We start from the raw sequence: 288358 nt of genomic DNA on the forward strand, positions 1-288358 counted from the left end.
AGATCTCTTGGGCAAATTAGAAAGTAGAAAATATTTGACATTAATCCTTAGGTATACAAACTCTACGATGGTCCTGGCAGGGGAGTTATTTAGAACTATTACAGTGGCTTCAAAACTGTAAGTATACATAAGCAGAGGTGGACTGTGGTTCTCTTGGCCCCTGTCAGGATATTCAGGATTGGTTAATGTAACTAGTTTCCCTTCAGATCCAAACAACTATATTCTTTAATGTTTAACACCTACCTGATAACAACAGGAAAATGCAGAACTGGATACATGAGAAAGGTCTTTGTTCTTATTCTATATTAATTCCAGTTTACAATCTTCTGAGGCCTTTTCTGCCAGCGTTTTCATGGGAAGGGGAAATCTCCTTTTCCCTGGACTTCAGTGTAGCAGCTCCCTTTGTGGACTTTTCCTTAAGGCTAGCTGTTGTCAGGCTGCTGGGGCCCAGCTCTCTCCACAGCTGTTCAGCCCTCACGGGTCTACAGCTGCTTCAGCCCTTGAGCCTCCTTCCACCTCCTGAGGGAATTCTCCGCTGCAAGTATCTAGACTTCAGCTCTGTCCCTGTTTCAATCCCTCAGACCTCTTCCTCTGTCTGACCTCTTGCTGGCTAACCCAGTTCTACCAATAGTTTGAAGTAGGGTTGCCGAGCCCCTCTTTGCCGCTGGCGAGAGGTTTTTGAGGCGGAGCCTAAGGAGAGGGGAGGGACTTCAATGCCATAGAGTCCAATTGCCAAAGCGGCCATTTTCTCCAGGTGATCAGTTGTAATAGCAGGCGATCTCCCGCCACCACCTGGAGGTTGAAGGAAAATAACAAGCACTGATGGCTACTGGAAACATCAATAAGACTTTTTATAATTCAGTCATAAAAATCAAACCTTATCCGTATAAGGTTTGATTTTTATGACTGAATTATAAAAAGTCTTATTGATGTTTCCAGTAGCCATCAGTGCTTGTTATTTTCCTTCAACTCTGTTATTATAGCACGAGGGACGATTTTTGAATTGTACCACCTGGAGGTTGGCAACCCTAGTTTGAAGGGGGATTGAAAACTCTTAACTAGTGATTGGCTCTTATCAAAGTTTGCTAAATGAGCCACTAGGATTGTGACATTGTTCCAGTCGTCTGATTGGTTCTTCTCTAACCAGGCTAAGGGACCAATACGGCAGCTCTATTTTCCCTCCTTCTCTAATCGGTTAGCTTCACAAACCCTGGATTTGCATGATTGCTCAGCTTTCTAATATACAAAAGACCTCAAATTCATTCTAATCCATATACTTTTCTGTCTACAACAATCATATATATATATATATATATATATATATATATATATATATATATATATATATATATATATATATATATATATATATATATATATATATATATATACACACACACACAAATATATACATGGTTTAAAACAAATCCACATCCCTTTCCCCCCAAAGCCCTCCAATAAAGTGTTTTCCTTTGCCCCAGCTGTGTCCCTTGTGTGGGTGTCCACTGAAGGTGGGTGGGGAGGCTGATGAGAAAAGCTGATGCTTTGATCTGCTGGTGGAGCGGATGGTTCTCATCCTGTAAGTAGCCATCTCAAAGCTGCTTGTTCAGACAGCGTGCCCCCGGCAGATAGCACATGCAAAGAATGGATGGGCTGCAGGGTGAGGAGATCACACAATATTATGAGGGTATGACAGTGGGCCACTGCTCATCCTGTGGCTAGGCTTGCCAACCTCCAGGTACTAGCTGGGGATCTCCTGCTATTACAACTGATCTCCAGCCAATAGAGAGCAGTTCTCCTGGAGAAAATGGCCGCTTTGGCAATTGGACTCTATGGCATTGAAGTCCCTCCCCTCCCCAGGCTCCACCTCCAAAGCCTCCTGCCAGTGGCAAAGAGGGACCTGGCAACCCTACCTGTGGCTGCCAGATCATCCCTCCCCAAGGGCGCCAGAGTGTGCAGAACCCCAAAAGATGGAGCGGTTGGGCCCCTCCTGCACCAGATGTGCTCCTGTACCTGCTTGCGCTCAATTTGCAGGGGGCTGGCTTTGGGTGTCTGTGGAGGACCATGCTGGGGCTTGTGCCACTATTGGCAGATGGCCAGGGACCTGTGACAGGACTCGATCCCTTTAAGTGGGGGGGGGGGGGCTGTGCTGCTGACAGCGAGCGAGCATCCCTGGCCCTGCCCCTTTTCGGCTCCAGGCTGTGACGGGTGGTTGACTTGGCCCTCGTGCCTCGTAACCCCTGATTAGTTCTGGCAGCCCTGTCTATCATGGACCCACTGCCTCCCCACAACACCTCCAAGGAACCCAGCTGCACAGTTGCTGGGCGCACTGACACGGTTGCGTCCACTGATAACCCCCCCCCCCAAAACCCCCCATTTTTTCTGCCAGCTGCTGAGTTACCCAAACCCTACAAGGAGTGGACTAGCAGCACCCCAGTTAAACTGGAGCCAAACACCGCAGCACAGACACACTTCAGGATTGCTCTGTTATCTACTCATTCTCAACAATCTGTTGTTTGTGGTAATATTTAACTCTCAGTGGACCATTTTTTAATTTTTTTTTACAAAGTAATATTTTTTTCTGCATATCTAGGAAATCTCCTGAGTATGCAGAAACCCCAAACCAGTTGGGGGGTGGCTGCGTTGCGAGACTTTTGCCATCCTCATGGAGGCCAGCCAGTTTATTAGATATAGCAACATTTGATACAAAGTCTTCCTTTCTTTTTCCCACTCCTCAATCAAACTAATGTTAGCATGATGCAGAATTGAGATATTGATGTCTTATGCATAAATGTAAACTTGAGTATTAAAGAACCATTTCTGCAGTAATAATGGGTAGTGATCCTTGAGCTCTGCATTTGTAAAATGAAGACAATTTGAATATCAGCATTGGAACATATACTTTCCAGATCACAACACCCACACACTTCCTTAGCTGACTAAAAGTTTTCCTTCTAGATCGGCATGTCTAAAATTAGCCTGAAGGTCAATTCTCAGTCGCAATGCCCTTGCCACAGTACACGCTGGAAATGTTTGGTGCAGTGGGTTCATTTTTTTTTTGCGCAGCACAACCTGGATTTATTAAGAACAACAGTTACTTTAAAATTCAGAATACAATCAAGAAGAAGAAGAAGAAATAAACTCAATATGTAGTATTCATATAAAGTTACATAAGTAGGCAAGGCTGGGAGTGTGGGAGTGAGCCATCTGCAGTTACCAGCATCTAGCAAGGCCCAGTTTCTGGTGGTCATTCAAACTGCAGCATTTAATCTTTTTAACTCACTAGTCAGTAATGAAGGCCTGCCTCTTTCTGGTGTGGTGTAGTGGTTAAGAGCAGTGATTTGGAGCGGTGGACTCTGATCTGGAGAACCGGGTTTGATTCCCCACTCCTCCACATGAGCGGTGGAAGCTAATCTGGTGAACTGGATTTGTTTCCCCACTCCTACACATGAAGCCAGCTGGATGACCTTGGGCAAGTTACAGCTCTCTTAGAGCTCTCAGCCCCACCTGCCTCACAGGGTGTCTGTTGTAGGGAGGGGAAGGGATGGTGATTGTAAGCCAGTCTGAATCTCCCTTAAGTGGTAGAGTTGGTATAAAAACCAACTCTTCTCCTCCTCCTCCTCCTTCTTCTGTGTCTTATGGTTCTCAGTACAACATTTGGGACAGTTGGGTTGCAGCTGCGAAGACATAATGTACACTCAGGACAGATGTAGCTTGCCTTTAACACAGCATGCTATTCTATAGCACATCCTGGTAAATAAGTGTCTTCACAGGAGTCCTTCAATGGGGGGTCAGATTGGAGCAAATGTCCATAACTATTCCTATGTGGTTTGTGTGTGTTGGGTTCCACAACATGCACAGACTAAGAATGAACATAGACAATGGCTCAGTTCAGACAATGTGGAAAACCAAGCTTTAATTTAGGTAACTATGGTCAGTGTGGTTGTCTGAATGCAGGCCACTCTGATAATATGGTTAACTAGGGTCTATCAAGCCAGGATCTGAAGCAGGGCTAGATCTTGGGGGGGGGGGGGAGAGCCCTGGGTGCATGGAAGGGAGGGCGCCAGTGCAGGCATGGAGAAGAGCGCTGCTGCTGCATCGCGGCACAAGTGCAGCTGCCCACCCATGGCCTGGCTAGTGCACATGCCACTGCCCAGTATGTAGCCGCCCACCTGTCCTCGTCACCCACACCGTGCCTACAGCAGCTGCGTGTGAGGCCAGGGGGCGGGCAAGCATGTGGCGGTGTTGCGGCGACCACCCCCTGGGGCCCCAGCTCCTGGCTCCAGTGTGTGCACGTAGCGCACCCCTCCCTCCCCCCTGCCCTGGGTGCTCCTTCCCCCAGCTCCATGCCTGATCTGAAGTTGGTTTATTAATCACAGATAATCTTAACTATGGTTTTGCATGATGTCTGAATACATATACCCTGGCTTGTTGTCTGGCAACACCCAGCAAAGCAACAGAGAGAAGGAAATGAAATCAGTATTTGCTGAGGCAAATCATGATTTGAATGACAGTAAGCAGAACTGTGGTTTCATAGCTAAAATAAACCATGGTTTTGTGTGATGTCTGAACTGTAGCCTGCTTATGAACACAGAATAGGAGGTGTAGGAGAAGGAGATCAGGAACTCTGATAAAGGATGTTAAGGTGGATGTTGTGACAGAATGGTTATCATTAATTATTTCTATCTGCATGGGCCCATGGCTGTACTGTAGGATACCATGCTTATATCTGGCATGGAGTTGGTTAGCACTGATTACACGTCTATCGGGTATCTCATTAAGTTCTGTCTATGGCTCAGGCATTAGATGTGCATCGTACATTCACAAAAGTGCTGAGCATTCCCATATGATTTCAGTGCAGAGGACGAAGGTGACATATATTTTTATATCTCATATAAGCCTCAAATCAGCATGAAGCTAAGGAGAGGTGTTTTAAGAGAGATACATAGAAGATGACTGTAGAACTAACAAAGAAATCACAGTATACTCCTTCTTATATCAAATGCGCTGAAATGAACTTATTGTGCCTAGTATCAGAGGTGAATAGTGTAAGCCATGGTGTCAAACACTGCTATGAAAAAGGATTAATCTGTTATTATGCAACATCAATTGACATATACAGTAAGTCTGGATAGCATAAATGACAGTATAAATGATAGTATAAAGCCTCTCTCCCCGCCCCCCACATCCCTGTTTTAAGAAACCCAGATCTGGTTTTACACTTTAGACAAATTTCTTTTTACAATGAACATTCAGAGATGTTACTGAGTTCTAAAAAAGTGGAAGTGACCCCGGTAAAACCAGGGAGTGCATTTACCGTGTCTGTCCTTCACATACTTATATGAATGTTTAAATAATTTTTGAGCAGGGTGTCATAGGGCAGTGGATTCCAGGAATTCAAGGGAGGTGTAGAAGAGGAAGATCAGGAGCTTTCATAAAGGATGTCATCGTGCCGAAATGACTATTATAAATCATTTTGGTCTACACGAGCCAGTAAGAGTCAAGTTCCACAGGGGAGTATGACACTTGGAAAATGGCAGTAGCGTTGTGAAGCAAGTGAGGATGGAACAGTTGGCAGGCTTTTTGTTAACAGGTTTTTTGTTTTTTTTAGGCTGACAGGAAAGGTTGTAGAAATAGAATAAGTTGTACTGTGTAGTCATCTTGCTGCAGGCTGGGGACTTCTTTGTTTCTCTTGAGTAACTACTGTATCAAGCCCTGCCGGGATTCAAACCATGGCAAATGTTAAAACTAATTGTCTTTCCTTCAAGGCTGAAAATTATATGACTTCTACGGTACTAAATAACTATGAACCATACTTTAAAAACCTTTCTTTCTTTGGGCTCCTGACTTCCAAAAGACTTTTGTGCTCCAAACCGGCACCTTGGAATGTGGCTTGGGGGCTGTCTCATTGCAAGAAGAGGAGGGGGACCTTCACCCAACAGCTCACCTGAGCAAAAAACAACAACCCTCTTTCCCTGAAAGCAACACTACTCTACAATAGAGTGTCTGGCAATTGTCTGGGCAACTGAAAAAAATGCCCCCATACCTTTAGTTATGAAACAGAAAAGTGGTAGAGCATCTGCTTGGCATGCAGAAGGTCTCAGGTTCAATCCCTGGCATCTCCAGTTAAAAGAGATGTGGAGAAGTGGCTCTCCAGGGTCTCAGGCAGAGGTCTTTAACATCACATACTTGCTTAGTCCCTGAGTAGACAATACTAACTGAGTAGACAATACTAACTTTGATGGACCAAGGGTCTGATTCAGTATAAGGCAGCTTCATGTGTTCAGAGCTGTTTGCTGTTATATAGGCCTTGTTGCTCTCATCTGCTGTGTAGGTTTTTGAAACGTAATGTGGGGACCATGCTCTTGTAAAAACAGAACCCATGACATTCTGATGATGGGGGGTGTCATGGATTGAGAGCAAGGGAAGACCTTTCATCTTAGTATGGGCTGACATTTACGTTGAGATGGATCAATGTTTGGAGTGGCAGGGAGGCTGAGAAACCCTTATTCCTCCCAGAGCTAGATTGTTTTCATATCCAGCATGGAAGATAAGAAATCTCTCTCATGTCCAAACACCTGTCTATGGGCTGATGAGTTTTGGTAGGCCCATGCACCAAGAACCCAGATTGGCTAGGACCTTTCTATATACATGGGGGAGAGAATTGAAAAGGCACTGTTCTTCCTTTGTTTATGTGCATGTGCCTATGTCGGAGCATGTCCATGTGAATGACAGCCGGACAGCATCCTCTTTACACATATGGCCATTTGCATATTCCAGGTAGGTGGAAAGAGCAGGTGGCAGGTACTTTAGTTTCCAAGTTAGGTTAGAAATCTTTCTGAGTTTCATTTTCTTTGTTAGTATCTTCACCATGTTTTCTGTATATCCTCTAGAGACATGATAGCAGAATAAAGCTTGTATTTGTTTAAGATATAAAGAGGCTGACTGGATTCCTACCAGTATGACTTTGCCGTGGTTAGCATTACTGAAAGAGCCCTGTTTGATGCTCCTCCTGGCATCAAACTGGAAAGAGGGCAAAAGGATTCCCCCCCCCCCCACAAGCTTCTAAGCAGGGTTGGGTCTTGTTTGCTTGCTTGAGGGCTGGTTGCCCAAGCTGGGAGTGAGAGCGGTCAGACAGATGCTGGCGGTGGAAACAGTACAACAAGAAGTGTATGTTATCAGCCACAGTGTTTTTATTGAGTGATTTAATAATACAAGTGTACATCAACTGATCCACAGTCAAAAGTGGCAGGTCCCTAAGAAATTTACAAGCACTTTTCTTTTAAGTAAATCAAAATACATATTGTTTTGTTCAACCCAATAGCCCTGTGTTTGGGAAACAGAAGGCTAGTGTTAAAACACAGTCTTAGTAATGCACAGTGATTCTTGATTTTATGCTTTTTATACAAAACCTGTTCCCAGTAACATGCACCCACCATTAGAGACTTCCGTACAAAAAAATAACCCTAAACACTACATTTAAGTAGAAACAAGATATAGTTCTGAGTTTGTTTGCTTGCTTTTTCCCCAAAGACCACAAAAAAGAAAAAAAAATACATTAATACAAAGCTTTGTGACAAAGCTCTATACTATTACAGATCCAACATTCCTTGCACTGTAACCCAAAATTCCCAGTCTATATTTTAGAGATTAAAATTTTCAAGTTGAACAGAAAAATAAAATAAAAAGAATAAAAATAAAGGGGGGGGGGAGGAGAAGGAGAGTCAACTTTTGTCACAAAATGCTTGTAATAAAAATAAGGAAAGGGAAGGGCTATTGATGCACTTAGTGAATGTGCTTGCACAGGTCCAGCATGTTCTACAGCAGATTCCTATGTAGCGTATCTCTTGGTCCACTGTCTGGCCATTCTGTCATGCTCTGCTCTGTTTGTCATATATTGAGTCGCAATACTTCCAACCAGCGGGTCAGCTGCAAAGAAAACAAAATGGTCAACCACTTTGCCAAGCTCAAAGTGAACGCTCATTCTGACCATGATGCAAGGGTCACATTTTCTTGGTCACATGATGTCAAATGAAGTGCCAGGATTAAGAGCAGTGACTGACATTGCCATACTAAATACTGAGATGTGCCAATACGATGCAACCACTGAGACAGTTTTGGGATTTGTCACATTGTGCTAGTGGACCTGAGTATTAAGATCAGGCCAATGTGGCCATACATAATATTTAATTTATGATATGGCATAACACCACTTGTTCACCTCCCTCAGCAGCATGTGAAGCAGACAATGCCAACAGCTTAACAATAATCAAATAGATACAACTACTCTTAAAGGGAAGGGGGGAATGAACACATTTCAAGTTACAAACCTGATGCTTCTTGGCAGTTTCATAACCTAGTTATAAAACAGAAAAGGACTGCAGGGATTAATTTCTGCGAGGGAAGGCCTATCTGCAAGTATTACATTTTGCTTTGGCCGGGAAGACTGCCCATCCTGCTAGCAGAGTTTGCATAACTGATGAATGAGACGAAAGCAGATACCCTGAGGCAAATGGGGGGGGGGAACACAACATCTGGGTAGTGAGAGGAAAGGCAGTTAAGGGAAAGTGTGGAATGCTCATAACACTACCCCTGCTCCTAAAGGGGAGGACTGTGAGCCTCTTGTTTGCAACAGGGAGAAATGAATATGCCGGGACCATAAAAATTGTTCACAAGTGGCAAGAGGGAAGGATGCATTTCTCTTCAAACCCCTTTGAAATCTTCATATGGTAAGAAAAAATACAGATGTCCCAGCGCTCCAAAGAAATTTGGGGCAGAGCCAAACGCTCTTCAGATATGCTGGACTGAGGCAGTTCTTTCCCTGATTATGGGAAAGAACTGACACCCTGAGGCTGCTGCTGTGAGTCAGACGTCTGGCTCCTAAACGTCATCTGGAACAGGCCACTGGTTCACACAAGGTGGACATAAGAAATTAGTCGTGAAGATCCAGTTAACAGATCTCCATTGGAGCAGAATCCAAAACCCAAATACCATGAGAAAACTTTTATTAGGACTCACCAAAATAATGATGGCTTACAAGTAAGCCAGGATTTCGCACAACAATGCTGACAAATCAAACTTTTGTAGATTTCTCTGTGCACATCGCGTTCAGAATCTGCTTCTGCCCACAACCACAGGATCTAACAGAGACGATAGTGAGGTGTGGCCTCAAGCCTGGCCTATCGAAAGTTGCCTAGTCTGCCCTCTATTGGCTAAGTAGGGTTTGCCCCATATTTTAGTACCAAATACCAATGGATGGGAAGAAGGAATTCATGGTGTTCAGTAAAGCAAGGGGGTGGCAGTGTAAGGAACATGTTTGCTCTTTGGTAGGAGTTACTCTCTTTCTTGGGAGAGGCAATTAGAATTACTGAGGTAATGCCAGGGTAGTTCATACTTTGGAACTGGTAGATAGCTTGCCCGTAAGGTTCTTGGCTTACATAACCACAAACAGAGAAAAAAGTTAATTGATGTGTCTTTCTTTTCGAATCTTGTCTATATTACCTTGTCTTGCCTATAGAAAGGTTTTTTTTTTTTTAAAGGACAGGACCCGAAAATAGTATGCTTCAGGGAAAAAAACCCCTTTATATAGTATCAGCTCTGCAAATAAGTATAGTATCAGTTGCCACAGAATAGTATATCTTGCTGAAGTATGAGAAAGAAGCATTGTGCAGGGCGATAAAGTAGTAAATACAATACACAAGAATTATTACATAGATATGGAGACACAAAAGCCAATTCAACTGCTTTTGAAGAGATTTTTCACCTCACATAAATGGAAAGTAAGGCAGGTAACAAAAATGAGACTTTGCTCAATGGTTTATAATATACAACCCCAAGAGGATAATTAGACAAGCCAACTGTATTCTCTAAGGGAACTCAAAATGCTAACATCCGTTAACCTTATAGAACAAAGCATTTAACATATTATTTTGCCTGTTCCTTATACCCCTTAATAAAATGACAACAGCACAGTAAATCATTTGTTCACATTGCTAACCAATGTCACATTCAGATTCCAGTACAGAAATATAACATTCAGATTCCAGTGCAGTTCTGACAACACTTTGTTATTCCAGCTTTTATACATATTCTATTACATTTTTATCCCACTCTTCTTCCAAAGAAATTCAGGGTGCAGACATGATTTCATCTGCACATCAACTGCTGGGAGAGAGTAAATGGCCCACGGTAAACTCCATGGCAGAATGCATATTTGAACTCAGGTCTCTCAGGTCCTAGTCTGACACTCAAACCACTGCCATACCCTACTATTCTTCTGACATTAAACCGATGTCAGAAAAACAGACAAGTGTAAACAAAAACAATCATTAGATATGGGGGGGGGGGGAGGATTCCAGTGATGGGTTGCAAAACTAACATAGATAGCTCTGTTATGTTTTTGCGTTGAAATAAGTGATCAGTGTAAAATCATTTACTGAAATGTTTTCGCTTATGCCTTCAAAACTGCCTCCCAAAAATTGAAAACAGCTTTGGCTGACTCAATCTGACTGAATTGTAAACCATTACTCTTCATCTTACCAAACATGTTCCTTGATCTCAGGGTAACTACAACATTATCCTTGTCATTTTAAGTATCTAATCACATATAACCCACTTGGTTCCTCAGTGGAACAGGCTTCCTCGGGAGGTAGTAAGCTCTCCTTCCCTGGAGGTTTTTAAGAAGAGGTTAGATGGCCATCTGTCAGCAAGATGTCACAGTCCAGCTGTACACAGCATTGGTCAGGCTGCATATGGAATACTGTGTGCAGTTCTGGAGGCCTCACTTCAGAAGGGACGTGGACAGAAAGGTGCGGGTGCAGAGGAGAGTGACAAGGATGATCAGGGGCCTGGAGACCAAGCCCTATGAGGAAAGGCTGAGGGAGTTGGGAAACTCACTGCTGAACCACATCTTGTACGGAGGACTATCAACCATACACACAGATGCAGGAGGAAGCCTCATCCCCACACCCATCTATATGTACCTGTCAGCTCTGCTCCTCATCCGTGTGCGTGAAGTCTCTAACACTTTTATTTCCCCGTTCTTTTTCACATGTTCCTCCTCCACTACAAAGCAGAGAGGAAGAATGTGGAGGCAAGAAAATCCTATCTCTACCTTGTGTGATCCTCAAAACTCATGCCCAGACATGAAGTCAGACAGAGACGGAGACGGAGAGACAGAGAACCTGTGTCTGTCTATTGTGCAAAGCTAACACTGGGAAAACTCAGTCTGGGAAAATGCAAAATCTTAGCTGCCTGGTGAATAACAAATGCATGTGGACAACTAGAGAATTTGTTACATTCTTTAGCATTCATTACTTTCTCAGCTGTCATTAGAAAATGTTCTACCCCTCATGTTATACACAACACAGACCGACAACAGTATGTGCTCTCAGGAATGTTTCACAACTGCAGCAATGGTGACTCACCAAGGGCACTGGGATGGTAATAGCCCTTACTCTGCAAAATCTTTTCTAATACTCTAGCAGGGTAGGAGAGAAACAAGGAAGGACTCGTAGTTCAGACACCATTTCAGTGCCCAGGAGAGGTTGCCATTTGAAGCTGCTGGGAAGTGACAAGTCTTAAGTCTTAACAGCTGGTAGGACACATGCCGTCAGGGCCATGCAAAAATGGGAAGAGAAAGGATGGAAGGAAGCGGAAGAGTCCAGAAAAGGCATGGGGTCATCAGGCAAAGACTGAGGAGAATGGGAAAATGGCAGGGCAGAGAGGGTAAAAGGTCTTGAATTAATGGGGATTAAAGAAGCTTTGGGGGCACAGTGAATAGTGGAAGCTACTGGGCTATTTCATGGTATGTGATGTTTTTAACCATAACAACTGCATGTTTTCAATCAGCTAGTAGAATGTAGATCCTGTTTTCATAGTTAAGGTAGGGCATTAACAATACTATGATAAAACCAATGAATGTGTATATATCAAGGGATCTCACTGAAACTCAGCTTGCAAATTGCTGAAAAAGCCAGAAATAATCCAGGATTTTAATAGCTTTAGTTATGTTAGAACCTTGCAGAATTTAGGATGCTTCCCAATTATTATAGAAAGTTGAATTCCATTTATTCCAATTCTTTAATAAGGATGTGTAAGGCGCTAATCCTCAACATGCTTACCAAGGACTGAATCCCACTGAATTTAATGGGATTTACTTCTGAGTATACTTACTTTGGATTGCACTCTAAAAATGTTAGCAACTACTGAAGAAGGGTTTTTCCCCAGATATTTTTTTCCAGAATAACTTTTAGCTAGATTAGAAAAACATGTTATTCATAGATGCCAACAGGTACACTCACAGGGATAAAACTGTGCTAGCAAAGAACTGGGGAAGAAAGAAAGAATGATGACTCATTTCAGCAAAACTGGGAGACAGCCTCTCACGTTTTAACAGGAAAGGTAAAGAGCTCAATCAGCAGTCTCATCTCAGTTCAGCAATTACTTTGCTTATTTACATTTAGATAAGAGTCAAACATGAAGATATCGTTAAATGCTAGCTCTTGTGTTAATGTAACAAGCAGTGTGCCAAAATTTTGTGCATAAATACACCAAGGGTGAAAACGCATGGTCGCTTTATCCTCCTTTAATCCCTGTTTTAGCCAGGATTGAACGCACATTAGACGAAAGGCATGCGTTCGATCCAGGCTGAATCCTGGCTGAAACAGGGATTAAAGGAGGATAAAGCGACCATGCGTTTTCACCCTAATACACCCATGTTCATGTAATACACTGAGAAATTAGAAAGCTGGTGGCTTCAAGCTCCACTCCAGGCAAAGTGTCTAGTCAAGCCCTATTGCTGGTTACTCAACTATTCAAGTTCTGCTTCCTATTCAAATTCACCTTTACCTTAATCTTGTAGGTCTTGTTAAATGAAATCACACCTAAGGACACTAACTGTACTTCTCCATGTTCATCCCTCATTATCTTCACCTACTTTCGCCTCTGTTGAAATGTAGAGTATAGGTTTTTCTGTCCCTCTATAAGGCATCAGGTATACCACTGATATAGTATTTCTCTCTCGTCATATCTCTCTTGCCATATCTAAAAAGAACAGAGCAGGGCGAAACAGCCCTGCTCAGTCCTGCAGGCCCTATTTCACCATGCCTTGTGAGGTGTCTGGGTACCAGTGGCTGTCTGAGGTCTCCATCTGGAATGTGCCACTCACCTGGCTTTCCCAACACCTGGAGGGGCTTTTCTCTCCCTCTCTCGGTTTAACTGCTGCCACCACCTGGCCTTTGTAGGAATTGCCCACTGAATGTTTAGCTTGGAAAGAAGGAGGCTAAGGGGAGACATGCCCTGACCTGGATGGCCCAGGCTAGCCTAATCTTGTCAGATCTCAGAAGCTAAGCAGGGTCAGCCCTGGTTAGTATTTGGATGGGAGACTACCAAGGAATACCAGGGTTGCTATGCAGAGGACGGCACTGGCAAACCACCTCTGTTAGTCTCTTGCCATGAAAACCCCCCCAAAAGGAGTCGGCTGTGACTTGACAGCACTTTACACACACAAGGGGAGACATGATAGAGGTCTATAAAATTATGCATGGTGCCACAATTATCAGGGGAGATGTGATAAAGGCTAATATATATACTAATACGAAAGCAGACAACTGTCACTGTATTTCAGAAATAAAAAAAGGATTACATATGGCACAAGTCATCCAATGCAAACCATACAAAAAGCACAAATGCTATATCACAGAAGAAAGAAGTTAAAATCCTGGCCATCATTAAACATGGAGTATAAACTCTTATATATAACTTTAAACAAGAACCGCAGAAAAAATCCTTATTGGGGGCTAATGCTATAATTTTATTCTTTCTGGTTCCTCCTTATTGCCACTTTAACTGCTTCATTTATTTCTCCCCCCATAATTCACACGTGTACAGAATCCCCTCCCAAGTGGCAATAAATTCATCCAGTTGTTAAAAAACAACAACAGACACCTCTTAGTGCAGCCTGCTACTGGAGAGTGCCAAACAAAAACACACAAGCAACAGAACGGAAGAGTCTCCGACGGTTTACAAGTCAAATATCACACTAGTTGTTTAAAAGGGACAGACAAGTGCCTGCCTTGAGTGATCCAAAACAAAAGAGTGCTGATGTAAAACCAAAGAGGAAAGAGCTTCTTCTCAACATCTTTTGTAGATTACTGTGTGAGCGACAGAAGCGTCGGGAGCAAATACCTCTTTTCATTTCCTCGGCCTGCATGAAAAGAATAGCAGTGCTTGCCAATGAGGCTGCAGCTGTGCTTCGGCAGTTTAATCACTGTGTATGGCTGGGGGTTAATTAGCTGCCATTCTTATTCCTATTTGTTGTTCTAATAAAGATTTGCATATATCTAAGACTGCTGGGTAACCGATACTTGAGTTTTCCTTCAAAGGGTGGTGGTGGTGGTGGTGGTAAACCTGTATATTTTAAATGTGTAATTTTCGTGTGTGTGTGTGTAGACATTCAGTTGTGGCCTTTCCATTTGACCTGATCCACTTCTGCCCATTAGATGAGTCCTGAACAAAGAGTACAAGGTTGCTTATCAACTTGGGGACCCTGCTAGGCTTCTGCCTTTAAAGTAGGGAGGGGGAGGCTAAGCTGAAGGGAAGACGGAGTGCACCGAAAATTGCTCCCAGCTGATAGAGAACAGAAGCATGTGTGCAGATATGTCTTTCTCAGAGATGTGCCTGGGGTATTCTCAAAGCAATTCCCTCAATGAATGGAAAAGGTAGTCAATTTGCTTCACCATGTTCAAAATCAGATTACAAAGCATGACTAATTTGCCAATTTGTTAAAATTGCACCAGAACTAGCCTGGAATTGAAAGAAATGGGCCTAAAGCCAGCAGATAACCATTGTAGAAAAAAATAAAATATCTTCATCATGCCAACTCGCACACTTCTTTAAAAATACCTACATTTAACTATCTTTGATTTCAGAAAGAAGCATCTCAAAAGTACAATTTCAGTAAACAAAGAAACGATCCATGCAAGGAAAAAGATGCTGAAGAAAGCATTTCTCATAAACTTGTTGTCATGAACTCAGACAAACCAAGGTCACACCACAATTAGAGAATTTATTCAATCCCTAGGTACTTAACCTTTCAAACACTATTCATATGCAGTCATATTTAAATCAATGAGCTACTGACATGTAAATGCAGACTGAGACACAGCTAGCAGAAAGCATGAAGAGTCCAGGATGGATGAATTGGCAAGAACTACTCTCAGATTAAAAAGGAAACAGAATTGGCAGTGATCTCTTTCAAGCAAGATGGAAACATCAACAATTGACTCTATCTTACATATGATTGCTAATAAAAATCTGTTAATGTCTTGTGCAGATCTCATTACTGATTGTAAAACAAACACATTTGAACTGGATAAGGCTGCCATTTTTTGTAATTAAAAGAGCAAACATCTTTTTCTTTTATGTCCTCCTTTTTTGCCATACTTCTAGGCCATAAGAGAAGCGTGATATGCAAATATTAAGCAGGTGAATCTTTTCTAAGAAAGATGGTGGGAAGAGACTCACTTGATTAGTTTTTGCATGCCAAACTGCTGTTAAAGGATAGGTCCATCTTATGAATGCTTTGAACTTAAATTATCTGTAATTGAAGTACTTTTGGTCTGCCACTTACAAATCTCTGTCACTACACTAACCGTAGATTTATATCTATTTTTATCGTCAGCCAGCTATGCTGCCAATGGCAGGTTATTAAGAACTTATTAAATTCTTCAACGTTAGCTAAAATATCAAATGTAAAAAGCTGTAATCCACTTAGTTTTACATACCATGAAGAGTTATCCTGTAACAATAGTCAATATGATACCATATTTTATTTAAAACTGTAGAAATGGAGAAAACCCAATAGCTGACTCAGATATAAATATATACATAAATACAAACATTTAACAAATAATATTACCAGGGTTGCAGTCTGTAAGAAGTGAACAGATGGAAAGAAGGACTTTAGAGATGGTTAATGCTGGACTCCAGTTGTCTTTTAAAATATCCAAGCAAATCACTCCTTGGCTGTTAATATTACAGTGATAAATTCTTGTGCGAAATGTAACCTAGGGGGGAAAAGTGATTGGGTATAAACCACATATAACTTTTCTTATAATACATTTTCACTTATTGATATAGAATCCCACTGAAAATGACCTATATTAACAAAAGGAAAGCAAGATGTTTTGAACCCACAGTTATTTTTAAAAATATAAATTAGTATGGTAACTTAATACAATGTTTCACTCTAGCAAATGCTACATAAATTATATTCTATATCCAAGATGCCAAGTGAGCTTTATTATGCTGCATCTCATTAAAGACCTATAATTTCTCATTGACCCACAGCCCTAGACATTTTCAACATAAAATCAAGATACAGATTTGTGAACTTAAAAGTTCTGGTTGGTTGCACACAATATACGGTTGTTTTATTTTTATCAGTGGCTGTTTTATTTTTCTTGTTCTCTTTGAGGACAATCCATAGGGGTGTCACCCCTTATTTCTGATAAATGACACCAGATTAGGTATGTGTCATGTGCTGCATCCAATGTATGGTGATCCTATAAATTAATGACCTCCAAAATGTCCTTACTCAGGTCTTGAATACTGAAGGCCATGGCTTCCTTCATCGAGTCAATCCATCTTATGATAGGTCTTCCCTCTTTTCCTATTGCTCTCAACTTTTCCTAGCACTATTGTCTTTTAGGCATGGATTAGTTGCCCATAACCTAAACATACGCTGACTCATTCACAAGCCTATCATATTGGCTTTTCCAATCTGAATGAAAAGACTTAGTTGAAAACACCCTGAAAAGTAATGTGAATCAATACTAATCTTTTAAAACTCCCAAACAATATATGTCAATGAAAAGCTGAGATTTGCAACAGAAACAGAATACATTTGTCTGTTATTTAGTTTTGAATTAGGAGGGATTTTGCCTACTGAAATTCCACAGTTTCCCAATTACTGAGATTAATTACAGGTAGGATTAAAAGATTTTAATGAACAGTTTAAATATGAAACTTAAAAATAAAACTTTCAAAAGTGGTAGGGTATTTATAGATTTAATGGCCACCTCTAATCCTGATCTCTTCTTTATATGTGGTGGGAGACTATCACACCTTCCTACCTAACTCACTGAGTTAGCCTGCTTTGTTTCCAAGGCAGCAGGTTGCTTAGGAAAAAATTCAACATGCAAAGATCTGAATGGTGTGATTGATGTTTCACATGAGATCTGGGAATTGACGATTCTGTCTCTACCCCATTCAAATATACACTTGATACACCTGATCCAAATTACGGCTATAATTGAGCAGCCACGCTACATAGGTTGGACCTCGGGAGTGAAAATCTTCTGAACCAGGAGCAATGATAACAAAAAGTACAGTTAAAAGTAACAAGTTTGATCTTAAATTATTAACTCAGGCAAATGGCTGAAAGCCATAATAATTTATTTCCCTAAAGATTCAGAAGCCATTTCCATGACAGTTGCTATTTAATAATTTCTATTTTGTAATTCTTTGATAACAAAATTTACCTTTCCCTCCTTTGACAATGATAGACATGATGCTAATGATAGACAATGATAGTCATGACCCAAAATACCTTCCCAACTTTTCCCACATATCTACAAGTACTTTGTGTTTCTGGAACTACAGCTCTCTATGTTGAATCAGTTTGGAATCCAAATTTCAGCCTTAATATTCTTAATTTTTGCAAAGGCTCAACTTTGACCATCCTTCAAACCCTATTTTGTTTTCTTTCACAGCAGCATTATAAATTGTTTCATCTCAAGAAAATGTTTTCAAAAACCATAAAGTGTCCTGTTCTTCAGTTTTCCCCCTTCTCCCTTCAGCCAACGAAAGACTCCAGGTCTCTTGCCCTTAGTAGTTAACCTAGTTTAAAGAGATTCAGGGTTCTTTCTCCCTTGTTTCCTCTTTTTTCTTGACAGCACATCTGGAAAAAAACCCTAGAATTCCTTTCAGGTAACTAGGGTACAAACTAGAAGAAAGGACTCAGGAGGACCTTGTGTCTCTCCTTGAAACTTTTCCACCTCCTTGGGAAATTGTAGCTTTAATTGTTTTCTTAGCTAATCCACCAACCTTGGAAGAAATATCTGAACAACACAATAGGACCAAATAATGTCTCTTGCTGATACAATCAAGCGCAAGTATGCAGTTCAGATTCTTAAATGCATAGCTCTGCTTCATAAAGTTTTCCACCACCAATGTATGTTTTTAATATACAAGAATGAGGTCTAAAGTGCAGCTTCTCAATATAAAACTGACTTCAGCAATTTTCTGGAGATACATGGTCACCTTCTTGCATTGACTCTCAATATTTTCCTTAGGGTTCCAATGTGAATCAGTTGCTGGTTATGGAGCGCATACAACTGAAAATACTCTTCGGACTTATCCTCATGATAAGGGTTATTTATAATAAATGAGGATGACTGGAGTAAAAGTCACAGATTAAAACAGATATGGCATCATACAGAACTAGAAAATGGAGTTAATTCTGGTATCAGTCTCATGTGTACCTTATTTTTCCATGCATAACCATTTCTTTCATATTTCCTATCTTTTTAGTATCCCACAGCAATTTATGACCAGATCTTTTAGAATGATAAACAAAATGAACTGAGTCAAAATAGAGATCATATAGTGTAGAAGGAGTATCTTATTGTCTTTTATTTCTTTTGCAAGTGCACTACTTAATTAAAAAAAAAACATACTTGCCAAGATGGAAACAACTGTGTGAAATAAATATTACTTCCCATATAATTATAGAGCTTGGTAAAACAAAAATAAAATTTCCATCTCACAGTTCCTTCACATCTATTATGGGATAAAAATTTCTGTGGCATAGATTCACATTTATGGATTTCAGTTCTAACGAATTCTAATTTTAGACACTTTTACTGGAAAATGTTTACAAATAAGAGTTTCAGATTCTTGCAGACCAGATTAATTTGATGTGGTTCGAAATATTTTAAAAGAAGCTGCCTTCTTAGGATGTTGTTATCATCTAATGAGATTGCATGCTACAGTTTTTGTAATTATTCTGAGGAAGTATAGTCCAAAGTATGGGATGCTGGCTCAACAGATGAAATTGTATCCATCTTGCTCTATGGGTTATAGTACGCAATCATGCCAAACTTGTTCACAATATACACTGAGACTAATAAAGAATGTCTACCATCCACACATGGTGAACTGAAATGTGCAAGACCATCTTAACAGCTTTTCATTATGATATATTTCTCTATATCCCACAAGGACTGCAATTCATTCATTCAGGCTGGTAAAACTACACTGGATCCTTAACATCAGCAGTTAGTGAAAATGCTCACGCTATTATTATTTCTTGGTTTAATGTTATAAATAGGCACGAAACTTTGTAAAGATTACATTTTGCACATTTTCTGTTCAACATAATATAAGTGTACACACCAAGCCTCAGTACAAAAGTGTCTGAAGAGATTACTGTTTTCTCCCCCCACCCCCATTACCTTAGGTGGTTTAAAGGGATAGTCTGGCGAGAATGTAATGTCAAGGAAAAAAACTCCTCCTTCATACACAGAACCTGGAGGCCCCAATATAGTTGATCTCCATTCATAAATGTTGTCTCCTTTTGGTCCAGCACTATAATACAAACATAAAATTTGGTATATTTAGTAACTGCAGAAAAACAAAAGTGCACAGTGCATCAATTTGTGGCTTTGAAAATGCATCAGAACTGAAAATTGTGAAATCCCATTCTTGAATCATGTTCCAATCCAGTACATATCCAAAGTGATTTGACTCAAACCAGTTTTTTTTTTAAACATACAGCTGTTGGACATTCTGTATTAATTTACCTTGTCACTCACCTTATCACTAGGTGGCATTGTAATAACATGATTTTGCACGACATGTTGTTATAAAATCTTGGCACCATCACAAACAATGTCCTTTCTGGACATCTAAGTCACTTCACTGGCTTACACTGGCAACTGCTTTATTTCATACAATCATTACAAGAATGTACTGAAAGCAATTAAAAAAAAAAACAACAACCACAAACTGCTGGTTAAATTACCAAATATATATGTAAAGTACAGCATATAGGTAGACAATCCATAGACAGCTTGTGGGCTCCTTTCAGAACTCTGTTGAGCTCACCTTACATATTTTAAGTTTCTGGCACTGTCACAGATCTGGTTATAACAACAACAAATGCTGACAGCACACTTAGAAAAGGGTCACATTCACCTTCTCCCTGTCATCATGATTTCTTTGAACAAATAACAAGATTTTTCAAGTTTTCACATTTGAAGACAATAATTTAAGAAACAGCATCATTTGGTATCAGCCTTGTCAATTACAAAAGTATTCAAAATATACATACAGCTGAAATACAAAAAAAACCCAAAGAGATATAAGGGGTTGCACTTGAATTAGATTTTTAACTCAAGGGGTTAGATGCAAAAATGCTCTGAGTAAGCGGAGGATGGTCTTCTGGTGTTTAATTTCATAACATGCCTCCAGATATGTAGTCCATAAATAAATTAACAATACCTATGAGATACCTGCTTGTTCTATCTATGATGGTGTGTGGTACGAATAACCGACCACCAGCACCTTTTTTGTTTTGTTTTGAAAAACAGTAAATGGTACAACATATGCTCAGAAATTTTCTTATGAAATAGTATTTGCTGAAATTGCTGTAGTACTTAAAGCAGGGTGTGAAAAATAACTATATCTAGAGCAGATGAAGGCTTTTGGCTTTGTTCCATGACTTGCAACTATTCATTTTGTTCATCGAAAAGATAATATAGCCTTCTTGTACCTGAATCTCCTTAGGCGTTCTGCAATAATATCGGAGTGCAAGACTCCTTGCATATAACTGGATGATGGCTCTTTAAAAGTTGTGTATCAGTTTATAAGTCATGGCATCTGCATTAATTTTCTGTAATAACTGATAATGCTCCATACATTTACAGATGGAGTACTTGCTTTATAAAGCAGGATGCTCAACCTGTTATGCTGTGAAATCATTTCAAAGAGTTTTAAAAACTTTTAAAAACCATGATTTTAAAGGCAAAACTGGTGCTTTTAAATATTTGAGAAAGCCACAGTATTGCCTCTAATCTGCACCCCACAATGTCTATATCAGGGAGCTAGCCACCAAATGAATTTAATTTACCCAGTTCTCAGTTTGCATTAACCTTTGAATAATAAAGCACAGCTGAGACTGCTGTAAGAAACAAACTAGAGAATTAATAATTAAAAACATCTCTACTGTCTATGGAAATATCAATCCCAAGCCGTCTAGGGAGGTTTAATTGTTACTGAACTAAGCATCAAGGTGGCTAATTGTACTCTTTATCAAGCTGAAAAAATGATGGGACCAAAGCCCTGTCACTGTTTCTAAGGTGCATAAGAAAGCAAGGCCCACCAAACATGAAATAATGAATTCATATATAAAAAATTAAGAAGTGAAACCCACAGTGCTTCAAAATCAGTTGATATAGATAGCAATTTTTAATTTCAAAGTACAAGTACTTGAAAAACCATCTGTGCATTTGATAGAAATTCAAATTACATTTACATGCTAAAAAACTTTTTTAAGGACCGTCCTGCCAACACCCCTCACACAGATATTTTTATCTACATCAGGAGGTGGGCACCCAAGGCTATTAGACATATGCTGATCTAAATTCATTTTATTTTAAATTATAATACTTAGCACTTACATAGCACATTTCAAGTGCTTCATATCAATATATCTAATTCTCAACATGGATACTTAAATTCAGAAAGTAGGTTTACAAAAAAATTCTGAAATCTTACAAACGAACATTTGAGGGGTAAAATCCTTCAAAATAAAAGAAGCAGCACCTTTAGCTTTAAGAAACAAATGCCCTCAGTGGCCATTGCTAGGCAACTACAACAGTATTGCTAGGCTTCAAGCATTGTTCTCTGTCTGTAAAAGGCAGGTGGACAGCGCTCTTTCCAGGACTGTTTTGGCCTCTGAGAGAGGACTAATCAGGGCTAGGCCTGGCAGCAACCACTGGGTGACTTGATACCACACAAACTTGCATGACTCTTCCAGACCTAGATGCTTACTATTGCTCAACAGCAGCCACCCCAAGAACTCCAGTGTGATGTAATGGTTACAGTTTCACATCAGGCTCTGTGAGACCCAGATTCAACTCTGACTCTGCCATGGTGCTCAATGGGTGACCTTGGGTTAGTGACACACTTTCAGCCTAATTTACCTCACAGGGTTGTTGTGAGGAGAAAATGGAGGACAGGAAAATGATGTAAGCAGCTTTGGGTCCCCATTATGGAGACAGGCAAGGTATAGCTGAAGAAATAAATAATAAATATAGCTGAAGATGGAGGGTAGTTAAAAGATTCATTGGTGGGTGGGAAGGACAGAAGAAAGGAAAGGTGAGGATATGGGGCTTCCAGGAGTAGGAAAGAGGAAGATAAAAGGTAGTTTGGGTGGGAAAAAAAGAAGCAAGCAGGAAAAGGGAACAGGCTATGGGGCTTTCAGGAAAAGGAGAGGAAATAGTGGGGCAGAGGAAAATGAGATGCCCCCTACAAGTCCCTGTATATCATAATTGCAAGAATTCCTACCTACAGCTTGGTAAAGTAGACCAACATTATCCTCATATGAAAGATTTGGGGTAGCAGGGCTGCAGCTAAGAGACAGCATTTTTGCCTAAAGCCATCTAGTGGTTTTGAGGCTGAGTTAGGATCTGAAACCACGGACTTTTTAGCACTCACTGCAACAACTCTTGAATATGAATGTTGCCATGTCTGGAAACAGAATCATGTTTTGTGGTTACAAGTTCTTTGTCTTGAACCAACACTGGCTATTACAACTATATTGTGGCTGTAATCTGATAACACTGCACTAGTTAATACTTCCCAAAGTTTATTTTGCAATGACATAATAACCAAATATTTGGTTACTTTGATTTGGTATACGATTCTACTTAGGAGACACAGGATAGGTAACAAAAAATTGTCCAAGGTTTCAATAAATCAAACTTTTTGCATAGTTTGAAACTTTTAAAGGATAATGCAAAAGTATATAGGCACCATCCAAAAAGCAGACAGCAATCACTAAATTAACACTTATCCCCTTGCAAATTAACGTTGTCTTATTTTTTCATAATTATGAAGCCATGCATACACACACAATCCCCAAGAGTGATGAGACATCAGGATTCTCCAGGGAAAATTCCCATATGTTCAAGCCCTTTACAAGAAAATTATTCTATCTGGTTTATACTGCACAAGGATTTAATTGCTCTCTTCGTTACATGGACATCTGCCGAATATGCTGAAACCCAACCATTTTATACTTTATGTGATTTATACTGCCATTTGACTAATTGTACTGGCAAACAAACCACAGACCTCAGTGGAAGCAAATCTGAAATAGTATCTATCTGAAATAGATTGATTCAAATGGACACTGATTCTCAGAAAGGGCAACGTAATCCTTCAAAGAATCAACTGTCCCAGCCTTTATTATATGTTGCTGATGTCAATTTCAATAAAATTAATCAATTTCAATAGCAACATCATACTGCCTTTCCAGATAGATCCTGCTGGAAATGGCTGAACAATAAAGATAAGATAGAACATGTAATACTGATTATTTTGGATATACCTCTCAAGTATTAAAAATATTTCTTAAAGGTATAACTCATAGAAATGAGGGGATGTTGTATGAATACGTAAGATTTGTTATCAGCAGCAACTTGTCAAATAATAAGCTTCTACTGATGTAAGTGTTATAAAACTGATGCTAACTTCTATTGTCACAACTATGGAAAATATGTTCTACACAGTAATTGCTTCATTGATAACAAAGGTCACAGTGCACTGAACCTATGCTGGTATTTATATGTTTAGCATATGGGCATTTTAATATTCTGCATTAAATGCAAGCAAACCAACCCCCTGCCACCAAAATTCTGAGTCAAGGTAACCCACATTTTATATCTAAAAGAGTGATTTTGTCATCTATACAAAAATTATGCCTTTATGTCGAACATATTTCCAGACAGATGAATTCATGTTTATTAGAATTACTAAAAAGATTATTTGAAATGTATTAAAAATCAACTTTTAGTATAAATATAACTATCAGATCAAGCACTAATAGTGTCATTTGCTAAAAGCAGCTTATCTGGGACAACATACGATTAATACCTAAGCTTTAACTGTGTGAAAATTTAACTACAGTAATCAGAGGGAAAAGCCATATGACTGATTACAAGAGTTGTCTTAAGAGCTACAAAGCTCACCTGTTTTGCTTAATTGACATAAATTACATGGGGTATAGCATTAACATGCTGCAGACCTTTCTCTTAAACACACAAATATTTCTGCATAATTTTACTGTCCATTCAAATGCATCCACCAGAATATCAAATTTCTTCCATGAGTATGAAAACAGTCTAGATCCCTTCCGGTCGGGCTTCCGACCCGGTCATGAGATGGAGACGGCTCTGTTCACCCTGACAGATGACCTCCGGCAACAGCTGGATCGAGGCAGGTCAGAGCTGCTGATTTTGTTAGATCTGTCAACAGCCTTTAACACGGATGATCATGATCTTTTAGACCACTGCCTCACTGACATAGGGATTCGGGGCACAGCCCATCAATGGCAGTGCTCCTTTCTCCAAGGTCGGGGACAGAGGGTGGCACTGGGGGAGGTGGTGTCGCAGTGGTACACTTTGGTGTGTGGGGTGCCACAAGGAGCAATCCTCTTCCATATGTTTTTTAGCATCTACATGTGCCCCCTTGCCCAGCTAGTCTGGAATTTCGGGCTGGGTTGTCATCAGTCTGCTGATGACAACCAGCTTTATCTGCTGATGGACGGCCATCTAGACTCCGCCCTGGAAATACTGGCTGGGTGTTTGGATGCCATGACTGGTTGGTTAAGAAAAAGCTGGCTGAAGTTGAATCCAGCGAAGACAGAGGTCCTGTGGCTAGGCCGGGGTGGCTTGGGATTGCGGTGCCGGCTCCCAGCTCTTGTCAGTGTGCAACTGACAGCTGCACCCGCCATCAAGAGTCTGGGTGTGATCCTGGATGACTCCTTGTCTATGGAGGCCCATGTCGCAGCCGTGGTCAAGGTGCCTTTTTTCTATCTATGCCGGGCCTGGCAGCTGGTGCCCTATCTCTCCCACCCTGACCTAGCCATGGTGATCCATGCAATGGTCACCTCTAGGCTAGACTAATGTAACTCGCTCTACATAGGGCTGCCCTTGAGACTGATTTGGCGGCTCCAGCTGGTACAGAACTTGGCGGTGAGACTCCTTATTGGGGTCTTGCCCCAAGAGCATATAAAGCTAGTGCTTCACAAACTGCACTGGCTCCAGCTGGAGTATCAGATCAGGTTCAAGGTGCTGGTTTTGACCTTTAAAGCCTTACATGGCCTGGGACCTTCATATCTTCAGGACTAGGGCTGTTGGGAAAAAAAATTCGGTAAAATTCGGATTCGGCAAAATTAGGCCCGTTTTTATTTGGGAAATGCTGAAGTCCAAACTTCCCTGATTCGGATCTGTGGAAGTTGGCACTAAGTTCAGAGTTCGCAAATAAATTCGGCCATTTAAAGCCATTAAAAACACATTCGTGGCTTTCCGCAGCTCTGGGGGGTATTTTTGGAGGTAGAGGTCCCAAACTTTCAGTGTAGCTTGAGGGGACCCTTCTTGCAAGAACCCCCAAGTTTGGTAAAGATTGGGCCAGGGGGTCCCGAGATATGGGGCCCGGAAGGGGTCCCCCAATCTGCCCATTGGAATAAAGCCATTAAAAACACATTCACGGCTTTCCACTCGCAAAGAGATCAAGCCCCCCCCAAGACAGGTAACCCCCCAAATCACACTCCACAGAGGCAATCAAGCCCCCCAGCAGAACAGCCCCCCTGAACCAGAAGACGCAAATTCCAAATGAAGGAGAAGAACGGGCCAGACAGAGACCCACTGACATGGGATGTACTAAAACGAATGACAGGCTAGCCCATTATAAACAACAGGAGTGGCTGCACAGCCCATTGGAAACAATAGGAGCCAGCCAGAGAGAATCTCTGTTAACCCACAGTTAACTCCAGACGAAGTTGGCAACTGGTGAAAACAGCAGAAAGCCCAGTCCCCCAGCAGAACAGGTAAACCCACCCCCTTTGGCTCCCCCCCCCACACACAATCTCCCCCCCTACATACACACACACAGGAAAAAAGTTATAGAGAGAAGCCCCAAAATGGGTCTTACTGTGGATGTCTTCTTCTCTTCCATCAGGAGAAGGGACTGGGAGTCAGGACTCAGGAGTAATCCAATACGATTCTAGCAGACTCACACACACAGAGTCAGACTCTCTCTGGCCATTTATGCACGGGAGGTTTTGCCTTGGATTTGCCGCTCTCTAGATGCACATTAAGGACCGCCTGCTCCCAATAATTCCAATGGGTGGATGGGGGAGACCGCATAACTCGGGGGGCCCTGACCCAACCTTCACAAAACTTGGGGGTTCTTGCAAGTAGGGTCCCTCCAAGCTACCCTGAAGGTTTGGGATCTCTACCTCCAAAAAAAACCCCCTGGAGCCGTGGAAAGCCACAAATATGTTTTTAATGGCTTTATTCCTATTGGGGGGGACCGCATAACTCGAGGGGCCCTGACCCAATCTTTACAAAACTTGGGGTTCTTGCAAGAAGGGTCCCCTCAAGCTACACTAAAGGTTTGGGACCTCTACCTCCAAAAATGCCCCCCCGGAGCCGTGGAAAGTCGCAAATGTGTTTTTAATGGCTTTATTCCAATTGGGGGGGACTGCATAACTCGAGGGGCCCTGACCCAATCTTTACAAAACTTGGGGGTTCTTGCAAGTAGGGCCCCTCCAAGTTACCCCAAAGGTTTGGGACCTCTATCTCCAAAAATGCCCCCCTCAGAGCTGTGGAAAACCGTGAATGTGTTTTTAATGCCTTTATTCCAATTGGCGATTTTGGGAGGGACCCCTTCCGGGCCCCATATCTCGGGACCCCCTGACCCAATCTTTACAAAACTTGGGGTTCTTGCAAGAAGGGTCCCCTCAAGCTACACTGAATTTTTGGAACCTCTACCTCCAAAAATGCCCCCCCGGAGCCGTGGAAAGCCACAAATGTGCACACGCACCCCCCCACCCATGGGGATCTCGCTCACACACAAACAGACACTCTCTCTCTCTTTCCCTGGGCCGCACAGTGGCCGGGCTCATGCACTCATCCATGACTGATTGGCCAGAAGAAGACCCAGCTTGGCCAACGATTGGCCGCGGGAGAATGTTGCTTTGGGGGCGCCGAACTTGTACGAATTTATCCGGCGTCCGCCTGAACTCGCTGAGTTCGGTTCGTTGTTTTCCTGCCTTTTTTTACTTTGGTTCTATCCGAAGTAGAAATTGCTGAATCTTGTCGGTTGGAACCGAATCGACACCTCTATTCAGGACTGCCTCTACTGGTATACCCCCCGAAGATCATTACGATCATCTGATAATAATCTACTGGTGGTCCCTGGCTCTAAAGAATGTGTGGTTGCCCTCAACGAGAGCCAGGGCCTTTTTGGCCCTAGAGCCGGTCTGGTGGAATGCTCTGCCTGGTGACAACAGGGCCCTGTGGGACCTTAAAGACGTCTGCAGGGCTTGTAAGACAGAGCTATTCCACCAGGCCTATGGTTGAGGATGGATGCAAATGTCATCTTGCTGGCCTCCCTATTCCCCTCCTTTTATACTATTTTATGTTAATTGAGGGGTAACCTGCCACCTCTCTCTGGCAATATGAGAGATACTTAGGTGTCTATAGATCTGTAGTTTTTAAATTTAATTGGGATTTTATTGTTTTAAATTTAGATTTTTTTGTGATTTTTATTGATTATATTAAGGTATTTTATATGATATTAACTGCTCTAAGACTGGCTTCGGCCAGGGAGGGCAGGTTATAAACAGCAAAAACAAACAAACAAAATCCATTCTTCTTTAGACATTAGGACAATTAGATTCAGAATGGTTGCAGGGTGCATATATGTTAAACATGCTTAAACAGCAGATGGATTTGTGCTAGTGGTTGAAAATTTTTTATGTTGAGGTAAATTGGTAGATGCGTTTTTTTCTCATGATTAGCATATTACTGAATCACAGCATTTCTGACAGAAAAAGAATTGTTATTTAGAAGGGATAGGCAGCAATAGTTTTGTTTTTTGTCTTTCCCTGTAACATTTAGCTAGACTCACATTGAGGAATCTGGCTGTATAACCGAATGGTTCCTTGAAACTGGAAAGCAACGTCTGCTCTCTTCCCTTGTGGCACAGAACGATGAGAGTGGTGTAAACTGATCTATACCGAAATGTGGTGGGGAGGACCTTGTCTAAGTCAATATTAAGCTCTATGTTTCTTAAAGAAAGCAATGCTGTATGGCATTGCTTTCAAATCTACTTAGTAGATTTCAAATCTAGAATTCAAATCTACTACTCAGAGACCAAAAGTAGGGGAAAGTCCTTACGTGAATCTTTCTGTTGACTGAGAATTCAGTTTATGCATCTGACAAAGTGGGCTCTGGCCCATGAAATTTTATGCTTCAGTAAGCAAGTTAAAGAAGTAATAAAGACTTGCTTTTAAGTTTGCTGCAACAGACTCACATGACTACCCGACCAGAATCTGCTGTAGTAGTAAACTTTCAAGTTTATAATTGAAGAGTGATATCTGTCCATGCAACCCTATTTCATGGTTGAGGTACACATGGAGTAGGGAAAAGAAGAAACACTGAAATCCTATTACTATTACACTCGTGACTCATCAGAAAGTTAAATAAAATTGGAGTTCAGTCTAAACAAGTTATGTAACCCAAAACACAGATCAGCATGCAGATATTGGTGCTTTTGCTGAATGCTTTCTCCTGCTTTGGTATATATTACTGTAAACTGGTTAGTCTTAACATGATCAAACATGGTCAACAGTAGATTTTAAAGCCATGGTTTGGATGCAGTAAATCTTGTCAACATTGCTCATGGATGGAGAAAACAATACAGGAAGAATGCCAAGGGGAAAAAAGCCGAAAGGAATAAAGTAATTTGTTCTGTTGGCATGATAGGATCCTCCTTCATTGTTAGTATGTTGCAGTTTTGAAACATTCTCTAAACAGACTTCTTTGAAATACAAGGTGTTGCTCTTTTTAGGTGATTCTTTTCTTCTCCAAGTACCCCTATTCTCTTGAAAACTTTAGATATCAATCAATGCCCCCCAAAAATATAACAAGATAAAAACATTTAGAAAATATTTGGAGGCACTAGCAAATTACTGGTAATATGGTTTGAAAATAATTTGTCTGTTGAAAGAAGGGAGAAACACGTGACTTCAGACTGTGGAACGCCACCAATGTAGATGGCCACATTAACATATGAAGTTGCCTTATACTAACAGCAATCGTTCTAGATCTTCTTTTTGTTTGTTAACTACCAGCATGTCTCCAGAATTTCAGGCAGAGAAAAGTTTTTCAACAGCTGCTAGATGATCTCCTTTTAATAGTAATTGAACTGGGGCCTTTGGCACACAAAGCACACACTTTCCCACTGAGTTATATATTTTTGCCTATCAGAAAGGTGGAAAATTTTGACCACTGTCAAAGCGGAGAGATCTTGAATATTCTGGGACTGCTCTGAATACGGAGAACAAAATTAGTTCAATTGTTTAAAAAATGCATTGACTCCATTTCCAAAGGCCTGACAAAGTCTGAGTTTGGTCACTGCTCTCTAGGAACCATAGGATAATGAGGGTGATTGAAAAGAAAAAAAGGAAGGAAGGAAGGAAGGAAGGAAGGAAGGAGGAAGGAAGGGAAAGAAAGAAAGAAAGAAAGAAAGAAAGAAAGAAAGAAAGAAAGAAAGAAAGAAAGAAAGAAAGAAAGAAAGAAATTGTGAGTAACTGGCAGGATTGTGTACTTGTTCTCCCCCTCCCTTTCATAATGTGCCAAGATTGAAGAAAAAAACACTTAAATCCAAGTCCAATTATTCATAACATCCAAATGTGGGCACTTTTACTGAGACTTCCTTCTATCCTCTTAAATGGGATTCTCAACCAGGATTCAGATAGGAATCCCAGTTACTGGGAAGAAGTTAGTGAAGACTTCTGCATTCATTCAGACTTCCAACTTCAATCTCAGTGTGCGATCCCAGCAGTATCACAAAGGAATACAGGCACACCTTCATCTGCTTAGTGTATGTAAAGAGGCTAGAAACCCTGGGTAACTGGCAGATTACACACTCCTCTCCTTCCTTTGCATAGCATGCCAACAAAGATCCATTAAGCTGTTGTGGACTGTCTCCTTCATACCTTAAATGAGCCTCTGGGAAAATCAGAGCTTGTGTCTATCTTCTACTACTTTGCATTAGTCCTTGTTTTCAAAAGAGTCGTTGTAATTTTGCAAAGAGGTGCTTACATTTGAAAATATCTACGTCCTTTCACTTAAGAGAAACACCAATACCATCACACAATGTGAGATCTCAAACCGTCCAACATTTCATAAATGAGAACACAGACCTGCATATAATCCCAATTTTATCCAAGAATTCCTTCCTATGCCTCCGTGCGATACACACACTGCTGAAGGTAGTTTTGTCTGGTGTATTCAGTTACCCTGCAATAGCTTTTCCTGAATGGATTTTAAAAGTCAAGTCAGTGTTGGTTGTTTTGGATATAAAAAGCACCTTGTTGCCAACCATCTTCCATTTTGGCTTGTCTTTCTCTGCCCACCCCCCCAACAACTTGACATGGGACCAGCTTCTCTTTTCTTTGTCTTTGCATGGGCCAATAGACTGGCCTATTACCATAACAAAAAGCTAGAGTTGCAGCAGAGTTAGGCATGTGACTGCAACTAATTTTATCACAATCACTAAAGAAAATAGCTGGACCAAGGAGAAGTCAAGTCTTGCTCAGTATCAGGCATTCAGACCATCAACCGAGGCTAGAGAAGACAAGACAAGCAACTTTTCCTCTTCCCCAAAGCAGGATTTTTAAACATACAGCCAAGATGAGGAACAGGCATGTAGAAAGCAGTGTGAGAACAGGCGTGTCCAGAATATTTCTGATCCAATTTTGAACATTCTGAAGAACATGCACACTTTTAAAAGTCTGAGCATCTGCTTGAAATTGTGATATGAACATAGGTGTGATCAAGCATTCCTATAGCCAGCTTTTGAGTTTCAACGAGGTCTTCCCCAGGCTGGATATCAATAAATAAAAGGTGTCTAAGGAGGAGCAAGAGCCCCATGGCACAGAGTGGTAAGTGCAGTACTGCAGTCCAAGCTCTGCTCATGACCTGAGTTCCATCCCGATGGGAGTCGGTTTCAGGTAGCCGGCTCGAGGTCGACTCAGCCTTCCATCCTTCCGAGGTCGGTAAAACGAGTACCCAGCTTGCTGGGGGTAAAGGGGAGACGACTGGGAAAGGCACTGGCAAACCACCCCGTAAACAAAGTCTGTCTAGTAAACGTCGGGATGTGACGTCACCCCATTAGTCAGGAATGACCCGGTGCTTGCACAGGGGACCTTTACCTTTTTAAGGAGGAGCAAAAGAGAAAAAGATGTCACTGGCAAAAAGAGCATTGTGGAAGCCCCATCTAAAATATAAGTAGTGATTCAAGAGATACCTAATTTAGCCACCAAAAAGTGGAATCTTAGAACTGAAAGAGACGACCTTTAGCCAGCCTAATAAATTACAATCATATTATTTAGGCAGGGAATTCCACCATAATGTTAACTGGCAATATCTTTTTCTTTTCTTCCACCTCCTTTAAAGATCACAGTGTGAGAGAGAATTCTGTGAAACCTGAAAGCAAACTCACTATTCTAAGACTTCTAATTGATTTGCATGATTCTTTGGCCTTTAAAAGCTGGAGGAAGGGGAGAGAAAATGGATGACAAGGGCCTCTTAGCAACTGGACATTTATGCAGGGCAGGTGGCTCACAAGTGATGTCAATTGTACCTCTGACACCATGGGGACTATGAACTAGGCCCATGTCTCTTGCGTTAGCAAAAGTCCAGAGTAAATGAAGAGAGCTGTGGTGTATCTCTTTTTGTACTGAATGAACAATGAGCAGTATAATTTACAGCAGCACTTATGAAACCACTGAGAAAATATTACTTTACAGGGTATTAAATGTCTTTCTAGTTATCTGCCTATGACATTTTAAAGTTGCTTATTACTACAGTGCTCAGTATTATAATGACATGAGAAAGATCATGAACATACACTAAAAGCGAGCCTATTTCAAGAAGCATGAAATGCCTAAAGTATCCTTCGCGCATCAGCTGAGAATTATTGGTCTGGGGCTGTTCAAATTGATTCTCTCTACCTCACAAGTGAAGATTTGACGTACTGTTAAAGCTTTAAAGTTTTATTTTAACACAAAATCAGAGGATGAACATTTGAAGCAAACTGTAAAGAAAACAATCTTTTTATACTTTCAAAAAGAGTCTTGGGCTGTGTGCGAGACAACATCTCTTTGTTATTACCAGTAGAATAATGGATAATATAAAAGATGATACCTTGGGGAATATTCCAGCAGTATATAAAAATGGACGAACTCCTCTTTGTGCTAGGGGAAAGAACAGAGTGATCCATACATCCCATTTCTTTAAGGATAGAAAAGACCCAGATGATTTAAATTACGAAGGTTTGGTATTCTATAAACGATAGGCTTGAATGTCTTGCCAAAAAATCGGAACCTTTAGAAATCTATTCAAACAGCTTGCTTAGAAAAGAAGTGTATGATGCTTGTACTCTCTGTGTTGCTGAAATGGATGACAGCATCTTATGATCTTCAGCATCTTATGATGGCTAGAGAGGCCAAGCTTCATATGGTCATTTAAGGCTACATATTTGGGTACTTACGGTTAGAACAAACCAAGTATTATGTTCTTAACTCTCTTTTTTAAAAATTGCTATCAACTGATAAGTATTGCTGGAAGGTACAATATCCACTTGATGGAGAACTATAGTAGCTGCAATGTCTCCCTCCTGTACCTCTTAGCAAGAGACTGGTGTTAATTGGCAATGGCCTTGAGAGCAACTACATACATTACAATCCCCTACAATCAGCCAAGCGTGTGGTCACTTCTGCATTTGGTGGTGGTACAGGATTGTACCATCTGAAGAGAATGTGGTGCAAGTTGCCTTTGTACCTACTCTCTACAGAATTTCATCATGCAACTATTTCTTTCAAACTCTGGGAAGCTGTGTTCCCAGCTGAACCCAGAAGTAACTGTACATTTGGCTGGCCACTGAAGGGACTGTAGTATCTGCAGCCACTCTGCTTTTCATCTCTTACAATTCTGTGTGCTTCTTTGTGTTCATTTAAGATTTCACAATGCTCATTTCGTATGGGTGAGTAATGACACATCTGGGTGGGAAGAACAGGGTAGCAGAGGCTATGGCATGTTGTCTTATGGGTTATACAAACAAGTAAAAAGACCTACAATTAAGTGGGAAAGTAGGACTTCTTGGATGGGAGATGTAGATGCAAAGAGTTTTCAGTAAAGGCCTAGCTCCAATCTAATGCATTCTTCATCATGTTATATTAAATAATTGTTATATTTAAGGCTTCCTTTACCAAATCCTCATATAAATTACAGATTACACTGTGATTATTCAGAACTGTGGCTATTTTCTATTAATTATATATTTGCATGCTACACTATGTTTTGGTCTCAATCTGTGTTTAGTTGCACTGTAAGTTTTAAAACAGCGTATCACATTCTTCCATCTCAAAAATAGAGAAACTGAAATAACAACTGAATGGAATGTTTTTGGTATCTGATGAAGTGAACTTTGAATCATAAAAGCTGATAAACTCTGGAAATTTTTGCTAGTCTCTAAGGTGCTACTCAAGTTTATGGATTTTTTAAAATCTTACTTATCGCTTCTAACCCTTAACAATCACTGTATCTGCTCTTACAGCCAAATCTCTTCACATTCATAAATTTAATCTAAGGGTACTAAATGTTTTCTTCACTGCCTAATTAACCATTCAAGATACCGTATATACTCGCGTATAAGCCGAGTTTTTCAGCCCCCAAAAAGGGCTGAAAAAGCCGAACTCGGCTTATACGCGGGTCAATACGGTAGGGGAGGGGAGGGGGGAGGAGGGAGGAGGGAAGAGGGAGGAAGAGGGAGGGGGAACTTACTGCCGCCGCCGCTGGGCCCACGCCGCTTCCTGGTGCCAAGAGCCGCCCTCGCCCGGCCGCGCCGCCGCTTCTGCCGGCCGAGGGCGGCCTGAGACGGCGGCCCCAGCCCTCGCCCGGCCGCGCCGCCCCTTCTGCCGGCCGAGGGCGGCCTGGGGCGGCCTGGGGCGGCGGCCCCGGCCCTCGCCCGGCCGCGCCGCCGCTTCTGCCGGCCGAGGGCGGCCTGGGGTGGCGGCCCCGGCCCTTGCCCGGCCGCGCCGCCACTTCTGCCAGCCGAGGGCGGCGGCCCCGGCCCTCACCCGGCCGCGCCGCCGCTTCTGCCGGCCGAGGGCGGCCTGGGGCGGCCTGGGGCGGCGGCCCCGGCCCTCGCCCGGCCGCGCCGCCGCTTCTGCTGGCCGAGGGCAGCCTGGGGCGGCCTTCTGCAGCTCTAGGGAGGCTGCCCTGGCCCTTGCCCGTTCGTGCCGCCGCCAGGACCGCGCCGCTTGCTCCTGCGCCGGGATCCCAGGTAAGCCTGCGGGGGGGGGAGGGGTTATAAGCCGACCCTCGGCTTATACGCGGGTGCCTAATTTTTCCCCATTTTTTGGGGGAAATTAGGCACCTCAGCTTATACGCGGGTCGGCTTATACATGGGTATATACGGTAACAAATTCTGTTCATCAGGAAGGAAAGCATTCATGGCTTCTTATTGATGGATTTGGTTACTATATAAGATTCCAATAACTCATTCAGCACTGTTGGGAATAATGGGCAGCAACTGGAAATCAGCTAAGGTACCACTGGCACTATGCGAAAACATAATAAACTGCAACATGTGCTAAACCTTTTTGAAAGGAGGTTCATAACAACCTTTGTTATTGCATTATCACAAGCTCTAAATTTACCTGACAGACTGAAATAATGGTTACTTAAAGAGAAAAAAATATTCAAAACCCTATAGGGAAATTGAAGTTTGGCTTATTAAAAAGCAAAGGCTCCCTCAATATTTGAATTATCTTTGATTGCATAACACACATCTCATTCTCTATGTCAAGGGTAAGGAGCCAGCTGCAAAACATCTACACCCAGGGGTGAAGCCAATTACAAATCCCGTCCCCAAAATAGGATCAAACAGATCACAATTATCTGCTGCACCAAGCAAGCTATACACTAGAGTATTTTGGCAAATACAAATCTAGGATTCAAACAGCAGGGATTCCAACATAAACTGTAAAAAATGCTACATGGTTACAGTATGCCTATTAATAGTTCCATAAACAGCTATGATTTTAAAAGTTACTGATTCTAGTTTGGAAGGACTCACCATGGAAAACTGTGGTTAGCATTAAAGAAAAAGTGGAGAGGGAAGGCAAGTGGGGAGAAAGGAGCACATAATAAGCTTGCGGTTCACTTCCAGTCCACCATACCTTGGCAAACTGTATGAAGGGAACCACTGTATGATCTGCACTTTGTAAAATAAAATGAAGAGGATTACCCCTCCAGAATATAGTGAATCAACACTAAGAAATGCAGAAAGTCAGAGGCAGAAGCAAGGGTGCCTTGGGCCCCATTTGCGGACCCAAATGGGAGCAGGAGGAAGGTGATGCTGTTCTGGCCTCTGGGTCCTCGTTGGTGCAGCACTGCAATGGCCCAGGAAGCCTCAGCTGCTGTATGGGCTTCCCAGAATGCCCCCTGGCCTGGCCAATCAGGCTTAGCCTGAAGTGGCGCAGGCCAGTGGACCACAGTGAGGATTCTCCCTCTGGTCTGCTGGCCTGGGATTTAAAGGGGCCTGCTGTACCACTGAGCTCAGCTGGCCTCGTGTCTTTGTGGCAACAGGAACCCTCCCCCTTTTGAAGACCCCTGACAGTGATCTCAGCGGCAGCAGGCTCACCATCAGCTCCTCCAGTGTTGGTTGTGTGGAGACAGGCAGCCTTCCAGAACTGATGCTGACCAAAGAGGGGATTTAAAGTGCTCCTTAAGGGGGCATGGACAGGCCCAGATGCAAGGTTGCAAGAAGTGGGCAAAGGCCAAGAGAAGCCACCACACCAGGGAGGACTCGGACAGTTCAAGAACCTCAACTGAGTCCTCCTTGGAGGTCTCAGAAAGCACCTTGGTGGCCTACTGGCAGACCGCAGATCATGTCCCAGGCCTTCCGGCCAGGGTCCTTAAACAAGGGCAGGGCCAGGCTGGAGGCCATCTGGACCACCAGGCAGGCACCAGGGAGTTCTCCCACCTCCTCCTTTGGGGATGACAAGAATCTCAATGGCTGCTATGTCGACATCTTTCCCTCCTACAATGAGGGCAGCAGCTCCTGTTCTTCAAAGAGGGATAAAAGAAAGAACAAAGGGGAATTGGCTGAACACACATTCAACAATTAGGTAGCTGGGTACACAGTATTCATGGATGTGATTCAGTCATCTTATCCTGACCGTGGCTGGCACCTCACAAAGCATTTGGCAAACGTGCTTTGTGCCTGCAACCTGGTGAGGGATGCTGCAGCCAATGTTGTGGTGCAGGCAAGGAGCGAGGGCTGGAAGCGTAGTCACAGTTCAGGCAAAGTCCAAGATCCCAATACCAGCAAGGGAAGTCCAAGGCGTTAGTCAAAGCCAGTCCAAGAAATCAGGAATCCAAAGGATAGCAGGGAAACAAGGCCGGTACACGAGGAGGTTGGTGACAAGTTCCTTGCATAACAGCCAAGCCTAACTGATGGCTTAAATCCCTTCCCCTGCTGCTGTAGCAGAGCCAGCTGATGCTGATTAGGCTGAGTTCACAGGTGGTGCTTCAGCCCTGCTCTTCTTCATCACTGCTACTGAGGAGGTTCCTCTGTAAAGCCTTCAGTCTAGCACTTTGCCGTCTCTGCTGCATTGCCAGACGGACCTGTTTTCCTCTCTGCTCAGTGGCCTTGTCGAGCCCTCTGGAGACACTGCATGTTGCAAGGTGTCAGGTCCAACTGGAGTCCTTGAGCTGGCAGGCTCAAGGCCTGGTGAGTCATCTCCTGACTTTGGCTGATCCTCTATTCTGGCAGGCTGTAGTCCCTGTGGTTGTTCCTGTGGGACTTCTGCCTGAGGATGTCCCTCTGTTCTGGCTTCTAATTCCAGAACAGGGGGTCTCTGCAGGCTGACTCATGACAGCCAAGCAGTATGATGAGGTGTTTCATATATGAGCGCCTCCCAGTGAAAGGGTTAAATGGGATCTCATTAACTATAAACTCTGGTTGGTTTTGGTGGGCCCCACATCAAAGGGAAATCTGACCTGGGCAGAGTGGGCCATTGGGGGGCCAGGAGGGACCCGTCCTGCATAATCTGCAGGGAATTTAACCTGGGGAGAGGCCAAAGGATAAAATGCAAATTCGAGCACAGTTGTGAACTTTGTTTTGGCCCTCGTGCATGCTCTTCTTGCCCACACAATCTTAATGTGTAGCAACCCCTTTGAGGTAACTGGCCCTCCTCCAATACCACCACCAGAAAGGAGGGAGGACCGGCAGTCTCTCCTGCTTCCGCCAAGTGATCCCCACTCCCTGGGTGGGTTGGTGGCCACCCCCATCCAGAGAGAGGCCCTCCACCTTTTTCTCGCCTGCTACCCTCTCATATCTGCTGCACAATACATTTGGGATATATCTCAAAATACAGAGGATCAACACAGACAAAGGCAGAAAGTCAGAGATAGAAACAGTCATTCTAGTTACCGACTTTGCATCTTTCACAATGTTAAAAAAAAATCCAACCTTTCAATATTTCCTTAGATATATCTAAGAACTGGCCATGTAAGTACGTGAAGAATTGGAAAATGTTAAAACCCCACTACTATAATGTCTTGTAAAGAGAGGGAACAATCCTTCAAGAACTTGTCATGAAGCATCATTCATTTCAATGAGGCTTCAGTCAGAAGACAATCCATTATTATAACAATCTTTTGTCCTTGCGTCACAGTATTTCTTATTCACAGTCAGCCTTTTAGTAAAAGAAAAATCACTGTTATTAATTACATATGGCACACGGGCACATCTGTTATAGCCCTCCAGAGTATATTTTAACAGCAATGGTTTTTCAATATATATTTATCATGAATCAGATAAAAAATTTAGCCTTGTTTAAGCTTCAAGTAGCATTACTGATTTATTATATCAATACCTGTGTTACTTGGCAAATTGGTTGTCACGGCTATTACACGTTCAGGAGCTCGTCACTTAATTCCAAATAATTCATTGTTGTCTTTTTTCCACACAATTTAATTATCTCCCAACATGAGAAAAGGGCAGTATTATATCTCTTAATATAGAATAACGTTATGTACACACACAGCTAAATATCTTGTCATGTCCTGAGATAAACAATTCATATTTTTCTAGTTATTTTAAACATAAGTATACTGTACTTATTCATTATTGATTCCTGACACATCTCAAAGACGGGTAAAAGCTTACAACGTGCTGATTTAATGACAGACAAATTAAGATACAGTTTTTGCAATCTTCTAAGCCTTATGCGTTTAATTTCCCCCGTCAAACTGATGATATTTGCACAGTGTTCAGGAGGCCATAAGATTAAGACCACTGACCCTGAGGATATATTTAAACTGAGCAGCTGAGGAGGAATTTGGGTTAAGGCTGCATATGCAATAGTCGTTTTCTCAGTATGTATCAAAGAAGACTGAAAAAAAATTAGCTTAGTGCTAAGGGACACATTCTATATATCTACAGTACTTTCAAAATGATAATAAAAATTCCTCACAGACTCCAGAAAAAAACTTTCACCCAGATAAAAAATGTATAAAACTTATTCCCTTCAGAGAAGACAATAATACAGAACAGAATGAAATGTGGCAGGCAAACCTATGGCATAATTTGATATTATTTTAAAAATGAAAGCAATTCAGCTCCAAGACCATACTTAACAGAAAATCACATTGGGAGGTATCTTAACTTTGGCTGGAGGAAGTTCCTTTAACCTAAGGAGCCTTCTTCCAAGCAGTTCTTCTGCCAGCCTTCCTTCACTTAAGTTGGAGAAAGCCTCCTTAGGCTGGAGGAAGGTTTCAAACTTTTCTTAATAGAGTGGTAAGATGCAGGCCATTACCTTTAAAATCCTACCTTTGCATGTCTGTGGTTTATGAAAAGGAAAGTGACTTGTCCTTTTCTGACAATAAATTGAATGTTCAATCTTCAGGGACAATTGATTATGAGTAAGCCTTTCTCATACATACAATTTTTCCAGACCTGTATGTTCTTCATATATAATGGTTGGATCCAAAGAACCACGAGCACTGTAAAGGAGTAGCTTGCTCTCTTCTGCAAATGCTGCAGCAAAATGCAATGCTGCAATATCTTATTTTTTACTGTAACTCTTTCTCCAAGGAACTCAGGATGGTTGATTGATAGTTGACGCTTGAGGCACGTGCGTGGAGGAGAGCAATTAAGCTTAGGTTTAAGTTGCCTGATGACAATCTCCTGTCCCAGGCGGGGTTTCTCCATCTTACTCTTAAGAACCCGGCCCCCAACCCCTGGCTGAATCTGTTAGCGGAAAAACTAAAACTACTGGGACTCCCAATCTCTGCTCCCTCTGACAACCTGGTTCCATCTCATTTAGTGGAAATCTTGAAGAGATTGAAGGAGTTAGATTGGGCCAGTATGGTTGGGAGGGCCAGACGTACTTGCTCCGGCCTGGTCTTGGGACTCCCCCCCACCAGAGAAGCTTCCAGAGTTCCACTTTACGGTTTCTATCTTCTCACATTGTCGGGCTCTCCTTTTAGCTCGTTTAAATGCCTTTCTGTGAGGGTCTCTGTCTTTGTGTCTCTGCTTTCCATCACCTGCTGTGTTATCAGTGAACTCGTAAAAGCAGTTCACACCTTCTGGTCTCAGGCGCCAGGCCTGATGGCCCATGTATCTTCCCCCCCCCCCCCGCTGTTCTTCCTGCCAGTACTCCCTCAGGCCGATGCGGCCTTGGAAGTGTGATAGCCGCCCAGACTTCCTGGGATCTGTCTGATGTTTTGTATTATGCCAAGCTTGTAACTTCCCATAACAATAAGTGTGAACCCCAGTGCCCCAGTGCCCTGGAGTCAATATATTCTGTAAACCCGTATAGCCCCTCACTTGCAACTTTCTACCTGTGCCTGTCTCATCTCCTGAAGGCTTCAATAAATCGATTGTTTCTGTATCAACGTCTGAGCAACTGATTTGGAGAAGCAAACTCAGAGAGGGGGATCTCTCACATTAAGTTGCAAGTCCTTGCCTCTCGGACTGCAGCTGTACCGCTTTGGACAGAATGTCAGCCGACGAGGACACCACCCCTAACCCCGATGCCCCCAAGCAACCGGACGAGCCGGAGAAGCCGGACCCTAAAGAGGAGGGAGCCAAGCCAAAGAAACCGAAGGGTCGCGCCCCCGACCAAGATCGGGACGGACGTCCCCGGGGGCTCACTTATTGGCTGGACTCTCCCAAGGGCTGGTCGCTCTCGCGGACTGCGGCGAAGGATCGCCGGTTGGCCTTCCCCAGCACGGGACTCGAAGGGGACCCGGCCCGCAAAGAGGCCCTCATGGAGGAAGAACGAAAACAGTGGCAGGAAGACCGCCGGGCTATGCAGGAGCAGATGGAGATCATGCAACGCGTAATGGGTGAGATGGCCACGACCCTAGATGCGCTGAAATTGCAACCTCCAGCCGGTGCTCCCCCAGACGGGGCGCCAGTAGTTCCGCCCGCAACCCCTGCCCCCCCGGCCCGTCGGGACCTGAAAGTCACGTATGACGGGTCGGGAGACCAGTTGACCTTTTTTATGGTCCAAGTAGACATTTTTATGCGGGAACAAGGCCGAACCTTCGTTTCTGAGGAGTCCCGGGTGCAGTACGTGGCTTCCTTACTGCAAGGGGAGGCGGCTGCCTGGATGGTGTTGCAGTATGAACTCCGCTCGCCGGTGCTGCGAACCCTGGACGAGTTCATGGTAGCACTCCGAAACCGTTTTGAGGACCCGACTCTAGGTGAGCGGGCTAAAGCCTCCCTGATGCAACTGCGCCAAGGGACTAAGTCGGTGGCGCAGTATGCAAGTGAGTTCCAGTCACTGGCTAGCCGAATTCTGGACTGGAGTGAGGCTACCTTGGTACAATGTTTCAGGGAGGGTCTCAACCCAGACCTCCAACATTGGGCCTTCATGCAAGGGAACCCCCCGGATGTGGAAGGTTGGGTTCGCCATGCTGCTGACATCGAGAATCGCAAACAACTCCTGAACTTGTCCAAGCAACGGATTGGGCGAGACCCCAGGCCCCGGGGTGACCGTGGCCGGGAACTCCGGCAAGGGGGTGGCGGGGTCCTCTCGGCCGCGGAACGCCGCAAGCGGTTCGAGGCCGGCGTCTGCCTGATCTGCGGGGGAAAGGGTCACTTTGCATCGCAATGCCCCTCTCGCTCAGGCCGTCCGACCCCTCCCCGCCAAACCCAGGCCGAGCCGACGAAACCGGCCGCCGACAGCCAGCCTCGCCGCAGAAGTGGACCACTGAGCCGGCGCTCCGGCGCACCCTCCGCTCTCCACGCACGTCCCCAGGATGGGGCATCCGACTCTACGGTCCCATCGGGGTCCCGGATTACAAATACCGTCTTTGATTCGGACGGCTCCCCGGAGGCCACTACCCCGTCCCCCTCTTCCAGCGAGGAGGAAGAGTGGGAACAGCCGGCAAAAAACGCCGTCGGTCTGCTGTAGAGGGGGCTCCGCAGCAGACCGTCCCTATCGTTGTGCAAGGAGCTCCACCGATGGTAAGCGCCCAAGAGGACAATGTATTTGTGCGTGTCCATCTGTCCCTACCCAAAGGGGGTCCCCCGTTAGAGGTCCCCGCGTTGGTCGACTCGGGGTGTGCCCGCACCATGATAAATGAGGAAACTGCCAAGAAGTTGGGTGTCCGGCGCAAGCGGCTTCCGGGACCCCTCCGTTTTTCCCAAATGGACGGGAGTGACTTTAAACGGGGCCCGGTGACCCACAGAACTGCAGCCGTGATTATGTCCGTGGGGGAACATTGGGAACGGTTGTATTTCACTATCGCCCCTATTGTAACCCCTGTGGTGTTAGGGATGAACTGGTTAAGGGGGCTAGAAAACTCAATGCCAAACAGGTTCGGTGGGCCCAATTTTTCGCTAAGTTCCGGTTCACTCTCAGACATGTCCCTGGCAAAGAAAATGCCCTAGCCGACGCTTTGTCACGACTTCCCCAGTATCGCAACGATTTCGATCGCCCAGTCGACTCCCTGTTCACTCCCGAGCAGCGAGGGGAAGTTCCTAGCTTAGCCGTCACCACCCGGTCCCAAGCCCGACCACCGGAGACCCCCCCTACACTCAAAGGCATCCCGGAAGCCTTCCAACAGCGACTCCGGGACGCCTCCTTGCAGGAGGAGGAGCATCATCTCCTCCCCACTGGTCTGGAACGTACCAACACTTGGTGGGTGCAAGGGGGGAAACTGTACGTCCCCTCCTCTCTTCGCAAGGAAGTATTGGGACTTGTACATGGTGCCAGGCTAGCGGGTCATTTTGGTTTCATAAAAACGCTTCACCTGGTTCGAAGACAATTCTGGTGGCCCGGTATGAGATCTGATGTAGAGTTGTATGTGCGCAGCTGCCCCACCTGCGCCACAGCCAAGAAACGGATGGGAAAACCCCCAGGGCTTCTCAAACCGCTTGAGAGCCCCTCCCGTCCCTGGGAAGTCATCGCCATGGATTTTATCACCGACCTACCTCCGAGTCGGGGAAAAACGGTTCTTTGGGTTATCACAGACCTCTTTTCCAAACAGGTTCACTTCGTTCCATGTGCAGGCCTTCCTTCAGCCCAGGGCTTAGCTAAACTGTTCATCACACACGTCCTCAGGCTACACTCGATCCCGAGGAAGGTCCTCTCCGACCGGGGGGTCCAGTTTGTTGCCAAATTCTGGCGGGCCTTCCTAAAGTTAATGGGAGTGGAAGAGCAGGGCCTTTCTTCCGCCTATCACCCCCAAACGGATGGTCAAACAGAACGAGTAAATGCGGTGGTAGAATGTTATTTGCGTTGCTATGTAAATTTCCACCAGGACGACTGGGTCGACCTGCTGCCATTTGCCGAATATGCGTATAACAATGCGCCTCATTCCTCTACCGGCTTTAGTCCCTTCCAAGTTATATACGGGACGGATTTCGGCCCTTTCGGTTCTGCCCCCGTCTCGCCAGAGCTCCAGTCTACCCCTGACCTTCAGGAGTGGATTCAGGTGGTTAAATCCACCTGGCCATGGTTGCTCAAAAATCTGGAAAGGGCAAAAAGCAAGTACAAGGAACAAGCAGACAAACACCGGTCTCCGGGATGGGAACTCAAGGTGGGGGAGCAAGTCTATCTGTCCACCAAAAACCTCCGCTCTCTTCGCCCCTGCAAAAAACTGAGCGACCGTTATGTGGGACCTTTCCCCATTACCAGAGTAATCAACGAGGTTACTGTGGAACTGGACCTCCCAAAAACTCTGAAAGGAGTCCATCCAGTCTTTCATATAAGCCTCCTCAAACCCTATGTGGCAGCCCCCCAGTTCCACCCCCCTCCCGCACACGAGATTCCTACCGTAGTAGGAGGGGACACCCATTTGGAAATATCCAAGGTTTTAGACTCCAAATGGAAGAAAGGGAAACTGTTTTACTTTGTTCACTGGAAAAACCTTGGCTCCGCTCATGACGAATGGGTGGCCGCACCCCACATGGCGGCTCCTCGCTTAGTCCGGGAATTCCACCTTGCTTATCCCGATAAGCCTCGTCCTCTCGGGGACCCCGGGGGGGGGCCTTAAGGGGGGCAGAATGTGAGGGTCTCTGTCTTTGTGTCTCTGCTTTCCATCACCTGCTGTGTTATCAGTGAACTCGTAAAAGCAGTTCACACCTTCTGGTCTCAGGCGCCAGGCCTGATGGCCCATGTATCTTCCCCCCCCCCCGCTGTTCTTCCTGCCAGTACTCCCTCAGGCCGATGCGGCCTTGGAAGTGTGATAGCCGCCCAGACTTCCTGGGATCTGTCTGATGTTTTGTATTATGCCAAGCTTGTAACTTCCCATAACAATAAGTGTGAACCCCAGTGCCCCAGTGCCCTGGAGTCAATATATTCTGTAAACCCGTATAGCCCCTCACTTGCAACTTTCTACCTGTGCCTGTCTCATCTCCTGAAGGCTTCAATAAATCGATTGTTTCTGTATCAACGTCTGAGCAACTGATTTGGAGAAGCAAACTCAGAGAGGGGGATCTCTCACACTTTCCATCCATGGTCATGTTGGGCAGATACCCCGGGATACCTTTTCCAGACCATCTCTGCCCATGTAACATGGGCGAAATTGAAACGTTGGACCATCTGATGCTCCACTGTCCTCGCTGGTCTCAAGATAGAGATGCTCTTATTGCTCCAATCCTCACCAGCTTGAACCTCTCTCTACCTGCCTGGGTGTTGCCTTTTGTGCTTGGCGACTCAACTAATGGTGCAGCCACATCAAATGTTGCCCGCTTTTTGGCCAGAGTGGCTGCTCTTAAGAAGAAAGAACTCTCAATGCCTACCTCTGGCAATTTTTAGTCAGTTCGTTCCGCCCCCAGTTTATTTTAGTTAGGATTTTTACTTATTGGGCTGACGCCTAATTTTTAGCATTGTTAACTTAAGATTGCATTATCCTTATCATGTTTACTATGTATTATACTTCCTATCCTCCCTCGTCTTCTCCTCCCTTCCTTTCCTCCTCCCTTGGTCAAAGGCTGCAGTCATAGACCTAATAAGAAATTAAATAAAAAAAATACCTTGTAAATATATAAACAAACAAAATGTTCAGAGTTAGCCTTATGAAAACTTCAAAGTGAAAGAGGCAGGAAAAGGAGGGATGACACACATACATTATTAACAATTAGAGAAACTGAATATTTACAACATTATTTGATCTCATTTCTCACTGACGTCAAAGGGGTGGTAATGCAAAGGAGTTTTTCTGCAGCGGTAATGTAACTCTGTGTGAACTATGTTCATTCACTACAATGAATGCTTATAAGTCTCTCTCTGTGTCACCGGCTCAAGATGCATCAATTAGTTTTGTTCCCAAAATAGTGCTAATGCAACAAATAGCAATATGAAGGCTAAGGCTGCAATTCTGAAGGGGGGGCTGAAGCTCTTTAGGAGCCGGCATGACCCCACGCTGGCGTAGGTGCCACCTTATCATGGAATAAAGTGGCACCTACGCCGGCGTAAGGAAGCCTGGGAACACCCCCTCAAGCTGCGACATTGCCATGCCATCTTTTTGGGTGGTGTAGCCTCGCTGTTCACTATGGGGCATTTTCCCTTTTTTAGTTTTTAAATTGTTTTTATTTTATTTTTGGCGGCTAGGAAGCCTCTATGGAGGTGGCGCAACTGTGCTGCTCCCGGCCGCCGTAGATCTACCCCCCTCTTAGGAATGGGCTGCCTGATGCTAACAGAAATGGCATGTGGCTGTATTTCCTTAGAAACACCAGAAAAGGGAAATCCAGGGAACAGAATGTTTGCCAAATGCAAATAAAATAATTAGGAAATAGATGTTCATTTCAATACCACAAAAGCTTAATGTAACCCAGCTAGCAAGAGAACGACAGCAACCCCAAGTGCTTGCAAAACAGCAAGCCTATTCTGTTAAGTTTTATCTTAACATTGTGCTCATATCTAATTAAATATATACATGAATTTTTTGGGGGAAATTCTCTGCTAAACAAGGTGTGATACAGTTCAGGAAGAACATACCCAAAATATAATGCTAATGAATGTTGTGTGAAATGATGGGCAAAATCTTAAATTCCATTAAATGAAAACAATTCTGTTCCACTGGAATAGCAGTGTAAGTATTTACAATATACACAGTAGTAACATCAGCTTTTGATGCGGAAATTCAATTTCAGAAGTTAGAATACAAGGCATTTCAGAGGAGAGAGAGAAACCGATATATATTTTTAAAAGGTTACAAAACTTGCTCACTGCTACCAAATCAATAATTTCCAAAGGCTGGGTTTTTCTTTTACTGAGAGAAGAGGTTGAGGAATATCAGAAGAAAAGGTTCAAGGATAAACATACTTTACCAAAGTAAATTCTAGTGTCAGAAAATTTAATTTTCTCCATATTAAAAAACTGACAACTTCTGCTTGTAAAGTTACTGAAAACAGATTGCAGATCTAGGCAGAAAAATGCCAGATTTTTATGGACACCACGAAGCAAGATCATCATTTCTGAAATAAAGACTTCTTATTAAAGAAATAACTTTTGACTATAAAATAACTGTGATCCAAACTACCATATGAACTCAGGTGTACACTTAGAATTTCCAAACTGCATATGTTTTCCAGTTCTTTTAAATAGGGACACGGCTTCAGATATGAGGACCGTTCTCCTGCATCACATACTGGGTAAGCCCTCAATTATGCAGGGACTCTGCATGTTCACTAGAACACATTGAAAGAATTGCTGGAAGGAGGCTCAATAATATAAAATGTGAACATACCCTAGGAGCAGAATATCTCTGATTGTCAGATGCCAGGGATCAGTCAGTAGGTGAGGACTGTTGTCCACAGGCCCTACTTGTGGGCTTCCTTGTGGTAGCTAAGTGGCCACTGGTGGAAACAGAATGATGGATTACATGGACCATTGATCTGATCTAGCATAGCTAATACATTCTTAGGATAATAAAGACCATGGTCCATGACCATGAACGAATCTTTCCATGACCATGAACGAATTTTTCCATGACCATGAATGAATCTTTCCAGTGATTTTTAAAGAACAATTACAAATGTATGAGGCCCAGTTTGCATTGGAGTTGCAATGGGAACAAAAAGAGAGTTTAACCATTCCATCCTCACACAGTTTTACTAACTGGAACTGCTCTATTAATACTAACTGTCCTTTAAAGGCATAAGAAAGACAACTGACCCCCCCACCCCACCCCAACAACAACAACTGTGTGGGAACCCTTGGTTTTGAACAGTGAACAATGTACAGATCACACCAATTTGAGCTGGGCCATACACAATTGAAATGTCTCTTTAAAAGACACAGGCAGATCTGGGATCTCTTCAGCTTGTTTGTCCTTTTGTTGACAGAGAGCCTAAAGTACAGGAGCAGAGATAACTTTGAGTTCAGCCTCATCAGGGCTGACTCTGGAATATGCTTTGCAAGTCCAGAACATTTGAAATATGAAGATGAACACTATCATTGCAGGTGCTGACAGAAATCAGACAAGGCAGGCATTGAAGATTAAGAAGCAGTGGAAGCAAGAGTAGTCAGGAAACAAAAGCAGACACATCAGGGGCTACTGTAGGTGTGTGTGTGTGTGCGTGTGTGCTGTTGAGTCGCAGCTGACTTATGGCGACCCCAGCAAGGGGTTTTCAAGGCAAGAGACTAACAGAGGTGGCTTGCCATTGCCTGCCTCTGCATAGCAACCCTGATATTCCTTTGTGGTCTCCCATCCAATTACTAAGCAGAGCTGACCCTGCTTAGCTTCCGAGATCTGATGAGATCGGACTAGCCTGGGCCATCCAACACTAATATCAGGGCAGAGAATATGCAATGGTGATAATGACCAAGAAGGTGACAAGAGTGGATGATTAAAACTATTGAAACAGATGTCAGATACTCATTTTCTGATTTCCAACTGTTTCACTGGTGGCTTTTTGCTTATGGTATATTGATTCTACCCTGACCTGGATGGCCCAGGCTAGCCTGATCTCGTCAGATCTCAGAAGCTAAGCAGGGTCAGCCCTGGTTAGTCTTTCGATGGGAGACCACCAAGGAAGTCCAGGGTTGCTGTGCAGAGGAAAGCACTGGCAAACCACCTCTGTTAGTCTCTTGCCATGAAAACCCCAAAAAGGGGTCGCCATAAGTCGGCTGCAACTTGACGGCACTTCACACACATATTGATTCTAGGTGTTAGTGTTTTTATTATGAATCTGGAAGCTGCTCTTTTGTGCTGAGGGTCACAGGGTATAAATATTTTAAATAAATAATACAGATCTGAATTTAAGTTTTCCACAGCTATGAGAATGGATTTGAAGTGGGCTTAATACCTAGCACAGCTTTTTGAAAACAAGATAAAAATTTAACACTATCTTTCTCTTTAACAGGCCATTACTGTCTAAGATCTCACCCATTAGCCACTTGATCCACCTATTTATTCCCACAATCCTAGAAGTGTCCCCAGATACTAGAAGAAGAAGAGCTGGTTTTTATATGCCAACTTTCTCTGCCACTTAAGGGAGAATCAAACCGGCTTACAATCACCTTCCCTTCCCCTCCCCACAATAGACACCCTGTGAGGTAGGTGGGGCTGAGAGAGAATGACTAGCCCAAGGTCACCCAGCTGGCTTCGTTTGTAGGAATGGGGAAACAAATCCAGTTCACCAGATTAGCCTCCGCCACTCATGTGGAGGAGTGGGGAATCAAACCCGGTTCTCTAGATCAGACTCCACCGCTCCAAACCACCGTTCTTGACCGCTACACCATGCTGGCTCTCTAGGGCATCCAATGAAGTTGATGGGCAGTAGATTCAGGACGGGTTAAACTGTGGAATTCACTGCCAGATGATGTAGTGATGGCTACAAGAATAGACAGATGTAAAAGAGGATTATACAGATTCATGGAGAATAGGTCTATCAAAAGCGACTAGCCATGGTGACTCTAAAGGGAACCTCTGAATACCAGTGCCAGGAGTCAACATCAGAGGAAGGCCACAGCCTCTATGCCCTGTTGCTGGACTTTCAGAGGTTGGCTACTGTGTGAGACAGGCTGCTGGACTAGATGGAACACTGGTCTGATCCAGCAGTGCTCTTCTCATGTCCTTAACAGTTCAGCTGCTTCCATAGCTGGTTTTCTTTATTGTTGGTTTTTAAGCTTTTATTGATCTGCTCCTCAAAATCCTTTTCTGCATTCCTAATTGCCTGCTTGCATTTCCTTTGTGCAAGTTTGTGTTCATTTTTGTTTACTTTGTTTGGGCAAGACTTCCAGTTTCTGAAGAAAGCCTTTTTTACTCTAGTAGCTTCCCTCATCCTGCTCACTAGCCACGCTGGTGACCTCTTGGACTTTGTACTACCAATTCCTGACCTGTGGTATACATTCTAAGTGAGTAGTATAGAGGTTTTCAGTAACCCCCAAGCCAATGTTTGTGGATACAAAGGAAACTATGTTATCATCTGTATATTAAAAAGGAAACAGAATACATTAATACATCTTGTTAATTAGGCTCCAATTACTTAAAAAATAATCCTTGTGTTACCCAGTATCTTATATTCATAGGCTGGAACCCAAAGAGTTATGAGCACAAGCAGAACACATTTCTACGCTCATTTGGTGGGGAAGGACCAGAGGAAATAATAATTTCCTGCTTCAGCTGTACAGAAGAATGCTAGTCCCACTCTGAAGGTACCTGAACTCCTCAGGGCCTTTCACGTGGGCACAAGAGGCTGCAGATCAAAAGGGCCAAAGCCTGGAAATGCAGAACACTGATCCCAAGCCAAATATTAAAATTCAAAATGTAATCTGTATTAAAATATCGAATGAAACATTTCTCATTTTATCCAAAGCACTGTTTTGCAGGAATAGTACAGCAGTTTGTTCCACAGAGGAAAACTATCTGCCCCACCTTTAAAAAACTGGAAGAAAATAAAGTTTCTTTAAAACAAATATTACTTTCCCCTTGCTAACAAAAATAAGGTTGGCATGTTTTTACATATATCCCATGAGACATTGTTTAAAAGTTAGCTCAGTTATACAACTTTTTACATTATGGTAAATGTGCTTCGGTAACTGATTATCTTTATAAAAGAACCTGCATGATTTAATGCAATTTAACAAACCAGCACTAACAAAATAAAATGTAGACCTTTTTTCAAAGGCTGCAGGCCAAATGTTAATTAGAAGTAAATTAAGGGCTGCCTTTCACAACAAATGTGCTCTTCTTTGCACTTGCATAACAATTTGTTCAACTGCTCAGAAATCCAGGCTTGTTACAGGGGTTCAGTGCAGACAGACAGCAAATCCTTCACACATTACACTTCCTTTGTAATTTCTGTGACCCCTAAATAGATAGTATTTCAGTGATTATAATGCTGTGACAACCATGTCAGCTGCCTGGCAACTGTCAAATAGATATTAACTTTCATTTGATGCTGGAGGTCTCTCACTGACACAACACCAGGTCAAATGGCTTCAGTGATTGGAAAGCTGGCCCAGAAGCCCTCAAAGGCTTAGGCTGAGATTTGTACAATGCCAACCCCTCCCCACCAAGGCATTCAATTCAGCATGGACATTGCCTTTCTTTAGAATTCTCACTTTTTGTGTATAGCGGCAAAGACACTATTTATGACCTATGGGAGGTTCAGGTTCCATGAAACTGCTTCAGTGGAACAGCCTGTTGACCCAACAGACAATGACAAACTTCCTTTTTAAAGCATGTCTACTGTTCAAGTGACAGCTAATCTTAAGGAAGTCAGACACTGCCTAAACAAGCAAGCAAACAAAATCAACAAAAAGAGGTTGGTCAAATGGCATTAATGTAAATCTGTTTGCAAGGTAAACCTTCAACATTCATATGTGGTTGTGCCCAAAAATTATGTTAATATAGGCTGCACTTTTACATGTTCACTGCAGGGAACAGTTTGCAAAAGACAATGTTTTCCAAATGGGAACGGGCCTGTGTGGCTGCCATTACCCATATGGCACGGTTCTCTGCATTTCTCCTGCCCCAGTCCCTTGTGGTAGCCATTCCTTCCCATAAGCCATGGAAACAGCATTTTTCATTTTAAAACATCAACAACTGACATAAGGTTACAACAATCTATCAGATTATCAAATTCCCAGCTTCATTTAAAAAAGAAAAGTTACTCTCTAGATTAGGGGTATTTAACTCAATTGTTACAAGGGCCGAATATGACATAAACATCACTCGGTTGTCACATGCTTTGCCACCCCAGATCAAGAGTTTGTGGGGGGGGGACTGCCTTGGCTAGCATGCGGTCCGGGTAAGAGCTCTCAAGGGGCCAGATCTGGCCCACAGGCCTTATGTTTGACACCCCTGCTTAGATAATTTTGTTGCAGGGATATAAGGAGAAAGACATCTCCACAATGAAAGGATATATATATATGAGAGAGAGAGAGAGGGAGAGGAGAGAGAATGAATGAATGCATGCATGCATGAATGAATGAATCCTTGTTTGGTTTGAATACAGGTTTTTGTGAGAAAGGGACTTGGAGCCAGCTTTGTTTTCTCCTCCCCACATGCATTTGCTTGCGTCCTAGTGGCCACTTCTCCACAGCCATCCATGTGCCAGGGAAGGCCTAGTATTGTTCTAGCACAGGGGTGGGGAACGTCAGGCCCGGGGGCCGTATAAGGCCCACGAAATCATTTGGTCTGACCCTTCGTGGGTCCTGGCAGATCTCTAGCTCAGAAGGATCTAAGACTGGAATCCGCCCCCTCCCACGGAAAGGAATGGCCTCTATTCAAGGCGGATGTGAGTTTGTTTTGCCGAGAAAAGGAACCTTTTCCCACCTTGCAGAAGAGTAGTTAGTTATGGAGCTGCTAGGTCCACCCAAGAAACTGTATTAACCCTTTCACACCAGTTGGATGCCTGCCTGCTTGCCCGTGCCGGGGGTGGGGTCATTTGGGGCAGCTGCCTGCTTGGGGCTTGGTCGGCTAATTTCTAAATTGATAATTTTGTATGGCCCGTGAATGATGTTATAAATATCCAAATGGTCCTTGGAGGAAAAAAAGTTCCCCACCCCTGTTCTAGCAGAAGAGCAGAGTGACTTGACCTACGAAACTGATGGCTAGGAAGGAGTAGGCAGTGGAACTCTGCCTACGTGATACGACAGAGAGCCCCAGTACTTTACAATTGGCTCACACGAGAGAGATGAGTGCGCCAGAAAAATCTGAAATGGAAAGCTTTCCAGAAAATGCCCTATATAGCGTGTGATCTGTTTAGAATGTTTGTTTTGACATATTTAGTAAACACAGTTTTAACAGTACCCCATGTAAAGCAACAAATACTTGAACTGAAATATATGATCATGAAAAATACATAAATGATAGTTTAAATGCTATATTAAAAAAATCCAAAGCTTTATGTAAAATGTTTATTGGAATACTACTTGTAAAAATGTAAAGACAATATAACATGTACTTCCTTTATGTAGTTTATATTTAAGAAAAATCCATGCAAAAGTACTGAGAACTGTTGATGTATTTATTTTAGCACACCAAAAGAACTGCATATGATAAGCCAGGGGTCGGCAAACTCATTAGTCAAAAGAGCCAAATATCAACGGTACAACGATTGAGATTTCTTTTGAGAGCCAAATTTCTTAAACTTAAACTATATAGGTAGGTACACTGTTTATTAACTTAATAAACTTTAACTAAAGTTTTAAGTCTTAATTAAACTATAGGTACACTGAATAAAACTTGATATCATACTTAATAGTGATCTTATTTATTGATAAAAATTAAATTGTAAGTCCCTGCCATTTCCCCCTCTCCGTCCGGAGTCCTCGTCTGGAGGCCTGGTCTACCGCCATAAAAGCCTATTGGTGGACCTGGCCTCCGGCTGAGTCCCATTGGGAGGCCAGGGTCTACCCATTGGCTTTCTTGGCAGTAGACCTGGCCTCCGGAGGCCCATAGAAGCCAATTGGTAGACCTGGCCTCTGAAGGGGGACTTTTCCCCCTCCTTGGAGTCCAGGTCTACCGCCAAGAAAGCCAGTGGGTAGACATGGCCTCCCAATGGGACTCAGCGGGAGGCCAGGTCTACCAAAGGAAGCCCGACCCGCCCAACAGCTGATAGGTGGGCAGGGCGGGCCAGGAACCGCCGAGCCGCCCACCCAGCAATCGTGCGGCTAGAGGGGAGGGGAGGCTTTCGCCTCCCAACCATTGAGGGCAAGGGAAAGGGGGACCCGGCCATTCTCCACGGTGGGGGGGGGGAGAGACAGCACGCTCTCTCTCTCTCTCTCTCTCAGGCGCGACGGCTCCGCAGCCCGGCTGCTGGCGCAAGCGGGCGCAAGAGCAGGGGCTCCGAACCAAGTTCTCAACGGGACTCAACGGGACAAAGAGCCGCATGCGGCTCTGGAGCTGCAGTTTTGAGACCCCTGTGATAAGCCATGGATGTGGTTGCCCACTCATTATTTCAGCAGAACTTAACTCTCTTGCAGAATGAGACCTTTATCACTGGGGCAGCTTAATTTCACTGTCACTCTCCACAGCATCACATGTATTATTTTGCTTGTTCCGTATCAGACTGGTGATTACAACATCCCTTCCACTATGTGAGAGGAAACATTCAACTGAGAACTTTTTTTTTTAGCTTTGCTTTGCACTGCAAAGCCATCACATAAATTTATAAATCCATTTTAAATTTGGGTTATTATATGTACCCGTGGTTTCACCCCTCCATTTACAAAGCAATAAACCGTACATGTGCTCCCTCATACAATTCCTTGAGATAATCACTTGATCATTACCAGGCAATGACACGTGTTTATTGTTAGTTTCATGAAGCAATGACTCTTTTTAAAAATGGAGTGTTTTTCTGTGGAAAAATAAAAGCACTGGAAAATTTTCTGGCTCACATCTCTGGTGCATGACAATGACAATATTGATGCAGTGGTCTGCAGAGAGCTTTGGAATTCTCTGAATACCATGTAAAGGAAGCAGGAAACATGTGCTGCTTTTCAAGGCCAATGTAATAGCAGTGGTAAGAAGGAACAGCAGATGCTCCAGGACCGAGTCCACAGGGAGAGGCTGAATACAGGTAGCCTGGGTGACAGAAGCAGCAGGTATCACAACTGCCATCCTTCAGTGATAATTCTGTAGTAATCTGTTCTGCAGCAGGCCATTGGCCTTGGCCGTGTGTCCAGTGATGTGGATGCCAGTGCCAGGACTGGCTCTACATGGGATGAGTGTCCCCATCCAAACCAGTCAGATCAATCAATTCAGCAGTAAGTGAACAGGCACCACAGTTCAGATTTGGATGTGTATCAGAAGTCCTTTCTGGACTGGGGCAACTCTGCTGAAATAGATGAAAGTTGCAGCTCCTGGTGTCTTTAGTCAGAAGTCAGCTGACTTCTTTGGAAACATATTTGCAGAATAGAATCATGATCCAGGGAATTCCTTTAGGGTAGGGGTGGGGATATTTATAATACCATTCGCGGGCCATACAAAATTATCAACTTAAAAATTAGCTGACCAAGCCTCAAGCAAGCAGCTGCCCAAGATGACCGCCCCCGCCCCCCGCACAGGCAAGCAGGCAGGCATCCAACCAGTGGTGCACTCGCCCACCTGGTGGCACGAGATGGTCTGTTGTACCAGCTGGGCACAGCCGTCCAGCTGCACGCCGGAGTTGCTCCTGCTCCGCATGGTCGAGGCTGGATTCTACAGCCGGCTCTTGCTACCTCCGCCTGCAGGGATGAAATGAGGACATATTGGCTAAGAACTCGCCCTCCCCCATGCATTCTGGCCCTGCCCCCCTTAACCCCTCCGTTGTTGCCACTTCTGCCCCCAGCCCTCTTGTAGTACAGAGGGAATACGTTTCTCCACGGCCTGAGTGGGAAAGGGTTAACACAGTTTCTTGGGCGGTCCTAGCAGCTCCATAGCTAATGACTCTTCTGCAAGGGGGGGGGAAAGGTTTCTTTTCTCAGCAAAACAAACTCACATCAGCCTTGAATAGAGGCTATTCCTGTCCGTGGGAGGGGGAGGATTGCCAGTCTTAGATCCTTCTGAGCTAGAGATCTGCCAGGACCCACGAAGGGCCAGACCAAATGATTTTGTGGGCCTTAAATGCCCCCCTCCGGGCCTGACGTTCCCCACCCCTGCTTTAGGGATTTAAAAAGCTTGTTCATATTCAGTGTTCATGTTCAGATTTTGTTCAGAGAAACACACACTCTCCCCTATCCATTACATCGCAAACTGACTTTGAAACCCTTTGAGGCAGGAAGATGAAGGGCTCCTGTTGATAAAAATGAATGCCAAAAGCTCCATTGAACAAACAAAATCATTCCAGAGTGCTCTGTCTTTTTGGCTAAATGTTTTACAAGGAAAGATGTAAACAGCCTAAAAATAATTCTAAAACAATTAATAATTAAAAAAAGAATGAGATCTATAGGAGTATTCGTAGTATTAATAGATGCCTACTATTCATTAAAGGGGGGTGCTATCCACGAGGTAGTGAAAAAAGACTTCCTGGAGCTGTGAATTTGTAAACTTTTCCTCTGCCATAAAATCCCTTTTGTATAATAACTGTGGTGCAAACATATGTAATTTATTTGTAACCTTTCCAGAACAGAGTCCTCATTTCTCTTGGGGACAACTGCAGTTGATGCTGAAAATGTGTTTCACATTGCTACAGTTAAAACAAAACCCTAATCTTCTTCAGTGCTTCTTATGAGAGACAGGATGCCACACTGGGAAGTCATTTGTTTTCTTTATCTATCTTTCTCCATAACTTTTCCACAGTAATGTTCAACAAATATTTAAGTGCCAGCATGAAGTGGATTATTGTTAACATTTTGCAGGGAAATTGCATAGTGTTAAAACTTGCAATAAAAATAAGCAGAACGCCCACTGTTAATACTCTGTAGTTAAGTGTATTAGCTGCTTTCAAAAGCATTATTTCCCACTCAAATAGCAATGCTATTTTGTCCAATCTATTACACTTAGACATTAAAAAACAACAACAGGGGACTATGTGAAATCTTTATGTCCATGTGCAGCATACTCAAACAAAAATGTTTTAACAGAACTGAAAACTGAGTAAGTGCAGGATTTCATCCTCGTGTACAAATAAAAAGTACACATACATCATACAGGGACCACATAACTCTTTCAAGATTTGTAGCTATTTCAAAAGCTCTTTTGCTTTTTCCTGTTCATCTGAAACATAGTCACTTGGATTCCACTGAAAATGTCAGTGGGTGGAAGGGAACTGGGAAAGCAGCATGCAGGCTATGAGGAAGGAACTGGATTGAGTGAGAAAGCAGAAAGAAGAAGGGTCAAAACAGAAGAGAGTTAAGCACATCACACAGGACAACAGGAGAGGCAAGTGAGGGCATTAACAAGATGCTAGAGAACAGGATAGCCAGCAAGAAAGACACTGCAAATATTTATACCAGACAAAGGTCAGCTAAGCCCAATCACAGGATTTAGTGGTAGAAGAAGCAAAGCAATCCTGATGAGACAATGGGATGAGCAACCCCAAAATGATGGACTAGTAAAAGCGTGATCGTTGCTATCTTCTGCACATTATTTTGATCTCTCTCCCTTAACTCTATGACTACAGTTAAGGGCATACTTTCCAATTCAAGCAGTAATTTTCTGTGCTGCAATATTATTGAGTTATTTGCTGTAAACCAACAGTGAAATTCTAAGCAGAGTTAATATCTTTCTAATAATTTTATGTTCCACCAGTCTCTTCCATGCCGTTATTTAATTTTTCCTTCCACATTTGAATGAGGACCACAAATGATGATATCTAAAACTTGAGAAGGCCATTATGATCTTCATCACTTTTATCAAATTCGCATATCATGTTAATCAGCAAGTACAACAAGAATTTTGTTTAAAAAAACATATGGCATAATCCTGCCATTATGGTGATGAGAAGAAATAACAAACTTACCCATCATGGAAAGCGTTCTGCATGAAGCTTTGCCTCAATTTCTGGGGCAGGAGCTTCAATGCCTGTACATTCATGTGAATTAACCATTGTTTCTGTAAAATCCCACTCTATATTATACCACACTGGGCCACTATTTTCTATCTTTAAAAAAATGAGATTCTTTTTAAAAAGTGATGCACAAGGTGGCCAGTGAGCTCCGCAGCTGAGATTTTGTTGTTGTTGTTACTGAAAACCCTGACAAGCTCCAGCTCTGTGGTAATTCACTTGGTTGTTTTCAGTTACCATGTTAGGCCTGAAGGCTATTTTCCCTGCAAGAACAAGAACAACCCACCATCACCACCTGCCTACTGCCAGAACCATTTCAAAAGCTTCCTTCCCACTTCAGATCTTGAGTGGATGTGTGAAATTTGGTCTCTCCAGATCTAGCCCGACACTTAACAATTCCAGTGAAGAGGTTACAGTACAAGATCAATATAGTAAAATTCTTATGGCAAATTAAAGCAAAATCAGTAGACCCGAACAAGCAAAATTAAGCTAGTGGTGTCTCAGAACTCTGACACTGGAACTATTGTCACAGATAAAGAAATCTGAACTTGAAAAAATATATTGTTTTATGCAATAAATTCACCGAGGAAAAAATAACACAAATACATATACAAATACAACGCTGCTGGTTAAAAAAAGATAGGATGAAACAGAGTTGTCTTGCAAATGTACAAAGTACTCTGCAATGTTCCATGAAGTGATGTGAAAACATTTACCCCCCCCCCCAACATTCCACTTACCCACGCCACAGCTATAGTCCTTAAATACCTGCTGAATGAATAAAGCTCTGCAAATAGTAGCTGCAACATGGGCAGCCCAATCCTGAAGGGGAGGTAGTTATGACGCGCCCAGGGATGGCGCAGATGCACTGCCTCCTGTGCAGCTCGTGGTGGCGCAGGGGATAAAAGAAAATACCATTCCCACCAAGCCCCATGAAACTCTCCATAGAGTTCCACAGGGCTACGCCTGCCTTCTTGCAGGCTTAATTCCACGCCTACAAAAGGGGGTGTTCCCAGGCTGAAAGGGCTTAGGGAGAGAATGCCCTTGAGAACACCCCAGAAATGTGCTCATTGGTGCCAGCGCAAGGTTTTATGCCAGAAAATTGCTGCCTCGGCGCCTGAGCCTTGTGCTGCTGCATGGCTCCCTGGGGCTGCCGTGAGTGGCCCTGCACCAACATCCAAGCCACTTTGGATGGCACAAGTGGTATCTACATTGGCTCTGGGGTCACACTGGCTCCTGAGAAGCTCCGCCCCCCTTCAGGATTGCTCGGCAAGTCCCTCAGTTTACTTGCACAAGAGATCCAAACATACCCTTTCTACTGTCTCCAAAACAGCACATCTCTTGCAATCCACTTTCCAGTGCCCTCTGCTAACATCTGCATTTCTACCATAGAAGAGCATTTTAGCCTCACAATAATTCTATGAGGTAGCTTAAACTGTACTTTCTATCCCTACCTTGTCTACTTTACTTGTAGTTACTGTTAAATACTTTTGATTTTGTTTTTTACAATGGCCTTTAGTGGCATTCTTGTAATTTTCTGTTTGTTTTCTGCCAACAGTCATGTCGTTGAACTATGCTGGTATATCAAGGTATTTCATACTTGCCTTTGAACTGTAAAATGAAGACAAATACAAATGAACCATAGATGCAAGTCTTACAAGATAGACAGAAACATAACCAATAAGCCTTGTTCAGCAACCTGCCCGAGTGCCAAGAAACTGGAGGACTAAATCAGAAGAAATATATATTTCACACCAATATTAATTTTAATAGAAAATTCCTTGGTTGTAAGAGCCTTGAGGAGCCCCCGTGGCACAGAGTGTTAAGCTGCAGTACTGCAGTCAAAAGCTCTGCTCACGACCTGCGATCCCAACGGAAGTTGGTTTCAGGTAGCCAGCTCAAGGTCGACTCAGCCTTCCATCCTTCTGAGGTCGGTAAAATGAGTACCCAGCTTGCTGGGGGTAAAGGGAAAATGACTGGGGAAGGCACTGGCAAACCACCCCGCAAACAAAGTCTGCCTTGGAAATGTCAGGATGTGACGTCACCCCATTAGTCAGGAATGACCCGGTGCTTGCACAGGGGACCTTTACCTTTACCTAAGAGCCTTGAGCAGTATAAAATTCCTAAGGCTGGTAATAATTCACATACTAACCTCAATGTTTGAATACTTCTGGTAAGGAGCATGCTAGACTACCCTAAAGCACAGTTTGGCCAATCTTTAACCATATAGAGGTTGCAAAATTATTTTGGCCACAAGATTAAGAAAAAGAATGGATTTGGGTAAGTCCCTGACTTACCGGGGGGGCCATTTGTGCCCCGCAGGGGTTGCAGCTTGCCAGACCAGGTGCCATCTTTGGTCGGTGGGCCCTGTGGCTCCCTCTCCCAACCTGGGCAGGCTCTGGGGTGCAACCACCTCCCAGCTGGCCGTCAGGGCGGGGAAAGCCGGCTCGTGTCATTCCAGCGCGCCCAGCCAGCTCTATGCACCCCGCCCGTCTCCCAGCTGGGAGGCGGGCAGGGCGGGGAAAGCCAACTTGCATCGTTCCAGCGGGAGCCGGCTTTCCCCACCCCGACGGCCAGCTGGGAGGCGGGCGGGCCGCACAGAGTCGGCTCGCATCGTTCCAGCGCGAGCCTGCTTTCCCTGCCCCGACGGCCAGTTGGGGGGGTGTCTTATGGTCCCAACGCACACGCGCCCAGCCGGCTCTGTGCGGCCCCGCCCGCCTCCCAGCTGGCCGTCGGGGTGGGGAACGCCGGCTCGCGCCGTCCCGACGCACACGCGCCCAGCCAGCATTCGCTCCATAAGACAAGTTTTTAGAGGAGGAAAACAAGATTTTTTCTTGTTTTCCTCCTCTAAAAACTAGGTGCGTCTTATGGAGCGGTGCGTCCTACAGAGCGAAAAATACGGTAAATTAAGCCATCTAAATGGCACAGGATAGATTTTGACTCATTGTACATTAATCAGCATATATTAGCCATATTAACTCCAAACTGTGTCCCAGCACTTCCTGCATGTGTATAATTCTTCTGCAGCAGCAGTGTCAAGATTATGGCTTGAAATCACCTCCTCTTTTTACATACAGCCTGATAAAAGAGCTCTGGAGAACCCAAAAAGTTTGCATACTGTTTTGGTTCACTTTGGTTGGTCTTCAGGATGTTGGCTGTTGTCTATATCAGGGCTTCTTAAACTTTTTCCACTTGCGACCCCCTTTTCACCCAATAAATTTTTACGCAACCCCCGGTATATAGATATATAAAATAGGTATACAAATCAAACATTTACTAATAATAAATTGTAAAGAAACCTTTTACTGTTGCCAAATTTTTTGCAACCACACATTCAGTTATACGACCCCATATCGTATGGGGTCATGACCCACAGTTTAAGAAACTTTAGTCTATATAATAGTTATTTAATGGAATGTGCAGTAGTGGTTTAATATGTCGATGAGTGGCACATGACAGAACCCAGCTTTGTGTAGAAATGGTAAATTGCTAGAAAATCTGGCAACTGGAAGATTAGAATCCTGAGAATCTAAGCTGTTTTAATAAAAGTGCATAATGGTGTGTTCTATAAACTTTCTCTTCTTTGCAGTGCTGGTATGCCCCCTCCTTTGCCAGCACAGTACAGGAAACTGTTTCTCAGCTTATCATAGAACAACCAGCAGCAGCTTCCTATTCTAGTAGGAAAGATTGTGAGGATATCAGACAGTTCTCAAGTGCCACAATTCAGGAATAGGCCTGCAGTTGTCGGGCAAGTCTGTTGAAAATACTCCTCCTAGTCACAGCAACGTCATTTTGAAAGAAGCAAGGCCTTGTGATTTCTGAATTCCAGACATGTCTGAATTTGCCAGGATTGTAGAACTAAGGGGCATCAGTGGAGTGCTGTCTGTTGCTCTGTGGGGCAACATGAGCCCAGTAGATACAACATATTTGAGGACGTGGACAATGCACTTAGAATGGGAGAGAGCCCTGATCACAAGGAAAGACTCTATGCACGTTTAAAGTTTCTACATGCGTACGAAGACTATGGCGGTTACCGCACTTGTATTCCCAGCGATGTATTAAGACTTTAAAAATGTTATAAAAAATACTGTTCGCACTTTCTATGTATTCCCAGAGATGTATTGAGTTTGAAAATGTTATAAAAAATACTGTTCGCACTTTGTTTGGCCCCTTTAGCTGTGAAGACGTCTTCCAACCGTTTATAAGCCGTGGTATCCAAAACCCTTTTAAAGCGATGTTTTTTATAACATTTTCAAACTCTTAATACATCGCTGGGAATACAAAGTGCGGTAACCCCCTATGTGCAACAAGGACATGCAGGAGAGGATGGTGCTAACTTGCTCAGTCATGAGTGGAGTGATGGCTGGCATACTTACCATAGTGGGCAGTACCACCTCCGGGTGGTGGTGGTGGGATTACCTAGTGGGGCCCTAAAAGACAAGGGGGCAGCAGGGGGCGCTAGAGGTGGGCCCTTCAACTGTGTTGTTGGATAGGGGGTGCTGGGGTTGGGTTTGTGGAACCAAGGGGGCGGTGGCCCGAAGTTTGGGAACCACCGTTATACATTTTGGACCTATGTCATGTGGACAGGGGTACTTCTATAGATTAAGTTTTACCCCTCAGTTGCAGAGATGTTTTAGAAAGATAAATAGTTTGTGTTAACAACCAGGTTAAAGAGTTCAGGTGATGGAGCTTCTGAGCTGTATAACTCCATACCCTATAGCTTCTTTATACCTTCCAGTTACTTCTGTCTAACTATACAATTTCCATGGCCTAAATCTCTCTTTCTTCCTATTACCATACCATTAGAAAAACACCTAATTTCTACACAGCAAAAGAAGACTGTTGTTGTTTTATTTTGTAAAGATTCAACATTATTTACAAATTATCATGAATTCCATTTTTAGAAGTGTTGGTATCCCTAAGCATATAAAAACTGCTAATTGAAAAGTTAATCATTCATAATGCACAAGGCAATCTATCTTTCAGCACACATTACGCATTAATGTTCCCAAGAGCTAATTAGGAAAACAATAGAAGTGACATTAAAAAATCAATAAGATTTGAAATAGGTGCTAAGCCTTTAATCTAACATCTTTACTTCTAAGGATATTTTAACAATATTCAAAAATCGCTAGCAAGGTAACAGCTTGACAAATACTTTTAGCACCTGGAATCAGTACTGCTGTAATCATATCAGTCATCAGAAAGTTTGTATTTCACAAAGACAAAAGACAACATATTGGTTTCCCGAGTGTTAAAATTATTAGCAGAAAATTCAAAAATCCACATTCAGAAGAGTTTTTCAAATGTTTTAAAGGGCTTTATACATTCCAGCACGATTAACATTAGGCTATCAAATATATCAAATGTTTGCAAATAAACATTTTTGGCACAAAGGGGGAGAGACTTTGGGAGGAGGCCAAAACACTCAGGGGGGCTTTTTCTTTTTTATGTGTTCTGTTTTTTACCTCTCTCTTCCCATTTTGCTTTGCTACCCATATTTCTTCTTTCTCAATTGATTCAGAAAATAAGCAATGATATACGGAATGAAATGTTCCAATGACACCACACTGCCAATTAGATTTAGCTATGGAATGACATCAGAGTAGCAAATAAAGCTAAGTCAGAGTTAAATTCTTCGCTCTTAACAGGGAAAAAGGTGGAGCATAGCTCAAATTCTGACTACAGGTTAATATGAGTCAGAGGAAGGTGACAGGATGAAAGTATTGCTTAAATGAGAATCAGGGAAGTGCAAACATTTTTGAACTTCTAACAGCTCCATCCATCACAAAACTGGGAAGAAGGTGATCTTCATTGTGTAAAGGTGTTCATGAAAAACATCCAGTTTTAGCTAAGCCTTTGTTAACATCTTAAGAACCTGGTTTTATTAAAGTATTTGCTTCATTTATCACCTTCCTTTCTCAATGAGAGTCAAGGAGGATTATGAAATATTTTAAAAATCCAGACTTTATTTTATGTTGTTTATAATCTGCCTTTCTCACAGAGACACTCAAGGCACATTGTGTGTGTGTGTGTGTAAAGTGCTGTCAAGTCACAGCCGATTTATATGGCGACCCCAGCAAGGGACTTTTAAGGCAAGAGAGAAGCAGGGGTGGTTTGCCATTGCCTTCCTCTGAAGACCTTCCTTGGTGGTCAAGCCAGATTACACAGTGTAAATCAATACAATCAATAGAATGGGACATTCAATAAACAGTGCAATAGGATTTGGATTGCAGAAATCTGAAACCAAGCACAAATCTGGAACAGCTGAAACAAAGCATAAGCATTAACATGACATGTTAAACGATGCAGAAATTACATAGTAGGATCAATATAAAACATCCAATAAACAATGCAACAGGACTAGGATTAAGGCAGAGATCATAAATTTTGCAAGCAACTGTGCCTGAGATAAAAGTGTAAAACACATTCTTGTTATCAAGTATGCTGCCTTTATGCATACAGGACTGGAAGACTACAAGAGAGCCCTAATAGGAAAACTTTTGAGACAGGTTTCTATTGAATCCTTGATTATAGGATTAGCCAAAGCTCATTTACATAGTAGGCTGACAGCTGTTAAAATAAACTAGTTTGGGCAGTTAGCTCATAGTGCACTATGCTAAATAAATTAAGAACTCTTTTCAAAGTATTCCCATGGTTTTTAAGATATTGGCTTAAATTCAATGACTCCTTTTCCTCTGCCAGAGCAAGGCTTTCTTCCCTGGAACAAGGCTCCACGCTTTGTGGTGGGAGTTACTGGATTCAACCCAATAGATCTGCAATTTATTTAAAGTATATCAAAATAATTTCTCCCTAGTTTAAAGGGAGTCAACGTTATTTGTAATCTAATTTTGTTATAATCAAAATAAACAAATCCAGAATCTATCCTGTCAACCAAGCAGCAACTTGGATAAGTAATTAGATGTACCAGAGTTTATAGCTGAGAAAAAGAAGGGAAATTTCTACCTGTAAAAGTAGGTCTACAGGGTGAGAAGATTCACTAAGTTGAGGTTAAACTGGACAGAGCCAAATACTAGAAGGTCCTCTGGGAAGTAAGAAATAAGTTCAGTAATTAGCGATTAAGCAGGCCAAAGCTCAGAAACATCCGCACGAATGTCTAGAAAACTGGAGAACACTTTGCAAAATAATAACCGGAAGAGAAACTGCTGCTTGAAGCAACATGGCAAGGAAAGTCTGTATCTTGCCCAATCTTGCTTAAGCTTTTGCTTCACATGTACATATGAAAGTAAGCGCGTCTTGGACAAGATGTGTCAGAACATGAGCTAAAGAGACTGTTTCAGGGTGAGGGTGTCACTGAACATTTGGCCTGCTTGGTGCAATCAATAGAATTCCCCCCCTATAAATATGGAGCACCTGGCTTGCAGAAGCTCAGAGCAATCTAGGGTGTGAGAAACCGAAAGAGATAGCATCCCAAGAAGTAAAGGTTAGTTCTATGCTCTCCAACTCCAGTGCCACAGGAGTAAAGCTAGGCACGGCAGTGGCTTTGCTACATCAATGTTTCTGATACTGTTTTAAATATTACACTTGTGCCCATGTATCAGGCACGGAGAGTAAACTTTTTTACCTATACATGGCAGAACCAAAGCCCTTCATTAGCCTATGATGGTATATATCACATTATATTATGTGCAATTCTTTCAAGGAATGGCTGCCACTGATAGGTTCCTTAGAGATGTGAAAGACCAGGAACAAAATGGAAAAATTCAAAGGGAAGCTGTTTTTTCCTCAAGGGATTTAAATTTCTTTTTTTCCTGATGAAAAAGACTTCTGCAACATATATGTTTTTTCTTTTGAATGCTTTTAAAGGCAAGGTTTTAATCACACAGCATGAAAATATTTATGTAAAATGTGAATAGTTTTAGAAGCAAATAGTATGCTATAATTTGAATGATAAATAACTTAAAATAGTTCCGTGTTATAAAGCTTAGCGATATCTAAATATTCTTATAGTCCTACCTATTGTGACTCCACGAGACTGTTTCTGACCAAATAATACATTTTTGTTTCTTTATCATAGTAAATGTTTTCTAATTTCAGCTTAATTTTTTCCACTTCCCAGAGCAGAAAAATTAAGGTATATGTGCTGAGGGCAGCACAGCATTCATAGCATTCACAGCATCTGCTGTTCCCTGTAAAGAACTGGGTATATTTGCAGTTTTGCTTGTAGATTCCACAAATATGCCAATTAGTGGCAGCCCTTTATACCAACATTCCTCTTGAAGAGGTTAGAGAAATTATAGTCCAGTTGTTAGTTGCATGGTCTATCAAAGACCCTCCCACCCATTTTCTTATGGACCTTTTGGATGTGGTCTTAGAAAACAATTTTTTTCGATATGACAACTATTTTTATTTACAGATTAAGGGAGTGGTGATGGGAGCTACTTGTGCCCCAGCTATCGCCAATATTTATATGAGACACTTAGAAAAAACATTTTTGTTCAAAAATAATCCATTTGACAATGACCTCATCCTGTACAAGTGTTTTATGGATGATTTGTTATTTTTATTTAATTCTTCCTCTAGTTTTGACAAATTTTCCAAATGGATTAATACTCTTGATACTCATTTACAGTTTACAGGAACTTGCCACTCAGAACATATTCTTTTCCTAGATTTAAAATTTTTCATAACTTCAGAGCGGACTTTGGCTATAAAACCATACAAAAAGCCTATGTCCCGTGACACAGGACTACATTTCTCCTCATACCATCCCGTCCACTTAAGACGGAATCTCCCCCATAGTCAGCTATTACGCCTTAAAAGAAATTCCACTTATCAAGAGGATTATAAAGAATCAGCTACACAACTTACTCACACATTGACTAATAGAGGCTATCCTACAGAAGTATTACAAACTGCGCTCTCCAGAACAGAAAAGTTACAACGCTCTGATTTGTTGCCAAACTGTGAATTGTTTTGCTATAATTAGTACATCACACTGTGAATTGTTTTGCTATAATTAGTACAATCTGACACACTAAATAAATTCTAAATGATGCACTTTATATTATGCACTATATATGTTTAGGTTTGTTGGGAAAGTAAGCATATCATATATTTCAATTCTCCCCAAAATTTCCATTAAAAATATCTCGGGGGGGATGTCCCTCCAGTTACAAAGTTTCCAGAAATGCTACATCACTATTATATTATTATTATTTAATATAAATGGCAGGGGAAGATTCTATAAGCACACTATGGAAATAAAACTCTAGTCTGGTATTGCAATCATCAGGAGAGACACATGCAGATTTTTTTCTTTCTAAAGCAATGAGACCATAGTTGTTGTCTGTCATTCAGGTGTGTGATGTGAGTAATCCTTCAGTGGTAAGATGGCAGAAATAGGCCTACATGTAACTAGTGAACTGTGTTGATATGAAAAGGCAGAAGAACTGTTGCTAAGATAGAACAGACTCTTCTGCCTGGATCACTGAATGACTGGGTATATTAACCAAATCGCTGGATGAGATAAGAACTGATAGCTCCTCTACAGAAAAAGAATAGCAAGCATAAAATGTAGTTGGCTTGCCTCGTTTGAAAAAGGTCTGCCAAGTGCAAGCTTGTGTAGAAGGTTGGCTCTTTATGAGACTTTAGTGTTGAACGTTTGTTCTTAATCTTCTGCTGAACCTGACACTGATCAGGTGAATTATACAAATCCAAGGTGGAAGAGTCATAACTTTTTGTAATGTTTGACGGATACAATTGAATCTCTAGTTTTATTATCACAAATGAGCTTCTCATTAAATTACTTTATTAGGATTCTGCAATTAAATAACTATTGGCTAATATTATTCCTTTTTACAGCCAATGGAAACAACTATAATGCCACTGAAGAATGATTTCAACAGATTTGTTTATCTGCCTTGGAGACTGTCATTGTGCTTTTGTTTTCTAAAAGAAGTACAAGGTCGCTTACTTACCCAGAAACTAAACAAATGCTGTGAGATCTCAATCTCCTAGAAACTAAGAATGTAATCTTAAATAGAGTTGCATACTTCTAAGCTCAGTGAAGTTGATGTGCAACTCTGTTTAGGATTGTGCTGTAAGAATAATACCAAATAATCTCTCTCTTTTTTCTTTTTCTTTTTGCTATAGTGCAGGAGATTATGGTTGCCAGAGTGATCTTTCCAGTCAGGAGCTCAAACGTTACTACTAGGGAACTGATATTTATCACTGGGGAAGAGTCTGTGATCGAGCCAATGGAAAGAGCTTTTGATTGCAGCCCTAGGTCAGAACAGCTGGATACCCTAAAAACTATCAACTCCTGTGAAACTAATGAACAGTTTATGCCTTACCTTTTCTCTAAAGACTTTTAGTATCAGGATATACTAGCATGGCTGGCTATTAAAAAGACTCTTTGAGAAATATAATTTAGAAGCTGGATCAGAGGACAGTCTGACGACCAACTACTCCCATGGGTGCTTAAACGTTCTTTAAAGGAACTATGCCAGTTTGAAAACAAAAAATGATTTTGAGGAAGTGTTCTTTCAAAATGATACAATATCTAGTCTGTCACGGAACCTTTTCAGTTCACATAATAATGATGTATTCTGTTTGTTTCTTGAATGTACACAGCATATTGTTGTTGGAAATGCCAGTTATTTGTAATGTTTTTATGGTTCAACTCATGTGACATTTCATGGTAGCCATTCCTACCAGTAGCTGTATATTTTTGGGTCCTTTTTTGTTGCTGGACTTTTTTGGGAACAACCAATGTGTATTTTAATTCATGCTTATATACTGTGTAATCTTTTCCATAGGAATGATAGGGGCAAGCCTAAGAACACTCTCCTGGAAGTAAACCTCATTGAATTAAATGGGACTGACTTCTGAGTGGATCTGCTCATGGTTGCTTCCATAGCCTTACCTGAAATCCCCACTTTTCTTTTTACACTGATACAAACATTGCACTCAAAAATATAGTAAATAACTTGTAAAGAGTACAAACATTGGGAGGATGAAAGAAGTGGTGCTTTAAAGGTATCTGTACTGACCCATCTCTTTTATAACTAGTTGAAAGAAATAGTAGCAAGTAGGATTAGCAGATCTATGGGTGTTAAAAACTAGGAGGAGCTACAAACATAGATGGCACTAAACTAAAATTATCTTTATGAAATGGAGATCTGGGCTATAAGCAAGACAATGATTAACTTCAAGTTTTACATATTGGAAAGAATAACCAAATGCTGCAAGAAAATATTTGGGAAAGCAGCGAAATTTAAGAGATTACGGAGGATCATGATCTAAGCAGAAGTCTGTGCTTTGATATGATTGTTAAGCACTACACACATTATAATATAGAACTGTAAGCAGGAATGCTCTGCTTGGTGTTGATTAAGCTTCACATGGAATACTATGCCCATTTCTTGCCAGCACATTTTCAGAATGTTACCAGAGTAGATCCATTTTTGGAAAGCTATAAGCCAGGGGTGTCAAACATACAGCCCGGGGGTCAGACCCAGCCCCTTGAGAGCTTTTATCCAGCCCAGGAGCCAGCTGAGGCAGCAACCCCCCCCCCCGGGTCCTGATCTGGGCTGGCAAGCCTGCTGCCATTGTTAACAAAGGTTTACCCTTACTTGGTATCTGAAATTAGCTTCAAAACCTGGGTAAGACTGAATCCAAGCTAATGAAAGAACAAACCAGTCATAAAGGCTGGTGAAACTCTTAGCCTAGGTAAAACTGATGTGGTAAGAAGCAGAAGGGCTATCAGGAGGAAGCATGCAATTCTTGGGCTTACTCCTGATCCCTTAGCCTACATTATCAGCATTGTCTCTAGTCTTCAAGAACACTGTTTGCATACCTCTGTATTAAATCTTTTTTTTTCAACAGACCTTCTCCACTCTGGTTGTTGAATTATCTAGGAGATTTATGTCTGCAGTGGCCCAATATGAACAAGAGGTGAAACAAGGATTCCATGAAATGCTGTAAAATATACTATCCTGCCTTTTGCCTTTTTAGTTAAGGCCTTGAGTTGATATTCTTTTTAGAATACAGTTTCACAAACAGGAAACAAAGTAAGTAAGATAATGCATTTTATTGAACCACCATGGCATAATCACTGTCTTAGTATTTATGATTACACATCAACCTCTGTGTGACTCAATACTTCAAAATCAGTGACATGAGAACAATATGAGATTACTTTAAAAACTTTGGCACCATTTTTTTTATTACAGCTGTATAAATTTAGCTCTATTGATCTAAGCAACATACATTTATAGTTGAACAATAAAACTGAATCACGATAATGATAATAAATGTGTTACAAAATACGATGGTTTTAAAAGCTAGTTATCAATGTACCATTCTGTAATATCCTTAAAAAACAAAACAAAAAAAACAGTAAGGCACCCTGTGCTGCGCTCAAGATCACAGAATAAAAAGAAAACTGAAAAAAACTCAATAGAAAATTATGGTAATCCCTCTGAAAATTATTACTGTAGGTAATATGTCAAAGATAATTACTATCCTGCCACAGAAACAGTCAATTGATTTGGTCATTTATTCATGATAAATGGATGTCATGGAGCAGAAAGGTTAAAAAGAAAAGAGCCCAAAAGACAGGCCTGCATTCTATTTATTGCAACAGCGTTGAAGACTGCAGTATTAACTATCTCTATTCTTATCTTGAATCTAGACAGTTGCTATAAAATGAATTTGTCATGATATATAATATGCTGTTACATTTCTCAAAACAGAAAGTCAGATAATGAATACTCACAAGAGCTGTTGAAGTCTGTTCTTTGGGGTAAGAAATCATATGAAATTAAATCTGAGTTTTGGATTAGGGTAAACATATTCTCTCCCTTACCATCACCCCTTCTTGTAATCAACTGCAAAATAATTTTGTGTTCTTCTTTTAAGCAGTAATTTTACATGATTTTAAAAGCGCTAACATGGTTGAAAAAAATCCAGGCTGATCCTGTTTGATGGGCTAAAAGTCTCAGAAATACTCCAGTCAAAGAAATTCAGGGTTTAAACAATTTGGGTTTCAAGCACTGCATCAAGCTTTATTGGCCTTTGGTTTACTTTGTAATGGAACAAGTTCAGTTTCTTTGATCAGGGTTTCCAAATGGATGGGTAGTATTTTTTTGAAAATTCAGTGATTACAGAAGAAATGAAGAGATTTTATAATGGGAAGATTACCAGACACTTGTAACATATTTGTAGATATTTCAAATTGATAATTGTCAATACCTGTCAGGAGATTTTCAGTGCAATACTAAGGAGGGGCCCCTGAAGGGGGCTCAGGGAGTGAACTGACCCTTACACTGGTATATCTCCGAGTTACACTGGCGTAAGGGCCAGTTATGCTGGCATAGGCCTCCAGTGATGCTGCTTTGTACTGAATTATAACCCCTCACCCGAATTTAAAAAATACAGTTGTATTGCAGCCCTCCCCGCCGGATTTGTTCTATAAATGTATTAAAAAAATATTAAGATATTGGCCTACCACCCAAAGCACTACTTTTTGTCTGGCAATGATGTTTGACAAAGAACCCTGGATTTCAAGAATAAATCAGAAAAAGAACACAATTTCATGTACAAATAACATCCATTCAATCTGACTAAGTGTCCTTGAGCATCTGAGTTGGAAAGAGTATTTTGCACTAGAATTAGCATTGAAAGACACACAAAATTCCATAAATTTTAGAAATCATATGGTCATTCTGCTGTGATACAATTTTTTCAAATTTTTTTAGTTTCCTACTGAAACATGCAATCCTACAGGATGTTTGGAATTTCATACTCACCCACAGTTTTACATTTTCAATTTCATTATCATTTAGAGAAAATTTGTTGAATATGCTACACCAATAGCATTTAACTCCACACAGATTGGCGAAAATATACAGAAATCCCTCTAATGGTTGCTGGTTTTGCGGGTCTGATAACACCAACTACATGCACATGAGGTGGTCTTGCTCAAGGGTAAAAAAAAATACTAGTCATCAGTGGTGGGGCATATGAAAAGGGGTCCAGAACTAGAATTCCCTTGTATCCCAGAGGCTATTTTGTCAAACTATGTGCCTTGGTTTCGAAAAAAGAAACGTCACATAATTCTGCTTTTAGTAACAACGGCTAGAATGATGTATGTACAGTACTGGAAAAAATGTTACTCATGCCACAGCAGAATAGATCATGAAATGCAAGGAAACCAAGGCTATTAGACTGACTGCTTTAAAAGACAATAATGGCACATCACAATTGGACAACATCTGGCAATCTTATTTTTTTCAAAATTCTGTTAGACACGTATAAATTTCTCTCTGCTTTTTTATCTGTTTATTCCTCCTAATAATCTGTAACATGCTTGTTTTTTCCCTTTGGTTTTCCCAGTGTGTAAAAATGCTTCCCAAATAAAAAAAAATAAAATAAAGACCATTGTGGCACCTTAAAAAAAAAAAAAAGAGTCCTTGAGCATCAGAATTCCACTCTGTATTCCATTATTTCTGCTGTTAAGGGGAAAATGCTGTACTGCTCTTTATATTCAGCCTCAAAAGAATCTGCCTACTCAACACAAAAAGCATTGCATCAATGGGAGTTTGTACGTACTGAATAGATTTGCTGATACCTGATATACTGTTGAAGGCAACCAAGCCCATTGAAGTCAGTAAAAAAAACTGATTTTATGAAAACTGATTGAACTTTTTAAAAACCCTTTTTTGTGTTGCAAAGGGTAGTCCTCATATCAACAATAAACTTAAAATGGAAATGCGCCGGGGGTATTTTGGGTTAGTGAGGTTATAGCCATATCTCTCTGCTTTGTTACCCAGTTTTAAAAAGGAGTTCTCAGGCAGCAGGACTGGGAACAACTTCTGCCTGACACCTTGGACAGCTGCTATGAGAAGTGTGTGCTGGCCAATTTCCCTGTCTCCCTCTTTGTTTCCCCTTTAACGTGATCTCAAGATTCCATATCTTGGACAGATAAACTACTATACTTTGTACAAATGGCCAAATTAACTAATAGTCTACATAGGAATGATGTTGAAGAGTTTAAAAGAGATTGGCATAAGGCCTTTGTACATTGGGCTAACACGGCAAAGATTGATTTTATGAAGACTGTGAAAGAGTTGTAAATAAAATATTGTAGTAAAGGGAAATAAAATAAATAATGGATTATATAAAGCTAAGGGGTACTTCTCCGGAAGTCACAATGGGGGGTGGGTAGGCACTTAACACGAGGGAGGGAAGGGGACTTTTACTTTCAATTTTATATTCTTTTTCGCTCTTCCTTCTTCTTTTTCTTTTCTTATGTAACACTTGATAATCCTTATTGTTAACTTGTTTTAACTCTGTTTAAAATCTTTTTTCCCCTTGTAATTTCTTTATTGTAAAAAAATTTTCGTTAATAAAAATTCTACATTAAAAAAGATTCCATATCTTATAAGAGCATATTCTTCCCTTATCAGGCATTTGGTGAAGGAAGAGGGTTTTTTAAAAATTACCTTCCCTTCATATTTTCTATGGACCTCTCTGTCTGATTTGGCTTTGCTGCTTTTGTGAAGGGTACAGGTGTCAGCCATTTTTATTATTATAGTGAAAACTACAATATTATAATGTTGTGAGCCACCTGGAAACATAAATAAAAAGTATTTTGGTTCTGTCCTTTCCCTTTATTCTTATTTTTTAAACCAATGAAGGGACCACATGTAAAATTAATTTTACTTGTGTGGTGTAGTGGTTAGGAGCAGTGGTTGGGAGTGGTAGACTCTGATCTGGAGAACCGGGTTTGATTCCCCACTCCTCCACGTGAGCGGCGGAGGCTAATCTGGTGAACTGGATTTGTTTCCCCACTCCTACACACGAAGCCAGCTGGGTGACCTTGGGCTAGTCACTGCTCTCTCAGCCCCACCTATCTCACAGGGTGTTTGTTGTGGGGAGGGGAAGGGAAGGAGATTGTAAACCGGTTCGATTGTTCCTTAAGTGGTAGAGAAAGTTGGAATATAAAAACCAAGTCTTCTTTTTATTATTATTACCATTGCTTGCTCCTAAATCTGGTTAGGGGCATGTATGGATGATGTGAAATAATCCTATAAGAATACTTGGGGGTTAGAGGCTCAGTCCCAGGGCAAGCAGTCAGATAACATGACCTATACCAAGGGTGGGGAACGTCAGGCCCGGGGGCCGTATAAGGCCCACAAAATCATTTGTTCTGGCCCTTCATGGGTCCTGGTAGATCTCTAGCTCAGAAGGATGCTGCCCTGCCTGAATCTCTTGGGCCCAGCTGGGGATGGCAGAGCTCAAAAACGAGTCGTTCTATGTGGCAGACACTCGGCGCCGTCTCCGGTCATGCCTCTTGGCTAAATGTTTGACCAAATATAGCAGGCTAATTTTTAAGTTGATAATTTTGTATGGCCCGCGAATGATGTTATAAATATCCAAATGGCCCTTGGCAGAAAAAAGGTTCCCCACCCCTGACCTATACCCATCAAGCTCAGCAACTTCTTTACCATCGTTACTAATTAATATGGGAAAGCTGATAAATTTACAAATCTTTTCCCCAAGAACAAAGCAGTGTATATTGATATAGTAACTGTTTACAAACATCCCGTAATAGATCAGTGGTGTTCTGAGATTCTGAGAGGAGCTAAGGATCACCATAGCACTAATTTAGCTTTTTAATTTCACCATTTAATGGCAAGACTGACTGAAATAACTCTAACTTATTACATAGATGATATGCTATTCTTTATGTTTGGGAGTATACAAATGTTCAAGGGAATAATTAAAATTATTCTGCACAGTAATAAAGAACCTGATTCTCTCTTGAAGGGCTAGGAAATGTACATTCATCTTAAACTGAGGGAGCAGTAAAGCGATGTGTATTAAAAATGTGCTATACAACCCTGCTCTAAAAATGTAATTAAGATGTTAAACAAAACAGAGGAGTTTTGTTTAACATCTTAAACAAACTTGCACAGTCATGATGAAAGAGAGCAGTGAAGGGAGAATGCATCAACAACCTTTTATGTCTTTACACAATATTTATTTTCAGGAATATTTTGAAATAACTGCACACACTATTAAAAATACATAGGAAGTGATCTCTTGCTAAGCTCTTTTGATACTATTTTCCATTTCAATTACCCTTTGTTAATAGGGTTGCCAACCTCCAGGTACTAGCTGGAGATCTCCTGCTGTGACAACTGACCTCTAGCTGACAGAGATCAGTTCACCTTGAGAAAATGGCCGCTTTGGCAACTGGACTCTATGGCATTGAAGTCCCTCCCCTCCCCAAACCCCGCCCTCCTCAGGCTCTGCCCCAAAAATCTCCCGCCAGTGGTGAAGAGGAATCTGGCAACCCTATTTGTTTAAAGTTCATGGTTAGTAAAATAATGACGATCACATCGCTATTATTTTTCAGATATGTAATCTGTTAGAGGCGATCACTTCACACACTTTAAAAGGACTTAGGTTGGTGATTTGACAGGACAATGCCATAAAAAAGACTGCTCTAATATTTTTGTATGCCTCTATAGAAAGAGAAACTACCACCACTCCAGCACATACCAAGAGATACATGCTAATATTTAGATTTGCTCCTTGAGGAACCGAAACCAGGTTAGTTCAGACTGCAATCACTTTTACTGAAAGCTGTCATGGGAACCAGTTTCAGTTAACAGTACGTTCAACTGAATACTACAATGAAGGAAAAACAGCATCGTCCTTTTATAGGAGTCTTTGCCCCAGGTTGTTCTTTGGTCAACCAGAGCAATGCCACTTGAAACCGATCTCTGTCATATCAGAGAACAGTTCTTGTGGGAATTACCATTCTATGAGTGTGTTTAGTACTAAGACTGAATTGCTTGGCCTGTGTGTGTGTGTATGTACATACATAAAGATATAGGATATGGTTACACAGATGTCAAGATATACATTAATAGAAATAGTTTTGCGTAGTGTGTATAAAATACAAAGTACTTAAATACTCATGCTCCCCCCCCCCAATACTGTAAACCATGTAACTCAGATGAGTTCTGTTAAAAACAGTTCAGAGGATCTAACACACACTCAGGATGCAGTGATAATAACATCACTACAAATGTATATCCTCTTACCAGGGACAGTCCCTATGATATGGCCCCTGTGTCTGACAAATAATTGTTCATATTTTGTCCTAATTTTTGTTCTTTGAAGACTGCTTTGTTAAATTCTGCAAGTGTTAGCTGTTGAATCCTGAACAATGACAATTCTAACTTCTCCCCACAGCTTCTAGCAGTTAAATCTCTGATTGCAGGATGTAAAGCATCTTGTCTCCAATGCACATGTATGAACAATAAGTAGCATACTGTGTACTTTACATGCTCACTGAGACCCATTAGGTTAAAACTGCTGATAACAGCAGATTGCAGGAGCATTATGTTATTCTAGTATATCTTTAACCTGAACAAAGCAAAACATCCTCTTAGATTTTAAAACAATGGAGAACACATTATTGCAGAATATCGGAATACAGTACACAAACAAACCAGACCTATCAATAATTTGTCATGGGGTAGGGGGGAGGGAGGAGAGAAACAGCAATCCTTGGTATGAGAATTGGGGTGCTGCAAGCATGTCTCTATCTGTGAAATGGTGGTGGATAAACAAATTACTTGGATTAGCAATCTACTCACAATATTCATGTCTCAAATTATTCTGAGGCAAATATTTACATACATCTAGATTAAGATGTGAAGAGAAATGACTGTATCAACTTCTACTTTTCTTAAGTTTAGTTAGCATGTATATTTTCTTCCTTGCCGAAGTCCCTTGGCTAAACACAATCTAACCACCAAACTGTCTTTCCTTTCAACCAGATCAAATGAGTTTTTAAAATCCAGTTTTAAGAGGAAAGCCGATGTGAAGACCACCGGGAGAGTAGCATGGTTTAGTGATTACAGTGTCATACTAGGGTCTGAATCCCCACTCTGCCATGAAAACTGACTGGGTGACCTTGGCCCATTCACTCTCTCTCAGCCTAACCTGCTTCATATAGTTATTTTGGGGATAAATGCAGGAGGGGGGATGAGGGGCCCCCACTGTGGAGAAAAGTGGAGTTGAAATATCTAAATAAGTAAATTAAAACCATGGGAATTGTTAGAATGTGCCCTGTTGTAAATGCTCTGTGCAAATCTTTTTCTTTGATTCTTTTCTAAGGGTACATCCGGCAAAGTCTACAAACCTCCCACGCTTCTCAGAGTCAAAAATATGAAGAGAAAATTGCATATTTCAAAGATTATAGTATTTAAAGAACTGTTGCAGTGGCAAAAAGTCCTTCTAAAGACATAAATATAGATTAAAAATAGGAAGTAAAATGGGAATTTGAGTTGTTTCATGAGAAAATGCAGATGATAATGCACGTATAAAGGTGCTGATTATTTCAAAGTTAGGAAGGTTAAACCCGAAGAAAGAGTTAAGAACTGTACTATTTACCAAGCCTTTAATGATTCCCTTGATGGTTATGATCTTAGGAATGGTTGCACTAATCCATTCACAAGAAAATTACAAGACGACTCATTTATCAGTTTACAGATGCTCAATTTGTCAGCATTATTAATACTGATACAAAACCATCAAGTGGCGCAGCAGTTTACAAAAGAAAGTCCATATTACAAATAAGCCTGCAATCTAAAACTGACAGTGCAGGGAAAAACAGAAGGGATAGGAGAGACAAAGGCAGTAAGGGATGAATGTGAGCAAGTTACACATATTTAAACTTAACTAAGGAGAAATCCAGTGGGAATTTAAAGACTAACACATTTTATTCCAGCACAAACTTTTATGGCTCCGAGCTGACTCAACCATATACATCTGACAAAGGGACCACTCACACAAGTTTATGCTGGAAAAAATTGTGTTAGTCTCTAAGGTACCCCTGCTTCCCTTGTGATGAATTTTAGATTGCATGCTTTGAGGGCAAGAAACATTTTTTATGTTACTCTGTAACATCAAATAAAACCCTTTTACTGCAATAAAACACGTTTACTGTTTCTTTATTTGAGTGAATAAGCAATATGTTTTTTTAAAGAACAAAGTAGTTAAACTTAGACATCACTGATGCTACATACTTTACTATTCCTCTATATCTTTACATAACCAGATCATAATAAAAATGAGTGGTGCTTTGCAAAATTCTAGTAGAGGAAGCGTGTAACGCAAGGCTATGAACACAACAGAGAGGGGTCCAAACCGTGCTGGCTCTGTGAAAGCTACGATACAGAAAATATTTATTATTAGTAAAGACTGGACCAAAAATCCCTGGAATTTTGAACATGGATCTTATGTGCAGTCTGATGAATGCCGCCACTTGTACAGGTATTAAGTCAGCACATAAAACCAGCCATATCTGATTTTAACGGCGTGCTGCCTGATGGGACATATGAGATGCAAGCAACCAGTAAATGTGCTTGTACATCAGCAGGGTCTTCCTGGCCAACTGCCATGCTGACTGCTATCACTGAGCTGTTTGTTTTGGACTGTTAGCAAATCATCAAGGTCATCTCACAAGGGGCACTCAGGTTAACAGAAGATGGGCTCTGAAATCAAGCTTATTATTATGAATGTCAAACACCTTACGAGCAAACATCAAATCAGCCTGACCCAACCAGGTTTTGATCAAACCATGATTTATGCAACTCTGTTAATCATCATGTTTGAATACAGCCATACCCATTTTCATTTGAGGCACGTAAACAAAAGCATCCCCAGTTATGACTTCAACTCCTTGGCCTACTTCTGCAGTTCCCCAGTTTTCTGAAACAGCTTTTGACTGAGGGCATTGAAGTGGTTCATTGGAAAGAGAGCACAAAAAGTGGTGCACATAGAAGCACCTTGGGATCCCAACCAAGAGACACGATCTAAAGACCTCAGGAACATCATGTTCCTTTCTACAAAGGAAACATTTCACATATATCCTGCCTCTTCAGAGTACTACTTAACAGTTATATAGTACTTGACAATGTGCCAAGCACTTCACATTCCATTTTTTTGTTGTAATCATTAGAACTATCAAAGAATGAATGTCAATATTATCATTCCCTTTTTCTGGCGGTGGTTATGTGTGGGAGGTTGAGGCTCAAAAACACTGACTTTCTAGGCACAATCTGAAGTTTGTAGAGTACAGTGCAATCCAAAACGTCTCAGAATCCTATTGAAGGCTACACAATGGTGCTTGCTTACTTCTTAGGATTGTATTGTTCATTTCTTACCTGACATGCCATGCCTGAGCACTTACAAAACTCTATGCGCTCCAAAAAGCATCCTTGAATTTAAAATGTTTAATAGAGGACACTAATCCCATTTTAACAGACAAGGATAAATATAACAAGATTTAATTTTAACCAGCCTAAACCCTTTTAAAAATTTGATTTTTCAGTTTGGAAAAATATTTTATTTAACATGGACTGATTGGGTGAATGGCCGAAGCTCTCTTAGTCCCAGCATTCAGAATGAATACAAAGAAAGAATACGTTTATGAGACATTTTCTCTTCCTTGTAACACCCAACTCTGTAAAATGCACAGACCTTTTTGTATCCTTCCAAGTGATCTGCTGGGGTGGGGGTGGGGAATCGCAAAAAGAGAAGGAATGCTTTCCAGGAATGTGAAAACATTTGTTCAGCACTAGTCATAATGCTAAATAGCCAACTGGCTTTGGTTATGTACCAATGTCACAGAGGAAACAAGGGGAATTGACAGGCACTTCAAGAGAGGTCAACATAAATAAATAAGCGTCTGCAGCCACTGCCCCCAAATTGTTCAAAGAGCAGATGCTTTTCATTGCTGCCAAAGATGTTCTCAAAATACACAGAGTATTTTTATTCTGCTCTCCCACACACTATAATAGTAAACACATAACAGTTAATCCTTATGCATATTTTATTATGACATTTCCCTTGTCAAGTAAAAGTACCGTGTCTCTGCACAGTTCAATTTAATATTATCTATATGTGTATTTCCAAAGCAGAATGAACACAGCAGGATGACAAACTGGTGAATGGGGCGATCCTGATAGACTCAATCTAGCATGTGACTTTTCCTGTAAATCTCTCACACCACTGTAAATAAAGGCTGCACTTGCTCATCCAATTATCAGCAGCAAAAGGCAATATGTTAATTTGAGGCTCACCAACTTGTTCAGGTGGTATGTAGGAAAATGGAGTGGAGTACGGTATCCTGTGGTACACATCTCCTGAGCACAATATCCTTCCCAAACCTGCAGTCCAGCAGTGACTAAAAATATCACAAAGGGACAAGAAAAAGTGGCCTAATTTGAAGAACTAAAGAGAAGGTTTTTAAATTTTTAACTGCTCACTAATCACAACTTGTGTATTTTCATAAGTCTTTACTTGCAGTATCCTATCATTACTTTCAGGATGGGTCAGGGAGATATTTAAAAATTGTTAAGAGCACAGAGCTAATCTAAACAGAATACCTCAAAATACAAGAACATAATGCAATTTCTACAGAATGACTTAACAGGTTCCTCTAAAACTTGCCCTTTGTTTAGATCATTTCTACTGAAATTAAGCTCCAGCAGAATCATATACTGTTGAGCTTAACTAGAAGCGTAATACTCTGAGTGACCAGATAATGGCTTTTAATTGTCTCATCATTGCAATTTCAGCTCAATAGTGCTGAAATTAATTTAGAACAAATATTAGGTGATAATTAAACCATAGCTTCTCTGTGTGTATTCTCTTTGAATAAGGCAGATAAGTTAATTGTAGGTCATCAGCTTTAATAATGATAGTCAGTATCTATTTAAGTAGTATTTTATAGCACATTAGCAATGGCTGATTAGTGTTAAATCATAAAGTAAAATGTTTTGTTACTAAAGCATCTTACACATAACTTTTCTGCGATGTTGAAGAAAACAAGAACACAACTCTACCTATTTAAAACTTTTAGAAACCAGAGAAAATTGCATGCACAATTTCACTTATTTGTACATATTTTAATAATTCATTTTCTCCCTTTAGCATAATGCACCCAGAAACTAAAAACTAACTTACAACACACTACACTGAACTGAACTTTGTAGTCATTAGCAAGGATTATATTTGAAAGTTGAATACCATAAGACATGCTCTGATAATTATGCCCAGCGATGGAGAAACACTAAAGGGAAGGGCCTTCTAATATCTTCTGTCTGAGATTGTATCTCCTAGGCTGGCTTTCGTTTCCAAGTAAATGTTTTTAGTAGTAGAAGTATGCTGTTCTCCATTCAACAGCAACCTCCCCTATTCCATGTGTAGTCCTCATACCAGCAGGTCTCTCTCCCCTTTCCTGGAAGCAGTAAACTGACAGAATACTCACCCACATTGTTATCCATTAGCTGTTTAGGACAGGTGGAAGAGCAGCAGAAGTTAAGAGTCTTCAGGGCCAGTGCCTGAGGAGGACTGGTGGATCAGGAGGACCATTGTCAGCGGGAGGCTCTGGGGTGCTAGGCCACACCGAGGCACCTGCTGACAATGGTCCAGCAGCACCAGAGGCCATCCTGCCTGAGCCTGCAAGGGAGGCCTTGCCCCTGAAATAGTCACCAGGCCTCTGCTGGGCAGGACATTAACCCAGGCCCACAGTCTGCAAGGGGACACGCTCACTCGGCAGGGATAGCAGAAGCAGAAGGCCAAGGTGTCTCAAAGGAGGTAAAGCACTCAACTGGTTGCACACAAGCCCATCCCAGAGTCAGGCAGTGAGAACAATCATTCTTTGCAGGACCCTGGCCAAAGCACACAGTGCAGCTGCAGGAACTCAACATCTGCCAGCAGGGTAGCAGAATCTGATTACTTCCCAGCCTATTTAGGCTGAGGTTTGGGAAAGCTGCTTTGCTGGACCAACCAGTCCACTAGGCGCAAGCCTGTGCTCCAGCTCCTTGCCTCCAGGTCCTGCTGACGCTCTCAAGCCTTGCCCCCTAGACCTGAGGGCACTGCTTCCAAGGAGATCTGACTTGGCCTGCCTGCGGAGTGCAGCACGACACTGATGATGTGTGCAGGAATTTTTAAAATTAAAGTGGGTATAAAAATATTGATATAAACAGGTTGTGATGATGTAGAAGAATACAAGAGGTTTAATTGGGAAAGTTTAAATAGATGAAACCTACAACAATGAAACCGCCGTGAAAAACAAGAATAAAAAGGTAGATGTTGCTCAGAACAGTGCAGTCATAGGTATTTGTACTCCACACTCTACTGATTTCAGTGGGCTGGAACTGGAGTAACTCTGCAAATGACTGCACCGTAACTTTACTGTTAGTGCATTTAAAATGCTGCAGCATAAGTTACTTATATATATTTTTTAAAGTAAGGACACTAAAGCTGGTAAGTTTAAGTCACATGTAAAGAGAGAATGACAGAAAAAGGTTTATCATAAACTTCTGCCTTAAAGATGGTTAGGCCTAAGTGAATTGCTTATCGTTTCTTTCTTTCTTTTTTTAAAAGATCTTCCACAATTCAAAGTGGCAAACAAGGAGATTAAAATGGCACAAACTATTCACCAACAAAATAAAGCAAAAAATAAAACCATGATACAAAACTCCAAAATAATCCCAAACCAGACTTGCATGATATGAAGATTTACAAAGTACAAACCACAATAAATTGTACTAATGTAATTATTCCATTTAAGTACTCATCAAAACCTTTATACACCACACCAACACTTCTTATAATGTATAGCTTGCAGACAAGCAGTATTAATTGACTCTAATACCCATCTCTTTGCCTGTAAAGCCAGTGGACTTTAGCTCTGCAAATTCAATTTTATAGGCCTTGGAAGGAGAATAAACTGATAATGAATGCATTTCAGTAATCTACAAAATGTTTAAATAGCTTCTGTTGAACCATAGTAGCACAACATCATCAAACTTTTTAGAGACAAAGAACAATTTATTTCACTCAACAGTGTAATTACCAAAGAGCAAAAAGATCCTAATTCCCACCCATATTTTCATTTATTTAAAATATTTATAACCTCCAAATTGTCACTCAGAGGCTTACAGTATAACTCAGGCTTAGATAAATTTTCTTTATAAGAGATAGCCCAAAAGCATCAAATTAATTTTTCAGCCATCTGGGCTTTGTATTGTAATGGTCATACTTTCTATTTACTGCTAACACAAAACATAATGCTAGACTCTTTTCTCAGTTTCTCATAATTCTGTTAACACAATGACAAAAGCGTTGCAGTATATAAATAAATACAGGGGTAACCCTGGTTGTCACCACAACGAAAAGCTAACTCCTAACCCTTACCTAACCTCTCAGTTTCACTACTGCTTTTTTAAAAGCTTAATTTAAGTAAAAATTGGAGCTTGTACAGAAAGCAACTGGTTAGGAAACAAATACATCTGCCTCCAGTGAATGGTGTAAGTTAAAGTCACATATAACAAGCAACAACAAAAGTTTTGTGCATGTTTATTTTTATGTTGTACAACAGGACATATTCTGATGCAAAATGATAAATGAGCTTTGTATTTTCACTGAGAATTACCAAGAGGTGCTATAACAAAGTTATTGTTGACAACTCTAGGCACCACAATGACACTTTTACGCATCATGGCAACCAGGATTTGTCAAGCCCTGCAATGACCGATTTAAACATGCATCCCTAAAATCAACCCAATACATACAAGGCTAGAAGGCCCAAAAAAGAGGAAACACCCAACAATAAAAACATCAAAATAAGAAGAGCTAGCAATAAAATGTAAAAACCAACAGCCCAAATAAAATAGGCAAGGAAGCTAAAAACTAACTGTGAATGATTCAAAATGCTTGGGAAAATAAAAATGGGTTTGCCTAGCACCTACAAGAATGTAAACTTGGTGCCAGGTAAGTCTCTGTGGGATGTGGCAGGTGCCATTACTGAAAAGCCCCCATTTCTGGTGCATACTCACCTAGTTTTAGAACACTAAACTGGACTTTTGAAGATGATCTCACTGGGTAGGCAGATGAATGACTGCTTTCTCCTGTACATAAATACCCTGGTCCCAAGCCAAATAGGGCTTTATAGATCAACACCAGCACTCTGAATATGTCTTGGAAGTAAATTGGCAACCAGCATTTTTTTGCCGTCAAGTCTCATCTGACTTATGGTGATCCTTGGTAGGGTTTTCAAGGCAAGAGACTTCAGAGGTGGTTCGCCATTGCCTGCATCCACATCATGACCCTAGTATTCCTTAGAGGTCTCCCATCCAAATACTTGCCAGGGTTGACCCTGCTTACCTTCTGAGATCTGACGAAAACCCTACCAGGGATCACCATAAGTCAGATGTGACTTGACGGCAAAAAAATGCTGGTTGCCAATTTACTTCCAAGACATATTCATAGTGCTGGTGTTGATCTATAAAGCCCTATTTGGCTATCCAGGTCAGGGGGGCAACCAGCACAGAGGTTCTAAAAGCAGCAAACAATTTAGCTGCTACATTTTGAACAAACTGAGGTTTCCAAACTGTCTTCACAGGCAGTCGCACACAGAGCACATGCAGAAGTCTAACCTGGTAATAATAATCAGAATATTTATAACCATGGCTTCTCAACGTAAGGATGCAGCCAAAGCCAGTTAAAGTTGCTTTACATTATGTAGGAGATTTGTGTCTCCATTGGTAGATCTGGATCAAATAACATTCCAAACTGTGCATCAGTTCTTATGGAGGAGTGCAACCCCATCCAGAATGGTCAGACTCCACAAACGTTGATTGGCCTTATTATTAACTAACAGTACTTCTTTCTCATCTAGACTGCTACAGTTTATTAGCTGATATCTTTTTCATTACCACTTCCAAGCACTAAATGAGAAGTAAAGCTAGTTGTTATCTGCATACCGATGACACATCAGCCCAAACCTCTGGATGACCTCCAGCAGTGTTTGAATGTAGTTAAACAGCATGTAGTTAAACCATTAAACAAAATGGAACCAAATTTCTGGTACCAAGAGATTAAGCAGCTGTCCTTCAGCACCACCTTCTACAACCAATCACCCAGATAGGACTAGAACCTGCAAAACGCACTAATCTCAAACCCCAATTCATGCAAATGGACCCAGAAGATTATTACAGAGACACTAAATGTATGCATTGGATGTATTAACAGTAAGTATGGTACAAACAAAATTATAATGAACTGGCCACATTTCTAAAGCAGTAGCATGTACGTGTTCACTAAAGCATAAAATTAATCCATTCCAAACTTCAGAACTTCTAGTCAGCTAGAACAATGATTTTAGACGCTAGAGCACCAGTTTAGGTCTGCCCTACTTCTCATAAACAGCAGATGAGATGGCAAGTCTGTGTCTGAAGTTTACCACTTCTGACAATAGGTTGGAACCCACATGAGCAAATGTTCTTTCATAAATATATAGTACACATATGTCTGCGCACAGAACACTAGGTATACTAAACATTCTACATTGCTAATGTATTGCAATATTCTGTGAACCAGAAGCCTAAAATATGGTCTCTAAGAGACTTGCTAGTACATTGGTGTATACTAGGGAATAGCAACTGGAAGACACTGGGTCAAATTTGGCCCCAAATATGTTACCAGGCAGACCAGTTATCAATGCCTAAGTAAAAGAGGGTATGGAGAGAGAATATTAATATTCATTAGCAGGTAACTATAGCTCTTCTTTTGTGGCGTTCTGGCAGAAATAGGAGCAGACTACAGATGTATAGCCCTGACCTGGATGGTCCAGGTTAGCCTAATCTCATGACATCTCAGAAGCTAAGCAGGGTCAGCCCTGGTTAGTAATTAAATGGGAGACCACCAAGGAATGCCAAGGTCACTGGGCGGAGGAAGGCAATGGCAAATCACAGATGTTAGTCTCTTGCCATGAAAACCCTACTGGGTTGCCATAAGTCAGCTGTGACTTGATGGCACTTTACACACACAGACAGAGACAGACATACAAGAAAATTTTGCCATCATCATTAAGAATGCTGACCAGATTTTAAGAGTCCTGAAGTAAAGGACATTATCTAGTTCTGCAATATAGCTTGTTCAAGGACCAAAACAAAAATCATGGAAAGATTAGTTGAATCGGCAGCTATGAAGGATTTCATAACTGTCCTTATTACAAATTTCTCCACGAGCAACAAATGCACTGCTGCAATGAAATTAAAAAGTAAGGCAGATGAACAAGTTTATGAGCAAATCACCGCTCAAGGCTATTAAAGTATATTAGAGTCATTAAAGTCTGTTGCTTAGTGTAGCTAAACCTCCCGAGAAATAAGTCAATGAAGGTGCAAACTGTCTTCCACCCTAATAGCCACTCAGCATGCAGTTATTTTCCAGTCAACATTAACTTTTCAAATCTAAATTTTCAATTTCTATACTGTCTCAAAGCAACAACTTGATAGCTGAATAATGAATCAAGTTTTGAAGTGGTGACAAGAAACAAAAGCTGGGTGCTTGAACATGCTTTCAACCACTAAAAAAAAAAAAGGTGAGACATCGATTTTTTAAAAACAGAAGTAATTTCACATAACATTTAAAGTGCTGCTCTTTTACAGAACTTGGCAAGTAAGAACAATGCATGACGCTGCTTACTGGGGGGCAGGATTTTATAACTTTTGTGGTGGTGGCAAGAAGAGGAAACATGATTTTACATGTAGGTAAACACGCAAAACGCATATGAGAACACAAAAACCCAGTGCGAGAATGTGACAGTTAACACCATCACTTGGTGGGTACCTTAACCAAGACAGATACCACAACTGAGTTACCTCCCTGTCAGTTTTAGAGTGAATGGCAGTATGACAGGGAGGCCTCCATGTCTCCATGAAGGAAACCACACCACTTTTCTTGGGTAGTGTGCATCCAACTCAGTCTCTCAGCAAGAAAACATTAAATTATAAAAGATTTGTTTCTAAGCCCACATAAAAAACAAGACATGGCAAATACACAACACAGAAAATAAAAGATAAAAAGTTCACCAACAGTTTGGTTAAGTGTAGTTGCTTAGATTTTAAAATCAAAGAATGGAAACACATATATAAAACAATACTCTACTATCTTAATGGGCTGTCAGAGGGTTTACTGAATTCTTGGAGCACTTCCAAAATAGTGCCATGTTTTATAGTTGAATGAGAAAAACAGGGCAAGAAGCCAGCTTCTGAAAGAGAAGCAGCTTTCTCCTACAATTTGATCATGGTTTCACTCTTCCATGAGGCAACTGAGTGCCTGGTATTGGCTTACACTGGGCCAGAACCTTGTTCTTGCAGTTTTTGTACACGGGGGGGGGGGATTATGGATTCACTGCTCCGTTCAAAGAGAATTTTCCTGAGTCCAGTGGAAGGACGTGATAAAATATATGCCTGTCACAGCATTAGTCCACTGAGTTACGCCTCAGGTCAGCAATTCCTTTGAAAACCCTGGAGACGCTACATGTCATTTTCACAAAAGCATTCTTTTCCTGGAATATATCATACTATAGCTACTAAGTGAAAAATAAAAATAAACTTTTACACAACACAGACATTTCTGTTAAGCCTTGTGTAGTCTCAAGTAACATTCAGGACGAAGGTGAGAAAGGAAGAAATGCTCACCTTCAGTACTTGGCCCCAAAACTGAAGCTACAGCCAAGAAATAAAGCACTTGGCAAGATTAATTGTAAGTTAGTGTAGGAAGACTGTTGTGAACTGCCACTGCCTTTACTTCAGCTATACATAGAATTGTAACATTTCAGGGCCAGCAGCCCCATATTTCCCGTATATATGTACGCATGTATGATGTATGTGTGTGTGTGTGAGAGAGAGAGAGTAGTAATAGCAAACAGCCAGTGCTGCAAACCAGGATCCTAGAAGAATACACTCAGACACTAATATAGATAAATATGACAGAACTACAGAGTTTTAACAGTCTTTAGTTAAATGTTCCAGTTTTTGCCTTCTTCAGATGGTTTTTAAATGAATCACCGGGAGCCAAGCTGACCGGCCTTAGAACACTGAGAATGTAATTCTCAGGAGATTCACATTCATAAGAAAGAAAGAGGAAGATTAAAAGTATCTACCGGCCACTAAGGTCATGTGGGGTTCTAAGTCTGCAAATCTATATGTCTGAACATTTCAATATTAGAGGGTACTAGCTAGGGAGTCATGGAGGGTAAATCCTTTTAAAAATCTGCAGGAGTTGAGCAGGCCGATTTCTCCTCTAGCCTTTCTTTCCCTTTGTTAACTGCTCTCAATATTCCATCCCTTCTGAAGAATTTTCAATCAGCATCTGGCTAGTTTTTGAAGGTTTTATTTGCTTTAATTTACAAAAAGCTGTATTTTTCCTGGAAAGTTCCCTAAGTATGTAGAGAGCCCTACTTTGAGGATGGGCTCATCTGCTACCTTTGCCACCCATTCCTGAAGAGTCAGTTCAGCTTTTGGCAAAGAAGTTCCTATTAGGTGAAGATCCTCAGCTTATGCTCCTAACTGCCAAATTCTGCGCTGTTGCTATTAAAATACGCAGAACTTTATTAGAGAATGATTGTTAGAATATTTTACAATTCTATCAATTTTAAGATAATTTTAACCAGGGGTTGCTTTTATTGATCTTACACCTTTATATTTACGGACAGTATGTGATTCTGCGGTGCAAAACTATTAAGTCTTGAAATGTTGATATGTTGGCACGTGACTGGTCAGTTGAACGTATTAATAAATTTTAATTTGAATACCTTTGCCACCCAGAGGCCAGCCAGTTTACTATTAGATACAGTGACAAATGGGGAACCAAAGAAGAATCATGCTGAGGAAGGAATTTAGAATTCTCATCCCAAGTCCCCAAATCTCTATACTTATTATGAACCAGACCCTAGAATGTGAATTTTTAAAATCTACACAGTGGGGACAAGGACAGATGTGGCGGGAATCGTTCTACAAATAAATAAATAAAATAAACTGGGGAGAAGCCCCAGGCTTGCAGAAAAATCTGAAATCTTAAAAAAAAAACCATAGAAAAAGAGAAACAACATCTGTAATGTTAAGAAATGCATACCTCCACAGAGATTTTTTTGGGTTACATTCTGAGATCACCGTGGCCATTTTCAGGGTTATTAGGCAACCACAATATAGCTGAGCCTTCTAAGCTACAGTTTCTCTCAAAGTCACGGCCTTAAGTAGCATTTGACACTGTCAACCACAACATTTTGGTGGATCAAATGTAATCATTGTTTGGGGTAAAAGGGACACCTCTCAAATGGTTTTGCTTAGTTGTTGCTGGCAAGAAGTGAAGAGTTTCTATAGGAGAGGCAGAATCAGCTAGCAGGGACTTATTGTGTGGTGTGCCCCAAGGATTCTTTTTTCCCACCCTATCACAATTGCTCTTTATTTAATCTGTGATTCTATGATGCAGATTCCTCCCTTCCGATTTAACTGACTCTCAACTGTGCTCAACATTCTGGGTAAGGTTCTTTTTCTTTTTTACATTTATCTGCACACCTTGAGAATCTCTCAAACACCTTGAGAATCTCTCTGTACCTTGTCCGTTGCTGCCAGCATGGTGTAGTGGTTAAGAGCGGTGGTTTGGAGTGCTCTAATCTGGAGAACTGGGTTTGATTCCCCACTCCTACACACGAAGCCAGCTGGGTGACCTTGGGCAGGTTACAGCTCTGTTAGAGCTTTCTCAGCCCCACCTACCTCACAGGGTGTCTGTTGTGGGGAAGGGAAGATAATTGTGAGCCGGTGTGAGTCTCCCTTAAGGGGTAGAGATAGTCAGCATATAAAAACCAACTTCTTCTTCTGCTGCTGCTTTTGACTGTACTGCTTTCATTCAGGGGCTAGGCAGTTTACCTAGTAACAATACATGCCACAAAAACAGTTGTCCAGAAAGGCATTATACTTCATAAAAGAACATTTGCATGCAAATAACAGCTTTAACTCCATTTTATCAACTAAACAATTCCATCAGATCCTGAAAACAGTGGCTACATATTGTTTCAGGTAAGCAGCTGAAAAGTAGCTTTCAGGGCATTTGCACAATAAGTTTTAGCACAGTAAATGTTCTGTTCCATTCATTGTGTACCATCAAGATATTCTGTAAAATTACGCTTATGTAGTGAAGATGTGGTGTGTTTTGTAACTGGACAAATACAATACTCTTCCTTAGATCCATGATTTTTGCCTGGGTAAAGGGGGGTGTCTTATTGTGTGGTAAGTTTATCACCATGATTCTGCCTGCTTCAAAACTCCATGTGATACGGGCAGAAAAAAAGGAGTCTGAGATATCATGTTGAGCCTTGGAAGAGGCTGCAAAGAACGTAGGGAAGGAGAAGCAGCAGTGGCGACCAGTAAACCAAGCCCATAACCTATTTGGAGCGCTGAGCTTTTCACTACATAAAATGGGAGCAACCAGCAACAAGGTAATTCTCCTGCCATCGATTACTTACAGACTTGATACTGTGCTACTAATAGTGAATCAGGGCTTGTTATAAATAAATGTGATTGCAGCATACTTTTTCAGAATGCAGATGAACACCGTACAGTGTTCACTATATCACAACTGACAGGATCAAAAACCCAACATATTGAAAAGAATGAAGGGAAATATTTACAATAAAATAATACAGCATAAAAATAGAGCCAGTGTACAGGCTCATCTAAAATATGAAACTGATTAAGTTCAGGAATAGCAACAGTTGAATGGAAGGCACTCCATGTATGAAAAACATACAATGGTTTCTTTAGATTCATAGATAAAATTGTGCTGACCCCACTCCCCATTTTTTAAAAGCTGTTATTGGATTTCCAGAGAAAATATTACTATCAACAGCTTTTAAGAAATGGAAACCTAGAGTTACCGAAGCTAAAAATGAGTCGGTATAACTATTTCTCGTACAATAAGCATTTGAGTCACTCAGAACTGCTTTCAGTTACAATAGCCAGATCATTTATATCAGCACCATTTGAAATTAACTTATATTGGCTGTTAGTTGAAAATATTTTCTAGCCAAGCATTTTGATAAGTGACATAAAATGGGCAACAGCTGGAGATCAGCTTTGCCCCGGAAGAGCAACTGCACACACAGAAAACTTTACGCTGACAATTTGAGCTAAAACATGACTCCTCATGTAAGCCATGAATTTTGACAGGGCCTTGAAACAATCAAAAGTCATTGTGCAAATTTCATTGATTATTCTGTGAAAGAAACACCTAGTACACAGATTGGAATAAGGATGCCAAAGGACACTGGCTTGGATACTGCAGTAAATCTCTGCTAACAGAAGGCATTTCTGTTGGTGAAACAGGACTTCTTTACTTCACCTCCCTCTCATTTACAGCCCCAAACAATCTGTATCTCTATTTCCCAAGTGTGCCCCATATCTGCTGATAGCTAAATCCACAGACTGGGGACACACCGGAAGAAAACAGATAGTTCTGCAAACTTTGGGGAACCCCCAAGCTTTCAGACAAATCTGAAAATCTACAAGAATACATTGGGCAATTTATATCCCCCTGAAAACAAAAGCATTGTCTGCACATGGGCAGACAACTCCCCTACCTCTTTCGGCAGTGTGAAGGAGGCCAGGAGCCATGATGGTCCCAGCATCGTTTATCCTTCAGGTGGTGGGGAGGCCAGGAGCCATGGCAATCCTGGCAGTCACCCTTTTTGTGTGTGTGGGGAGGGGGGGCTTAGGAGCCGTGGCGGTCCTGGCAACATCGCCCTTTTGTGTGTGTGGGGAGCTGCAGTGGGGGGGGGCTGGGAGCAACGGCGTTCCCGGCAGCATCATGGCAAAAAAAAAGGTTTTTGGGAGAGGGAGAGAAAAAAGACAGAGTAAGGGGGTGGGGAAGGGAGAAGTTACAGTAGGCATGGGAGAAAGGGAGAGAGAGAGAAGGAGTGACAGTAGGCATGGGAGAGAAAGTGACAGTAGGTATGGTGGGAGGGATACAAAGAGAAAAACAGAGATACATAAAGTAAGAGTGGGGAGAAGGGGAGATAGACAGAAAGAAGAAGTGATGGGAGAGGGGAATAATCAAAGATGTGGGTCCCCACTTGTTCCCTTCTAAATTCTGCTTCTGGAGGACAAGGGACTCCAGGATTAGCATGGAGGGAAGTCCTAAAGTGGGAGGGGGGATTGATCAAAAGTGTGCCCCCTTCCATTGGCCCAGAAATACCTGTGAACTGCCCTGAAATAAAACACTGACTCCAGCCAGTACAAAGCTATGGTTCAGAAGAAGAAGAAAAAGAACTTTGGGCTGTCTGAATACACGGGTCTGAAAACAGAAGCAGAGATAGAAAAGACAGATGAAATAGTGAGCTGAAAAGAAATGACAAATGAGGTGATCTAGCACACATGGAAAAACAAGTCAAAATTTAAGGATCATCCACTATACAATAACCCTCGATGCCATGAAAAGTTAACAGGACAGTAATCCCACAACAGAGAAACTGTTCATTGATGGAAGGAGGCTCTAAGAAGGACTTGAGGCTTTACAATTATTGACAAACTGTAAATTAGTACGTCACACAGTAAAAGGCTCCTATTGGAGAAATTAAGACTCCAGTAAAATATCAGTACTATACAAGTCAATGCAGCTTGGTAGTCAGAGTTAGGTTTCCTATATTCATAAAAGTATTAAAATACAAGTTCTTTATTTCTGTAGAAAATTTATATGCCTCCTCTCCAGGCACCTGGTGTGATTAACTGTAAGTTGTCAATAGCCAAAATTACCAATACTCAATAGTCATTTAAAACAAGCCAGGGTATAAAGCAGCAAAAACAGATTTTTAAATAAAAGTCAGGCTAAAAGTAGGCTATAAAAACAGTTTTTTTGTGTGTGTGTTTTAAAAATCAGAACCCTGACCTGGATATCCCAGGATAACCTTATCTCGTCAGATCTTGGAAGCTAAGCAGGGTTGGTCCTGTTTAATATTTGAATGGGAAACCACGAAAGAATACTAGGGTTGCTATGCAGAGGCAAGCAATGGCAAACCACCTCTGTTAGTCTCTTGCCTTGAAAACCCTATGGGGTTGCTATAAATCAGTTGAGACTTAACAGCCCCACCAAAAAAAGAAAAAAAAGATGGAACCCCTTACCTAAAGCCTGGGTAAAAAGAAATATTTTTTCTGGCATCTAATAGAGTGCCAGGGGCAATTTATGGTTGACTATTACCCCCATTCTCCTCCCCAGAGGAACATGACAGTGTAACTGGAAGTCATCTAGGTTGCATATCCTTGGGGCTTATGTAACCTGCCCCTGCTAGTGAAATGGAGTTGTTTGTAATCAGAGATCCTCACAAAAATGGCCTCTCAAACAGCAGAGTGTTTGTTCCTTGCACAAAATTCTATTACTTCATGAGTGCTTTTATAATCTTAAAGCTGAAGCCTGTCCTTGGCCAATTACTCTTGTGGGTCTGCCTACAATACCAATATAACTAGCCACGGCTAAGTTAGAATGTAGCTGAGGTATCTACCAGAGATGTTCAGGCTATATAACAGAGATACAAACAAAATTGAAGTATTATACTCAGTTGGAAGGCTGTCTTTCTAGTCTGTTTAGTTCTTTTGATAACACCAATTTTAGTATTTCAAGAAAGGCTCAAATTATCAGTGATCTGAAGAGAATTCTTGATATAGTATCCTACATTTCCTGGGAAATATTTTGGCTGATCAGTCTACCAATGAGAAACAGAAAAATTAGCAACTATTGCATAACTTAAGGCCACTCATCACTCTGACCCTTTTTGAAATTCTAAATAAGTACTGACATGTAAAATATACATATGGTGCTCCAAAGAGGAAATATGTGCATTTTTAGACATATTCATAAGTAGCAAGCAATACCAGTATTTGTTGTAGTAGCAAGAACGCTTGTAAGAAATTACTCTGCTTCTGATGTGCTTCTAAAATGCAGTTAAATTTCTGACTGGCAATACCAAAAGATCTATTCCTATAAAAATCTTTTAACCCTGGCATTATATTATGCGCTAGGATAACGAGTTCATACTTTACAAATGGGGAAGAAAGTCAATTGTTGTACATACATTTACTATGAACATGGAGAAGGGCAAAATCAATGTTCCCATCAGTTATTTTACAAAGCCTTTAATAATAAAAAAAACAACAACAAAGCAAACCTTTAGGACTTTAGCTTAGTAAGCATCCAAGACTCTCAAAATCCTGAAAAGACAATGAATATATTTACAATCAGTCATGAAAGGTTATCACAGACAAAACACTAATCTTATACATAGCATTCTTACATTATTTTACATGAACCTTCATATACAGTGCCCCAAACACCCCTGGTGTATAGTACAACTGAAATTTAGTATGAAATGTGGTTTCAAGAAATGGTTTATGTTTCCCACACACAGAACAATATGTTAAGAATTAATTACACTCTTTAAAAACACAATTGTAGATATTCTCTATCAAGATATTGATATTCACAATATTTATTATTCTGTGGTTTTAATAAATTAAATAGTATTAATAACCACTTAAATGTCTGCACTACTCACATATTTCATGATGATTCACATCATGAAAAGCAGCACAGGTTAAAGTTTGAATATTTAAACTCCTCTAAGCAGTCTATGTTTATTACTTGGTACAGTTTATAGTATTTATTCAGACATGAGAGTTACTGTGCATGGTGGTTTACAGCTACTTCTTCATTTCACTGAATATTTGACAACCCAGCATTTACATACACAGTGCAAAACCCACAACATTCCTAGTATGGTAGACAAAATTATTATGACAACCAATTCCAAGTACAACTGACTTAATTTAATAACATTACTTCCTGATTCTTATGAATAAAAACCACTACGTATATTTTTAGAATCATACCCAAACCATATTTTTCTTATACAATGCAAGCTCTGTTAACTGGTACTTAGTTAACTGTAAAATTCGGTTAACCAGTTTGCTAACTGGCAATTTGCAAGCCTTCTTCTCTTTATTCTGGGGATGAGAAGTCTGGAGTCCCTTTCTGCTGCTTAAAGGTAAAGGTTCCCTATGTAAGCACCGGGTCATTCCTGACCCATGGGGTGACGTCACATCCCGACGTTTCCTAGGCAGACTTTGTTTACGGGGTGGTTTGCCAGTGCCTTCCCCAGTCATCTTTGGTTTACCCCCAGCAAGCTGGGTACTCATTTGACCGACCTTGGAAGGATGGAAGGCTGAGTTAACCTTGACCCGGCTACCTGAAACCAACTTCCATCGGGATCGAACTCAGGTCGTGAGCAGAGCTTGGACTGCAGTACTGCAGCTTACCACTCTGCGCCATGGGGCTCCTTCTGCTGCTTAGGCAGATTTGAAAATCAAGTCAGCTGCCCACCATTGGCAGCTACAGCAGCATCCTCTGCTGAGCAGAGGAAGAAAAGAAGCCTCTGCCTCACCAGCTGCCCTGCCACAGACATGTTACTTCCTTGGAAGCTCCATGGGTTGCAGAGCAGCTCCTACTTTGGCCATCCGCCCCTCCCACAGACGGCTGCCAAACCTGCCTCTGGTCATGGCTGGGGAAGATGAGCAGCTCATGGAGCCAATCACCAGACAGGTCAGCAGCACTGAATGGAGGGTGGTGGAGCAGGCTGCGTGGCCTGGGCACAGCCGCTGGAACACAAGAAGGAAAAGGAGTAGGACAGAGACGGTCAGAAATTAAGAGAAAACAAAAGAGAGGTTAGAGAGTGGACAGTGGCAAAGCCTTAGAAACTAACAGACACAGATGTGAATCAACCTCCAGATTTGAACTTTGTTAACTGGCATATTCAGTTAACTGACAACCTAGCTGGTTAAATTTTTTTACTGCACCTGGACATTTACCGATGAACATGATGTTTGCAAGAATAACAACAAATGCTTGATGAACTTCAAACTGCTTTTTAAAAGAAATTAGAACTGCAGATTTCTGTCAGGAAACAGCATATCGGGCTCAAGTAGGTTATTATACCATCCTGCAAATATGTTACATTCACACAAAGGGAAGAAAGGGGGAAATGACATAAAATGCAAGGACATGGATAAATCAATACTGCATCACTGCATGGATTCTTAAGTATTCAGCTCACACTCTCTTGGGCTGGGTAAGTAACACTCAATGCAAGTGTTCCCTCTCACAGTAATTTATCATCTCCTCTGCTCTCCCAAATTCCCAGGCTATGGGCAGCTATCGGGAGCTAGAACCTGAGGCTGCAAAAAGGAGCACAGCAAGATACTCTGTTGAACAGGCCACACAGGAACCTCACACAGTGGCAGGCCGTCACTGACTGCTCCTTCCTCAGTCTAAAGTGATTGCTTCATTGATCTGGTGTCACTTGAGGGCTCTATGGGCTGGAGGGCTGAGAGCTTCCAACACCCACAGAGAACATCACCATCAGCTCCCAGTATTTTCCTGTGTGTGTGTGTGTGTAAAGTGCCGTCATGTCGCAGCCGACTTATGGCGACCCCTTTTTGGGGTTTTCATGGCAATAGACTAATAGAGGTAATTTGCCAGTGCCTTCCTCTGCACAGCAACCCTGGTATTCCTTGGTGGTCTCCCATCCAAATACTAACCAGGGCTGACCCTGCTTAGCTTCTGAGATCTGACGAGATCAGGCTAGCCTGGGCCATGTCAGGGCAGTATTTTCCTTTACCCTCTCATAAATCAAGGACCGTTCCTTCCAGACAGTAGCTCTTTGCTCTTCCTTCCTAGAAATGGACAAAAAATCATAAATGCACACCCAGCCAGGGATATAAGCCCCTCCCCCCATTTTCCATCTTATTGCCTTAGCCATCCTTAGACAACATCAGCATAAGGTTGCAAAACAAGGGAGTTCATTGCCCCATTCCACTTTTCAGCAGAAAGTTCAAGAATAACTAGCACATATATATTGCTGCTCACAGTGTGGATACATGTTCCAACTGTGTACAGCTGTTATGGAGATAGTTTCTCTTGGCCTTCCTAGCAAGTTCTAAAGGAACTAAATATTTTCCTTAACAAAGGGCAGTGTGATTTATTTCTTCTGCAGATTATAAATTTCACAGAGCTGCACAACACAGAAAATTAACAATCCAATTATTTTGTGTCACAAAGAAGCTGGGAAGGCTGGATGCATCCAACCGAAATGTATGAGAAACTTGGTTAACACGAAACAATGCTGAGAATACACCATTGCATATTATTATTGAATCGGGATGTCTGCAGTCCATCTCAAAGAGAGACATAACACAACAAACAAGCACAGACCAACAAGGGCTGTTTGGTGGAAAGAACCCTCCATCTGCCCCTCTCTTCTTCCCAGTCTTGCTCCACATTTCTTCTAAAAGTAGTGGAAAGATTCATCTCTCTACTGTCTACCCTGTCAATCATGTTACAGGGGCCTGCCTTTGCAGGGGGGAGTCAAACCACATGACTCATTTCAATTCAGTCCCACCAGAGCATCCAATAATCTCTTCAAAGATAAGAATCAATACGAATGCTAGCTAATTTCTGCCTCCAGAATGATTATGAGGTTTGGTATGGGCTATCAGAAGGATATACTTCCAAGAGGCTGTAGAACCTGAAAGAACTTGGTGGTACGACCTCCCCCCTGCTCACTTCTCAACATTTCTGTAAAGGCTAGGGGTCCTCTCTTCTCCTGTCTATATCCTCAATTAATACATAAAGTGTCTGAGTTCAGAAATGGGATATAGATATACAGTAGTGGACGAACCAGTTAAACTGCCACACTTTCTAGCCTAAAGAAGTAGTTCTTTAGGTTAACAGGATTTTGGGTTTTTTAAAGGAAAAGGCCAACTTAAATTTTCAATTGTCCATGTCACGTTGCTTCTTGATTCCAAGGTCTAAGCAGCAATCTGTGTTGTTAACTGAAATTAATATGTTGATATCCACCAAATAGATAATTATCATGACTGGAACAGCAAAAGAAAATGCAATAGGATCTGGGCTGGCTCTAGCTGAAGCGAGATAAAACTGGAAAGCGAGGGAGTCTTCTTTTACATTAGTTCTTCCCTGTCATTACAAGTGAAGGTGTAAAGTGAAACACAGACATACCAAACACAAAAGCTCAAGCGTAACTAATGTTTTCCATACTTTAAATAGTGAAAGGGCAGGAACCCTCAATGTGCACTAGTCTACAGCAGAACAAGATTTAACGAGGTTCAGAAAAGGACCAACTTCTCTTCTCTAGGCTTAACAGGCAAGATAGTTGCCTCATTGCACACATTTCTGCACCTTGGCAGATGAATAATTTGCAAATATAGTAAAGGCTGTGATCCAAAGAAGCTAAGTGTGTGCAGAGGGAGAACCGCACAGGCAGCTGGAGTCTCATTTGCTGTTTCTGCCACAGCAAGTTTTCACTGTGGAAGAAACAATCTGCTGTTCTGCTTAAAAACTACTTGTCTTCTTGGCAGTGAAAACTGCTGCAGCAGAAGAAAAAAAGTGACGTTCCAGCTGTGCGTGCTGATCTTTCTCACACAAATATCTCTCTTTTTTGGATCACAGCCAAAGACTGTGATCATAAGATCTAAATTGAAAGACACTGCCTTAAAGCACATGGGAACAAATCTAGTATAACAGATTTAGAAGAGTAAGAATGAGAGGCTTGCTGTCACGCAGGAAATATTATAATAACTAATATTATGATTGGCCATTGCAATCTCCTTCTTGATACTGTTAGGTGCTGTTAGACAGTTTTATCCTAGATTAAATTGTACTCCAAATGGTTTAAAGAAAATTTATGATCAATGGCTTCCAGATGGAGCAGGAATACACATAGAGAGAAAGAAACATAAAATTACTATTCTGAATACTCTGAAGGGATTACTTTTATGAATTCAGGGTTTTACCAGATAAGTATGCCATTATAAGTTAAAGTGTTATTTTTAGGCAACACAGCTTTAAAAAAACACTCCAAAACTGCCATCATATTTAACTGAAAGGTAAATATAAGCTAGTAATAAGCAATATTTATTTACTGTTCCAAGCCACACATGCACAAAAAAAACTTTAACGGATTACCAACATCATGGACATAATCAAAAACAGTTCCTCGTGAACAGCTAGAGCTCTCTTGGCAATTGTATGCTATGTTTTTCTTGAGATTGTGGCCCTTTATTCATAAGGTTGAATCACATGTAGTTCAACTGACAATTTAAAATGAACAGAACAGGTGAGAGTATAGTCACTATACATTAATCGACTTTAACGTGCAGTGACTATACTCTCACCTGTGCTGTTTATTTTGAATTGACTGTAATCTTATCCATCCTTAGTCCATAGCATCTACATCACTAACAGATTTTTCAAGAAATGAAAGATAAAAGACCTGGATGCAGAGAACACAAATTCTCTATTGGACAGGGAGAAACTTTTCTCCCTCTCTCATAATACTAGAACGCAGGGTCCTCAGCTGAAGCTGGAGGGTGAGAAATTCAAAACAGATAAAAGGAAGTATTTCTTCACACAACACATAGTTAAATTGTGGAACTCCCTGCCCCAGGGTGTGATGAAGGCTGCCAATTTGGAAGCTTTAAGGGGGAAGTGGACATGTTTATGGAGGAGAGGGGTATTCATGGCTACTAGTAAAAATGGATACTAGTCACGATGCATACCTGTTCTCCCCAGGATCAGAGGAACATGCCTATTAGGTGCTGTGGAACACAGGCAGAATAATGCTGCTGCAGTTGTCTTGTTTGTGGGCTTCCTAGAGTCACCTAGTTGGCCACTGTGTGAACAGATTGCTGGACTTGATGGGCCTTGGTCTGATCCAGCAGGGCCTTTCTTATGTTCTACGAGCCTTCTCCTTGCTTCATATCTCATCATACATCATTAACTCTGGATTACACAGGAGTAGCATAGTCAGGCAAGCCTAGAGAGCCACTGAGAGGAAGGAAGAAATAGCATGCTCCAAGTCCTCCTTCTGTATCACCAACATGATTCTTCTTACTAGTCCATTGATTATTTTCCATTTCTTATCCAATGCATCATCATAGTTCGTTATATACATATACAGAAGGAAGGGTTAATGGTAGCATTAAAATATAGTTTTACTTCCGTTAAGCTCGGGTAAGTTAAAAATGAAATAAAAAATGATGTGGCAATTACTTCTTTTAGAAGACTAAGCTAGAGTTTTCATAAGTATTAGAGGTTTGTAGGCCACATTATTGAAACTTCAATGGCTCAATTTAGGCATCCTATTTTTGGTCTCCAAACCATTCTTTGGAGATAGACATGATGCAGAAGTTTAACCACTGAGGTTTAATTAGGCTTCTGGAGTTCAAATATGAACTTTCATGAGTCAGAGCTGACTTCATCAGATGAACAAATTGTTTCATTAATTAGGGAGACATATGTATATGAAAAACTGCAAACAGAAAGGCCCCAGGGGAGGGAGATGATACAAAGAAAGATAATTTTAAAATAAGATCCAATCAAAACAGTCATTAATGTACTCACAGTGGGAGAGGACCACTGCCAAATGGTAGTAAACAAGCTAAGTGGGATTAACATAAAATGGGATCTCATCTAGGAAAGTGCAGAGAGAAACATGATAAGCAGAGTCCATTAGAAAAGATTAGCAATATAGCTGTAATAATTAATATCTACAAGGGATGGGATATGCTTAGTTGTTAGCTCCTATAGTCAGTGAGAAATCCTAAATCCTTGTTCAAGCCTGGAGGCAGGGTGTGGATAGGACAGAACACCTTGATGAATCCTAATTCAGCCATTTCACATTGGATTTTCCCTTGGAAGTTCTTCTGTAGGAGAACAGTGACCTTTATATTATCAACAGAATGCCTGTATAATTAATTTCTAGCTAGAACTTATAGTAGTTATGATAGCTGGATTAATTCTAGCATTAATTATGAAGTGTGATATGATTAATTCTGTTTGAGGGGGGATACAATATTATAGAATGTAGTATTATTATGATCTTGCTTTAGACATATACATTTCTTCTTTTTTTAGATATGTAGCCACACACACAAATGTAAAGTGTTTACTGTATTGTGGGTATGTGTGTTGATGTTATGTTTGTGATGTTTGAAAGAATAAAAATTTAATTAAAAAAACAGAATGCCCTGGAGGAGTATTGGTGACACATGTTGGCATATATTACACTGGAAGACACACAAGAGGATGAGCCTGCAATGGAACAATGTTATTACATCCTGTGACTGTATAGCATGAGGATGTATAGCATCTGTATAGCATCACGCATTTTTGGCATTACAGTATCCATCCAATGAAGTAAAGAAATTGATCAACAAATCCAGAGTGGTACCCCAAAACAGCCTACAACAAGAGGGGCCCAACAGACCACCATCTGGTCATCACCTACAACTTGCAGCTCAAACTAGTCCAATATATTGTCAACAACCTGCAGCATACACTTTATAATGATATTTTTCTCACATATGCCTTGGGTGGCAGGCGTTTTCTTGTTTACAGAAAGCCCTCTAATCTAAAACAGCTTTTCACCAATAACAATGGCCCACCTAACAGAGACACAGACTCAGAAACTTGATTCCGTAACAAACCTAGATTGCAACACTACCATATTTACCCTATATTTAGTTGTCCAGCTCTAGAACATTGATTTTGCACAATATTCCAGTTTGAACATCAGTGCACAAGCACAGGCATGTACCATAATGGGTAAACCTTAGGTCCTAGGAGATAACCCAACACCCATTAATTTTCTTGAATAAATATATAAACCTACCACTACTCTGTCTGGTTTGAAATGCAGATGACTCACAACTTATGAAACTCTGGCACAGACTACTCCTGTAGTGTACAAACTACAAACATTTGGAACAATTGTTTAGAAGAAAGCTTACATTGAACTTCAGTTGTACAAAGTCTCAAATCCTTTTATGAAAAACGACAAAAGGCAATGAATATAGATACTGGTGAAAGATCTTCAGCGGTAGAACTTACCAAATCTTCAGCCAAAGAGTATTTCTAGCAGCGCTTCAGTTAGTAGAGAGATGGAGTTTTAATGTGCAAGAAGTGGAATGTATAACATTTATTCACTTCAATAACATAAAGCTCAACAGAAATGTTCTGAAGAACAATTTATTTATAATCTTGTTTTGGACTAAGAACTAGATACATTTAGTTTAAATGGACAACAACAAGGATAATTTTATGTTTTGACTAAAAAGATTACATTCTGAGTATTCCTTAGTCTTCCTGTAGCAGCAGAAGCATGTTACAGCAAATATCCCAACTATGGTGAATGTCAAAATCAAATGCAAACGAGATAATCCTAGCTGAATGTTGAGAATGCCTGGAATTCAAGAAATGAATCAGTGAACATTAACTTGCATATTATTGTCACTATTCCCTTATATTCAAGAAGCCAGGAAATAAACACAATTATGAAATCTGTCCATAATTGTCAATATTCAGATATTGGGATAACTCCCAATGGCTTTTGGAAATAAACCCTATGTGACTCCCGAGATGCGTGTCAAATTCCCTGATCCAATTGGAAGCTGGTATGATAAGGGTAGAGGCGAAGGTCTGCTTATCCTCTCTCTCCATATGGTTTAGGATGAATCTTAATCCTAGGGGTCTTTTGCCACTGGTACTGAGTGACTCCTTTAGGTCAAGATGGATCATTGCTATAGGGGATATACTGAATAGTTTGGGACTTGCTCCGTCAGCACTTTTGCAAATGGGTATGGACCAAGCTAGACTAACTATAAATGAAAGCGTCAAAGATACTGAGCGTCAAACAGATCTCTTGAGATCCCCTGCATTTCTAGCACCTCAACATTCCAGGTATATTCTAGCACCAGCGGCACATGTATACTACCTGGAAAGGAACACACATAGGAGGGCCTATACACTGGCCAGATGTGAAGCCTACGATCTGCCATATTAGAAGGGAGATTTAAGAAGGTCCCCAGGGTGGAGAGACTTTGCCCGTGTAACACAGAGGAGCTAGAAACCATTGAGCATGTATTTTCAGATGTCCCCTCTACAAGTCAGCCCGCTTCAATATTATTGACCCTTTGATTAGGGAAATGGGCTCTGGTGAGGAGGGTGAATGGACCAAAAGGTTTCTGCTGGGAGAGAGCTCACCAATCACCACCCAGGTTGCAAAATATTGTGCAGTAGCAATGAAGCTACATCGCCTTAATGTACATCCTTAATCTGTGGAAATGTAAAATTAGGTGATTCCTAATTTTGTTGGCCTTGGTTGTAAACATCTACTCTGTATGGTCAGTTTCTGTTTTACCTGTTTTATCTGGCATACCAGCTGCAAATAAAATTTACTTTTAAATAATCCCTATGTGTTTGTTTGTTTAATTTATGATGAACAAGCCATGGAACAAAGTTGCCAACTAGGAAAAATAAAGTGGTGAAAAGGTATCTGACCATAAATCAGTCCCACCTGGTGATAAACATTTTCAGTGTAAACAAAATCACTACAGCTATACAATTTATTCATATAGTTCTCCTTTTCCTGATTGGTATTCTTTTGGTTGTAATCTACAGAATTCCTCATTTATTCCCATGAATATGAGTTTTTACCACCATGGGTTACCATGTAACACTTCACGTTACACTCCTGAGAATAGTAAGTTAACTGACATGACTGAAGACGATAGATGTCTAATGACATGTAATTCATATAAAGAAACATAAAATATACTGGTGTTACAATCATATAAACAATTTGAGCTTAGTTTCTTTTTTCATTAAAAAGGATGAAGAACATCACTGCAAACAAATAGTAGATACTGGGAGAGATCCTCCAGAGAACGTAGTGGGGCAATTAATTTATTTAATAGGACTTATTCAAGTTCCCATTTAAATAAATGGCAATTAAACATCAAGTAGGGTTTGGTAAACTGTACCTGCAGTGTGCATCCACAATAAATGAGGTGAGCGCATGGATGTAGGTCCTTTTATACTACACACCACCCTAGGATGGCCTTGTTTTCATTCTTCAAAACTGTTCTGCCAAAGGCCACTATTACTGAAGGCTACAGTGTACAGAAATGACCAAGAACTGGAAATTAAGGAAGCAGCTCTAACACTCCATTGCCTGTTTTGTCCATCATAATAAAACATCCAAATGCATTCAATATGCTGCAGAAATGCTAGGGAAAGGACTAATGGTATAAATACATTAAAAACTTAAAATGTTTACAATGAAGTCAGCAAGAGATATCAACGGTTGCCAAATTATGTCACACTAAACTTCCTAACATTCTCAAGTTTCTGTGAATGGAATCTCAACAAAATCTTTGCTCGAGTGCACTCACTCTTCACCTCCTCGGAGATCACAGGCAGAGAAGAAACAAAGCCACAGAGATTAGCAGCTTGATTTTAAATCCCTTGGGAAGGCCTCAAGTTTGCCAGGAGAAAGTGCATTGTCACTGACCAAATAGAAGATATGCACTGGCTGAGTTGTTTTCTGCCAAAGTGAGACAGACAAGGAACACTGGAACTGGTCTACTCTCACACTTGAAAACCATTGCTCTAACTATAGGAGATTTCTGAGCACTAGTCGCCAATGTGGTATCCACCCCATGTTCCAGGAAAAAGATTGAGGCCATTATGGTTGGTAGGTGGGTCTCATAGAAGCTGCTTGGAAGACAGTAAGCTGGCTAAAGAGACCAACTGCCACCACCACAGCAATCACCAATGAGAAGAGCAGCATGGTGTAGTGGTTAGGAGTGGTGGACTCTAATCTGGAGAACCGTGTTTGATTCGCCACTCCTACACATGAAGCCTGCTGGGTGACCTTGGGCAAGTCACAGTTCTCTCTGATCTCTCTCAGCCCCGACTACCTCACAAGGTGTCTGTTGTGGGGGAGGAAGGGAAGGAGATTGTAAACTGGTTTGATTCTCCTTAAAAGGTAGGGAAAGTTGGCATATAAAAACCAACTCTTCTTCTTCACACTGGCGCCAGTGGGGTGTTGATAGTTTGACTCCCCTTTGTCCATGTCAGCTTGCTCTCTTCCAGGAGCCTTGCACCTCATTCTGATGACAGAGTGAGAAGGCAGGGACAGAAGCCTTTCCTCTCACTCTAGAAACCAAAGGGCCAGCTAAGGTTCAGCAGTGGTAGGGAGAGACAACCCTACCTTCTCACTAACTTGATAACCTGGTAATTTATCTGGTAATTTAAAATGTTATAGTTATAGACAGGGGTCGGCAAACTCATTAGTCAAAAGAGCCAAATATCAACAGTACAATGATTGAGATTTCTTTTGAGAGCCAAATTTCTTAAACTTAAACTATATAGGTAGGTACACTGTTTATTAACTTAATAAACTTTAATTAAAGTTTTAAGTCTTAATTAAACTATAGGTACACTGAATAAAACTTGATATCATACTTAATAGTGATCTTATTTATTGATAAAAATTAAATTGTTATTTATTGATAAATATTAAATTGTAAGTCCCTGCCATTTCCCCCTCCCCATCCGGAGTCCTCGTCTGGAGGCCTGGTCTACCGCCACAAAAGCCTATTGGTAGACCTGGCCTCCGGCTGAGTCCCATTGGGAGGCAAGGACTACCCATTGGCTTTCTTGGCAATAGACCTGGCCACCGGAGGCCCATAGAAGCCAATTGGTAGATCTGGCCTCTGAAGGGGGACTTTTTCCCCTCCTCGGAGTCCAGGTCTACCGCCAAGAAAGCCAGTGGGTAGACATGGCCTCCCAATGGGACTCAGCCAGAGGCCAGGTCTACCAAAGGAAGCCCGCCCCGCCCAACAGCTGATAGGCGGGGGGGCCAGGAACCGCTGAGCCGCCCAGCAATCACGCGGCTAGAGGGGAGGCTTTAGCCTCCCCATTGAGGGCAAGGGAAAGGGGGACCCGGCCATTCTCCACGGCGGGGGGGGGGGAGAGGCAGCGCGCCCGCTCACCCGCTCTCTCAGGCGCGCCGGCTCCGCCCGGCTGCCGGCACAAGAGCAGGGGCTCTGAACCAAGTTTGGAGAGTCGCACTCAATGGGCCAAAGAGCAGCATGCGGCTCGGGGGCCGCAGTTTGCAGACCCCTGGTTATAGATATAATATTCATAGTTATATCTAACATTATTGTGTGCATGTGTTTCATGGGGTAGCGTACAGGGCATACAGTAATCATGGGGCTCTTCTGCAAATCTGGCTTTCCGTCAGTCACAGAGCATCACCAACCTCAGCAAGGATTCTCGAATGGGACAGTAGCAGCCACATAATCTCAGAAAGCATTGAAGAGATTTATGTGCCAGAATATTAATATTTTAAATAAAGAATTCTGCTACACTAAGCAGAAAAAAACGAGGAAGAAAGATACTCACTGATTCTTCACTTGTTCCATGGAACAGCAATGGTGCTTGTGACCAAAGCTCTCTAGATACTCTCTACATCATCCACTGGGGTAGTGTTAGTTGATTTATACAACTTGAATTACGCAAGTACAACTTGAAATGGGATTTATGCCCGAGTGGCACTGCAACCTTAATATCATCCATCCTAAACATTTCGTTAAAACTCAAATGCAAAATGACAACAGAGCTGAAGAAAACGTTAAACTCCTCTTATTAAAAGAGAGGGCATCAGCAACTGCAGTGCTTCTCTTTTTCACAACCATTTTCTTCTCACCCAAAATTAAACCCCACATTTGTTCATTTAGAAAATTTCTATGCTGCCTCTTCTGTTAGAGGAGGCTTACAAGGTAGCGCATGATCTTCTCAGTCCTTGAGCAGTTTTGTAATCTCACATTCTTGCTGGGAGTCAGCTTCAGCTTATTGTATATTAAGCATAAAAATCAACAGGGACAGAAAAGAGGTTGGTCTTCCTTTAAGCGCTTGCATTAATTTACCATTGCTCTGAAGTTATACAGTGGCACAGGACTTTAGCCATCATCAGTATAATACTTTAATGATACAACTCTGGCCTAGATCTCACCAAAGTAGTAAATGTGGTTTGGGGCTGGACTATTAGACTTCAGATGCATGACTGAACACTCCAAAATAGAAGAAAAAAAAAGATTTCCAAAAAGAAGCAAAGACTAGGACTGGATCTACATTTTTAAGGGAGGCAAAAGTAAAAAATGATGCCCTCCTTATATTATACACATATTTTTCTTTATATATACATATATAATTAACATTTATAATGTACACACATAATCAACAACTCTTTTAAATGATAGAATAAATTGTGTTGACTTCTATGAATTGTTAATGAGTAATTACACTTTTATATTATCTTATCCATCTATTATCTATGAATTCCTCCTAGAATTCCTTTTGTTGTCAGGAGCCAAGGGAGTTCATAGCCAGACACGTATGTTAGATGTTAGGAAGACAGGCTTTAATGAACTCAGAGGCATGATAAGAGTCATTTCCTGGCAAAAATGATGGAAGAGGAGCAAGTGAAGGGTGAGCTCTCCTAAAACAAAAGCTCTTGCAAGCTCAAGCCATCCCTTTTCCAGTAAGACGGAAATGTGGTACAGAATTCGCTATGATGGGGGAAATTTAAACTCCAATGAAGGGAGCCCACTATCCAAATAAAGAAAATAGATGCAAAGTCTTTATTCTAGGAAAACTACAATGTTATTGGTTATCCAAGGCAAGTGCCTGACACCCAAAAGAATCTCCAGGCGGTTGCAAAGATTCAAAGCACAGTTTAGGCAATTAAAGAAATGCTGACACTATAGTGACATAGAGACCAGTATGTTTACATATAACCAAAAACATCAATCAAGATAGGCATATCCACGGTAGTGCAGCACCACACACAGCATTGTTTCAGTTTAGAAAAGAGACAAATAAGGGGGGACATGATAGAAGTTTATAAAATATCGCACAGGGTGGAGTCGACAAACAGAACTTTCCCTACCTCTCCCCAAACATGATATAACTTGAGGGCATCCAATGAAGCCGATGGGCAGTAAATTCAGGATGGACAAAAGGAATTTCTTCTTTACACAGCAAGTTACTAAAATGTAGAATTAGCTCCCAGATGATGTGGTGATGGCCACAGGCACAGACACTTTAAAAGGAGATTGGATAGATTTATGGAGGAGAGGTCTAACAGCGGCTACTAGCCATGGTGACTAAAGGGAACCTCCATGTTTGCAGGCAGTCAACCTCTGAATCCCAGTGCCAAGAGGCAACAACAGGGGAAGGCCTCAGCCTGTATGCCCTGTTCATGGACCTCCAGAGGAAATGTTTGGCCACTGTGTGAGACAGGATGCTGGACTAGATGGACCACTGGTCTGATCCAGCAGAGTTCTTTTTATGTTCTCATTTCTTATGTCAATAAAAACTGCATGTTAATTCAGCTTTTTTCCATTTCCTAATTGTCTTCCAGAATAGTGTAGAGGCCCAGGTTCAAATCTATACTCTGCCATGGAAGCCTGCTGGATGATCTTGAGCCAGTCAAGAAGACTAAGGTAGCAAAACAAATGAGAGGCCTTTAATGCGAATACTATGGCCACCATTTTACCTGTAGCTTTGAAAATACATTAATATTTCCTTAGAAATATTTTATAATAACTTTTAAAATGATCTATATCAGGTTTTTTCCTAAAACAAACAGCTGCAATGTTTCAGTTCTATCCCCAAATATAATTCTCTTAATGTAAAAGAAGAATTTGTAGAAGCAAGTATGTACTGATTCAGATATTTAACTACTTTACATTTTATTAGTTTAATTAGGATACAAAAAATTATTTAGCCACTTAAATGTTTGAATTAAGGAAAACAGCAGAACAGGATTTCTTCCGAATAATGAATAAAACCTGGTTTTAAACGTATTTTAAACTAAATTAGATAATTTATAATTATGTACATTGTAATTTTAAGGCTGTGAAGATTTATGTAAATGTCGAATATACTCTTTCTGCACAGCATTTAATGAATAATCTAAGCTGGAAATTTAATAATCACACACTTCAACAAGCAATTGATCAATTTTCCCCCTGTAACATTACTTAGGTGTAATTCAGTGAGGCTTTATAAGAAGTGACAGCTACAGCTGCTAAATCCTACTGAATTGTTTTTGTGTACAACTTTCTAAAAACCCAGTCTGTACTTTCAGAATTATATATATAGTTAGTGGCAGCATGTCATCCAGTATTCTTTTTCTGTGAAGTTTTCTTTTCACATTATAATGAGTTGTGTGTGCCAGGAATGTCAGCCAAAACAATGAATCTGCATTGTGTGAACACAGTTGAGCCAGTATCATTCTTGTGCAAACAATCATGCTTTCCAGAGAAAGAATTAACCAATAAATTACAATGGATACAGTGACTTTATGCTTTCAACTCAGCAAATTCTCTTATAAATGAAAGAAACAGATATGTAAGTCAGGGAGCATATACTGAAAACGTTTTTATTGCATAACACTACAAGAATACTTCTGTGGTACTTGAAGAACAAACAACTCCTATCATTTTTATACTGGGTCTATATCCATTCTGCAAAAATACAGGCTGCTTTCTTTTCTTTCTGTTGGTATTGCATAGTAAAAAAAAAGACATAATGACTTCCTGTCCTGAGTCTCAGTCCTAAAGAGGCTGAAAACCACATTGTTCAGAGGAAACCTGTATTCAGGAGCCCCAATTAGTAATAGCCCTGACGTTGACAGCCTCATGCTAGTCTGAACCCACCAGATCTCAGAAGCAAAGCAGGGTTGTCCCTGGTTAGTATTTGGATGGGCGACCTCAGTGGAACAGGCTTCCTCGGGAGGTTTTAAGATCTCCTTCCCTGGAGATTTTTAAGCAGAGGCTAGATGGCCATCTATCAGCAATGCTGATTCTATGACCTTGGGCAGTTCATGAGGGAGGGCACCTTGGCCAGCTTCTGGGCATGAGTGTGTGTGAGAGGGGGTTAGTTTGGAATTCCCTGCATTGTGCAGGGGGCTGGACTAGATGGCCCTGGTGATCCCTTCCAACTCTATGATTCTATGACCTTCAAGGAATACCAGGGTCATGATGCAGAGACAGGCAATGGCAAACCACCTCTGAACATCTCTTGCCTTGAAAACCCTACAGGGTAGCCATAAGTCAGCTGTGACTTGACAGCACCGCCCCCCCCAAAAAGGAGGTAGCTAGTTACTAATAAGTAGAAATCATGTATGTGTATGAAAGAAATGAGACCTCCATGGCATAAATTCCATCAATGGCTAGCCATTCCACAGTAGGAAAGGGAGAGAGAATCAAGCTCATTCCTGCAGGTTGCCTAAAAACGTATCACTTGGTCTTTGCATTTCCAAAGTACACCAGTAGCCAAACACCTTAAATAAAAAGGAAGGTCAGGCAGCAAGGCATCTTCCTTTGCACTGCTTTTATCCATTTGTATTTGTTAGTTGCCTTGAAATTATACCCAAGGTCCACAACCTTTTTGAGACTTTTGAGGGCACCTTTGGAATTCTGAAAGTGTGTTGGGTGCAGCCACAAAATGGCTGCCACATCTTATCTTCAGTCACACAGGTAAGACCCTTCTGCTGTGGTGGCAGTTACTGCCAAAGCAACATTTTAAAAATTCTGCACAGCCAATCAAGTCTACAATGGCCAATCAGAAGGCTTGCTGGGCAAAACCTCCACCTGGCCCAACCTACTTTCTAAAATATATGGCGGGTGCCAGGAAAGGTGCTAGCAGGCATCATGGTACCCATGGGCCCCATGTAGGGGACCCCGGCTTTACACTTTGCAAAAGACAGACTAGCACAAATACATATAGTTGTTAAGTATGAATATAGGATGAATTCCAATGGTCAAACATTTGCTCAGCTTTAAAACTCATTGGGCTTCCTTAAGCAAATCACTATATTTCAGCCCAGCCTACCTAATGGTTAAAGATCATCACTTCAAAGTAGGATAGATATGACTAACAACTAAATTAAAATGTATTTAAGAAGCAGCAAACCAATGTGAAAAACAAGATGAAATATCTCCATAACAGAAAACATCAATAACCAAAGGTAACATCTGAATGGAATGTTTTCATTAGATAGCTAAATGCTATATAGCATGGTGATAATGTTATACTACTTCATTCTGGGCCAAGGATCACTTAGAAACAATTTTAAACTATTAGTCCAATTCCTTGCAGATTTATTTTTGAACGAAATCAGGAGTCCCTAACCTTGTTAAGCCTGTGGAATTTTGGAAAGAGTCAGTGAGCACCACCAAAAAATGGCTGCCATAGAGATGCAGATAACCATAACATTTATGCCACAGGTGCTTGTGTCAACCACAAAATGGCTGCTATGGGGGCTGGGTTTAATCACAAGACACAGGGAAGGTCCAAGGCAAGCATCATGGAGGCAGCCTTTTGCAAATGGGTGCTCCCTGCCGACAAAAGGAGATGCCTCCTTGCTTCTCCTAAAGTACTTTCTGAACTCCAATAACACAGAAGAAAATCAGGATTGGCTCTTTGCAATGGACACAAGAAATACCCGCCATGATGCTAATGCGCATCACATTGGTGAATCACTTACTCTGATCCTATGAAAACTATTTTCTTTTTTTTTATAATATTTTTTTTATTTTTTTCAAGTGTATAAACAAATATATAAACAATTAATAAAAATCAATAAAAAATAAAACCATAAATTGTTGAGAATACTAATAACATATTTGATTATACCATGTGACTTCCCCTCCATCTATTTCATAATAAATTCAAATACTCTTTTGAATATGATTCTGATCCTAATATTGTTATATACTAAATGTATTCTATCCCAAACTCAAAATATAAAAATTTATATATATATATATATAACTCAAATATCCGTCTTACAGATTGGTACAAGTGGATCAGATCAAAGAATAACCTTCTATTTACCCCAATTGCAATTCATTTTCACAATAACTTCTCCAAGCCTCCCACTCTCCCATAAATTGCGTATTATCCTTTTGATTTATCAGTGCCGTTAGTTTCGCCATCTCCACCAGTTCCAGCATTTTTAATATCCAGTCTTTTTTTCTGGAGTATCCATTGATTTCCATGTAGCTGCATAAACCAATCTTGCAGCTGTGGTGGCATAAATTAAAAATGATCTTTGAGTTTTAATATTGTCCGGTATCATACTAAGTAACATCATCTCTGGTGTTTTGGGTATATTGTTCTGGATAATCAGTCGTATTTCATTGTAAATCATGTCCCGATTTTTTTTTTTTTTTTTGCTTTAACACAAGTCCACCACATGTGATGAAATGATCCAATTTCTGTATTACACTTCCAATATTTTGGGGACATTACATTGTAAATCCTCGCCATCTTTTTAGGAGTTAAATACCACCTATATATCATTTTATAAATATTTTCTCTCATATTTTGAGCAAGAACACACTTCAGATCTCGAGACCAAAGTCTTTCCCATTTGTCCAACAATATATCATGACCCAAAGTTTGTGCCCAGGTAATCATAGTTGGCTTAATCCATTCTTGTTCACAATAGATTTCCAGTAATAATTTGTACATCTTAGAAATTAGATGGTCTTTTGTGTCCAATAAAGACTTTTGAAAAAGTGATTTATTTTTAGAAAATCCTGTTTCCAGATCTTGTAGATAGACAGAATTAATCTGATAATATTGAAACCAGGTGAAAAAATCTTTTACTTCGTCATAATCTTTTAGACAACACTTATTACCATCCCATTTCAAGAGATCCTGGTATGTAACGAATTGTGCCGGCCTAAGTGGGCGTAATGTCAACATTTCTTGTGATGATATCCACATCGGTGTCTTTGGTTCGAGAAGATGTTTATATTTCATCCATGTTCTATATAAAGAGGATTTAAATCTATGTTGTTGAAATGATGTTTGCATTTTAATTTTGTCATACCATAGATAGCCATGCCACCCACTTCTGTTGTTAAAACCCTCTAAGTCAAGTAATCGTACATTGGATAAATCAATCCAGTGTCTAAGCCATACTAAAGCCATACTAAAGCAGCTGCTTCAGCATATAATTGGAAATTAGGAAGTGCAAAACCTCCTCGGTCTTTAGTGTCCACTAGATATTTGTAAGCAATTCTCGGTTTTTTCCCTTGCCAGATGAAATTCAGTAAGTCTTTTATCCAAACATTAAAATATTTTGCATGGGAGATAATAGGTAAATTCTGAAACAAAAATAATATCCTCGGTAGAATATTCATTTGAGTTGTTGAAATACATCCCAAGAAAGAAAGTTTCTTGTTACACCAACTTATCATATCTTTTTAAATTGTCTCCCACAATTTAAAGTAATTATTAGTAATCAAGTCTTTATTCTTTATGGAAATCCAAATACCCAAGTATCACCTTCTCCCATCCTGTACTGGTTACAAAGTTCTTCTGTTCAGTTTCTGAAAGATTTGTAAATAACGTTTGTGTTTTTTCTTGGTTAATCTTAAATTCTGAAACATGGCCATATGCACTCAAAATTTCTGCCAATTTGTCCATTGAATGAATTGGCTCTTCCAAAATTAAAAGGAGGTCATCCGCAAATGCTCTCAATTTAAATTCATGTTTTTAAACTTGTAATCCGCGGATGGCTTCCGTTTCTCTTATCTTACAACACAAAGTTTCCAATACTAAAATAAACAATAGTGGAGATAGTGGACATCCTTGCCTGGTCCCTTTTTGTATTATGCAGTTATCTGACATGGATTCATTAACCAGAATTTTTGCTTGTTGTTTCATATATATAGCCGTTATGCCTCTCCTGAAGCATTCACCAAAGTTCATTTTTTTCTAATACTTTTTTCATAAAATCCCAAGAGACCATATCAAAAGCTTTTTCTGCATCTAAAAAACCAAAAGCTGCTTTGTGCTGGTTATTATGTTCATAATATTCCAGTGCATCTAATAGTATCCTGAGATTATCTTTAATTTGTCTTCCTGGTACAAATCCCGCTTGATCTTCATGTACTAAGTCTTTAGTGAATTGTTTGACTCTATTTGACAAAATCGAGGCATATATTTTGTAATCCACATTTAATAAAGAAATAGGTCTATAGTTTGATACTCTTTCTGAGTCCCTTCCTGTCTTATGGATCAGTGAAATAAAAGCATGTGACCACGTTTCAGGTGATGTTCCAGTATCCAATATTGTATTACAAACCATCAACAGAAAGTTCGATAGGTTTTCCTTAAATGTTCGGTAAAATAATGCTGTAATTCTATCTGGACCGAAAGTCTTATCTGTTTTTTGTTTTGTTATAGCTTCTTGTAGTTCTTCCAAGGTAATTGGGGCATCTATAAATTTTTGCTGGGCCGCTGAAAGTTTCTTCATGTTTATAGAATTCAAGAACTTTTCTATTTTCTTATCAGAAATATCATCTTTTTGATATAACTTGGCATAACATATGAAAACTTTATTTTCAAATAGCCACCTCTATCAGACACTTATTAGAAGCCATTCTCTGTGACAAACATTTCCTCCTATCACTCTCTTGTCAGGGAACTCCCCTCATTCTATCCTTGTTAGACTGATAATAATTCAGATTTAATGCTGATCAGGTTTCTTCATGACCACACTTTGCAGACTCAATGAGAATATTTTTATATTCTAGTTTATGAGAGGAATCATATTCTTGTTTTATGAGCTATTAACCATGGCCAGCTTCAGTGCACATGCAGTATATGGTCAACATCAAGGAGGGAACAGAGGGGGTGATTTTATTCTGGAGGAATACATTCCTTCTCATTCTTGCTTCTAATTTGTTAGTATGGTTTGATGAGTGCTACTGACTTGCCTGCTCCAGATAGAATCAGCTTTCTCATTCTATAATACAAAGCATGGAAAAGGTTACTGAAGGTTTTGCCACTGTGTTCACAGTCTGCATCAGATGGATTACTACATATAAAAGCTAAAGTGTGAATACTGCTGGTGTGCTAGCTGCAGCCTGTGTTGTTATGGAAGATCCACTGAAACGGGGTCTTAGCCATGGTGATGAGTTCTGTGCCCCCCTTTCAGCCTTACAGTTGTTCACTATCACTATAGAATGTTGAGATTCCAAAAAATTCAAAGAATTTTCTAAAGGCTTCCTCTGACTTTTAGAGTTCTGTAGCTTGGGAAACTAACAGTGCAATCCTAAGAACACTTTCATGGGAGTAAGCCCCACTGAATAGACCTGAGAAGGATTGCACTGTAAATTAATTTCTAAATAAACAACCATGTTTGTTTGTTTTTAAATGAAGCAGAACTAAAAGGTTCAATAACAGCCTATTCTGTATTGTCATAGTTTGGGCTTGAAAGAAGGATTTTGCAATGTTACTGATAGGATTTTTATACATATAACTAAAGATAATCGAATGGTGTATTTAGTTATAATTAAGAATGACTGTAGGTAATGTAAGAAAAGAGCAGAAAATCAGTAGTCCACAGGATCAGCAAGACTCAGAGAGAGAAAGGACAAACCAAGAGCTTCTGTTCAAAGATCAGGTTCATCAAACTAAGTGGTCACTATTTTTCCTATTATAAATCCTCAGGGCTACATATTATCAATGTTAGTATTAGCATCTAATTATGTACATAGCAATAAATAACAAGCAGCAGGTATGATTGGAATATCTTACACCAATAAATCAGTTCTATAAGACCAGTCATAGTTTCCGTGTTGTGTCAATGATAATATGTTCTATTTAAGCATGTGCATAACCGCTCTATTGCAATAAGCATGCTCAATTTTGGCTGAATTGTGCTCTTATATTTCTGCTAGCATACACTTTACCCATAGCTGATTAGCAGATAGAATCAGCTTTCTCATTCTATAATACAAAGCATGGGAAAGGTTACTGAAGGTTTCGCCACTGTGTTCACAGTCTGCATCAGATGGGTTACTACATACAAAAGCTAAAGTGTGAATACTGCTTAATACACACAATTGTATTAAAATTTTATTAGCTTCATGTCTGAATTAAATTACCCAGACAGCATGACTAGAACTGAAAGCTATCCTCCAGGGCTTCTGCAGAGGTTTTTCCCTTTGCGGAAGAGAAAGCACGTGGTATCGTCACACTATGTTAATCCAGGAAATTGCTCAGCTGAAGTAGCACTTGCCCTAATAGCAGCCCGGTTGAATTATGTCTTTCTCAAAAAGCACCTGTAATTAAAAATATTACTTCAATATATGAAAAATCTCAAGTTGACATGATTTTATAGCAGATTACATTTACTGGCCGTTGTCATCACACTCTAAGAACTGGTAGCTAAATTGTGAGTGCTACCATTAAAGTGTTTTAAGATTATGGATACACACTCCACTCTGTCCTTATTTTAACAAATAATAAGTTGCAATGCATGAAGCTACCGTATATACTCATGTATAAGCCGACCCGCATATAAGCCGAGGTGCCTAATTTCACCCCAAAAATGGGGGGAAATTAGGCACCCGCATATAAGCCGAGGGTCGGCTTATACAACGCCCCTGCCCCGGGTCGCCCTCCCGCCCGGCCTCCCGGGCCCTCCAGACCGACCCCAGTGCCACCCCCTCCCGGGCCCTCCAGACCCATCAGTGCCACCCCGACCCCAGCGCCACCCTAGGGAGGGAGGGGGAAGAGCCCCTGAACCCCCTACTTACCGGGAGAGGTGGGAGGAGGAGGCCCGCTGATCAGCTGGAGGCGGCAGGGGAGCCCTCCCAGCGCTTGAACCGCTGGCGGCGGGGCCCTGCCTGTGAGCAGGCAGGCCCCGCTGGCCGCTTCCAGACCGCCCAGAGGGCGCGCGGGCCGGCAGAGGGGGCGGCAGCGGGGCCTTGCCTGCGAGCAGGCAGGCCCCTCTGGCTGCTTCCAGGCCACACAGAAGGCATGCGGGCCAGCGGCGGCGGCGGTAAGTTCCTCTTCCCTCCCTCCCTCCCCCCTACCATATTGACCCGTGTATAAGCCGAGTTTGGTTTTTTCAGCCCTTTTTTTGGGCTGAAAAACTCGGCTTATACGCGAGTATATACGGTACTTATTCCATACTTGGTTCTCAGAGCAGTTGTTATGAAAAAGTGCCACTTGCTACAAAAGAAAAGCAACCACAAAACTACATGTACTAAAGATGAGCACATGTAATGGTTATGTGATATTTAAACCATGTAGTATTTCTTTTGTGCTCCTTACAAGTAATTGCTTTATTGCAAACAAATTTGTGGTGATTGGGAAGGGATGAAAGGAGAGGGGCAAAGGCATAGCTTCTGTGAATGCTTAACCTCCTCATTCCCAACCATAACGAAATTTAAGCACAGGTTACCATACTTGCACCAATGCCCTCTCTCCTTCCTCTGTGCTCCCAGTTATCAATTTTAGACTGTAAACTTTTGGGATAAGGGGCTTATTTTTGTTTTTTTTGCTTATAAAACACTGTAATGCACATGCATATAAATGGTGTTTCACTAATAATTACTAGTGCACATTAATGTATGCAAACACAGAATAGAAAACAGTTTCCTAATTACACAAACATAACTAGGTTAAGTTTTCATACAACAGAACAGATAAGCACAACTCAGTTCTCAATTGGAATACAGCCACTTAACGGCAGAAAGCATTTCATAGGCTCTCAAAACAGTATATTGAACATTGTGGTTACTAATAAGCACTAATCACATGTCAAAATATGAGGTTTACAGAAATCGTAGACTAAGGGTTGCACTCACCCAGCTTTTTCATTCAATCTCACCAAATTTCTCTCCATCGTACAGCTCCTGTCCCAGGTGGTTTTTGTACATGAAGATTTCATGATCTCCAGTACAGCCTTTTTGGTGGTCAAAGGGAAACACCCTCAACAGAAAAAGCTCATTTGACCCACCCTGAGCCTGGCCTATGGTCAGTCGGGGAGAGCGGGTTAGAAATAAAAAAATAAATAAAATTAATAACAATCCAACCCTACAAATTCAGTTTTCAAATTTCAGTTACACACAACAAATATATGAACATCTGACCCAGCTTTATTTACCTTGGGAAAGGCATCTGGAAGAGACATTACATTAAAAAATAGATTATTTCGTTTTACCCTTGCAGTTCACACACAGTGTAACTAAGGTCATCTCTGGCTTTCCTTGTATTTATTATGCTCATATTTTGTTATTCCCTTTAAAAAGGTCAGAAAAGCTTATGTGGCATTCCCAGAAAAGGGACTAATCTGGTTTCTGATCCAGACTCATTTAGTTTCAACAGGACTAGAGTGTTTCCTTAACTATTCACTAGGCCTGTGAGAATCAAGAGTGGCAAGCAACCCACAATTCAGCCGAATTGTGGCAATTGCAATGTGGATCATAACTAAAATGCATACTTGACATAATAAATTGTTAAAGCAAGTCTCCAAAGCAGACGTTTTCAGTTGTTTCACGTATCTGCATAAAGTTCTAAGCAATTTGAAAGAAAATACCAGATGGCATTCATCATACCTGCGTAACACAATAATTTGTATATTAAAATCATTACTTCTTTATAGCATTGCAGTGGAAATGCCTGCTAAAATTAAACATTACTAGTGCTTGTAATGATAAGAAAAATGTGAGCATGCATAAGTATGAATAGATCAACTATGGCCAAGTAGCCTATTTCACAGTAGTGCTGTGCATTCGCTAATCATCTCTGCATGATCTCTCTTTGAAACACTGGCCCAGTTCTGAGAGGTAACAAACAAATTGTACATGGTTGATTATGCAACTGTAGCAACAGTTATGGTTTGGCTCCTTTCCATATTGTTTGCTAGGGAAAAACTTGACTCACCATGAACAGCAATACCGAATACCATCTTTAAAAACAAACCCCAGCAACAATTCATACAAAGGCATTTCATAGCAAAACAGAAAAGTTTTAACTTCTTTGTTTTCGGGACAGGATTTCAGAGATTGTACTAACCTCCATTAGCAACTTTATCCAATAAAAGTAAGTGTACCAGGCAGATATATTTATTGCGGATCAGAAGCAAATGTCACTTTAAAATGTAATTGACGAGGCAGGATTTATATTCATTCATGGGTTATTCGTAGCTATTTAGATCCTGAGAACACTGCAGAGTATTTAGCGCCTATTTTGGAGCAAATCTCCAAATACTCCAAGATTAAAACAATAAATTTAACCTTCACATACGTTATAAAATCCATCAAAAATATATGAGAAGGGATACAATGAAGGGGTTCATTTTAAAAAACCGCCACTATTTAACAGCAGGAAAGTTGATATACAAGATGCCAACACTTGAATAAATAGCTTCTTCAAGGCACAATGAAAAGCAGCAAAACTGAATGCATGCCCTAATGCAGCAAAATAAATTAACAATTCTCAAGGCTAAGGAAGAACCCTGCAGCATTATAATTTTAATATGGAAGGGGAAACCCTCCTGGGCAATAGCAGGCGGAACAATGCTGCCACCTCTGATTAAATTAAAATATTTCAGAAAAAGGAGACGTATTTGATAAATTTTAATTTGGAGATCCCATGTTGAAAGGCATTCACTAAACTGGAGGCCTGACAAATCACACACACAAAATTCCTACAGGCCATAACCTATTCTCCAAAATCTTAACAGAATGATTACTCAAAATTCCCAAATTAATATCCATATCATGAATTAATTGTGTGTGATGTGGTCCTGAGCTTCAAAACAACAGAACCAGCAATGTATAATTTTGGCAAAAATTATCTACTAGTATGTCACACTGCACAGATTGATACAAAACTGGAACTGTGGGCTTCTGCCAATCCAACTGCTCTCTACAACTGAAGAAAAGATAATTTTCTGTAAAATATTTTTACCCAAATTGGTTCTCAGGAGGGCTTAAATGAAGTCTAAAATCCAAATGTAAATGTTACACAATTAAAAGAGACAACCAACAATAATAAGAACACAAATTGACAAAAAAAACCCACAACCTACAAAATAACTTACAGCAACACTGAAAGTTTCAGAAAATTTGAGCCAATTTCCAAAAATGAGGTAGACTAAGATCAGTTGATTAGGCTGGGGCATTAAATCAATAAAAGATTCCAGCAAATACCATCAAGTGGAGATAAGAAAAAAATCATCAACAGAGAATCAACATAGTGCCTGGGAAGACATATTAAATCCAATAATTTAATTAACATATTAGTAGCTTTGTAAAAAGAAACACAAAACATATTATATCACAAATAAAATGCATATGTATTCATTTTATATATGTGTTACACGTTCACTCACACAACTCAATTTTTACTTGTGTACCCATAGATCATTTGATCCTCAGGTTGAGCAAATACTTTCCCCCTTTCTAACACACAAGCAATGAATTGAAGAAAATGCTAATAAATCTTTAAAAGTTTCACATCTTTAAACCAGCCACGAGAAGAAGCTATGAAAATGTTTACAACCATTTTTGTACAATCCTTCATTTTCGTAACTTTTTTCCCCGTGCCTGCTGCTACCAACAGGACATTTCTGTGAATGCGATATGGCAGGGAAACAAACAAGCCACCTTCAAAAATATGAACGACAGATGTTATTTTATTCGTTGGAAAGCACAAGTAAATAACAGAGAGCTAATTATACTTTTTGTACCAAAGCTGTCATCCTTAGATCCAGACTGTGACAAGCACTCCATCAGTGCCCCAGGAAAAGCAGGGCCATAAGGCAGCTGAAGAAATAGCCATCGCCCACCAATAGCCCTGGTAGTCGCTGTTCAACAAGCAGCAGGGCTGAGGCTCATTTCTCCTCTCTGAACCAGCCAACTGAAATGCCCTTTCACATGGCACAGCATATGCTGCTCTACCCCCATCCCTAGACAGAAGAGACGTTGCATAGTAATGAATCAGCCAAATGTCCCCTGGGACTGCTGTTGCAAAAAGACCCTACACAACCCTCTAGTACAGAATGCTGTTAAGGTCATAGAGTATGCTATTCAATTAATAAGCTAATTAAGAGAAGCCATGCTTTTTTTCTTTTTTAAAAAACAGTTACAGTACCAGGAACTGCCAGTGTCAGACTAGCTACATAAATGCAACACAGCTAACTGAGAGACGCTGGAAGCCAGAAGTAATGTCCGGAAACTACTCTATCCATCATCACTAACCCACCTAATAAACTACAACTACATTAACACAGTAATTTGTAGGTAAACTGGAAGCTCACCCCAAAATACATGTTCAGTAATTTTGTACAGGGATTACCTCTCACAAGCAAATCTACTGTAAATATTCTATCCCAATAAATACAGCCCCTTGCACAAAACACACGGGTGGTTAGTGACAGCATGCCACACACAGAATGCAAGCCGAACCCTGAATGTTCCAGTCCATACAGGTTAATTTTCATTCTGTCACAGCCATATTTGTATAGACTGTGAGATCAGGTACTTAGGTTTAATGGCCATACTCCTGCAAGCAGGCAAAGAGATCTGTATCCGTAAGTGGGATGTGTTCTTGTCCCCACTTAAACAACAATTTCCTCAACTATTCAGGAGACCGTTCCAAACAGCTTGTAATGTGGAGGTGAGGGTGGGAGACCGCTCCGAAGGAGAGAACAAACATCATCTTCCATGCACACAAAGGGGCTTGCTGGGCTATGTCCCTTACCTAGTATTAAATGAAGTACACAGTTTAGCAAATTTTCCTGAAAAGGCCACACCAAAAGTCAGATACAGCAAGTACCATATTTTTCGCTCCAAAGGACGCACCTGACCATAAGACGCACCTAGTTTTTAGAGAAGGAAAACAAGAAAAAATCTTGTTTTCCTCCTCTAAAAACTTGTCTTATGGAGTGAATGCCGGTTGGGTGCGTGCGCGTCGGGACGGCGCAAGCCGGCGTTCCCCGCCCCGACAGCCAGCTGGGAGGCGGGCGGGGCCGCACAGAGCAGGCTGGGCGGTAACAGCCATTGCAAAGCAGTTTTGTTCAAAAGGGCTTTTGACTGACAATCTCACACCATAGTTTACTATTAAAACAGTACCCCCCCCCCACACACACACACCAGTCATTCCCTGTGAGGCAGATCGCACTAAAGAAAAACGGATTATTGCTAGAGAAGGTGCAAACATTTAACGGACTGTATCACCCAAACTCAGGCACATGCATTGATCAAACAATATAAAGTTCTACATCCGACAATATTAAATTTAGATTGTGGAACTCATCATAAAAGTCACAAGCATTACGAACATTTTGCTTCCCTGCATTTTTTTTCTCAGGCGCCATAAAGCATATAATCAGTGGTGGACCTACATTTTTGGGGCCCTGAAGCAGCAATAGGGCAACATCCAACAAGGTCCAAAGAGCCTTGCTGCCCTTGCAAGGACCTCAAGGCCCAAAAGGCGGGGTGGAGTCCTTGAAAATGGGCCATACAGCGATGAAATAAAACTACAGAACTATTAAGCCGTGCACCAACAAAGAATTTGAGGATCCAGCTGCCCAAATGTAAGCTGTGAATAGATTCTGGAGAGCTCAGTGAGCCCTTAAAGCTGGGGGTTCGGGCACTGCAAGCCCCCAAGAAAATCTGAAATTTGACCTATTTCAGGGACATTTTCAGGCCACATGAAATGGGTATTAGAGCATATTCTAAAGTCAATATTAAGTACTTCAACCCATTGGCTTATGATTCTAAAAAACTCAATCGATTTTGTTGAGAAATTCACTCATTAAAAAAAATTGCTTCAGGGGGCCCCTCCGGGATTAGGGGCCCTGAAGCTTAAGATTCATTAGTTTCACAGTAGATTCGCCTCTGCATATAATTGTGCTTTTTACAATATATGCTAGTTTTTAATTCATAAATACAGTGACATTATGAAGGAATAAAAGCTATATAACTTTAAGTGACTGAATTAGAGGCAGACACACACACACCCTTTACTTAATTTATACACACGCAGGGGACAGGCTCACTCCTGAGAATGGGGAAATCCCACTCACTCCTGGGAATGTCCTCTTCTCCATATTGTTTTGCCTTCCTTCTCTTGTAGGGTTGCCAACCTCCAGATAGTAGCTGGAGATCTCCTGCTATTACAATTGATCTCCAGCTGACAGGGATCAGTTCATCTGGAGAAAATGGCCGCTTTGGCTATGGACTCTATGGCATTGAAGTCCCTACCCTCCCCAAACCCTGCACTCCTCCGCCCAAAAACTTCCCGCCGGTGGTGAAGAGGGACCCTGCAACCCTATTCTGTTGCCAGCTCCTGCTTTTTCATGTTTTCCCCCTTGCTCCCCACCCACCCGCATTTTCTCCAGCTCACATTCTTCTCCCTGCCTCACTGGCCGCTTCCCATCTCTCCACTGCCTTCAGTTCTGCTTCCTCTCTACTTCCCCTCCTCTCCTGGCAATCCTTCCTTTCTCACAATCCCTTCCCCTTTGTAGCTCCCAGGGCTTGTTCCCCTTCCTTCTCCCAGCCCCCCTCATCTCCAAACACAAAACAGTTTAAAGTTCCAAGCTGTCACAAGATTACCTTACAGGATCTCAGCCAGCATTTTGGGTTGCCAGGTAAACCAAAATGGCAGTGAAGATAGTACAAGGTATTGGGGTAGGGCACAGCAGGGTAGCTATGTGACAATGAAGTGCAGACTACAACAAAGTAACACTGCAGAGAACAAGTACTTTCTAGTGTTGATTCCAACTAGCACATGCCTGTTAAAATACCAAAAAATAAGCAAAGTACTGTATATCATTTCCATAAAGTGGTAAAAATATTAAGTGACATTTTAAAGAATCTAATTCTTTACTTTTGGGGATTATAACCAGACTATTTCATTTTTAATCAGTATTGTGTATAGTCAGGTATGACTGAAAGCTTGCAATCTATACACAAACTATAATCCCAACAGAAGCTGTTTCATGAACCTTTTCATAGAAACAAATAAGTATGCTTTTCCATCAAGAAAGTTATCTAAATAGCAATGGAATTTTAAAAATTAAAACCAGTGGGTTATAGTGTGATTTAAATCATGATAAATCTACATGTAAACAGGTTAAAAATAAACTGACAGGTGAAGAAGCTATTTGAAGTAAATATCTTAATTGTAATTAGGAAACATTTGACATGAATCTTGACATAATTCAAAATGCTGCAGCCAATCTGATTCTAGAATAAGCTAGCAAACTACAATGCCGCATACTTTTACACATTACAAAACAATCAATTTTTGGAGATTTTCTACTTGTGGAGCTTCCTGTTTCCCATAAAACATACTGGCTTGGACCCAACAAAGAATTTCTACACATGGAAGGGGGGTGGTTTTCACTGAATCCTCTGCCGAATGCTGCGTCTGCTGAAGAAAATAGATTTAATTTGTAGTGTCGAACGAAAGTCGACACCGACGACCATGTGGCTGCCTTACAAATTTCATCTATGGGAGCCTGTCTGTCGAAGGCGGTAGAAGTGGCCGCACTCCTGACCGAGTGTGCAGTTATGCCCCCTGGTACTGGTAATTTGCTTTCCATGTAAGCTGTTTTAATGCACATGGAGATTGTGCGGCTGATCGATGCCCTTGACATTGGTTTTCCTAATCTAGGTTGTGAGATGTTAATGAACAGGGCTTCTGATGTTCTGATACTCTCTGTTCTGTATATGTAAATGTGAATGGCCCTCCTTACGTCTAGTGAGTGCCAAGTCTTCTCCTTTGGTGTCTTTGGATTGGGGCAGAATGAAGGTAGGACTATGTCCTGCTCTCTGTGGAATTTTGTATTACACTTAGGTAAAAAGGAGTGATCATGTCTGAGGACTACCTTGTCCTTGTGAAAGGTGATAAGACCTGGGCGGACCGATAAGGCTCCTATTTCAGATACTCTACGCGCTGATGTTATTGCAGTCAAAAATAACACTTTCATCCTAAGCCATTTGAACCCTACTTTGGTGAGAGGTTCAAAAGGAGGTTTGGTGAGTGCGGTTAGGACTGTGTGTAGGCTCCAGGTAGGGAACCTGTGTCTTACCGGTGGGTTGATGATGTTTAACCCTCTAAAGAATAATTTGATGTGTGGGTGATTGGATAACTTATAACCTGCCACCCTTGGAACGATGGTGGCTACAGAAGCTAGTTGTCTGTGCAATGTAGATGTGGCTAAACCCAACCTTTGACCCTCCTGCAAGAAGGATAATATACCCAGTGTAGTCGGTTTGAGTGGGTTAAAACCTTTACGCCTGCACCACCTAGTAAAGGCCCTCCAAGTTGAATTATAGATTCTTTGGGTGGAAGGTTTGCGTGCAGCTTGTATAGTATTAACTATTTCCTCGCTATAACCTAAGTTGTAGAGTCTCCTCCGTTCAATGCCCATACGGTCATTTTGTACCATCCTGGATTGGGATGGCACACGGGACCCTGTAACAGTAGGTCTTGCCTGTCTGGAATCCTCCAGAAGTTGTTGTGAGACATTTGTACTAGTGTCGGGAACCAGGGTCTCCTGGGCCAATAGGGAGCTACGAAAATCACGTGTGCCTTCAATGTTTGTATTCTCCTCAGTACTCTTGGTATGAGAGGTAGAGGAGGGAAGGCATATAGCATCCCCTTGGGCCATGGAGCCGTTAGGGCATCCGTCTGTTCCGCCCCTTGTTGTGCAAACCTGGAATAAAACCGAGGTAGATGGTGATTCAGATTGGAGGCAAATAGGTCTATTGCTGGAGTTCCGAATCGTTGTGTGATGGTCTGGAATATGTCTGGGTGGAGGGACCACTCTGCTTCGCTGATGGTCTCCCTGCTGAGCCAATCTGCTTGGACATTCGTGACTCCCTGAATGTGTTCTGCTTGAAGAGAGGTTAGGTTGGACTCTGCCCAGTTTAATATTTTTAGGGCCTCCTTGTGTAGGGTTGATGATCGTGACCCTCCCTGTTTGTTTAAATGTGCCTTTGCGGCCACATTGTCTGTTCTTATTAGAATGTCTTTCCCTTGAATCAGTGTCGTGAAACTTTGGAGAGCTCTGAATATTGCTCTTATTTCTAGTGCGTTTATGTGTAATTTTTGTTCCTGGTGAGTCCAACTGCCTTGCGCTATGTGTTCGTGAAGGGTTGCTCCCCACCCAGTTGTGCATGCGTCTGTGTAAATTTGTTCTGGTATTGGGAGGATAAATCTGAGACCTTTTGAGAGATTGTCCCTTTGTGACCACCACAGTAGGCTGTGTTTGACTTCTTTGGGAAGTAGAGTGTTTAGGTCTCGCTTCCTTTGAATGTCCCTCTGATAGGGTCTGAGAAACCACTGTAGGGGTCTCGAGTGTAGACGGGCCCATTGTATGGTGGGGATGCAAGCTACCATGTGTCCCTGCAGTTTGGCAAGAAACATGAGTTTGGATTGATGTGAATTGTATGCTTTCTTGGCCAGAGAAGAAATAAGGTTGACCTTTTCCTCCGTCAGGAATAGTTTGTTGTGCTGTGTGTCTATGACTACTCCTAGATGTTGTAGGTGTTGTGAAGGGTTTAACTTGCTCTTTTTGTAATTCACTATGAAGCCGTGTTTTGTCAGTTTGTCTAGTACTTGTCGTGTGTGTTGTAGACTTTGTTGTAGAGAGTCTGCACATACCAGGATGTCGTCTAAGTAAGGATGAATGCGTATGCCCTCTTTGCGCAGTTCTGCCACCAATGTAACTAGTACTTTGGTGAATACCCTTGGGGCAGATGTTAACCCGAAGGGGAGGGCCCTGAATTGGTAGTGCGTCCCCTGAAAGAGGAACCTCAGGAAGCGTCGATGTTGTGGGTATATGAGTATATGCATGTAGGCTTCTGTGAGGTCTATGGATGTTAGGAAGTCCATTGGTCTCAGTGCCTCTGAGACTGACTTCAGTGTCTCCATTCTGAAGCGCTTCAGTGGGATAAATCTGTTCAGAAACTTCAGATCTAATATGGCTCGCCAGCCGCCATCCCTTTTGGGAACGGTGAAGAATACTGAATAGATTCCCAATGAGCGTTCCGATAGAGGCACTGTCTCTATCGCTTTGATATCTATTAGGTGTTGTATTGCCTCTGAGGTTCTTTGCAATTTGTCCTTGTTTTTGGGGGTTGGGATGTCAATAGTCTGTTTGCAGGTATGTGAGAGAACTCTATTTGATATCCCTGCGCTATTATGTTTTGTACCCACAAGTCTACATGAGGGGTTGACCATTGTGGGAGAAAATGACTGAGCCTGCCCCCTACAGGCTGAAGATCGGCGTCACTGTTTTGATTGTTGGCCGGATTTGTTTCCTTTATCACCTTGGAATGAGGAGAACTTTGAATTCCTATTAAATCTACCTCCTCTCCGAAAGGAATGACGGTTCTGGCGCCATTGGTTATTTTGACCCCATTGGTTTCTACGCTGTTCGGGTCTAAATTTATGTAGGGTATGGTAGGAACGAAAAGAGGAGGGGTTGGAGGAGGTCTTAAAATCTTTGTGAAGAGACTTGGGCAGTGCTTGCTTTTTGTCCTTAGTCTCCACTAAGATGGTATCCAATTTCTCTCCAAATAAGCGTTTGCCCTGATAAGGGTAGCCCATTAAAACTGATTTTGACCTGTGTTCTACCTGCCAGGGGCGGAGCCATAAGACCCTTCTAGCCGCTGCTGCGGTAGCTAGAGCTCTAGCTGCATAAGCCATGGAGTCTAGGGTAGAATCGGCTAGGAAAGACACAGCCCTTAGAATTCTAGAGACACCTTCACAGGCCTGTCTTTCTTCCTGTGGAATAATTTGAGTTAACTTTCTGGCCCATATAATTGCTGCTCTCGAGACCAGAGCAGATGTAATTGAGGCCTTGATAGCCAAGGCGGAAGCCTCATGTGATTTTTTGCAGGCCAGCTCTGCCTTTCTATCTGCAGGATCTCTGATTAAGGCCTGGCCTTCTTCTGTGACTGTGTCTGAGGTGTGCAGTGTAGTTACTGGTGTCTCCACCGGGGGTACCCTGAGCATCTCAGAAGCGGCCTGATCTAAATTGTAAAATTTCTTTGATGTTATTGGGAACTGTTTGGAAGCCATTGGCTTGTCCCATTCTGACTTAATGAGAGAAATAAAATAATCTGGTACAGGTATCACTTTGTCTGGAATGTCATGTATATGAAAGAATTCTTTCATCCCCTTTTTTGTTTGAGTGACTGAGGAATCAGTGTCATCAGAAAGATCAAGTGCTGCTAGAGTTTTAGAAAGCAGTAGAGGAAATTCCTCTGCATTGAACACTCTAGATTGTTTAGGCTGTTCAATTATGTCTTCCCCATCCGAACTGAACTCGCCCTCCTCTCTTTCAGCTTTCTCGTCAGCTGAAGATATTGATTCATCTCCCTCCTCCCCTTGCATAATTTGCTGCCCTGAGGAGTCTTTAAGGGCCGCCTTTGTGGGCCATCTACCGTCCCCAACGTAAGTATAGCCAGCATTAGCTTGCTTTGGGCGCGCTCCCAAGGACTCATAGTCCTGCAAAGCCTGGGTTTGCCTGGCTGAAGAGGGGGGTGGATATATTGGTGGAGGAGGGGTTTGGACTGCTCTCAAGCCTTCAGTGAAGGCGTCCTTAATGAGAGCCGAGAGCTCCGCTCGAAGAAAGGCTAACCCGCCATCTTGGGAGAGGGGGGGGGAATCCTACCAGAAGTTGATGTCTCCGTCGACGCTTCACGTCCTTGAGAGAAAGGCGAGCCGCCAGAGGACGGAGCGTTAATAGGCAAAGGCGAGCCGCCAGCCTGCTGGATCTCACTTTGCATTTGCTGAGGAGGAGCGGCAAGAGCCGCTGTATCCCCCGCGGCGCTAACCGTAGCGGGAGCCCATCCGCTTCTTTTTGGCGCGCCTGCAAGTCGGGCGGCGTCTATGAGGCGTTTAGCGCGCTTGCCGCCAGCCGAGACGACCCTCTTGCGCTTGCCGCCGCCTCCGCCGCTTGTGCCGTTTTTCTTTTTTGATTTAACCCTCGAGTCAATAGATTGACTGGTGGAGGGTATGTTAGGATCCGGCACGGCCTTCAGTAGGCTAGGATCTAAATCGGCTGACGCTATATAGCCGTCTTCTTGCCGATCCGCCATCTTGTTTTGGCGGGAAGGAGCTCCCTGAACACTTTTTGCCCTTTGTCTACTAAGGTAGATAAGGGAAGACAGATAAAAAGAATATATATATAAGAAGAAAAATAGCAATATAGGTAAGAAATGTAGAATTAGGATAGAGTAGTTAAGAAAGGCAAGGATAAAAGATTCGTTTTCCTTGAAGCTGAGAGCTGCGAAAGGCTGCTCTCCCGATAAGGCAGGAAATAGAACTGGCTCTAGGGGGCGTTTACCCTCTGAAGTCAAAGTAGGTTATGTTTTTTCAAAAGTTTCTCAAGGAAGAAACTAATCATCTAAATCACGCACTGCTAGCAAACGGCTACTCCAAGAATGAAATCAGAAGGGCCATTGAACCAAACAAAAATCAGAAAACTCAAGAAAAACAGTCTCCCATAGGAAAGGTATTCTTGCCATTTATTAAAGGAGTCACTGATAGGATGGAGAAACTTTTGAAAAAACATAACCTACAAACAGTGTTTAAACCCACCAAGAAAATACAACAAATGCTACGATCAGCAAAAGACAAAAGAGACCCCCTCACCTCTGCAGGAGTATATCGTATACCTTGCAGCTGTGGAGAAGTTTACATCGGGACCACAAAACGCAGCATACAAACAAGGATAAAAGAACATGAAAGATACTGCAGACTTGGCCAACCTGAGAAATCAGCAGTGGCTGAACATGGACTGACACAAACAGGACACAGGGTCTTATTCCAAGACACTGAAAGACTGGACAATTCTACCAACTATTTTGTCAGATTGCACAGAGAAGCCATTGAAATTCATAAACATCAGCACAACTTTAACAGAAAAGAGGAGAGTTTAAGAATGAATAAGGCTTGGCTTCCTGCCCTGAAAAACCTCCAGACAAAGACAACATTCAACAATAGCCATACAGATTAGCTTTGGATTACACACATTAACAGATCACTTCAGGATACAATGGTTCCATATTAACATACCATACCCTCATTAGCACATTATCTTGATACTTACAGGACAATACTTTTGCAGGACAATACTCAGCTCAAACCCAACCCCTTTCTGACTATATATTACTCTTCCTACACCCTTGACACTGAGAGACACTGTCCTTCAGTGTTACTACTCTGAAGATGCCTGCCACAGTTGCTGGCGAAACGTCAGGAAAGAAAATTCCAAGACCACGGTTACACAGCCCGGATAACCTACAAGAACCAATGAACTCTGACCGTGAAAGCCTTCGACAATAGTTTTCCTAATGTTTGGGGGAAAGTTCGGAATTAAGGGTTTTGAGGTTTTCTCTTGGGGAGTCATATAGGTTGCAATCCAAAAGTATGTGGGACAGTGAGTCAGGACATCCTGCACCGCATCTGCAGACTCTTTCTGCGTAAGGTATTTTTACTCATAATTAAAACAAATGCATACACCAATGTAATCAAATAAAAAACCCTCAAAATTCAATCTATATTCCTTTTTCTAATAGTTCAAAGCATGCAACTCTTAACAGTAAAAACAGTTTTATTTTCTAAATCGTCACTCCAGTAGACAAACCAGGCACCATTATTAATAAAAAAGGGTATTCCATGTTACAACAATATTTTAGGAATGCTAAGAAGAAAGTAATGCATTTGCACTTCAGGAGGATCAAAACTTGATAGTAAAGAATATCCAAAATGTTTAGCAGCACCACAGGGAATCTGAAAAGAAAGCAAATATTTGCTTTTTTCAGAGACCTTCAAAATATTTTCAGACAGGGTAGGATAAAGTTCACTTGTTTGTCTAAGCAAATTTTCACTTTCATCACTGGGGGTGGGGGGCGAAGGTTTATTTAATGAAAGCCTTATAAATAAAGAAGATGCCTGATCAACCTAATTTTGAAAAATACTTACAGGGGTTTGGCAGAAGTCAAGGCTACAATCATTTGCAGCTTCTAAAGCTCACAAGCTTCCCTCCTTCCCCCTCCTCCATATTAGCTCAAAAGCTCCGTCTGGTCTTAACTATTCAGCAGCTGTCCATGTTGAATATCATAATGAATGAATTTTATTGCCCATGAAAGCACAAATGATATTGAGCTTGGCTCAAATTAGTTCTATCATCAAAGACCCTTGTAAAACAACACATTTTTCTCCACAACTCCGACCCTGATAACCAATACTCATGATGGTGGCTTTGATTTCATGGGTAAAGGCTGCCAAGTTGGAAATGAAGGTTTTATGAAACAGAGACAATAGGAGAAAAACACCTCTGTTCCCTAAAAGCCAGTTCCTTATATTTAGAGGTGAAAGGAACCAATGACTCTACAAATTAAATCACCTTTTTCAGGTCAGGACTTCTGTTAACAAAGGGATTCTAAACAGAAGTCTAATATGAGCTTTTATGAGACAGATACACTTCTTCAGATACAATGGCAAGAAAGAAACTCCTTTAACTTATTACTGAAATTACAGAAATAGAACATTTCAGAAGGGAAGGGAGAAGAGGGATTGGAAGGGATTTGTCAACACAAAGGTGCATTACATCACACATTAGAAGCTTGTGTAAGCAACCAGTTTCAGGAGTCCAGGCAACATATTCCCTTTTAGCATTACCACAGTAGACCCAAAGCCTACAATGGTATGATAACTGTTCTAGCAAATGCGGGGGGTGGGGAGGTATTTTTGCTAGATGGCTTGCCTAGTTCTGGGTTAAAAAAAAACTTTTTTGTTGGGTCTTTATTTTAATGCTTAAAACTAAAGTAAAAGTTGTAGGTTGAGGACTGGTCCAAACAAATATCCGAACAAGCCCTCTATAAGCGTGTTTAAAAGTCTCGATCCAAGTGTCTATGTGTGCGATGTGAGCTGTAAGTGCATCCTATTTTGAAAACAAAGAGCTACCTAAATCCAAACATACAATCTACATCACATTATGATGTAGGAATGGAAGGGGGACACACATATCAATGTAATCATATTGCGCATTCAGAGAAATGTGTGAAACAGGACAAAGATGCAATGTTTAGACAGACTGCATATCATCCTGTGTCTGTTTATTATATCTTCTTTGAACTTTTTCTGAAACTCATTATAGAGGCCATATCGGATAGGATAAAGCCATAGATACTTTCAAATCTAATTCATAACGATAGTCCTAAATTCTTTTGCCTACAGATAATGTTTTGAAAACATTTTCTTCTATAGGACCATTATTTGATTTAGAAAACCCTGCTGAGTAGCTCCTATTGTTTATTCATTGTATTTAGATTAGCTCAGTTATGTTTGCTTGGAGGGCTGTTCATGTCTTGTTTTTAATAATGAAAGAATCACAAAAGACTTTTAGTGCCACCTCATATCAAAGAAGCTTTACAACTAAGTGGAAATGAAAACAATCTATTCTTGAGCTATCATCATTCCCAACCTTGATGAAAGTGAAAATACAACGAAAATCACCCTATTAAATTTCTGCAAACACTTACACATACACAAAGACAAAGAACTAAGGATTACACTAAAGACACCTTCACTTGTGTGAAATAAGCAAAGCTTCAAAACATACAGATTTCAGTTTTCTGTTTCTGCGTGATGTGCTTGCAACTGTTATAGAACAAATTACTAACAATGTCTGGAGATACTGCTCTTCTTATTTCCTGAAATAAATATATCTGAAATAATTATGCATATTACTGTAAGAGACAAATCCATAAACACATTTTACAATTATTTGGTTTACTGTATAAACTCTTCCTACAGAAACGCTTGTTTCACATTTCTCTGCAACGATTTTGAAAGGATTTTAAGAACTGTATTTATATTCATTGTGGATATGCAAAGATAAAGCTGCAATCAAATTTAAAAGGAACCTTATTATTTATTATTTATATATTATTATTTATATGTAACATGTCACTAAATTCAGCCACTGTACCAGAAGACTGGAGAGTAGCAAATAATGCACCGATTTTTTTAAAAGGGTCCAGATGAGATCCAGGAAATTACAGGTCGGTCAGCCTAACATTTGTCCCAGGCAGATCAGTAGAAACTGTAGCCAAAGACAGAATTATTAGGCACATAGAAAAACAAAGCCTGCTGAGGGAAAATCAGCACAGCTTATGCAAAGGGAAGTCCTGCCTCCCCAACCTTTTACAGTTCTTCAAGGAACTGAACAAGCATGTAGATAATTGTGATCTGGTAGATATTAATAGGAGCCCAGTGACACAGAGTGGTAAACTGCAGTACTACAGTCAAAAGCTCTGCTCGCTACCTGAGTTCAATCCCGACGGAAGTTGGTTTCAGGTAGCCGGCTCAAGGTTGACCCATCCTTCCATCCTTCCGAGGTCGGTCAACTGAGTACCCTGCTTGCTGGGAGTAAAGGGAAGATGACTGGGGAAGGCACTGGCAAACCACCCCGTAAACAAAATCTGCCTTGGAAACGTCGGGATGTGACATCACCCCATGGGTCAGGAATGACCCGGTGCTTGCACAGGGGACCTTTACCTTTTTAGACATTATATACTTGGACTTTTAAAAGACTTTAGCCTCATTAAAGTCTCCTTAGTTAAACTTAGCAGTAATGGGATAAGAGGATGGATTCTCTTATGGATTAAAAACTGCTTAAATGACAGGAAGCAAAGAGTAGGAATAAATGGACAGTTCTCATAATGCAGGAAAGTAGGCAGTGGGGTCTAATAAGGATCGGTATTGGGACTGGTACTATTTAATTTGTTCATAAATGATCTGGAACTCGGGGCAAGTAGTGTAGTGGACAAGTTTGCAGATGACACAAAATTATTCAAGATGGTGAAAACCAAAGATGATTGTGAAGAGCTCCAGGAGGATCTCCACAGATTGGGTGAGTGGGCAACAATGTGTCAGATGAAGTACAATGTTGGTAAGTGTAAGGTGATGCATATTTGAATAAAACATTCCAGTTTCAAGTATAGTCTAATGAGGTATGAACTTGCTGAGACTAAAAGGGAAAAAGGTCTTGGGTTTTGGTGGATAGCATTATGAAAGTAATAAACCCAGGGTACTGCAGCAGTAAAAAAAGGCAAACTCTATGTTAGGGATTATTAGGAAAGGGATTGAAAATAAAATGGCCAATATTATAATGCCCCTGTATAGATCAATGATGCGGCCTCCTTTGGAATACCATGTGCAGTTCTAGGTCACCATATCTCAAAAAGGACACCGCAGAGCTGGAAAAAGTACAGAAGAGGGCAACCAATATGATTAGGGGCTTGGAACACCTTCCCTATGATGAAAGACTGAAAAGTCTGGGACTTCTCAGTTTAGAAAAGAGAAGACTTATAAGGAGCATGATATAGGTTTATAAAATTATGTATGGCCTCAGACTCTATGCCTTCTTGTTGGATCTCCAGAGGAACTGGTTGGCCACTGAGTGAGATAGGATGCTGGGCTAGATGGACCACTGGTATGATCCAGCAAAGCTCTTTGTATGTTCTTATGTTTATAAATAAACATGAAGACGATATCAAAGATTTGCAGAAAATTAGGAATGAATTGTGGAAGAACAGATATAATAGTTTATAGTTGGCTTTGGGAACAGAACTTTGTTCAGCTGAAAATGAGAAACATATCAGACATTTGGCTCAAATATCCGAGCGAAGCTGCAAGCGCTACATGCTCTTCTGCTATAAGAGCTGGATACACCATCTCAACCATAAATCAGTGTCCCTTCACACCATGCTAAGACACATGCTAAGATCACAGAAAATTCTTAATTGCTTCAAACTTCCTCTTTAAATCTATATGGCAATTACCCTTTATAAGTGATCCACAGATCTGGATTACATGCACTAATGTGCATTCATGTGCACATGGGAACCCTAGAGTTTTTCCCAAATGGCAGCCTGTCTGGTAATTTTGAATGTAAGGATCTGCAAATCAGCTATTTCCATTACAAGATCAGAAGAGTAAGTCACTAGAGCTTTCCATAGCTTGCAGGTTACAATGGCCTCTAAGTGATTTTTGAAATGACAAGTTAAGAGTTTGCTTTTTTTTAAATCATCAACTAAATATTAACAGAAAGAATTCTATAACGTAACCTTGATTCACTGTCTTTCTTTCCTCAGACCACTGTTAACGAGAATATAATAAAGGGCCTTGTGGCAAACAACAAAGTAAAGCAAATAAACAGATGAAACTGAACATTATAAAATATGCACATTTCAACTTGTGTTATATGTAATGTGCAAGATAGTCGACTTATGGCAACCCTGTAGGGTTTTCAAGGCAAAAGATGTTCAGAGATGGTTTGCCATTGCCTGCCTCTGCACAGCAGACTTAGACTTCCTTTGTGGTCTCCCATCACAAATACTGTCCAGGGCTGAGAGTGGCAACTTATCCCTGTAAAAATCAAGGAGAATGCACAAGACTTTCATTCCAGCTTTTACAAGGGGGGGGGCACAGGGAGTCATCTTATGGCATCTTAAAAACAGATCGATTTATTATAGCATGAGCTTCCACGCAAGTAACGTCATGTAAACAAGCTTTGCTGTGTGAAACGTATGCCACAATCAGTTAGTCTAAAACGTCACAATACTTGATTAGTTATTTGATGCAATAGACTACTAAGATCCCCCCATATGCTTTTAGAAGTATAGTACTAATATTTATTGTCCCTAAGAGCAAACAACCTCATAACACCAAATCTAAGGGATTAAATTTAAACGATCCGGAGCCTCAAAATCAGCACCTGAAAATATATTTATTAACAAGTCTAATTAAGACTTGTTAGAGATTACTTCTTCTCAGCCTACATCACAGCAAAGCATAGTATTCAGGTGTCTCTATTACTTATTTATAATAAATAAAATATAAGGTGACGCAGTGCAAATAAATGGGGTCAGCACTCAGGTATTAACACAGGGAATACAGTAGCAGGGTTCACACTGTCCCACCATTCCACCATATAATTTGAATCAGAGTTCTAGTACTATGGCCCAAGCTGACGTATTTTGCAGTTGTTTTCCCCTCTGAGGTATACGAAGCAGGAGTGACCAAGCAACAAAAGCACACATCTGACTATTCTTTTATTTAACATAATTTATTTTGTTCTTCCAGAAATACTTCCCAAATGCAACATAACCATATTACAATGCTCTCTTACGTATTTATTTTTTGCGTAGAAACCAGGGCTGAAAAGTACATTCTTATCGCATATATATTTTATTAAATTCAGTTCCAGAACTCATCTCTTACCTAATTTAATGAAGCCTTTGCATTCTTGCTTCATGATATACCACAAGCCTTTTAAAAAAAAGTTATCCAAATTAAAATGCTAAGCTAAAACATTAGCTCCCATTGCTACAGGTACAAAAACCAGGCTCCTGAGTAAACCCTGAAGACTATCTCTGGCAGAACTCCAACAATGAACTCACGTCAAGTTGGTAGATATATAGTTTCAGATGGACAACAAACCAGCTGAAATACAGTACAACAGGTTTTAAGAGCTAAATTATTCAGGAAATGAACATAAATGACCAAACCCCAAACTCAAAACCAATATTCAACCATTTGTTATGCTTTCACAAGATCATATCCAAGAAAAAGAAACTACAATTATGCAATTTCTCTTTTAAATTGCGTATAACTATTTGCCAACAACACACATCAACTACTACTGCCACAAGCCTATATCAAGGCATTAAAAACAGAATGACATGGATCTGATTTAGTTTTCTCTAATATTACATCATTGTCACTATAGTTAAACCTTATAATTATCATCTATCCAAGGTAATTCATGAAAATTCATACCACTGGAGGAAAACAGCTATAAATGAGTACTACAAACTTCTATGCGAAAAGTCAAACTAACCAGCTTGAAGAAATTGGGAAAACTCTGGTGTACCTTTCACATATAACTCAAGTTAATAAATCCATGTAAAACTTACCTACAGTTTGGAGGAGGGTCTAATGTAATTTCTGCAAGTTCTTTCTGAATTCTTAAAAGAAAAGAAACAGAGGTTAGACTGAACTTTCCCCCCCTTTGATAGTTTTCTTCCAACTTCATGTACTGGAGGTAACACCAATTAATAAAAAAAGTAGATTATCATTGTTATTAGAGAAAAAAGTCATAAATGTTGTAGGCTGTGGTCACTAAGAGGAATAAACATCTGACCCTCATTCACGTCTTAATATTTGCAGTTTCCTTTCTGGAAGATGCCCTCAGAAACTGCTAATTTAAACTCCCCAAGGTTAAAAAAAATATTAATCCAGCCATTGGATGTGAGATCTTACCAAGATCAAATACCAACAGTGCACACCGGTTTTCCTTAAAAAAACACACAAAAAAACCCTCCAAATGCTTCACTTAACATAAGCAGGTTACAATATGCACCCTTAGAATTTCATGGACAACTTCTAGGGCAAAAAAAAATTAAGAATGCATGTGCATCTCTTTGAGCCAGACTCAAGAGAGGAGGCATATAGATACCCTAAATAAATAAAATAATCTGCATACATGGATTCCCTTGGCACGTATGGAAGAGAGAATTCACTAAATGTGTCTAATCTTCCTTTCTTCCTAACAGCCCATTTGGGAGCTGGGAGGGCGAAAGTCCTCAGGAAGGTGCTCAAGGGCCCACTCCGGTGTCCATGCCGCTTGCGCCGGCATCTGTGCCACTTGCGCTGCCAAGAGTGGCATGGATGCCAGCATTGGGGTACTAATGCCAGCCTCCCTATGCTGCCAGAGCAGCACAGCCCTGGGATGCCAACTCAGCCTCCCGCCGGCATCCTGATGGTGCACCTCCATGTGCCATCATCCCACGAGGCATTCAGGGGGGCGAATCTGCCTTTAAGAGGCTTCCTTTTTAGGTGGCGTAGCCCCGTGGAACCCTATGGAGCAGTTCCACGGGGCTTGCAGATAAGGGCAAAGTGCCATCTTCAGTGTGTGTGTAGGGATAAATCCTCCTTTGGAGGTAGCACAACTGTGCTGCCTCCAGCTACTGGCTCAGCCCTCCCCCTCAGGAATGGGCTGTAAGACTCAATTATGCTTATTAGGCTACTTCATTAGAAATCAGCCAATATGTACAAGTAAGATCCATGGAACTCAATGGAGGCTGTGCCAAAAAAAAATTTTTTTTTCAATTTGCACACTGCTTTTTACCTAAAGATTCTCAATATTGACATGATGCTTTAAATTCAGTATAAAATTGGAAAGCAAACAATAAAACTACCAATGCAAACAATTTTAAAATAGCCAGCATGCTGTGAGAGACAGCACAGTATAGTGGTTAAGAGTAGTGGACTCTAATCTGGAGAACCGGGTTTGATTCTCCACTCCTCCATGTGCAGTCTGCTCAGTGACCTTGGACTAGTCACAGTTCTCTCAGAACTCTCTCAGCCCCATCTACCTCACAAGGTACCTGTTGTGGGGGAGGAAGGGAAGGCAATGGTAAACCACTTTGAGACTCCTTACAGTAGAGAAAAGTGGGGTATAAACACCAACTCTTCTTCCATACAAACAATTTTAAAATACTCAACTAGCACCCTATTAACAAGGTAAACGTGAACATTCACTCTATTTTTCCATTAGTATATGAATCTAGAGAGGCACACAGAATTTAAACAAGAGATAAATTTAGACTTCTTTAACTCTACCACCCCATTATGTTGGACTTTATTTAAAGTAAGAAACATTTAACTATATAGCCTGTGAATCTTTTCACACAAATCCCACTGGATATTGTTCTATGTTAAATGTACACAGGAGTGCCACCAACAACTATAAGAACATAAGAAAAGCCATGCTGGATCAGACCAAGGCCCATCAAGTCCAGCAGTCGGTTCACACAGTGGCCAACCAGGTGCCTCTAGGAAGCCCACAAACAAGACAACTGCAACAGCGTTATCGTGCCTGTGTTCCAAAGCACCTAATATAATAGGCATGCTCCTCTGATCTTGCAGAGAATAAGTATGCATCATTACTAGCCCACTGATCATTTTGGTTGCTCTTTTCTTCACCTTCTCAAGCTCTGCAATATCCTTTTTTAGCTGTGGTAACCAGAACTGTACACAGTTTTCCAAGTGTGGTCTCACCATACATTTATACAAGGGCAGTATGATAGCAGCAGTTTTATTCTCTATTCCTTGTCTAATTATGGCCAGCATGGAATTTGCCTTTTTCATATAATTTAAGTGATTTTGCAAGTGAGACACAGGATTTACCCACATGGAAGATGAACAGGCTGACATTCCCTGACAGGCTGACACCTATATCAAGACAACGCAGCAGTAACCTTCATGCTTCTTTTTACATAATACAAGTGAAACCCCTAGTAAATTACTATGTCAGTGTGTGATCTCACTTATTAGTTCTTGCAAATACAGTTACTAATCAACAAAATGTAACATACACAAGATTTGCATCATAGACAAATCGTAACTCCAAAAATAAAGCGGAGAAACATCACAAAACAAAAGAATAAATGCAAAACACATCATTTTCAGCAATTCTCCAGAACCTTATGCTAAATAAAGCCTCTTTTACTTGTTGTCCTCTCCCATAAGAGGATTAGGCAAGATGTCAACTGAATTTATTACATTTATAACCAATCTTGCTTCCAAGGACCTCAATTCCCTTTGCTAAAACATGTACTTCAGACGCAGACTTAAATTCTGACCTCAGGAACATGTGTATCTTGTAAAGAACAGAAAACCTATAAACACAGCTCACAAGCACAAAAACTGATTTCCCTCGGTAAACATAAAAAATAGCATTAGCACATTTTTAGCTACTCTTACAACACATGCTTTCATTCCCCCACCCCAAATCAATACGTTATCCTTTTGGATTACATGAGATAATCTTAATTTGTCACTGAACACTCTTTCTGACTTCAATGCACACAACAAATGTTAAGCAAAAAGGAAAAAAAGCAGAAATACTGAAATGAGTAGTTGTGAACCAAAATAATTACTGGGATAAAAGCAAAGTTTGAATGTGATACATTACAGATGGGAGTCTAATTTTCTCAAATACTGCATAACCAATACTACACCTGGCTTCAACATTTCCAGAAATTTTACATCTACGGAACAGCTAAACCACAACACATTCAACAGAAGTTTTCTTAAAAAAATAAAAATAAACTTAAAAAAATTAGGCTTGGATCTTAATCTTTCTTTCTGTTTGCACAGCACTGCCCTCCTTCTTGGAGTAGGTGCTATGCCATGGAGCACAGAGCAAAAATCAAGAGACAAGTGGCGCAGTGGTATAATTTTAATTCATCCTAAGACCCCCTACATGTTTCTCATACACTTCACTGGAGGGATCTGTAAAATATTATAGTCTGGACACTTTTCACATGTTGCTGTGATAAATATCCATACTGCATTATTTTACAGATCCCCTGATGAAGTGCATGCAAAATGTGTAGGGATCATAGAATGAATACAACTTAATTTGCCTGCTGCAACAATTGTCTTATTTTATTTTTTTTTGCATTAAAAGCAAGCACCCAGCACCAAAGGAACACACTCCACAATAGGACACTACTTCAGCAAAGAAGAACAATGCTGCGTAAGTCAACGAAAGGCATAGAATCCAAGACTCCAATGATTTAAATTCTTTTTTTTGCTGTCAAGTCTGATTTATGGTGACCCCATAGGGTTTTCAAGGTAAGAGATATTCAGAGGTGGTTTGCCATTGCCTGCCTCTGCGTAGCAACCCTGGACATTCTTGGTGGACTCCCATCACAAATACTAACCAAGGCTGACCCTGCTTAGCTTCCAAGATCTGACAAGATCAGGCTAGCCTGGACTATCCAGGTCAGGACCACACTTCTCTAATGCTATGAAAACAAATATAGAAACACACATATACAAACTATTTTATATACAGAAATTAGATTTTCTTGTTCCTTCCCAGCTAACACTCTTTTAACTTGACTAGTAATATGGGTTTAATTCTGTTTTAACATAATACATACTGTATTTGTATGCACTGATTGTTAGAAGCCATGCTGAGCCCGACCTGGTTGGAAACAGTCAGGGTATAAAGTAAATTAAATAGTAAGATAAAATAAACACATCCTGGGCTGGTCCTGATCCAACAGGCTGTGCAGCGCTGGCCCCAAGCCATGATCCATGCGCTGAGGCAAGGACCAACAGCCCTTCTGGTTCTTGCCAATGGCTCACACCTCTGGCCACATCTAGACTAAGTACCTGCAAGCACAGGAGAAACACACTCAGCCCAGATCTTACTCACCTGTTACTGGCAAATTAGCAAGAGCCTCCCCACAACCTCCTAAAAACAGCTGTATGAGATACTTAGCACAGGAATTTTACCATATTTATGAAGATACTAGCATTACTAATATCACTAAATAATAATAATTTCTCTATTAAGCATGTCATCTTTTTTTAAAAGAAAAAATTAAATGCAATACAAAATTAGACTGCGTTCAGCTTCTGAGACTTTCAAGGGGTATGAGACAGCAAGCTTTGCCAGTTTGTACACACACTCTTTGTTTTCTGTTCTATGGCCTTCTCCAACAAATTGAGAACATGTGCTGGATCCAAAGGTCTCCATTGGTTGTGCTTTGGATCCAGCCCCATAATAGAACAAGAAAAAATAAATCAGTGTATGCCCACATTCAGCAATATTACTTCCAACTACTGGTACATGAAATTTAACACTTACTGTTATGATTATAACAACATCATGAAATGAATTGGGAACAATATAGTTATGCAAGAGGAAACCCTGAGAGAAAGTATTTAAGTTTAGCTTGATATGAAACTTAGTTCTTACATAAGCTTGAAGTGTAAGGCCAACTGAGTACAATGGGATTTACTCCCAAATATGCTTACACAGGACTACAGCTTTGAAAAACACGTGCTATGCAGCAAGGTACTTTTCATCTAGGATGTACAGATTTTTTAAGTACAGAAAGCCCATAGGAATATACCCTATTTAAAATTTTCATCTTATTCAGCTCTGTAGTTTTCACAGGATGACACATGTTAAAGAATATAAAGCTTTTTTTATGCCGCTGAATTATCATCGGCTGTTTTAATGAGCCAAGAGCATGTCTGTATAGGCTACTTGCCCTGTTTTCGCGGGCATACTTCAGTGCACAACTGAAAGCACAAGAAACAGTAGGGTTTTTAAAAATACCATGTGACAGGAGATTTATGATACAAAATCTATACATTTGGGGTGGAGGATGTATCTACAATTCCTTTACCTTAGCTTAGTCATGCTGAATCCAGAACCACACTGAATGAAGGAATTAAACCAATATAAAAACAAAATGTCTCTATGTCTTTTTGTTGTCTGGGGTCTAGAGTCAGGCACATTAAAACAATGAATGGGGAATGAAGGAAGGAGAGAAGGGACTATAAGGAATGGTTCCCAAGGGTGGTCAAGAAGATAAGATTGCTCAATCAGTAAAGACAGTATTGCTTAGCAGCAGCCCCAACCCATACAATTAGTGGAGAAACATAAATCCATCCTTGTTATACTGAAAGGAAGGTGGGTATGCCAGCACTTAATTGCATAAGAAAAACCTTTAAGACTTAGTTCTTTTACAGGACTAGGGAACCACCAACCCCAAATAGATCATTTCTTCTCTTCAAAACTTTGTTTAACTGTACAGTAGCTGTTTTTAGATCTGCCGTTGGCTGAACAAAAACGTAAGCTGGTTCAACACAGAGCAAGTGATCAGATACAGCAAGAAAGGGAACAGAAATGACAGTGTTCAAGTATGCCAGTTTTCACATCGCTCAGAATGAATGTGATCTTTCAAGATGCTAATCATATCCATGTTATGGAGCCACAGAACTGTTGTTCTGTTGTTTTAAAAGAGTCTTTCTAGCTTGAATTTTCCATTACTGTTTCTAAGACTTCTGCCGAACATGCTTGCTGTGCACTGATTAAATTATTTATTAAGTCCTCATAAATAGCAAATATTTCATTTATATCATGACAAAAATCAACTAAATCATTGAAGTATTTCTGGCACATCATAAGGAACACGGTTAGTGTAGATTCAATCAGCTGTGACACTGAATCACTATCAACACTGCTTTGCCATGAAGTACAGAATTACCAGTATATATTTGCTAAGGCCAGATTCTGACTTAAGATACACCACTGATCCAAGACAGCTCATTTGTGTGTGAAATCTTCCACTCACTACAACCATTTATTTCAATCATTACAACCTGCTCCCTCTTGTTTCTACAGCTAACACCACCATTGCTTTTTAGCTCAGTGGTTACCGAAGAGTTACTTAATTTGTTTACTTATGAAATGCGAATGTATATGAGACAAATATGAAGGATCATAGTCCAACATCAGCGTGAAGATAATTTCATCAGCATGAATTTTCTACCACGTGACCCTTCCAGTGCTGACTGCATCTATCCAGTCCTCCCTAGTCTCTGTGACTTAAATAGCATATGAAGCCTGCCACAGAAAATATATGTTTCTCTCTACTCAGAATAATCAATTTTTAAGGCAGCAAACTCTTGGACTTGATGCTTAGTCCATCTGATGGATTACACTGGCAGCAGTTTCCAGCTTTGTCTGTTTGCTGTTACAATCACATCAGGAATCATCGTTGGGCTGATTGCTAATATGATTCCCATTCTCTGAAAGTCTTCTGTACTATAGAACGCAAAAGCTATGATCCATGTTGCCTGCAAAAAATAGCATGTAGCATCTCAGAGGATGGGAATTTCATGCTGGCATGACTGCTCTATGATGAGCTCATGTCATGATAAATAGGAATCAGAAGCACTGAAAAGTTGAAAAGGGAACTTTGATGACATTTTTGTGTGGAAAGTGATAACTGCAATGCTCTCTATGTGGGACTGCCCTTGAAGACTGTCTGGAAGTTACAGTTGATACAGAATGCTGAAACCAGAGTGTTGACTGGAGAAGGTCATAAGGACCATATAACTCCAGTCTTTTTCCACCTACACTGGCTTCCAATTTGTTTCTGGTCTCAATTCAAGGTGCTCGTATTGACCTTTAAAGCCCTGTATGGCCTGGGACCAGCATACCTTAAGGTCTGTCTTTTCTCACACGAGCCTATCTGCTCACTCAGTCATCTTCAAAGGCCCTGCTTCGGTTTCCCCTGCCATCTGAGGCTAGGCAGGTGGAGACCTGAGAAAGGGCCATCTCTGACAAAACTTTGAAACTCCCTCCCCACGTCAGTCTCCCTCTGCAGGTGACTTTTGCCAGGAGGTGGAGACCTTTTTGTTTTGTCTGGCATACCTCCAATAATAGCATTGGCCCTCCTTCTAGTGTTGTGTGTATATGTGTTTTAACTGAATTTTATCATTTTAACCGTATTTTTGATTAAATGTTTTCATGTTCACCGCCTTGTAGACCCTGACTGGGTAGAAAGAGGCACAAAAATGTTTTAAATAAATACTTCCAATTACTTTCACAAAATATTGTTTTAAATACAAAGAGGCATCAGTATGAATATGTGATATAATTTCATATGAAATTATCTATCTACCGGTATATAATTTGAACATTCATGAAGCTGCTTTACACTGAATCAGAGCAATGGTCCAACAAGGCTAGTATTGTCTACTACAGAATGGCAGCAGCTCTCCAGGGTCTCAGATAGAGGTATTTCACATTTCTTACTGCCTGGTCCTTGTTAACTGGAGATGCCGGGGTTGAATCTGTGACCTTCTGCATGCAAAGCAGAGGCTCTTCTACTGAGCCACAATCCCTCTCCAATTTCTATGACTATAAGACCTCTCCTTGGTGCATTCTAGGGGAAATTGTAGTTAGGATTATGCTTTAAACATCCCAATGTGTACAAAATAGTCATACAAAACTATTAATACAATTTTCTCCCACAAAAATGTCAACATTTGACCACAGTACTTCTAGAATAGTAAAAAAAAAGTTTTAAAAATTATATTGATTTAAATTTTAAGATGTGCTCTTTTATATGATTTTAATTTTTACATCATAATAACTTCAAGACATATTGGAATATATATGGAAGTGAGTGAAAAGGAAGGAAAGACATAAAAAAGTGGTGATAGAGATTTTCGAGGAAGTGAATTTGGAAGGCTTTTGGTAGGCAGCAGATCACTAGCTGAGCATTCGGTGTAAGAGCTTTTGTTGCAGTTTGTTGGGGTTAAGCCACACGTTACCCAAGCTACTCGTATGCTTGACAGCTATATCAGTTGGTCTTGCATAGATTTTAACACGTGCAAAGTTGTTGATTTAGACTGGTGCAATATGACAAAGCAATCAGTAATCCTAAATTTTACACAAGTTACAAATATAGGATTGAGCTCCAGCAACATTCTTGAAAATCCATGATTGGTTTGAGCTCCCTGGAAATAGGATTTGAATGTTTCTGTTCAGGCTTAGGCTGCCATGTGCTTGAGGGAAATCTATTAATGCAGGCTCCATCTGTGCAGAATCTAAGCACACCAATCATTATCATGAACAGCCTAGAATCTTTTAAATAGCTATTCTCCAAATCTACTCTCTCTCTTGGGGGCAGGAAAGCCGAAAGTATAAGCAAGTCTACAGTTTAACACAATCAAACTAAAATGTATTTTCAGCCATACTGACATTTTACCTTACCAACAGGGGAAAGAAAACACAGCCTTTTACAGCAAGAGGTATTACTGTAGTCTTTTATCATGCTGAATTACTGAAGTATCTGAAATGTTTATGGTTAATTAACCATAAGTTGCACTGTCAAAGTCTAAACATCAGTTGCACGTGCACAAACACATGGATATATATTTTGCAACCACAAAACTGTCTCAATTTACCAGTTATAAAGGAATGCCATAATTTATCACATCAACCACTACTAAAACCATGTGGCTAGGGAACCAATGAGACATAAAGTCAGCTTCAAGTTCAGTCATGCCAGAACAGGCCAATAAACACACACATTGGAGGGTTAAAATGTCAAGAATACTTTTGAACATCAGCGTCTACTGGCAATATTAACTAAAAGGAAAAATGTTATAAAGAACCACAGTAAGTACCTTTTAGCACTAGTTGAAAGTTTAGCAGCTGTTTTGCTAGAGATTTTGCCTTCTTTTTTCTTGGGCTGAACCTGTTCTCTTTCTTGATCTTGTTGAACGCCTTCCCTCTGGTCTCCATCAGAGCTACCTCCACTAGTACTCGGACTATCATCAACTCTTTGCCCTTCAGTGGACATCTTTGACTCTAAATGGAAAAAAAAACAATTAAAAAAATTAAAATTGGCTCTAATACTGTGAGAAAGAATATCACTGCCAACAAATTATTCATCAAACTACTGAGTCCTTTAAAAAATTCCATAAGAGAAACACACAACGTTAACAAATACCCTTCTCTACAAAAACACTCTTGAGTACATTTTAGATACAAAAAGACACATTTTACATATAACAAGTACCTGCTGTAATGTGTAGCTACAAAAGAAAACTCTGAAAAGAAGAAAAATTATTGCTAAATATATTAGTTAGAAACCAAACACTGTAAATTAGATGCTAAAGAAATACAACTGCAATCTGCTGTTTACCCATTCCCTTAAGGATACCAAACATTCTACTTTTTCAATATCCACCTCAAAAAATGTTTGCGTGCTATTTTTTTAAAAAAACCTGAGGTATCAATTTCAGCCTCAGTTCTCTCAAAAGCCATTCCTACAGGGCCCAGCATTATCTAACATTTGTGTAAAACCACTAAGATAGCCTAAACTTCAGAGTGGATTTTCATCAATATGTTGATACCCAGTTATGTATCAGATCAATTAAGTCCCTAGAAGCAGCTGCCTTCATGTTAGGATAGTGCGTGGAAGCAACAGTCAAATGGTTAAAGAGCATGCAAAAGCTTAATCCTGATGAGGAGGTGATGCTAATTGGGAAGGCTGAGACTGTGGAGGGATTTATGCTGCCCACCTTGGTCGATATGCTTTTATCATCTTTATCATTTCAGAGCTTGCAAGTTTTGTTGGATCCTGCCCTTCAAGTCCAAAACCAGGTAAGTCAGATGACAAAAGTGCCCTTTTCCAAGTTCATATGGCACAGAGTTTGTTCCCATTTTTAGACTCTGCTGATCTAGCCACACTAATCCATGCTACAGTAATGCAGCGGACATGGGCTACCTTCGAATACAACACACAAGTTACAGTTGGTGCAGAATCAGCAGCTAGACTATTTGACAGAGGTTAAGCATTTTGAGCCCCATGATGCAGAGTGGTAGGCTGCAGTACTGCAACCAAAGCTCTGCTCATGACCCGGGTTCGATCCAAATGGAAGTCGGTTTCAGGTAGCCGGCTCAAGTTTGACTCAGCTTTCCATCCTTCCAAGGTCGGTAAAATGAGTACCCAGCTTGCTGGGGGTAAAGTGTAGATGAATGAGGAAGGAAATGCAAACCGCTCCATAAACACAGTCTGCCTAGTAAATGTCGGGATGTGACATCACCCCATGGGTCAGTAATGACCCAATGCTTGCACAGGGGACTACCTTTACCTTTTATCTTTAAGCATTTTCAACATGGTACCCAAATTGTAAGATCTCTACATTATCTGAGAATTTGCTTCTGTGCTTAATTCCTGACCTGGGATCTTCATACCTGTGGGACCACCTGCACTGTTTCTGCTTGGCCTTTTTCAGTGGTAACTCCTGTTTTACAGGAGGATGCGAGGAAGGCCTCAACCATGCAACGATATTCAGAGGCTGTTCAGAGCCAACATGCTTTTGAAGGCTTCTGGGTGGAAGTCAGTTAGTATGATGGGTAATGACTTGCTCTCTTCTTTTTATGTGTATTTCATTTCTGTAGACTGAGATTTTAGCAGGTTTTAATTATCTAAGTTACTTGAACGTCTATTGATTAATTGAAAATATTTGTTCTGTTTTTCTACCAATCAGCACAAGAGCAAAGTCTGGAACAGTATAGGTAATAAAAAGGCGAGTGCTTCTGAAAACGTGCACAGTGACTTTTTCTTACAAGTGATTAGTCATAGTCTACATTAATGTATCTGAGATTAGGAGGCAAAACTTTGAAGCAGGCTGAGGTTCTGAAACTATTAATCTTAAGTATTCACGACTATTTTTAAACTCCTCTTGAATACGTAACAGTTTAATTTTCCAGCATCACATGTGCATGCAAACCATGTATGCCCCCAAACTTGTCTTAAATGCAAGCTATTAGTTACGTGCAAATTCCCAATACTTGTAATCAGTTGATAAAAACAGCAAGAAGCAAGCATATGATGGCAGAAAGGAAACAAATACAGAGATGTTCACATTAAACCCTTTCAGATATAAATATATACTTAACTAATGCACTGAAACAAATGGGTCTTAAATATATTTAAACTTTGACTGCATCAAACCATTCTCATCTACAAATTATGGGAAATACTACTAAACTAATTATCTCAAATGTATAACAGGGGCTAAGTTGTGTTATTTTAAACTTCTGCATTACAAGCATGTGGAGCGCAAAGAGGCATGTGAGCAGTAGAATATTGCAGTCAAATGTGTAATCAACCAAGAAGCATAGTGGATGGCTCTGGGCCAGTCAGTCTCTCACCTAACCTGTTTTACAGGGTTGTTGCAGGGAAAAAATGGACAGACAGGATGCCACCTTGTCTTGTCTGTTCTCCAAGGAGTGTAAAGCAGTAATAAATGCAGATGCTATTAGGCACCAGAGCAAGTAGACACTCACAGTTACAGACTGTTTTCTGCAAATCTATACATTTACCATATTGAGATTCCAGTGAAATTAATGTATTTCAAAGCACGGTAATATCACAATCAAGATGCTAATCATCAAATCTATTACAGCTTTTCTCTTCTGCAATGTCCCATTACTTAAGACTGCAGAAAATGTATTAATGGCTGCATGTCACCAATATATGTAATGGTCAGCATGGCCAAATCTGTGGATACTGACATCTAGAGCCATGAATAGACAAGATACTGAAATCTAGAGCCATGAATAGACAAGACAGATCTTTCTACAAACCTGAAAAACACCCCAGGTTTGCAGAAAAATCTGAAATCTAAAAAAATATACACTGGGGAGTTAATCCCCCTCAAACAACAGAAGCAGCACCTGTAGCTTTAATGACATCAGGGGGTGTTGCTAGGTAACCACAACAGTATTTCTAGCATTCAAGCCTTGTTTTCTGTCAGTAAAAGGCAGGGGGAAGGGGGCAGGAACTTTTCCAGTGCTATTTTGGCCTTTGAGGGAGGACTTGTAGGGGCCGGACCCAGCAGCAACCACCGGGCAACTTGCTACTACTTGACTTGCTTGACTTACCTAGGACTCTGCTGCTTGCTACTGTTCAACAACAGCCACCCCACAAAAAATGGTGTAGTGGTTAGAGTTTCAGATTATGATATGGGAGATCAAGGTGAGATGCTTCCAACCAGCAGGTTATGCTCATTCTCCACTCAGGCAAACAGCCCTCAAGCGAATGAAAAAAGAGGCAGCCTTGCTCAGAGGCCGGGACAAGAGTTGCTTGTTTGGTGAGGAAAATCCGCATGTCTGTGCTGAAATCCCTTGATTCCCCAAACCGCTGTAAAGTAGGTTCAGAGCCTTTCCTTCAGTAGCCACAACCACCTCCTGTTACTTGCCTCTTCCTATTTCAAAAGCCATGAGGAATTGCCAAAAGGGGGCAAGGTTCATAGTGTGAGCCAGAACCAAGGCATGTAGGCTGGAATCCAAGCAACACATTCTTAACTAAGTCAGCTTTATTACTACAGGCACAACTCTAGAGTACAGACTAAGAAAAGGAACACAGAAAGTTTCTAAACTACTTGAGGCTTACAAATCCTGAGCATCTGACCGCCCCCTCTCTGTGAGAGATTCAAATGGCTATAAAGGGAAAAGGGAATGGTGTCCTTCACATGGTCACACTTTCCCTCATAGTCACACACACCCCTGTACAGTTGAGACAGCTCCTGTTCAGGTCTAACCCCCCCCCCCCACCGCATGGGTCAAAAAAGGCCTTAATGAATCCAGGCCTCCGATCCTGGAACAACACACCAACAACAGCAACTCCAGAGTCTGCGTAGCCAATACAGATGTGTTAACATATCAAAGAGATGCCAAATTTCACTCCAGGCTGTAAACGAAACCTATCAGGAAAGATAAGGTTTTCCCTAGGCTTGGTGTCACCGCAAAACTGATAAATCATCATAAATGTCTTGCCTCTTCTGCCCCTCATCCATCACTCCCTGTTCAAATCCTCACTCTGCTGCAGAAGCTCAGAGGGTTACATTGGGCCAGGCACATACTCTTAGCCTAACTTACCTCACAAGGTTGTTGTGAGGATAAATGGAGGATAGGAGAATGATGTAAGCTACTTTACCATTGTGGAGCAATACAGGATATAAATGCAGCAAATAAGTAATAATAGATGAAGATGGGGCAGACAAAAAGGTAGGTTGGCTGGTGATTGTGAAGGAGAGAAGGAAGGAGAAGGGGAGAGGTTATGGGGGCTTTTAGGGAATGTGAAAGAGGAAACAGCGGGGGAGAACTGAGACAACCCCCACAAGTCTTGCAGGTCCCCTGCTTGTAAAAGTACATTTCCGAAAGTCTGAAATAAGTGTACAGAAACTGTACTTAAAGAGTTGTGTAATGCTTAACAACAAAATATCAGGGTTTCAGACTTCACCAAATTAAACAGTACAAAGTGTGCCCACAATGGGAAGAAGTTGGGAATACAGTATCAATGCCATAAATTGTACATGAATTGAAGAAAACGTTTGGTCAAATAAATGATATACATTTATACAGGATAGTTAAGATTTAGGGTTTTGTTTTGTTTTTACACAGAACAGTAACTGTCTAATAATAAACAAAGGGTCAATGGCTGGACATACAACCCCTTCAAAACACAACAACACAACAAATGCAAATAGTCCAGTTGTCTCCTCCTGAAACAAATCATTGTGCATTACTGTGCATTATTCAGAATAAACTGGGGTTAGTGGATGATTAGTGCACATTACTTGGGAAGTAAAATACAATTTCAAAAAATAGCTGGTTCTGATGTAGCCTTTTATTTTGGCAAGGCACATCCATGCAAACTGCATGTGACATAATCCTAAACATCCCAGAATGTCAGCTATGTTAGCTAATCTTGCCACCAAAATAACAAAGTGGCTGTGGCATCTTAAAGACTAACAAGTTTACTGTGACATAAGCTAATACTAGTGTTTACTTAGAAGCAAGTCCCGCTGAGTTCTACTTTTCTAGCAAACATGCTTAGGACTGCAGCCTCAATTGGACATGATAGGGATTTCTACATAATTCTACATCACAATCTAACACTAAATTGAATGCACTTACATCCAATGGAATTAAAAAGATTTGTAAATTAAGACACCATTCAACACTATCAACGTGGATGGATAAACTCCTCTGACAACATGTTGTCAGATATGTGCAACCTTGGGCCTTAGAATATATCACTTCTAAAGGATTATAATCTTGATTTCCTTGAAATCTGTCATGAACAGGTCTTAACTTTTGGGAGGGAGGCTCATATATACAGAAAGATTCCCCTAAAATACACTCGAATCATGCCATGTACAGCTTTAAAAACCATATCTTGAATATGGCATAGAAATAAACAAGGAAACACTAGAATGTTTATACAATGTGTGAAATATGTTCTATATAACTACCAGAAACTACAGTTTGGCTGCTGCATTTTAGATGGGCAGATGTTGAAAAGTTATCTTCACAATGTACACATTTCAATAGTTAATTTGGGAAGTTACTAAAGCAGCAGAAGAAAATTAATTTTACGTCAGATATCCAGTAAATAGTTAATAGATACCCAACTGGAAATTATTAACACGTAGCTGGAGGGCAAGTAACTAACATAAACAAGTTTCTATTTTGAGATCATCTTTATCAAGGCAATAGCTAAATTCACTACTCCTCAAATCAGCAAAGATAATGCATAGCCATGCAGGGAATCCACTTCATGGGACAGTCTATGAGCAAGCTGCATGAATGACCCTGTCCGGCAAAGTCTGCAATCAAACACGTTTACTAGGGAACACTGAATTCAGCAGAGCATGCTAGTCTAGAAATCACCTGAAGGCCTTTCTGTAGTACAGAGAATGGCAAGCATTTATATTTTCTGTCACCATTAGGTCCACACATTTCTTCCAGCTGAGTGCCTTAGAACTGCAGGAACTATAGATGCAAAGCCTGTCCATTTGGGGAGTGTGGTGTGGGTATAGGAAAAGTCTCCAATCAAATGGTATATATATATTTGAAAAGTTGTATGCTTCCAATTATGCGGACAGAAGCTATTGTAAGATGCTTGTTAAAAACAAATATCTGAACCCTTCTGAATGATTGGCCCTTTTTGAATTTCAATTTATCAGCCTGATAGAACAGGTGGTGATTCGGCAGGTTCTAAACACAAAACCTTTCTAGGTATAATGGATTTTCTGCTTTTACACTGAAAACTTCTGACCAGGTTTTAGGACATCGTTATTAGCTGCTAGGAGCCCCATGTTGGAGAAGGGTGAGCTAAAATCCTCTGAAATCAATAAATGCACACAGCCACGCTAATTTGCTTCAGCAAACAAACAATTCGGTGAAATTTCAATCCTAAAAAATGTGTTATAGCATCAGCTTTATCAGATAAATGAAGTGGCCAAGTACAAATACTGTAACACATAGAAGCCAAAGATAAAAGACCCAAGCAAGAATTAGTAGTTGATTTATCACATTGACATGCAGAACTCAAATGAATGCCAGACCTAATTAGAAAGTGTGCAACTGATTATTGGTGTAAATAAATAACACCTATAGGGGCACAACTACTTTCTGTAGTGAGCTAGCCACTCCTAGCTGGGTACAGCTTCATGGTGTAAATTTGCTAATAAAATTTATCTCAGTGGCATCACTCTGGAGTCTGCCTTAGAAGCTTCCCTTTTAAAGTGTGGAGACTTTAAGGTCTGCTGTACAACACCCTGTGAGACTGAAATGCTCCCCCCGTTATTTCAGAGCATTATCATTTGTAATGCCCTACTTTTAATTCATCACTAGTGGAATCTAGTTTGGAGTAGGTTACACCCTTTCTGATTGTACCTTGTATTCATTTGATTGAATTTTGCGTTCCTTTGTGCGATCCATAGTAATTTGACATTTCTATTGCAGGAGTTTGAATTGCTTGGCCTTTGGCCTCATTGCATTAAATTTTTCTTTCATCTTCTCTGTATTTACCTCACGCACTTAGTTGACCATTTCATGCATCTGATGGCTTATAAAAGCTTATACTACAGTAAGCAGGTGTTTAAGGTGTCATCAGTAAACGATCTAGCTATTACAAAACATCACTGCATGAATACAGAAAATCAAATCAAAGATATGTCAGGCCAGTCATTTTGGAACAGTTTGACAGTAGTCACAGAGGACATGTTCTGAGCTGTACCTGTTAAAAGGGGCCTCAAATTGGAAACTGAAGTGATTCAGGACTGTAAGCCTCTGATATCTAACCATTCCCGTTGAAACTATCAGATCAGCCAGAGTCTGTTAAGCAGCTGAGTGACCACTACACTAAAATAACATGTAACTTGACCCAAGGTACACATGCTCAATGGTATCCATACAATGGACAATACACTGGCCTCCCACCCCTACTTCAACCAGCATGGTCTCAGTTACACAGATCCCATCGTATCATCAATTATATTGTTTTTAGAATACCAACTGGTATGTCAAAGAACAGATGAAAGTTTTAAAAGCTGGTTATGGGGTCCCTGGATTAGACAATTCAGAAAAGAACTCGACCATGCAAACCTTCTTCTATAGCCATAATTTATTTTCCACCCAGTCCTGCTTCTCCTGAAGCACAGATAACCCCTCCTTTTTTATCATTCACTCAACCTGACCATGACCTTTTAGAATTCATTCATTTTAATACCACTAACTCAATCAAAATTAACCCTCTCATATGGAGGGTAAACTTTGTCACTGACCCTCACTGGTACTGACAAACAACAGTGACAAAGAGGTTGCTTTCGGTCCTCTCATTGAGAAGCCAGCTAATATACTTCCTATAATATTTGCCATAAATCCAACAAAATGCCAAGAAGGGCAATTGGAACCAATAAAGCCATTGTAATTCCCTACCTACACCCACAGGATAACTCCTCTTCAGCAAGGCTATTTCACCAGAGACTAGTCAGCAGCACCATATCTGGTTCTCAGGGCTTTAAAGCACTACATGTATGGGGCCAAGGCACCTGTGATTAAAGACATATACTAGATGTCTCACCAGACTGACTCCAGCAAAGGCAAAATGGTCCAATTAATGGTTTCCAGCCACAGCCATGGTTCCCAAAGACGGGATGAGAGGGTGATAGGTTCTGCAATAAAAACTACATGAAACACCACAGGCATGTTTCAAAATGAAAAATTACTTGTGCTTATACAGTAAGACTGAATAATAATTCTGGTTCTTTTTAATGAAATTACAAAAATACCAATAAGGATATATTATAATATTCCAACCCTGCTTCAGGAATTTTATGTGCAAGCTATTGATCGTTCAGTAACATATTATGAAAGAGAGGAATGAGCCCAACTTGTACATCATTTGGAGTTGAGTACCAGAAAAATCAGTAGCACTGTAACAATTGTGCTATAAATATTACTGCTGTTGAAAAACAACAGTATTTTGTTTCAGAAGTTCAGGTTACCATTCATCAGATAAATGCATAACAGCAGCAGTCCATAACATATCATTACTTTAACAAGTAATGCCAGCTTTTAAAACAGAGAATAAATGTTTGACTCTGTCATTAGAAGTATAGCTATATTTTTCATCTCTCTAAACAAACAGAAAAAATGTTTTATGCCATATCCTATGAACATTTCAGCTAAAAGTCAAGTTGTATTTCATCTGAAGAGATCTGAAGCTAAATATAACCGGGATTTTAAAAAAAAAATAGCCTGTGAAGTCCAAGCTTTTAAACATGTGGTCAAAATAAGAGGAAAACCAACAAAGCAACAATCTCAAAATCAACAGGGGAGAGCGACACTGTAGGAAAACATTTTATTGCCTTTAATAATACCACACACAATCAAGTAGCCTCAAGGTTATGTCACAGTACTACGAACACTTTTTTTTTTTTAAAGACACAGCCTAAATCTCTTTTCTATTAAATTATTTCTCATCCAGAGAAAAGCTCTTAGGCATCTGCTAAAAGAAACAGATAGGGATGCACAAGGGTCAGGGAGGTTAAAGTCTTTCCAAGAACACAAGATAACGAAGCAGAAATGTTGGAATGAAACCATCTCGCTCTGTATGAATTTTAAATAAAAAAAACTCCAGAACAACCATGAGATATCACTTTTCTTTCTCCCCCCTCCCCTGCCCCAAAACCCTCAAAAACAAACTGAAACTTAGCAACAAGGATCTGGATGGGAAGGAGATAGTGATGATGTCTTTCTCAAGCAGCCTTTTATTTCCTATAAGCAAAGATTAATTGAACTTTTCTGGCAAATGCACGAAAAGCAGCAGAAAGAACTAACCTCACTTCATCTTCATTAGAAGCTAAAGAGCACAGAAGGCTCAAAACATTATGGGGAAGTGGGGGGGGAGAACATGGAGCATGGCTTATAACCAACTAGGCCAAGGTTTGTAAAGGAGGGGGGGGAAGAGTGAAGCAGCTGCTCTAGACTGATACAGACACACACACACACATAGAACAGACATATACAACTCGCCCATTTTCCTGCTGCCTAGAGGGGGAGGGGGAGATACATGTCACAGAGATAATTATGCAGTACTGGAAATGGCAAGAGATTGAAATGGACACTTTTAAAACATGACATGTTCTATTTGTTCGACATTTCCTTGGAAAGGCATGAGAAGGAAACGAGTGTGTGAAAAGGAGAATGAAAACTAGTGAGAGAAAAGAAGGAAATGGGTTAGAATAAGACAGCATAGGTTGGAAAGAAGAGACTTTGAAAGGAGAGGTTCTGGCAGCGGCTGAGCATATATACTGAACACATTCCAGAAGGGAAACAATAAGGACAGGGAGGTAGGAAATTGCCCCAACATAAGGTGCTCTTCGGCTACAGAAAAGTTAGCACTAACAGCACCAAACACCTTGAGTTTGTTCTGTCCCTCAGACTAAATCTCAGCATGAGGAGAAGAAGGAAATTGGTTGACCCTCTTCTTCCATTTGAGAAAACAACCAGGAGAGAGAGAGAGTGATGGATGCCTCACTTCTCAACAAGTTCTTTCCAAATAACTGGAAAGGAGGGGGGAGGATTTGCTACATGCATATGGAGATAGGAACTGTTAAGGACCTACAAGCACCAAGAGCAGAGTATTGACAGGGTTAGAATCACCAACTCTCAGTAATTCAGTTCAGTAATTCCCTCATTGTGTGCCCAGTGCAACAGAATACAATGGGTATTATAGAAGGAATATACATGTTAGCAACAGAAACCAAAAGATGTGAAAATAAACATGAAGAATGGTGGGGTGAGACAAAAAGCTTAAGTGCCTTGGAATACATATCTTAGAAGACAGAGAAATACATTTCACATGCTGGATGGTCACAGGCAGGGGGTGCAGTGAAGAAATCACTAGGGATGATGAAAGAAAGCACACAGGGAGCACAGCAGACAATGGAAGAGTAGGAAAGATCGAGTTGTCAAGGGATTTTAGTGACTATGGCTATTCTGCAGATGGGCCTATCAAAAGTAGCATAAAATAAGTAGGTGGGAAACAAGCACTCTACTCTGCATGTCTTACCCAGATAACACTTCCATGCAGACCACTGCACGCACCTCAACGTGAAAACTGCAGGAGTTTATTTGCCCACAGGGGATTACTACTGAAATCCCACTTGCCAAAACAGACACCCATCCATCACATGTGATGATAGTTTGTTATACAGAAGAACACTTGTTTCTTACACTGAAGTAATATCTGTGTAGAAAGTCTGTCATGTGTGAACCAGTTCTAAGTGTAGTCATCCTAATAAGTATGTGTGCAAAGTGATGGAACTGTTGCAGAGATGATATGCTGTATTGGGGGGGGAAAGGTACGTGTGACTAAATTTGAGAGAGCGGTGATACTTCCTTAATGAAACCATAAAGCACTTTGGATGGTTATTTCAAGTTAGCAATAGGGACAATAAGGTACAGGGTTTTTTGTTGTCGTTTGCCATTTTCTATTGTGTAACTCAAGAACGTAAGGGTTGGTGATGCTGAACCTACGGAAAAGATCAGTTAGTGGAGGTCATACACAGATCATTATAGGGATCAGTATTTGGAGATAAGGGGGAAAGATAGGGATGTGGCAAAGATTACTCTAGAGAGGTGGTATCTGCCACAAGAAACTGAGCCACAGCAACACAAATTTGATGTGGAGGAAGTCTCACCATCATCAAAGGAGAAATAAGGAAGGAACAGTTGACTTGAAAGTGTCTATCCAAGAAACATGTTGGCACAGTTGCCTCACACACATACCCCAAATCAAACTCTGTACTCCGTCATCCTATAATTCACACACTTGCTTCCAGTGGCGGTGGAAAGTGCTGCCAAGTCATAGCCGACTTATGGCAGCCCCTTAGGACTTTCAAGGGAAGAGATGTTCAGAGGTGGTTTGCCATTGCCTGGCTCTGTGCAGTGACCCTGGACTTCCTTGATGGTGTCCCATCCAAGTACCAACCAGGGCCAACCCCGCTTAGCTTCTGAAGACCTGACTAGAGAGGGCTAATATGGGCAATCCTGTTTCCAGACACAGTCATCGATGCAGACCAGAATCCACACTTCAACATGCACCGAAAGGGGGGAAGGGGGACTTCCTTGACCATGGCTACAACAGGGTGACGAAAAGGCATTACAGAGCAACTAACGTATCTCGAGTATCACAGGTGTACTATGGTACAGAGGAACTGACGGCGTCTATGGGAGAAAGAGGGTTTAAAATAAGGGGGGGGACGAAGCTGCATGTGGTGCTGGGGGGCAGCAAAAGATCTACCACAAGCCTGGCTGCAGGAAAGGGGGGGGATATTAAGTCATTGTTAAAACACAGGAATGGGGATGTAAAAGAAAAAGAGTAGCTATGGGATAAGGGGCAGTATGGCTAAAAATACTCGAGGAGGAGTTGAGGGGATTGTTCCAAAGACTATTGAGGCGTGGGAAGGAGGAGTGGGGGGGCGAGAGGATTGCTGCCTCGTGGGTTATAAAGCGGGCGCGCGCGCGTGGGGGGGTGATTAGGCTTGCTTGCTATGAGACGTGGGCAGGGCGGCTGTATTCGGGGAGGGGGGCGGGTAAGACGAGAGAAGCGCTTTTACCTGCGGGAGGAAGGGCGGGCGCGGGTCTCCGGCTCTCCAGCTTCAGCAGGCTGCGTGTTAATCCGAATCGAGGACGGGGCTGTGGGGGGGGGAGCCCAGCAGGGGGGAGGAGGAGGAGGAGGAGGGGGGGGGAGAGTTCCTCTTCCCGGCCGATCACTGAGGCATGCGCGGCCGCCACTCTTCCACCCTCCCTCGGCGGTGACTTCTCCAGCCCCGGCTGCTACCGCCGCCGCCTCCTCCTTCCCCGCCGCCGCCTAAAGAAAAAGTAAACCCGGCGCGCGCTCCCGTCTTCAGGCAATTGAGCCCGGAGTTCGGGGCTCGGAAGGGGGGGAGGGGAGGAGGCGGCGGCGGCGGCGGCGCGCTCCCGGCGCGCTGGTTTCGCAGAATGACGGGGAAGGGAGGAAAAGTCACCGAAGGGCTGGAGCGGCGCGCACGCGCATGCACACCCCCCGCGCGCGGTTGCGCGGGCGGGCGGGCGGAGAGGGGCGGGGCCCAAAGCGCGAGTTAAAGGGAAAGGGAGGCTCTGTGGGAGGGGCGCTGGGAAGGAGCTCTGGGGGAAGGAGGGAGGCGGGCTGGGCGGTGGCCAGCCTGGGTTGCGGGCGGGGTGTTTGGCGCTGGCTCAGGAGTCGGGGGGGGGGCAGGGGCAGCCCCGACTCGCTCCTCTTGCGCGGCTGGCCTCTCCCGGCAGGGGTTATGTGACCACCTGGGTGCGTAAGGTGGGGGTGTCGGGGGGGGTGCAGCAAGAGCGCGTGGTGCAAGAGCGCGCTGCAGAAGCCACCCTGATTAGGGAATGAACGCGGGACGGGCGGGCGGGAACGCAACGCCGTGGAGAGTCCTGGCTAAATGGATCGGATAAGAGCAGGTTACTTAAAATAATATTGGGATTGGTTCCGTTAGCAAAAGTTTATACAATTTATTTCTAGATGGAAAAGGGGAAGTCATTTTATTGTTAAATTAGTGATATTATTTGTTTTTATTATTATTACTATTATTTTTAGTATTGGATATTGTTTCTATGTTGATATGTTAAATGAAGAAAAAAAATATTTTATAAAAAAAGTATACAATTTATTTCTAGATGGAAAAGGGGAAGTCATTTTATTGTTAAATTAGTGAAATTATTTGTTTTTATTATTATTACTATTATTTTTACTATTGGATATTGTTTCTATGTTGATATGTTAAATGAAGAAAATAAAAAAATTATTTTATAAAAAAGTATACAATTTATTTCTAGATGGAAAAGGGGGAAGTCATTGTTAAATTAGTGATATTATTTGTTTTTATTACTATTATTTTTAGTATTGGATATTGTTTCTATGTTGATATGTTAAATGAAGAAAATAAAATTTATTTTATATAAAAAAGTTTATTCAATTTATTTCTAGATGGAAAAGGGGGAAGTCGTTTTATTGTTAAATTAGTGATATTATTTGTTTATTATTATTATTACTATTATTTTAGTATTGTATATTGTTTCTGTGTTGATACATTAAATGAAGAAAATAAAAAAATTTTTTTATAAAAAAAAGAGTCCTGGCTGAAGAAGGGACAAAAACCCATGTGGGCTGCCATCGCAGGGGTGGAAAGTTTTGCTATGTTGAAAAGTACAAAAGAGCCGGTGTGGTGGTTAAGAGCGGTAGTTTGGAGCAGTGGAGTCTGATCTGGAGAACCAGGTTTGATTCCCCACTCCTCCACGTGAGCGGCGGAGGCTGATCTGAACTGGATTTGTTTCCCCACCCCTGCACACGAGGCCAGCTGGGTGACCTTGGGCTAGGCACGCTCTCTCAGCCCCACCTACCTCGCAGGGTGTCTGTTGTGGGGAAGGGAAGGCGGTTGTAAGCGGGTTTGATTCTCCCATAAGTGGTAGAGGAAGTCGGCATATCAAAACCAACTCTTTTTCTTCTACTTGGGCTTTATGACATCGTCCAGAGCAGGGTGAATCGGTGGGATTTGTCAAGTTCAGACCGGGTGTGTGGACCTGGAGGCAGCTTGTCAGAGCCAGTGTGGTGGAGTGGTTAGCATGTCAGGCTAGGAAATGGGAGGCCTATGTTCAAATGCCCACCCTGCCGTGGAAGTTTGCTGGGTGACTTTGGGCCGGTGGAACTTGCGCACTCTCAGCCTAGCCTCCCTTGCAGGGTTTCTTGTGAGGATAAAATGAAAGTTTTGGGGCCCCGAAGGAAGGAAGGAAAGTGTTGGATCTGCATGGGAAGGCAGGACTGCAATACATAGGCTGGATGAACAGATGCTGTATGGGAATACAAGCTGTACAGTGTTACTCCCCACCCTTTCAAAACTCAGCCAAAAGCTTCTAGGCCAAGACATCAGATGGAAACAGTGGGACCAGAAGACATACTTTGGGAGTAGATTTTAAAAACTTACTGACTAACCTTGGGTAAATCAGGTCTCCATGTTTCCAGCTGAATGATGGGAGCATTCAGGTTCTCTTTTACAACCTGGGGGTATTGTGTAATTAACAGTTATATATAAAATGGCAAAAAAGAATCACATTTGTTTGGAAATAAATCCTATTGCAAGTAGTCCTTAGTAAACATTGTTAGTTTTGGCTTATAAATGTGCTACACTTATTAAATAATTGAATATGTATAGTAAATTTCTCCCCTCTGTCCACACCTCCAGGTGTGCCTGTAGTGCAGGTAGGTTTAAACTGGGATTGAGAAAGAATAGGAAATTTAAACAAATTGTATTGTTAAATAGAATAAACATGCAGTGTTGCCAGCTCTGAGTTGGAATACTGGAGATATTGGGGAGGGGGTGGAGCTGGGGAGTGCACATCCCGTCAAAGCATCCACTTTCTCCAGGGGAACAGATCCCTGTAATCTGGAGATCAGTTGTAATTCCAGATCTCCAGGCCCCACCTGGAGGTTGGCAATCTTAGGCATGATAGATTATGAAATTATGCATGAGGCGGATGATAAAAAGGTAAAGGTAGTCCCCTGTGCAAGCACCAGATCATTACTGACCCATGGGGTGATGTCATATCATGATGTTTACTTGGCTAATCATGGATATGAGGTGGTTTGCCATTGCCTTCCCCAGTTGTCTACACTTTACCCCCAGCAAGCTGGGAACTCATTTTACTGACTGTAGAAGGGTGGAAGGCTGAGTCAGCCTTGAGCTGGCTACCTGAAACCAACTCCTGTTGGGATCAAACTCAGGCTGTGAGCAGTTTGACTGCAGTATTGCAGATTACCACTCTGAGCCATGGGTGGAGAAAGTGATTAGAAAATTCTGTTTCCTGTAATATTAGAATTCAGGGACGCATGGTGAAGTTGATGGGCATAGATTGATTAAATGAAGTAGTTCTTTCTTGTTGGGTAACTAAATTGCTGAATTCATTGCCAGATGATGTTGTGATGGCCACTAGCATAGATACCTTTAAAAGGAGATTAGACACATTCATGGAGGAGAGGCCCATCAGTGGCTGCTAAGCTTGGAGATTTAGGGAACCTCTTCACTCAGGAGCAGGAAGAGCCCATTCCTGAGGGGCTGGGGGAGAACCGCAGAGGCAAGGACAGCACAGCTGAGAAGCCTCCTCAGAGGCTTCCCAGCCGCCATGGAGGGGAAAAAAGCCTTTTTTCCTAAATAAAAACAGGGACGCTGGCATGAGGATTGGTGCTGGGAGAACGCTGGTGTGGTGTCCCAGGGCCGGCTGTGATGCCCTCTGACGCAGCGTAGGTGCCAGTTATCCCGGGATAACTGGGCACTTACACTACCGCGGGGTCACATCGGCTTCTAAGCTGACTCAGCCCCCACTTCAGGATTGCACTGTAACAGTGCATTCCTAAGGAGAGTTACTCCAGACTAAGCCCATTCATTTCAGTGGGCTTAGACTGGAGTAACTCTCCTTAGGAATGCACTGTAAGTCTCTGAATAGCAGTGGTAGGAGGAGGCAATCTTAACCTCTGAGACTTGTTTGTTGCCTCTCTCCTCCCAGGAGGACTGGCTGGCCTCTGTGTGAAACAGAATGATGAGCTAGATGAATCACTGGCCTGACCCAACAGCACTCTTCTTATGTTAGCAGTGGGGTTGAACTTGCTGCTAATGAAATCTAGGTTTGGATCATAGGCACTGGGGAATGATAAGGACACTTTTCTGTCCTCAGCTGTGTAGGATTGGCTAGAGGTTATCGTGAGATTGCATCCCCACTTCTTTCTGTTTGCGGTCTTTCACATTCAGAAGCTAAATGGTTAAAAAATGCTGAATACTTGACTGCATGTTCTCTGGGAAAAATCCTGCTCTGAGTTGAGTTATTGAATATTAGTGGAGCTCATACTTGTGAACTGTTAGTCAAGAGGAGACAGGGGAGAAGAGAGACTTGCAATGTCTCTTTACTTTCGTCAGACAAGGAGCTCATTCTTGTGTGCATTGGAGCAGAGCTGGATATCTGCCTGCCAGCTGCCTTCAGCGTGTATTTTAGAAGTGAAGGGGGGGGGGGAATCCTTGAATGTACTGCAGAGGTTCAACAAAACTATTAGGCCAGCATGTGTGACTGCAGTGTATATTTGTTACAAAATAATAACAAAAATTGCCGTTCAATTTAGAGGTTTAAAAAATTTAAAACAGCCATTCTGGCTTTAATAAGATACAAAACAGGGAAGTCATAATAGTCTCTTTTGAACATTCTTCTATTTATCTGCAATAGTTTCTCCTAGTTTAAAATATAAAATGTTTTTATATTTTTGTACACCTAATATGTAATATTGCATAGGAGTCATTTGGAAAAACTAGAATTTGTAAAAAGATACCAGCATGATTGGTATAACTATGTTGACTCATCTGAAATGTTATAATAATTTGCTGTTTCTTAAAAATATATAATTGATATTAGTATAACATATTATATATTATATTATACTATATCTATGTTGAATGATTGGATATTATATATAATATTCAATAACTCTTTTTTTTGTCGTCAAATCACAGCTGTGATTTTTTCCCTACTGCATCTTTTTTCCCTACTATACCCGTCTTTTGTTGTGGGGCTTTTTCAGTGCAGTCCTAAACAGAGTTGCTCCCTTCTAAATCTGTTGAGTTCACTGGGCTTGGAAGGGTGTAATTCTGTTTAGAATTGCAGCGTGACTATATGATCTGCTCTTTACAGCAGTTTTAAAAATGCTGCTCAAGCAGGTTCTCTGGAGGTGGGATGTCCAAGTAAATAAACAAAACCACCAGTACAAATAGACTTTTTTTTCAAGTTGTATGAATGGTCTAGGTATAGCAGAATTTAATCTGCCTTTTATTAGGATTGATCTAATAAAAGGTCAAAAAAAGTACCCTTTGGTATCGACTAAATTGGTATAGTTGAAAAAGAAGGTGAAAACCAGCATAAGCTTGGTAAGCAGCAGTAAGTAACCTTCATGTCATGCAGTGATTATTCATTCAGACAAAATAAACTTCCCCTTCTGATCAAAATGGCCAGCTTGTACTACTAAATGTAGTGCCCCAGTGTGCTCTGTGGTTTATATGAAACACATGAGATGTAGACTAAACCGTAATTAGGGTTGCCAGGTCCTTCTATCCCACTGGTGGGAGGTTTTTGGGGTGGAGCCTGAGGAGGGCGGGGTTGGGGGAGGGGAGGGACTTCAATGCCATAGAGTCCAATTGCCAAAGCGGCCATTTTCTCCAGGCGAACTGATCTCTATCGGCTGGAGATCAGTTGTAATAACAGGAGATCTCCAGCCACCACCTGGAGGCTGGCAACCCTAAGCGTGATCTTGTCTCCAATGTATTCAAATAATTAGATATAAACATTTCAGTCGAACAAAATCATATTTATTACAAGTATTATGAGTATTGTTACTACCGCCAGGTTTTGTTTGCCACACTAACACTTTCATTATGTCACCAATATGACCTAAACAGAGAAAGCTATACAAGAGGAGCTGGCTTGAGAAGCAGGTTTTGGTTGCGTTTTCTTTTTGGTGTGTGTGTGTGTGTGTGTGTGTGTGTGTGTGTGTGTGTTTTTACTGTAAAGAATGTGCCTCTTGTATTTTCTTTCTCTGGCACCAGAGTGACTGTTCAGATTAAGGGAGGAGGCTGTGTAAAATGACTTCCCTTGGGGCCATTCTTGTGCATGTATACACGAATACAGACACCTTGCTCTTCTCTGGTGACTTGTTTGTCATCAAGAAAAGGGCTTAAAGGGGAGGGCACTGCAGGGGTCTCAGTGCCAAATTTTCAGGCTATCCCAGGGAAGGAGCTGTGTAACACATTGAAGCCTCATTATAGTACATGCTGACAAGGCTTGAAGGAAGGTGAGATTTCTGGGCAAGCTTGCATTTCTGGCTCTCAGTGAAGAAGCTGTGTATAGTTCTTTCATTCTTCTGATAGGGCTTGAAAGAAGGAAGATAACAGAACGGCATGTTTCTACTCCATCCTGGAAGCTCCTATGCCACTTGAGTTGAGAACATTGCCTGGGGGCACTGCATGATCCTCTGGTGTCCTCCTCCCCTCCTACTGATACTGAGGCTTCGTGCACCAGTGATCAAACATTAGACAATGACTCTTTTGGCCCCAGCAGCTTCCCCAGAACAGTTCACCGAATGAGTTGAAATTTGGGGTGCTTCTAGAATGAGAGAGGGAAGTCTAGGGTCAGATTCAAACCGGGACAAAACTGGCTGGGCACATCTTGAGTAAAGATCTGTAATAGTATTATATAATAACAAGCAGGGGACCTGCAAGAACTTGGGGGCATCCCATTTTCCCTCCCCAACTATTTCCTCTTTCCCTCTTGAAACCCCCATAGCCTCTCTCCTTATCCGGCTTCATTTTCTCCTTCTCAGCCACCAACCAACTTACCTTTATCTGTTCCCTGCCCATTTTCAACTCTCTCCTTCCCTCCCTCTGGCAGCCTCTGCTTGCGATAACTATTACCTGGTTGTGTTGTACTTACTGCCTTGCTGGGTCCAGTGTGTTGGGAAATCTGCAAGGACTTGCAGGGGGCATATCATTTCCCCCAGTGTCTTTTTCCCCACATGGTTTTCTCTTTGCCTGTTCCTGGTAAACCCCATATCCTTACCTTTCCTTGCATCCTTCTGTCCTTCCCATCCATGAACCGGCCTACCTTTTATCTCTCCCCCATCCATCTTCAGCTGTATTTATTATTTGCTTCATTTATACCTCAAGTTTCCCCACAATGGAGACCCAAATCAGCTTACATCTTTTTCACTCTTCTGCTTCATTTTCACAACAATCCTGTGAGGTAGGTTAGGCTGAGAATATCTAACTGGCCCAAGGTCACCATGTGAGCTTCCATGGCTGAGTGGGGATTCAAACCTGAGCCTCCCAGTCTAGTCTGAAACCACTGCCCCACACTGGCTTTTGTAGGGGACCTGCTGTTGAGCAATAGCAAGCAACCAGTCCTAGGTGCAAGTTGGTAGCAAGTCACCTGGTGGTTGCTGCTGGGCCTGCCCCCAATTAGTCTTCCTTTAAAATCCAAAATAGCCCTGCAAAGGCCCCCTGCCTTTTGCTGACTGAAACCAAGGATTGAAGGCTTGTAATACTGTTGCTGTTTCCACTGAGGGTATCCATTTCGTAAAGCTATAGATGGTGCCTCTATTATTATTTTTTGGGGGGGTAACCCCAAAAAAGATTTTAAAAAGGTTTTTCTGCAAACCTGGGTGTTTTTCAGGTTTGTAGAAAGAACTGTCTTGTCTGTTCATGGCTGCAATCTCTGGATTTATGTATCTACAGGTTTGGCTCCATTGAGAATTTGATATATTGAGGATGATTGCCACACAGTATGTTGTGGCAACAGACCTGCCTATATATGGGGTTTTGGACTGCTTGATTAATGGTCTAAATGCTATTTCTTGATGAGGTATTTTTCTAGCATGATAAGAACATAAGGACATAAGAAAGGTCATGCTGGATCAGACCAAGGTCCACCAAGTCCAGCAGTCTGTTCACACAGTGGCCAACCAGGTGCCTCTAGGGACCTAATATATTAGGCATGCACCTAATATAATAGGTATGCTCCTCTGATCCTGCTAATTAGGCCTCTAAGACCTCCCCTTGACCAAAGCTTGCATCGAACTATGTGTGTTTAATGAAATTACAGCCAAATATAGTAACTGTAGTAGGTAACTGTAGTAGGCTATCGAATTTTGGTCACATTATGAGAAGACAAGAGTCAATGGAGAAGACAGTCATGCTAGGAAAAGTTGAGGGCAGCAGGAAAAGAGGAAGACCCAACAAGAGATTGATTGACTCAATAATGGAAGCCACAGCCCTCAATTTGCAAGATCTGAGCAAGGCTGTCAAAGACAGGACATTTTGGAGGACATTGATTCATAGGGTCGCCTTGAGCTGGAAGCGACTTGACGGCACTTAACACACACACACAGTAGGTAATTCCATGATAGGTTGACAACAAAACATCAGCTGCTAATTAGGCCTCTAAGACCTCCCCTTGACCAAAGCTTGCATCGAACACATCCTTTTTAAAATTCCCTTTTGTGTGAATTGGTAACTTAAACTGTGTGAAAGGGGCTAAAACACTGTTTATGTGTTGGTCGATCTCTCTGTAAAGAATAGTTGATCCTGTTATACTACCCTAAGTGATGCTATGTTTTTGAGGCTGTGATGTGGAAAGGGGACAGTTCCAGGGGTGGGAAAAACAGGCATACTTTGCATAGGAGAAAGGTTCTGTAACAAAAGGAACCTACGCCAAAGCTGCCTAATCTTTGCAAGAAGGAAGACAAATGCGTTAAAAAGAGAACATTTATAGAATAAATATTTGGCAAATAATTAGCATCACCCATCTCAAGCTGGTTTATATCAAACAGTGGAAAATTTCACAGTCTCTTCCTAGGTTTTTCTTAGCTCCCAGAACTATTCAAGTGAAGCCAGCCAACACAACGTTAAGGGGAGAGGTCTAAACTGCAGAGAAACACATGAAAAAGTGAACAATACTTGTTCCACTGGGATGGATCCAGCCAGCTTGTTCAGTCAGTCTCTCCCAGTTCTTCTCCCTGCTAAAGTCCGCATGGCTTTTGCACATGCAAGTCCCATGATTCTCAGCACATCCATTTCTTAGTGGCCAGACAAGACTCCTCCTTTCTTTTTCAGTACCAGAAAAGCTAGTTGGATCCAGCACGCTCTTGCTAAGCCTGATTGTAACATGCAGAAGTAATTTATTTCCCTCACTCACCTCCCCAAACTGTTGTTATCCTATAAAAGCTGTTGGGACAAGATTTATTTGAGAGCTCTGTGTTTGGGAACAAACTGGGATTGGCTGGTAGGATGTAGTATATTCAACATGGATAATAGCTATGAAAGTGGCTAACAGCAGCTTAAGTGTTACCATTTGTATGTAGCAGGGAAAAGAAAGGGGTTTAATTCAATTTAATGGCTGAGGATGGTTAACTTGTAAGAGAACACTTTTGGATAAAGACCGGTGTAGATAGTTTTGTATGACTCCAGATTGTAAGTTCTGAGGAAAAGCAACCGTTTATAGTTTTTAATACTGTTATCTTTCCTGACTCTTTGGGATAGGGTGAGGTAAAAATAGAAAAGTAAATAAATGCTGTGGAAGAGAATGATAGAACAATATATAAATCTCTTGGGCTTCTCTGGCTGGCTTTTGTGAGATGTGGAAGTTGTGCTATGCAGGCATTTGGGTAGCTTCAAGTAGGACTACCCAAGCTCATTTTAATGGTTTCCCACAAATCAGCAAGTAGTTTCAGAGCTGGCCTGTTCTCTGTACTTTAGTTGCAAAAGGGCCAGGCAGCTGTTCACAATTATTTTCATCTTGTCTCTTGGGACCTCAAAGGAAGAAATGGGGAGGCAGTTGGGATGTTGTTGGCCTTCTTACAGCAGCAGGACTATTTATGGCATTTCTTTTTAAAAGCTGCCACTTTAGCCTTTAGCTTTATAGCATTTAATACAAATGTTACTGATACTGTGAGTCCCTTGGCAGAAGTCACAGAGCTGTGACACTGGTCTTAAACCAGTGGTCTATTATACACATATTCAAGTTCAGTTTCAGTTGTTCCATAACATTTCGATCCCCCCCACCACTTGTGCTATGGGGCATCTTGATCAATTATGAACACCTCCTTTCCCCGCGCAACAACCTGAGGCCTTTAGTCTCTAGAAAATGGTGGAGCAGCCCCACAACAGTGTGAATTAAGTTAGCCATAGCCTTTATTCTTTCAAAGAGCACAAGAAGAGGTAAACCTGTACTATATCAGCTGATGCTGAGGACTTGCATGATGCAATCTTCTTCCATAGGAAAGTTAGATATGAAGCAGAAAGGATCTAGTGTAATATTCCTCCCTATATGCTGGTTTTATGAGTTTTTATTAGGGAGCATTTCATCTTTCAGTCTGAACTCATACAGTCAAGACACAATTTGACCCCTGGCTTTTATTACAGTTGAGGATGAACTAATGTTACCTGTGAAACAGGAGATTATATCACCTGGCTTATATTTTATCCTTTAAAAGCAGCCATTGGGGACCCAGATTTGAATTGGAATGGCTGCTGTGTTTTTTTAACTCTCTCCCCACTCATACAGTTTCCCAGTAGAAACCTCCCCTACATGCATGAAATTATTTGTCAATTTTTTCCAGTTTTGTGTAACAGTGCATTAGCACAGATCTGCCAAAGTCGTGGTACTCCCCCCTGCCTTCTCAGAGTGTCTTTAGATGCTGTATGGCAGGGGTGGGGAACCTTTTTTCCGCCAAGGGCCATTTGGATATTTCTAACATCATTCACGGGCCATACAAAATTATCAACTTAAAAATTAGCCGACCAAGCCCCAAGCAGGCAGCTGCCCCAGATGACTCCCCCCCTGCACGGGCAGGCAGGCATCCAACCAGTGGCGCACTCACCCACCTGGAGGCACAGGATGGTCTGTTGCACCAGCTGGGTGTAGCCGTCCAGCTGCATGCCAGAGTTGCTCCTGCTCCGTATGGTCGGAACCGGATTCTACAGCCGGCTCCTGGTACCTCCGCCTGTAGGGATGAAATGAGGACACACACACACACACCCGCGGATTCTGGCCCTGCCTCCTTTAACCCCTTCATTGTCGCCACTTCCGCCCCCAGCCCTCTTGTAGTATAGAGGGAATACATTTCTTCATGGCCCAAGTGGGAAAGGATTAACACAGTTTCTTGGGCGGTCCTGGCAGCTCAATAGCTAATGACTCTTCTGCAAGGGGAAAAAAGGTTCATTTTCTTGGCAAAACACACATCTGCCTTGAATAGAGGCTATTCTTGTCCACGGATGGATCACCAGTCTTAGATACTTCTGAGCCAGAGATTTGCCAGGACCCACGAAGGGCCAGACCAAATGATTTCATGGGCCTTAAACAATCCTCGGGCCTGACGTTCCCCAGCCCTGCTATATGGAGACATACAGTGTTGTACGGCACATTAAGGAAGCATGGTGGACACAAGCTGGCTTGTTTCTGCATACTTGATGGCTGCTGACTGGACAAAGCTGACCATTTTAAATTACCCATCTTTGTTCTACCACTTCTTTAAACTGAAGAACAGAGTGAAAAACAGGAGAGAACTGATTGAGCTTGCCATTGAACTGAGTAGAAATGGGAATTATCGGCTGAATTTGGTTAAAGAAGACCAAAGGAGAAAAAAATGTGGGAGGGGAAGGAATGGGGCTTTAGCTGCCTTTTGGAGGAGCAGAACAGAAGAATAATTGGGGATATTTTGCGGGATAGATGAAAGTAGGTAAATTAATTGAGAGACAGATGATTGAGCAGGGATCTGGTAAGAAATAGGTTTCAGTTTAGGAAAAGATGTTTTAGTGGTTTGCTTTGGGGGCCTGTGGATGTATACTCCTAGGGGTTTGAGGACATGAGCTCTGACTAATGAAATATCAGGCTGAAATAAATTTTGTAAGTCTTTAAGGTGATATTTGATTCTTCTGTGCTTAGTATACAATCTGTATAATTGCCCTGAACTGACCCTAGAAGCTAAAAATGACTAAACTGAGGCTGTCGTATTTTGGCCACATTATGAGAAGACAAGAGTCACTGGAAAAGACAGTCATGCTAGGAAAAGTTTAGGGCAGCAGGAAAAGAGGAAGACCCAACAAGAGATGGACTGACTCAATAAAGGAAGCCACAGCCCTCAATTTGCAAGATCTGAGCAAGGCTGTCAAAGATAGGACATTTTGGAGGACTTTCATTCATAGGGTCGCCATGAGTCGGAAGCGACTTGACAGCACTTAACACACACACACACACACACACACACACAATTGCCCTTAATCTTGGGCAAGCTACTTTTTTCTTAACATCACTAGTTTCCCTTCTGGAGAATGCATATTGTAGCTGCTAATGTGGGGATTTTGTTTCTATTAATGGCTAATCAAATGGCAGAGAACCATTTAAGCAATGTATGTTACCAACAGCATTTCCCCGTTGTCAATAATTTCGGGTTTTCTGAAATAGATTGGTTCTGAACCCTTAATTATTATGATTGACAGAGGTTTGCATGAGTGGGGTGAGTAGTGGGAACTTGGGGTAGTTGGAAAGTATAGTTGGAGTATGGTTTTTAGAACCCTCACTGGTTGACAGTAGTAACCATGCCTGCATTCAGTCAACCCAAGTTTCTCTGAGAAAGTTAAGAGAACTTGATTTGGGGAAACTGCAACTATATGGCTTTACTCTGAACTTCCTGCTTTAATTGCATTATTGTGGTACTTGCCCAGTGCAATGAAAATATAGCAAGTCATTCAGTTTATTATATTTTCCATGTGGTAAGTTCTGCATACTGAGTCCAGCAATGAATTGATCAGCATACAAAGAGCAAGATGGGCACAAAAATAGGCTACATATTTCTCTTTCCCTATTAGATCTCCAGACTACAGTTGGGTTGCCAGACCCGCACCAGGGGCTGGGATCCCCTGCTTTGGACCCCTCCCCCCAGCCCCGTTCAGCCAGCCATGGGAGGGGGGGACTTACCAGCAGCAAACTGACACCTAGGCCTCTGTCACTGATGAACTGTCGATGTCACTTCCGATGCTCGCTGAAAGTGACATCAGCATGGCACCAGCGATGTGGGGATGCTCTGGTATTTGGGTAAAATTGGCTTCTAGCATAGATATTTTGCCCAAATTGTGATGACATCACTTCCAGTGAGCATCGGAAGTGATGTCGACGCATCACCAGTGACAGCAGCCTAGGCCTTAGTTTGCTGCTGGTAAGTTCCCCTCACACCCCCATCCCCTGCCAGTTGCCAGGGAAACCTGGCAATCCTAGACTACAGCAATCAGTTCCCCTGGAGAAAATGGGATCGCCTTTTCCCCTGGAGGTCCCTCCCCAGGCTCCATCTCCAGTTCTCTAGGAATTTCCCCATCTGGAGCTGGAATTTCCCCATCTGGAGCTGGCAAACCTAAAATATAATCTGGCCAAAGTAAGGATGAGTGTCTTTACCATCCATTTAGAGCAAATAGCAACATTCACATTGACCCTATATATTACTCCCATTCTGCAGACAGTCCATTACCTGCCCATTTGTTACTGGGCTCAATTTAAGGTATTTGGCTGTCACATACAAAGCCCTTGGTCCCTCTTATCTGTGGGACCACCTCTCCCCCTATGCTCCGCCACAACAGTTTGGCTCATGTCAGCAGAGCAGGGATCTGAACCTGATTCTTTGCAGTCATAGTTCAACACTCTGATACCACCACCACAGCAACTCACTTTAAAAAGCCACAACAATACTCACCCGTTCACTTTTCCCGCGCCTTTTCAGTTTCTCTTTTGTAAAATGGAAATAGATGACTACATCAGCTCATTTTAAAAATGAAACCTGTATGTTACTAATAATACTCTTACTCTTGAACATAAAAAAGAACACTCAAAGTATAGGGGCAGCTTTTAGTTGTTAAAACATTTAGCTGCAACAATGAACTTGGTAAAATTTTTGGAATCCATTTCAGATCTGGTGACAGTTCTATCATTTCACATTTTTTTTCAAACTGTTACAGCAATAAATAAATGAAAAGCTCAAAACTGTTGTGTGCTTTCATGTGACTGTTAGTTGAGCCAGTGTGGTGTACTGGTTAGAATGTCAGATTCAGTCTGGGTGACGTAGGTTCTAATCCTTACTCTGCCATGGAAGCTTGGCAGGTGACCTTGGGCCAGTCATAAGAACATAAGAAAGGCCATGCTGGATCAGACCAAGGTCCATCAGCAGAATTATCCTGCCTGTGTTCCAAAACACCTAATAGGCATGCTCCTCTGATCCTGGAGAGAATAGGTATGCATCATGAATAGTATCCATTTTGACTAGCAGCCATGTATAGCCCTCTCCTCCATGAACATGTCCACTCCCTTCTTAAAGCCTTCCAAGTTGGCAGCCATCACCACATCCTGGGGCAGGGAGTTCCACAATTTAACTATGTGTTGTGTGAAGAAATACTTCCTTTTATCTGTTTTGAATCTGTCACCCTCCAGCTTCAGCAGATGACCCCGTGTTCTAGTATTACGAGAGCGGGAGAAAAGCTTCTCCCTGCCCACTCTCTCCATACCATGCATAATTTTATGGACCTCTGTCATGTCTCTCCTTAACAGCCTTCTTTCCAAGCTAAACAGCCCTAAGCATCACATACACTTAGCGTAACCTCCCATCCAGGATGATTATGAGGATAAAGTGGAGGAGAGAATAATGTAAGCCACTTTGGGTCCTCACTGGGGAGAACAGTGGGGTATAAATGAAGTACATAAAAATAACTAAAATAAACCTGTCTGTCTCCTTTGGCCCAGAGGTGGAGTCTGGGGCCAGGTCACCCTCCAGTGTCCCTTTTCTCCTTGGCAAGCTCAGAAGAGCTTCAGTAGTGCCTGGCAGAGAACAGTATACTCACAGAGAGCCTCCTCTCTCCTGACTGACCCAGCTTAGGGTTGCCAACCTCCAGGTGGTGGCTGGAGATCTCCCGCTATTACAACCGACCTCCAGCTGACCAAGATCAATTCACCTGGAGAAAATGACCATTTTGGCAATTGGACTCTATGGCACTGAAGTCCCTCCCCTCTCCAAACCCCGCCTTCCTCAGGCTCTGCCCCCAAAATCTCCAGGTATTTCCCAACCTGGAGCTGGCAACCCTAACCCAGCTGCTGCTGCGCTGTCTGTCCTCCACCACTGGCATTGTCTCTGTGGCTTCCTGCTGCTACCTTGTCAATACGGTGCATTGGGAGGGCACTCCCTCATTGGTGGCTTCAACTGCCAGCTCTCCTGAGGCCAGGTTTGTTGTGGTTGGGCCGGGGACAACCCCAGCTCTTGTAGTAAATGTGGGGGTGGGGTGCCAACTCCAGACAAAATCATGAGGTTGTCCTAAGTTTAATTAAGTTTAGGTCCTTAATCTTTATTTTTCTTATGTATGGTATTTATATTTAGTAAGCTGTTTGCTTCAGCTGTCTAGTTGAGGATAAAATCCAGGTATACTCCAGAAGTTAAACATGTATAGAAAAAAATAGGAAAAGGAAATGTGAAACCTGCAATAAAACCACAAGGGTTAGTAACACGGTGTTCAAGTATATTTTTGTAGCAGAATGACAGCATGGAACTCTCAGATGAGCTAATAAATCAGTTTCTACTGGGAATCTCTTAACATGCATCTCAACATGCCAAATCCAATACTAGGAGAATGCATCACAAGAAGGTTGTTGCTGCATTGGCTGAAACTCTTTGATATATATAATAGCATGTGCTGCAAAATGACAAGGAAAGAGAAAACTAGTTTTCCATTGCCAAGGCAGTGTAGTACGTGTAGTCAAACCTGATTAGTCACATTGTGTCTTACAAAATTTCTCACACAAGCAGCAGTTTTCTGATCCAAGGATCTTCTTTCTTATAATCATAAGCACCATTTAGATCATGACTTTAAACGTTTATGTGCTTTAGGTTAGCGCCTCCAACCACATTTACACATGCTGTTTATTTACTTGAAAACACTTACCTACGCGTAAGGAGAGTGGTCCCCATCCCAGTTGCAGGCACTCACATGCTTTAACATTTTCCATAGCCCTGGCATTCCTTTTGACACTCTATGAAACACAACAGCACACTGGCTAATCTCTAATACATGTAAGAATCTCTAGTCTCAAATAAATATAATAATAACAAACTCAGACAAGGTTAATGGAAACATAATTATAACGGCATATCAATAACAAAAGCAAACCAACTGTAAGTGCCCTAATTGGGCAAAATACATCTGCATGTGTCCAAAATCCACAAATGGCAACAGGGAGTGGAGTCCACCGCTTAGGAAGATGCTTGCTTCTTCTAATGAACTTTCTTATTGTCTTTTGTCCACAGGTATATGATCCTGTGATTTCAGCTTTGGATCACAGGTAAGTAAATGTACAACTTAGGATCAATCTCAGGAGACAGAATTTTTGGATATCAATTCTTCCGTTTGCGCGTAAGGCTTCATCAGTCAAAAGGTGTCCATTACTCTTTAAAAAGGTAAAGGTCCCCTGTACAAGCAACGGGTCATTCCTGACCCATGGGGTGACGTCACATCTCGACGTTTACTAGGCAGACTTTGTTTACGGGGTGGTTTGCCAGTGCCTTCACCAGTCATCTTCCCTTTACCCCCAGCAAGCTGGGTACTCATTTTACCGGCCTCGGAAGGACGGCAGGCTGAGTCAAACTTGAGCCGGCTACCTGAAACTGACTTGCATTAGGATCAAACTCAGGTCGTGAGCAGAGCTTGGACTGCAGTACTGCAGCTTACCACTCTGCGCCACGGGGCTCCTACCCATTACTCTTACATGTGTTATAATAGACAGAAGTTTAACACATCGCTTTGGCATAAGATATCATCTAGATCATTCCTTTTGACACAGCAGAGGAACAGGAACATATTTCCATTTGTCAGTACATTAAAAATGGTAGTAGCGAGCTCAGAAGAAAGATATCGCGAATGTGCTTTTATTGGATTCAGTTGCTGTCTTCCAAGAGGGAGAAGGGGAAAGTAAGGCTCGTGCAATAAAGTGAAGCAGACCTGCCAGCATGCCATATCTTGAGGCTTTGGCCGCAGAGCAACTTTGCCCTAGAAGCTTTTATGGTTAATGTGTGTGTAAAGTGCCGTCAAGTCACAGCCGACTTATGGCAACCCCTTTTGGGGGTTTTCATGGCAAGTGACTAACAGAGGTGGTTTGCCAGTGCCTTCCTCTGCACAGCAACCCTGGTATTCCTTGGTGGTCTCCCATCCAAATACTAACCAGAGCTGACCCTGCTTAGCTTCTGAGATCTGACAAGATCAGGCTAGCCTGGGCCATCCAGGTCAGGGCTTTTATGGTTAATAGAGGTCAACAAATGTTTGCAAGTTTCAGAGCTATGCATGTATTAAGCAGGTATGTTCAAAAACCAAGTATAAAGTAACAGAGCTTCTAACTAGTTTAATGTTCTAGACAGAGCAGGTTTTACAAAAAATGGAAATGCATTGACCATGTTTAGAATGCAAAATAATTTGTTTTCTCAAAGGATTTTGAGGGGGAAATGCATTTTTTTCCAGTAGTATATGAAAACATTTCCTGTAAAGGGATTTTGTTTAAACTCTTCCTTCAGATATTTTATTACAGCGATGAAAAGGAATTAAGGGAATGTGTTTCTTACTTATATCAGCAGAAGTCATGAAATTGAACACTTATGTAGCACTTTTCAAATGTGTTTTTCTAGATGTCTGACAAAACCCAGAAGTAGACATTTTATAAATGAATGTAGTAGCACTCAAACATTTGTAGAAAACCAATGGTAAGCAAGAAATATACTGAGTTTGAATTTTTTTTATAACTTTGAGATGTTTGTTTTCCTGCTGTGAAATTTTCTTAAAATGCGTAATTACTTTCAATTAAACAGAAAAAGCTCCAGCATCAGAATATATAACAATTGCAACCCATATCATTCTAGAAATAATTTAATTGGCATAAAATTTCAAAATAAAAACAGGAAAAAAGGCTCCCCCCCCCATACGGGAAAGCGGGCCTGCGCTACCTAAAAAAGTGGTGCAGGACCACCGGCATCCCAGGAGGCATTCTCAGGGCGAAAGGGGTTTGGAAGCTGCCTAAAGACAGTTCTGCCACCCGGAACACCCCGGGAATGCCTCCCCAGACACTGGCGCGGGGATTTGCACCAGGAGAATGCACCCAAGCCCTGTGCTTCGGTGTGGCGTCCCAGGTCCAGCGGGGTTGTTTTCCATGCTGGTGTAAGTGCTTGCTATCCTGGGTTAATCGGGCACTTACATTTCCTTGGGGTCATGATGGCTCCTAAGCTGACTCGGCTCCCCCTTCTGCAATTCACAGTATTTCTACATTAATTTATTTTATAATAAGTATTTTTATTGGCTCATCCTAGCGCTTGTTCTTTCATGTTGAAAAATTTCATAATTTAAATATTCTAACTTCTGTTCCATCCAATCACAATTATTACAACAGAATATTGTTAATAGCATAGTGGGAAAAATTAACGATTTAGATGTTATGATAGATTGTTTTCCTTTCTCATGTGGGGAGCTGAAACATACCGGTAAACCTAATTGGAGTTGAACAAGGAACTAGAAGTGCAGCTACTGGATAGAGGTTGGAAGACTAAGGCCATTTATGCATGGGAGATTTTGCCTTGAATTTGCTGCTCTCTAGATGCACATTTTTCCCATCCAAATTTTCCAAACTCGACAATAAGCCCCCATGCAGAGTTTTGAGAATTCAGATGGGGAAAATGTGCATCTAGAGAGCAGCAAATCCAAGGAAGACCCTCCCATGAATACAAAGTTTAAGAGAGAAGTCAGAACAGTAGCACAAGATCCTGTAGCTTTATCATTAAAACCTGAGCCGTTGAAAGTAGGATTCTGTCATCTTTGAATAATCCAAGCAATATTAAAACAACAGGGGTCCCTAATCTACAAATTTTTCAGGTCACTGTGACATTTCAGTGACCTATATTACCACATAACAGCAGAAGTAAGCTAGCAATTTTAAGAGACAACTTGATACTGTCGAGTTTGGAGCAAAGGGGGTAAATTTAGGTCATGGAGTTTTGTTCATTTGAGAAGCCGAACAAAAATACTACTTAAAGTATTATGACGTGATGTAACGTCATTGCATTGAAACTGAGTTTACATTCAGTGGAAACTATACTGGATTTAACTTTCTACATTTAGTAAAAATAAAGTGGAGACCGTATTAATTATTCCGCATAGTTCTTAAGGCAAATATCTCTGTCACAATAACATCTGGGGGTGGGGGTGCACAGCACCATGCTTCTGGCTCTAATCCACTCCCCATTCTATTAATAGAGATTAGAAAGTTGATCACAAATTTCTATTTTTTATCTAGTTTGGCCCTAAGGGACAAAGTGGTACACATTACCCCCCCCCAAAAAAAACCACCATTTTCTTTTCAGAGCGGGTAGTTGTGTTGCAATGCTTTGCAAACTTATCAGCTGTTTGTCGGGGCTGGGAGCTTTGTGCGTGGGCAGCAAGCTCTGCTCAGAGATGCACATTAAGGGTGGGGGGACCCCTTTCGGGGCCCATATCTCAGCCCCCCCCTGACCCAATCTTTACAAAACTTGAGGGGTCTTTCAAGAAGCGTCCTTTGAAGCTCCGCTCAAAGTTTGGGACCTCTACCCCCAAAAATGCCCCCCCAGAGCCGTGGAAAGGCGCGGTTGTGTTTTTAATGGTTTTATTTGGCCGAATTTTTTCCCCGAACTTTGAATTCCCGCCGAATTGCATGGACCCGAAGCGGGGGAGGTCGGACTTCGGCATATCCCGAATCTAAACGGGCCGAATTCAGCCGAATCCGAACTATACCGATTTTTTTAAAATTCAACAACCCTATTAAAAAGGAACTGAAAATAGCATTGCCAGTATTATGCTGCCTTTGTACAATTCTGTGGTACAGCTGAACTTTGCGATCTGTTTTATTTGACCATCTCTAAATCCTATCATGCCCGGTGGCCACCGCTGATGGGCTTTCTTCCTTTTTCCTTCCCACCCACAAGCTAATCTACTTGTATCTGCCTTTGTGTCTTCAACTTTCCCTCCTTTCCTACTCCTGACAGCTTCTCTCTGGAAAAAAAATCTTGCCAGGATGCGTGGCAGTTGGCACTGGGCTGGGTTATGCAGTGGCTGGACTCAGTTGTGTGAAGGCCGGTGACAGGCCACACCAGGCTGGGCTGAACTGCGGCGCTGCTATCAGGCCAGTTATGTGGGTAGTGAGTAGTTACTGCTGGGCCTGTCCCTGATGAGTCCTCCTCCATCACAGGACATTACAGTTAAGAGGGACCCTTTTCCAGGGTTGCTTTTGCATCCCAGTCCACTCCTGTCCCCCCTCTATGGCTTTGCTTTATAGAACCCAAGATTTGGAAGGCTTGGCAATAGTGTTGTGGTTTCCTAGCAGTCCCCAAGAGCCTGTGAAAGTTCTGTGGGCTGTTCTTAAAGCTACTGGCATTGTTTCTGTTATTTTGGAGAGTTTTAATCCTCTTTTTTTTAAGATTTCAGATTTTTCTGCAACCCTTGGACTTGCTTCAGGTCTGTAGAGAAATTTCCCGGGTCTGTTCCTACCTCCACTTTGAAGCTCAGTTGATCATATCCTCTAAGGTGTGGTTTGGAAATAGATATATTGACACGTACAATAATGCACATACCACTTAGATGGCGTTGGTTCCATTATAGAGATGAGGAAAACCAAGGCACAGCAAGGTGATTATCCCAAGATCAGTCAGTAAATCTATGGGATAGGATTATTAAACTGAAACAACTGTTTAACTCTGAGCATTTGCAGAATGCTTTCCTATCATTAAGCAATTGCAGCCTCCCCACACGTAGAAATAAGAAGCAGGCCTTAGTGTGATAGTATTACATTTCCCATACATTTCCCCAACACCTCCCTAGAAAGTAGGTACAACTGCCTTTCTTAACCAGTAGAACTGGATAACAGATATATTCTATTCTCCTCCCTTCAATAATCTATTTCTCATTTACCTTTCTCCATCCAGAATTCTTCAAGCAGATTTTTCCACAACTTATTTCATTTTCTTATATTACCGTATTTGTTTAATATAATTTTCATACTATGCTCTCAGTTAAGAAGAAATTCTGAGGTGGCTTCCAGCACTTCAAAAACACACATGTATAAAACATGCTGTAAAATAATATGTATCACAGTAAAATAGGAGAGACCAGCAGCAGGATACAATCACTAAAACTTTTATAAAAATAGATTTCTTAAGGAGAGGATTCATTATTTAAAGTAATTCACAGCAGAGACTTTAAAAAATGACAGCAGAATGGTGAAAGCAGAAGCAAGAAAACCCAACAAAATACATATAATCAATCCTAGTTCTATAAAAAGATCTCAACCCCGGGGGGTCAAAAGGACAACCAACTGAGTGCTAGATAGAGGCATTTGGTATGTGTGTCACCACAATTGAAAAGTAGCTGCCTACCTTCCTTCAGATTATGGGGCTTCCAGGTCTCTCAGATTAGTGGGAGATCTCCCTCTGGCAGCTCTCTTGCCCTACTGCTGCTTGGTGGTCTTGGTGGGTCAGCGGGGATTGGGGGGGGATTTCCAGCAGTGGCAACACAGAGCTGTTAGAATGTTGCCTTAAAGCAGGGGTGGGGAACGTCCGGCCCGGGGGCCGTTTAAGGCCCGCGAAATCATTTGGTCTGGCCCTTCATGGGTCCTGGCAGATCTCTAGCTCAGAAGGATCTAAGACAGGTGATCTGCCCCCTCCCATGGACAGGAATAGCCTCTATTCAAGGCAGATATGAGTTTGTTTTGCCGAGAAAACAAACCTTCCCCCCCACCCTTGCAGAAGAGTCAATAGCTATGGAGCTGCTAGGAACACCCAAGAAACTGTGTTAACCCTTTCTCACCCAGGCCATGGAGAAACATATTCTCTCTGTACTACAAGAGGGCTGGGGGTGGAAGTGGCAACAATGGAGGGGTTAAAAGGGGCATGGCCAGAATGTGCGCGGGGGTTGGAATTTCTTAGCCAGTGTGTCCTAAATTATTTCATCCCAGCAGGCAGAGATAGCAGGAGCTGGCTGTAGAATCCTGCCCCAACTATGCAGAGCAGGAGCAATTCCAAAATGCGGCTGGATGGCTACACCTGGCTGGTGCAACAGACCATCCTGTGCCACCAGGTGGGCAAGTGCACCACTGGTTGGATGCCTGCCTGCTTGCCCGCACGGGGGGGGGGTCATCTGGGGCAGCTGCCTGCTTGGGGCTTGGTCGGTTAATTTTTAAGTTGATAATTTTGTATGGCCCGCAAATGATGTTGTAAATATCGAAATGGCCCTTGGTGGAAAAAAGGGTCCCCACCCCTGCCTTAAAGGCTCCCCCCCCCAAGCTGGTGAGTCTCCTGCATAGGGATGCCAAGACCCCACCCTGGCTCCCATTTGTCTCAACCGCCAGTACAATGAGCAGCAGGAGAAAAAGATCTTTACAAAATTACTGTTGGTTGGCATCAGTCCTCACAAGGAATTGCCAGAAACTGGAGGGTTTTTACCACAGAGTTTCCAGTGACTTATAGAGAGGCATGACCAGGAAGAAAACAGAAGCGATGCCATACTGTTAGTAATGGTGCAACCCCAGTTTGCCACTAGTTGCCAGGCCATGTCTGGCAATAGGGTTGCCAGGTCCCTCTTTGCCACTGGCAGGAGGTTTTGGGGGCAGACCCTGAGGAGGGCGGGGTTTGGGGAGGGACTTCAGTGCCATAGAGTCCAATTTCCAAAGCAGCCATTTTCTCCAGGTGAACTGATCTCTATCGGCTGGAGATCAGTTGTAATAGCAGGGGATCTCCAGCTAGTACCTGGGGTTGGCAATCCTATCCGGCAACCATAGTCCCGTAGGCAACCGTAGTCCCAGCCAACCCTAGGCACACAAAGCAGAGCCTTGGATGAAGATTGCCATCCTGAGGCAGCCACATTTGTGTGCAGGTGGTTCTTAAGGAATCCTGGTTCCAGACTGTGTAGGGCTTTAAAAGCAAAAGCCATTACTTTGAATTCTACCCAGGAACCAACTGGAACTCAGTGAAGGAAGCTGTTGCCATACAGGCAAGTATTCTCTTCTCTTCCCTTCCCCAACTTTGCACTAAGACTACCTATGCTCAGCTCAGAAATTTGTTTTTGATACCAGGCCTGATTTTTGGAATATGTCTGTTTCAAAATATCTCCGAGTATCATGGCTGCTGTGAGCTACTGTGGAGCCCAAGTAAAGATTCCCTCTTTTCCACTTTGGGTTTCCATTTGCCTGCTTATGGCAGGAGACCTCCGGGTAATTGTGTCTGTTGCCTGCCAAAGCTTACCTGGTTGCTAGGTGGAAACTGGCAGGCCAAATGGGGGGAATGACATAAATTCCAGCATGACAAAGTCACTTCCAGGTCACAGCAGAAGTTGCGTCATTGCACAGGGACAATGATCGCACGCCAAGGAGCTCAGGCTAGTGTACATGGTTGCCCAGCCCAGTTTGTCCTCACAACAACCCTGATAAGGTATGTAAGACTGGGAGATGGTGAGTGGCTCAAGGTCACATTTATCTGCCTCTCAATAAAAGGGCCGTGAATGTATAGCCATACACCAACAGTGCTTTTGTCCGGATCCCCGGGCCTGCAGGGTATTCAGGCTCTTAGAATTTTTGTCCAGTCCTCCCAGTCAGCACCTGTGCTGAATGCTGTATACGCAAAGTACCTTTATGCCATTATTAAAGATAAATGAAGCCTCTTTCCCCCCCACTCACACTCTTAGAATTCAGGAGTAAATCGCCTCTGAGCATGTGCTTAGGCAGAGCTTTGAGGCATAATGGGTGACTATAATCTTTGAGCACCCCCCAAACCCCATAATTTCTGCTTTTGTCTTCTCTGCCTTCTCTTGTTCCAACAGCCCAATTCATAAAATAAAGAGATATTGGTTGACTATCATCTCTGAGCAATCCTACTCCCCAACCCAGTAATTTCTGGTTTTGTCTTCTCTGCTTTCCCTTGTCCCAACAGCCCAATTTATAAAATAAAGAGATATTTGTTTCCTTGCCTTCTTAAACAAACCAGCACAGTGGAAGAAGATACTTCTTCATTTTTAATATTCATCCTGAGGGAATGTATTAATAAATTAAGGAAGGAGTTGGAGAACTGAAGCAGACACTTTCTAGCCAAAGCTTTTCCCGTTCTCTGTTCTCACCCAACCCCCTGTAATTTTTCTTTGCAGCTCCATCTGCCTTGTCCCCAAGCTGACTGGCTGAGAGAAGCAGAAGGCTTCTAGTCTAACAGTAAAAGCACCTAATTTGAATTTAACAGTGCTGCTTTGGAGAGAAAATATAGAGGGAAGGAAATTAGTAATTGTATTTGAAAGATTAAATTTTATGCCCGTTTCTTAGTTTTGCCTAAGTGATTAAAACTGTCAGTTATTTGGCGTTGCCATAACACAAGAGCCTCAACAATTCACAGATTTATATACACCCTGGCTTTTTCAAAAACATATTTCTCCTTTGAGTGTCCAGTTTAGATGCCATACAAAAACCTAGCAGTGACAATAAAAGGCTACAGAATTGGTCCTGGAAAAGGGTGATTAAAGTTGTTTGTCTGCTTCAATAAATTGTTTAATTTGTAGCTGCTACAGTTTGGAGTCTGTATCTTCCTAATGGCAGCAGTCCTTAATCCACTGGGGTGATCTCAAGCCCCAATTAACAACAGTGTACAACTTTCCCAGATCAAGGCTTTGGAACACAGGGATGTTTAGCTGATTTGGAGCAAAAAGAAGGTATGATGAAAGAAAGAAATACGTTCACACGGTTGTTTTACATGGTATTTCTTCCGCATGTACTGTGATGGGGGAATGAGGCTTAAGCCTATAATAGATAGCGGCCATTGTGAGCACTCAATATTAGCTTTAATGTCTGGGCGGTTCAGAAATCAATTACATTTGGGTGCGGCAGAATCCAGAATAATAAATATAGGGAAATGTGGTGCTCTGGAATAAAAGCAACCCTTCCCCGACCCTTTAAAATAAGGGGACTTTGATGAAGAGAGACCCTTTAAAATAAGGGGACTTTGACTCTAGGAAGCTCATAACCTGAAAATCTTGTTGGTCTCTAGGGTGCTACTGGACTTGTATCTAGCTGTTCTTCTGCAGGCCAATATGGCTAACCTTTGAAACTATTTAAAACAAGAGCTATCTAACTATTTTGAGTTCACTAATGACAACATTCCCCTGTTGAGGAGTTTCGTTGTATTTTGCCCATGTATTGCAACTGCAGGCAGCTGAAAGTTTGCCATGGTAGAATCTTTAGGGTTGCCAACCTCCAGGTACTAGCTGAAGATCTCCTGCTATTACAACTGATCTCCAGCTGATAGAGATCAGTTCATTTGGAGAAAATGGCTGCTGTGGCAATTGGACTCTATGGCACTGAAGGCCCTTCCCAAACCCCGCCCCTTTCAGGCTTTACCCCAAAAACCTCCTGCCAGTTGTGAAGAGGGACCTGGCAACCCTAAGAATCTTGCATTTTGTGGAGCTTTTACCTTTTGACCTTGTACTGCCTATAGCTTTGCCAAGGCAGGTTCTTAAGTAGGGTTGCCAGCTCCGCATTGGGAAATACCTGGAGATTTTGGGTGTGGAACCTAAGGAGGGTGGAGTTTGGGGTGGGGAGGGACTTCACTGGGGTATAATGTCATACAGTTCAACTTCCAAATCAGCCATTATCTCCAGGTGATCTGATCTCTGTTGCCTGGAGATCAGTTGTAATAGCAGGAGCTCTCCAGCTGCCACCTGGAGGCTGGCAACGCTATTCTTAAGACTCTGTTTGCTATCAAAAAGGCGGTAGTTCACTATGTCTGCAAAATTTTCATTACTCATACAGATTAGAATATGGCACATAAAGGCCAGATGTATCACGTTAGATATATTTGAGCCCCAAAGTGGTTTCTGTCAACAAATCTGATGGGATCAATATTTAACCCTGGAAAATCATCTTAGCTATTGGATTTTTTAAATTAATAGTCATTCTTAAAGTCAAACTCAAAAATCCATACTTTCTCACTTTTACTCCAGAGCATTTTAATTCTTAAAACTCATTTTTCTTCAGAAAACAAGATTCATGTTCTCTGGAATACTTACACCTTTGGGATACAGAAGGAAGAAAAGGGAGGGAGGGAAGTTTTGCATCCGTTTGCAATAGACAGTAAAAATTATGCTTGCTACAACTGATTCAATATATTGGTTTTATCCTGCTCTTACTTGATTAAAAAGTAATCAAATATATTCTTAAACATATTAGACAGCCACTAACATGGGAAAAAAAGAATAAAAATAAAATAGCATTATGGATATACCATAGTTTCAATTTCTCCAAAGGTTAATCATTATTAAGGAAACCAGATATATTTATACATAAAGAATAGCATTATAGATATATCATAGTTTCAATTTCTCTAAAAGTTGATCATTATTAAGGTAAACCATATGCATTTATACATGAAGAAAATATCTACTCATGTAAAAAAGAAAGGAATTGAGCTAAATCTAAGTAATTGAGGACATATAAATGTACCATGGTAACCATTTCTCATTAAATTGCTCAACATTTTGCGTGTCGTCTGAACATATTTTATATATTGTCAGCTATGTTCCCCCTCCCACTTTTTAAAAAGAATCTTTCAACTGTAATTACTTTTTCATACAATTGTACAAAGAGAAACTGGCTTGAAAAGAATCAAATTCTTAAACAGTGGGGTTTTTGTTAGTAAAGATAATTACACAAACTGTGGTTTGAAGATATCAGACTGAATCATACTTATTGCTTTAAACTCTGTAGGTCATGGCTGAACTTTTCATCTCAACAAAAAAAAAAAGGAAAAAAAGCAATATGGAAGGAACTGAAACATCTGGGTTAGAAAACGACATCTTAGTCTATGTGGGTTTTAGTACAGAACAAATCTTTAATCTGGAAAAAGACCCCCAAAATTATATTTGTTCAGGACTAATGCTAACAGTTCCAGAAGGTATGCTCGGATGGTGGTTCAAGAGCCATACCAGGGCTATTTTTTCTTCCCGTCATGCCCTTGTAAGGATGCACACAAACTGTTAGATCTCCTTTTTGTTTGTTTGCTTCATTTTGTATGTAATATTCCGCTTGTGAGTGAGTGGCAGGTGGTCTATATTTGTGAAGTTCTTACAATTTGATAGTGGCAATTGAAACAGAGCCTGACTATCTCTAGAGGGTAGTTTGTTTGGCAAAATAGCCAGTGTGGTGTAGTGGATAAGAGTGGTGGACGCTAGTCTGGAGAACCAGGTTTGATTCCCCACTCCTCCACATGAGCGGCTGACACTTAATTTAGTGAACCGGGTTGGTTTCCCTACTCTATATGAAGCCTGCTGGGTGACTATGAGCTAGTCACAGTTCTCTTTGAACTCTCTCAGCCTCACCTACCTCATAAGAAGATAATTCACAGTGGGTAGCCGTGTTAGTCTGTCTGCAGTAGTAGAAAAGAGCAAGAGTCCAGTAGCATCTTAAAGACTAACAAAAATATTGAGCTTTCGTGAGCCACAGCTCACTTCTTCAGAGCTCTTGCACAAGCACTCTCCTTGACATCACAGTTGCACTGGATATTCATAAAACCTTGGGTGGAATCCACCGCAACATTTCTACTTGTGCTAGAGCTCTTGCACAAGCAGAAACACAAGAACAAGTGCCATGATAGTACAAGTGCCTAAGTCAAATTTATTGTATCCCCACTTGTGTTTCTCCTCGCACAAGAGCTCGTGCAACCAATTTCTGGGCACCAGAAGTGAGCTGTGTTCTGAAGAAGTGAGCTGTGGCTCACGAAAGCTCAATATTTTTGTTAGTCTTTAAGGTGCTACTGGACTCTTGCTCTTTTCTACTACTACCTCACAAGGTGTCTGTTGTGGGGAGAGGAAGGGAAGGCAATTGTAAGCTGGTCTGAGACTCCTTAAAAGATAGAGAAAATTGGGGTATAAAAAGCCAACTCTTCTTCAAAATACTGTTGCAGCCCTCCACCCTCAACCCATATCTGAGTACTACAATGGCTCATAATAATATAAAAGTTGAGCATCCCTAATATGGAGCAGTATAAATCCTGGTCTATACAGGCAGCAGAAGGAAAAGGTAGGATGGACTGTACCACATCATATTCGTCTGAGGGATTATATAATTTGCAGATGCCTTAAATTAATGATTCGCTGCAAAAAGACAGACTAGAAACTTTCTTTCTGGTGTGCATTTTTTATTTTATTTGCAGAAAGTTTTTACATGGGAGAGCATTAAAATACGACTCTTCCCACCTTCAGTCCAAAATGGTACAGCCAATTCTCCCACCTTATGATTCTCCCCCACATTCTGTTTCATGTATAAACCAGACCTCAGATCTCTGGAAGTAAAAATGTCTTCCATAGGGATTATATCCAGAACACTGTTGTTTCCTTATTACAATGCCAACACTCTCCTTGACATCACAGTTGCACTGGATATTCATAAAACCTTGGGTTGAATCCACCACAACATTTCTGCTTGTGCTAGAGCTCTTGCACAAGCAGAAACACAAGAACAAGTGCCATGATAGTACAAGTGCCTAAGTCAAATTTATTGTATCCCCACTTGTGTTTCTCCTTGCACAAGAGCTCGTGCAACCAATTTCTGGGCACCATGATGTATGGGGAGGGAAGAGCTGTGTGTTGTAGCAGCGGAACTACACTAATGCTATTTATGTTTACATTTCTGCACCTCTGGATCCAAGCCATAGGTTAAAGAACTATCACTGCCTTATGATCAGCACAGTCACCTGCTAACTGTATAAACAGTTTTTGTAATGCCTTCATGGTAACCTTAAGCTGACCTGGCTACTGTTATTCACCATCTTCTTTGTGGTCTCTGTGCATCATGCTGATGGAATCTCAAGCTTGTGCAGAATCTACCTTGGAACTTATACAAACATACAAACTAAAGTAATTCTGAGTGTGAGCTCTCTGTTCTCCCACTCTGTAAAGTTTGTTTATGATGTTGTTCTGACATAAGCTGCTTCACACATGTAGAGGAGCGGGATATACCTATTTTATATAAATAAATAAAACGCTGTGCTAGAGCTGGGCTGCCTAAGGAAGAAGTTGTTTGTAAGTGTTGATGCTTCTACGACTTGATGCCTCCCTTTATTCCTGCTGCTATGCCTCTCCCAACCAGATGCAAGTTCATTAGCACTTCCTGCAGCCGAGCCTATCTTATAACATTTGTTTTCCAACAAAAAAGATACAGTGGGAATTGTACAAGCTGGCAGTTTTAACTGCTTTAAATGGTGCTGAATAATTTACTGAAACGAGGCCCTTACTGAAATGAGTTCAATTTTTTAAAAAGTAGAATGTATTAGGGCTGTACATGCTGATAAGTTCTAAATGTCTAAGATCTAAAGCAACTAGATTCAGAGATCTAAAACCCAATTTGCTGCATTGCAAAACCAGGGTTGTTAGGCTGAGTAAAACCACAGTGAGGCCTTAATAGTAACATTTTTTACTTTGAAGTTGAAAGCCGCTCCAAGCCCTGCCTCGGTTGGGATAGAGAGCAGGATAGAATTCTAAATAAATAAATAAATAAATAAATAAAAGTAATGAATTAAAATAAAAGTTGAGTTGATGAATCCTTTGATCTGTGCTAAACTGGGGCCGATTCGAAGTTCAGACTGGCATGCTGAAAGTGCAAGTGGAGTATATTGGGCAGACCTGTGCTTGTTCTGAAGAGGCAACCTTTCGTCACAATCAAAATTGGCAGTTCAGTCCGCTTTTACTTAACATTAACTCAACCCACTTTGTAGCGGTGTTATACGTGTGGGCTGAACAGCAAGAAGTACTTTTAACGAAACAGATATGTGCCTGTGTCAATCATAGACACGATTTAGCCCACACATGTGCAGTCCTCATTTTCACAGAGCTAATTGGGCCACATGGCTCAGCCCAGAGTTAGCATCACAGAGAGCAGCAGGATATAGGGTTGCCATGAGCCTGTTGCAACTTGATGGCACTTTACACACATACAACTGGGAGCACAAAAGATGTTGTTGTTTTAAATTTTATTAGAAAAAACCCAATGACAATAACAACAACTAAAAAAAAGCAGAATTACTGACAGTGTCTCCTTTACCACCTTTAAGCCTAGGGTTGCCAACCTCCAGGTACCAGCTGGAGATCTCCTGCTATTACAACTGATCTCCAGCCGATAGAGATCAGCTCACCTGGAGAAAATGGCCATCTTGGCAATTGGACTCTATGGCATTGAAGTCCCTCCCCTCCCCAAACCCTGCCTTCCTCAGGCTCCTCCACAAAAATCAGGTATTTCCCAACCCGGAGCTGGGAACCCTAGCAGGACATGATCTAGCCAAAGTTAAGCACTCTAAATCCTAACTCTGCCACTGAAATCAGTGCAATCTGCAAACGCTTAAGTCCTCTGTTTATTCAGAAATGAATTAAATCTCTGATTTGTGAAGGAAGGGAATGGTCTTTTTAGAAACTGCTCAGCCATGTGAATGCTTATGACTGAAGATGGTTGCAATAATTAGGACTGTACCTAGCATTTGAGATTTAGGCTTTTAATATTTAGAGATTCAGTATGGGGTAGAGTTGCTGAGAGGCCTGGAAAGAAATGTTCTCTGACATTAATAGAGGCTTAATGTATGGAAATGGACAGCTGAAGCTTCTCATGGCATGGCGGTAATTAAAAATCACCTAGTGAATAACATTCCACTAAACCTTAGCGCTTCAGCTGCCTATTTCCACACAGAAAGCTAGGATTCATTAATTCATAGCGTCGCCGTAAATTGGAAGCAACTTGATGGCACTTAGCACACACATTCAAGATTCTGTTAAAGGGAAAGGGCTTTTTTTTTCCTCCCCAGACTTCTGGAAAATCCACTGGGGAAAAAAATAGATCTATGTCAACACAGAGTTATTTGTACATTTGGAGGAACACAGTGAGCATAGGTCTGCCAACCTCCAGGTGAGGCCTGGAGATCACTTGGGGTTACAGTTGATCTCCAAACTAGAGAGACCAGTACCCCTGGTGGGAAAATGGCCTCTTTGATGGGTGGACTCTATGGCATTATACCCCATTGAGGTCCCTCCCCAACCTCCCAGCTCCACCCGTAAGCCTCCAGGAATTTTCCAGTCTGGAACTGGCAACCCTAGAACAGAGTAATGGTGCTTCACTTCAGTGTAATGCATAGCAAGATACCATTCAGTGAGCACAAGTGCACAGTTAAATCTCTTATTTTTCTTAGAAATAAAATTTAAATGTTTGTACAAGTTCCAATAAGAAAATAGGACTGCAATCCTAGGCATACTTACTTAGGAGTAAGTTCCGTTCAACATAGTAGACTTGGTTCTGCATAAATGTGCATTGGATTGAATTTTACACTACTGCAGCAAGATTGTGTGAGGAAGAAATCATTCCATTAAATTTAGAATATCGATAGTCCAGTTTTATTCTGCTGCATTGTAGTCTAGATATCGGTTGACTAATTGGAACAGAATGTGAATTTGCATTTGGATACATTTCAGTGGGATGTGATTCAAGTGTATTTATTTGTTTGTGTAAATATGTTATACTGCTTTTCCACCCAAATGCTCATGGAGTTTCAAAATCCACCAAACTCTAAAAATAAAAAGTAATAAACAACATACAAAAGCAGCTTTTTTTTGCCATTAAGTCACAGCTGACTTATGGTGACCCCTTAGGCTTTTCAAGGCAAGAGATGGTTTTCAATTGCCTGCCTCCACATCATGACCCTTGTATTGCTTGGAGGTCTCCCATCCTAACATTAGTCAGGATTGGGGCTGAGAGTGTATGACTGGCCCAAGGTCACCCAGCAAGTTTCCATGGTGCAAGTGGTCATTTGAACCTGGGTTTCTCAGGTCCTAGTCAGACACCTTAATCACTACACCATGCTGGTTCTCATACAGCAGCTAAAACAGCCTATTACAAAAAAGTCCGCACCATCCCATTAAAACTGCTGATGAGAACAAACCAAAGAGGAACCATGCATTTTAAACAAGCTGAAATCAAAGTATCTTGGTCTGGCCACACAATACAACTTACAATGGTGTCAGAAGCAAGGAGAGGGAAGGCCATCCAAACTGAAAAGGCCTTATTCCTCCTTGCTATCCATTTCACTTTTGAAGGACGGGATACATGAGGAAGAGCCTGAGATGAAGAGAGCAGTGGCCAGGGAAGAGTGTCTGGGGCTAGGCAGTCTTTTAAATAGCCAGTTCATAGACCATCTATGAATTTGTGGATCAAAACCAGCACATGAAATGAGACTATATGTGAACAGCTGGCCAATTAAGATCTTTCACACTGGAATTATATGCTGCCTGTGGTTAGTCTTATCAGATTGCCTGCCATGAGGGGCAGTCTCCCAGCCTCTGCTGCCTCTCTTTGCTCTAAAAAATTGTACCTGGAAGGGATGTCATGATGCTCTAGGAATTCCCTCAAAGATTTTTAATATCAAGGTCAAGGAACTCCTGGAGAGTTATGATGTCACTTCTGGGTACACCAGGAAGTGATGTCACTCCGCCTCCCATTTTTTATCCTGCTGGATGAATTAAGAGGCCAACTGCCAATTCTACCTGAAGTCCAGTTATCTCCAACATGCTACCTGTGTGCACCATGATGGCTTCCCATTTGTTTCCTAGCTTCCTTAAAGCAAAGAGAGAATCCTGGCTCTTCACCATTTCACTGGAGTAGGAGATACTTCAGAAGATCCCAGGAAGTATCTCCTTTATGTCTTTAAGGAGCACCCATTTTGAAACAGCTGCCTTTCTCTTAAGAGGATGCTTGGCTTGAACCGCCAGTGTTTTTGGATTGGTCTTACTTCCCTGTAGCAGCCATTTTGTTGGTGCCCACTGCCTGCTCTCAAAATTCCAAAAGTGCCCATAAGTTCAACAAAGTCGGGGATGCATCCATGCCAGCTAGCAGCCTGCTGCTGCACTCTGGACTAACTTTCAAATCATCTTCAAGGACAACCTCACATAGAGGAATTGTTCTAGTGGATCTTGGCGGTGACAAAAGCATGCATGATCACTATGGCTGGGTTACTATGGTCTGAACTACTCCAACAGCTCATTTGATTGCATTACTTTTATGTAAGTGTGTGTAGACTTGAAGAGTGATGTTTATAGTGATCACTCTTCTCTGGAATTAACGTGTATAAACTGCAATGCTTAACGCTGCAGGGACCAAGGCTGATAATGAGCAATACTGAGTTAAGTTCCATTTGCATTTCTCCCTTACTTAGCAGTGGGGTTAAGCTGATAACAACATTATAAAAATGGCAACTATAAAACTGATGTTCCATTTTAAATGAAGTATTTGATGATCCTAGTTTGTAGTTGGAGATGATGGCTTTCTTTACAGACCCACAGTTTATCTGTAACAGTAGCTTGGGATGGGGGGATAGAGCAGTTCATTAATTAGCTGAGGCAGTTTTAACACATTTTCTCCCACTCCCATCAAGTGCACAGGTTACTCAAATTATGCACTGTCTGACAGTGAAGGATGCATTGGACTGAATTGTCCTTATCAGACACACAGTGCTGGGTATCTCCCAGGCTTGTATTGTAGTTGCCCATATAACCCTCCTCTCCAAACTGAAGCCCTGCTTACAACCACAAACATATGAGAAGGGTGGGGGAATGAACCGCTACTACATTAGAGCAGAAGACAGCATTGCTGAACACCGTTTCTTATTTTCCAGCCCAGGGAAATTCAAACCTGATTAGAATTGATTGAGTGAAAAAAAGAATCATAAGAGTGTTGAAGCAAGTACCTTTAATTCTTCCCTCCCCTTCAAGATGTGCTCCTTTCCAATATGCAGATCACAATAATTACCATTTGAAATCCACTTATCAAGGATCACAAACAAGTTAGCAACAGCTTGAAGTAAACAAATTAAATTGACATATCTGTTTACAAAGTGTGGAAATTTACTATTGCTTTGATACAAGCTATTATATTTGGTCATTGAATTATACTGTTCACAATAATTAAGCGTTGCCATTTAACTATACTGTTTAAACTGTTCACATTAAACCTTATCATATGCATAGCAGCATGGTGTGTTTTATACAAATACGTTCGTACCTAGGCAATAGAATTTACATAATTATTAATAGATCCCTTTGGGTAGGACAGCTCATTCTACCTTAAATATATCACTTCTTTGCAAAATGTTGCACAGGACACTTTGATTTCTTACAGACTGGGAAAATATCACAGTCTCTTTATGAGAGTCCTATACAGATAATTTAAAGCCTGAAATAATTAGCAGAGTATTTATAATTTAAAAGATAATCTTAGTTTTCTTCTCAAAGTCCCCTGGGTTGCTTAAATCAATTAAAATGTGGTATTTATTGCATTCCATAGAAGCTGGGGGCCTGATTCTGCAAATAACATGCCCCCAGTACAGGTTTCTGTTATTTATCTGCACAAGCATTTATTAAATAATTCACCTCCTGGGGCTATTCTAATATGCTCCAAAGAGGAAAACAGATGAGTCTAAGATAACTTGGCAGAAAGGTAGTTTATGCCACCTTCGCTGTATTTCTGTACTTCGCATCCCATGAAGAACCACACATAACAAGAGTCTATTGTGTCATAAGCCTATCTACAACTCCAGTTGTGCAGGTATAATTTAAGCATACTTAACAGTGCATCAGATCACAGCATTAGTTTCAAAACCCATGCTTAAATTGGATCAAAACAGAAAAGTTATTCAATCAAAACTAATGACTGTTATTAAATTAACAATTTTGTACACTGAAACAGTACATGTCAATAGGATTTGAGCGGAGCAGCTACTGGTGCTGTTGTGAGACCGCATTAACGCTCTTATATTATTTTTAGTGATGGATAAACTCCCCTAAGGTTAATCTTACATTTTGTTTGACAAATTAGATTTCCCCCCCCAAATTGGACAGGACCTTGTTGTCTTATGAGCCATACCCTGAGGTTCAGACACACTTTTGTTTTTTACTCCCTATAACAGGGAGCACCGGGGGGGAGAGAGCGGCATGGTAAAGCCCAATCTCATCAGATCTCGGAAGCTAAGCAGGGTCGGTACTTGGAGGAAGACCTCCAAGAAAGACTCTGCAGAGGAAGGCAATGGCAAACCACTTCTGCTTAATCACTTGCCTTGAAAGCCCCTTGTTGGGATCCTTGCCATGAGCCTGCAGCAACTTGATGGCACTTTACACACACACACACACACACAAAAAACTGGGAGCACAAAAGGTTTTCTAAGTGTCCCCTTTACCACCTTCAAGCATAGGGTTGCCAACCTCCAGGTACTACAATGAAATAGACTTCTGTGCTACTATACAGAGATTAGAAAATCAGCACAGACGCAAGAGTTATCACAAAGTGCAAAATTCTTATTGAGTGCTACAATACACACACACACACATACTGTTGATACACTGTTAACACAGAACTATGCTAATTCTAAATATATACAAAGTGTAAAGATACTCAGTCCAATATGAAAGAACTATCCATCAGTTAATATGTCTCAATAATTTTTTTAGGAATAGATGGTCTTCTTATAATCACTATCCTAACTTGAGAATTGAACAGAACCAAGAAATTGGACTTGCTGGTGACTCTGAAAAATGGACCCAGTATAAGAATGCCTATTAGATTAATTAGATTAAAATAGATTAATTAGATTAATATAGATTAATTAGATTAATATAGAAGTGGGGTGAAGAAGAATATCGAAACGGCCGTACCCCTTCTATGAGGATTTTTCCTGGTGATATCAGAACAAAGGATCACTGATAGTTATTATTGTGTTAACATTGTATCAACAGTATGTGTGTATATATATTGTAGCACTCAATAAGAATTTTGCACTTTGTGATACTTTTGCATCTGTGCTGATTTTCTAACTTCCAGGTACTATCTGGAGATCTCCTGCTATTACAACTGATTGCCAGCCGATAGAGATCAGTTCACCTGGAGAAAATGGCTGCTTTGGCAACTGGACTCTATAGCATTGAAGTCTCTCCCCTCTCCAAACCTTCCTCAGGCTCCACCCCCAAAATCTCCCACTGGTGGCGAAGAGGGACCTGGGAACCCTATTCAAGCCCCAAACCCCCTTCCCAGGCTGCTGTGGCAACTAGGGTTGCTAGGTACTAGCTGGAGATCTCCCACTATTACAACTGATCTTCAGCCGATAGGGATCAGTTCATCTGGAGAAAATGGCCGCTTTGGCAATTGGACTTTATGGCATTGAAGTCCCTCCCCCAAACCCCGCCTTCCTCAGGCTCCACCCCAAAACCTCCCGCTGGTGGCGAACAGGGACCTGGCAACTCTAGTGGCAACGCAAAAGAGTTCCCTCCTCTGGCTCTTAAAAGGCTGCTGAAGTATCCCAAGAGCCAGGCCTCCTATGCAACCTAATTTCGCCAGCTTCTTGATATCAGGAGATAGTGTGGTAAGAATGCCATACTGAGAACTGGGAGATGGAGCTTCAAATCCCTGCTCAGCTGTGAACCGTGTATGCTGCCTTTGGAAAAAGGACAAAATAAAAAAGGATTGATCAGAAACGTGGTAGTGCTCCAGGCATCTGGAGGAAACACATATCTTTCTCCCTTTCTGCTGCTGGGCCTGCCAGATAAAGCGAAAGGTGGAAAGAGAAGCTGTTTTCCAGATCAGGTTACCATCGGTTCTGGAGAAGAACTATAAAGAGAAGGCATTACGCCTGAAATGCAGGCACACATAATGAGTGTGTCAAACTCATATCCCAAAGTGGCTAATTACAAGTTTTATGACATTACTAATTATGTTTTAAACACTATCATTATTTCTGATGTTTAATAATCAAGCTTCATTCGCTCAAAATCTTTTCAAGTTGTAGACTGTGTGTGTGGATTCCTTCCCCCCCCGCCCCATCCATATCCTTCAAAACAGAACAACTATGTACTTTACCAATGCTAGGAATCACTATTCCTCAGCCATGCCCTGTCTTGGAATGCAGACTTACCTGGGGCTACTTGTGCTTTGTCTGGCTCCAGCCTTTAGGAGAGGAAGAAGGAATCATCGACTGGACGGCTGGTCAGGAGCTCTCTGTCTGGCCTCAAACCTGTTGTCGTTTCTACCTGCTTGTCTTGTACCTTCTGTGCCTTGCAAATAAAACCACAAAAAGGCTTACCTCAAAAAGCAAGAGCCATCTTGTGTGAAGCTTAAATGAAGGATAAGAGTCTTATTTGCCTTACAAGATCAGGGGAATAACTGTTTACAAGAGTAGAGTTGCCAATAGGCCCGGAGAAAAATGTTCTGTTCCTTTAACCGAGGTTTAATATGTGGAAATGGGCAGAGGCAGCTTTTTGCAGCATGAAAGTAAATAACATCTCCTAAAGTTTTGATTGAAGTAGAGTTGCCAAGTGCCAGGTGGTGGCGGGCAAACCCCTACCAATCTACCTGGCTGCCCGCCAACCAGCGGAGGGAGTTTGAGTGGTAAACAGCCCCTTGCGATGCGTTTTACCGGAAGTGATGTGATCACGTCAGCGCGGCCACGTGATCTCACCTTACCTCCACTCCAAAAACCTCCCGCTGGAGGAGAGGGGGGACCTGGTATGCCTTGATTAAAGGGCAGCACACTTTTCTCTGGGACTGTTGGCAACCCAGCGTATTAGGCTCCTTTTGTGATTGGTAGTGACAACCTACAGTCTAGAAGACAGGAAGCAGGCTTTTTGTCTCTTCTGCAGAGTGCGGAGAGAGGAAAGACTGATTGGGGGCTAGAGAGACAGGAACAAGGGTTCATGAACACAGGATTTCCCATGCCCTAAATCTGACTCAAGGGGCTGGACTACATGTTTTCTGAATTAAATTCTCCTCCAGGGAGAGATTTAACTGTTAAGCTGTTAGTATTCTTGACAGGTCACCTTGCTAGAGTTTGGTATCTGTGTATGAAAACCTTGTCACAGAAGGTAAAGAAGGATGTATGTACCGAGCTTTAAAGCGTGAATTACTCATAAAAGGCAATATTCAGTGGAGTAAAAGGGTGTATTCAAAATAAAACAAGATATGTGACAGTCTCGGACAGACAGAAGGGTGCAAGTTGATGAATTCTTTTTAAGGACTGTGTGCATTAATTGGCAATGATCACTCATCTCTGTAAGGACCACGTGTAAAAGTGCAAGTGCTTAATGCTGCATTGAGCCAAGACTCATAATGTTTGCATTAGAATCCCATAATTCTATGAGTCCCATATGTGGGATTCTTCATGTTCATCTTTATAAGATATAAAAAAGTGCAGCAGCCAAGATTTTTGGTTTGCCCTGGGTTGTGTTACCTTATGATTTTGGAAAACAGTAATACGACACCTCCAGATTTACTCATCCTTTTTCTTTTTGGCCCTCAAAATACTGGAGTTGGCCAAGGGAAACCATGTGAGTGGTGCAGTGCCAAATTAGGGTTTAATTCTGGCTATGATATCTCCTGGCAAGCCTGCTGACAGCTGGCGTGCATGCAAAAAAGGGATCTATTCTACAAGGAGCACTTGGATCAACTGCGATCAAAGGGCTACCAAAGCAACATAGCCCATTTCTCCAGGCTTGCCATAAATGCACCCTTGACTCCTGCAAACAGGGCTATTCCGTATTTTATTTGAAGACATCCACAAATATCCCAGTTGCCTATTATGGAAAAGCCATTCCAGGTTTCACATAGGGATGAAAACATTTGTCAGCCCTTGCAGTGAGTGAACTGGTGGGATCGTCCCCTTTGTATAATGAAAGACAAGTTGAATTACAAGTTCTCTGCAGCAGTTCTGATGTCTGTGGGGCTCATAGTAATGGAAGGGGGAAGGGGAAACAGCCACCCAAGCAGCAAATTCCCCAGAAAGTCTTTGCAACATCACAGGCCTCCTTCCTGTGTTAGGAGTTTAGTTATTTAACATATATAGCAATGTGCTTTTCTTGCAGCAACTGGGAACCAAGACAAATTTAAACCACAAAATAAATTGTTCTCTAACATTTAAAAGCTCCTAAAGGAATATAGGAAAGCTCAATTAGCAAGGGCCATGATGCTGAGGCACTGTTTAGAGAAGAGGAGGAAGTTGCCCTTTTGCCTGTGTTTTAGTCCACATGTGGCTAAATCTCCAGAGCCCCTGCTTTAAAGGTTATTATGACTATAAAGAAGTAACTGCAACAAATGCTATCTTTTTCTTTTTGTGTCATAAACTTGAATATATTTAGGAGCTGGCCTTTCAATCTTGGTGTGAATCTCTCCCCCTCTCCCCCCACCGATACTTCTTTGCACATTCTGAAACACTACACATAATATAACCTAAAATGTCATCACATAAATATCTCTCAAGGTACATGGTGAGTGTCATCCTAAGGATACTTTTCCTGGCTGTAAGCTTCATTGAGTAGACTTCAGCAGCATTCTGAGTAGACCTGCTTAGGATTGCACTGTAAATACAAAAGCTTCTCTGTGTTAGGTGCTGTCAAGTCGCTTCCGACTCATGGCGACCCTAGGAATGAAAGTCCTCCAAAATGTCCTATCTTTGACAGCCTTGCTCAGATCTTGCACATTGAAGGCTGTGGCTTCCTTTATTGAGTCAATCCATCTCTTGTTGTGTCTTCCTCTTTTCAGAAGATTGTCCCTCTGGAAAAATATTAGGGTGGGGATGTGTGGAAAAGTATGTCAGCAGGTCTAGATCATTTGAACTTTTTTTTCTTTGTTCGTGACTTTTTAATTGTGCTAATGTTTGGATGTATTGTTCACATTTCTTATTTGCCAGACATATGCTCCAGGAAGAGAAAGAAACACATTACCAACTAAGTGGTTTTTGATTAAAAGAACTGCTTCTTCCATAGGATGTGTTTCTTGAGATGGACCATGGGTGAGTTGCTTTCAAGACCTCCAGGAATATGAGGCTATTCCTTTTGACCTCCTTTTTTGCTGATATGTGCATGCTGGGCATTTCTCACTTAATCACAATCCTTTTTAATGAGGGGGAAATAGTTGCTAGTTCAGCCAAGAATAAGGAAGTTGCAGGAAGCCTCTTCCTGTTCCAGCAGATTTCTACCTATAGCTGCAATCCTGGGTACTCTCATTGGTGAATAAGTCCCATTGCAACTTACTTCTGAGTAAATTTAATTAGGAGTATTCTGCTTGTAAATATAGTTACATCATGAGAACTGTACAGTGTCAGCCTAAGCAGGGTGTCATGTGTCAGCCTGCTGAGGCTTCCTTGGAGGAAGAGAACCTGGCAGCAGCAGACAGTGGAAGGGAAGAACCAGAACAGGCATGGAGAGATGAATGTTGCCAATGCCTACAAGCATCCAGGACAGAGGACTCACCTGCGTATGATAGCAGCCCTTCACAGCCTCTGAAGCAAGGACACCAAGCATAGGAGAAGTGCTAGGTTGCAAGCACAACAAAGCACTGCCAGCTGACATTGGTGAGGATAATGAGCCTCCTCTGGCAAGGAGTGCTGAGTCAGAGGAACCAGCAACAGGCTTATTTAAGCAGATGCTTGCACCTAGGTAAGTGTGGGAATAATGTGTGCCACCACTTTGTGCTGAACTATGATTGAAATTGCTGTGCCTATGATCCTGGGCTGAGCCGACTATTCTCTTGGACTACATTTGTATTATTTGGAACTAAACTCTAAAGATACTGAGTTTGGACTGCTCTTGACCCTGCTTCCCTGCCTCTGGCCCTTGACACAGCATTACACCCATCTTCAACATGTAGAAGCCAACCGACTTAGAATGACGAAACTGATTAGGATGGCCCAGATAGCCTTGAATGGAAGAATCAGGTAAGCAAGAGAAAGAGGGTGCAATGCAAGGGCTTTCTTCCATGTGGCTGCTGTTTTGTAGTTTATTAAACTGCTGTGGATATGGTTGTGTATTTGTGGCATTCCAATTCCTTCTGTGTTAACAAAGCTTTACTAGAGTTGGGTGGGACCCATCAATTGCAAAGAAAGCAACATACAGACATGCATTATGTGAGGCCTTGTACAAAGCGAAGTTAGACATGCAGTGCCTCAGGCTGATTTCAGCAATCCACGCAATGCGTCACCAATTTGGAGGTGTGCTCACTTAGCATTAGCAGCTGTGGGTAGGTTGCTGTTGCTAGTGACTACAAGCATATAAGGAGGGCTTTAGCAATTGGATGGTGGAATGCTTGCTTCAAATGTGGGAGGGTGGTGCATTGAATGGTGTAGTGATGGAGAAGATTACGAACTATTAGTAAAGTACAACAGGTTCCAGCAACCAACAGGGAACTGAAATGCCGTTCTTCATAATTCTTAGAGCATCTGTGTGAATTTGGGATAAATAGAAAATTTTGCAGGTTGCAATTTGAGAATTAGGTCTCTGCTTTTCTACCTCTGAAACATGTGTTTGGACAATCCGGTATAATTAGGAAAACTGATTTTGGATTTTTCAGAATAGGGAGATTCCTGCAGAGTGTGTTGGTGGGGGAGGGGGAGTGCAGTGCTAAACATCTTTAGCACAGACCACAGCTCAGGACTGGCATGTGCTTGAGGCATAGCAAACAATGAAACATCTGTGTGGTTTCATGCCTAGTGCAGGTAAACACAGTTTTTCAAAGCTGATGTTCTTGTTGTGGCATGTTGAGTTCCTAATGGAATAAAGCTGGATATTGATGCTGACTGTTTTCATCTGTGTTGTCAATAACAAGGATAATATCTCTGTGCTCTGACAACTACCGGATTCCAAAGACAGGATACCAAGCAATAAGGCTGATGTATCAGTATATGCACTGACACTTTTCTCTGTGCTTTGAATACATCTCCTGGATATTTAGGAGACTTTCATCTTTCTTACTGTGAATCAAGATAAGAAAGACTTGGAATAGCTCCTCCTCAGCTGTGCACTGTTACTATAAGATTGAGTTTGGACTCGCTTCAGTGGTGTGAGTACATCTGACTGCTGGTTTTATGTTGCAATTCTAGGGTAAAGTAATAGCTTATGTGATTTTATCTGTGCTTCCTGTTTTTATGTTGCAATTTCACTGCAATCTAATTCTATCTCTGATGTTTTAATTCTCCTGCCATCAGTTCTGCCTTGTAAAAGTCCTTAGTGAGTATTTATTCCTTTAATAAAATACACCATTAAAGTAATAAGAAGATTGAAGTCAAACACCTTTCGGATTATTTATTTTCCTATAATCTAATCAATAACATTCCAACAGCATTTCCAGACATCCAAGAGTTGTAATGATTGGTGTGGATTAAATAAACTCAAAAAAGCCAGTTTTACACAAATTTATCTGGTTTGTTCAAATCTGTAACATAATTCAGTTAAGATAATAAGTTGAAATTTAATCAGGTAAATCCAATTGAACAGCGGCTTAGTTTATGCACAGGATTTCTGATCCTCCAGGTAAAGGGCAGTTCCTCCTTCCCCCTCTCCCAATTCAGACATTACAGCAAACTGTATTTTGTTGAAACCAAAAAGCCGGGTGAGAATATGAACGGGTGAGAATATGAATGGGTAAGGGAATGACAGAAGGTTAAGTAGAAAGCTTTAAAGTCCAGTTCTTGGATCTGAAGCAGACCACCAAGTCCCTTGAACCAAGCCGGAAATGTCATTTTTAATTGCCTGTTTAGCCTTGGCAACTTGGAGTGGCCCTGATCACTTCTCATTGGATCTAGAACAAGAAAAAAAATGTGGTTTAGTGCGAGGGTGAAGAAATTAGTTCAAAGCTGCAATTCTAACAGCCTCTGAAAATCTCACTGACTCCAGTCTGTGTGTGTTGGTGGATTCTTTGGGGGCGCAACAGTGCCATTTCTAAGTTGCTTATTCCAGTTCAAATGTCCTTCAATTCATGAACTCCTTGATGCGGCCAGGATGGTGTCTCCACAAGGGTCTGGGGAAGCTTAATTTTTTCATGCCTGTCTGAAATGAGTCTCTGAACAGTTGGAGCCTTTCCCATCAGCACTTTTTCACCGTTTTGGCATGGGGCAGTGAACAACTCTGAAACGCTGATTAAAATTCAAGTTGAAGTGAAAGAGATCCAAAAAGCCATCACTAACAGGAAACCATTTTTTTTAATGTAAGGTGCCATTCTGCCAATCTACAAAGCACATCGTAATCACCATGCCTGAACCTAAAAACACATGTGTAGTACCTTATACTCTGTCGAAGTGCCAAGCTACTACTATCTGCCAAGTATTCTGCACCATCGTGATAGCTGTCATTCTAATTAGCTGTTGCATTCCATAGTCATTATATCTCATCGGTGTTCTATTCCATTACCTGGAACATTCCAGTTCTCCAGCATAGCACTCTCACAAATCCAGGTCATCAAGTCTTCTTAGAAAATCCAGACCTGTCATTGGATGAGGACCTGTTCAGCCTCCAAGCACTTTGCATATGACCTTTTGGCACAGTGTGTCATGTGGAAAACAAGTCAGGATGAAGGGAGTGGACACCAACAAGGGTAAAAAACCAAATTCTTAAACACCCCAAGTTCTCAGCTCTTGGCTACAAAATGAAGCTATTTAGCAAAATAACTAGTTAGCCCTTTCCTTGCTGGGGAAAATGTGTGTGTATAATATTACTGAAAGAATGGCTATTTTTTAAAATGCAGCCATTGAGACTAGATTCTAGATGCTGAAAGAATTCTGTTAAACAACATGTACGCATACTGCAGTTTGTTTTAATGTCTACATTGTATTACTGAAAAGGTCATTTGACTATATAATAACAAAGCTGGCTTCAGATAGATCCCAACACTGGCTTGCCAAGTTGTGATCTACATCAGCAAGCAAATGCTCTATTGAAATAGATTTTGATCTGGCTGGAACTAGTGTGTAGCATTTATGGTCATATTTTCATACATTGTGGCCTGCTTGCTCACACAGGTAAGAAAGTGATCTGGTGGCATTGCAGCAAGCTGAGGAGAGGAGGGGTTTTTTCCCTTTTAAAATGTACACTTAGATCTTTATTAGTTATATTCAAACACCCACTGGTTCAGCTTATGTCCTGCTCACCAGTTGTGAGCAGGGATCTGTCCATTCAGCGAGCTGTTCAGATGCATCCAGATTAATTTGGATCTGTTTGCATGATTACAACTGTTTTCATGCACAGTTAGGCTTTCTTGGCGCTCCAAATGCTGACTCACCATCCATCTGCTGCTGCTGCCACTCTGATTTTTGAAAGAGCACATAGTAAAATGAAAAAAAGAAATTCAGTTTGAGATTTGAGTTGAAATTTACTACTTAGTGTCTGTTTCTTCAGTGTCACTCCATGAACCTAGCTAATTTTGCAATAAATTCTTGCAATCACTTCTTAAATTGACAACACTGCAATTGCCAAAAAACAAAAAGTCTAGCAAATGCCAGTTATGTATCCCAATGTGCAGATACAAAGAGGGGACAAAGTGTAGGAGATTCATGCTTCATAAAGTTGTGCAATTTAATGGCTCAGATCCACTGGACCTTTTCCGTGAATGAAAGTATTTCTGTCTCTGCAGTGCAATTTTTTTTGCCTCCTCTCCCCTCTGCAGCCCCAAATGCTGATCCTAGACATGACCCCCACAGGGAGGGCAGGTGGCATAGTAAGGCCCGATCTCATCAGATCTCAGAAGCTAGACAGGGTCTGTACTTGGTTGGGGACCTCCAAGGAAGCTTCTGCAGAGGAAGGCAATGACAAACTACCTCTGCTTAATAATTTGCCTTGAAAACCCGCGAAATTTTGTTTAGCAGCAATGAAAATTCGTCGCCTTAGAACAGCGCAATTGACAGATGTGTCCCAGCTGCAATTCTTTTTTAAAATGTTTTAAGACTCGGACTGTAATTCTTTGATTGTATGAATCTATTAGTCCATGCTTTCCATTTTATCATGTTTTGACTGGCTAAGTGCCGCAAATAAATTATCTATCTATCTGCCTTAAAAACCCCTTGCTGGGGTCCTCGCCACGAGTCAGCTGCAACTGGGATTAGGCACCCAGTCTAGCTAGGCAGACCCAGAAGCCAGAGTTTTCTTTCTGGTCTGCCCCTCCTGTACACAGGCAGCTGGGGCTGCCTTGTCAGTCGAGTCTAGCTTCCCTGCCCACACTCCCTTGGTTTTACCCTTCAGTTGTGTGGTGTTTGTTTTTTGGGGTCTGATACCTTACTCTTGCCATAGCTTTTTTAACCAGTTTGGGCATTGGGCCAAATCTAATTTTGGGGGGATTTTGGATAAGCCAAAGTAGTAGGTAACACCAATCAGAATCAGCCCTACATTATTCTTTGTGCATCGCTCTGCATTAAAGTTTTGATCAGAAAGATAATAACAATAATGACAACAGTAATAACTTTTATTTATACCCCACCCTCCCCCGGCCAGGGTGGGCTCAGGGTAGCTAACAACACAACTAAATAAACTATTAAATATACAACAAAACAAAACATTGAATTACAAAGGTTAAAACATTCTAACATGCTGAATTTAAAATTTCTCAAATTCTGTCTTTGGCACCAAAATTATTCCCTGTAGGGAGAGATGTTACTATGGTGACTGTTGTCTGCTTGAACACCATATCTCAGGAGGGATAGTGGACTGCATCTAACTATGAGACATGTAGGGAAAGTTGAGAAGACAAAAAGGTAGGAAAGAAACAGGGAAGGAAGTGGGGAAGGGAGCATGAAGATACGCTTCAACACATCTTCACCGGATTTTCTCAGACAAAAGCACAAAGTATAGTATGTAGGCTTTGAAAATAAATGTTTGTTAGCCTCAGGATGGAATGAAAGCAAGATCTGCTTGCAAAGCTCAACTGAGAAATACTTTTCTTAGCAATTCAGTCTTAGCAATCAGCAATCCAGCTTTCTTATTTCTGCCCAGTTACTATAATTCATGAAATAGAGCAAGCTACCACACCATGGGGTAGAGGAGGGTAGGGAGGCTGTTTCCTCGATTATTATAAAGTACATGTCTAAAAAAATCCTGACCACATAGTATTCAATCACCAAGCAAACAAATCAGAAACTGGAGAACTATGCATTAAAATAGCTTATCTATGAAGAAGTAATGTATTATGAATATACCACTGGTACCAACATGATGCTTTTCTTTGATCCTACTCAAAACCTTGTGTTTTGCATAGCACTTAATTTTTCATGTAGGCATCATGGTTTTCAAAGATTTAAACGTTGGCAGCCTTGAAGTTCTGTGCTTTGGCACTCAGCAGTTATGAAGCAGTATAATATTTTCCATGGCTGAATGGTCAGTAGTTTATTGCCACATGTTAATTAAAGAAGAAAATACTAATATTGTGATGCCCTCGTATTATTAAAGTCCCATGACAATCGTCAAGCAATATACAGTCTAAAAATCTTTGGACTCGTCTTTAGGCAGTGAATTGTATATTTTATAGCATTTTACATTCCTTATGCCAATACCTGCTGTCTAGCAACTTAAGGGCATGGGATCATTATTCAGCTGTAAATATGCTGTGTAATGAGTCTATTGGACATAGCAAAGGAGTTCTAAATCTCTTCCCCTCAATTGCTTACTAGTGGCGGTTGTCCAGGAGATGAGTCACTTCCAGCTAATCAAGCACTTCATCTTAGTTTCACAGCAAGCCATAGGGAACAACAGTGTTTGGCTTTAGAAATGATCTGCCAAAGATCTTAGCATTATATGAGGAAGAGTTAAAGAATGGGACTGGGTTTTCTACTGCAGTTGCATTCTACTCCATAGGCTCTCCAAGAGCAATTAGGGCCTCCAGATAAGATTCCCCCTGTGCTTCCACACCACCAAGCCTGGACATGAACACCAGGTGAAAGCAAATCACATAACTTGCCAAGTCCCCTAGGGAGAAGCGTGCCCTCCCAATTGATCCTGTTATTCCTCCCCCCTTTCAACTGCTGTGCTTCTCCAAGATACATAAAGTATATTGCTTTTACGAATCAAGTTACTACTTGATCATCAGACTATATGGAAGTGCTATAGTCAGTTAAGCCATAATTATCATTGATGAATTCATAGATGAGTTGTCCCATTTATTTCAGTAAAGCTTTTGAGAGGGTCCCACATGATGTTCTGATATGTAAGCTGGAGCACTGCAGACTAGACTCTAGGATAGTTGGGTGGATAGGGAACTGGTTGGAGAAATGCACCCAAAGAGTAGTTGCCAAAGGCATTTCATCTGATTGGAGGGAGGTCTCCAGCAAGATGCCACAGGGTTAAGTTCTGGGCCTGGTACTTTTCAGTATTTTCTTAAATGATTTGGATGAGGGGGTGGAGGGACTACTCATTAAATTTGCAGATGACAACAAATTGGGAGGATTAGCAAACACCACAGAAGATACAAAGATAATTTAACAAGATCTAAATACACTGGAAAAGTGGGCGGACGTGAACAACATGCAATTCAACAAGGACAAGTGCAGAGTTCTACATCTGGGTAATAAAAACAAGCACGCATACTGGATGGAAGATACACGTCTGGGTAACACTGTGTGAACAAGATCTTGGGGTATGGGTGGATTGTAAGCTGAATGTGAACAGTCAGTATGATGCAGCGGCAAAAAAGGCTAATGTGGTCTTGGGGTGTATCATCAGGGGCATAACATCCAAATCACAAAATGTCATAGTCCCGCTGTACACCACATTGGTCAGGCTGCACCTGGAGTACTGTGAACAGTTCTGTAGGCCTCACATTAAAAAGGATGTGGACAGAATGGAGTGGGTGCAGAGGAGAGCGACAAGGCCTGGAGACCAAGCCCTACACGGAAAGACTGAGGGACTTGGGAATGTTTAATCTGGAGATGAGGAGGTTGAGAGGGGACATGATTGCTCTCTTTAAGTATTTGAAGGGCTGTCACTCAGAGGAGGGCAGGAAACTGTTCCTGTTGGCAGCAGAGGATAAGAATCTCAATAATGGATATAAATTTTGGGTGGAAAGGTACCAGCTGGACACTGGGGAGAAATTTTTTTTACAGTAAGAGTAGTTCGGCAGTGGAATCAGCTGCCTAGGGAGGTGATGAGCTCCCCCTCACTGGCAGTCTTCAAGCAGCATCTGGACAAATACTGTCAGGGATGCTTTACGCCAATCCTGTATTGAGCAGGGGATTGAACTAGATGGCCTGAACACCCCCTTCCAATTCTATGATTCTATGATTGTTTGAATGTATGACGCTTCACATGTAAAAGAATACTGAGGTGAATCAAAACTCATTGCAAACTGCAACTACTACTCAGGATACAACAAAAGTCAGTGTGGTGTAGTTGTTAAGAGTTGTGGACTCTAATCTGGAGAGTTCCTCCCCGTGACTGGTGGCCTCTAATCTGGTGAACCAGGTTGGTTTCCCCACTCCTACGTATGATGCCTGCTGGGTGCCCTTGGGCTAGTCACAGTTCTTTTAGAGCTCTCTCAGCCCCACCAACCTCACAAGGTGTCTGTTGTGGGGAGAGGAAGGGAATATGATTGTAAGCCGGTTTGAGACTCCTTAAAACCGGGGTATAAAAATATAACTTTTCTTCTTTTATATGTGGACAGATTCCTTTGTGTCTGAATCCAGCCCCAGACACACCTGCCTGTCTGGTTTGCCAGCTCAGACTTCACCCATGGAGCAGAGCCCAACCAAATCCACTGTCTAGCCTGCTGACAAGGGAGGGGGCCCTGTGATGACCCTAAGGTTGCCAAGTGCCAGGTGGTAGTGGGCAAACTCAGCCACTCCACCTGGCTGCCTGCTGACCAGCTGAGGGTTGGTGGGCAACCCGTACATGCGGCGACACGTCACTTCCGGTTTTCATCCGGAAGTGCCGAATTGCAAAGGGATGGTTTCCTGTTGTGATGTGGCACTTCCAGGTGTAAAACACATCACAAGGGGCCGTTTGCCACTCAAACTGGGAGTTTGAGTGGAAAACGGCCCTTTGCAATGCAGCAATTCCGGGCGTAAACCGGAAGTGATGAAGGACTTCTGGGCGCGCACGATCCTCCCCCCACCTCCACTCCAAAAATCTCCCGCCGAAGAAGGGGGACCTGGTAAGCCTAGATGACCCCCTCATCAGCTGTGGGGAGTCATGGCTTAAAGGGACCTTTGTGACGCAGCTGTGGATGGCCCACTGACAGAGGGGATAGAACATGGCACGGGTATAGAACATGGCCGGGTAAGTGGCCAAGATGTAGCTCAAGTTCTCACAAAAATATTTTGCTCTTGTGAGAGCTAGGGACCTCACATTGACGGGGCATCTCCAGGCTATGGCGGAGGTGCCCAGGGAGAGCGGGAGAGGAGGAGAAGGGGATGGCAACTCTCTCCCCTCTCCTTTATGAGGTACAGCACAGCCTCATGAGTGAGGCAACGGAGAACACAGTTGAGGCTTCAATTGAGGATGACCCTGCTGCCCCCCTGAAAGACACACAGCTGAGGTAGTGCCTCACACTTCCTTAATGGGAAAGGTTTATTTATTTATTTAGTTTTGTATCCTGCCCTCATTCCCAGGCCAAGGCCAGACTCTGAGCAGCTCACAATAAGATAATGTAACAAGTACAATAAAATTACAATAAAATCATAAAAATAAAACACTTTACAAATCAACAATTTTACGGCCCAAGGGACAATAGATAAAAGCAAACTGGCACTCGTTTTGTGGCATAGGGGCTGTTGCAGGGCCTCCAGACAGTCAGGACCCCCACCTATTAGTTGGTAAAAGAATCCAGAGCAAAACAAGAGGTGCGGGTTTGTTAAGAACTGTGAGGTGGGATGTAGAGATGGAAAACTTTATCTGTTGCTTTCTTGGATTCTGAGCCAGGCAGAACCTATCCTACCTAGCATACTGTCAGAGTTCTGTTCAAGTACAGAAGAAACTATGTTGTCCTCAATTGGCAGGCAGTATGAAGCCTCTGGATTGGTCAGGCTTGATATTAAGTACCAGGAACCAGGGCTTTTAAGACAAGCCATGCTGGTTTCTGAGATAGTCAAACATCTTACTTCCCAAAGTAGCCAAATGCCTCCAGGTTATGAATACAACATGATTCCCCTGGTGTTGGCTCTCTCCTGAAAATAGTGTCTAGACATAGAATGCTCTGATCATGGAAGTTCCATTCAGTCATCATGACATAGATACAATTTTGATAGCACTAATGCCACTGCCTACATGTTTCTATACATCTGAAGCAGCCTTGTACCAATCTATAGCCAGGTCAGCTCAGTGGCAGAAACTCTCAAGGTGGCATAAAATATACACATCTGGATTAGATCACTGTTATCTATATTATAATAGAGCAAGCTTTAATTTCCTAAACCAACATAGCCAGTTCTTCCTCCATTCAGCAATTGTTTCTCTCTAAATTTGAAACAGAGAGATCTGCATGCACCTGGCATGTTTTCAAACACTAATAAATACTTCTGTTTCCACTACAGATAACATTTTATTCTAATTAATAATGCACTTTGTTGCCAGTCACCTGTGCATCATTTATCCCTTCTCAACCATTAGTAAATATGTAGCATGCATGCTTTAATATCACTGTTAGTGATACCCCTTGACATGTGCTTACGCAAGGCACTACTGATGTATGAAGTATTGTTGAAAGCTGTTAGCACTTCCCCTCTGGGTTGATAAGATAACAACAGCACTGTACACAATTACCCTTTTCCCTCTTTAACAGTGATGCAAAGTCATTAGGCAGCAATTACACCCCAGAATCGTATGCAGTTCGGAATGGGTTCCCCTCTGGGTCAAACACTTCAGCTAAAAGTAGGCAATAGCATCCATAATAACACATGATATGATGGCTGTTTCAGGCTACTTATTGTCATAATCACCATATCATGTTCTGATGGCACATTACTGGCATGCGTTACAAATGTTTGCAACCAGTTTATGTCATGTCCCACTGAATAATAACATATTTTAGGGGGGAAAGGGGGAATTTTTGTTATTGTTGTGCTCAAACAGCTTTTTTTTCAAAACTAAATGAAACCACCATGTCCATTTAAATCCAAATCAGGAAATCTTCCTTTGGAATGAGAATAATGTGTGCTGTTGTCCAAACCAGAAATGATTTACGTGCTTGCCAATTTAAGTTGGTCTTCACCAACAATTTGCTGCCTGCGTTGAATAGGAATGATTTATGTTAAGTCAGTTCATCCGTTTATGTTAAAGTAACACAACCATATCATTCGCAGAACACACAAAATGCCAGGCAGCTTCTTGTTTGCAGCTATTTTATCTGATTTAATATCTGATTGTGAATCCCAAGTGTCACATGCAGTTTTGCCCTTATATTTTATTTTTTTCAAATTTATACACGCAAACGTGCAGGCCAAGAAATTTTAAGAACAGATCCTGTGTCTGGGAAAGATTTACAAATATAAATAATAGGGAGTGTAGGAACCAAGTATACTGAAGGTATAAAAATAGAATACCTATAATGTATGTCTATATAATCATAAATAGCAGTTGATTCATACAGTCTATAGGTTTCTAATATAAATCCAATTTTTACTAGTATACATTGTTCAAAAAATTAGCTTCAAGAATTGCTATCGATTGTCACAGTTTAACAATTTCCAATGTCCAATGAAACAAGTGCAATCTGGGAACTTGTGAACTTTACTTGAAGAATTAACTACCTGATGACTCTAGTGAACAAGATTTCAATTTATAGAGAAATTTCAAACAGTTATAGAAAATATTCCTTGTTGTACCTATTTGGTATAGTTATTCTGTAAGCAAATATAATACTTTGATCCTTCTGAACTTTACCTGATGAATTAACTACCCGATAATATTTCAACTTGTAGAGAAATCTCAAACAGTTAAAGAAAACATTTCTTGTTGAACTTAATGTGATATTGGACTTTACTCTGTATTTTGCATATTTTTGAGTAACTAACAAAACTGTATAATTGACTTAAAGAAATACTATACACACACACACATTTACAAACTGTGTTGGACATTGGAAATTGTTAAACTGTGACAATAGTAATTTTTGAAGCTAATTTTTGGAACAATGTATACTAGTAAAAATTGGATTTATATTAGAAACCTATCGACTGTATGAATCAACTGCTATTTATGATTATATACACATACATCATAAGTACTACTATTCTATTTTTATACCTTTGGGAAAGATTTAGCTTGAACACTAACCTTTTATTTTGGAATTCAGATCACAATGTCCATAACTCTTGATTATGCTCAGAGGTGCATTTCAGTCTAACAGCTAGGGTTGCCAACCTCCAGCTAATGGTAGCACTACGTTAACTTTGGCACAGGTGTTTCTCATTATTGTAACCTCCAGCTAATAGCTGGAGATCTCCTGCTATTACGACTGATCTCCAGCCGATAGAGATCGGTTCACATGGAGAAAATGGCTGCTTTAGCAATTGGACTCTATGGCATTGAAATCCCTCCCCTCCCCAAACCGCGCCCTCCTCAGGCTCCGCCCCCAAAACCTGGCAACCCTACTAACAGCGCATTCCTGACTTGAGGATGAAAGTCCTCAAGAGGCCAGGAAGGGGTTGTGCTGGGGCCCCCCACGCTGGCGTCAGGGCTACTTACGCAATCGTAAGTGGCCCCAATCCCAGCAAGGAGGCCCAGACACTGGTCTCTTGGTGCTGCCACGCCACCCTGGGATGCCGACGGGGCCTTCCATTGGTGTCCCACGCCGGTGTTCCAGGGGGCGTTCTGGTGTCCCTGGGGGCGTTCCCTGCGCATGCTGGGGGGAGGAATTGCCTTTAGGCAGCTCCCTGTCCCCTTTCAGTCTGGCGGTGAGAATGGCGGTGCTGTGCCTGTTTTTTTAGCAGGCGCAGCTTCGCTGTTCTCTATGAGGCAAAAAGCACCATTTAAAATTTTAAAAGCCTTTCAAAGGCTTCTTTTGAGCTTAGTGCCTGGGAAACGGGTTAGGCGGCGCCACAGTGGTGCCTCCTCCCCGCCAGCCACCGCCAGCTCAGGAATGGGCTGTAAATGTTGATGGTTGTCCAAACGAACGGACTTCGAGGAAAGAATATTTAGAAGTAGCAACTGAAGGCGTTTCCTATTAGTTCCTTTTACATTTCCTTCCACCCCTGCCCAAGCCTGTCTTTTGTGGCATAAATTATCTTCCTGCTTCTTGGCTTCATTCCAAACAGTGTTTCCTTCCTTTATCCAAAGCAGTAAAACGTTCTGGGTTTGGAGACTTGTTCAATACCTTTTATTAAATACACTCAGGAGTTACTGTTACCTTCCGGTGAAAGGGAAAGCAGATCAAGGTGCTATTAACTTGTACTTGTGGTGATGGGGAAGATGGGGAAGAATAAAGTGACACATCAGTGTCATACGAGTTAATACCTTTAAATAGCTTGAGAGATGCTGCGGTGGAATTAAACGCTTAACAGTAATTCAGAAATGGCTTACAGAAATACAAGAATGTGGCTCATTGAGTGTGGCTGAAATGATGCTCTTGGTGTGCATGTGTGACACTTGAGAGCACTTACCTGGAAATTTATTACCCAACTCTGAGCAAACAAAGCATGACCTACATTTGACTAAAGTCAGCTGTCGCCTGCTAATCCTATGGGCTTCTTTTTTTATTAATGTCACAATTGCTAATGTGGTACAACATTTTCATTACCAAGCAACACAGCAGGATAAGCTGCAGCTGTTATTTCTCTTTCGATATCTACTCATTCATTAGCATCTGAATTTTGGGAAATACAATTAGAGGAGATTATTCAAGAGAGCCCCACCCCCCAATTTCCTTAATATTTTTTTTGGCCTTAGGTCTTGACAAATAGGCTTTGTCATTCATTAATATTTGATTTGAGATTAAACCTGAAATAGTATCTCTAGGAAGAAGAAGGGAAAAGAAAAATATGGAAGTGGTGATTCCCGCCCCCGAAGTAAGATACTATGTTTGTACAGGGAACGTAAATGAAAAGCTGTGCATTTGACTTTCGCATTTTGATTAAACATTTATAATTCCATTAATATAGTATTGAAAAAATAATAGCATTGACACAAATGCACATTTAGTTGTACTTTTCTGTTTGTACAGATGTACGCTGTATTGTGTTTAAATATTATTTTTCCTGTTGTAACAGATTCTCTACACTCCTCCATGTTGGCAATTTGCCAAATAATGCAATTAAGTCCCATGCTTGTATTGAATCAGAATGTCCTCACCAAGCCAGTGATATTGTACAAGAATGATCAGAACATCAAAACACTGTGTGCCCATAAACACATCATATCCTGTCATCCTATCGTCCATCATATGGAGTAAGGTTGCTAACCCTAGCTACTCTCCCAGCAGGAGAATCCAGGGGTAATGATAAGAAATTCAGCTTTGCATTGACACATGACATCACTTCTGGTGTGAATTGGTAATCCATGGTATTTTCGGTGAATCCTAGAATGCCACCCCAATGGCATCACTTCCAGTTTTGCATCAAAAGTGATGCTGTGTGTCAGTGCAGCACCAAATTGGACCCCCCCATTTTCCCTTGCTGCCCTGTTGAGGGAATCCAGACTGGGAGGTCTCCTGCTATTGTGGGAGCCCTGGGAGCTCTTCTGTGGAGGCATAGTGGGAAGAAGTAGGTAAGGCACTCGTTTTTGGCTCTCCTTTGAGTTCATGTTAACTTTTCCAACTCTTTGCCAGTGTAATGTTACACTGGTCTTCAAAAAACAGAGATCAGTTCCCGTGGAGGAAATGGATGCTCCAGAGGGTGGGCTTTATGGCACTAGATCATCATGGCGCCCAACATGATTTCTCAGATGACCACCCCGAAGGGGGGGGGAAAGGGGGGCTTGCTGGAAATGTCAACAGACAGATGGTTCTTATTTTTATGTTTGGTGGACTTGTCCAAGGCTACAAATGTACTGGAAAAAGATTCAAATTACAGAATATAACTAAAATGAAAATAAAACTGGACCCCAAATATTTTTTACTGAGCATACCACCTGATTTACCCGGGAGATTCAGAGATGTTTTCAAATATGCCACAACAGCTGCAAGAGCCGTACTGGCAAGAACCTGGAAGCAAACATCTATACCTGACATAGAAGAATGGAAAGACAAAATGCTTGACTATGCAAATATGGCCAAAATGACTTTTATGATGAATCCTACTATAAATGAGTAACTAGAACAGTTTAATGAGAAATGGCAATCATATTATATCTATATGTTAGCAGATAAATAGACAAATATATCTTAAGACACTAGAATATATTTTTAGAAAAATGTAACCATACTAAGTTAATGAAAATGCTTGATAATTATAGGTTGAATATGCAGAATGCTTTTGAACTTATGAGACCAAAAACATGCTTGTTTATACCAGACGGATTTTCCCTATCCCCTTCCCTTTTTTTCCTTTTTTTATCCCTCATCTGATAAATAAATAAAAAAAACTTAAAAAAAGAAATCATGGAGCTCTCTCCCTAAACTCTGCCCGAACTCTCCAGGCACTACCCAAAATCTCCAGTAATTTCCTGAGCTACAGTTGGCAACCTATCCATCCATAGGATGATGTTTAAGTCTTGCTCTTGCCCTTCATGGCTTAGATGCCAGCTTGTTCTGGCCCATAGGCAGTGGAGTTGCACCAGGAGTGAAGTTACAGTTCAGTTACTTTGCACTGGCCTAATCCTGGTGATACTTTGCCATGGATCCTCTGACATCCCCTGAGGTTCTATATCAGGCTATTACCAGAGCTGAATCAGTGCAATGTTGTGATGACGCTGGTGTATTTGTGGGATCCTCTGGTGCAGGGGGTGGTGGTGTTGATAATCTTTCATCCTCCAGCCTGTATTTGTGGGCTGGAGAATCACACATTGAATTAAATGCTGGAAATGATAGAAGGAACTAGTAAGGAATAATTAAATGCTGGAAATGATAGAAGAAACTAGTAAGGAATAATGACTGATAAAATAAAATGATATGCCTGGTAATTATAAATAAATTGCTTCTTATTTTTTTGGGGGGACGAGAAAACATGAAAGGAAAAAAGGAGCTAAAATTGCAAGAAGAGTGACATGATTTCTAGATAACAAGGAGGTATTGAAACTAAGCATTTTCCTTTAACGTAAGTATAAAGTGTTAAGCAGCATTATAAATACTTTGGTAACAAAGTACAGAAACACTGGAAGTATCATGTCATCTTGGGAAATTAATGAGAAGCAAATTGATTCTCTCGGCAAGAGTTATTTTTCAAACAGTTTAAAATATCTTGATTTCTATCTGTAGTGTATTATGAATGTTCTCTTTTTGTTCTCTGTATAGACACACATGGACACACATTTATATACCTATAATACATTATATATAAATTTTTATTTTGACATATCTATTAAATCCATCATTACTGTATTGCTTTTCTTCAACAATAGAATTTGCTATCATAGCAACTATAGACTTTTCATTTTGAATGTACAAAGCTTTCTTCCCAGTTTATCTGTTCATCTTATTATTGGCTGTATTGTCTCAAACTCTATGGGACAGGCACTTCCCTTCTTGTTCTGTGTAAAGAACGATCCACATTAATGGTGTTGCATAAATGAAAATAAAAGAATATTAACTTATGTCTGCTGTCTATTATCTTTGGGTTCAGAACTGAAACCCAAAAAGAATGCTAATGGTCCCTATTCACATTACTGAAATCCATCTTCTATGTATTAAAAAGGACAAAACTAGATGTGCTCTTTTTTGAAGAAGAAGAAGAGGAGCAGGTTTTTATATGCCGATTTCTCTACCTTTTAAGGAGAATCAAACCGGCTTACAATCTCCTTCCCTTCCTCTCCCCACAACAGACACCTTGTGAGGTAGGTGGGGCTGAGAGAGCTCTAAGAGAACTGTGACTAGCCCAAGGGCACCCAGCAGGCTTCATATGTAGGTGTGGGGAAACCAACCTGGTTTAACAGATTAGAGGCCACCGCTCATGTGGAGCAGTGGGGAATCAAACCAGTTCTCCAGATTAGAGTCCACCATGCTAGCTTTGTTGTATCCTGGGTAGTAGTTGCAGCTTGCAATGAGGTTTGATTCACCTCATCATTCTTTTATATTTTGTCCCTCGGTTCTGATTATTTTTCTTTCTTTTGCATTCTGTATCCTGCAGATAAGATATTCTGCAGATATGATTCTGTGACTTTTAAGTCTAGAGTGAGATGGTTTCTCTGTTCATTTGACATACATCAGTGAAGGAAAGATGCACCAAGAGTCTAACACGGGGGGTGGGGAACCATGCTTCTTTCAAGGACCCATTTCTATTCCTGTCCATTCCAACAAATGCAGTTCTAATCAACTTAATACCCTCTGTCTACACTTTTGCTGATATACAATCTGACCATTGTTTCGGTTCCGGGTTCCCCAGACCCAACTCTGTCTTCCCGCAGCAATGGGAATATGATTTGTTCAGGAATTAAGATTAATTTTTGTTAAGTAGGATATCCAGATTTTTTTTTAAAGTCTGGCCAATGTTCTATCCTTGTTTGTTTTAATATGGGACCATTGCTAGACTATCAAGGGCCATTTGCTTCAGACTTTTACAACCTGTACACTTTAGATAAACAAATAGCCTCTGCCCTTGGCTCCAACGCTAGATTCTGCAATAAATGAATAAAACGCTGGGTTTGCCTACAGGTCCCTCTTAACCAGATGTTTTTATTGGCAACCCTAAAATAGAGCAATGAAGAAGAAGAGACTATTTGTAGTTATGTTTGTCTTGGGCCAAAATGAAGATTGCTGATCTGTATAGGTGAGCCAGAAGAGGTATTCTGAGCAAAAAACCCAAGCAGCTGCTTGAGGCAGGACAGTGTGACAAAGGGGTATTGGTGGGGCTAATCAGAGAAACAACCCCTGCGTGCCATCAGAACTCAGGAAAGGCTCAAAAGGAGCCTGATTTTGGTCTCACGAGAAAGCAAGAGTTGCCAACAGGCCTGGAGAAAAATGTCCTGCCCTCTTAACAGAGTCTTGATGTGTGGAAATGGGCAGTAGAATCTTTTTATGGCATGGAGGTAAATAACCTCATCTGGTAAATAACACCCCATTGAGCCTCTATTAAGGGGGGGGGAGAACATTTTTCTCTCTAGGCACTTGGCAACCCTAGCTGCTGGCATGATCTGGCTTCAGAAATAGAAGCCACTCCAGACATAAATAACTTTTTAATTGACTGGACTAACTAACCCCAGCAAGACAGCCCTAGCTCAGCTTTCTAGCCAAATGAAAGGGTAAATGGGGAGAGTCTGTGAGGACCCCACCCTCTCCTCCAACCAAGACCCCATAGATAGTAGGATTCCCCTCTTATTTTTGACTTAGTTGTTTTAATTGGCACCCCCTTTTACAGCCTAAGTGCCAAGGGGATCTGAAACTTGGGGAGTCTCATAAAGGCACCTGGGTTCAAGCCATGACATTTGAAATTCCCAAGAATTAAGAAGGGTATCACTGGAAGGAAAGCAGAAAGCGTGCAACCTCCCCCAACTCAATGGCATGTCATTTCCCAATAACAAAAGACTTTTAAACGCTGGAGACATCACCCACTATCCTGAACTCCTTGGAGAAAGAGTAGAACAAAAATGTGACAAATTAAATGGTGCACACAGAGATATTGGCTCTATGTGACTACTTAGAATAGCCTTAATTGGTGATAATGCAGTCTCTGAAGTTCCTTAATGCAATTTAACTCATAGAGTGGATGAGAAAAGCAGGCTTGCCTCCAACAATGTAGTTCTGAAGGCTTAAAGTCAGTTCCATCTGGGGAACCAGGGAGGGGGTGATTTCTGCCAATTTTCCCCTTCTTATTACAGACCCCACTGTGCCATGTGTGCCGTTCCCAAGGACCCACTGATCCTTAGCAACAAAACTTCAGGGTGGGCTACAGGAGGAAAATAGAAAAGTCCTGGTCTGCAAAGTCTTTTATACCTCACTTTTCTCTACCACAAGGAGTTTCAAAGTGGCTTACAATCACCTTCTCTCCCTCTCTCCCACACCAAGTACCTTGTGAGGCAGGTTGGACTGAGTGTTCTGAGAGAACTGTGACTACTAGGCCAAAGTCACCCAGCAGGCTTCATGTGGAGGACGAGTAGGGAATCGAACCCGGTTAATTCTCCAGATTAGAGTCCGCTGCTCTTAACCACTACGCCGTTTGTTGGTGTAAAGAAGCCAAAATATGTTTATTGAAGCCTGCTTAATGAAATGTACATCTATGCATAACTAGGGTTGCCACCCTCCAGGTATTAGCTGGAGATCTCCTGCAATTACAACTGATCTCCAGCCAATCAGAGATCAGTTCATCTGGAGAAAATGGCCACTTTGGCAATTGGACCCTATGGCATTGAACTCCCTCCCCTTCCCCAAACCCGCCCTCCTCAGGTTCTGCCCCAAAAATCTCCAGGTATGTCCCAGCCCAGAGCAGGCAACCCTAATGCATAACCCTTAGCTTAGCAATGAACTATTGTGCAGTTATTACCCAGTAAAAGTGCTGTTCTTTAAGGCATCACAACCTTTTTGTTTCCAAGCAAGAAGAGCAGTTTGAACACCCATTATGATGTATTTCGCTGTGGAATTATAAATGTTTGAAAATAAGAAAAAAAAGTATTGTGTATATAATTAATGTTAAAGGCATTAAAAATAAAACAATAGGTTATTTGACATGATCCCAGGTTATATTGTTAAGGACATAATGGAAGGAGGAGAAGCAAAATAGTATCTTGCTTAGGGTGACAAAATACTTCCAACCCTCCCTGACTGTGGCTTTATAGATCAGTTCTGTCACAGTGAAAGTTTATATTTCTGACAAATCATACATTACTGTTGCCTTTTTAGACTGCCTTATCCTTGGTACTAACAACGCTGGCCTTTATGCTTGATTTTTCTCGAAGAGAAACATTTTGAAGGGCACCGCTGAAAATGTTAAAAGTTAGATGATGGATTTCTTTTGTCGTATTTAACCAAGTGTTTGCCACAAGGAGGAGCTAAAGCATCAGGCAACGTTATGCCTACTGATCAATCTGCACACATACATTTTTTTCAAACCGAGATTGCTATTTTTTACGTTCAGAAAAATCTATGTTCTTTGAACTTCTTTCTTTGGTTCAGCATAGTTGTTCCTGGTTAACTCATAGGAATGTAGACCTTACAAGGAAAATCAAACTTAGCGCTGCATTTCTCCCAAGGTCATCACATGTAAGTAATATATTATACACCATGGGGACTTGTGAGGACTAGCAGGAGGGAAAATCCTGTCTGCCTTTCAGACTTCCACTTCCTCCTCTTTTTCTCTGCCCCACAACTCTCCCGTTGAGAAGAAGAGTTGGTTTTTATACCCCAATTTTCTCTGCCTTTAAGGAGGCTCAAACTGGCTTACAATTGCCTTCCCTTTCTCTCCCCACAACAGACACCTTGGGAGGTAGGTGGGGCTGAGAGAGTTCGGAGAGAACAGTGACTAGCCCAGGTGACTAGCCCACCCCGCAGGCTTCATGTAGGAGTGAGGAATGAAACCTGGTTCTCCAAATTAAAGTGCACTGCTCCTAACCAATACACCACGCTGGCTCTCAAGCTTTCTTAATCCTGTCGCCAATCCTTCTTTACGACTGTGTGCCATACACACCAAAGACACCTTCAATGTAGGGTTGATAATACTATCTTATAAGAATAACTGTAACAACGTATGTGTAGAGTGGAGCTCGGATTGTCAGTGCTGATCTTGGATGAAAGTGGGGGACCCTACCAGGCCTTGCGGGTGGCATCTCGTTTTGCCCCTCCCCCACTATTTCCTCCATAGCCTTTCCCGTTTTCCTGCTTCCTTCTCTCCTTCCCATTCATCAGCTAACCTACCTTTATCTGCCCTCCAGTCTTCACTCCCCCTGGTGGCGTCTCCCTGGGAAAACTCTGGCCAAGCTGTACAGTGCCTGCTGAGCTTGGCCCCGCCCTGCTCACTGTGCCCCCATTTTCAGAAGTGAGGCAGGTTGCAACTAGAGACGGGGCTTTTCCAGTAGTGGCACCTTGTTTGTGGAATGCCCTTCCTCTTGAAGCTTGCCTGGTGCCTATGTTGATTTCTTCTAGGTACCAGGACAAAATGTTTCTCTTCATCTAGCCTTATAATTAAGGAGCTGGTTTTGTCAACACTATTTTAATCTGGTAACTGTTATTTTAAGCTGTCTGTGGTCTGTTTTTTTCTGAGCTATGTTTTTATGCTGGGCTGGAGCTTTTGAAATGCCAAATTATAATTATTGTATTTTAATGTTTTGTTTTTATTATTTTTGTTCTGTAAGCTGCCTTGGGCCCTGACCTGGATGGCTCAGGCTGGCCTGATCTCATCAGTTCTCAGAAGCTAAGCATGGTCTGCCCTGGTTAGTACTTGGATGGGAGACCACCAAGGAATACAAGGGTCAATACAATAATACAATACAATATATTTTATTGCGGTCAATTGACGAGTTCCATATAAAATTCAGAGATCAATACCAGGGTCGTTATGTAGAGGAAGGCACTGGCAAACCACCTCTGTTAGTCTCTTGCCTTGAAAACCCCACTGGGTTGACGTAAGTTAGCTGCAACTTAACGGCACTTCACACACACACACACAAGCTGCCTTGGCCAGATTCCTGGAAGGTGACATAAAAATGTTCTATAGAACAATATATCAGGAACTAGGTGGTGCATACATATTAGACCTATTCTGCAGTCACTCCGATGGGTGCCTGTTAGTTACTGTTTTAAATTCAAGCCCATCGCATGCAAACCCCTAATAGCCTGCATCCTCATATAGGCAGGACGACCGCTCCTCCTGTACCCTGCCACAACAACTTCAGTCATCTGAACAGGGCCTTATACAGGTGCCACCCTGCAAACCAACAAGATCAATGGCTGCCCATACACATGCATTTCTGTAGTGGCTCACACCCTATGGAATGGCCTGCCTGATGAGACTGAGAAAGGTCCCACACTTTGGGCTTTCCACAAACTATACAAAACAGAACTGTTCAGGAGGGCCTTTTTTTATAAAGCAACAGGGCTGCATTTTAACACACTGATTCAGGAAGGCATTATACTACTAATATAGAGTATCTGTTCTTCATCTTGCTCTCACTTAAGTAAATTTCGACTTATGTCATACCATTTCTTGCATTGCTTGACATGTCATGTTTAATATGTATGCCTTGTTTCAGATTTCTTCATCCCTATTCCCATCTCATTGTTTTTATGTCTCCTCATCCTATTGATTGTACTGATTTACCTTATGTAATCCATCCTCAGTCTCAGGGAGAAAGGCAGACTATAATTAACATAAATCAACATATCGAAAATCAACATATCTCATCTCAACATGGTCACATCTGTGAATACAAATCCAGATATTAGAGCCATAAAAGAGATCTTTCTACAAATCTGAAAAATACTTCAGGTTTTGCACAAAAATCTGAAATCTTAAAAAAAATAACCAGGGGTTAGATCTTCCTTAATAACCAAAATAGTGCATATACTTATAATTACTTATAATTCCCAACTGAGGATTCAGATTCTGGCACCCAGTAAATTTGTGTTGTGGGGGTGGTAATGGAAGAACAAGAAGGCCTTCCCTTCTCTCTTCTGCATCTGCTATTAACACTGGAGGAAACAGACTGTAAGAATCAATTACCTTGTGAAGGATAACAGATGGATAGTCTTCTGCAGGACAACACTTCTACAGTTATGAGGTTCCGGGTGAAAAGATGGCCGACAAGCAGTAAAACTTCAGAGAGCTGTTCGCAACCCACCCAGCAAGGAGGGCTAGGCAACTCGTCTAGAAGCCTGGGGCGATCAAATGTAAGTGAGACGCCCCCCCCCCATTAAATTGGGGTCCGCAGATACCAGGTTCCCACCTTGAGCGGCTCCAGCAGCAGCTGGGACGGAGTCAGGTCTTCCCGAGCCGACGACTCTTCACCCTCCCCCCTATTAACATTATATAGCTCTCCCCCTATTAACATTATATAGGCAAATTAATAACAATAACTAATTTGATAAACTAATTTCAGATTTGAACAAACTAATTGTGAATAATTAACTAGAATTAATTAACTAACCTGATTAATTGAATCAATTGAACTATAAAGTTGTGAGTTTTTGGTACTGATCTTGTATTGTTTGAACTGAAGAATTAATTGATGCTAATTGACTCAAGCTTTTATATTTGGTTTAAGAAATAATAGAATCAATCACTGGCATGAGAAAATATCTGAATTTTAAGGCCAAACAACTTCCTCCAAAGACTCGATCAAATTCAAAAAAAGAACAGAATTTGTCCAGTCTCACTTGGCAAAGTGAACCAGATATCTCCCAAAAAATGCCAAAAGGGAAGAAAGGTAAGCAAAATGATGATGACAACCAAATAGAAGATCTTAAAAACTTAATCTTAAAATTAAGTGACGAACATACAAAAAAATTAGAAGAAACCAAGAAAAGCTTGTTGGAAAGCCAACAAGAAGGCAATAAGCTACAGGAATCATTGATTAGGATTGAGAAAAAGATTGATGAAAACACTGAGAACATAAAAGCTCTTCAATCAAGACAACAAGAGATAGACCAGAAAATAGAACAGCAAGCCACCATCCTGACAGTCCATGAAGACAAACACAAAATAGCTGAAGAACGCTTCAACCTTCAAGACATTATCAATCGAGAGAACAATCTAAAATTTAAGGGTCTATCGGAAGATCTCGGCGTCTCCGATCTAGAACAAGAACTACAACAATTATTGCAAGACACTTATGAGCTCAGTGAAGAGTTACTATAAATAGAAAAAATTTTCAGGATAAGTTCTGCTTTTTCAAGAAAATATCAAGCTCCGAGAGATATCTTGGTGAAATTTACTCACCAAAGAGCAAGAGACAAGATTCTCAGACAACAAAGAGAAAAGAGTCTGTCATACCAAGGGAAACCAGTTAAGATTTTTTTGGATTTACCGCCAGTAGTTATCCAAAAAAGAAAACAATTTGATGAGTTGAGAGCGATCTTACATAAATACAACATAAGTTTCCATTGGATAGCACCATATGCCTTGGACATTTCTCTCTCTGATGAGAGAAGAACAATTAGAAGCAAAGCAGAGGCAGACCTGCTAGTTGAAGAACTGCTATGTTCATCTCAATACTGCTACTACAGACCAAGAAACCAACGAGAACACTCAAGGGAAGAAACCAGTCAAGAAGAGAACCAAAGATTTAAGCAACAGAATAAAAAAGAACTCAAGGAAGCCGTTTTGGGTTTAGAAAAACTAGATCCCAAAACTCCGAGACGGGAATGACTTCAACTAAAAGAACTTGCTGGAGCAGCTAAATCACATATATCACCAGAATCTCTACTGGAGATACAATTGGAAGAAGAAAGACAAGCAAATCTCCTAGAGCTTGAGGGACTCTTCCTAGAGGAGGAAAAAGCACTGAAAGCTGACCAAGCCTGTGCACCGTAATAAAAGATGAAGAACACCAATATTATTTCCGTGAACGTGAATGGTTTGAACTCATCATCTAAGAGGAGAAAGATTTTTCACAAACTAAAGAAGTCAACAGCTGACATAATCTGCATTCAAGAGATTCACATCAAACAACAGCATAAAAACTTTTTAAACTGCCCAAAAATCGGTTCAACATTTCCATCTTCATCGTTGAAAAAGAAAAAAAAGGAGTTGTCACTTATGTAAACGAAACAAAAATTTTGGGGATTTGGTTCTAAGAAGGACCATGAGGGCAGATATATAATTCTATTGCTACAGGGGGCGAATGGAAGGAAATTCACAATTGCAAATGTCTACACCCCAAATCATGCTAAGGAAAAGTTTTTTGCAACCTTCTTTGAGGACTTAAATGAATTGCAACAAGGAGAAGTACTGATTATGGGAGATATGAATGGTGTAATGGATCCAAAAATAGACAAATCAACTCGGAACAAGGGCAATAGATTGTTGAAGATGGTGTTTCAATATCTGCAAGACTGGAATCTTATTGATGCCTGGAGACACAAACATCCCAGCAGAAGAGACTACACGTTCTATTCTAATATACATACTTCCTACTCAAGAATTGATGTAGGATGGATATTGACCAGTCTCCTTAACAACTTGGCTCAAGTTGAGATCCTGCTGGCTACCTTCGCAGATCACAACCCACTGCAGATTAAACTCCACGGGGATCAAAAGGGTCTGCGGAGATGGCGCATGAACGAAAACTTGCTTCTCAAACAAGAAATTTTTAAGCAGTGTCAACAGGAACTGAAAGACTTCTTTCACACTAACACCACCCCAGACGTAGAACCAAGAACAATATGGGATGCTAGCAAAGCCTATATGAGAGGTAGGCTGATCGCGATTGCTTCTAAAATTAAAAAAGACAGAGTCTTCAAACTAGAGAACCTTCACTTACAATTAAGACAGCTGGAAAACAACCATCAGCGGACAGGGTCTAAACATGATTTGTTAAAGATATCCAAGTTAAAGAGAGAAATAGAAGGTCTTGAAATGGAAGAGATGCATAAAAAACTTAGGTTCACGAAACATAAGTACTTTGAACAAGCTAACAAGCCAGGAAGGCTTTTGGCAAATGTCTTGAAAAAAGAATCAGCCAAAAGAAAAATTCCTGCAGTTTACAAGAACGGCCAATTCACCAGTAATGAGGAAGATATCCAAGAAGCTTTTGGATGGTTTTATAAAGAACTTTATCAAAACTATGATACTACACAGACATGGAGACATATATCAGAACAGCAAACCTAAAGGAATTCACAGAAGGTGATCGGGAAATTTTAAATCAGAAAGTAACGGTCCAAGAGATAACAGATTCTATCAAGAGACTGAAAGCAAACAAGGCCCCAGGTCCAGACAGGATAAGTGCAATCTATTACAAGAAGCTAGATGACATTGTGATACTCCACCTACAAAAAGTTTATAATGACCTACTACATGAAGGGAAAATTCCTGGAACATGGAGGAAGCCCATATATCTGTAATCCCAAAAGAGGAAAAAGAAAAGAACCATCCGAAGGTGTATAGACCAATATCTCTTCTGAATGTGGATTACAAAATCTTTGCTTCAATCCTAACTGAAAGGCTCAAAAGATGTATTCCGAGGTTAATACATACAGACCAGACGGGGTTTATCCCTAAAAGACAACTTAAAGACAATGTCAGAGTAGTACTGGCAACAATCAACTATATCAAGAAAAATAAAGAAAAGGCGGCAATGATCTTCTTGGATGCAGAAAAAACCTTCAATAACGTCTCTTGTAATTTTTTAGTGAAAAAGCTCCAGCTGACAAACTGTGGATGCAAATTCTTGAAAGCAGTGAAAGCGATATACACCAACCAAAATGCCAGGCTATTGATAAATGGCAAATTGACAGACCAAATAGAAATTCAAAAAGGTACAAGACAAGGCTGCCCACTATCACCTTTAATGTTCAACTTGGCAATGGAGATATTAGCCAACAAGATAAGAGCAGACCCTGAAATAAAGGGTCTAAAATATGAAGACCATGAATACAAAATAAGGAGCTATGCGGATGACGTGGTGTTAATTTGTTCCAATCCAACACCTTCTCTGACTGCAATCAAACAACAGATAGACACTTTCAGTTACTTTTCTGGATATAAATTCAATCAAACCAAAACAAACTATATATTGTATAACACTGATGACCGGGAAAAACAAGTCATCCAACAAATATTTCATTGTAGCATACCTAAGACAAGTGTCAAATATCTTGACATTAAAATACCTACTGGCTCAGACACGCTCTTTGACTTAAACTACAAAGCTGTATAGAGGACAATAGAGGAAGACTTGACCAGATGGAGTAGACTACAGATATCATGGATGGGCCAAATGGCAACTATTAAGATGAATATTATGCCAAGATTAAACTTTCTATTTCAAACTTTAACAATTTTTATTAACTTAAAAACAATTCACAAGTGGCAACAGAAAATTAACAAATTTATTTGGAATGGGAAAAAACCAAGAATAAGATTTGCAGTCTTACAAGACGACACGAGCAGGGAAGGCATGGGTCTTCCAAATCTCAAGCTGTATCACCAAGCAGCGACTCTGGTATCACTGGTGGATTGGATTCTACATCCAGAGGACCGAGTCATAAGACTGGAAAAAGCAGGGCTTGACGTTGGATTTCATCGATTGCTATGACCAAACAAACATACAAAAATATCACAAGATCAAAAAACTGAAGGTTTGGCCGGCCAAATGTTAAGAACTTATAATATATGCACTAAAAATGGACTATCAGAAGCAAAACGGATTTTGAACAAATGATCATCAAAACACAAGACCATCTTCTGTCTAAAATATACAAAATGTTACTAAAAGTGGAATCATCGTTAGAACAGGTTAAAACCTGTATGATTAAATGGATGCAGAACTTTGGGGAGATGATTCCAATGGAGACTTGGGAAAAACTTTGGAAAGTAGAGATCAAATTCTCTAATTCACAGACAATCAAAGAGAACTGGTACAAAATGTTTTTCAGATGGTACTACGCTCCTAAAGACTTGCAAAAGATGTTCAAGTCTAATCAAGCTAACTGTTGGAGGTGCTCAGATACGGAAGGAATGTTCTTTCATCAATGGTGGACGTAAGAAAACCCAGAAATATTGGAAATTAATACACAAAGAAATACAGGAGCTATTAGGGCTGTCGAACCGAAAAACAGCCGAATTTCCCCCGATTTGGCTGTTTTTCGGTTCGGGAGGAACCGAACTAAAAAAAGGCGGGAAACGAGGGAGCCGAATTCGCCGTAAGCTGCTCTGGGTCCCCATTGGGGAGGAGGGAGAAAGATGGGGGTATGAATGAAGTAAATAAACCTAAACAGAATTACACCCTTCTATATCTATTGAAAGCAGGCTTAGAATGGCGCAACTGTTTTCACTGTAAATAAATTGGATTTAAGAAAGTTTGTGGTTGGTTGATTGCTTGGTTGCTTGTTTTTCTTGTGTTAATACTCTGTTGATTTGTGTGCTTTTGGGAATATAATGAAAATGTCTTATTTGATTTTAACTTGTACACTACCTTGAGCATCTTGAGATGGAAAGGCAGTTGATCAATATTTTTGAAAAGTAATAACAATAATAAATTACACATTTGGCAATCTCATAATGGCTCTGCAGTATCATGTGTAGTTTGAATTGATTGACCTTACCTTTCCTTGTTTTTTGCCTCTATATAGGCATTTCTAGAAAAATACCCACACTTCCTTGACATTTGCCTTTCAACTTACGTTTTGTAATTTTAAACACATAGCAACACCCAGGAACTTAAGATTCCTGATTCCTGCCATCCAAAATCATTCCTCTTGGCTTTATGACAACATATGCTGTGTAGGTTTTGACATAATGAATGTAAGTTGACAACAAATTGGGCAAAAAGAGAATCTGAGGAGAGGCTTGCTAGAAGTATTAAGATAAAAAACAAGCCATTCTTCAAATATATTAGAGACCGGAGACTGGCTGGGGCTGTGGTTGGACTGTTGGATGACAAAGGAGTGAAACTAATGCTTAAGGAAGACAAAGATGTGGAAGATAAGATGAATGAATTCTTCGTGTCTGTTTGCAGTGCAGAAATCTGGAGAACATAAACAACATTGGAGCTGCTGTTTTCAAGAAGGATGCTCTGAAGAGTCTTGAATCCAACTGAGGTGATAAAACACGAAAGACTCCTGGGCAAACTGATAACCAACAGGTCTCTGGTTCTGTGGGGCATACTCCTGAAGGTTCTCTGCAGATGATACAAAATTATTCAAGACATAAAAACCAAGACAGATTCCGAAGCTCACAGAGAGATTTTCCGATGGAAACCTGTAAGTGTAGAACATTTTTGAGAGAATTTTATCATCTTTGCTAGTAATTCTTAGTTATGGAGCTAGATTTAGTCACTCCAATTCATATCATTCCCATTTGAACTGCATGCAGGCTTGGGAGGTTACTTGGAGGACTGATTATGACAAGAGAAAAGTAGAAGCAAATTGAGAATAAGAGTTTCACATAGAATGCTCACAAAGGTCAAAGGAAGGCAATACATGAAAAGAGAAGGTTTTCTTCCCCACTGAAGTTTTTTATTTAAATTTGCTGTTGATACAAATGAAGATGCCCTGACCTGGATGGCCCAGGCTAGCCTGATCTCGTCAGATCTCAGAAGCTAAGCAGGGTCAGCCCTGGTTAGTATTTGGATGGGAGACCACCAAGGAATACCAGGGTTGCAGTGTAGAGGAAGGCACTGGCAAACCACCTCTGTTAGTCTCTTGCCATGAAAACCCCAAAAGGGGTTGCCATAAGTCGGCTGCGACTTGAAGGCACTTTACACACACAAATGAAGATAGACAGGATACTTTAAAATGTAAAATGCCACAAAAAGTAAATTAAAGTGCAGCTTATAATTACACTTAGTTGTAGGTAAAATTTACAGAGCTCTCTCAGGAGGCCGGGAAGTTTGTCAGCCCAGGTGTGTGCCACGACCCACATTAACTCCACTCAAGAGTCTACCTCCTTCTGAGCTTCCTCCCTCCATCTCTGCTCCATTATGTTTTCTGCGCACACCCCATCCCTTGGCCATCTCTAGTTGTGTTCCAGAGTTGCCCATAAGGGAGCTGAGACCAGCAAAATTATTGGTACCCAGGGAGGTATATGTGGGGTGCCTGACTGGTGATGGCATGTGGGGAAGCAGCTGCAGGGTTCAGCCTTCACCAGGGCCAGATTTAGGTTTGATGAGGCCTTAAGCTATTGAAGAGAATGGGGCTCTTTATATGTCCAGCTGTCCTTTGTCAACAACAAATTGTCGCTTTTTTGTGTGTTGAATATATGCTATATGGTAATTTATGGACCTAATAGGTATCTAAAGCCATTTGCACATAGCAGGCTAGCAGGCAGGGCCCATTACTTACATCATAGGAGCCTACACAACACAAAACACTGTTGCTGTATGTAGGTTTTATTTTATTTGTTTTTTATCTTATATATTTGGAAATGAACATCCAGGTTTTTTTCCTTTAAATTTTTTTGGGGGGCCCAAGAGAGTGGGGCCCTAAGCTATAACTTGTTTAGCTTATACGTAAATCTGGCACTGGTCCCTGCACCTTAGTATCACATGCTTATCAAGGGACCAGCACCCGTTTCGTATGAAATGTGGCTTAAAATTAGAGGTTTTTTTTTAAAGTACAGAATCAGTTTCAAATGTCCTCACAAACTAATAATCCATCAAGAACAGCAAAGGCTGAACTATCCTGCTTACAGAAGGCAATTATGACACATGTGTAGTAAAAGATTAAAGCTACTACTTAGGCTGAAATCTCACATTGCTCAATGCGGGTCAGGTCTGGTCTGTGCCAGGGGCAGCAAGCCGTTAAGTGGCACATCTGATGCCTTCTCCTAGCAGAAGAACATGGTAAAAGTGTTCTGTGACAAATCACTAGCACTGCTTGGGATGGGGTGCCATTAGCCATTCAGCAGCTCATTTGCCTCTGCCACATTATCCCAGTAGGAGACTCATCACAGTGATAGTCCTGATTGAAATTAAAGAACGTTATCATAAATGCTGCAGGATGCTCTAGGTATTATCCAGCATCTCCAGGGTCTTTGCTGCCACTTCCTGTCAAAACAAAATGTGCTGAATAATAGCTACCTGGGCCTGAAGCACAATGTCCTGAGTCCAGGTCATGAGGCTCACGTAGGGCTGCCAGATTTTGGAGGCAGAGCCTGTGGAGGGTGGGGCTTGGAGAGGGGAGGGACTTCAATGCCATAGAGTCCAATTGCCAAAGTGGGCATTTTCTCTAGGTGAACTGATCTCGGTTGGCTGGAGGTCAGTTGTAATAGCTCTCCAGCCACCACTTGGAGGTTGGCAACCCTAGTCTCAGGCCATGCAGCATCACTGATCCTTACAGGAGAAGGTGGTGGAAACACCGTAGCTTCTGTTGCCCCATGTGAGCAGTGCCTGGGGCAGGCTGGCTTATGCCGTATACTGCTGCCTTGGCACCCTGGTGCCTCCTGCCAGGAGGTGACACTGGCCTTGGGACTGCTGTCACAGTGGCACATGGATGCTTGTGGACCAGTGGAGACTGGTAGAATCATTGCTGGTTCCACGACAATGAATGTATTGGCACCTGTTATTATCTAAATTCTTGTGGCTCGAACAAATGTAATGAGTAGGGGTCTTTCAGTTCAGGCGATCATTTGTTTTCCGACAAACAGTTATCCATAGTTTGGAAGATGGGATGCAGATGTTTTAAAATTTTTAAAATTGAATAACTACACATAAAATTACATTCTGTATACTTTCTCTGGGCATTAAAAGTAGCTGAGTAGCTGAGTTCACTAATGAAAAAGACATTTAGCAAACATTTAACAGCTGCCATTGCTTGCTTTTCAGTCTCTTCAGGAAACATGATTTATGCTTTTTGACAGTCCCATAGGCTGGTGTCTTCTGTGTACCATGTCTGGAGGATGCTTTATCTCCCCCCCCCCCGCCACTGTTTTGACTTTTATAGCCTTGTATCACCTTTTACTGCTTTGTATTAACCAACTATGGCTACTACTTTACCTTGTGATACCCTGGTGCCAGAACAACAGCTTCTCTAACAAAAAACTGAAGGCATCTGGTAAAGCCCATACACATTGACTGTGCTCTCCATTTGTATTGGCTATGTCCCATATTCAGCACAGCAGCATGACCAACCATGAGATTAACAGGATGGTCCTTCACCCAATCTGGAGAAATTATGTGATTGATAGCCTAATTGTCCAGGTACCTGGGCTGGCACAGTCATGCATAAGCTCAGACATCAGTATTTTCTGCCAATATGATGCAACAGCTCAGGTTGTTTGTGTGTTAGGAGCTGAGATAGATTGGCCTTTTAGTTTACAGATCTCTACAGATCTCTGTAGTCTGAAAATCAGTTGTAATTCTGGGAGATCTCCAGGCCCCACCTTTTAATTTACAGGGAAGTGGCTGGTGGACCATTTCCCCAGTGGACCACTGGTCAACAGGAACAAAGGGAGCCAAGCTGCAGTAATTCTGCCAGTGCCTTGCGGACCTCTTTGCTCAGACCCTTCATCAGATGTGGTAGTTGGTGTCAGCTCACCAATTGTCTCCACATGCACTGCTGCCAGCTTGGAAGAGGAAGCAGTGGGTGAGCTAATGACCCTTGATGGCACAGCTAAGTGGAGCGGGCTTTGCAGTGCTGGCTTGTAACACAACAAGGGCTGCTCAGCATGGCTTGCTCCAGTGCCATTGTTAGTTCTCAGTCTATTCTTGTTGACCCTAGACCAATTGCTGTCTGTTGGCATTACTGTACAGATGGCCAGCTGCACACAGGACTACTCAAACTTTCTGCTTTCTAGGAACTGTTTAGACATTAACTTATCTGCTGAAGAACTCCTTCAGTCTCTTCGGAAGACCCTGCATGCTTAACTAAAGAATGGCCGGGGCAGGGGGAGGTTGGAACACACAGAGTGTTGGCTTTGTCTCTTGGACTAGGCACCCTCATTTCCCTGTGTGAACTGAGAGTGTAACCTCAAACATACCAACACTTCCCAGTGTCTGTCTATTGCAGGAGAATGCAACAATGGGTACGCTGTCTTTTAGGGAAGCTTATCCACCTTTTCTGATTTTCCTAATTGGAAACCCTAGATAAACTGCTGAGGAACTGAAGGGCCCAAAGCCATATTTCTTTACTTTAGTAGGCACTTGCTAAAAACTAATTCCACTCCAAGAGGGATGATCCAAGGCTACAGTTAACCTTGGGTTGGGACCACCTTCTGCTTCAGGATATAGCATTGTTTAAGCTTGAAACCAGAATTCTAATTCACTGCTTTTGTAGACTAGCAGTGTATTATCAAGAGCATCCATTGGAGGACAGTAGAACACAGCAAATCAGGACTGAATACATATTGATGTTCTAAAGGACCTTTGATGCTTAATGAAGATCCCCCCACCCCCGAAAAACAAGTCCTGCTTATAGGTCTTGACAGTTGTATACATTTTCTTCTTTGATAATTACCAACTGGGTCTCCTCCCTTACCTCTGATTTAACTTGGCAATCCTGACTAGTTGGGGATATTTTTTGCTGAATGGCTCTGGGAAATCTTTTTTTAAAATCATTACTGTTATATGATGCTCTTCACAGTGGCTTACAGGAGATTCAGTGACCCATCCACATTGTCCAGGATGAGCACTGCTTAGCTTTCAAAAAATAAATACATCCCATGCCTTCAGATCACCCTCTGTATCCCAAATACGCAGTGCTTGCAATGTAGATCTTGTTGCTGGTGACTGAGCCAATATTTACATGAATAAGGCTTTATATTTTATATCTTTTTATATTTTGAAAGCATTGCAAACCATGTTTTTTATTAATGATGAATCAAAAATTTATAAATGGCAGATTGCTCCTTGTGGGAAATTAGTGGCTACTTAAAAAAGTAAAGGTAAAGGTTCCCTGTGCAAGCACCAGGTCATTCCTGACCCATGGGGTGATGTCACATCACGATGTTTCCAAGACAGACTTTGTTTATGGGGTGGTTTGCCAGTGCCTTCCCCAGTCATCTTCCCTTTATCCCCAGCAAGCTGGGTACTCATTTCACCAACCTCGGAAGGATGGAAGGCTGAGTCAACCCTGAGTCGGCTACCTGAAACCAACTTTCGTCGGGATCGAACTCAGATCTCGAGCAGAGCTTGGTGTGCAGTACTACAGCTTACCACTCTGCGCCACGGGGCTACTTAGACTTCATTAAAATGCCCTAGAACTTCTGCTTAGGCAGTTGCCAGCAGCATGTGGTGGTGGAACGTGCCATCAAGTTGCAGCTGACTTATGATGACCCCGTAGGGTTCTCAAGGCAAGAGATATTCAGGGGTGGTTTGCCTTTGCCTGCCTCTGCGTAACGACCCTGGATTTCCTTGGTGGTTTCTCATCCAAATGCTAACCAGGGCTGATCAGGCTAGTCTGGGCCATCCAGGTCAGGGCCCAAGGCAGCTTACAAAACAAATATAATAAAAAGAAAACATTAAAATACATTAATTATCGTTCTGCATTTAAAAAGCTCCAGCCCAGCACAAAAACATAGCTCATAAAAACAGACCACAGACAACTTAAAATAACAGTTACCAGGCTAAAATATTGGTACTGTTTTGCAGTGGTTCCTGAAGGTGGTCAGGGGGACTGCTGCTCAACACCTTGACTTCTGACCTGTGGGTCCTACCAGGGTTGCCAGGTCTCCCCTGGGCACTGGTGTGGGTGACATGGGGGGTTTAGGCTTGTCATATCCAGGTTGGGAAACTACTGGAGATTTGGGGATGGAGCCTGGACAGGACTGAGACCTCAATGGGGTACAATGTCATAGAGTCTTCTCTCCACAGCATCCATTTTCTCCAGTGAAACTGGCCTCTTTAGTCTGGAGATAAGTTGTAATTCCAGGGGATCCCCAGGTCCCACCTGGAGGCTACCATCCCTAGGACCTGCAATGCTCCATCTTGTCCCCCCATTCTTTTCAACATCTACATGAAACTGCTGGGTATGGTCATCCAGAGATTTGGGTTGGGTTGTCAGCAATACATGGTGAGGTCATCTGGGGAATTAGACATAGAATCATACAATCAAACTCAGACCATATGTGTTTCGGCCATACTGCCTTCTTCAGTGGTCTAAACAATCACCACACCAGACTACTAAATATACATCAGATTACTAAAAAGCTTTGTGACAATATGTGCGTTGTGTTTGCAGAATCACAATTAATATATAAAACCGCAAAACTTCTTCCTCTGTTTAAGGCTTCCTTACAAATAAAAATTACAACCATACATAAAAAGTCAACATCTTACAGTCACAAAGTAGTCTTAGGTCATTTATGCATGGTCGCTTTAACCTCCTTTATTCCCTGTTTCAGCCAGGATCAAATTTTTCAGTATGCACGCTATCTCATTCCTTGGAAGCTCAATGCTGTTTCGACTCAAAACGAACCCGGCTTTTCTCATTCCTCTTCTGGCCCGAATTAAACCATTCATCCTGGCTCATTTCGGAGTCACAGAGTGTGCATACTGCATTAGGGGGAAACACAGAAGATTGCGAAGCAGTGTGTAAAGAGGCGGGGATTCAAGTGCTTCCTGCTACCTCGGAGCTCTTTCTGAGTAAAAGAAAGGCTTTTAAAAAAATGAGGGTTGGATTTCTCTCCCCCCCCCCCTTCTTTCAGGTAGCTCTGGAATTTGTTTTGTTCTTAAAATGCTTTTTTATGCAGCAGTTGGGTTTGGGGGGACGGAAATCTTCTCTCATGGTAAGCCAATTACAGAGCAGCATTTGAAGGGGTGGGACTTGATTTGAGTTTGGGAGACTGCATTTCTGTATTCATGGCTCGATTAGCGCACAGTTTCATCCCTGATCATTCAAGCCAATGCATACAGTTTCCCCCAACCCGGGTTACAAATGAACCCAGGTCCAAGCAGGGAGTTCCAGCTCATGCATAAAAGACCTCAAAGTCTGGATTAAAATCCAGTATTAAAAGAATTAGTCTGGATTGTATGATTCTATGTTTAATTGTGTTATATGAGTATATTTATTTGGTAGGCTTTTTGCAGGGCAGTATATGTGCTATATGTGTTACTAGATTTTAACTTGTAATTAATTTATATAGACATTGTGCACTGATATAACTTTTTAATTGTTTTAACTTTTAATTGTATAAATTTTGGCCTTGAATGTTTCTTTTTTCTTGACCTTTTGGGTATTTAATTCCCTTCTCTATTTCAGCCACGTAGTATTGAAGTTAAATATTTCATACCTCCCAAAGTTAGAGATTCCTGTGAACCAACATCAAAACCATTATATCAGGAGATTTTTTTAGTTCAATATACTAGAAATTGAGATTGACAGGACCATCAGATAAGATCACATCATCTCAGTGATATTAAAAGCTTAGCGCATTATATTTCTCCAGCTGTTACGTCCAGATAGCAGGAAACTTATTAGTTAATCTCTCTTTTGATTTTCCTTTTACCTTATCTGGATGTGTGATGGGTATTTACTGGTCAATTTGCATAGGGCATCTTGGAGAACAGAAAATGGGATTTCTTCCAGTTGCCACTTTTGTCACATCATATTGCAGGCATTGAATCATTTTGATGACATAATTGTGATTCAGTTCAAAACTATTTAAGATTAAGAGACTCTGAGTACAAGCTTCGCTCTTTATTTTCTTAGATGTTGTTGAACATTAATTTTCAATAGCATGATGAATATACATACATTTTGGCTAAAACAGTTACACTTCCCTTAGTGGTGAGACGTTTCAGGGAAGCATTTACCTGGGTTGGTTTCTGGTGGAAGGGAAATCATTAGAGATGTATGATGTTTTTATAGCATTTTACTTATACAATGTAAATAAAGCAGAGAGCAGGTACAGGTAATCAGGTATTTCTCTGGGAAAGCAGATCCTCTACCTGCATCTATCTCCAAAAAGAGAGAAGTCCTGAACCCCAAGGTGCTCCAGCCATTTCACAGCAGCATCTGTTTCTTCCAGCATCCAGAATTGCTACTGAACTCTAGATGAGAGAGTTCTGTTCCCCTGGAGAAAATGGCTGCTTTTCCTGCTTCCTTCTCTCCTTCTAGGGTTGCCAGTATCCAGTGGGTGGGTCCTGGAGATCTCTGGGAATCACATCAGATCTGCCAACTTCAGAGATCAAGTTCCTTAAGGTTGCCAGCTCCAGGTTGGGAAATTCTTAGAGATTTGGGAGTGGAGCCTTGGGAACATGAGGTTGGGGGAGGGAAGTCACCTCAGCAAGGTATAATGCCATAGAGTCTACCCTCCAAGGCAGCCATTTTCTCCAGGGGAACTTATCTCTGTCATCTGGATAGCAGTTGTAATTCTGGGTGATATCCAGCCGCCACCCGGAGGCTGGCAACTAGGATATCCAGCTCCAGGTTGGGAAATACTTGGAGATTTGGAGGGTGGAGCCTGTATAGAGTGCTGTTTGGGGATGAGAGGGACTTCAATGGGGTATAATGTCATACAGCCCACCTTTCAAAGTGGCCATTTTTTCCAGGTAAACATGTCGGTCGCCTGGAGATTAGTTGTAATAGAGGGAGATCTCCAGCCACCACCTGGAGGTTGGCAACCCTACTGGCAACCCTAGTTCCCCTGGAGGAAATGGCTGCTTTGGAGGGTGGAGTCTATGGCATTCTACCCCTCTGAGGTCCCTTGTAGAGAACTGTCCAGGACTTGTGGGGTGGCACCTCACTTTCCCCTAATCCCCATTTCCTCTTTCCCTCCTCCTGGCAATCCCTATACCCTCTTCCCTTTCCCTGCCTCATTCTTTCCTTCTCAGCCATTCACCAACCTGGAGAACCGAGTTTGATTCCCCACTCCTCCACATGAGCGGCGGAGGCTAATCTGGTGAACTGGATTTGTTTCCCCACTCCTACACATGAAGCCAGCTGGGTGACCTGGGGCAAGTCACATTCTCTCAGCTTCACCTACCTCACAGGGTGTCTGTTGTGGGGAGGGGAAAGGAAGGTGATTGTAAGCCTGTTTGAGTCTCCCTTAAGTAGTAGAGAAAGTCGGCATATAAAAACCAACTTTTCTTCTTCTACCTTTTTTCTGCCTCCCATCTTCAGCTTATTATTTATTTATTTACTTCATTTAAACCCCACCTTTCTACACAGTGGGGACCAAAGCAATTTACATTATTCCCCTCTCCTCCTTTTATCTGCAGAACACCCTGTCATTTAGATTAGGCTGAAAGTATGTAACTGGTCCAAAATCACCCAGTGAGCTTGCACAGCAAGATAGGGATTTGAATCTGGGTCTTGCAGTCCCTACTCTGAAGCTCTAACCACTACACCACACTGGATTGTTGAACAGGAACAAGCAGCCAGGCCTAATTGGGTCTTGCAAGTCGGGTGGTATCAAGTCTCCCATAGCTTGCTTTTCCTATCAAAATCACTTCCTTGTTTGCATTCCTATTAGCCGTAGAAAGTAACAAAGACTGGCACTCGTATTTTGGACTGTCTTTTTTTCTTCCATGGCTCATAGGATCATGTGGAGGAGGTTGGTTCCTACAGTTGAATCCATGTAGTCATGGAAGAATTAAGCCCCTCTTCCTTCCCCACAGAACATCAACCCAAATCAGTGCTGCACATGCCATATTTTTTTAAGGCTGGATCCAGTCATAGAGGGCCTCATCTGTTTTGATCCTTAATCAAAAAGGTATACAACAGGAATAGTTAATACTAGTATTTAGTTTCAGTATTACGGGAGAGACTATATTTAGATTACCGAATCCCCATCATATTCTTATGATAAATAATGTATACTTTGGTTTAGTTATGCTGATAACTTAGAAAGCTTCCATCTGTTCCAACAGACGAATGTTATCATGGCAAGTTGTAAATTTGTTGAATGAAGATGAATGTTCCTGTTTATGCAGAATCCTGTCACAGGTTGAACTGGTGCCTCAAAGTCATCGATACCGGAATGTTTAGTTCGTATCAGGTAACAACAGTTGTAAAACAAGAATGCATAAATAGACACTAATTAACAGAGCACGTGGTAAGGAGGTTCACAGAAAAGGAGCATAAATATTGTTCAGAAGCATTTTAAAATAATCTTCATATATGGATTTTATCCCTAGTTTTTTTCAGATAAGGATTAGTCTCCGCTGGCTGGTGTACTATTTTGTTTTGTTTGTATATGTCTGCTGTTCAAAAATCAACAGTTGGAGCTAGGGCTGCCAACCTCCAGGTACTAGCTGGAGATCTGCTATTACGACGGATCTCCAGCCGATAGAGATCAGTGAACCTGGAGAAAATGGCCGCTTTGGTAATTGGACTGTATGGCATTGAATTCCCTCCCTTCCCCAAACCCCGCCCTCTTCAAGCTCCGCCCCCAAAACCTCCCGCCGGTGGCAAAGAAGAACCTGGCAACCCTAGTTGGAGCTTGATAATCAGTCTTGCTGCAATTTTTAAAAATAGTTACATATTGATTTTATGGATATCCTTCTTAGTAATCTCAGGATAGTCACTGATTTCAGTAGGATACTTTGGTCAAAGAATTAGATCCATTGTTCCATTCATGCAAGGATAGTGGATCTCTCCAACTTTCCCCTTCCCTTTGCTAGTCCTTTCCTGTTGCAGGGAGAATAAAACTTCCTTATCTTTGACTTGCCTCTCTTTTTTGGTGGGAGGGGGATGCAACAAAAAAAGTATGAGCAGAATACACAAACTGCAAAAAATGCTTGCATTAGATCTAATTCTGATCAATAGGAAGAAATTGGTTGAAACAGCCAAGGTGCCAGATAACTGGGAGAAAATGATAGTTTGGAGTTATTGAAAGAAATGCTGAGCCTCAGATTTGGGAACTTCTAAAGACAATAATTGGAGCTGTACTTTTAAGTGCTTTGGATCATGTGGTTTTATATAATCTGCTTTAACTTCTTCGAACGCCTGCAAATTTTGTTCCAGAGTATTTTTACATAAATGAAACTGACTGTATAACTATCTTGCTACTGAATAATAAAGCTCTCAAAGGGCTGTTATGACCCGTTATATTTCCCCTGGAGAAATTCTGGTTTCACATAAAACATCTCTTTAACCAACTACTGTTAGGAGCCCCGTGGCGCAGAGTGTTAAGTTGCAGTACTGCAGTCAAAAGCTCTGCTCACGACCTGAGTTCGATCCCGACGGAAGTCGGTTTCAGGTAGCCGGCTCAAGGTCAACTCAGCCTTCCATCCTTCCGAGGTCGGTCAAATGAGTACCCAGCTTGCTGGGGGTAAAGGGAAGATGACTGGGGAAGGCCCTGGCAAACCACCCCGCAAACAAAGTCTGCCTAGAAAACGTCGGGATGTGACGTCTCCCCATGGGTCAGGAATGACCCGGTGCTTGCACAGGGGACCTTTACCTTTACCTTTACCTAACCAACTACTGGTAGTTCAGTGCTCCAAATGTTTGAATATAAGGTGTGCCCCAGTGCTCACTACATATCAAGCAATCTAAGGCTTTGTGGGGGTCAACTTGCAATATATATGTACTGAGTTAAAATATTTAAAAATGATTTATCTTAGCTTTTCTGTTTAACTTTACTTTTTTGTTGCTGGGTTTTTGTTGTTTTCGTAAAAAATAAAATTTTGCTGCGAAGCTGTAAAGGAAGGAGGTTAATAGAGCTCTGTGTAGCTCCCATTTCTCAGATCGCAGTTCTAGGTCTTAAGATCCCAATTAACAGCTTCTCCATCTGCTGTCCCACATAGCTTCAGGTCAAATTACCTTTGCATTTTGCATCATTATTATACCACACCCTAAACTTCCTGAATTTCATGGCTGATTGAATCTGCTGTTTAGCCACTGCTCAAAAAGGAAATGGGGGTCCCCTCTGATTACCTGATTTCATCAATTGAAGGACTTGCATGAACAAAAGCCAGCTGGTATGGGGGCCATAATAACAAAGAAATACATAATAAGGAAGAAAATGAGCCGAGATTGAGTCAAAAAGCTGGCAGTACCCAACCCAGTATGTTTTTCATGCTTTTGATGAAATCAAGTCTAGTCCATTAAGTTTATGTTAACAATGTTTTAGTCTTTAAAGTCCTACTAGGCTCCTGTTTATGTTCCTTCTCTTTCCTTCTCATTCATTTCAAATCAAATAACCACCCATCCTTTTTGAAATGGAAATGATTGGGGAAAATGGAATAAATAAATGCTGTTCATTTTCAGTTCCACTGCTTTAAATGGGAAACACATTTCCAATTAATGCTCCTTGTTTTGCTTCCAGTCTTCATTACTTAGCTAGTGAAGGGTCATATAATCCTGTTTTGGGAAATTGTAGGGTTATACTTCACATCAAGTAATCTTGCCTTTCAAATTTTAGAGAGATTGGTGGGGAGGGGAACTTTCTGCATTATATTTCAAATTAAAAAGTGTGAACCTGAATAGTACAAACTGTAATATCTAGAAAACTACATATAATTACCATGAAGTGTAGCAAGATATTTGTACCCCTACAGGATTCTTGGTTATACAAAAAGCATTCAATTTATTATTAAAGAAAATAGGAAGCATTAGATCAAGTATTGCATTATGAAGCAATGTATCATAAAAGTAAAACATCTATTATGTCTGGTACATGTGGTCAGAAGAAGGAGAGAGTCAGTGGACATTAAGATGCATGGAACTGACATATTGGAAGTGTTCAGTCAATAAATAATGAAGTAACAGGGTGTAGATAAAAGCATGATCTGGGTATGTTTATAAGAGGTATGATGTTGAGGTTTGTATTCAAAACTGTTAACACAGAAAACAGAGTGGGTGCTAGCTGGTCAAGGTTAAAATGTTTCTCTGAAGGTATTTTTTAAATGTTTTTTTAGAAAAGTGGGAGATCTATTGTGTTTAATTATTTGGTTTTGCACTGGGAAGACCACGTTCAAATCCCTCCTCAGTCAGGCAGATCACTAAGTAGACCTGGGCCAAAATTCTGCCTTTGTACACCCTATTTCACAGGGCTGTATAGACACCACCCTGAGTTCCCTGAAGAAGGGTTGTCTGAAAGGCAAAAATTAAGTGAAAGCTAACTATGGTAGTCACCTTTGAAAAATTGTCTTAGGTAGAAGATGAAGGATCTCTTCCAGGCCCCCAAGAGCAAGGCAGAGCTTTGATTTGTACTATTTACATAGAGCGGGAATTTCTCCTATTAATCCAAGACTTCTGAGGTTGTTGAATAGATATAATTGTCTGCTACCATAGCATTCAAACCTTGAATAGTTGACAAATGTCTGTTCTTCTGTGGCTGAGCATCTTATGAAAATGCATGACAGTCCTGCTTAAAAAAATCACCTTTGGGATTAACCTCCCCCCTGCCCGGGTTCCCAGCTCCAAGTTGGGAAATACTTAGACATTTTGGGGGTGGAGCCTGAAGAGGGTGGGGTTTGGAGAGGGAAGGGACTTCAATGCCATAGAGTCCAATTGCCAAAGTGGCCATTTTCTCCAGGTGAACTGATCTCTGTTGCCTGGAGATAAGTTGAAATAACGGGAGATCTCCAGCCACCACGTGGAGGTTGGCAACCCTACCCCCTATATTTTTTAGACCAGTGGCACTTATGGGTTTTTTCAGGTTGGAGTTGGGCTCTGAAAAGCATGATGTAATCATTAGGGTTGCCAACCTCCAAGTGATAGCTGGAGATCTCCTTCTATTACAACTGACAGAGATCAATTCACCTGGAGAAAATGGCTGCTTTGGAAGGAGGGGGTTCCCAGCTCCAAGCTGGGAAATACTTAGACATTTTGGGGGTGGAGCCTGAGGAGCGTGGGGTTTGGAGGAGGGGAGGGACTTCAATGCCATGGAGTCCAATTGCCAAAGGGGCCATTTTCTCCAGGTGAACCGATCTCCATCGGCTGGAGATCAGTCGTAACAGCAGGAGATCTCCAGCTAGTACCTGGAGGTTGGCAACCCTACACACAAAACATTTACCCTATTCTTTATTTTCTGTTAAATAAACATTTGTTGTTGATCTCCATCTGTGTTTTTTCTGTCTAGTCAAAATATCTATGATAAAGTGATTTCATAAATAATTATAAATAAATAATTATAACCTTGGTGTAGCATGTTCCCAAATAAGAGACCTTTTGGGACCACATAACTTAGAAGCTACTAGCACGTTAATCAAAGCTTGTGTCCCCTCTTTTACCTAATTGTGGGTAGTTGGGGTTTAATGAATCCATAAAAGAGTCCAGAGTATGGGACTGAACATACTTTAAGTCCAGTGGGAAGTTGTCTCAGAATCCCCCCCCCAATAGCTTGTACAGGTGGGTTTTGTCTCTTTGGTAGAGCTCACAACTAGGGTTGCCAGGTCCCACTTTGCCACTGTAGGAGGTTTTTTGGGTGGAGCCCGAGGAGGGCGGGGTTTGGGGAGGGGAGGGACTTCAATGCCATAGAGTCCAATTACCAAGGCGGCCATTTTCTCCACGGGATCGGATCTCTATCAGCTGGAGATCAGTTGTAATAGCAGGAAATCTCCAGCTAGTACCTGGAGATTGGCAACTGTAGTCACAACTGAGTTAACGATCATATGCTTTGCATTTGGAAGGTCCCAGGTCGATCCCTGGCATTTCTGGTTAAAGAATCTCAGGTAGCCAGAGTCCCATCTGAGACCTTGGTGGGGACAATGCAAGTTACAATAGACGACACTGCTAACTGGACCAATGGCCTGACTTGATGTAAAGCAAGTTTATGAGTCATATCCTATCATTCCACTTGAGTAAGTATGGGACCTTCCTCCAGTGTCACCTTGTACTGGAGGAAAGGCCTCAATTAGCTAAGCAGGTAGTATACAGCCCATTGTTTTGAACAGTGCCTTGTTACTTCCTAACCACATGGTTATGAAGTAGGGTTGCCAACCTCCAGGTGGTAAAGTCAAAACGAAAGCACCTCCGTGCCTATACCTAACCGGTTTGGAAATTAGCACGGGTAAAAGGTATACAAATTCTCAGAGCCAGTTAACAAAATACAAAAATTATTATTAAGTGCTAGACAAAAGGGACAATATGAAGTGAATATACTTAACAACTGTGACTAAGCAAAATACAATATGTACAAGGAATGAGTTATTTTCTGGGCAATAAAGTCCTCTTCTTAAAGATGATCCGTTTCAATGGTATGATTAATTTTCAGATATTAATCCAACAGGTATGGATCCACAGTTTTATAAGTCAAGACATAGGGGGACGGCCGTTTCACCTTGGTTTCTTCAGCCCCATATTATTTCCTATATATACATGTTAACATTAAAATAGTTTCATATCCATATAGCCATTGGTACTTATAAAGTAAAAAAATATATATATACTTACATCCATACAAAGGTAATTTCACAGCCTAATCAAGTCCATAAAGGTTCAATCTTAAGCCACAGCAATGTCCACAAGTTCCCCTAAGGGATACTAACATGGTAAAACACTTCACTCTTTGCTCATAGTTAAATACAAAACAGGTGTTATTCTGCGGCTCCTGCATGCATCTTCCCCTGAGTTACCGTATATACTCTATTACAGGCATCCTCACTGTATAGTGGCTACCGTATAACATGTAAATTATATAAAACACGAAAGATCATTTTCCTGGTTCAAGCCTCTAGGTTTGACAGAATCAAAAAGGTGGATAAAAAAAGCCTCTTTCTGCCTCAAAATTCTTTCTGTATTTCTTCTGTCATGATGTTTTCCCTTGAGATGCCAGATAATAAAAAATCGGAGATCATTTTCAGAATGGCGGGCGGAAACAAAATGGTCTACAACCGGGGCTGTAAGGACCTTCGTGCGTATGCGCGCACGGTGCTCTAATATTCTATTTTTAATGGGTCTAATACTTGAACCAATGTATAAAAATCCACACGGACAGATGAGGCAATAAACAGAGTTTTTGGTGTTACAGTTTGTAAAATTAAGCAACTTGAAGGTAAATTGTTTATCAGTACGCTGAAATTCCTTCACTTCCAAGCATAGACTACATGCCAAACAATTATGGCATTTAAAATGACCTCTGCTAATGTTCCTGGATTCAGTTGTTCGTGTCATATCAGTGTGTACTAACCTATCTTTTATAGAGGTGGTCTTTCTATATCCAAATCTGGGCATATTTTCACAACCTGGAATACCCGAAAGCATATGCCAATGTCTTTTTATGATGTTACTAATTCGTCCCGATAGATGTGTATGTTGGAGTGCGAAAGTGAGCCTGTTGTCACCATCATTAGCAGATTTATGATCCTGATACAGTAAAGTCTGGCGATTCAGTTTTTGGGCGCGATTACGTGCCCTTCTGATTGTATATTCTGGATAGCCTCTTGTGATAAGTGCATCAGATAGTCTGTTAGCTGCCTGTTGATAATCTTGATCATTAGTACAGTTTCTTTTGAGTCTTATATATTGTCCATAGGGAAGATTTTCCCGTAAATGTCTGGGGTGATGTGATTCAAAATGCAATAATGCATTTCGATCTGTTGGCTTGGTATAGATGCGAACTGATAGTTGATTCTGTGAATTCCGATACACTAAGGTATCTAAAAAAGGTATAGAATTACTGTCGCATATACCTGTAAATTTTAAAGTGGAACATGAATTCAGCCATTGCATAAATGCTTCAAAATCTATATCAGCTGCTAATACAAAAATCAAATCATCTATAAAACGTCGAAAACCAATGATGTAATCAGAAAATGGATTATTATTATAAATGTAATGTTGCTCGAAATGTGCCATAAAAATATTAGCTATGGTCGGGGCACTGGCTGCGCCCATAGCAATGCCATATGTCTGTAAGTATAATTGATAGTCAAATCTGAAATAATTATATTTTAATACTATCTCCAAAAGTTTTATCAAAAACCCACTATCTGGGTTGTTATCTATACGGGATTCCAATAGAGACTGTATAATACTAATTGTATTATCAATGGGAACATTAGTATACAATGCTGTTACATCTACTGTTGCTAATTTAAAGTCACATGAGATATTTAAATTTTCAATATATCTTATAAAATCACTGGTATCCTTGATATATGATTCTGTATTTACCGCAAATTGTCTCAGATGGTAATCAAGATATTTAGCCAGAGGTTCAGTGACTGATTGTGATGCTGACACTATGGGTCTGCCCGGGGGAATTTTACCCGGCTTGTGAATTTTGGGTAGTATATAAAATATAGGAGTACGGGGATATTTGTTGATCAAAAAAGCTGCAGTGGATTGGTCAATATGCGCTGCATCTAGAGCATTAGTTACGATAGTTGAAACTAATGACATGACAGTTTCAGTAGGGTCTCTACTAAGCTTGGTATAATATGTGGTTTGGCTTAATTGGTTATTCACCTCCTCTAAATAGTGTTCTTTGTCCTGCAGGACAATGGCCCCGCCCTTGTCCGCGGGTTTGATAACGAGATTAGAATCCGCAGCTAATCCATCAAGAGCTGCTCTTTCAACACGGGTTAAATTATGGTGTCTGGGTATATTATCTTGTTCCAATTTAGCAATATCTCTCATAACTACTGTTTGAAAGGCACTAATCAATGGATTCACATTGGCGGGATTGAATTTAGACCTGGGTCGAAAAGGAATACTGGACAAGGAAGATGATGTTTTAAAGTGGTCCTTTAATTTTACAATGCGAATCAGCTTAAATAAATCTACTTGTGTTTGGAATGAAGAATACGAAGGTGTAGGTACATACCCCAAGCCTAAGTTCAATACCTTTTTCTCTATGGGAGTTAATACCTTAGAAGATAAATTGACAATCAGGTGTTCTTCCTGCGGTATGGGCGTGTTTCGAAAAAACGCTTGTTGGTGTCTCTCGGGCGTAGCCCATACCCCCGGCTGGAGTTAGAGCTCGCCATAGAGTCGCTGTTAGACTCTCCTTCAGTAGAATATTCTTCATACCGTCTTTCCTTATTTCTATTATTGAACCGTCTAGGTTTAAATTTAGGTCTCTCTTCTCTATCACGAGAGTAGTACCATGTATACACCTTTTTATTAGCGTAGTCTTCTCTGTCCCGTTTGAACTTTTTAGCTTTAAAGTCTTTAAGTTCATCAGTATATAATTTCAAATCTTTTTCCAATTTTTCTATTTGTGACTTAAATGAATCCACCGATAATTGTCCCTCAAGGTTGGTTCTGACACTCTCAGTCTCATGTCTAACCTTCACCACTTCCTTTTTAGTCTGGTCGATAATTAACAGCATGAGATCAATGGAACATCTGTTTAAGATAGCTACCCAACGTTCCTTAAATTCAACATTCTCTCTAAATAAAGTTGGTATCTTATTCATTCTCAATCCCCTCGGTATGATGTTTGCCCGAACATAATCCGATAGAACAGCAGCATGTAATTCATATCTGGTAGATTTTTTACATAAATTATATAAAGCTGATACATCAATCTCATCAACGGTAGCGTCACATACAGTGGGTAAATTTTGTAATATTCTATCTCGTTCAGCCACACTAAAGGCAAAGGTATCAGTTAATTTATCCATAGTGCCAAAATAACAATTAGCAAAGTCAAAACGAAAGCACCTCCGTGCCTATACCTAACCGGTTTGGAAATTAGCACGGGTAAAAGGTATACAAATTCTCAGAGCCAGTTAACAAAATACAAAAATTATTATTAAGTGCTAGACAAAAGGGACAATATGAAGTGAATATACTTAACAACTGTGACTAAGCAAAATACAATATGTACAAGGAATGAGTTATTTTCTGGGCAATAAAGTCCTCTTCTTAAAGATGATCCGTTTCAATGGTATGATTAATTTTCAGATATTAATCCAACAGGTATGGATCCACAGTTTTATAAGTCAAGACATAGGGGGACGGCCGTTTCACCTTGGTTTCTTCAGCCCCATATTATTTCCTATATATACATGTTAACATTAAAATAGTTTCATATCCATATAGCCATTGGTACTTATAAAGTAAAAAAATATATATATACTTACATCCATACAAAGGTAATTTCACAGCCTAATCAAGTCCATAAAGGTTCAATCTTAAGCCACAGCAATGTCCACAAGTTCCCCTAAGGGATACTAACATGGTAAAACACTTCACTCTTTGCTCATAGTTAAATACAAAACAGGTGTTATTCTGCGGCTCCTGCATGCATCTTCCCCTGAGTTACCGTATATACTCTATTACAGGCATCCTCACTGTATAGTGGCTACCGTATAACATGTAAATTATATAAAACACGAAAGATCATTTTCCTGGTTCAAGCCTCTAGGTTTGACAGAATCAAAAAGGTGGATAAAAAAAGCCTCTTTCTGCCTCAAAATTCTTTCTGTATTTCTTCTGTCATGATGTTTTCCCTTGAGATGCCAGATAATAAAAAATCGGAGATCATTTTCAGAATGGCGGGCGGAAACAAAATGGTCTACAACCGGGGCTGTAAGGACCTTCGTGCGTATGCGCGCACGGTGCTCTAATATTCTATTTTTAATGGGTCTAATACTTGAACCAATGTATAAAAATCCACACGGACAGATGAGGCAATAAACAGAGTTTTTGGTGTTACAGTTTGTAAAATTAAGCAACTTGAAGGTAAATTGTTTATCAGTACGCTGAAATTCCTTCACTTCCAAGCATAGACTACATGCCAAACAATTATGGCATTTAAAATGACCTCTGCTAATGTTCCTGGATTCAGTTGTTCGTGTCATATCAGTGTGTACTAACCTATCTTTTATAGAGGTGGTCTTTCTATATCCAAATCTGGGCATATTTTCACAACCTGGAATACCCGAAAGCATATGCCAATGTCTTTTTATGATGTTACTAATTCGTCCCGATAGATGTGTATGTTGTGTATGATATGACACGAACAACTGAATCCAGGAACATTAGCAGAGGTCATTTTAAATGCCATAATTGTTTGGCATGTAGTCTATGCTTGGAAGTGAAGGAATTTCAGCGTACTGATAAACAATTTACCTTCAAGTTGCTTAATTTTACAAACTGTAACACCAAAAACTCTGTTTATTGCCTCATCTGTCCGTGTGGATTTTTATACATTGGTTCAAGTATTAGACCCATTAAAAATAGAATATTAGAGCACCGTGCGCGCATACGCACGAAGGTCCTTACAGCCCCGGTTGTAGACCATTTTGTTTCCGCCCGCCATTCTGAAAATGATCTCCGATTTTTTATTATCTGGCATCTCAAGGGAAAACATCATGACAGAAGAAATACAGAAAGAATTTTGAGGCAGAAAGAGGCTTTTTTTATCCACCTTTTTGATTCTGTCAAACCTATAGGCTTGAACCAGGAAAATGATCTTTCGTGTTTTATATAATTCACATGTTATACGGTAGCCACTATACAGTGAGGATGCCTGTAATAGAGTATATACGGTAACTCAGGGGAAGATGCATGCAGGAGCCGCAGAATAACACCTGTTTTGTATTTAACTATGAGCAAAGAGTGAAGTGTTTTACCATGTTAGTATCCCTTAGGGGAACTTGTGGACATTGCTGTGGCTTAAGATTGAACCTTTATGGACTTGATTAGGCTGTGAAATTACCTTTGTATGGATGTAAGTATATATATATTTTTTTACTTTATAAGTACCAATGGCTATATGGATATGAAACTATTTTAATGTTAACATGTATATATAGGAAATAATATGGGGCTGAAGAAACCAAGGTGAAACGGCCGTCCCCCTATGTCTTGACTTATAAAACTGTGGATCCATACCTGTTGGATTAATATCTGAAAATTAATCATACCATTGAAACGGATCATCTTTAAGAAGAGGACTTTATTGCCCAGAAAATAACTCATTCCTTGTACATATTGTATTTTGCTTAGTCACAGTTGTTAAGTATATTCACTTCATATTGTCCCTTTTGTCTAGCACTTAATAATAATTTTTGTATTTTGTTAACTGGCTCTGAGAATTTGTATACCTTTTACCCGTGCTAATTTCCAAACCGGTTAGGTATAGGCACGGAGGTGCTTTCGTTTTGACTTTGCTAATTGTTATTTTGGCACTATGGATAAATTAACTGATACCTTTGCCTTTAGTGTGGCTGAACGAGATAGAATATTACAAAATTTACCCACTGTATGTGACGCTACCGTTGATGAGATTGATGTATCAGCTTTATATAATTTATGTAAAAAATCTACCAGATATGAATTACATGCTGCTGTTCTATCGGATTATGTTCGGGCAAACATCATACCGAGGGGATTGAGAATGAATAAGATACCAACTTTATTTAGAGAGAATGTTGAATTTAAGGAACGTTGGGTAGCTATCTTAAACAGATGTTCCATTGATCTCATGCTGTTAATTATCGACCAGGCTAAAAAGGAAGTGGTGAAGGTTAGACATGAGACTGAGAGTGTCAGAACCAACCTTGAGGGACAATTATCGGTGGATTCATTTAAGTCACAAATAGAAAAATTGGAAAAAGATTTGAAATTATATACTGATGAACTTAAAGACTTTAAAGCTAAAAAGTTCAAACGGGACAGAGAAGACTACGCTAATAAAAAGGTGTATACATGGTACTACTCTCGTGATAGAGAAGAGAGACCTAAATTTAAACCTAGACGGTTCAATAATAGAAATAAGGAAAGACGGTATGAAGAATATTCTACTGAAGGAGAGTCTAACAGCGACTCTATGGCGAGCTCTAACTCCAGCCGGGGGTATGGGCTACGCCCGAGAGACACCAACAAGCGTTTTTTCGAAACACGCCCATACCGCAGGAAGAACACCTGATTGTCAATTTATCTTCTAAGGTATTAACTCCCATAGAGAAAAAGGTATTGAACTTAGGCTTGGGGTATGTACCTACACCTTCGTATTCTTCATTCCAAACACAAGTAGATTTATTTAAGCTGATTCGCATTGTAAAATTAAAGGACCACTTTAAAACATCATCTTCCTTGTCCAGTATTCCTTTTCGACCCAGGTCTAAATTCAATCCCGCCAATGTGAATCCATTGATTAGTGCCTTTCAAACAGTAGTTATGAGAGATATTGCTAAATTGGAACAAGATAATATACCCAGACACCATAATTTAACCCGTGTTGAAAGAGCAGCTCTTGATGGATTAGCTGCGGATTCTAATCTCGTTATCAAACCCGCGGACAAGGGCGGGGCCATTGTCCTGCAGGACAAAGAACACTATTTAGAGGAGGTGAATAACCAATTAAGCCAAACCACATATTATACCAAGCTTAGTAGAGACCCTACTGAAACTGTCATGTCATTAGTTTCAACTATCGTAACTAATGCTCTAGATGCAGCGCATATTGACCAATCCACTGCAGCTTTTTTGATCAACAAATATCCCCGTACTCCTATATTTTATATACTACCCAAAATTCACAAGCCGGGTAAAATTCCCCCGGGCAGACCCATAGTGTCAGCATCACAATCAGTCACTGAACCTCTGGCTAAATATCTTGATTACCATCTGAGACAATTTGCGGTAAATACAGAATCATATATCAAGGATACCAGTGATTTTATAAGATATATTGAAAATTTAAATATCTCATGTGACTTTAAATTAGCAACAGTAGATGTAACAGCATTGTATACTAATGTTCCCATTGATAATACAATTAGTATTATACAGTCTCTATTGGAATCCCGTATAGATAACAACCCAGATAGTGGGTTTTTGATAAAACTTTTGGAGATAGTATTAAAATATAATTATTTCAGATTTGACTATCAATTATACTTACAGACATATGGCATTGCTATGGGCGCAGCCAGTGCCCCGACCATAGCTAATATTTTTATGGCACATTTCGAGCAACATTACATTTATAATAATAATCCATTTTCTGATTACATCATTGGTTTTCGACGTTTTATAGATGATTTGATTTTTGTATTAGCAGCTGATATAGATTTTGAAGCATTTATGCAATGGCTGAATTCATGTTCCACTTTAAAATTTACAGGTATATGCGACAGTAATTCTATACCTTTTTTAGATACCTTAGTGTATCGGAATTCACAGAATCAACTATCAGTTCGCATCTATACCAAGCCAACAGATCGAAATGCATTATTGCATTTTGAATCACATCACCCCAGACATTTACGGGAAAATCTTCCCTATGGACAATATATAAGACTCAAAAGAAACTGTACTAATGATCAAGATTATCAACAGGCAGCTAACAGACTATCTGATGCACTTATCACAAGAGGCTATCCAGAATATACAATCAGAAGGGCACGTAATCGCGCCCAAAAACTGAATCGCCAGACTTTACTGTATCAGGATCATAAATCTGCTAATGATGGTGACAACAGGCTCACTTTCGCACTCCAACATACACATCTATCGGGACGAATTAGTAACATCATAAAAAGACATTGGCATATGCTTTCGGGTATTCCAGGTTGTGAAAATATGCCCAGATTTGGATATAGAAAGACCACCTCTATAAAAGATAGGTTAGTACACACTGATATGACACGAACAACTGAATCCAGGAACATTAGCAGAGGTCATTTTAAATGCCATAATTGTTTGGCATGTAGTCTATGCTTGGAAGTGAAGGAATTTCAGCGTACTGATAAACAATTTACCTTCAAGTTGCTTAATTTTACAAACTGTAACACCAAAAACTCTGTTTATTGCCTCATCTGTCCGTGTGGATTTTTATACATTGGTTCAAGTATTAGACCCATTAAAAATAGAATATTAGAGCACCGTGCGCGCATACGCACGAAGGTCCTTACAGCCCCGGTTGTAGACCATTTTGTTTCCGCCCGCCATTCTGAAAATGATCTCCGATTTTTTATTATCTGGCATCTCAAGGGAAAACATCATGACAGAAGAAATACAGAAAGAATTTTGAGGCAGAAAGAGGCTTTTTTTATCCACCTTTTTGATTCTGTCAAACCTAGAGGCTTGAACCAGGAAAATGATCTTTCGTGTTTTATATAATTTACATGTTATACGGTAGCCACTATACAGTGAGGATGCCTGTAATAGAGTATATACGGTAACTCAGGGGAAGATGCATGCAGGAGCCGCAGAATAACACCTGTTTTGTATTTAACTATGAGCAAAGAGTGAAGTGTTTTACCATGTTAGTATCCCTTAGGGGAACTTGTGGACATTGCTGTGGCTTAAGATTGAACCTTTATGGACTTGATTAGGCTGTGAAATTACCTTTGTATGGATGTAAGTATATATATATTTTTTTACTTTATAAGTACCAATGGCTATATGGATATGAAACTATTTTAATGTTAACATGTATATATAGGAAATAATATGGGGCTGAAGAAACCAAGGTGAAACGGCCGTCCCCCTATGTCTTGACTTATAAAACTGTGGATCCATACCTGTTGGATTAATATCTGAAAATTAATCATACCATTGAAACGGATCATCTTTAAGAAGAGGACTTTATTGCCCAGAAAATAACTCATTCCTTGTACATATTGTATTTTGCTTAGTCACAGTTGTTAAGTATATTCACTTCATATTGTCCCTTTTGTCTAGCACTTAATAATAATTTTTGTATTTTGTTAACTGGCTCTGAGAATTTGTATACCTTTTACCCGTGCTAATTTCCAAACCTCCAGGTGGTGGCTGGAGATCTCCCACTATTACAACTGATCTCCTGGTGACAGAGACCAGTTCCCCTGGAGAAAATGGCCACTTTGTAGGGTTGCCAGGTCCTACCTCTCCTCTGGTGGGAGACTTTTAAGGCACAGCTCGGGATCGCACGGCAATGTGTGGACGCGCTGATGTGCGTGTGTCACTTCTGGTTTACAGCCGGAAGTCCCGCCTCGTGAGAGGCCTTATGCCACTCAAACTCTTAGTTTGCGAGGCGGGACTTCTGGTTATAAACCGGAAGTGACCTGCAGCAGCTTGTGCGCGCATGCACGTTTGCCCACTGACCATCAGCTGGTCAGCAGGCAAAGGGGCAAATTGCCAGGGGTCTGCCCGCCACCACCGGGCACCTGGCAACCCTACCGCTTTGGCAATTGGACTCTATGGCATTGTAGTCCCTCCCCTCTCCAAACGCCACCCTTCTCAGGTTACACCCCCAAAATCTCCAAGTATTTCCCAACCTGGAGCTGGCAACCATATTGTGATGGGCTGCACATACACACACAGTCTCCTTTATTTGCATAAAATGGGCTGCACACTTCTGTCTTTGCTGTGAAAAAATGCCAAATGCTTCTTTTGAAGCAACCCTAAGGAGTAACTGGAAAGTCTGTCCAAAATGTAGCTGGAAACAGGCTGAAATGCACTGTATTTTGAAGATCCAGACATACTCCATTTTAGTCTCTTTAGAAACCTGACAGTGATGTCCGAAGGAAATGTACAGCAGGAATGGGAATTCAGTCTCATTAAGGTTAAGATTTTTATGACAGGACTGTAGCTGTGGCTTGGATAACCATCACACACTTAACACAATTTAAGCATAATGAATGATTAAAATGCCTCCGCTCAATGTGTAGGTGATAAAATGACACTTGTCATTGAGCACAAACTTCTCAAATTGGACCCCCTCCCCAATCTCTGCAGGAGATTTCCATGCAGGCTGATCAGTTAGTCTTGCTGGAACGTTTTAAGTACAGAAATGCAAAATAAAATTCACAGAGTAGAAAGAAGTTTAACACTTAGGCGTTATGATACAAGGAATTAACAATGCCTTGCAGCAATTACTTTCCCCCCCCCTCAAGTGCTTTACTAAAATGTTTTAATTAGAACACCTAACCAAGCTATAATTATGTGGGGCAACTTATAATTGAAAATTTAGGGCTGTAGTCATGACTCTGAAGGACACATTTTAGTTTTGTTTGAGAGAAAAGGAGAGTTGTCTTCACAAGGGAAATCATACTCTGATCTGTTGTTGAAAACAAAATGTTGCATCTTGTCAGTCGACTTACCTAGGCGTTTCCCCACCTGTATATCCCTGGCTACCTTTGTACTAGTTTAGGAAAGCGCAAGCTCATTCCAAATAGATCATCTTCAAAGAGCTCCCGGTTTCTCTGTCATGCACTTTTGCAAGCATGTGTCATTTACATTTTTATCTTTTCAGGTGCAAAGCAGTATTGGCAAGGAAAGAGGCAGTCGTGTCAGGTTTATTACAGAGAAACTGATAAACATCCCCCACTTTAGGCAGATTTCTGTTACTTTGTGCAAAAATGAGCAAGTAGGGTTTTTTTTTTTTTTTTTTTTTTGCTGCACAGGAAGCAATAGTCTTTTATGAAGCCACCAATCACTTTAGGCAGCTTGAACTTTCTGAAGAAAAGTTCTGGAAGAGCTGAGGTAGATCTTAAGAAATTTTCCAATTTTGTAACTATGTAATAAATATATTGCTGCATAGGAGCCTGAGATCATGTGAGCAGTTTATGGGATTGCATGTCTCAGAGGTGAATAGCCCTTGTTGGAATTTAGCTTGTGAGGGGGAAAATCAAACATTCCCCGAATTGACATAAAAAGATTTTTCTATCTTAGGGTTGCCAGGCCCCTCTTCGCTATTGGCAGGAGATTTTGGGGTGGAGCCTGGAGAGGGTGGGGTTTGGGAGGGAAGGACTTAAATGCCATAGAGTCCAATGGCCAAAGTGGCCATTTTCTCCAGGTGAACTGATCTCTATCGGCTGGAGATCAGCTGTAATAGCAGGAGATCTTCTGCTATTACCTGGAGGTTGGCACCCCTAATCTATCTGCATAAGGTGTAAGTAATGCAGCATTAAGATATTGGCTACCTCTTAAGTGTTAATAGACATCCTTTGCACAGTTGAGAGAACCAGCTGTCTAAAAGACTGTCCTTTTACATATGAACCTGCCTGCTCTATGAACATATCTTCAGAGTACCTTCTCAGATGTTTCTATTGTTAGCGCCACCCTATGGTTGTGTTAAGTTTGGAACTTGGTACTTGTCTCAAGTCAAAAGCCAGTCACGCAAATTGGTTAAATGAAAAGATTTTTTGTGCACAGTAAGGCCCATGCCAGCAAGACAAAGGATACTAGGGCAATGAGCACAAGCCAGAGACCACCTTATATATGCTTTTATGATATTTACTGACATCAACAGTGACACGTAACACTTGATTATGACACACATGGTTGGCTAATGTAATAATAAAATGTTAATACAATAATGAATGTAGATAATTAATTATGTCTGAGGGAGTCTTTGAAATATAGAGACACGTTTGAAATGAATAGATCTTCTTTGAAATGGACAGTACATGATTGACATCACAGTTTTGATGACAAACATTTTGCGCATCTTCTGGATGCATTCTAAACTATCCTTGAGATGTTCCCAAACAAAGGAATTCAGATTTCCTCAGATGTGCCTCAGGCTCTTATCTTTATGTAACTTATGATGTCTTTTTGCATAGGCACCTCTTGGTGATTTTCTCAGTGTATGTTAAACTAAGGCAGAGTTCGAATACCTTCCAAGTTAGTGAGAAACCTTATGTGTTTAATACCGTAGTTATTCTTCTAAGTTCAGTAGCCCCCTACACTATCCACAGACGTTGGGAAGGTGGAGACCAGAAGAGACCATTTTCTGTGGTGGCACCCAAGTTATAGGGTAAAAACCCTCCTAGGCATGGTCATACGGCACCAAGATTGTGTGGTCTTTCTGTTAACAAGTTAAAACAATTTATCCTCCTGAATTTTTAAAGGATAATGTTTCCTACTGCAAGTTATGCTGCTAATGTTGTTTTAATTACTGCTGTATTTATGATTTTGACTGATTTAATTGATTTTGCATCATAGGCTTTAATTGCTTGCTTTTAGCTGTCCTTTAAAACTAAAGCAAGATGTGAATAATATATAAAGGCAAGAATGGCTTGTGTAATGCTTACTGGTATCGATTGGAACATGAATCTAAGGAAATATAAACTTTATGCACATCTTACATATATAAAAAGGGGTTGCTACTTCAAGTTTCTTTTCTTACATTGTTACTTAGAATTGCTTTCCTGTATGCAATAATGCAATATTTGGAAAACAATAGTTGCTTTATTTTAAACAAGGCTATGAGTTTTGAGATTTTGTTCAGACCAGAAATATTGTTGTTAAATTATACCCCAGATTGCCACTGTTAGGGTTGCCAGGTAGCTGTTAGGGTACTAGCTGGAGATCTCCTGCTATTACAACTGATCTCCAGCCTATAGAGATCAATTCACCTGGAGAAAATGGCCGCTTTGGCAATTGGACTCTATGGCATTGAGGTCCCTCCCTTCCCCAAACCCCACCCTCCTGAGGCTCCGCCCCTAAAACCTCCCGCCAGTTGCCAAGAGGGACCTGGCAAACCTAGCCACTCTGCATTTGTGTAACAATTAAAAGTCATAAAAGGATAAACAGAAAATAACCCAGATTGTGCTGTGGATTGTGAATTTGCTTAGCACAACTTTTTCTTTTCTTGGTTCCTTGCAAGAGCCAGCATGGTGTAGTGGTTAAGAGCGGTGGTTTGGAGCAGTGGACTCTGATCTGGAGAATCGCGATTGATTCCCCACTCCTCCACATGAGCGGCGGAGGCTAATCTGGTGAGCTGGATTTGTTTCCCCACCCCTACGCATAAAGCCAGCTGGGTGACCTTGGGCTAGTCACATTCTCTCAGCCCCACCTACCTCACAGGCTGTCTGTTGTGGGGAGGCGAAGGGAAGGTGATTGTAAGCTGGTTTGATTCTTCCTTAAGTGGTAGAGAAAGTCGGCATATAAAAACCAATCACTCCTCCTACTCCTTCTTTCTTCTTCTTCTTCTTGCTGTATCTGAGATTGGCTGGAATAGGATTATATGTCAGGACTACATTTTCCAGTACATCTAATGGACACTTCAGAAAGAATGACTGAGAAATCAGGAACAGAGGGAGTTGTTCTCTGCCCTGCACTGGTCACCTCCCAATCATGCCAGACTTGATCAGTAGTAATGGTGGTACCAACTCTAGCTTTAGCACACAGTAATGGTTGGTGGGGGGAGGAAAGCTTTCATATCAATTACATTATCTTCTTTCTGCCTCTCTCTCTAACCTCTGTATATTTGAAACCAGACAGGAAGGCACCAGAATAACAAACACATCCAAATACTACTTAATGTTTCAGAAGGGCATTAATTTTTAATTTACTATGCCTATAATCAAATTAATAAAAATGTGGGTTTTGCTGAACTATTTTAAAGTCAATAACAGGTCCTCATTAATTTCAGAGTCGCTCACAGGCTGAAATCTCCAAGGGAAATAATTATTATTTCCCTAAGCTGGAGGGTCAAATGAGTGAAACTTAATTTAACTTAAAATTATAAACTAAAAAGCTAATCATTCAAAATATTGTCGAAGGCTTTCACGGTCAGAGTTCATTGGTTCTTGTAGGTTATCCGGGCTGTGTAACCGTGGTCTTGGAATTTTCTTTCCTGACGTTTCGCCAGCAACTGTGGCAGGCATCTTCAGAGTAGTAACACTGAAGACACTGTCCTTCAGTGTTACTACTCTGAAGATGCCTGCCACAGTTGCTGGCGAAACGTCAGGAAAGAAAATTCCAAGACCACGGTTACACAGCCCGGATAACCTACAAGAACTAATCATTCAAGTTCAAGAAATTTGAGTACTGGCTTAGACCCTACCAGGAGACAGTTTGTCACAGATAAACTTAGGAAGAACAACAACTTTAATAGATGGGCAATTTCATTTAAGCTGTTAGTTTATTTAAAGCACGAAGAGGGGTTTTGGTACATACTGTAGAAGAAGCTGAACAATTCATTGATTATGTAACAAATCTCAAGCACAACACTTACAATTAAAAGAATTGTTTACTGGAACTAAATATATTTTCTGTTTTTTCTGTTTGTTTAAAATGTCTTTTTATAAGCTGTGGTGGGTCCCCACTAGGGTTGTTCATATCAATATGCCCGAACCAAAAATAAACCCAAAATTAGCCATTTCGGCAGTATTCGGGTTTTGGGTGGACCAAATACCAAAACCTGGGAATCTTCCTGAAGCTGAGTAGGTGATTCCCAAAAAAGCTGAATAATTATTTGGCGTATTTCAGCTTCAGGGTAGCTTCAAGAGACTATCCGTACATGAACCATGGAGGAGGGGGTCGACCCATTTGGGACCCCCATAAAATTGGACCCCATGACTCAAACTTTACCAAACTTTGGGATTCATGCAAGGAGAGTCCCTTGCAGCTATGCTGTGAATTTGGTGACTCTACCTCAAAATACACCCCCCCCCCGCAGAACTTTAAAAGTATGTACTTTTCATAGTCTGAAATGGCCACTTCGTCTCCAAAGAATCATGGGAAAACTCAGTTTCCCATGAATGCTCGCAATGGGCCTGCACAAACCTCGGGGTTCATGCAAGGAGAGTCCCTTGAAGCTACCCTGAAAATTTGGGAACTCCTCCTCCAAAAATGTCCCCATAGGAGCTTCGAACATTTTTTCCAAAGACTATAATGTACGCCCCCCCCCTTTTTTTTGAGAAACCTGGAAATAAAGCCAAATACCATATTTACCAATATGGGTATTTGGCTTATTTCGGGTTTACCGGAAAAAAATGGGCCCAATAAACCTGAACCTGAAATTTACCCCCCCCAAATTTGTACAACCCTAGTCCCCACTGGGGAGAAAACCGAGTAGAAATAAATAGTCACCTTTCTAAATCTTAGCCTTACCATTTATTTAGGCCTCAAAATATATTCCAGGATATACTGCTATTATGAAACACCTTTTTATCAATCAATATCTATAGTTGCACCGGTACTCATAGCCAATGGTGTTCTTTGGGCCTTGATCATATTAACAGCTACAACATTCTCCTACAAGGTGCATCCATTATGACTAGCCTGCAAATATATGAATAAATATTCATTTTAATATATTATCAGAAACAGATTGAGTTATCATTTCAGATTCAAATAACATTGTAACAGAACGTACATGTATGGGAGTAACTCTGTCATGCAAATCATGATACTATTAGTAGCTACACAAAGAATATTAGCTGAATTTAATGGACTTTGAATGGATGGGTATAAATATGGAAACTTATATTAAAAACTAATTTGGCATGAACATGTAATACTTTTGAGCGTGGAGGGGAAATCACTTTCCCCCTACTAGCTTTTTCACTATTGCAAGGGAGTGGAGGGTCACCTTTTAAGACTTGGAAAGGCTGTGCTAAGCACTGGGGGACTTCCGTAGACATCTGCCCATGTGGGAAGGAGGAAGAGAATTAGGCAAGATTACCCAACCCTTCCCTGTTGTGCCAGCAGAGAAACTGATAAGATCCAACTCCTGTGTTGTGGGTTAGCCTGCGGAGACATCCTCAGATAAGAAAGAGATGGAGGCAGAAAACAGGGTGAGGACAGAAGAGCAGCAACAGGCTGCAGAGCAGCCACAAACAGAAGAAACTTCACCATGTTCCCAGCCTTCTGGCTCAAGAAATTCAGCTACGCCTGATGGATCAAATGGGTCATTGAAGCCTCTTGAAAGGAAGTGTCAAAGGCTCAGAGTGGCAAAGCAAGCCCGAAGGTGAAGCAAGAGGTTAATGAGCCAGCGTAGACTACTACTTGGTGTGGGAGCAACTTGTTCATAACCACTTTGTGTACCATGTGCTTCTTTGATCCCCTGGACTTCTCTGGGCTGCTGTAGCCCTGACCTCAGAACTGGACTTGACTCTGAATTTGGATTGCCCCTTTGATACGGACGCCTTGGAATTGGATTGGAATAAAACAGTGCCTGGCCTTGCACTGGCTTTCTGATAATACTATCTGCCTCTGGCCTTTGTATCAGCTGGCATTATCTACTCTATGTATTCTGCGTCCATTTCTGGGTAGTAGAGAATCAGAAGTTGAGCTTTATCCCCTTTCTTTGGTGTGGGAAGGTGTGGGATTAGCCTTTGGTTTGATTATCCAGGAGACTCACTTCATCACTAGTCCAGTCTTCATTGTGCTTGCTCTCTCACTGCCTCTAGGAGAAATTAAAACAGCACTTAACTCCATGGGTCCTTGCAAGCTCTTTCGTCAGTTCTCTGCATTGCCTGCTTGAGCAACCTTCATCTACTCTCTGTTTTCTCTCAGCACAGGGTCTGACCCACTCACTATCTCTGGCATTGTTCAGCTGTCTAGCTTTTTGGATTTTGAAGCTGTTTTTTTAGTTTACTGCCTCAGCCATCTCCTGCCTGGATTATTTCTGTGCATGCTGGAAGGAAGGAAGCTTCCTGGCTTCTCAGTGTCATTGACTGTCCATCACTTAAGGCGTGATACTTAAGGCGTGCTTGTATCTGGTGATGTGAGGAGTGATGGTGTTCCAACAGAGTCTCCCGTTGTGGATCCTATTGTAGATCCTGGGGGCAGAAGTACTGTTTGAAGGGAATAGATTCCATATTGTTGCAGGAAGGATTTCCACCCCATTAAATGATATGCTGTGGCTTCAGAAGGAAACCTAAACAATCTACATATTAACCTGCATATAAAAATAATGTATTTAGTTGAAACCTGAGCCTGGGACTATCCTCTTGCCTCATCTTTTTATAACGATCCAATTCATATTACATATATTCTAGGAAATATTACATTATGGAGAATTGCAGTTTGTCAATTTGAATGCAAATTGGTCATGTCAAGAAATAACAAACAAAATGAAACCACATAAGTCTCCCATGTTTCTCCTTATGCTTAGATCCTCTCTCTTATTAGGAAACAGGGACAAACAGGAGAGTTATCAGAGTATGACAAGATTTTAATACGACTTAGCACTAAGGGAGTTATCAGAAGATTTACTGGCTATTACATTGAAAAGGGACCAATATGTTCATCCAAAAGAAATGAGAGATACATTGGGACTTTTTAGTTTTGCCTCAGCTATCCAGAATGGAGTTCCTTACAATAAACGGCTCGTTAGTTTGCAAAGATAAAAGAGGCTCTGTCTGAAAGTTTGTTCTTAGTACAGCACACAGACCATATGGGCTTTGCTGTGCAATTTGCCTTTGTGTACCCTGCTAACTTTGGGGATCCAGAAAATTCCAGTAGTGGCTAGGAAAATGTACTAAATGCATAATGTTGCACCTCCCTAATGCCGCCGTCGCCTTTGGGGTCTCTGCCCTGGAGGAGGGTCTGACCGGAGGAGCCTCCTCGGCCTCAGACCAGTCCGAGGGGGAATCAGAACTTGTCTCCCCCTCGGAGGCAGCCAGGTTGCTCTGGGTCAGCTCAGCCCCTGCCACCTATTGCTGCTGCTCCTCCCCGGCCCAGGCTCCTCTCTGGCCTTATATCCCCTCCAGGCCAGAGAGGCCCCGCCCCTTCCTCCCCAAGGCCCGCCCCGGAATTCCCAAATAAGGGCCGAAGCAGGGCCACGTGGCTGGCCTTGATGCGGGGAGCCGGCGCGCTCTCCCCGGCCCCGCCCGCGCCCTCCCGCGGCTCAGCTGTTGAGCGGGGCGGGGTGTAGGTGCGTGGGCCGGCCCTGCCGCGGCCGGCGCTGCGGCTGGGCGACTCGGGCCGTCCTCTCCGGTGGGCCCCGGAGAGGAAGCCAGGGTGGAGATTCCGCCGACAAGCCTGCCGGGCCGCTTCGGCGGGCCGGGCCGCTTCGCCTTCGGGTCCCCTCCTTTCCCCGGTGAGTGGGGACTCTTCTCCCGGGGGGGGGGAAGACCTCGGACGGCCCGGGCGACTCTGGGAGGGGCTCGCCCCGGGACACATAAATGTTGGAGATGGAAAGACACCCATAGCAATTTGCTGTCTATATTTTGAAAATGTAGTCACATTAAAACTTTTTGGAATCCGGTTTGTTTTTGCATTTCTTTTGGCTACTTCAGAGCGATTGTAAGGAACAATGAAATTAAAGGTCATCACTGTATACTGATAATACTGTTTTAATGCTGAAACAACCTCATGTTAATGGTAACATTATTAGCAGGTTTCATGCTCTTTCTCTTTCTATAAATATATATGATGGAGGAGAGTGACTTAGAAGTGGCAACTCATTTACTAAACATTTCAGAAATGATGATTGCTTACTTTTGTGGGGCGGGAATCACTCCAATTTCTGAATAACTTTTCAGCATATGGAACATTACAATTATGTCAAAGCTTATATATAATGTATGATCTAGGGTTGCCAACTCTGGGTTGAGAAATTCAGAGCCTGGAGAGGGTGGGTTTTGGGGAAGAGGCAGGACCTCAGTGTGGGATAATGCCATAGAGGCTGCCCTCCAAAGCAGCCATTTTCTCCAGGAAAACTGATCTCCATAGTCTAGAGATCATTTGTAATTCTGGGAGATCTCCAGGCCTATCTGTAGTTTGGCAGCCCTAGTATGATCTCATGCAGGTTGGGTAATGGCTATCTTGCAATGAAGCAATGGTCCTTTGTTCACTATGCAGTGGATCCACATATAACAGCAGGAAATGGGCATATGGTTTGTTGGTTCTTATTTAATGATTGCATTTAAATTTTCCATTGCTCATAGAAATAAAAAAAAAACCAAGTGTTTTGATTCTGTAATACAGATCAGGGCTTTGGGAAGTATCAGAACATGCAATCAGCAGTGAATGTAAATAACTGAGGAAATGGCGCGTGAGCTCATGAGTTCTGTAAGTTACCACCTCGAAACCATATTGTGCAGCCTGAAACACACCGAATCATCAGCATTACTGCACCATCTGCAAACTCCTACACTCCACAGGAACAAAACAAACTCCCAATACAGAGGCAAGCTCACCCTGCCTCCTCTTCCAGAAGGGAGTTCGTGCATTTATATTCATGTTCTTCATCTGAAGCACCCATCGCAAAGCAAATGCTACCGCCGAAGCTTTTGCATGGTGTGACATCACTGGGAGCACAACAGCTTCAATCCAGTGTTAGCCACATGCAGCCAGTCATGCGTTGCACTTGTTTGTGAAGTGCCTGGTTGTCTTACAGAGTCCAATAAAGACAACTAGGAGGAGGTTAAAAGCAACAGTTCTTTATTTAGCTAAACAGAGACCCTGGGGTGAAATAACGCACAAATAAGATGCAGAGTTACTCACCAGAGAACAAAGCATAGGATTGAGTCTTTATACCACAGGATCGGGGGATGGCATTTGCCTTACATGGTAGTATTTCGTATAGTAAAGAACCAATAAACATTAGTAGCATCTTCTAATAAATTAACATACCCTATGAGAATGGCCCGAGGGCGTAGCATAGGAGAATGTCTTGTTTTTCTCATTAGGAAACGAAACTTTACTTTCTTGCAGGTGCATTAACTCATACCTGTCATTTTCAAGGTCGTACCGACCTCTAAGCAGTGCACTCTGCTGGCAATTCATAATAGGGATTGCCAACTTATTCAAACTCTCTATGTGAGTGTACATGTGTGTGTGTATATAATATAATTACTACCTGCCTTTATATAATCAGGCATTACATTTGTTACAGCCCTTAGTTCTTCAGCGCGCTGCACATAGGTGTTTAAAGGCATGTGGGCATTGGCTGTAGGTGCAGGAGCTTATTTTTGCAAGCAGATCACTCCTGTTGGACTGAACTGCGAACATTGTGCAGTTTGTACTTTTAGCTGTGAGTCATAAAGTACTAAGACATCAGGTGATAGAATTGCCATTGGGACTCCACCCTGATACAAACAGCATGGCCGTTCTGGACCTCACACTGTGCAGGGTAAAGTTGTGACAACTGAATTATCCCCAGGGGCTCTGAAGCATGGGCTTTGCTTCCCTGTCACATGACGAAGGAATTACCAGCACTACATGTGCTGAATTAAATTTTAAAGTGTCTGGCACAGGTGATCGAGAGAAGCCCATTCTCTGTTATGAAAAGCTCCCAGAGAATTAGGAACAGCATCGCAGTAGTAATTTATATAATGGTCTGACAGTGTCTGTTTATACCTGGGTGTTGAGAACAAACTTTCAAGGTTTTTGAATACCTGCTTTGCCTTGTAGATGAAGTTTCTGGTAGTGTATTGTAAGATAAGCCAAACTGTCTGCATTGCGGAAACTCTACTGAGGTGTATAACTCTGGGTAGTGCTAATTATCCTTTTAAGCATACTGTGCTCTGCAAGGAATGGAAAGAACTACATTAATCACCACGTGGGGTTTCAGTGAGAGAGGCTTCTTTTCCGTTACAGGTTAACTCTGTTTCACCAGTAGTCAGCTACTAGCGACATACAAAGAGACCGAATTTACCTTCGCCTGCTTGGTAGCTAAATTGGGTTTAGAGAAATCCATGGGACGCCTCTAATGAAGGCCAGATTTCTTTGGTGTGGCATTACAATTGCAGAAGGGCAAAAGCGTTTGCATTTCTTGGTACCTCCTGGGGAGATTGCCTATAAGTCCAGTGCAGTCCCTAGTTCAGAAGACATCAGACTGCATGTGGGATGGTTGCTAGGCAACTGGCACATCCTTGGATCGGTTTTGGCTCTGACAGGCAAAGCAGCTGGCCTTTGTGTGTTTGTTTCCCATAGTACTAATGCTTCAGTTGGATTTCCCTGGAACTTGTAATGGTGAGATTGAGGGACAAAAGCAAGCGACTTGGGGTGCAGTCCTAAGCAGAGTTACACCCGTCTAAACCCATTGCCTGGAATGGATTTCAAAGGGCATATCTCTGCTTAGGATCACACTGTCTTTTTTGCCTTAAGTGGAATTGCTGGGACAATTTCTCTCTCCCCAACCCTTACATTCCCCTTTGGCCCCATTAGTTTAAACTTGCTTAAATGACAATAGAATTTGGCCCTACAGATACCATTTGGTTAAAAAAAAAAAATTCTTCGACTAGAGAACGAGCTGATGAACTCCAGAGCCCCCATAAGACCAAACTGCTATTGTGTCGAGTGTTTAGCCCAGAGGGAAAGTTGCCGTTCATTTGTTCTCTTCTCCCACCCCTGCCTCCATAAGCGAATGCCAGCATAGCTAAAATGCAGAAGCTTGTTGTTTGACACCAGATAGACAGCAGTCTGATTAGCTGGTTTGGGATTTAAACAGCTTTCCACTGGAATTAATACTGTGGAACATTAATCTGCTGAATGCGGCATGTTTAGAAAGTTTTTGTGTTTGCATATTCTTTTGGAAAGATAGTCGTGTTTACACAGGCTTAGATTTAAAAATGTAATTTTGTGCGTAACCGATGGTGTGGGTAATCGACTGATAGCAGGCAAAGATTAATGCCAAAGGAGAAAATACATATGTAGTATTTAAGCTCCATTAATATTCATAATGTTCCCTGCAGTTATTATGTACAAAAGACGTTCTTCATGGAATACTAAAGGTCCCCCCACCCTCGAATTTACAGCAGTCTATTTTAAAACAAATTCTCAAGATTACATGGTCAGCCAGGATTTATCCTTTGTTGCTTCTTCTGGCACATAGGAAAAGTCTTAATCAGGGGTGCAATTTTTTTGTGTGTGTGTGCAAAACCTAATAAAAGAAAACTATTTCCTGACTTCTGTGGCAACCCAAGTGTGAGTCCCAATTTTTTTTTAAAGGGCCAGCAGTTACACCTTTTTTGTACCTTTGGTTTATGTTAACATTAATTTAGTGCATACTTTAATGGGCAAACTAATGTTATGTACCTGCACAGATGTCATAGAACTGTACAAGACAAGGTGAACACATAAGTAAGGATAGGATTTGTTGAGCTGAAGTTATAGTAGGTAGCCAGAAAGGTACAGGCCATTTATGCTTGGTAATTAGCAGCGCGTTCCAGGCTGAAGTGCTCTGCATTTTTTTAAAAAAATTTTCATGCTGAACCTTCATTCAGGAAATGACTGCGAAGCCGGCGCAGACCTGCTTCACATTTCTTAAGAGCCCCTTTAACGTGACCTTTCGAATTTGCTTTGCCCCCGCACCTAAGCGTTTACTGAAAGAACCATGAAAAATCACAAATGCAACTTAGCTATGCAAATGACCACTGCCGATGGCTATGCAAACGGAGGAGTGAAGGAGCAGGTGAGTGGGGTGTGTGTGGAATTTCTCCTTTCGCATCGGGACCGTGAATAGGTATTTTAATGGTCATGTTTAAAAAAAGAGCTTTGAGCGAGCATCAAAACTGACCCTGCATAAATGGCCACAGAGTATGATTTTACCTCCCCACCAAGCAACCTTAGGAACAGCAGCATATCCTTATGGTAGTCTTTTGACAAGCTTCTTCCCTATGCAAAGGACCAGCATGACAGCAGAACCCACAGATATTCAGCTCCCAGAGAGCTTTATAGAATAAGAACTGGATTGAGGTGACATCTGGTTCCTCTGCTACTTCAGGGCAAATAAGAAGAATAATTGGAAACCTTCCCTGTCGATTTCTTTATCATTGGACTCTCTTGCCCTTCCACTGCATGTGTTAGAACTCTTTGAACCAGGCAGGTTAATGGACAACATTAGGTTTCCTATTCATTGTTTGTTACACTAACTACAATAAGAAATACAACTGTTTGTCAATTAGTTAATAAAGAGACACAAATCATTTGTGTAATATCGGTTTCTTTCAATTTACTCTGCAGAAAAGCTGGGAAACCAAGTGCGTGCTTTGGCACTATGCCTTAGAGAGCACACTGAAAGATATCAGGTCTGAAACAGACTGGAGCAAAGCCTATCTATAATTTTATTTGCCCCAAGGTACAATTTGGAATACAAAAGAACTTAGATGGTCAAACCTCACTTACAACTCTGTTTCCTTATACCCCTTAGCTGTCAAAGTTGCAGAAATGCATTTTGCTCCTTTCTATGATTTTAAATGACATTCCTATTATCTTCTATCAACATTGTCTTTCCATTGACCTTCCCATTGCAAAAGGTCGGTAAAGGGCCATTTCACCCTATTTGTTTCATGCCTTATCTTTCCTTGGCATCTCATTTTTTGGAAGGTGTTTTGGTGCCATAGAGAGAAGACTATGGTTTGTGCAGAAGGGATACTACCCGCATCATTCTAGGAATATAATTTCAACACTGGAACAAAAAAAAAGTTCAAAAATGCATGCAGGAAAAGTTGTACTTTGTTGCATAAATCGGCGCCTACAAAATTCGTATGGAGGTTTTCCACTTGCTGAGTGCTTCCAATAAAAGCACTGAAGCAAAGACTATAAATTTCCGTGAATGGAAAGTAGTCAAGCTGAAAAAAAGTCATTCTTTTGTAAGTCAATAGTGTAATATCCAGGATTTAGCACGTGCAGAAGTATGATATTAAAGCTCAACAGAAATAGCTCGGTGACCTTGAACATGGCCCTTGGAAGGTGAAAATATATTCTATTCTGTCTCATGTGGCCTGCAGAGTCAGCGAATATACAGCCGTTACTGAACATATCTTTTAGTTTTATAATGTACTTAGAAGCCTAATCAATAAACCTGACTTTGGGAAATACAACCCTCTTCCTCTCTCTGAGGGAAAAAACAGTGATATATATCTTTTGGAAATCTAGTTAAAAAGTAGATTTCCTGTTTTTCAAATATACTGTAGTGTGTCAATAAAACAAAGAAGGAAGATGTTTCTGCCATTGATAGCTAAAGGGTAGTTATATTCCCCACTGTAAGTGATACTTTTATGCCCCAGAATGGGCTTTTACCTGGCCTGCTGTCTTTCAATAAGAAGTTACCCAAAATCTGACATTTAGCAATGAGGAGGATTTGCTGTAAAGAAGTGTCACAGCTGTGCTGGAGCAGATTGTGCAATCCCTTTAAAGTTAACCTGACTTTGACCTGGCAGTAGGAGGAAGGAAAGGCCAGGTTTGAAATAAGCCCTTTAAATTATCTTGATCTTGAGTGGCCATCATAATGCCAGTTCTTTCCCAAACTGATAATGCTGCACTATATCATTTGGATTCCTTCCCTCTTCCCTTCCCAATAACTACAACTCAGAGAAGGCTACAGGGTTTTTTTAAAATCCAATTCAGATAAAATATTTATAGAAAACCAAGCATATGCTAAATTCTCTACCCGTTGCGAACCCACTAATGGTTTATAAGCCCAAAGCCTTTGGCCAGCAAATTCCAACAACCTCTGCAGCAGGGTATCCCAGGAACTCCAAGCAAGCAAGTCAAGATTGTATTTCCAGGCAAGCAGCCTGACAGATATGGTTCCAGCTCTTCAAGATGAGCCAACAGGCAGAGAGGCAGAACAGGCAGAGTTTCAAAAAGTAGATGGAGAGCCAGACAAACAGTCTGGAGACTTGAACTAGCAGCCTTTGATCCCAGAAAGGCTTGGATTTCTAATGCAGAGCCTGCCTAGATTTCTCAGCCAACATTCAGGTCAACTAGCCACATGCAGGCTGAAGGCTCGAAAGTTCACCCTAAACTTGATCCTGACGTCGTAGAAGAACCAGGAGGAACCCTATCTTCCATTCACCTTAATTCTTGGCTACTAAAAGTTGATATACAATTTTGTGGTAATTTATACAAAGATGCACAACAATTCAAGCAGATGACAACTTCAGAGTTGCTTTTAGCCGTTATTTATAGGCGAAGACACTAACAGTGCAATCCTATGTGGAATTTCTCCAGTCTACACCTGTTGATTTCAATGGACTTTGGAGTAACTCTGCATAGGATTGTAGTGTTAATGAAAAGGTTTCTTGCATTTTACTTCTGAAGAAAACAGAAAGGGGGGAAGATTGGGGGCAAGATTACCTCTCTGAGATCACTCAGTAGAATCTTTGAGACTGCCCACAAAGAATGCTTAGTGTTGATAAAAGAGTCACTCTTAGAAGCTTTGTCTTTGCAAAGCAAGGTTGTTTGGATGTTAAAACAGTGTTGTCTACCTCTTTCTTCAGGCGAAGGATAAAAAGAGGCAGCTTAACTCATAGTAAGAAACTGTCTCATAACAGGAAAACTACCTGTGTGCTCAGATGGTGCCAGTGAGCTATCTCAAGGCAAGCTTTCCAAGATTTGTGACTTTACTCCCAGGTTTTTGGGAACGCTCCAAATGTGATAACAAAGAGCAAGTCGTGAATCAGATTGTCCCAACTGTGGACTCAGCACAGCCCAAGCTGTCTAGGGTCAGTAGTGCTGTTAGGAAATTTCAGACTATTGACTTAGTAGTTTTATGGTGATGGGGCCTTATGGATGGTAACATACTTCAATTGTGAAGCTGCAGCCTGTTTTTGGGGCCCCGCTGCTGAGTCCAACCCTGAAACAATATATGCTTGGAGGAATAAGCAAGGACAAACTCTTCACTCCTCTTTTTGAGGTTAGCCTATTCTGTTTTTTTACCTCCTGGGACTGCTCAATAACTATAGAGACTATGAAACTCTGCCGTATTCAGGGTTGATATGCTTGAACATGAACCCTGAAAAATCCAGTGGTCAGTTCATACATATCAGTGCTGTGTGACCACACATTCTGTCACCCCACCTTGCAGACCAGATCACCCTCATAAACAAACAACTGGTTCTTCAGAAGACCCCCAGGAGCCTGGATCACAGTTTACAGATTTGACAGAAGACCAGACTCAAGGTACTTTTGAGTCTCCTGCTCTTTATAGACATTACAATCATGCATACTGAAAGCCTACCAACTGTCCATATCAGGAGTGCACAGTACCCATGAACCTCCCAATATTTGTGGTTGGTGTGCCCATGTGCACACAGCCTTGCTTGAGCATGAACCATGAAAAATCCAGGGGACAGTTCACACACATCAGTGCTGTATGTGCGTGGTAAATACACACGTTGCCCTTGTTGATGCAAGATGGTGACCACACATTTCAGGCAGATCTATGTGCAGTTGATATGCTCCTGCGTTGTAATATCCGAACAGGTTTTACAAAGAACACATGAAAACTAGCCCTAAAATCACCTCCTTTAACCTCGTATTGAATATATGTAATAAAGGAATGTTCTTTTGATGGGAACAATTTATCTGTGAAGCCCAAAACATTAGTAGCTTTCTTTCTACCTTTCCTGAGCTCCTTATTGTAGAACTTGGTGGGTTCCCTAGTTTTCATTTGTCTCATTTTTTTCCTGTGCAAAATCTGATTTTTAAAATGGACATAACAAGTGATGCTGAGATATGGGTTATTAAATTCAAAATGTTTCCACAAAGCAATCTGCACAGCTTGGTAGATGTAGAGAGCACGACATGATGAAATGATTATTGCTAAACCTAGAGGTGGTCATACGTAGGTGGATTCTGATGCGCACTGCTGGTCTGTTCCTTATTGTTTTTCCAAAACCTCCTTCCCAGCCCACACCTTGTCTACTTGTTTGCCTCGAAGATTTTTTGGGTATATTGGGTCTGTCAAATACAAGTTTCTCTCGGGAAGCAACTTGTCATTTCTCCTGCTTGTGTAATTCCTTGAGAGAAAAGAACCCTAATCGTGCTGAGATGTCTAGTTGTTCCCCTACTATAAATTATAAACATTTTGCCAGTACAAGAGTGAAGGATATCAGTTTAATGGAATAAGGGGTATTACTGTAATCCACACGATTAGAGATGATTAGGAGTTTCCCTTTTCTAGTGCTCCCAATCCATTTTATCCCATAATCATTACAACCCAATGCAAATAAATATTTTAAATGTAAGGTGAAAAATTAATCATTGGCAATGCAGTTAGATCTCATGTGTGGCTCGTATCCTTGAACTACTAAGGTTTTCTTCAAAGTGTGTGTTACTGGAATCTACAGGGATTTAATCCCATGGAAAAGAAATGTAAAAAAATATTTTCTGTAGCAAACATTTTTTTTGGTCGAGTATGTTGGTATGATAAAATATGAAGTGGAAGTGAAAACAGGGATTATGGAGATTGGAAGTTTTTCTTCCCTTAGCAGTTTTTCCAACATAGTTTCAATGTAATCCAATGCAATCCATAGTTTCAATGCAGTTCAATCCAAAAACAGAGTTACACCCTTCTAACTCCATTTACTTCAAGAGCTCTGCTGAGTTCTGCACTGTAAGGTGGTTAGTGGGACCCACTGATATCACCATTAGAAATGTCACAATTAGATTTGAGTCTGGGTTTGGTGAGTTACTAGAACATTGACTCTGCATCCTCTGCCATGGAATGTTGATGAACGTAGGTTTCCAGCTCTGGAGACCCCTATGTAGCACCTGTGGACACCATGGCTAGGGTTGCCAACTTCCAGGTACAAGCTGGGGATCTCCTGCTATTACGGCTGATCTCCAGCTGATATAAAATGGCTGCTTCTGTGATTGGACTCTATGGCATTAAAGTCCCTCCATTCCCCAAACCCCTCATCAGGCTCCGCCCCAAAAACTTCCCACCAGAGGCAAAGAGGGACCTGGCAACCCTAAAAATGGCACCCACCAATGCCTTTCCTGGTGCTTGTCAAGTGTTGTCAGGTAGTGGGCATGGCCAGCTGGGGCTTTTCCCCAGCTCAGCTTCTGATTGGCCACTGAAGATCTGATTGGGTATGCAGATTGTTTAAAACCTTGCTTCAGCAGCAGCTACCACCATAGCAGAAAGATTTTCACTACATAACTGAAGGTAGGCCATGCGTATGCAAGAAAATAACTTTAACAATATGTGCATTTTTAAAAGGTATCATGTCAAACAGAATTTCTGCTGAAATGTTAAAGATTTACTATTAGAGTTACGCATAGCCTCACGCCCTGGCATTTTGTGGTTGACTCCATCTCCTGTTGTTCCCACCACTCTTTGTCATAATTCCAAAGGAGCCCACAGGGTCAAAACAATAAATCCAGGAACCCTGTTCTAGCTGATCTCTTATACGTTCACTGTGCTTGCTGCCTACAGTTGTGCACTGAAGAAGTCTGAGGAGAAAACAGTCATGTATGCTGTCCTGAGCTCTTTAGAGGAAGGGCAGGATAAAAAAATGTAATCGGTATTTATTTATTTTATTTCTGTGCCACTTCTTCAGAGCCCTGCTTGAGGTGATTTAACTACAACATTTAAAATCAACAACAAGAAGAAGACATTAAATCCATATTGATACTTACACTCTCTGTTCTCTACTATTCTACATCTTAGGTAAACTCCCATTCTCAATACTTGTCTCAAGGTGTTTACGAAGGTTTCCTGCACAGCTCATCTTTTTGTAAAAAAAAAAAAATCTACTTATTTAGCTCTTTTGTTTAAAATGGCCTTGAAATTTGATATCCAGATAATGTCAAAACACTGGCTAGGTTATCATTCCAGCTCAGGGCATTACCTTATACCATCCCAAGGCTGAACAACAGATTAACAATCGAATAACTGTGTTTGTGTTCAGATTGAGCTCACATATTGGGTTGGATCCAGCCAGGTTTTTCACTGGCAAAATAGTAAGGAGTGGGTTCCCTTTGACCACCAAAATGGTACACTGGGGATCATAGAACGTGCAGGGACAAAAGCCAAGTGGAATGGGGGCTGTAGTAAGGAAGGGAATTACATGAGACTGAGAGGAAAAAGATGGCTGGATCCAACCTGTTGTTTGGACAAGGATAGGTTGCAATATCATAGTCACCTTCAGGATAGTAGTCACTTACAGAAACATTTATCTTGTCCTAAGGAAGAGAGAGTTATATTATTGCTACCATAAGTATTTTCCTGTTAATTTTGTTGAACTGTATTATACAAATGTTGGTATTCCATATGATTCTGCCAATAAATCCTTGCTCTCAGAAAACCTTATTTAACTGTAGTTGCAAATTTGTCTTTCCTAACCTTGTGTTGTGTTCATTTTAAACCATAGCCTTTTGAGGTAAATAAGCCTCATTTAATAGGCTTAGCATTTGCAAACAATTTAATGGGTCAAGATATTACGCAGGTAAACACTCAGCAAAATAAACTTATATTTGTACACATTTCCTCTTAGATGACGGTTTGTTAGAAGCTGTATGGTTGAAAATAGTCTCTGAATGGTAATGGGCGTCATCCTAATCTTCTTGATTTCATCACTATTAACATCATTTGTACAACCCAAACAATCTCCAAAACATATTGGAAAAAAGGATTAAAACATTGTGTTTCAAATATAAATATTTGGCACATTTAGGATATAGAGTTTAAAGGATTTGGGCAACAAAACGGGACTGACATTTCACCTAAAGTGGGAGAATCAGAGACCAACTACATTAAGGAGAAGATTATTATATGCTGCTAGAATTTGTATAAGGAGCCCCGTGGCGCAGAGTGTTAAGCTGCAGTACTGCAGTCAAAAGCTCTGCTCACGACCTGAGTTCGATGCCAACGGAAGTCGGTTTCAGGTAGCCGGCTCAAGGTTGACTCAGCCTTCCATCCTTCCAAGGTTGGTAAAAGCATCGGACCCCTCTGGGGGGTTCCGGGTTTGTGGACCCGCGGGGGCGGGAACGGGGGGGGGGACAGGAGGCTGGGTCTCGGCTTACCGGCTGCCACAGCTGTGCTGGGTCAGCGGGGCAATGGCGCCCCCTTTTGGGGGTGGGGGGGGTGAGCCTGTGCACTACATGGGGCAGCTGGGGGGAGCAATGGCAGCAGCCTGCTCCAGGCTGCCCCCGTGGCTGTCCCCCCGCCCCCCGGGTGGACTTGGTGGGCCCTTTCAGGGCTGTCACGGGGCCAGGCTGGCTCCAATGAGATCGGGGCCAGCCGGCGCGCCGGGGGGGATAAAATTCAGCCCCGCCCCTGGCCATTCTTCCCCACCACGCCGCTTGTCCCACCCGCCCTCCCCTTGGTTTCTAGGGGTTTGGGTGGGTCATCTGTCACAACTGAGGGTTGGTGGTTTGGGCATGGGGCCGGATCCAGTTTGGGGGAAAGACAGCCTGTGTGCCCCACTTCCCACTCTGGGGACCGTAATAAGGGGTTTTGGGGGGAGGCCAGAATTGGTGAAGCCTGGCTCGGGGGCTGCGGTTTGGCCTCCTCCCAAGTGGCAGTGGACCACACAGTTGGCTTCTGCCCGCGTGGGGGCCCGGCATACTGCCATCTCAGGCTGCGCCTAGCAGACGGGTTGGGCGCAGGGTGCTATCAGCTGACAGACGGGTCAGCTGATCCCTGGATCCCGCCCTTCATGCTTGCCAATGCCTAACGCTGTAATCAATAAAGCTGAGGCCTTTTTCACTCCAGCTACGGTGTACTAGTCATTATTGGATAGGACCATGTGGATCAGTCACCAGGGTATGGGTTTTCCCCTGGGGGTAACAAGTGCCCCCACCACTTTTCCCCCCCCATAGGGCTGGGGCTGCAATGAGTACCCAGCTTGCTAGGGGTAAAGGGAAGATTACTGGGGAAGGCATTGGCAAACCACACCGCAAACAAAGTCTGCCTTGGAAACGTCGGGATGTGACGTCACCCCATGGGTCAGGAATGACCCGGTGCTTGCACAGTGGACCTTTACCTTTTAGAATTTGTATATGTACATAAAAAGTAATAAATTAATGTTCTCATGACAAAACATTAAAATGAACATAATTTGAGTAATCAAAAATAATATTTAGAACAGCAACAAATCAACAAATTATTATGCTGTGGTATATTAAAACTGAACTTTTAGTGAGCGTGAATATTTTCTGCCAGCGTAGCTTCAACAAATTATGGTTTTATACAGATCTTGTTCATCCAGAGGAAATAAATAAAACCAAATTCATCCAGGTGAACAAGCCCTGACCTTGATGGCCCAGGCTAGCCCAATCTCATCAGATTTCTGAAACTAAGCAGGGTCATCCCTGGTTGGTATGCTGGGAGAATACCAAGGAAGCCCAGAGTTGTGAGGCAGAGGCAGTCAATGGCAAATCCCCTCTGTTATCTCTTGCCTTGAAAACCCTATGGGTTGCCAAGTTGTGACATGATGCCGCTTTCCACCGCCAAACAATGCTCACTGCAGATGCTGTTGTTGTTGGTCTGGTGATTTTACCCTGATCCTAATGTACCACAACAAGCAAGGGCATGTGTTGTGCTGCTGGGGCACAGTGGTCATGTGATCTTGGGCCTATTTATCCAGTTCCAGTGCAAAAAGAGCGTAAGTAAATGGGCATTTAGGCATAACTTGATTATAACTTTCAGCGTTATCTTCTTTTGGCCATTAAATAATAATAGAGTGGCCCAGGCTAGCCTGATCTCGTCAGATCTCAGAAGCTAAGCAGGGTCAGCCCTGGTTAGTATTTGGATGGGAGACCTCCAGGGAATACCGGGGTTGCTGTGCAGAGGAAGGCACTGGCAAACCACCTCTGTTAGTCTCTTGCCTTGAAAACCCCATAAGGGGTTGCCATAAGTCGGCTGCGACTTAATGGCACTTTACACTAGGGCTGTCGATTCGGTTCGTCCCGAACTGAAAACAGCTGAATTTCCCCTGATTCGGCTGTTTTTAGTTCGGATGGAACCAAACTCAAAAAAGGTGGGGAGCCGAATTCAGCGAGTTCGGGGTGTTCGGCAAATGAATTCAGCAAATTCAGGGTTCGGCGCAGCAGCATAACCGTCAGTTAGTAAGCAGCATTCTCCTGTGGCCAAGCTGGGTCTTCTTCCCCACCCTTAATGTGCATCTCTGACAATGGGGGTTTGCAATTAGCAGAGCTTGCCACCCATGCCCAAAGCTCCCAGCCCCGACAAACAGCTGAGCTGTTAGGAGCAAGGGCGGGGCAGGTGCGAAGAAGACGGAACAGAAGACATCTACAGTAAGACCCATTTTGGGGCTTTTCTCTGTAATTTTTCTCCTGTGTGTGTGTGTGTGTGTGGGGGGGAAGCAGAGTCTGTGTGTGTGTGGGGAGGGAGCAGTTTCTGTGGGTGGGGGGGAAGCCTAAGGGGGCTTTCACCTGTTCTGTGGGGGGGATGCCCCCTGATGGAACAGAAGACATCCACAGTAAGACCCATTTTGGGGCTTTTCTTTATAATTTTTCTCCTGTGTGTGTGTGTGTGGGGGGGAAGCAGAGTGTGTGTGTGTGTGGGGAGGGAGCAGTTTCTGTGGGTGGGGGGGAAGCCAAAGGGGGCTTTCGCCTGTTCTGTGGGGGGGTGCCCCCTGAGTCTCTCTCTCCCTGGTTTGAGGGGGGCTTCAGTTGTGTGTCCTCAGGTTTTCCCTCATTCATAAGATCGGTTAGGTCTATTTTGATGCTTGCTCAAAACTGGTTTTCAAATTGTGACTTAAAGAATGCATTTGCCTGGTCCTGAGTCCGATGCAAAAGGGGAAATTCCACCCCCTCCTGCTCCTTATGCATAGATAGCTGCCTCTGTCCCTTTCCATGTTTGCAAACTCCCAGGTGTCAGGTGTTGCTTTGCATGGTTGCAAACATGTTGCTTTGCATGGTTTGCATGGCTGCAAACATGTTGCTTTGCATAGTTTGCATGGCTGCAAATGTGTTGCTTTGCATGGTTTGCAAACTTCTTCACACCTGCCCCGCCCTTGCTCCCTGAAGGGTCCCCTCAAGCTACGCTGAACGTTTTGGACCTCTACCCCCAAAAATGCCCCCCCGGAGCCGCGGAAAGGCGCGATTGTGTTTTTAATGGCTTTATTCGGCCGAATTTTTCCCTGAACTCCGGATCTCATGCCAAACTGCACGGACCCAAAGCGGGGGAGTTCGGACTTCAGCATTTCCTGAATAAAAACGGGCCGAATTTTGCCGAATCCGAATTTTACCAAATTTTTTTTTCAACAGCCCTACTTTACACACAATAGCCTTATCTTTACCAGACAGCAAACAGATTAAGTGGTAGCCTATTTATCAGCCCTCAAATTAGATTGGCATAGCTGGAGATGGTGACAGAATAGGGACCATTAATACTGCTGATATATGGCAAGGTAAACAGTAGAGTCTCAGGCTTTGGCCCTGAGATTTCTGTTTTAGGGATCATTCTTAGTAACCTTAGGGCAGCAGGTTAAAATCTCATTGCTGTCAACTAGCCTACACACTTGATGGCTTGTTTTCTCTGCATGCCTTCTCATGGTAACTACTGCAATGTAGAGTAGAGTTGTTAGGAAACAATTTGGTACTCATTCCTCAATTTCATTATATATTTAGTGGATAGTTAACAATTCCATGGGATGTAACTTTTTTAAATACGTTTTTTTGTGGCGGATACTGCATATCTTCTCATGATTAGGACTAAGAGTATTCACACGTATTATAGATGCAATTTGTAATGGTGTGTGGAAGTATTACCACGAGGACTACAATTCAATGTGACACTACCAGGCCCCATCACATGAATCTCATGGGTTTGGGTGCTAGTAGCCTCACTTAGTCGGGGTATTCAAATGGTTAAATAAACAGAATTTGTAGAGGTGAGGCTGAAAAGATTAACCAGGTTGGCCCCCTTCTGGCAGGAAATGGTCCAGTATGGATATGCAGTAATACTGAGAAAATTAAGGAAGTCTGAACAGTGATTTATTTGGTTATTTATTTATTTGTTAAATTTATAGCCCACCCTCATTCCCAGCAAGACTGGGTTCAGGGCGGGTAACAACATTTAAAATCACATAAAACCATAAAATGTCAGCTAAAATATCAAAAATCCTAAGAAAAATATAAAAGATCAAGATGGTATTTGCATAGCAGGATGATACCCGCTGTAGACCCAGTCGAGCAGTTAAACCCCCACAACTAACCGCAAGTGGGGGAAGGACGGGGAGACCAACATTGATGTAAAAGTTGCAGCTGCGCTCAGTTGTTGGCCTGGTGGAATAGTTCCCTTTTGCAGGCCCTGCAGAACTCTTTAAGGTCCCACTGGGCCCTGATGTTACTAGGAAGGGTATTCCACCAGACCGGGGCCAGGGCTGAGAAAACCCAGGCCCTTGTCGAGGACCAAAAAGTACACATACAAATGATCGTGTGTGACTGTCTACATGAGTATCATTCTATTCCTTCATGCAAGAGTGTTCACATGTGAATTTTGCTATGTTTGGAAGCCATCCTAAAGTTTGAACCCAGTGACCAAACTTTCCTAACCTATGTTTTATATGAATTTTAATAGATAGACCTGGCGTACAAATAAGCTAATAATACCAGGGCAAGGTGGAATCAGCCTGGATAATTAGCCCAGTTCCTTCCCCCCCTTCCCCCCAGCACAAACACTGCAGACTGTGGTATTAACACCTAGAAATCCCATATTCTTTCACGGATAGAAAGATGATGTGAGGTAAATTCCCCATTGCAGCCTCCGGGAATCCGATCGACTGTATCATCCCACTACACTACTTAACTACCAATGTTATTTGTGAGATGCTCCAGCTCAGGCAGTATTCTGACATTCATATGGGGTGGTTAAATTGTTTTATTTTCATATCATGATTTTAGTATATTTTACTGCATTTTATGTATTAAGTATTATGTTGTTAGCCGCCCTGAGACCGGCCATGGTGGGATTGAGGGCAGGATAAAAAATCAAAATAAATAAATAAATAGCCTCCCACCAACATTTCTTCAAATCCCGCCCCCCAATTAAATATCAGTGAAGAAGAAGAAGAGTTGGTTTTTATATGCCGACTGTCTCTACCACTTAAGGAAGAATCAAACCAGCTTACAATAACCTCCCCTTCCCCTCCCTACAACAGACACCCTGTGAGGTAGGTGAGGCTGAGAGAGAATGACTTGTCCAAGGTCACCCAGCTGGCTTTGTGTGTAGGAGTGGGGAAACAAATCCAGTTCACCAGATTAGTCTATGCCGCTCATGTGGAGGAGTGGGGAAACCAACCCAATTCACCAGATTAGCCTCTGCCACTCTTGTGGAGGAGTGGGGAATCAAACCCGGTTCTCCAGATCAGACTGCACCGCTCCAAACCACCGTTCTTAACCACTACACCACGCTGGCTCTCCCTGTTCATGTTGTATCAAATATCATGCAGGGCTTTGAGGCAAGCAAGATGTTTCACTGAATCTGAGTGCCTCTTTAACCCAGTAGGAGGTCAGAAATGAGACACCCTGAAATCTCTCGCTTTGTGCTAGGGCACCTGGTTCCCACAGATATGGTAATCAAGTGTACTTGAGGGTCCTGGATGGCAGCATGCCACATTAGAAATGGCATTTGTTCTAATCCAGTCCTTCCCTGTGAGCAGTACTGATGGGCATGACAAAAGACCTCAGCACTATTTAATTCATTGTTTGAATTGACTAATCTGTAAAAAATTTATAGACTCCATATCAATTGACATGATGTTTTTATTTCAAGTAAGGGCTCTTAAGCACTTTGACTTCACCATAAATTTTGCCCTCATAAATATTAGCCACCTCTGAAGCAGCGTTATAACCTTCCACGGCAATCACTTAGGATTCAGCTTTGCAATGCACAAACCTTTTACTAGATATTACACTTCTGATACAGTCAAATGTTCTATCTTAAAGTTGCTTTGCTTAGTGGAAACACAGTGGTCTTTTATGCATGGCTGTTTCACTCACTGTCACCACTCATAAGAACATAAGAACATAAGTCACTCCCATGACTTCGGGTCTTTGTTTGGATTATGCATGCCGTTTCTGACCATCAGAGGTCATCTCACTCTCCCCCTGCTTTTTGCCCATGTTTTGAGGGACCCGTTTTATCTCGAATTTGAAAATGCGGGCAAAAAGTTGCTGGAGGGGTGACAGCGAGTGAAACAGACGTGCATAAAAGACCAGTGTTGCAGGCGTCCGCCACCTTAGTGCTGCTCATTTCTTCAGCCAAGGAATATGGAGTGTGGCATTATGATGCTCATGGACTTCAGTGGCTTAATCTAGGCCAGCTCTAGGATTGGGGGATTCTGAGCATTATGCCCTCCAATATCTCCTGACTTGTACCCTTCCTCATGATGACACTTGCCACCACCATTGTTTTGCCTGCTCTAATAGCAACAACCAAAACATAACAGACTGCTACTGATTGTATCTGGCTCCGGAACGTTGTTACTTGTTGAATTTGTCTGCGCAACCATGTATTGGTGAATGGATATCCTAGGTCAGGAATTTATGAAATAATTCTACATGGTGTGCCTTTTTCATCCCTATGGGAGATTGATATAGCTTGCTCTACAAGCTCCAATTGAAACAAGTGTACATGTTAAGATACTAACTAAACAGGACTGAGGAAGACTTGAAACAATCGTATCCCTTTTCACCTTTTCTTCTTTGAAGACGTCAGCCTGGGATTGACTGTTTATGTATAATATGTGATGTTATTTATATACACTTATGTGTTATATGCATGTTTTTCATACCTATTACACTTTTTGTTATCTTGCAATAGTACTGTCCAATTCTGAACTTGCTTTCTAACCTAATAGCAGCAACAGCAGCAGACTGGCCTGATCACTTTCTTACCCACCTATCCCATCTATAGCTCTCTCTCCCTCCCTTTTTGCAGTGCTGCTGCTGCTGCCTTCTGACATCATTGTCTTATCCTGTGCTTCTCAAACTTTTTTTGAAATGGGGACCTCCTTCTAAATTTATTTTACTTTTCAGGACCCACCTGCAGAGTCTCCTTATGAAATTGTCCCCTCTCTAACATAAAATGCAAGAATCTTACATCCGATCCGTTAACACTTGAACAAGTTTATATTTTATTTCACATTTTAAGTATGAATGAAGGCATAGAACTTTTTTGTTGTTGTTTCACAGACTGTATTTCGTGGCTATTTTGCACAGATTATGCAAAGGCAAGTTTGCCACTGAGACTCCTAGATCTTTCACTCCCAGGCCACCCTGTTTAACCGCTTGCCTTGCAACCCACCTGCAAGAGAATTGTGGCCTACACTTGGGCCTGAACCAACAGTTTGAGAACTGTTGGTCTGACCCAGTTTGGAGAAGCAGCGACAGCAGTAGACACCAGCAGGAACGGATCCAGAAAGAGAGAGACCAGGCAGGCAGGTGAGCCTTGGATTAGTGGCAGCTGCCCCTTGTAAATTTGTGCCTAGTGGCCTCCAGCACTTCCTCCAGCTCATGGGGAAGCAAAGGAAGAATGAACAATGGCCGCTACTTCAGCAGCAGTGTGGAACAGCACAGTGCCAAGGATGGGATGCATCCCGAGGGGGATCCAATTTTGGTGAAGAGCAAGGAGCAGCCACGGAACATAATGCAGATACAATAATGACTCTGAATGATATTTAAATGGGCCAAATCTGAACTCAGATACCAAATCTGTAGACTGATAGAACTTCCATGCAGTGCAATCCTCCTCAGTAGCAAGAGCAATAATTCTGCTGACTTGAAAATGTTCGTTTTACTTCACTTGCTGGCTCACTTGCTTTCCCAGCAGCCTATTAAATAGATAGCTCAGAAACTACTGAGAATTAACAACCCTTTCCGAATATTACTATCTTTTGGGTTCTCCCCCATAACTGCATTAAAGAACAGAACATTTTTATTTCATTTTTAGTCAGTGATCAAATGCAGAACCCTACGGAAGGGTTCAAGGTCACCTTGGCAACCTGAAAACCTCAGAGCCACTTATGTCTTACACAACATCCAGGGTTTGGTATGTAAGGAGATAAAAGTGTGTGACAATTCTTTGCTACCTCCTTCTATAGTGAGTTCTGGGCTCCATTTTCAACAGAATAAAGGTGACATCATAATGAGGTCTATTAAGACAATTTTATTCAGAAAGAAACAAAACTATTACTTTCTTAACATATTGTTTCCTACAGCCAAAATGGATGTGAGTCAATAACAGGCAAACAAAATGGATGTCAGTCAATAACAGGTTAGCACCAACTCAGGATAGGAAAGGGGGATTTAATCCTTTAATTCCCCACTCTGAGCCACTGTGGTGTAGTAGTTAAAGAGTCAGACCTGGATATGGGAGACCCAGAATCTCCACACCACAGAGGAAGTTTTTGAGGTGACCCTGGGCCAGTCACTCACTCTCAGCCTAACCTGCCTCACAGAGTTTTTGTGATGATAAAATGCAGAAGGGGATAACTTTGTTAGCTACTTTGTGTCCCCATTGAGGGGGGGAAGCAGGGTATAAATGAAGTAAATAAAATCAAAATAAAATGTGCAAATCCAAACTGGGCTCCCTGTGCTATTCTTAAGGTTTAAAGAGAGAAAAGATGGATTTTTAAAAGGCACCGGCTTTAATGATAATAACAGCATAGGGAGACAGACTTCAGTTAGCAAAACTGAGCAGAGGTTGAAGGGTTAAAAGTACTCTCCCCTTCCCATGTGGTCCCAAATTGAATCAAGGCTGCCCATACCATTTACCGTTAACAGAAGGGCAGAGATACCTTTGGTGGTGGTTGTGTCTATTTGGGCCCTTGTGAAGGTATGCGGTAAATCTTTGGCAGAAAGAAGCAATAAGAAAAACACTGCTTTGAATGGACATGTGCTTGAAAAGGAAGGGGTGACAGGGAACAATGGGGTGAAGGGTCAAAATGGGCAGGAAGTGAACAGATGAATGGTGCTGAGAGAGAATGTGAAGAGTTAATAGCCAGTCTAGTCATTAGAAGAAAACTAAACAGTGTTAACAGTGAGGACTGAAGACCTTTAGCACCTAGATACACATTTATTCTATTTTTATACATTCAAAGCGTTGAAAATAGATAAATGAAAAATTACAGTTCTTAAAATACAGAAGCCACTTCTGAATAAATCAGTGTGCTTTAATTGAGGTCCCCTAATGTTTTGTGTCATCTTTGCACAGAAGCTGCATTATCTGAAGATCCTACTTTTACTCATTATGCAATAGTGTTTCACTAAAGAAAGGGAAGACGGTGTGTCTGAACATGCGCTGGCCATCGTGAACATCCGTTCTTTGACACACATCTCCTTCGGGGACTCAACCCCGGGCCCCGAACACGCCTGGGCAAACTCCTCCCTTTGTTGCACGCCTTCCATATAAGTCGTGACAACAGAGGAATGGGAACACCGGGGGATGTGGTGAAAGGGGGAGGGGTCAACACACGCTTGGGTGAAGCATGTGCATGTAGACCTCCCCAATTTGCTACATTCCCAGGAGAAGGAAGGGACAAGGCAGCCATGCTTTAATGGCCATAGGCGCTTTTCTGTTTGCTATCATAGCACACAGAGAGAAGTAGCTATATCCACCCCCTGCTGTTTTCACATCCTCAATGTACCCTGTGAAGCTGCTATTGGCATTGCTGTAAAAATCATGTTACTTAGATGGCTACAAGTTAAATTTCTCAGTGGAACCATCAACAGTTCCATGAGGTGATTTGCATGCTGTGGTCACAAACTGAAAAGAATAGGTACACAACTGGGAGGCACAAACCTCCCATCATATGTGTGATGCAAAGTCCTCATGCTGTTTCTCAACAAACACAAGGACTTTGTAATGTGTAGATGGACCCTGAGAGATCAGTGATTTCAGTTAGGTCTAGTTTGAGCCAAAGATCTTCCTTCAGGATTAAGCAATAAAGACCATCAGTATTTCTGGTTTCATGGACTAACATGATTCAGTGCCCTTCGCAGGATGCTGTTTCCAACATTCCCTGCATCACAGGAGTAGGTTTTTATATGCCAACTTTCTCTACCACTTAAGGAAGAATCAAACTGGCTTACAGTCACCTTCCCTTCCCCTCCCCACAACACAAACCCTGTGAGGTAAGTGGGGCTGAGAGAGCTCTTAAGAGAGCTGTGTCTCACCCAAGGTCACCCAGCTTGCTTCATGTGTAAGAGTGGGGAAATCAACCCGGTTCACCAGATTAGGGTCTGCCGCTCATGTGGAGGAGTGAGGAATCAAAACCGGTTCTCCAGATTAGAGTCCACTGCCCCTAACCACCGCTCTTAACCACTAACCACACTGGCTCTATGCTTAGATATGGGAGGCCTGATCTTTTTTTTTTTTTTTAGGCTTAGCTTGTTTTAAACTTGCCTGATTTTTTTTTTGTTTTGTTAACTTTCCCTTTTTAGCACTTCTATTCCTGGCATGGTGTTATCTCTGACCCACATTACATTGTTCTCTAGACTCTTTTCCTATAAGCTTTGGGCAAAAATGATTCTTATTCCCTACTTGCCTTGTTCTGAGCATTTTTAAATTAGTTTGGAACATTTTTTCTAATTCATTCTGACCTATTTCCTGCCTATTGGTGTAGTTAGGCATCCTATCATTCTTCATAGCCTCTGTACTGCTTTTTTAAAACTTTTTTTTGTCCCAAAAATAGAGGGTGGAGGGAAAGGAGAACAAACTGCAGCTATGAATCGATGAGGATGTAATAGCACAAGCACAGAATGATTCCTTTTACTGTTTTATTTCAACATCTCGAGTTATCACATACAGAGAGGGCTGTTTGCTCCTTCTACTACTCTGCACCGCATTACCGGTACCTCAATTGCCATCAAATATCCAGGCTCTAGATTAAGCCTTCTTTCCTCCGTTTGAAGCAAATGGTATATCAGTCCGGGTGAATTTATCTGAATCACAACTACTTCTCTCAGAAAGAGGGAACGGCAATATCTTCTCCCTTTTCTGTGTGTGTGTGTGAATACAACTGGGGTAATTTGTGTTTATACCCTGCCGCTTCAAAGCATAAAGCAGCTAACTAAATTTTAAAAAAAATACAAACCGAACAGTACTAAAATGAATGGCTGAGTCAACAAGAACACACAGATCTCTGTGCAGATCGGCCATCTTATCCCCACGTGGATAGCCAGTGGGTTAGAATGCTTCTTTAAAGCAGCAGAACAAATTCGTGGAGTCTTAGCTGTTAGTCAGAATAGCTAAATAAAGACGCCTCTGTTTGAGGTAAGTCTGTCTCTGAATACCAGATGTTAGGAATAAGCAGCAGGGACTCAACAGCCCTCATGCCTTGCTTGTGAGCTTCCAAACCGCATCTGGCTGGTCACTGTGGGAAACAGAATGCTGGACTCGACTGACACTTGGTCTGATTCTGCAGGACTCTTAGGACATTTTCCACACAGGTTATTTTCTCTGGGTCTGATGCTTTGGGGAAGTGAATCCCCCTCCCACTTCCCCACAAGCAGGTTGGTTCCCCCACTCCTATACATGAAGCCTGCTGGGTGACTTTGGGCTAGTCACAGTTCTCTTTGAATTATCTCAGCCCCACCTACCTCACAAGGTGTCTGTTGTGGGGAGAGGAAGGGAAGGTGATTGTAAGCCAGTTTGATTCTCCTTAAAGGTAGAGAAAATCAGCATATAAAAACCAACTCTTCTCCTTCTCCTCCTTCATCGTGGTGCATTCACACACCTCCCAAGCTTCACACCAGCTTTTATCTGATCTTTCCCAAACCTGCTTTGCTGCAAGAGATTAGAGACTTACTTTTTGAACGAAATGAAGGCTAGGAATTTAGCGAACTTTATAGATGCATTGTTATAATATTATTATTATATGCAATTGCCAATAAGAAAGAGGAAAAGCCCTGGTGGCAATGGCTACTACTAGGAGACTGAGGCAGGGAAATTACAGGAAAACCTGCATTGTGGAAGCTCTTTTGTGGTTGCCACAGCCACAGTGGGGAAACTACACAAGCCTGTCCCCATGTGGAAACTTCTTTAGTGGGTATTAACTATGTGCCATTGTTTAAAATTGTATTAAAACAAATCAAATAAAAACAAGGGTCTAAAACACAAATTACTAAATACGTAGGCATCAAAATATACAAGCTCAAACCAACTGCTCATTCCGGACAGAAAAACATTCAATTTTTCAAACTTTTTGGACTTTTAGCCGTGTAATAGACAGGTTAGTTTACACAGAAGAATGAACTCCGCTTCTCTAACCACTCCTCCTTATTTTCGGATTATATTTTTCTTCCAATTTCAGGCAAGTATATCCTTGCCAATGTTACAGCTAGGGTTGCCAGATCCCTCTTTGCAACCGGTGGGAGATTTTGGGGGCGGAGCCTGAAGAGGGTGGGGTTTGGGGAGGGGAGGGACTTCAATGCCATAGAGTTCAATTGCTAAAGCGGCCATTTTTCTCCAGGTGATCTGATCTCTATCAGCTGGAGATCAGTTGTAATAGCAGGAGATCTCCAGCTAGTACCTGGAGGTTGGCAACTCTACACACAAAACATTTACCCTGTTAAATACTTTATTTTCTGTTAAATAAACAGAAACACCCAATGCCATAGAGTTCAATTGCCAAAGCAGCCATTTTTCTCCAGGTGATCTGATCTCTATCGGCTGGAGATCAGTTGAATTAGCAGGAGATCTCCTGCTACTACCTGGCAGTTGGCAACCCTAGTTACAGCATTAAGCTCAAACTCATGGACTTCTTTAGGAAGGAAATCCACTCAATTCAACAAGAAAACCTTAGGGGATTATGGTAAACTATGTGCCATTTTTGACCCCCGCCTGAGATAATGTTCACACCTTCTTATAGCCATTTTCTCTAGGTGCCTGCACTTTTATTCCAACTTGAATGTACCATATATGAAAAATGCTGCAACTGCTTTATTTTCTGTTTTACTGATTGAAAAAGACGACTTGCAACCATTCTACATGGTGGTTTGTGTGAGGTCTGCTGTCCATTATGCCCATTATGGATAAGGATGCTGTGAACTTTGTGGTGAATGTACTGTGTTTGACACATACAGCCAACCATGAGCTAGACCTCCAATCTGTTTTCCCATCCACTGTCTGCCTCACATAGCTGCTGAACAGCTCTGCAGCTATACAGTAGATGTGGTGGTGGAGTTTTGCATCTGTGCAGTAGGTAAGATGATTCTCCTCACGGTCATGGATGGTCAGATCAAGTAATTAAGTGACAAGAAAGAGGGACTGAAACTTCCATAAGACTGTGTGAAGATGGACATGTGAGAAATGTCATAATACAGATTAAACTGAGCACCAAACAGTAACCCTTTTAAAGAAATGCAGATTGAATTGCTCACTGTTTATGTATACGGCTGGCTGCCAAGCAGCATGCAGCCCCAGCAGGTTTGTGTTGGGGGGGGAGGGAGAGGAAGAAGTAGGACTCCCACTAGGCCACATGAAAACATGTGTATGCAAAAGGCTGCTGACTGTACTGTTTGAATATGTGAAAAATAATCTGATGAACAGTTTCAAAATGGTCATGAACTGATCACTGAAAAATTGGCTCTCTGTTTACATCCAGCAAACAGAACGTGAGCTGAAGCAGTGCGTGTTTGAGCGTCCTTTATTGTGATCTCATTATTACCACCCCCCTGCCCTACATACACATTTCCATGCAGCGGTGGGATTGATGTTGTTTCCGTTACCGTTCATGGTAAGGGAAGAGCTGAATAAAGGAGACTTCTTCAAAATTCACCTTCAGGTTCTGTTTGGAGAACATTTACATTAAAAAAAGAAAATGAGAGATCTATCGTTTTAGCTTCCAGCAAAGCCTGTCTTGAAAGTAAAAAATCCCATTTTTGAATCTTTCCTCTAAGGTGCACATCTGGGCAGTTCAATAAGTCCAGGAAGCCGAACATTATCAGGCATTTACTTTGAGTGCTTTCATCTCCTTGGCACTTGAGTTCAATGAGACTGTGTATGCAGAAGACAGATTGGTGTTTAAGTTCCCAGTGGACCCCATATTATTGCTCTTCCTGCTGGCTTTGGTGAAGAAAAGCCTGCCAGCTTCTCTTCAGAATGGCTCACTGGGAAATTGCATATGAAGACTGAACCAGGACAAAAAACGTTCAGAGTGTAGTTTAGGAAACAGCAGACTTTTATTCAGTTAATCTGTCAGCCCTGTGACTGTCACCGTGTTCTACAAGTTCCAGTCAGAATGAAAACCTACTCTGCTTTCTTCAGCTGCCAGGTCTATGGTGGGTTTTTTGGCTGTGTTGTTTGTGACTGTTGCTGAATAAAGTGAGGATCTTCCTGTAAAAAGGAAGCTTGTACTGCATTTTCTAACACTTTTCTAAACCAACTGCAGGCTGAAGTTTCACAGATTCCACTTTGAAGAGAAGGGCCATGCTTATGTTCATGTTAGCATTGTCATAATTGCCTTTGGGAAGGGGGTTACCTGTTAATGGGTTTGCAAAGTTTACTTGCCTGGCTGCAATACTTTAGGCCTGAGATACTTATCAGTGGAGGTTTAGAAGGGGTCATCTTAATTAGATGAAAGGCAAAAGTGTTCCAAGGCAGTTTGCACCTTATTGTAAGCATAATGAAGAGCTATAAATGAGTTTGTTATGACCTTAGGAAGCTCTGCTTTTGCAAAGATCACATTAATTGTTAACAACTTTACCCAGGAAACCAATAACATTATACTGCAACAGTATCCAGAAATCCTCAATTAAGAAATCCGCATTTTATAGCGCTGTACATGAAACAAAAGCAAAACCAGGGGATAAAATGGCAAAGGACATCAGGCTTGATCATTACGGCGATCAAGCTGATTACATTTTGCATTGCACCTTTTGCAACACCCCTCCCACCTTTTGACTGGGCTATAAGGACTCAGAGATGTCCATTCTTACTTGTTTCTGACAAAGGGAACTTTGACTCTCGAAAGCTCATACCCCAAAAATCTTTTTAAAATGTTTTTAAAAGTGTGAACGCAGTCTCTCACTACCACAAATTATGCAATCGAATTTCCCGCATTTGGGGAAATCACAGGGGTCAGCACACCCGGAGTGCAATGGATGAGCCTCACCCTAGGAAAACCACCTTCGTGATCATGGTGTCTCTAAGGAGCTACTGGACTCAAATCAGGCTCAAGAATGGTAATCTTTATGTATAGGACAGATAACTCGAAGAAGAAGAAGAAGAGGAGGAGGAGGAATTGGTTTTTATATGCCAACTTTCTCTACCTTTTAAGGAGAATCAAACCGATTTACAAACTCCTTCCCTTCCTCTCCCCACAACAGACACCTGGTAGGTGGGGCTGAGAGAGCTCAAAGAGAACTGTAACTAGCCCAAGGTCACCCAGCTTGCTGCATGTGGAGGAGTAGGGAAACCAAACTGGTTCACCAGATTAGAGTCCAGTGCTCCTAATCACTACACCACGCTGAGAGAATGAGCCTACCCAAATAATCCTCCCCACCATAGTGGTCTTAATCATGTTTTTGGATGAAGGATGGGCACAGAACTTTGAAGTGGGTTTGGCTCATTTTGTTCATCCACATGTTTGGAACTGTTTGGTCACATGTTTGGGGTCATTATTGCGTTTGGGTGACATTTACATTGATTTTAAAAAGAAACACATTCCCATCTGCAATATTTTTCTTTCCCCAATGAAATGGCATGAAATTTACAAAGATTTTACTCCAACCCAATGGATCTGCTGTTATGCTTCAGGCAGGGAGGGAAAAGCTTTAGAAGTAATGAAAGACACAAAACATTATCAGTTCTAACCTTTTCCCCCTCCCTTCTATTTAGGAGGATATTTGCAGAGTTTGTAGCCTCCAGCCTAAGGGGCCTTCCACCAACTGGAGAAAGGCTCCTTGGAACAACCCCACTATATGGAAGCAGCTTAAGACAGTGGAAGAAGAACAATTGTAAGGCTAGCTAGCATATTTCATAAAAGGGAGAAAGAAGAGGGAGAACAGGAACATGTTTTTGTAAAAAGTTGCTGGAAGGAGATGGGAAAACAAGGTTGGCGGGCAACATGAATCTATGTGTTTTCTAGCTATAGTGTGTAAGCAATGAGATGTATCTTCACTTTGTAAACACTGATTCTGAATTCTGTGTGGGAGGGGGGGGGAAAAAGACAGTGAGAAGAAAGCACTTTGCATATGCTTCTTCTAAAGAATTCCATGCCATGGACTGACTGACTGACTGACTGACTGACTGACCTTGGGCTGCTTGCTGCTGTTTGACTCAATTTTCCTCAGCCGTAAAATGAGACCAATGCCCTTAAAATGGGAGACATGAAGTATGGTGCATGGGGAGGAGCTGTGGCTCAGTTGTAGATAGGGTTGCCAACCTCCAGGTAATAGCTGGAGATCTCCTGCTATTACAACTGATCTCCAGCCAATAGAGATCAGTTCCCCTGGAGAAAATGGCTGCTTTGGCAATTGGACTCTATGGCATTGTAGTCCCTCCCCTCCCCAAACCCCGCCCTCCTCAGGCTCCACCCCCAAAATCTCCTGCCAGTGGCAAAGAGGAACCTGACAACCCTAGTTATAGAGCATCTGCTTGGCATGCAGAAGGTCCCAGGTTCAATCCCCAGCATCTCCACTTAAAGGGACTAGGCAAGTAGGTGATGTGAAAGACCTCTGCCTGAGGCCCTGGAGAGCCACTGCCCGTCTGAGTAGACAATACTGACTTTGATGGACCCAGGGTCTGATTCAGTACAAGGCAGCTTCATGTGTTTATGTATTTATCTTTTTCTTGCTGTGACTTGCCTCATTGCTTTTGCTGTTGAGAGCCATCTGCTTGCCTGTCCTTTTGGTTGCAAAGAGGTTGCTGTGTTCATTTCTTGTGGCAAAATAAAACAAAAATCAAGTGGCCCCTTCAAGACTAATATTTATTTCCATATGAGCTTTTGTGGGTCACACAGCCTCCTTTGTCAGATAGCTATGTGATGAAAAATTGTACTGGAAAACCTATGGGGCAGGTTGGAGGGGAAGAGTCAAGGCTTGGTGTGAAGTACACTACGAGTCTTTCACCTTTTTGTTGGTTTGTTTATATTTGTGGTCCTTGCTTTGAGTCAAGCTTGTGGCTCCACCATTTTCCCAGTCACTGAGTAGCCAGCTTTGGTATATGGCTTCAACCCCTCGGATATATTGAGTACCTCTATTTTCATTTGTGAAGTGCTAGAGTCCAAAGAGGTGAACCCAATCTGTTGATGCATGAGTTTGAACAAAGAAACAGCAAAACAGCCATTTGTGTAACAATCTATAATGTTCCACATCATGTAGATATAACTCTCTTTATTTTTCTGGATAGTTGTTAGCAAATTTCAAGGACTGATATATTCTTTGGTAGTGACACAATTTCTGAATAAAGCGAATAGTTGGATGCAAGAGGTGAGGAAAGGTAGAAACTAATGGCTGTAATTTTACTTGAATTATAGTGTAATCAGAGTCTTTCTATAGAAATGGTTTTTTTTCCTTTAAAAAAGAACAACTTTTGAAATGCAGAAGCTTAATTGTTTCTAAGAAATATTTAAAGATATGTTTCCCAAAACCACTGATATAGTTTCCTAGGTAGATGTTAGTATAGTGGGTGTTGTGACAAGCCATTACTGACAAATTATATACTGAAAGTGATTGATATGTTGTAGAAATTACCAGCAGACTGTAGGCAAATGCAGCTATTTCTTCCCAGACAGGCTGTCTCACTAGTAGCACTGTTTGGCATTCACTCTACCCCCCCCCCATAATCTT

The 288358-nt window shown here is 41.5% G+C and overlaps 1 protein-coding gene and 1 non-coding gene across 2 annotated transcripts; both read right to left on the minus strand.

The window, feature by feature from the left end:
* Window positions 1–7175: 7175 nt before the first annotated feature.
* Window positions 7176–156939, minus strand: LOC130484626 (ubiquitin-conjugating enzyme E2 E2). The gene is made up of 6 exons (XM_056857695.1): window positions 156883–156939; window positions 144580–144763; window positions 135483–135533; window positions 19518–19650; window positions 15920–16067; window positions 7176–7929 (listed from the first exon to the last, which is right to left on the minus strand). The coding sequence occupies exons 2-6, from the start codon at window positions 144753–144755 to the stop codon at window positions 7832–7834; spliced, it is 606 nt and encodes a 201-aa protein (XP_056713673.1). The 5' UTR covers window positions 144756–144763; window positions 156883–156939; the 3' UTR covers window positions 7176–7831.
* Window positions 156940–285570: 128631 nt separating this feature from the next.
* On the minus strand, window positions 285571–285726 carry LOC130484879 (U1 spliceosomal RNA). The gene has a single exon (XR_008933697.1). It is a non-coding gene; the product is annotated as a U1 spliceosomal RNA (small nuclear RNA).
* Window positions 285727–288358: the final 2632 nt, after the last annotated feature.

This window comes from Euleptes europaea, chromosome 11 (genome assembly GCF_029931775.1).
Source record: "Euleptes europaea isolate rEulEur1 chromosome 11, rEulEur1.hap1, whole genome shotgun sequence".
Classification (NCBI taxonomy): Eukaryota; Metazoa; Chordata; class Lepidosauria; order Squamata; family Sphaerodactylidae; genus Euleptes; species Euleptes europaea.

Coding starts and splice junctions, on each gene's coding strand:
- LOC130484626 (XM_056857695.1), bottom strand. CDS start 144,755: ATGTCCACTGAAGGGCAAAGAGTTGATGATAGTCCGAGTACTAGTGGA. Junction 16,068..19,517: donor ATCCCTTTAAACCACCTAAG/GTAATGGGGGTG, acceptor TTTCCCCCCTAG/GTTACATTTCGCACAAGAAT. Junction 7,930..15,919: donor TCTTACAGACTGCAACCCTG/GTAATATTATTT, acceptor TTTTCTTTGCAG/CTGACCCGCTGGTTGGAAGT.